This window comes from Myotis daubentonii, chromosome 6 (genome assembly GCF_963259705.1).
Source record: "Myotis daubentonii chromosome 6, mMyoDau2.1, whole genome shotgun sequence".
Lineage (NCBI taxonomy): Eukaryota > Metazoa > Chordata > Mammalia > Chiroptera > Vespertilionidae > Myotis > Myotis daubentonii.
The window spans coordinates 22,002,489-22,290,846 of NC_081845.1; the positions used below are offsets into that span (position 1 = coordinate 22,002,489).

Sequence of the window (288,358 nt, forward strand, 5' to 3'; positions counted from 1 at the left end):
TGAGTGGAGTGGTTTTCTGGGTTCGGAGGAGATTTTGTTTTTATTTATATTCCCCAGCCAGAAACATCTGTTAGTATGATTAGAATAACTGTGAAAGAACTTGTCAGCCACTGGGACAAACCATTGGTAAAGAAAGAGTTAACACTATGGAGAGGTATTCATGGGGACACAGGCTCAGGGAGATTGAGGGTGATGGGATCAGAAATTTTCTCTGACATCTTTTCACCTCTCCTTTTTCTCAGATGCTTCCCACTTCATTCCATTGTCAGAAAACAGAGTAAATGATTGTCAATGGCTCCAAGATTTCAATTACAAAATAAATATGACCACATCAGAAATATGTGCCATTAAAAAGACTTTAGTAAATCAGGTGTGCAATACATTAAAAAAATGTCTCGGCTTGTGAAATTTAAGGTAGGTGGGAAAAAGGTCTTGGCAAAAAGGATATTGGTTTAAGTCCCTGAAATCATGGCTTAGCCCCTGGCATTGTGTGCAACTGAGTCTTTCCTGACATGGCACTTGCATATGGTCAGTTGGGCAGCACCATTCCTAGTGTGGAAAATGCTGATACAACTGTCATGGCCTCCTGAAAGGCACTCCTAAAAGGATAAATTATTTTATTCTCCTCCTTAAATGATTTTTAGCAAATAGAAGTATATGTATTATTTTGATTTCCCAAACAAGCTTATGTCATGAAGCTATAGCTGTTCTGAAATGAATATCCAACTAGCTGAGTAATAAGCAATCAATCACTTATGGAGCACCTCCAGTATCCCAGCCCCTATACTGTGCTGTCACATTTAATCTTCATGCCAACCCTGAGACTGTGGAAACATAGATTGATGCTCAAGGTAAGTAGCAAAGCCAGGAATCAAAGTCAGGCCTAACACTGAATTTCCATCTTTCTGTTCTGCCATTTTATTTCTCCTGTTGTGTAAACTAGACTCACTCTGGTCTATAAATTGTCTCTGGCGAGTTTAGTTAAAATGGCTCATGATTAGCAGAGTATATTAGTACAGAACATGACAATGATGCCTTTTCTTGTCAGCTTTGCAAAAGACAAGAAGCTGTCCATGGGCCTGGAATATTTATTTCGTATTGAACTTGAATCTCTGACCTAGGTACTACATTTACATGGACATAGAGAGGGCAGCATTCTGCAAACTTTTGTAGGATATGAGTTTCTTTCTGGATTCCTTCTTCCTCCTCCCAAGTGCCCTAGAATGGAAAGACCCAGTAAGGAGTAACTTCCCTCTCACTATTCCCCACCATGGAAGGGAGTAGCAGGGATTTGTAATAGTGGATCTCCCACAGTGTGCTACTCAGAGCTTGTCTTGCATCTTAGGAACTCTTGAAGACAGAACCTGAATTTACTGCTCAAGTAAACCAGGTTACTGTCAATAATAATAATAAAGGAGAATAATAAGGAAGAAAAGGAGGTGAAAGAGGAAAGATGGAGGAAAAGAAGGAAGAGGGTCAAACATGAAAGGAAGAGGAGTAAGAGGAGAACAAGGAAGAGAAGAGAGAACAGGGAAGAGGAACAACTTTTAATAAATCTGTAACCAGTCACTGGGCTGAAGGCAATACATAAAATCTCTAGTGTATTCACATAAGGACTCTAAATAACAGATGCTATTTTCATCATTGCTTTACAAAGGAGAAAGCTGAGAATTAGGTGTTAAGTTACTACTGAGGGCCAGCAGTAGAATTTGATTCTAGATTTGTCTGACCCTAGAGTTCCAAGTTTCTAATGACTAAAAAGAATTCTGGTGAAAAAAGTTAAAATGAAGTGTGTTCTTTCTTTATAGCTTATTTCTGCCTTAGACCCTCCAAATAGCTGGGTAGGAAAAAATGAGGTAACTACATTATTGAGAACTTGACTTAATATCTATCTATGAATAGTTGGCCAAGGGAACATTATTCATTACAAGCTAAGCAAATGAGATACATATTAACAGTAATTTAAAAACATTTAAAAATTAGTATTTGTAATTGTCTTAATCACTAAAAATATTATAGTATATTTTATCAATAATCTCCAAAGATAACTTTTATTTATTTATTTTTAAAATATATTTTTATTGATTTCAGAGAGGGAGAGGGAGATAGAAACATCAATGATGAGAGAGAACCATTGATCGGCTGCCTCCTGAACACTCCACACTGGGGATCGAGCCTGCAACCTGAGTGTGTGCCCTGGCTGGGAATCAAACCATGACCTCCTGGTTCATAGGTCAATGCTCAACCACTGAGCCACACCGGCTGGGCTGAAGATAACTTTTATATTCAGTTAAAAATAAATTATATATGTACTTAGGGAAATTTTCAGGCCATCAGATTTTATTTTCTCACTACAATGCTTTTATAATCCATCTCTACAGCTAAAACTGAATACATACAATGACAGGCTTTTCAATTAATTTTCACTCATATTGTGATAGCAAATAAACCCTCAGTTAATTGTCTTTGATGGAGCAATATGAGATTTTGTCATAAAAGGAAAGAAAAAAATGAGCTGGTTCACAATCAATTTCAGTTAAATCAACATTGTAATCTGTAAAAACAGTATCTTGTGATACTCATATTTCCATAACTCAATTCAAAGTTTATCCATTCAACATGTCTACAAAGCACATTACCCAAACATTAACTATTTATCAGGTAATCTACCACCATGCTGACAGGTGGGTCTTACTTGCTTTGGCAGGAGTTCAAAGTTTCTAGGTTTGGTGGTGAAATAGCTATTTACCCTGATAAGAGCTCTTGCTGTATTTCAGTGGCTGGACCACCATATGGAACTGATTTCAAAATAGAAAGATTAAAAGAGCTTACTCTTCTGTTGACACATTTTCATTGATTCATCTAAATTTACCTCCTAAGTCTGAAATTTTCCCATTTTTTATGATGACAGTCTTCTCCCAATGTCTCAAGGGAAACTTTTATTCTCTATGCCACATCAACAGATACAACCAACTAACTTCAATCTTTGTTCCAGAATGATATATATTTTAATATTGATCATTTACTTACACCTTAGCCCTCACCCTGCATTCTATCAAAGACTGTGACTATTAAAGCTACAATCTATTTTAATAAAAGGCCTGTGGTCGTCACGCTGTAATGCCATCACCATCAAATGAGCAATGGCTCTAGCGGTGGGCGGGGCGGGGCGCCAGCTACTAGCAGCAGAGAGCTACTAGTGGTGGAGAGCTACAGAGTGGTGGAGGGAGGGGCAGCAAGCTACAAGTGGCGATGGGCAGGGCAGCCAGCTGAGGCAAGCTGAAGCAAGCTACTCATGCATGATTTCGTGCGCACTGAGCCTCTAGTATTGACTATAAGGAATCTGGCATATTGCTCTTACAAAGGCAAGGATGCAATTAAAATCTGGCTTTAATCATCACTGAGGGACTCAGTTGCTCTGAGCTCCAGCACTGGGGCAGCAGCTTGAAAGGTGCATACAGGGAAGAACTGAACTGTCTGATACCAGGCGGAGAGCTGGGGTGCAACGTTCACCCATAGAGAAGTGCTACCAGAGGCCATTGTTCCTTTTCTGAGCCCTTTCCCCATAGAGCAGGCAGGCGGGTGCCATGTCTGAGTCGTCCCCATCAACCTGGCTATCACTATTTGCCCTGCCCTGGTGATTCCCTGAGACCCTGCCTCTCCCAACTTGCAGGCCCACCCAAGATGCTTCCAGTGGCTTTTCTATATGAGTGGCCTGTCTTGGCTCATGCTTCAGACTTTACTAAAATCTCTCAAACAGCATCTGGCCTCGGCGAGTCCATACCTCTCACTCAGTGACCCCACGCCCGACACAAGCGCCAGCTGGCATTTGTTTGCAGCTTGGCCTCTGCTAGGCACCTGCACTGGTAAGCCCAGCACAAGTACCAGTCATCTGCAGATCACTTTGTAACTCATGCTGGGGAGCCCGAGGCAAGGCACAGATGCTGACCTTGGTCTGCACCTACTAGGAAGCTCCAGATCCAGCTCACCAAGTGGACCATGTTTCAGACCGTGTCAAAGCACCACCCAAACACCTCCACAAGTGACACACTCAAAAGGCAAACTCAGCAGACACCAGAGCCCCACTGAAGTCAGTCCTGCTCCCCGTGGTTGGTCCCTGCACAGCTGGTCCTCCATGGTGGTCTCAGTCAGTTTTTGCAGCTGAGTGGCCTGGGGATAAATCCCTCCCATTAACATGCCAACAGTAATCAAGTCTCAACCACAATAGGAGAGTATACACAGCCCACGCAGGGAGGGGGCACCTGGAGGGCCCAGCTCAGGTGAATAGATGTCTTGGACTCTGACATCTACTACATTCGGCCACTTTACCAAGCTTGGGAGAGGCACCAGGCCTGCATAATACATAAAAACAAACCAGGGAGGCTGCCAAAATGAGGAGAAAGAGAAACATGTCCCAAATGAAAGAACAGAGCAAGAAATTAAAAACCTATTTGAAAAAACAATGACAGAAAACTTTCCTAAACTGGTGAAGAAAATAAACATACAAGCCCAGAAAGTGCAGAGTCCCAAATAAGACAAATTGTTATTAAAATGCAAAAGATTAAAGACAAAGAGAGAATCCTTTTTCATAGTGATGCATTTATTTTATTCAGCAAAACCCAGGGATTATAGGCAAACTATTTTATGTAAATTCATCAACCTAAATAAAATCTAGACAAATTTAAAAATAAAATCTGGAAAGAAGAAAAAAAAATACACACACCTAAGATTACAATATTAGCCCTGACCGGTTTGGTTCAGTGGATAGAGCGTTGGCCTATGGACTGAGGGGTCCCAGGTTCGATTCCAGTCAAGGGCATGTACCTTGGTTGCAGGAGGTGTACAGGAGGCAGCTGATCGATGTTTCTCTCTCATCAATGTTTCTAACTCTCTATCCTTCTTCCTTCCTCTCTGTAAAAAATCAGTAAAATATATTAAAAAATTACAATATTAGGTAAAGAGCCAAGAGATTTGCAGATCTAGTGTTGCTCTATACAATTACTAGTCACCTAGGGGAGGTGGGCGGGCGCCATTTCCCATTCCCACCACTATACACAGTTCTCCACTTGCTGAATGCTCAGTTTTTCATACAGGGTCTCTTCCTTCAGTCTTTTGTATTTTGATTGTTATGTAAAACTTGCTTTTATTTTAATATTGAGATCAGGATTTCAACTGCTGTAAAATTATGAACTTTTATACTTCTATCAGTCCCTGAGGACCTAGTCCCCTTTGCTCACGGGTGCAGGCATGTTTCCCACTGGCAGAGCTACACGTACCCTCCAGCTGGCTGTCTGAAAAAGAAACCAGCCTGTCCCCTTCCCTTACACCTCTGTCCTTCTCTCCGCAGAACCTGGATTGTGTTGCTGTGATCCTCAGATCCAAAGTCAACCAGCCTCTTGTTTCCGCATCACTTCCTTTGTGTTTATATGGCATTTTGTCAGTGTTGCTGTTTAGAATAAATAAACTATTTACATAAAGAAAAAAAAAAGAGCCAAGTGATTGTCTTACTAGAGGCCTGGTGCATGAATTTGTGCACAGGTGGGGTCTGGCCAGACCTCCCTGATCGGGGCCAATCGGGCCGGCCGGGGGGAAGGGCTGTGGGCAGTTGGTTGGCCAGCCCTGTCCCCTGGTCAAACTCCCCACTGAACTCCTTGTAGAGGGGACAATTTGCATATTAGCCTTTTATTACATAAGATTAACAGAGCAAACAAAATCACTGAAAACTTTTAAGCACAACAGAGTTAGAGATATGTGTTGTAATAAACGTGGTAATGAATTCAGACTTATTGTAAGTTACAAGGCTAATAGCAGAATATATAAACATACTCTCGCCATGGAGCCTGGAGGTGGGGATAATTAGGGGTCATCTTGGAAGCTGGTTACCAATGCATATGCCTGTGTGTGTGTGTGTGTGTGTGTGTTACATCATCAAGAAATTGATAACAAAAGTTGTAATCTTTAAAGGTGGAAGTGTCAAAATTGCTCTCTGGATGATTTGATTCATTGAAGTATAAAAAGATTGATTTAACAATTGTATTTGAGCACTGGTCTTTCTTCGAATTGTGTTGTTTGTATCAAATGAGCATCACAAATGATTTAAGCAGAAGAAATTAAAATTACAGTTAAAAAGCACATCAAAATTATGATAAAATACACATATATGCATTAAAAAATCCAGACTGAGAAAGTAATCGAGCTGGGTTTGAGTGTAGTAAGTGCCACTTTTTAAAAAAAAATTTATTGATATGAGAGAGGAAGGGAGAGTGAGAGATAGAAACATCAGTGATGAAAGAGAATCATTAATTGGCTGCTTCCTACTGGGGATCGAGCCTGCAACCCAGGCATGTGCCCTTGACCGGAATGGAACCTGGGACCCTTAAGTCTGCAGGCCGACATTCTATCCACTGAGCCAAACCGACTTTTAATAGTGCCACTTTTAATAGTAAATTCACTGCTGCAATATTTAATAAAATTCATTTGAAGAAGTGAATTTTAAGTAAATTCATTCTAAGGCAAGCTAATAAGTTTGTCACTGAAAAAATATCAGGTAGTATATTCAGATGAGCAGTTCTTAGTTGATCTCTAGGAAAAAATTGAAAATGAAAATAGTATGATTTCTCTCAAGAATTTTAGAACTCACCAAATGCAACAAAAGACTTTATGAGATGACATCATGTAGGAAATAAATACCAATTATGCTTATAAAAATTATGTTCACTTGTTTGGGGTACTAGTTTATTTAGCATATTTGTTCATATGTTGATCAAGGTAATTTTTGTGATGGTAGTTTAATACAAAGCAGATAAAAATAGTTTATTTCTCCTTGTGTGAAAGAACTGTAAGAAAGACACTCAAGGGCAATTTCCCACTGACTTGTATTACAGGTTTTAATACTAAAATCCATTGTTATTTAATGCTTTAGAGCAGGAGGCAGCAAACTTTTTCTGTAAAGAACCAGGCAACAAATATTTTTAGCTTTTCTGGCTCTATGGCCTTTGTCACAACTATTCAATTCCACCATTGTAACATGAAAACAACCATCAACAACACCTAAACAAATGAACGAGACTCTCTATAATAATAAAAGCGTAATATGCTAATTAGACTGGACAGCTGAATGACCTTCCAGACGACCTACAAATTTCGTGTATGGGGCCTCTAGTATTGAATAAAAGTTTAGCTATGGAGAATAAAATTGGAATTTCACATAATTATCATGTGTCACAAAATAGTCTTCTTCTTTTGATTTTCTTTTTCAACCATTTAGAAACATAAAAACCTGTCATAGCTCACAGGCCACACAAAAACAGGTAGCAGGTCAGATTTGGTAAATGTCTGCACTAGCGCCACCCTATTAATATGCTTATGGGCTGACAAGATAAGCAGTAAATAGGCAGTAAATCACCAATGAAAAACAAAAACATGAAGGCCCACTAAATGTAAGCTCAGCTGCCTTCTGGGATGCTTCAGTGCTAGATATCAGGTCAAAGACAATTAGCTGATGTTGAATTCATTAATTTTCTAATTGAAATATGCAGGTTGGCTGAACCATTGAAACAATCTCACCAAAAAAACCTAAAAGGTCGGTATAACTGTTATCTTCATTTTATAGAATTTACCTTTCTAAAATGCTGTCATTATATATATGATCTATATGGTCTGGAATGGATTTGGGGGTGGTATCTAAATATATATATATATTTAGGTATACCAGACCCATCTTTCTTTTCTCATCCATCCATCCATCCATGCATCCATCCATCATTTTTTAAATTATTCAAGATAAAATAAAGAAAATGTAAAAATTCTACCAACTTAGTGAGTATAGGATAGGTGTTATAACTATGAGCATTATTGTTAGTGTGTATGCCATGAAGCCTGAGGAAGCATTGGATGTGTGGTCCTTCTCATACACCCTCCCAAACAGAGTTACTGTCAAGACAGGTCCAGACGGTGGCTTCAGGCTCAGCAAGCGTCCATCACTCAACACCTAATTAAAACACAAAGAAGTTGACTGGGTCTAACTTTAAGTTCTACAACCCACAACACACTTTTAAAATCAATACAACTGGACAAGGGAACAATAAATATAATGGCCAGGTTCTGTTCTATCAGAAATATTTGAAATGATACAGAAGAAAAGTTGGAGCCATGGGAACTGGCACTGATTCATTTATTATTGAAATGCCTGTAATCAATAACTTATCATTTATTTACCTGAGGAGACATCCCATAAGTTAGTAGACATAAAACAGTGGATTTGGGAATATATAAGAGAAATCTAGTCCTCTCAGACAAGATAAAGACTCCGTGAAGGATTAGAAGGGATTGACTGACTGAGGGATTTCAGCTGAATCTCTACCAAGCCTGTCAATCACTCACCACGGCTCCCTAACCTGCCCATTTTCCCCAACTCCCCACAGTAGCTGTTTCTACCAGGAGAAAGGAGTGAGAACAGAACTTGCAGGAAAAGCCAGTAGAAAAAATGGGGCTGGGCAGAGTGCTTGGGCAATATGGATTATTTCTAGCCTCTAAAAACAGGTTAAAAAAAACGACTCTACTTTCTTACCAACATCAACCACTGAAATTCTCTCTCCTTGGCTTTTCATTCTTTCCTTTTCTCCTATGATCACATGGAACCTTCGCCCACATCATGAGAGGGATTCCTTTTAACTACTCTCAGCCATCACTGCTCAGTGATGCCAAGGGGCTTTTTTCTGGTGGGATTAGTCCTGAAACTCTTCAAATCTTCTTTCTACCTTACACAGCCCAGCCTTGTCCCTGCAGTTCCCACAACAGTATGTTTCTTTAATCTTAAGAACACACTAATTATTATATTAAGGCTTTCCAGATAAAAAATGCAGCCTGGCCGTGGTTGGAGGTTTTAAATGACGTGGTTGAAGGGGATTGCATGAATTAATCATGCCAAATGTTGGGATCATCTGACTTTACCACAACCCCACCCCGTGAGGTCATTTCTCCCACTTGACTAAGCACTGGCAGCAAGGCATTTACCCTTCAGGAATACAGGTGCTAGACAGGAGTTCCAGTTAAATTAATTTCAGATAAGTTAAAAATAGTAAAAATAGTTTTTAATATGAGAATGTCCCAAATATCACAAGGGACATACTTACATTTTAAAAAACAGATTCCTAACTGGTTTGGCTCGGTGGATAGAGTGTCGGCCTGTGGACTGAAGAGTCCCAGGCTCGATTCCAGTCAAGGGCACGTACCACTGGGGATGTGCCTGCAGTGGTTGAGCATCGACCTATGAACCAGCAGGTCATGGATTGATTCCCAGTCAGGGCAGCACATGCCCTGGTTGCGGGCTCGATCCCCAGTGTGAGGTGAGCCTATCAATGAATCTCTCTCTCCCTCTCTCTTCCTCTCTGAAATCAATAAAAAAATATATTTTTAAAAACACAGCTTGCTCAGTGTCTTTCCTTAGCCCTAAGGACAATTTTACCCTTTTTAAATAGAGATTTTTATGATTGTAAGCACTTGGATAGGTTTTGTACCCAAAAAGTGCTTCCTCTTACATGAAATGAGTTGTCAATATTAAGCAAAGATTCTCACCTGAAATTCTCCAGGTGCAAGCTGAATTTCACTTAGCAGCACCTCAGGAAAGACATACTGGGTTCCAAATGTGCCACTGAGGGAGAACATTTCAAACCTGGTAGAAGCAGTTTCAACTGCGTGACCACAAGTGTGTAAGCTCGTTGTTTTACACTTCAGCAGAGTGCAAATCTAGAAAGTAAAGGCAAACCATTAATTCCTAGGCAAGCCAATAGAAACATTCTCCTGACCCTGAAAAAAAATGCCAGGGTTCCTTTGTTTGAAAAAATAATATTATTTCCTCAATTGATTAATCCAGTTCATTGCTGAATAGCTAATACAACTAGCAATGGGGGGAAAAAAAAGGATGTCTTCTTTTGAAGTTAAACAGAAAGCATTTAGGGCAGTGTGTTAAGATGGGATAAAATAACTTTCTGATAAAGGTAGAATACATGCTTCTTTTTGTTCCCTTGAAATCCTATTAAAACTAACATTAATGTTTTTAAGATATAAGTCTAGAAGGATAGGGGTCCAGGAGGATAGACCATGGCACAATTTTAGAAGCAGGGATGTTAATGCCAAAGTCGTAACTGAGTTAGCTGATCTAAGAACGCCAAGTCCTAAATTGGTAGTGAGGAAAGCCAAGAATCAACCCTGAATATACTGCAGAATACTCGAGAGATTCCACTCCTGCTGCCTCAGTACCTCAGCAGCTGTTAAAGATGTGGTGGCTAAAGTAAGGAAAATTGGTGGGAAGTCGTTAAAGGTGCCACAGATACTGAGTCCCCATCACGGATGGGCAACTGCCCCTCCCCTATTCCAGTGAAAGACGGGCGTTTATTTTCAGAGGGGGTAACGCAGATGACCTTTAGATGGAGGTTTTAAATGACGTGGTTGAAGGGGATTGCATGAATTAATCATGCCAAATGTTGGGATCATCTGACTTTACCACAACCCCACCCCGTGAGGTCATTCTCCCACTTGACTAAGCACTGCCAGCAAGGCATTTACCCTTCAGGAATACAGGTGCTAGACAGGAGTTCCAGTTAAATTAATTTCAGATAAGTTAAAAATAGTAAAAATAGTTTTTAACATGAGAATGTCCCAAACATCACAAGGGACATACTTACATTTTAAAAAACAGATTCCTAACCGGTTTGGCTTGGTGGATAGAGCGTCTGCCTGCGGACTGAAGAGTCCCAGGCTCGATTCCAGTCAAGGGCATGTACTTTGGTTGCAGGCACATCCCCAGTGGGGAGTGTGCAGGAGGCAGCTGATCAGTGTTTCTCTCTCATCGATGTTTCTAACTCTCTATCTCTCTCCCTTCCTTTCTGTAAAAAATCAATAAAATACATTTTTAAAAAAAAAACAACAACAAGATTCCTTGCTTACCTGAACTTTACATTTACTTGGTCATCCTGTGTTAGAAGGGTTTTAAAGCTTGAAAAACCTGACCAACCCAGCAGGAAGTCTCTACAGCTACTCACCTGAGGGATTCCCCTAACCAAAGGCTGAGTTAAATCACCCTACTGTGCAGCTTGGAAAGGCAAGGATTACCCACGTGCTCAGAGCTCTCAGTCAGTTTTCAGTAATCCTAACGTGTCACCCTATATCTGAAAAAACTACTAAATTGAGAATTTTAAATTCCAAAACCTGTCAGGTACCAGTGGTTTTGTCAAGGGCACACGGCCCAGAAAAATAACAGAGGGCTTTGTTTACTTGACAGTCTTCACACCGAGAAGGGACTTAACCACTTCTCTCTCCAGTGGAGCCAAGACTCTGGGGGAGACAGAAAGGCAGGACAAGATTGAGGGGGGGAAAGGAAGAGAGAGAGAGAGAGAGAGAGAGAGAGAGAGAGAGAGAGAGAGAGAGAGAGAGAGAAAGCCAGTAGATGGCTATCTTGTTTTATAACCAACTTAAAAAATCTATCACAAAAAAGAAAAAATTATATCTCATAAGTTTTGAATTTTAAAAATATGGCAATGTAATATCATATATGTCCCATATACATAGTGCAATTAATGTCAAAATGTCACAGAATATATGGTAATATTTATATGTCAATAAATTTTCTACAAAATAACTTGTTTAATTTTTAATAGTTGGGCATTTTCTCAATACCATTTTCCCTCCTTTCTCCAGTACCTTGGAACACTGATGTCCTACATTTTCAAACTTTTTTGTTGCTCTTTCCTTTAGACCTAATAATAATCAAGGTTCTCTCATCTTATGGAAAAACAAAGACCAAAAACAGCGTTTGCGGCCAGTGTCTGTCTAGTTCTTGTCTCATTTCTCTTCCTCCTGTCTCAGACAAGGGTTTTGAAAAGGGCCCCACCAGCGTGGCTCAGTGGTTGAGCGTCAACCTATGAACCAGGAGGTCATGGCACATGCCTGGATTGCAGGCTTGATCCCCAGTAGGGGGTGTGTAGGAGGGAGCCAATCAATGTTTCTATCTCTCTCTCTTTCTCCCTTCCTCTCTGAAATCAATTAAAATATATGTACTTTAAAAAAGAGTTTTGAAGAGGAAACCAGTCACTCATTCTTGCAAAATTTTTACTTCCCTTCAACTATTCAACCTACTGTAATCTGTCTTTCACTGTGTCATTATAAGCCCAGGAAATTCTACCAAAATTGCACTTATTTATGTCAGTAATGTTAAACATATTGCATTAACACACTTCACAATTTTCTCCTCCCAGGTCTCTACTTCCTTCCTGTCCATGATTATTCGCTTTTTAAGTTTTCCTTTATGTTTAAATCCCATTTGCAGGTCCTAATTCTCTATCCATTTTCTGCTCAAACACTGGAGCTCTGAAGGTTCCACCCCTAGACCACAGTTGTTTACAGTCTATGTAGTCACCTTTTCACACCATTCACCCTTGTGGATTTAACCAAGACCTTTATCCTGCTGATTCTCAAAACAATAGTTCTAAATACAGTGTCTCCCATAAGCATCAGACCCATATATTCAACAACCTCATGGATGGCCCCAGCTGAATGGACCTTAAGTACTCCAAAACCAACAAGGCCCAAGCAAAACTGAGCAGTGCCCACTGCTACCCAATTTGCTCCTCTCCATGCATTCTGTTCTGTCAGAGCATTGCATTCAACCAGCCACTCTTGCCAGAACCTGGCACATTCTAGAGCAGTGGTTCTCAACCTTCCTAATGTTTTCGGATGGTGTTAGATGACCCCTGTGAAAGGGTCATTTGACCCCCAAAGGGGTCGAGACCCACAGGTTGAGAACCACTGCTCTAGGTTCTTCTTCCATCGGTCCTGACTTGTTAGGTTATGCCTTAGTAACACCAAACGGCTTGCTTTTCCTTGCATACCTTGTTCTCTCACAAATTCACACCCTTGACCATGCTCTCCACTCCACCTAGAGTTCCCTCCCACACGTTTTTACCTAGAAATGAATAGGTAACTTCAGTACAGATTGGCATCTGATAGAACAGAGAGTGCACATTTTGCTGTGGAAATACTAACGAGCTGTACTTAGCCTGAATTGGGGATCCAGGAAAGATTCCTCATGAGGAGGGTCTAGCCCAGCGGTTCTCAACCTGTGGGTCACGACCCCTTTGGGTGTCGAACGACCCTTTCACAGGGGCCGCCTAAGACCATCTGAAAACACATATATAATTGCATATTGTTTTTGTGATTAATCACTATGCTTTAATTATGTTCAATTTGTAACAATGAAAATACATCCTGCATATCAGATATTTACACTACGATTCATAACAGTAGCAAAATTACAGTTATGAAGTAGCAATGAAAATAATTTTATGGTTGGGGGTCACCATAACATGAGGGACTGTATTAAAGGGTCACGGCATTAGGGAGGTTGAGAACCACTGGTCTAGACTTATTCATCCTATATAATAAAAGGCTAATATGCAAATTGTCCCCTCGGGAGTTCAACTGCTCACTATAATGTGCGCTGACCACCAAGGGGCATCATGGAATGAAAGAAGGCCCAGGCCAGCAATTGGCCCTGATTGCCAGCCAGGCCTAGGGACCCTACCTGTGCATGAATTTCATGCACCAGGCCTCTAGTTTTCATATAATAAGCACAGAATATATACCTGGTATGTAGTAGGCACTTGATAATTTTTTGTCAAAATGAACAAACATTGTAGAGTGCCTATCACACAGCAAACAAAATGTTACACCATGGGGGAAGTTCCATCACTCAAAAGGCTTTCAGTCTCAGGATATTGCAATAATCTGGGCAAAAAAGGATTGGAGACCAGATCATGAATGATAAGACCAGAATGGGAAGAACAAAAAGTCTGATTATTTTAGGAGTCCCATCACGTAAGACTATTATAGTTCCTGCTTCATAGCTAAATCTTTTCAGCAATAAACTATTTCACTGTACATCTCAGAGATCAACTTCATATGTCTCCAGGACATACTTACTGTTAAGCTGTATTCAACAAAATAGGCATTAGTGAACATATTGGGAAAATGGCTAACTTTGTTCAGGTAAGAAATATCAGACATTACTTACCCATTAAAATTGTCTCTAATGTGACAATTATATCATTTCAAACATTGGTACTGCAAAATAAATGTTCTGCCTTTTTCCAACCAGTTTAATATTAGACTGACATTGGCAATTGCAAGTTGGCAATGCTTAACTAAATTTGAATTTCAGACAAACAACAAAATTTTTAGTACACATATCCCCCAAAGTTGGACACACTTATACCAAAACCAATTCATTGTTTACCTGAAATTCAAATTGAACTGGGTATCTTATATTTTATCTGGTAACTCCACTGCCACCCAAATAAATGTTACCTGTAAATGGTAGTTCCCTTCAACAGTATGTAGTCCATCAAATGCCCCTAGGGCATACACTTCATCTGCTCTCTTCTCAGACATCTTGTAGCTTAGATGACAACAGAGATCTTTCTGACAAACTGTATAATTTCCTGTGACTCCTCTGAGCTCCAAGAAGGTGTATTCATCAAAAAAGACAGTGCCCTTAAACTCCTTGTTTCTCGTTGAGAATGCTTCTATTCCACTAGCATAAGAAGTCCAATTCACCATGACTGGGTGCTTTGGGTGGGAATCTAATCGTGAGAGAAGGAGTTTTCCCTTCTCTGTCTTCATATCATAATGAAATGCTCTTGGAGAATCAGGTGCATAGATGCCACTTCCTGGAAGCGATAAGTTGGAAATCACATTTGAAACAGAAAAGTGAAAATAATAACAGTTGTTACTATTTTAAACTCACATTAACATTTTACTTTCTCTAAGGTATATACTAGTATTTTTACTAACTTCAGTGAAATATGCCAAGGACAACAGATGATAAAAATCCAATAGAGTCTGACACCAAGAAGCCAAGAAGAGTTGTCACATAAGAAGTGGTGAATTTGGGGGGAAAATGAAAAAGGGTGTTATTCAAGTTGAATAAAACTAAATAAATCTGAAAACAATTTATATGAAGATTAATTCTACAGCATGTCACCAGCTAGATACACAAAAATTAGGAGTTGAAAAACACTGTGTTAAGGGGTACATATTAGTTACAAAAGAATTTTTTTTTTTTTTTTTTTTTTGCTTTTTGGATTCCATTAAGTTTGTAAATCTTAACAATTATACATTACCTGTCATTTTCTTTGAGGGGTGATGTATATTTGATGCAAGGAAATTGACCTTCATGCCCATAGCCCAAGCTGAGTGGAATTCAATAGCTGACAGATGTGGCAAAACATTCATCCACGCTGTGGGAAACAGTATGGTGTCCACATGGAAGTCTTTCACCAGGGCCACAGCAGGGTCGTGGAAGAGTATATCGAAGCATGTGAAAATGCCAAACCTTCCAAAGGTGGTGTCGAAAGTCACAACCTCAGGCTCCTTGGGTACATTGAATTGATCTTCACCCAAGAAAAGGTTTTGCTGGAATGAACAGAAGACAAAGACGAGGTAAATCTCTTTTTAGAAGTTGCTTGGATGTCACGGTGTCTGAAAAAGTACAAGTGCACATTGATTCGGCAGTGCTAATTTCATCTATGACCATCGGCTTCATAGGGAAAGAGTGCAGAACTTGAGACTACTACGGCTAATAGGAGCCTTTGGTTCAATCTCCACATTTTTAGATATGTACAAGGAAATCCTTATCTCTTAAGACCTTGAATCTTACAAGAGGTAGGAGTGAAATAGATAACGCATATTTGCCAAGAATGCATCTATTTTCCGAGGATAAAGGACTTTCTTTGCTTCCTTCTTGTTAAAAACAAGTCTATCTGGTAAGTGTTTTTTCATTCTAGCCTTGAGCCATTGCCAAAGCATGTCTTTAAAAGGGGAAAGTCCAAAAGATGACATATATTTCAATGCAGGTAGGTCCTACTGATTCTCACACACTCCCAACAACACACTCCCGTTCCTAAATGCACACACACCTAATCACTACTTTCTCTGCTTTGTCTCTGCTCAGCTTCTAAAGTATGCTTCTTGTCAATAATAAGGATTTCCCCCTATTGTCCACTTTAATTTGTTACGCATTCACTAACTACTTGCATTAAATTCTACCTTATGGTAGCGTGCCACCAGTTTTCCTTCAGAGTCAAACACCACATCAGTGTTGTATTGGTAACGGCCATCAGGGGGACACTGGGGGTCGCTGGCATTGCACGGCTTCTTGTCCCCAATATTTGCCACGACATAGATAGAGTTTTCCTTGGCCAGGCAGCTGAGTCTTTCTTGCACTGGGGTGTGGCCAAATCTGGTATGTGTTATTGGAAGAGGAAAACAAAAATCAAGCTCAGCTTTTAATAAAACTCAGGATGATAGCGGCCTGAACCTACTATGCAATACACACACACACACACACACACACACACACACACACACATTCTAAATGACATAGGTAGAAGGGAAAGATTAAAACAAAAAGAGACTTCAGAGGAAGTACATGCTTGTGGGAATTCATTTGTAGAAAATGATTCTAGAGTAACACTCCAGGCCATGTATTTTTTTCTTCATAGCATTTATCATCATTCATAATCATGTATGCATTCACGTATTAATCATATATTGTATGTTACATCTTATAGCTATTATGGGGCAAATACACACACATCTCCTATTCACTGAACCCATGCCTGACAGAAAACAGGCATTAAAAAAGTATTTTGAATGAAAGAAGGTTAACTTAGAGCGAGGATTCTAGGAAGATGGCAAAGTTGGAAGCAGCAAGAATCTATTCCTCTACTTAGATAACAATTGCAGAATTGGTCTGACATAATACTTGGGAACTCTGCAGTTTATTTGAAGGCTTGAAACTTCCAGGGTAAATTGCAGTTAATTTCAGTCTATTTTAACACTGGTTCAGCAGTGACTACCCATGATCCATCTTTCCCCCAGCCCCCAGGGCAGGCAGCCATGCAGGTGTCCCCGGAGCACCTTGCAGGCAGCTTGTGGGAGCAAGGTGAGCAATAAGGCCCCTTTCCTCCAAATATTGGGAATCTGTGTTCTGAGCATAGATAACTGCTTCTGATCTCAGAGATACAGACTCGGGGGCAGGCAGCCTTTGCTGCACCCCTCATGCATTGTTGCTAGTGACTTCTAGGGAATTTACACAGTCTTTACTTTTTTTCCCCTTTTGGGCGCCAGACATTTAAGGACTAGGACATAAAAAAGCAATCGCATGTATAGGAGAATTTAAAAAGTCACCGTACATGCCCAGGGAAAGGCACAGGCTAACAAAAGACCTCAGAAGACCTTAAGTTACACCTCAAGCTTATGCCCAGAACAGAAACAATCAAAACAAACAAACAAGAGATACAAAACCCCGGGGAAGGAAGAAGTTTTGATTTCCAGTTATCACATTGTAAGATTCAAATGTCCACTTATCAAAAAAAATCATAAGGCATACAAATAACCAGAGGGAAGGCAGGGTGGGTGGGTGGCAAGAGATCAACCAAAGAACTTATATGCATATATGCATAACCCATTGACACAGACAATAGTCTGGTAAAGGCCTGGCATCAGGGGAAGGAGCGGGCTAGAAGGGTGAATGGGGGCAAAAAGGGTACATGTGTATAACTTTCAACAATAAAGATAATTTCTTTTTTTTTTTTTTTTAAACTGTCTGTTTAGATCCTTTGCCTATTTGGAGTCATAAGGGATAGAACTCTGCACAAGAGGCTAAGAAACTTGTTCCAAATTTAATAAACAAGGAGGTACCATTCAATGCTTTGAGGACAAAAGTAACAGGATCTGAATTTTCTTTAATAGGACATCACAGTATAAAATGTACTAGAATGGTTAGAGACTAAGTATAGGGAAACCATTAGGAAGTTATTTCAATGGTTGAGATTAGAGACAACACGAGTTGGGCTAGAATGGTGCCAGCCAGTATGGAAAGATGGGAATACAAGAACATTTGTTAATGCTTAATTTCTTTACTTTTATCATATTACCAGTTGTCCCAGAAAAGGAATTAAAATGCAATTTTGAAAAGTGAGATCTCAGAATATGTAATATCTATCCATATTTATTTTGTATTGGCACCACACAAAAATAGCTTAAAAATGGTTACTACTAGGTTATTGAAGAGTAGCTAAGACTAGGAGAGCTGTTGAATGAATGAAAATGTGGTGCCATCTGCTGGCAATAGTAATGAAAGCTTTCTTTGAGTATCAAATCTAGACCATTAAATTTATAAATTAGTACAAAACCATAGCAATCACCTGAAAATATATCCTTGTAAAAGATCACGGATACAAGAACACATTTAAAAACTTATTTTAATGCATTTATATAAGTGACCATTTGATAGTTTTTCCCATCATTTGCTTCAATTCTATAGGAAATGCACAGAAATAAATATAACACATTGAACCACTTGAAACATATTTATCAAATCTTTCCAGGTCAATATATTTTTAATCTGTTTTGGTCACCCCATTTTTCAGAATAGTACCTCTACATGAAGCATGTCAAACTCAAGAGCTAACATGGGCCAAATAAACAAGGTTGAAGTTTATGTGGGCCGCAAAAAAACAAAAGCTTCAATTTTCATAGGAACATAGCTGTATTTCAATAGAGACATGCTGAAAACAAAGGGCTGAAATAAATGAGTAATTGTTTACATAAAATAGAACATTTTAATAAAAATTATTATTTTTTCTTGAACATTAACTTACCAAACACTGAATAACTGCACAAATTAATAAACATAACGCAAATTAATCTATTTTTCTTGTTCTCCACAAGTGAAATATTTCCTTTTGCGGGCACCAAACAAGTTAGTCCAAGACTAATGACATGGCCATCGGCTGCTGAAATATCCGCTGCTAGTATTAGTGGAGAGAAATGGTGTGCCTGCGCATAAGGCATGTAAGGGAAATGGATGCAACACGATTATAGTAATCAGTCATTAGTGAATGTGTAGTTCATTATTAATAGTTATGTGTAACAGGGTATTGTAAAAATTAAGTTACGAAATCTTTAATAAAACGTTTCTTACATACCGTTATATTGCCTGGGCTACAAAAACATTCACTGTGGGCCGCATGCAGCCCGTGGGCCATGAGTTTGACATGCTTGCTGTAAATAATAGGTTCTCAAAAAATTTGTTCAATAACTGAATGAAGGCAAGGAATGGAGATGTAATTGGTGAAAAATATAAATAGAAAACAAGACTTTTTGAAATGGGGATTTTCTGGAGGCTCTTGGAAATTTGGTTCTAGGGAAGAGCCAATAAAAACCAAGTGAAGCCCTTGCTGGTTTGGCTTAGCCTCGCATCAGCCTGCGGACCGAAGGGTCCCGGGTTCGATTCTGGTCAAGGGCACATATCTCAGTTGCAGGCTCCTCCCCAGCCTGAGTCCTGGTTGGGGCTTGTGCAGAAGACAACAAATCAATATGTTTCTCTCACATCAATGTTTCTGTCTTTCCCTCTCTATTCCACTCTCTCTAAAAATCAATGGAAAAAATATCCTGGGATGAGGATTAAGAAAAAGAACCAAATAAAGTTACTTTATAATGGAAGTGGTAACAGCGGGGCTTTTAGAAACTGAATTTCTAGCATGAGAAATGGAAAAATATGAAATAGTTATGATACAATGAAATGTGAGTAGATAATTATGATAAATAATATTAAACTTGGTCAAAATCAAGGTGGCTCTATAAGCAGTTACAGTAGTTTGTGTAGTTTTGAGAGCAATTCCAAAAGAGAAATTCCTAGAATTTTAGCATTTGGAAATAAGTGAGTTAACTGACATGAATCTCTTAGGTGCATCAGATATTGTTTTGCTTATATTAAAAGTAACAGTGCTACTTTCATCACACTTCATATTTCTTTGGACTAGACTTGACTTAAACCACTTACACAGTTCTGCTACATCACCTACTAGATTGACAATTAGCTTAGGCTTTAAGGATTCTGTATACATTAACCACATCAACAAACTATCTGATGGATGAGAAAGAAAATTTTGAAATTCTCAACTGACACATGACTATTTTGCTATTTATTCACACATTTTTCAAATTATAGACACAACAGGGAAACAATTTTTCTGTTCACTAGTAAGAAGTCAGAAGACTAGAGTTTGGATCTGATTCTCCCACTAACCAGCTGCCTACCGCATGACCAGATCCAGCCCCTCAGTGGATTTGATGGTTTCTATGTTACCTTCCAGCACTGATTTCTCTGATTCTATAATACATAGTTACTTTTCTATTAAATATTTCCAAATGAGATGAAAAATAATAAAGCTGTCTTGAAACTTAGAATTGATAGTGGATCTTATGCAATGATCTTCTGCAAAATTTTCCCAAGTGAAGTAAGCTCATGTTCATGATTGAATTTATTAAGTCTGTCTGTTTACCTGTTGGGATGATTACAAGGGATCCAGTTCACTTGAGGGTCTGGGATATCTTCCAGGTATGGGTAGATAGATTCTCTATTGAAGTTCCAGCCATAAAGACCATCTTCTGGAGTCACAATAATATGTGCACCCTGTTAAACATGCAGCTTAATTAAAATATTTCTCAAATAAGCAAACAACCAAAAAGGGGCCTGCCTGCAAGAGGACCTGAGGAAGTGAGTGGCTGACAAACCACCTTCAGGTGTATGTTTTTCCCTTTCAATCTTATTCCTTTGTTTTCTATACTCTTATAATTTATTTTCTTTGCCCAACTACTTGCATTTTCCAATTCTGACATCATTCTTTATTTATAACTAGAGGCCCAATGCATGAAATTTGTGCAAGAGTAGGCCTTCCTTCCCCCAGCTGCTGGCACCGGCTTTCCTCTGGCACCTGGGCCCTGGGCCTCCCTCACAGCTCCAACTTCTTCTGGAAGGACATCTGGTCTAATTAGCATATTACGCTTTTATTATTATAGATGTTTTCTTTTTTTTTTCTAAGCATGAATAGCTTTCCAGGCTCTTCACAAGTTGACGCCCATAGTTGTTAACTATAAACCTAGCTCTTCTCCAAATCACTCCCTCCCTGAACTTAGACCAACTCTTGTACCTGAGTGTATGGAATTGATTTATAATTCAAATTCTTTTCCTCTGCTCCAGCCTTCCCTGCTGTATACCCTGCAAACATGGTTCCTGCTTCTCAGGAGGGGGCCTAGAGGTACAACCTGGGCACCTTCGGGTGGGAGAGTCATCCTGGAAGCTGATTTTTGTATGTATAAGAATGTGTATTGATAGATATGTTATATGTATATATCCTTGACTTTCATGACATTTCACATATCTGTCTATACCTGAGTTATGAATATCTTATTTAAACCACATACTTAACCTTAAACCTTTCATTTAACTCAAGGACTTACTATGCATTAGCATATACTAGTATACTTTTTACAAATTGGTAGTTACAGAATAGTCTCAAAGATGCAAATTATAGCATAGAGAATATAGTCAACGATATCATAATAACTACGTATGGGAACTTGAAATATTGTGGGGACCACTCTGTAAAGAGCATGATTTCCTAACAACTATGCTGTACACCTGAAACTAATACAGAATAAAAAATAAAATAATAAAACACATATACTTTTATCTAATTAAAATGAAATATGAAGTATATAATAGATAGCTTTATATGGATTGTATACATATGTAAAACATACATTAGCATGTGTTAGTATTATGAAGTATGAAGTATCTTGTAATTAGAATGAAGTTTGAAGTATATAATACATACAGTTAAGTAGTTTGCAACTTAAGCTTGTTTTGGTGTTATAAACTCACCTAAAACCCTGCACACTCTTAAGAGAACAAAGTGCACCAAGGCGGCTAATACTCTAAAAATAGCACGTGACCCCTGACCCATTTATCCTCCACCCTCCACCTGTAGCAGAAAAGAGCAACAAAGTTGTTGAACTTACAGCAAGTTTCTCAAAGGAGTGCTGCCCCTGAATGATAACCAAGCTGTTCTTTTCTTAAGTTTGTCTCACTATTAGGGAACTAATAATGTCCTTTTTCTAATAATTTGAGGAAAACAAAAGTTCTTGGGTACCCTGACATATATGTCTTCACCTACTTTAATGTTAGGGGCAGTACTATTAACCATGCTCTGTTATCTGTGATTGTTCTGTTCGGACAGAGAAAGCACATTCTAACCAGGCTGAGAGTAGTAAACCCTGGGACATGGGAGTTAATTTAGAAATGGAGCCCATTCTCCTTTTACTGAGAACTGCCTATCATCATGGAAAGATTAACAGCCTTATTGCGAAACAATGGGATCCCGGAAGCACCCCATCCCCTAGTCCACATCGCCAGTAATCTGTAATCATTTTACCCATTTTTATTCTATTTGCCTACTTCCCCACGCCTGTAATACCCAATTTTATTCCTTTTGCATACCCATTCTTATTCCTTTTGCCCACTTCCCCATGTAATCTTTGTCCTTCTACCCCATAGAAGCAGCTGGTTTATGGAAGGGTGCAAAGCAGACTTTCGTGAATGATCTGCTGTTCTCCCATACTGCCAGCTTATTGTGGAATAAATGCTCATGTGACTCAACCTGTTAGGGGCAAGAAAGGAATATTGGGGACTGGCTATGGTTGTGGGACATAGTGATCATGCTCTGTTAGCCATGATTGCCTTGTGTTGGTTAAAGAAAGGACATTCTGACCTGGCTGGGAGTTGTAGGCCCTTGGGACCTAGGAGTCAACCTTGGAATGCGGTCCATTCTTCAGGGAAAGATTAACAACCTTGTTACCCAAACAATGGAGTCCTCCCCACCCCCACCCCACAACCCCCCAGCTTCCTACATCCCCATGCCTATAGTCCAATTTCCCTGTGTAATCTTTGTCCTACCCTATATAAGCAGCTGGCCTATGGGGAGCGGCAGAGCAGATTTTGGAGAATGACCGGCTGCTCCCCCATACTGCCCGCAGTATTGGAATAAACAGTCCTTTTCTGAATCTCCGAGTGCCGTATGGTTTGTCGCTTCCCGATCACCTGATTTCTGCCATAACAAAACCTGTGTCTGCTTAATTGGCTCAAGTCGTGACAGGCAGCCCGGACCCATTAGTTGTCCGGTTTCATTAACACATATGCAAATACGTACTCGGACACATATTTAATTGACCCTGGTAATTGACTGTCTCTTGGGACCCCACTCTCTACAAAGAAACCAGCACACTCAAGAGGAGGTACCTGTTTTGCTGCTGATGTGATCGCTCCCTCCAAAAGGTCCAGATTTCTGTTCATTAACCCCAATGCCAATTCACGGGACACTGGTGCGAGGGTGGCATTCGGCAAAATCACTGCATGCTCATAAACAGCTGCAATAAAGGTGTCCAGGGAGCTGGCTTTTAAGGCACAGAAAACTGAAATTGCCACACAAGTCAGCAGCTGAGAAGTAATCATGCTGAAGTGCAAGGACTGTTGAAAAACAGAGCAAGCCCTTGTTTATAGAGAGAAATTACAAGGAAGCACGTGGTTCTCAGAACTTAGTGCTTTAAAGACAAATCACAACATCCAGCTGTTACGGCCAAAGGTGATCCTTGGGCTGCGGGGGGGCGGGGGGGGGCGGGGCGTGAAAGGATTGAGAAAAGACAGACAAGAGAATGAAAGCTGAGTCGCTGTGGAACGCTGCTCCCTGATGAGGAGACAGTGCCAGCGCCCACAAGCCGTGTCTTTATTTTATAGCAGATGCCACGAGGCAAAGTAGGGGCGTGATCAAGTTGTTTACAGCATTCTCGTGAATTTCAACCCTGCTCAACTACATGCACCTGAACTCTATCACAAGGCACATGGGGCCACGTGTTCAGACCACAGGTTCAAGCTTACAGCTATAGCTGTTAGCTATAATTGTGCTGGGAGGACCCTGCCCTCCAGCTGGGACTTGCACGTGGCAATGAGAGGACCCTGTTTTTTCATTAGTCCGAGACTTGAACCTGGCCAAAACACTGTAGCCGTGCCCCATATCTAGCGTTAAAAAAACATGATGGCTTCACATCATAGACATAATGTAAACACACTCTATAAAACACTCCTTATTGCACTCCTGAGGGCTGTGAGGACAAGATTACTTGGGCTTCTCGCTGTGTAAACAGCTGTCTTCTCCCCGTGTGTGTGCACCGGAGTCCAAATTTTCTGTTTGTAAAAACTCTGGTCACCGGATTTAGTGCCCAGCCCACTATAGAATGACTTCATCTTAACTAATTTCATCTAAAACTATCCTATGTCCAAATAAGGTCACATTCTAAAGTACAGGTGGTTAGGACTTCCACATAGGAATTCTTAGAATTCATGTTTTAGAACTTTATAGGTGTAAATAATTGGAAGACTAAATTGCTTTGCAATTTTGACAGCAGTATCACTAGCAGAATATGAATATCTAAATGCTACACTTTGTTCACTTTAGTTTCCTCAAAATGGGGAAGCCAGCACAAAGAGGGAAACAAAAGGGTCATTGCTATATAAAAGTGGCTTTGGACAGCAAACATGTCTGATCTTCTATTTCCTGTGGGTCCAGAATCTGGTAGCTGGGTGCCTCTTTCGCGAGACTGCAGTCAGGCTGGTGGCCTGGGCTGCAGTTATCTCAAAGCTCGACTGGGAAGGATTCACTTCCTAGCTCCAGGCTCATATACGTGGCTGATGGCAAGCCTCAGGTTCCCATTGACTGTTGCCCAGAGATGTGAGTTCCTTGCTTCAGGTCTTGCTCACACTCTTGTTTCTGGCTTCCCTAAGAGCCAGAGAGCAAGAGAACCCTCCCAGGATAGAAGCCGCAGTCTCTTAGTTAATCTAACGCAGAGTGTCACGGCATCACTTCAGTTGTATTCTATTCATTAAAAGCAAGTCAGTAGGTGGTCCAGCCCACACTTGACACAAGGTCATGCATGAATGAGGCAGAGATCATTGGGGACCATCTTAGAGGTGGCTGACCATAGGGTTAATAGGGAAGGAGAAACAATGACAGGGAGAATAAGAGTAAGAACTAAAGAGAGAAATAGAAGTAGTTGGAAGAGAGCATAATAGAAAATGGGGGGGGGGGGCGCTTAAAGATTTTGATATAGAATAAGTAGGCAAATTTTGTTTCAGTGCAAATTAAGTATAATATTTTTATATTTACAGAACTATTTATGCTTACCCATTTTATTTTTATATTTTATTTTGGATGGTGTTATTATAGTTCAATTTGCAAATGTATATGTCTGAGTTTTTTGCTTCAGTGCTATAATAAATTTATTCTGTGGCTACCAAGGTAACCAAGAGGCTGTGACTGCTCCGCCCTCCTCAGTCTATGGCAAACCCTAGCTGAATCTACTTGCTGACCTCCTTTTGGTTTTCCATTCCCAGGTGGTTGGGGATCCACATACTTCACAGTGAGATGGAATGTGTACATAAGAATTTAGAGAAGGAAGTTCTGAAATAAAAGTTAAAACTGCCATGAGCTACCAAAAGGTTTAAAAATTATGTGTTTGATGTTAGTAAGTTAAAAATTATAGTAAGAAGCTCCCATTGGTATCCAGTCTGACATACAAAGAGCTTGAAAGTTGCCTCTCCCATCTTCACAACAAGAAAAAAGCTGAACTGAAAAATGAATCATTTTTCTTAGATCCAGCAGAGAACTGAGGTCACAAGACAAACCACGGCCCCAAAATTAGAGAGACAGGCTTACCTGGAGCAAAAGTCCACTTTTGGAGCCAGTGCTGATGTTGACATAAAAATGTCCAAACCTGTAGGGAATTTTTTCTGCGTTTATTAGAGCCAAAACTGAGGACAACTGCCAGGAAGCAAGATCTCAAATGCTTCGATGAGTGACAGCTTTGTGGTTTTCCTTTCACGCATTTGGAATTAGGAGGAACTAAAAGGAAGATTACATGAAGGCAGGAGAAAGCAAGGCAGGGATTGGATTACAGGATAGTTCATGAGATCATGTGCTCTCTGGAGGGCGGTTTTACTTATGGCCTTCTGGGCATGTACTAGCCGAGTCTGAAAGGAGGCATTTCAAAGGTATGCTAACCTAGATTCACAGAAACAGTGGGCAGGTCTTGCTTAAGGTAGGGCGTGACTACTCACCATGACCTGCCCAGTTAGGAATTTAAGGTCATCCTGGGAGGTTACTTTCCATAGAACCCCTTTTCATCCACAGTGGTATGACCACTTCAACTGTCCTTGATGAATTGCTAGAGGCTCAGTGTGGATAAATTTCAGAATTAAAAAACGAGGGGAATTTAGTGTTAGGAAAAAGCTCGCACTTTTGTGAGTTTTACCTCCAGAACCCCAACAGATCCTCTGGGCAAACAATTGAGGAAAACAAAACAAAACACCTCTGGCCTCATACTTCCTAAAGGAAGAGAAATAAACCCACTTTGAAATAAGACCTTGAGGAGGAAACTGGTCTTTGCAAGGCCTGTCAGGCCATAAAAACTGTGAACAATCACTGCCCTGGGGGGCGGGGGGCGGGGGGGAGGTCATTATCGCTGGCCCCAGGACAGATCATCATGGGGGGGGCCTTCCTGTAAGCCCACGAAAGGGGGAGGAACCATATGAAAGGGGGCGGAGCCATATCTGCAGGACAAAGACCCCAGAAGGTTATAAAAAGTGAAGCCTCTGCTTGTTACTTCACTCTGATTTGGAAATTATTCCCGGAGTCCACTAGTGTTAATAAATGGGGTCCCTCCCTTTCTCTAGGACGCATGCTTGGTATTTCTTTGGTCTTCTGCAACACCCTGAGCATTTGTTCTCCTTATCAAAAGCCTGCCCTCAAGGAAAACTATTTACCGGAGTCTAAGCAATCTGGGGAAAAGAAATAGCTTAAACTTTGAAACCTCCTGGCCTTCCTGTCTCAAGGGGAAAGTAGGACTTGTGAAGGTCATAGCCCAAGGGCACTGGCTCACTACAGAACAGCCTTAACCCTTTGAGTGCCAACCAATATCCTAGGAACTATGCTAAAATTGCTAAAATTGCCAAGGCATTTTTGCTGATTTTACAGCAGTTTAGGAAACAAATTATGAATCACAAATAAATGAAGTTACATTTTCAAAAACTTAAGGAAACCTTTACTGCATTGACATATTTAGCGATATCATCATCACTAATAATCCAGACTTAGAACTGGACGCCATTTTGAAGCTTTGATAGCGCTCCCGGCACTTTTGGTGTTAATCACTGGTCTATGTCCCCCCTCCCCCTTCCCCCCATCAGGAGGGGGATTCTGTGAGAAAATGGCTCTAAGCTGAGATGCTTTGACTCACTGAGTCAGAGAAAGGGGGGCCTTGGGGACAGAATCAGGGAGTTTGCTTGGGATGAAATGCCACTGTTGGTTGCTGCCCTGGTTGCAAGCCTCGTGGGGTCCCTTGGGAGATGCATGAAGGTGAGGGGGAGGGGTAAGATGCAGGTGTACTCATGGGAGGGATAGCAAACGCTGGGACCTTCATTGTGGGGGGGGTTTAAAGGCTGGATGTTTAACCCAGCTGGCCTGGCTGAGTGGTGGAGCGTCGACCTATGAACTGAACCAGGAGGTCACGGTTCAATTCCCAGTCAGGGCACATGGCCCAGCTGCAGGTTCAATCCCCAGTGTGGGGTGTGCAGGAGGCAACCGATCAATGACTTGCTCTCATCATTGACATTTCTATATCTCTTCCTCTCTGAAATCAATAAAAATATATTTTAAAAAATGATAAAAAGGCTAAATGTTTAGGGGAGGATCTCAATAGAATATTCATCAGCTTTGTGCTGATGTACCAAAGTTAGATTTATTCTCTTAACTTCATCTGTCCTTGGGGGTGGTTGGTAAATGGCACTAACTGGATTTCTGCTTTCTCCCTTGAGTAGGGTGATTTAAGTTACTTACCTTCTGGTTGGGAAGTGAGGGGAGTGCAAACCATTTACTCTTCAGTGTCCTTGGTTTAGGGGAGATAGGATTTCCTGGATGGGTGCAAACTGCTTGGCACCTAGATTTTCTACATGGCTGCAAACTGCTGTTTAACTGTCTCAGTTTCCCTATTCCATTTGCCCTGGTTTACTAGCCTATCTCGAAAGCAGCTGCTGCTGGGAGACACGGACTCAGGTAGCAACCCAAATTGCATTCCCCAGGATGTAGGGGAGGACTCCTCTTCTACATTCCAGCCCATGTTGCCAATTACATCTGTTTTATGTAAATGAGATATTCAAATCGTGCAGCTTTTATTGAACAGGGCAGGTCTCAGTCTGTTGATAAAAAGATAAAACCAGGGTTTCCCTGCAGTGGTTGACTCAGACCTGTAAACAGTGGGCATAGTATGGGAAGCTGAGAGTTCAGTCTGAAGTTCTTCTGGGTATACAGAGTATGTGAGATGCTCCTGCCAGCAAATCACTGGCTCTCTCTTTTTTTTAATTAAATCTTTATTGTTGAAAGTATTGCATATGTCCCTCCTCCCACTGACCTCTTCTAGCCCACCCCACCCCAGGTCTTCACCACCTTATTGCCTGTGTCCATAGGTTATCATATATGCATACAAATTCTTTGTTTGATCAGTTTCCACCCACCCTCCCCTGTCTTCCCTCTGGCTCTTACTATTTATAAAATTTGGACCCTCGGCCTGGTCGGTGTTGCTCAGTGATTGAGCTTCGACCAAGGAACCAGGAGGTCATGGCTGGATTCCTTGTCAGGGCACATGCCTGGGTTTCTGGCTCAATTCCTAATAGGGGGCATGCAGGAGGCAGCCAATCAATTATTCTCTCTCATCATTGATGTCTCTTTCTCTCTGTCCCTCTCCCTTCCTCTCTCTCTAAAAATCAATAAAGACATATTTTTTGTAAAAAAATTGGGGCCCTCAGTTGACCAAAGCAAGTCCAATCTCAGCAAATAAATTCCTTTCCAGGGTTCACATCAAATGAATGTTAATTCTCTGGGTCCACAGTGTTAATATTTAATGGCTAGAACAGCATCAATTTTTTATTGACATTCATCTACTTGATAGAGCTGTTTACATTCTAACTGTAGGGGTTCAGAATGAGTCACCCCAAGATGTGTCACTCTGGCACACAGATTATTTCAAGCTGAAAACTATTAGAACTCAGACAGCTCAGGAGAAACTTTTGATCTTCCTGCTGTAGGCAGTTAGACAGATAGGAGCAGAGCAAGGATGCTGGGCCAAGTACAGAAGGTCACGGGGTGGAAAGCACCGTGCGACTAGCAATGGACAATCAATTGTAGGGTGGGACCTTGCCTCCAGGGTGACTTTTCCTCCCCTATCACTGGTCACGTGGTTTGGACCCCCTGACCTTTCCTCCCTATGCCTCTGTATTTCTGCTCCAGGCCAAGATAAGCAACAAAATCAGCCATGGCTGACATTAGGACCAGCTGCATTGAATAATGACCCACTGCCCTGGTGCCGGCCAATCAGTCAGTGTGATAAGCAGAACGGTGAGCCAAGGTGTTTTCCCGGGGTTGTGTCTTGTGACGCTGAAGAATGACCTACAAGGGCTGTGCTGGGCTGCATATCTGGCGCTTTGGCCAGACGGGTCATGCTGTACTCTCTGTCCTAGAACACATAGATAGGAAGGTACTGACATCAGGCCAGGCCTTGAGATATGGTCTCATGGCCCCTTCCCAGCACACAGGCCTTCTTTCTCAGAAGGCCCGGAAGTCTCATTCCAAAGGACTGGAAACAAAGGACTGGGAAAAGTATAAATAAAGAGAGTTTCCTCCATATTGGGGACCCAGAATTTGAAAGACACATTTTTCTCTGGGCCTCCACAGAATTTAATAATAAAATGTAACTCTTGTAGTCTGCGTGGCAGTTCAGCCTCTGCTTCAGCAGGGTGCTGTAACTGTAGTCACTGGCCAGCTCAATAAATCCTCGCTTGCTGTTTAAGACCTAATTGGAGTCAGTGGTCTTATTCTCGCGAATGTTCGTCCACAACAGGACCAGAAGATTTAAGCGTGGAAAACTTATTATAAGCAGATTCAAACTCCCCACAAGGGGAGGGGGACCCAATTATGGCTTCCCATTAAACCCTTGTAGCCCAGGAGTATATATTTGCTACAAGCCTGGTTTTATAGCCATCCGTGTCGTCACCTGATTGATTCCCTCAATTGTTTTTGCCTAGCAATGAAACTGAACTTCCCCTGTTTCTATGTGTTCTTCCTCTGTTCCTATGCTGAACTTTCTCTGTTTCTATGCTTTCATACACCTTGTTGCTGCAGGCCCTTCCTAGTTTCACATGCCTCTCACCTTGAGTCCAGAAACATTTTATTATTTCTGCTTGGTTGGTTCCTGTGGTTAGGCTGGCTCAAACTGCCATGTCTGCCCCTGCTTATGTTCCACCTGCCTTTGTTTTCCACTGGACCCCTGCCCTATCTGCCTGCATTTCAAACTAACTCCTCTCAATTGGAAACCACAATCCTGAAAGGACACACCTGGGAAACTGCTGAATAGTCCATTAGGATCTTTCCCTAGGACCTCCCTAAAAATCTCTGCCTTAAAACCTTACAGTTTGGGCTGGACTTTGAAATCTTCCTTGACAAACCCAAGTACTAAGGTTGCTGAACCCAATTTGATCTGACCCCACTGGTCAGACACTTGGTGCCTTTCCCACTGCCTACAACATTCCCCCTTATTTCCTAAAATAATTTAGACCAAGGACTTGCTCCAGGAAGAGAGCTATCATCACAGATGACTATATCCTATATAATAAAAGCCTAATATGCTAAGTGTCTGGTCATCCAGTAGACAGTTCAACCAATCAAAGTGTAATATGCTAATGATATGCTAAGGCCACTCAACTGCTCCCTATGATGTGCACTGACCACCAGGGGGCAGAAGTTCTGACCAGTAGGTTAGCTTGCTGCTGGGGTCCGGCCGATCGGAACTGAGCAAGATGGGCTGGACATGCCCTAGAGCCATCCCACGGTCCCGCCAACCTCCCACATGCCTCTCTGGCCCGATTGTGCACCGGTGGGGTCCCTCAGCCTGGCCTGTGCCCTCTCGCAATCTGGGACCCCTCACAGGATGTCAGAGAGCCAGTTTTGGCCCAATCCCGCAGGCCAGGCTGAGGGACCCCACTGGTGCACGAATTTGTGCACCAGGCCTCTAGTTTTAATATAAACTAGATGTAATTGACAGGAGGAACCTAGCAAAGTGTCTTCTTTGTGACCCACTGTTTCAAGATGGCTCAATATCATAAACAATAACTCTTTTCATCTCCCCGTGAATTGCCTTACTTCTCCCTCCTTAGCTCTGAGTGGCATATATATCTCATTTTGCTTTATGTCTTTGAAATTTTCATACTTATGTAAATTTCCCATGTGCATTTATTAAAGCTTGATTCTTGCCCAGCCAGCATGGCTCAGTGGTTGAACGATGACCTATGAACCAGGAGGTCACGGTTCAGTTCCTGGTCAGGGCAAATGCCTGGGTTGCAGGCTTGATCCCCAGTGTAGGGCGTGCAGAAGTCAGCTGATCAATGAATTGCTCTCATCATTGATGTTTCTATCTCTCCCTCTCTCTTCCTTTCTAAAGTCAATAAGAATAAATAAATAAATAAATAAATAACTTGATTCTCTCCTGTTAATCTACTGTGTGTCTTAAATTATTTGACCAGTATAAGGGCTCAGAAATTTCATTTCTTTAACATGATCCTTTTTCCTTTCTGTTCACATTCATTCCTTTCTTTAATCATTAAGCCCTTACAGTGGTTCTCAACCTTCTTATTGCCGTGACCCTTTAATACAGTTCCTCATGTGGTGGCCCCCAGTTTCATTGTTACAAATTGAACATAATTAAAGCATAGTGATTAATCACAAAAACAATATGTAATTATATATGTGTTTTCCGATGGTCTTAGGCGACCCCTGTGAAAGGGTCGTTCAACCCCCAAAGGGGTCACGACCCACAGGTTGGCAACCTTTGCCTTAGGACATCAGATTCTGGTCAGCATCAAACTATCTTAGGAACAAATCTGTAGATATGTTGACCACAGAAACAGTGTTGTCACGCTAAAGATAACATCTTAACTTCAACTGTGTTTCAACCACAGGCCTATGAAAGCTAACCAACCCTGCTGATCACATATTCCCAAACCACACAGAACCGTGCCCTGCTTGACATGTACAATGATCAACTACTCCCTACCCTGGCCCCAACCAATCAGTTGAGACTACACTACAACTCCTTTAGTCACCATGATGAATGATTTCCCCCTATATAACCCATCCTCAGGAAGCCATCGGGAAGCCAGGCTTTTGAGCACTATTTTACTTATTAGTTGAGGAAATGGCTTAGTGCCATTTCCTCAACTAATAAGCCCTTACTTTCTTGGCCGCAAACTCCTGTTCCTCTTTGATTGGTCTTTGATGCATGTAGGCAAACAGACTCCTTTGGTCTGGTAACACCAGCCAGAAAAACTAAGAGAGAAAGAGAAAAGTTTCCCCATCCCCAACATAAACAATACATATGTTTGCCATAGGACTCAATACAACTATTTTTATTTTGTTCTTTTGGTTTTTAAAATAAAGCCTCTAATTATTATGATGCAGCCTGAACTGGTTCTCATGAGAAAAAATTTATTTTGCACACCAATAAAATATACTCTATGGCCTCAGAAATACTAGTTGAAGCTATAAAAATGAATGGCTTCACTTTTCAAAGAAAGAGCTTTGTTCACACATCTATTGTTTTTTAAAAATTCCTTTGTTGTTTCAGTAAATTTATGACATCTCATAAACAGACACTAAGGGGTCTCTCTTTTTTTTTTCTTTTCCCTTTCTTTGCCAGGCTAATCCTGAAAGGGAGCGGGTGTTAGGTTAGGTGGCTCAGGAGGCGGCGCAAGAAATAGAGTCCAGTGAATCAGAAAAGAAAGGAAAGGAAAAGGTTTATTCTGCGTCCCCGGGAGACCCAAGTACCCCCAGGACAGGGCACGTGGATTCACGCCAACAGGGAGGGGGGCGCTTTTTTTATACTGCAGTTGGGTGAGGGGCGGGGACATGAGCTGAGGAATTCTCTGCCGCAGGGGATGGGCGGGGGTATTCAGAAGAAGTCCCTATCTGTGTGGGGGTATGTGGATTCAGGGAGAAGAAGCCGGTATCTGTGTCTGGCACGTTGATCTGTGAGAAATCCCAGGGGAAGGCCATTGTCTCATCACATGTCTGCATGTATCTGATCCTGGGCTCTCTCCGACCTAACAGCGGGTAAAAGGAGATCATTGTAATTTCCCTGGTCCCTGCCCTAAGCGTGGAGGGTCCTTCTCGAACACTCTTCCATACAGGGCCATGACTAAGATAGGCAAAGGGGCTCCACTTCTGCTCTGCAGACGTCCATCTCTTGAAACCTGATCAAAGAAAGCAAAGGATTAATCCCCAGGCAGAGCTTGGTTTCCAGCCCACGTGCCTTTCTGACAACACTCTAAAAGCAGCATAAAATAGCAAAGTCATGCAAGATTCGGTGTCAGAAGACACACGTTTCAGATCCAGAGGTCTAATAGCAAAGGAACCTTGGGTGAAAATGTAGCAAATAAATCAATTGTACAGGAGTTAAATAAGATAATGTATAAAAAAGAGTTCTTTTAACTCATGAAACACTATAGAAAGTATTAATTATTACTATCATTATTACAACTTCTCAAAAGAACATGCCCATGAAGTAAGTTGTGAAATTGGAGGCAAAGAAATGTAGACTTGGAGAAGTCTGGAGCTAACTCCCTCCCTGCAGGCTCAATATCAACCATCCCACATAGGAAAAAAAAAAAAAAAAGAAAAAGAAAGAAAGAAATAAAGAAGTTGTGGGCGCCTTATTTAATGGACCTTCAACGCCATGAAAATAAGGAGGACATTAGTTGCCAGCCACCATCCACAATCAATATTTTTATTTCTCCATAACCTTATGGTTGCCTTGGATCTCAAAATCATATTTATGCGGAAAAAAGGAACGCCAAATTCTCCATCATAGCTTACAGACAATCTAGAACCACACTTGTTTTCCATATCATAGCTTCCACATGTTTTTAAAGCATTGCTTGTATAATGGGAACTGCAATATTGCAATACTGACCCATTATTTTAAAGATTTTCATTATGCCAGTCTACCCCATCTGTTTAAAGAAATTTATCATCCTGAAAGCCTCCTACCTCATAATGACTTTCAGGGGCAAGCTGACTCCCACTGAGAATGAGTTGTGGGAAAACATAACTCGTTCCAAATGTGCCACTGAGAGCGAATTCCTCAAACTTGGTAAAAGCTGACCCCACGGGCTCCCCACAAGTTCTCAGGTCAGTGGTTTGACACTTCAGTAACGTGCATATCTATGTAGGCAAAGAACAAAGAAGTGGTTAGAAATCTTGGAGGTATTTTCTCAGCAAAAATTACAATTTCAAGGGATAGAGGAATATATGTTAGGTTTGTCTGCCTCTTATGCAGTTTTTCAAATTATAGGTCATAATCTACTAGTGAATCCCAAAATCAACTTTGTGGGTCAGAATTAGCTCTTTCTTTTTTCTCAGTGAAGCTGAATGGAATAGAATAGAATTTTAAAAATCAGAGTATTTAAAATTGCACATAAGTATAGCTTTTCTAATTTGAATTATTTCATAAATGTTTGTTTCAAATAAATATTTCATATTTAGTAACAATTTCCATGTAGTCACACATCTTGATTGCACTGGGTCAGGATGTGAAATGAACTTCTTACTCTGGGCTCTATTAGAAGACAGTTTTAAAAATACTTCCCTAAAGTAACCTGACCAAAAAAGAGAATGCATGAAATTTGCACTTTTAAAACTTGAACCTGGCCTGCTGAAAACTAATTCCTCTGTTCTTGAATGCAATGATGGCCTAGAAGAAAAATGTATAAAGAAGCCATTCTAACATATTTAAGCATCTCTACCTGTAAGTAATATTGGCCTTCTACTGTGTGCAGTCCATCAAAAGCTCCTAGTGCATACACCTCATCTGTTCGCTTCTCAGACATCTTGTAAGTTAAGTGACAACACAGGTCTTTCTGGCACACTGTGTAACTTCCTGCATTTCTCTTAAGTTCAGTGAAGGTGAACTCATCAAAATAAATCATCCCTGGAAAATCCAACTGCTCAGACAAGAATGGCTGGATGCCTGTGGCATAAGCACTCCAGTCAACAGGTGCAGGGAAGGTGGGTGCACTTCGAGGCCTGGACTTCAATTCTGAGAGCATCAGCTGGCCACTCTCTGTTTCCATGTCATAGTGATACACCTTGACTGCTTCCGGTGCGTAGATTCCACTCCCTATTGGTGACATAAAGAAATACAAATATTGTGTTCAAATTGTGCATTGTGACAAACTAATAGAATCATTCCCATAAGAAATTAAATACAAACGTATGAAAGCAAAGGATTTTCAAGATAGGCAAGGAGATAGCGATTACATTGGCATAATTTGACTCTGTGACGGCTTACACAGAAATTGTCATTTGACTTAGATGGCTTCTTTTTTTCTTTTTTTTCTTTTTTTAACTTAAGCTACTTTTCTTTTTAGCCAATTTAAAAATAAACTAGAAAATCCCCAAACATGAAGAATAAGTTCAGCTTTCCACTGACTTATCTAATTTATTTGTTTGAAATTCTTTAGTTGGATCAATGAGTAACAAACCTACCTTACCTTGAACACAGAACTACAGGGTGGGGCAAAAGTAAGTTTACAATTGTAAGTATGTGAAACAGTTTATTCTTGTACTAGAGACCCGATGCACGAAATTCATGCAAGAGTAGGCCTTCCTTCCCCTGGCTGCCAGCACCGGCTTCCCTCTGGCACCCGGGGCCTGGGTTTCCCTTGCAGCTCCGGCTTCGTCAGAAGGACGCCTGGTCTAATTAGCATATTATGCTTTGATTATTATAGATTATTATTTATTAATTACTAGGGGCTCAGTGCACGAATTCATGCACCTTGAAGGGAACTGTGGGCCACGAGGCTGCAGTGGGCACAGGGGCGGGTCTCAGTGCATCCTCCATGCCCCCACCCAGCCCCAGGTCCCCTGTCTACCGGCAGTCCCGCTCCCGTCGCAGCTGCTCCCACACGCTGATGGCGCCAGCCCTGCTCGCACCCACTGACAGCACAGAGCAATTGGGGCCAGTGCCAGCAGCAGGCGCAAGTGGGGGTTGGCGCCGTCAGTGGGTGCAAGTGGCAGCTGCTGCCCCAATCGCCCCTCAGGAGCAGGGGGAGGTGGAGAAGCCTTCAGGGGTGATGAGGGCTGGCAGCCGCTGCTCGCACCCACTGATGGCTCTGAGAGATTGGGGCCAGCACTGGGCACCGGCAGTGGGCGTGAGCACCCAGCAGGACTGTGGTCTGTGGGAGCAAAGATTTTCAGTAACCACCAGAGGCTCACCTCGATGACAGCAACCAGCACCCCACCTTGTTCTGGCGCCCCTGCTCACCTGCTCCACCATCCTGCCGCGGCCAGTGCCCACCATGGTCTGCGTGCGCCCCTGGTGGTCAGCACACGTCATAGCGACCAGTTGTTCAGTTGGTTCACTGCTCAGTCCATTTGCATATTAGCCTTTTATTATCTAGGTTTGTATTATTTTCCATGGGAGCAACTATAAACCTATTTTGCCCTGCCCTGTATAAAAGATAAACTCTAAAAGCCTGATCAAGTCTACAATGAATTTTTTCACCTGAACAAGATTTATTTCAATATTGCTAATGGATGCTGGCTGCAACGTTCTTTAGATCTGGCTTTGGTTTTTTATGTGACTTGACTTCTCTGTAACTCCACTTTCCCCTCAAGTGAAATTGAGATACAATGTTTGCATCCTTCTTTACTCACAGACATAATTTCCATTTAAGGAATGTTGGTATAGAAAACCTGTGCAATTATTAATTTTGTGACATTAGAGTTAACAAAACAATCATTAAAGAAAAGTGTGTCTTGAAAATTGCCTGAAGCCAATTCCAGACAGCAGGGATGAATCTGGAATGGCTGAAGGGCATTTCCCCAAACCTGAAAAGGATGCAAAAATGATTGCTTGCTGCCAGACAGCTCAGGGCATCTTAATCTACATGTTACTGCCTCCTACTGGCCAAACACCTGAACAGCCGTAGGCACATTTCCCCATTCTGACAATGCTTGTGTATATGGAAACCTTACCCTTTGATGTGTATATCTCTACCTTGCCTTAGGACAAATTGTATCAATAAAAAGCAAGGGGTCCTGAGACGAGGAGATCTTAGTTTCTTTAGCTAGGCTCCTCTGACTCCCTATAATGCCTTTCAAAAATTATGCTTCGTCTCTGGACTCTTTATTAAGTTACACACAGCCCTTCTCCAGATTGCTGAACCCTTCTAGATGCTGGAACAAGAACCCGGGCAAAAATCAATGAAGACCTCCTAAGACTGTCACTGCCACTTGGTGCATGACAGGTGTGAGTTACCTGTCATGTGCATGCTGGTGTTGTGGGTGTTTGCTGAAAGCAGGTTGACTCCCATGGCTCTGGCCCACGCCGAATGGAAGGGAACAGCCGAGAGGAGGGGCAGTGTGTTGTACCACGCCGTGGGGTAGAGGATGCTGTCAACTTGAAACTTATTTACCATCACCACCGCCGGATCATGGGAAAAAATGTCAAAGCAAGTGAAAATGCCAAACTTCCCGAAAGGAGTGTCAAAAGTCACAACTTCGGAATCCTTCGGAAAATCAAATTGAACTTCAGGTGCAAAAAGATTGTACTATTAACGATAAACAAACAAGGAGAAAATTAGTCAGAAAACTGCCAAATAGAGGTGATCAATATTCATAAAATCTTTCTCCCATGTGTGCTGATGTACATATTTAAAACTGTTACACATAAACATGTGTAAATCATACCAAGTATACCATGTCTATGAGTTTTCTCACTGTGACATTAATAAAAAGCCCATTTTCCTGCAACCAACAAGTCAGCCAATGAAAATATAACAATGATATTTAAAAGGTGAATGTTTCTGTCTTAAAATCATAGGCTGAATTTTAAAATCTGACAAATTCCAGACTGTTGCTTTCCACTGTACTCCTTACCTCAATACCAACAGCACTGCCCATGCAAAGTCTGACACATGCCTCCCTATGAAACTGCTAGGTTTATACACATGAAGTAGGTTTAAAATTAATTTAGACAATGTAATGTCTAACCCTCCTTAGTTATTAAGCCATTAATAATTTTTTTTCAGCCTGATTATTGCTCCAAAATGCCACTTCACCTGGGTTCAAGAGTGCAGCACATGTTTTGCTCAGGTTTTGATGTGGCCTGATTGTGCACATGCGTGTTCTCTCGTTGAGGATCCTGTGCTCCCTCCCTGGTGTGGCAGCCCACCCTCCGTCTCGCAGGGATCAGCTCAGGAAGGCATGTGGCCTAATTGGAGCCAAAGGCATGATGGGGTTTTTGCAGGGTTTCTTAGAGAAATACATTCTCCTCTGGATGTTATTGCTATAAGGATGTGAGCCTCACATGGAGCAGCTATGAAGCTTCTAAAAGACTGAAAAAATGAAACTGTAGCCAAGGACCAAGAGTGCTGGAGAGATGGATGACGTCTTTTGTGCCTTTGCAGAACAGTCTACATCTGAAACTAGATCTACCTTTTCTATGACTTCTGTTTTGTCAGGTACATCGCAAGGAAATTCCTTTTTTTTTTTTTTTTGGAGGAATTAAGTCAATTTCAGTGAGGATTTTCTAGTATTACAATTAAAAAAAAAGTTATAATGGAATGAATGACTAAAGCTTAGTACTCAATGTTAACAAATTGGGCCCAAAAGCTAACTCTAGTATTAAATCAGGGATAAAACAGAGCATTTCTCCTTCTTTCCTCCCAGAATATTAAAAACTTTGTGAAGCTAACTTAAACTCCAAACCCATATATAAAACCAAAGTAAATTAAATATTTTTCAACTAAAATCTAATAACTAAGAAATGTTTTCTAGGCAGCTCTCCCACCTACACTGAAAAGACAAGTATACAGACATTCCACAAACAAACAGAAGAAGTCAATCAGGTTTCTCTGAGACACAAATAAACCTCACCTTATGGTAGCGGGCCACCAGTTTTCCTTGAGAGTCAAACACCACATCCGTGTTGTATTGGTATCGACCGTCAGGGGGACACTTAGGGTCACTGGCATTGCACGGCTTCTTGTCCCCAATATTTGCCACGACGTAGATAGAGTTGTCCTTGGCCAGGCAGCTGAGCCTTACTTGCACTGGGGCATAGCCAAACCTAATTCAATAGATATTGCTTTAAACTTTCTATTATTTTAGCGATTTCTGAACTTTCAAAGTGATACTTTATTTGCCTGTTACATATAACACAACAGCTCTAGGTTAAGAATCAACAGAAAAGATTAAGAAACTCACATGCAATATAAATGTCATCTTTATCAAAGCTCACCTATTTCACTGTGCCAAACTCCAGATTGCAGTGAGAGAGGGAAGCACAGAAAAGATGGTGGAGGAAAAAGAGAAGCACACTTTTTCTTATAAAGTACTCTCAGGAAGGCAAACGAAGGGCTTGAGATTTAACAGACTCTTCTAATGGGGAGGACCTTTTCTATCATCTAAGCCATAGTCATACTAGGAGACTGTAAATAGCTGGCCCTATATAAATCATCTTCTACAGAGAACAAATGCAGCATTTAGTACTGAAATATACACTGAGTGGCCAGATTATTATGACCACCCCATCAGTACTTTGTTGGGCCACCTTTTGCCTTCAATACTGTGGCGATTCTTTTTTTTTTTTTTTTTAATGTAAATAGCTCTGGGTTACAAATTCAATTTTTTAAAAGTATTTTATCGATTTTTTTACAGAGAGGAAGGGAGAGGAATAGAGAGTTAGAAACATCGATGAGAGAGAAACATCGATCAGCTGCCTTCTGCACACCCCCTACTGGGGATGTGCCCGAAACCTAGGTACATGCCCTTGACCAGAATCGAACCTGGGACCCTTCAGTCCGCAGGCCGATGCTCTATCCACTGAGCCAAACCGGTTAGGACTACGGCGATTCTTCTTGGCATTGATTCCACGAGATGTTGAAAGGTGATGCGAGGAATCTGGCACCATGCCTGATGAATGGCACTGCCCAGTTCTGTGAGATTTGATGGTTGTGGAACCAGCTGCCTGATGGCTCTTTTAACTTCATCCCACAAATGCTCAATTGGATTGAAATCTGGTGATTGTGGGGACCACCTAAGCAAAGTAAAGCCTCCCTCATGTTCTCGAAAGCACTCCTGCCCAATACGAGCACCGTGGCATGGCGCATTGTCTTGTTGGAAGAAGCCATCTCCATTGGGATACGCCATCAACATGATAGGATGAACTTGATCAGCAACGATACTTAGGTATGTTGTGCTATTCAGATGTTTATAATGATCTGGCCCTCTAGCAACTTCAGCGTGAAATTATAGCTAATTTGCCTACAAACGTCAGGTGGTCATAATAATATGGCCACTATAAATATATATATATATTTAAGAAGTAAGAAAATAAAGGACCAGGAAAAAAACAGCACTTCACTATTCTGACTCAGTTTCTTCAATCTGTCAATGCAACACACACCCTAAGATAAATACAGACTATAAAACTGCTTTTCAAAGTAATGTCAAAGCCATTCACATCGGCATTAAATATCTAGGATATTTATCCTAGAAATGAGAAGGAATTGAGATGATGAAACAGGTGGAGTGACAGCTGGCCTCATGTACTTGGAAGGCTCTAATTTGGAGATGAGTCATAGACATTAACATACTATAGAGGCGATACGAAGACCAAAAAAAGTTGTAGAGAGATTTCAGCAGAAAATAAAATACAAAATATTTAGCAACCAGAACATGCTGTCAAAGAGGTGGATTCACTCGTCACTGGAAATTTCAAATATAATATGGTGCGTTCAGGCCCTCAGAGGACATTCCGTTAGAATGGACAATGGAAATGGCTGCACTGAGTTCCAGCCATGCTAATTACCAGTGGTGAGATTGTAAGCCCCCCTTTACCTCATATTTTAAATGGAAATAGTTATTCCTGCTACATAAATTGAATGAAATAATGTACTGTTCCTGGGACCAATTAGGTGCTCAATAAATGAGTAATGGCCATTACAGATTTTGTAACTACAAGAAGACAGCCCAGGAAACAGACCTGATTCCTCTAGAGGCCATTCAGGCTTTCTCCATGACCTCTCAGCCCTTCTGCAATTAATGTTAAGCTAATCTTTTAATGGAAAGAACAGCTTTATGACTATTGTTTTAGACCACTTATTTTATTTTCAAAAAAATAGGGCATATTGTCAACATTCATATCTATTAAGGCCTTTAATAAAATTATTATATAACTTGTTTAATTTTTATTTTCTTGGCTAAATAATTAGGGTACTTTAATATTTCCTATTAGCTCCTCATGAGAAAAGCCCATGGAAGCAGGAGACATGTCAGTATTCTAATTGATAGTATTTCAACATGGAAAAAACAACCACATGGTCCCTCTATTATATCTTTTAAGGATAAATATTACTAGGGAAGAAACAATAGTTTTTTGTGTCATTTTTTTTTTTTTACCAACATTACCATTATATTAAGTACTAGATTTCTCCTTTTTACAACTCAGAGCTGCAAATTTGTCATATGAATAAGTGTCTGCAAGACCAATAATGTTAAAGCTTCATCAGTCACCTACCTTCTCAACTGAAAAATAATTAGTTGGATATTAACTAGGCTTCCAGACATCTTTCCCCTGGGAAAGTCGTTTAATCAGTTCAGGCAAAAAGGGCGTGTTTTAGTATAAGCCTCTTGAATGACTGCAAATTATGAGTCCTTCCTGCTCTGGGAAAAGCTCCAAAATCAAGTAAACATTGAGTCATGGTTACTGGTTCCTGTAAACACAGACTGTGACATTCAGAGAATATTTTGCCAGAGGTAGAAATCCCAGGGCGAGATTTGGCTCACATGGTAGAGCTCCCACGTTGCGGCATCGGAGAATTCTAATCAATTTCCAATAGTCAAAATTATTTAAGTTCCTCTTTTTGTGCAATAGATATAGTTCTGAACAGATGCATGTAAATTTAAAAATTAGCAAATTAAATAACTTTTTAATACATTGGTTTTGCCATTTAAAGGAATTATATATGAACTATTTTTAAAAATAAGTACACCTAACATGATCTATTTCATACATCTTTCTTATGCTTTATACCGTTTTAAAAAAGATAGTTAAGTCTAAACTACCACTATAAATAATTGCTAGAATTTCTCAAAGGACAAGAAAACAAAGACGTTTAGATTCTGTTCCTTCTGTTGGCAAGAGTAATAGTGATAGCTAAGTGGATTGGGCATGAGAGTGTACAGGTTCCATGTGTATTTATTCACTTGACACTCTTGTCTACTCTGTAAGGGAAGTAGGAGAAGAAATGTTATTATCCCTGTTTTACAGATAAAGAAACAGAGACGTCTAGCACTTAGGTGATATGCCCCACATCACTCAGCTAGAAGGTGGTGGAATGTGGTCTCAGAAAAAGCACTTCCTTTTTCAAGACTGCAGTTTCCACTCACCATACTGATTACATCTCAAATGATAACAATACCAAAGCTCTTTGAGCCCGGCCGGCATGGCTCAGTGACTGAGTGGCAACCTATGAATCAGGAGATTCCTGGTCAGGGCACAGGCTCGGGTTGTGGGCTCAATCCCCAGTGTGGGGTGTGCAGGAGGCAGCTGATCAATGACTCTCTCTCATCATTGATGTTTCTATCTTTTTCTCCCTCTCTCTTCCTCTCTGAAATAAAGAAAAATATATTTTTTAAAAAGCTCTTTGAAAACATAGCCTATTCATCTTTTATACCATTCTTACAAAGGAGGCATGTGTTCATGGGTGAACCTATCTACTTAAATTTGGAACATAAACAAATCCCAGATGTCACAATTTTCCCACTTCGTTGAAACCCAGTTAAGCTCATCTATTATAAAACCATGCATATACATACTATACTACTCACCAAAGAAAACTGCAATAAATAACCAACCAATCATCATCATTTCAAGTCATTTACCAAACAGGAGGCATGTGCCAGAAGGCACACCTTATGAAGCATTAGAGGCATCTAGGTCCGATGTCATAGATGGATTACTTGTCAGCAAGAACACTAGGCGAGCTTACTGAATTTGCTGTTGGTATTTTACAATATCACAATGTTTTGTTCAAAAATCAAAGAGTAATGACATTACCTCTGAGGGTCTGTACATGGAATCCAGTTTACTTCCGGGTGTGGGATATCCTCCAGATAGGGGTAAATGGTCTCCCTTGTGAAGACCCAGCCATAAATTCCATCTTCTGGGGTCACAATGATATGAGCACCCTACCCAAACCAGAGGGAACAAAGAACTTTCTCATCAATTCTGAACACTCACACCTCTTCAAGTTTCAAATTTCCTTTGCAATATCCCAGGCAACATAAAAAGGGCAATACCTGCGTGGCCGCCAGTTTAACTGCTTTCTCAAGAACATCTATATTCTTGCTCATCAGGAGCAAAGCTTCTTCTTCTGAAACAGGTGTTTCTGTTCTGTTTGGTAATATAACTGCATGCTCATACACTGCAGCAATAAACGTGTCCAGCGCACCAACACTCAGGACAAAGAGGGCAAAAGGTGCCACATATTTTGGAAAATAGGATGTAATCATAGCTACAATTTAGTGCTCTTGGATAAACTCAGACTCTTAGATTGTGTATCACTGGAAAAAATGTTATGTTAAAGCCCTGCCTGCTACCAGCTATTTATATTTCTCACGAATGTATTACACAATTGTACAGAACACATTGGACAGCCTTGAGAGAAGCTGTTGCCCAAGAAAACTGATGGCCAGAATTACACAATTGGATTGACTCAAGTGTGCAGCGCTGTTGTTGACAATGTTCAGAGGGCGATTGAACGCCAAAGGAGGAATGAAGGAGCCAATCAGATGAGTCCACCTCAGTCTAAAGCTCTTTTCTTTTAGTTAAATATATTTTCCTGGTAGTTCAGTGTTTCCATTAATAAGGCTAATATTAGGACCATTGTAGTAGGCAAGCATCGTAATAACAATATGTTGAAAACTTATGTTCATAACTGTGACAGACACTGAACAGAGTATAAAGCAAGTCCCAGTTTTAAGAGCTCACAAAATGGCAAAAGGAGGAAGAGTTCTATACGTGCTAATGTCTGGGCTCACTTGTTCTCTTTTTTAAAGATATTTTTACTGATTTTAGAGAGGAAGGGAGAGGGAGAGAGAGAGAGAAACATTGATGAGAGAGAATCATTGATTGGCTGCTTCCTGCAAGCCCCACAATGGGGATTGAGCCACAACCCAGGCATATGTCCTGACTGGGAATTGAACCGTGACCTCCTGGATCATAGGTGGATGCTCAACCACTGAGCCACACCGGCTGGGCTGAGCTCACTTGTTCCTGATCAAAGGTCCTGAGTTTTTGCATCATAAGAGGATATCAGCAGAAACCACAGTTGCCAGTTTCTCTTGAAAAGACTGCCTAATAGTCTAGAATACTGGAATTTTATCTGAACAGTGTAAAATATAGAAAGCCTATCACACGGTCAATGATGGTGATGATCCCTGGGTTGATCTGATAACATAGATGGCTTTTAAGTGACTAGTGGGTGGAGAATGTATACAGCATGGATACGCTGATTAAAGGGAAGATTAATGTCTCCAGGGGGACACAGTGTGACATTTCCTCATGTTAGTCAGGACGGCACATAATTTAAAACTTACGAATTGCTGTCCTGGCCCATGTGGTTCAGATGTTTGGAGCATCGTCCTGTGCACCAAAGGGTCCATTCTTGGTCAGGGCACATACCTAGGTTGTGGATTTGATCCCTGGTCAGGGCTTGTAAGGGAGGCAACTGATTGATGTTTCTCACATCGATGTTTCTATCTCCTTCTCCCTTCCTCTTTCTCTAAAAAGGAAAAAAAAAAAATTTAAACTTATGAGTTGTTTATTTGGGGAGTTTTTCATTTAATCTTTTTGGATTGTAGTTAATTGTGTGCAACTGAAACCCCAGAAAACAAAACTGTGGGTAAGGAGGGACAAGTGTATTCAAAATGCTAATTCTGAGATGTAGTCCATGCTCCATGAGGGGTAAGCAAGTTGACTTTGTAATATACAGATTAATACTTGTTTTTTTAAAATATTTTTATTGATTTCAGAGAGGAAAGGAGAGAGAGAGAGAAACATCCACGATGAGAGAGAAGCATGGATGGGCTGCCTCCTGCATGCCCCTTATTGGGGATTGAGCCCACAACCCAGGCATGTGCCCTGACCCGGAATTGAACCCGGGACCCTTCAGTGTGCAGTCTGACGCTCTATGCACTGAGCCACACCAGCCAGGGCAATACTTGTTATTTTAACAGTTAGAGATTAACACTTACGTTTACTAGGAAATGTATAACTCATCAAATCCAAGTCATTCTTGATTTATTTCCACAACTTGCCTATTGGACATCTTTATTCAGTGATGTTGAATTATTCCCTGACCTCTGAACATTTCATGTACTGCTCTACCTAGAGGATTATATGCTCATTTTTCCCTGTAATGTCCTTTTCTCCATCTGCCTAAGTTCCAGTTCCTTGAAGAGCTTTCTCAAATCTATTCCAATCCTAAGTGAGATTTCTGAACGCTCTTAGCACTTTTTTCTTGTCCTGGTGAATGTCTCTCACTGCTTGCTGTTATCTTGACCCTAAATTTAAATCTTATACTCATATTTAGTTTTGCAGATGCATGTTTTGTCTTCTTAAAGAGATTAAAAGAAATCCGGAACATCCATGTAAAATAATCTTTGAGGAATGACGCATCCCAGGGTGTGGCCCCTGGAGGACAAGGAAGTGTCTTACCTATTTCTAAACCTCATCACCCCAGCACATGTGTGACAGGTTGTGAGCCCAATACATGAATAAATGGTGAATGAAGGATCCAGCTACCTGAAAGTCCTATCTATTCCATGTTCAAATGTTGCAAATTTTCAGAACTTTTTCTCTTGCACTGAGACGCAGTTTATTTTGTCTATCTTCTACAGTGTAAACCGATAGATTCCAACCCTGCTCTCTGCTTCTATTAGATAATTCAAAGAGAGTTCTAAATTCTCTCTTAATTCTTATAAATGTCATCCTTATAAATTCCTTAAATAAAGGCCACATTATGATTCTCTGTTGCTTGTGGAATTTTGTACCATGCTAAGATCTAATGATATCTCAATTATTTGCCCAGTTTTGGAATGAATCCCTTGTTTGAATGTGAGTTCTTTTAAAATGTAAAGCGTTTCTTTCAAGGTTAAATCCCTGATTCTAGAGTCATTATTACTCTCTCTCTTACTGTCTCTGTCTTTCATTCTGTCTCCTTTCTAATCCTCTTCTGATGTAGGGAAACTGGTAAGTTTTGGAGATTTATGTATTTTGTTTGTTTGTCTGGTTTGGTTCAATAATTGAAAACTTTTAGATTCCAATAATCTTTTCCCACTAACTAAATCTTGTGCCTTCTCCCAGGCCTGCCGGTGAGTTTCCATATGTCCTTATATCCTGCAATGATACCCATCAGAGGCAAATTCATTTTAGAAAAATATCTAAGGACATGATGGAAACTGTGTAAAACAGATGGATTGCTTTTAATATTTCAGGTTGAAATTCTCACTCTTGTCTTAATCACCTGCCTTTCTGAATAGAATCAAAAGAAAACATATGGGAATTTCCCCATATTCTCCCTGTCCCCAATACCAGGAAATGTAGCAACTTTTTATTATTTTGAAATCAATAGAAACTTAGATTAACTATTTTATTTCCAGTGTGGTTACTAATGCCTTTGCTTCATATGTGTATCAGGAATGGGGATTGTGCATGTTATGTAAATTAGGTATTTGTACATCACTTGAATGACAGTTTGAAATTATTGTGGGATTAAGAAGTTCAGAATCTAAAGTTTTATATTAAAATAAATACAATTCTACTTTAAAATGTATAAGGCACACATTTTCAAGAGAAGTGTTATAGCAGCAATATTCAGATGGCACTGGAGAACGAACAGTCGAACACTCAGAGGAATCAGAAAAGAAACCTTTTTTTTCAAATTTTATTATTTTTTTATTTTTTTAAATATATTTTTATTGATTTCAGAGAGAAGAAGGGAGATGGAGAGAGAGATTGAAACATCAATGATGGGAATCATTGATTGGCTGCCTCCTGCACACCTCGACTAAGGATGATTGCACGTCATAGCTACTGGGCAATCAGTTGAATGGTTGGATGGTTGCTTAGGCTTTTATATATATACTAGGGGCCCGGTGCACGAAATTCGTGCACTGGGTGTGGGGCGGCGGGGAGTGTCCCTCAGCCCAGCCTGCCCCCTCTCACATACTGGGAGCCCTCAGGCATTGACCACCATCACCCTCCAATCGCAGGATCGGCCCCTTGCCCAGGCCTGACGCCTCTGGCCTAGGCATCCGGCCCGGTCAGCGGGGACCCGCAGTTGCAGCAGCCCCGCGATCGTGGGCTTCGCTTTAGGCCCAGGCAAGGGACCCCTAGCTCCCGGGACTGCCAGCTTCGACCATGCCCAGCTCCCATCGCTGGCTCCACCCCTACTTCCTGCTATCACTGTCCAGGGCGGAAAAGGCACCTGATTCTCTGATCATGGCTGGGGGGCAGGGCAAAGGCGTCCCCAGGGCGGCCTTTGCCCTGCCCCCCAGCTCTTAGCTCCCCCCTGGGTTTCCGATCACTGTCAGTGGCAGGGGGCTTCTTCCTGCTTTCCCTTTCGCTTCCCTGCATTGTGCCTACATATGCAAATTAACCACCATCTTGTTGGCAGTTAACTGCCAATCTTAGTTGGCAGTTAATTGCCAATCTTAGTTGGCAGTTAATTTGCATATAGCCCTGATTAGCCAATGAAAAGGGTAGCTCATATGCCAATTACCATTTTTCTCTTTTATTAGTGTTGATGATAAACTAGGGGCCCAATGCATGGATTTGTGCACCTTGAAAGGAACTGTGGGCCATGAGGCTGTGGTGGGCACAGGGGCGGGTCTCAGTCCATCCTCCATGCCCCCACCTGGCCCCTCCTGCTGTGGCCTCCTGTCCCCTTTCTGCCAGCAGTCCCGCTCCTGCCGCCACTCCCATGCACTGACAGTGCGGAGCTATGGGGGCAGGTGCCAGCAGCAGGTGTGAGCCCCAAGCGCCCCTCAGGAGCAGGGCGAGGTGGAGAAGCCCTCAGAGGCAATCAGGGCTGGCAGCCGCTGCTTGCACCCACTGACAGCACCAAGCGATTGGGACCTGCTGGCAGCGGGTGCGAGTGGGGCTGGTGCCGGTAGCAAGTGTGAGTGCCAGGTGGGACTGTGGCATGCAGGAGCAAAGAATTTTCAGTAACCACCAGAGGCTCACCCTGATGACAGTGACCAGCACCCTGCCTTAGTCTGGCGCCCCCACTCTTCTGCTCCACCATCCCGCCATGGCCAACGCCCGCCATGTTCCGCATGCGCCCCCTGGTGGTCAGTGAACATCATAGCGACTGGTTGTTCGGTTGTTCAGTTGTTCGGTTGTTCAGTTGTTCTGCCATTTGGTCTATTTGCATATTAGCTTTTTATTATATAGGGTATGCTTAATACTGCTCTGATCCTGGAATGATTCCTCAATAACTCCTGCCCCTCCAACTCAAATCCCCCACCTCTCCAATCCTTATTGCTGCTCTCTTCTCTAAGCACTTGTGGTCAGTAGCCACATTGCTGTTCATTGGTTTTTATTCCTTTTCTACTGTCTTGCTTACATAATGGATCCTTTTCTACTTCATACCTTCAACTACCTTCTATGAACTAAAAACTACTGTGTCTCTCTATCTTTAGCTCAAACTTCTCTCTTGAAATCCAAGCCTGTCTATCCAACCAGATGGCTCCCACCAAGCATCAGCCTACCTGCTAGCATCTGTACCTATCAACTCTGCCTCCCCTCCTCTCATTATAATGACTGTACATGACCCTCTAAGTTCATCATCTGTCCTTATACACTGGATTCCCAAAGACATTATTCTAGCAATTCTTCTCTCCTAATCTTTACCATCAATTTATTTTTGTCTGTTAGGTTATTATCATTAGCATACAATTATCTTGTTCTATCTTCTACCTTAAAAAATAAACAACTCTCTTGATCTGGCATCCCCTTCCATTTCCTGTACAATTCCTCTACTCCATTTTATACCAAAACTCCATTACAGGGTTGTGTATACTCTCTGTCTTAATTCCTTTACTCCCATCAGGATTTTGACACCATGATTTCACCGTCCTGTAAAGGTCACCAATGACCTCCAAATTCTATATCCATTATTCAATTTTCAGTCTCATCTTACTTGACATGTTGACAGCATTTACATAGCCACTGCTGTCTCATTCTTGGGGTGCTTCCCTCCTTCACAGTCTCTTAGTATTCATCTTTCCTGCTTTGTTTTAGTGGTTTCTTTTGTGTGTGGGGGGGTTTTAGCCCCTGGTTCCTTCTTATCACCCCTAACCTCTTAACATTGGTATATCCTGGAGCCGGATTCTTTGAAATGTTTTCCTATCTACCTCACTCCCTAGGTGATTTCATCCATTCCATGGCTTTAAATACCACCTACGTATTAATGACTCACAGATTTGTACCTGTAGGTCAGACTCTCCTCCTGAACTCCAGGCTATTTCCAACAACAGTCTGTTCAAAATCTCCACTTGGATAGATAAAGACAGATCAAATCAAAATAAACAAAACTGAACTTTTGACCTTCCCCTCTCAACACTCCCGCAGTTTTTCAGATCTAAGTTAATGACTTATTTACTCTTCCAGCTTTTTATGTGAAAGCCCTTGATATTATCCTTACTTCTATCTTTGCCTTTCACTCTACACACAGTTCACTCAGGTGATCTTTAGCCTGTAAGTCTTTATGGCCTGGATTATTTCAATACCTCCTTGCTTGGTTTTTGAACCACTACTTCTACTTTTGCTCAACACAGTCAGAGTGATCCTATTAAAATGTAAAATTAATTGTGTCACTGCTCAAAACTTTTCAATGGCATCCTACTTCACTTAGAATAAAAAGCCAAGTTCTTGCAATACCTACAAGACTCACTATGATCCAGCCTCCTGTTACTTCTAACATGAACCCTTGAGATCGAGGATATAAGTGGCCACAAAGCCATGTTCTCACAGAGATGCACCCAAAGATCATGATTTTAGCTGCCCTCATGGAGTAAAGAACCTGGCAGGTCAGAGAAAGCCAGACAATGGGACTGCTGCTTTTTTACTGATGACTGGGTGAGAGGTCATGACAACGTGCCTGGGACTGTCACTATACTACCGTTGAACGCTTCCACCTTTTGTTTATTAATTACATCATCAGGTTCACTTAAGATGATTTCAGTGCAGCAGGCTGGGCCATGCTCATCATATTCATCAATAAAAGAAAGGACAGATAAATATTGTTTTATCCATTGTATCAGGCAATGCGCAACCAGAAAAATAGAATCCACACTGGTTATTTTAAGAGAATTTAATACTGGGTTTTGGTTACACAGGTATTTGATGAATGAAAGACAAAAAAAAAAAAAAAAAAAAAAGGAACACTGGGATAACACAGCAACTACAGAAAGCAGCTACCATTTCTGGTATTTGTAAACAAAAGGAAGAGGAGGGTGTTAGAAGGACCCTGGGGAGCTAAGGCTCAGCCCCCTGAGGAGAGGGCCCTCTCCAGCTGGTGCTGATGAACCAAGTCCTCAGAAGAGGACCCATGTAGCTGGGACTCAAATCTCTTGAGGAGGCACGTGCTGGTGCTGGTATGTTTGAAGGAGGACAATGACTTTGGGTGTGAGAGTATGGGAAAAACAGAAAACTAGAACCAAGTGCTACTGGAACAAAATAGGCTATTAGGTACAAAAACTGTTGAGGAGACAACACTGATAGGTGAGCAAACAGAAAGGAGTAAGCCTTTTCTCTCTTCCTCTATTCTTCCATATTCCTCTAACACTCCCCTATTGGAGAACTGACAGGGAGTCATCTGCAAAGAAGTATGTTTGCCTAAACCCAGCCCCAGAATCACAAAGAATATAGAAGGGTGGGTTGGCTTCTTAATAGCTTAATAACTGACACATTCATATAATTGTACATCATATAGCAGTGAAAATGCATGAAATAGAGCAATGCTCATTTACATGGATTAAGTTTGCAATGTTCAATATAAAAATAAGAACTATGCAGAATGTTATGTATAATTTGATACCATATATATACACACAAAAACAAAATAGTAATAAGTAGGGCTATGTACATATGTAATAAACTACCAAGACATCCTGGGAGTGATCTAGAAAAATATTAGGATGTTGATTTCCTCTGGTGGAAGAAAACAGGGAAAGGAGGAGAATGTGATCAGAGGACGATACAAAAGATGCCACTCTATTCATAACCTGTTATTGTACAACTGAGCAGTGGGTACACAGATGACTAATATGCAATCCTTTACACATATCTGTATGTGGGGAACAATTTCATAATAATTTAAAAATAATTTTGAATATGCATTTGTTTTTTTAATAAGTTCTGTTTCATAAGGAAACTCCATAGGGCTTTGCAATTTCTAAGCCCCAGGCAGGCTCTCTCTTTGAGCCCAGCATGGCTTGCCTCCTCTCTTTTTCCTCCACTTGACATTGTCTTCTATGGAGCAACTGCCACCCACTGTTTTTTAGGTTCATTGCCTACTGCATTTTTTAAAAAAATACATTTCTTTATTGATATCAGAGAGGAAAGGAGAAGGAGAGAGAAACAGAAACAGAAATGATGAGAGAGAATCATTGATCGGCTGCCTCCTGCATGCTCCCCACTGGGGATCGAGCCCGCAACCCAGGCATGTGTCCTTGGCTGGAATTGAACGTGGGACCCTTCAGTCCACAGGCTGATGCTCTATCCACTGAGCCAAGCCGGCTAGGGCTGCCTACTGCATTTTAATAGAAGATTCAAGTTTAATCTATAAGGAGTATATATACAATATATAAAAACAAAGCTAAAACGCCTCAATTGTGATATTTTAATGTGCAAGTATTAGGCTTAAAATAATTTTGGAGATATGAAATCTAAAAATTTCTGAAAGTTTATTTCCTTAATTTTAAGAATATTTGCATTAAATGATCTGTAACAAATACACTGTATTTGGAGTAGCAATATATATATATGTGTATATATATATATATATATATATATATATATATATATAATTTTTTAAAGCAGACTACCCAATGCTGAAAACAGTGTTACTATTAACAGTCATGACCTTTTTCTTATGGGATTTGGAGCCTGTTAAATTATACCACAGCTTTCAGGTGAGATAGTTCAAGGCTATGAAAGCCCTGAGTCAGGTCTCCTTTGATATGAACCTGGACTAGCTCTTATTGCTTCTAGAACATCTCAAAACAACTTTCATTGTGAAGATAAACTTCAATATTACCATCTGATTGGGAAGCAAATTTCCCCCTAATCATTAGCACAGAAAAGTAGGTGAATGCAAATTGTCTTTAATGTTAAATGGGATTCAGTCATAAGACTCTCTGTCTTCAAAGGCCAAAACTCTGCTTACAATGACCCTGAAGCTCTCACTCTGCCCCTCATGCACATCAGCACACACAAGGTCACAGCAAATACAGTTAGAGCTAAGATTTGATCCTCCTTTATCTGACCTAAGTACCAGGGGAAAAAATTACCATAATACTTAAAAATAATTCAAGATGAGAAATGTACATATTTGGAAATCATTGGTCTATACCAGTAATGGCAAACCTTTTGAGCTCGGCGTGTCAGCATTTTGAAAAACCCTAACTTAACTCTGGTGCCGTGTCACATATAGAATTTTTTTGATATTTGCAACCATAGTAAAACAAAGATTTATATTTTATACTTATTTTATACATTTAAATGCCATTTAACAAAGAAAAATCAACCAAAAAAATGAGTTCGCGTGTCACCTCTGACACGCGTGTCATAGGTTCACCATCACTGGTCTATACCATTGAGATCGCCCTTCAAAGTTTCTTAGTAAACTTGAAAAGCTGATAAACACATTTAGCAAAATATATGCTGCAAAAATAAATGTGAAAAAGTGATGTCCTATACCATCATAATATTTGCAAAGCTATGATCATTAAAAAAGTGGCTATTAGCAAGTTAGTTGTTTCCAAATTGCTGATCCCTCCTGAGCTGGAATGTGAGTCCTTAGTGTACCATCTCCCAAAGAGTGACATTGTCAGAATAGGTTCAGAGGGTCCATTCTTGTTTACCAAACGCCCATCTTTTAGTACCTAAAGAAACAGTGGAAAAAGGATAGTCAGTTTCATGAAAATATGCATTACAAGCAGAATAATATTTTTTAAATAGTCCTATTTTGATTAAGTAGTTCTAGCTTTTCTACTGGTTTCTTTTTTTTTTTTAAATATATTTTATTGATTTTTTACAGAGAGGAAGAGAGAGAGAGATAGAGAGTTAGAAACATCGATGAAAGAGAAACATCGATCAGCTGCCTCCTGCACATCCCCGACTGGGGAAGTGCCCACAACCCAGGTACATGCCCTTGACCAGAATCGAACCCGGGACCTTTCAGTCCGCAGGCCGACACTCTATCCACTGAGCCAAACTGGTTTCGGCTCTACTGGTTTCTTATGAGACACTAGACACCTGGTGCATAAAATTTGTGCAGTTGGGGGGTTCCCTCAGCCTGGCCTGCACCCTCTCGCAGTCCAGGAGCCCTCAGGGGATGTCTGACTGACAGCTTAGGCCCACTCCCCCACCCCCGCGGGGAGCGGGCCTAAGCTGTCAGTCAGACATCTTTAGTGCTGCTGCAGAGGTGGGAGAGGCTCCTGCCAATGCCACTGTGCTCGCCAGCCATGAGCCTGGCTCAGGACTTCTGGCTGAGTGGCACTCCCCCTGTGGGAGCACACTGGCCACCAGGAGACAGCTCCTGCATTGAGCATCTGCCCCCCTGGTGGTCAGTGCATGTCATAGCAACCAGTCGTTCTGCCATTCAGTCAATTTGCATATAAGCCTTTTATTATATAGGCTTTTTCCTAAAATACACTACACAATTCACTAGCCACTTAAGCACTGTATACTAAATATATTTGATTAGTCCCTTACACTGGTAGTTCTTACCCATCAAAATCACCTGTGGAAATCTGAAAAAGTACAGGTCCCACCTTCACGAGATTCTGATTTACTGGATCTGAAAAGGGTCCTGGTCTCCAGCCCATTGGCACATTGATCTATTCTTCCAATCCTGTGGCCTATTTCTGGCAAGCTTTTCCTCCCAGTGGTTAGTGAACTTGGTTAAGATAAACCTTTAATACTAAGAACTTAAAAATGCATCCTGATATTTGTATAATGCTTCCCTGTTCACTAAATGCTTTCACATGAATTATCACATTTGAACCTCACCAAATCAGTGAGAAAGATATTCTATGCCTTTCATGGATAGGAAATTCAGAGGTTAAATTTAACTGACTTGCATGAAGTTCCCTAAAACATTACAGCAAGATATTTCCTACATTTGTGGTTATGGTCAATGACATTTCACATTTTTAGCATAAAACTAGGGGTGGGGAAAGACACACAGCAAATGTGTTGAAATCCCTGCAGAAGTGATCCTGTAAGATAATGTGTAAATATTTTCTGAGGTGAGTGCATCAGTCAAGGAAATAGTAGTACTCCAGCAGACATGGCTAGCGTGACTCATATAAAAAACCTGTCTTCTGCCTGGCCAGCATGGCTCAGTGGTTGAGCGTCAACCTATGACCTATGATCACAGTTTGATTCTCAGTCAGGGCATATGCCTGGGTTGCGGGCTCAATCCCCAGTGTGGGGTGTGCAGGAGGCAGCTGATCAATGATTCTCTCTCATCATTGATGCTTCTATCTCTCTCTCCCTCTTTCTTCCTCTCTGAAATATATATATATATATATATATATATGCAAACCTATCTTCTGATCACTCTAAAAACAATGTTAACAGAAAGGCCATGACTTGAAAGGTCTCTAGGAAAATAATTTTTTTGAATCAAGATTTGATTTTGGTTTATTTAGCCTTTTTGAAGAAAGTAAGCACCCAGATTCAATGTGGTCTCAGATAACCAGCCCTGCAGAGGAGAAGCACCTTATCTTAGGCTTGCATGGCTTTATGATAATCTGTTCCATGAATACCCAGTCCCTTTTGTTTTAATCCTGTGCTCACAAAACAAACTTCTGATCCATAGCTTCAGTGTTTGAGAGGACTTGCCAATGGATAGCCTTCTTGAAGCAAAAGTTATTTTTCTCCAGGTAAGTGAATCTATTTTTAAAAGTAATGAATTGGTCCTCTCTGTTGTCATCTTGTGAGTTTGGTTAGTGTCTGCTCATTAGAATATGATGAACTTCAGGGTAAGTAATGCCATAGGGAATCTCTACTTGAGAAATGAAGACCAGTACTCTGGCCATGGAGCTCCCTCCAAGCATTGTTACACCAAAACCCTGCCTACCAGCTGGCAAGTGCATCTTTTATATCTTTTTGATGTAAACTATATCTTATTTCTTCTTTCAACAAATAAGCTGGAGAAGATGAGACATGATCCAAATGATAAATGTATCATAAAGTACCCAACTTAAAGGATAGTGCAACTCCTTCCTCCCTCCCTCCCTCCCTCCCTCCCTCCCTCCCTCCCTCCCTCCCTCCCTCCCTCCCTCCCTTCCTTCCTTCCTTCCTTCCTTCCTCCCTCCCTCCTTCCCTCCCTCCCTCCCTCCCTTACCCCTTCCATGAAAGAATGAAGGGCCAGTGCCCAGGCATGGGAGACAGTGTGACAAGTTCTGAGAATTGTTGAGTTGAGACCTACAAATACTATACTGTTAAGCATTTAACTATTTGCTCTCTTGTATCATTCTCTAATTGTTGTTCCCAGCTACCTAAAACCATTTGGGGTCTTTTTTTTTTTTTTTTAAAGTAAGACAAACAAAGTAAATAACTATGACCTAGTTTCTTCATGCTCTCCACCCCCTCATCAACTACCACTATCCAACTTCTCCAAATACCAACATGGTTCAGAGTGAAAGTAAAATGGCATTTCTGGCTCAGGACTTATTTTAAAAATGATTTTTAGAGATAGGGAGGGAGGATAGATATCAATGTGAGAGAGAAACATCGATTGGTTGCCTCCCACATATGCTCTGGCTGGGGATCAAACTCACACCCTGGATACCAAATCCGTCCACCACCTTTTGGTGTACCAGACAATGCTCCAACCAATTGGACCACCAGTCAGGGCTCTGGCTCTGGACTTTTAATCTGGTCTGGAAAACTCCATAAGTTTTTTGTCTTTCTCCGTAAATGCGATGCTTTTGTGACCTAAGTGCTCAGTCTCACTCTAGGGTAATTTCTCAATGAAACAGATACATTTCTATGCATACATGACAAGCGGGGAGGGGGATAATATCAAAGTACTACCCAGAAGACTATAGATTAGATTGTGTGTTCAGTTTACATGGCAGGGATTATGAGAATACAGGGTCCCCATACTACCTGACCCCTGATCTGTATGAACCCTGCTCTCCTTTCTCTCACTTGAAGTGGCCTCACATATTTTCAATTCATCTATACTTATTTGTACCAGCCTGGCCACCTTTGAACTGCTAGATTACAGTTCCAGAGCCCTCACTTCATATCTGATTATAATTTTCTGTACTTGGCATTTAAGCTTTTATTCCAGCTTCATTTGCTCATGACATTCTACCTAACTAGGTTGTAAGGCAACCAAGGATTCCTGTTCCCTGGGTTTCTCAGCTTTAAGAGAAACCATTCTGTTGGTTTCATAGAATTAAATATTTTTATAAATATGATATATCCAAATCTGATAATACAGGCAGGCTTGACCATCAGCAATCTGCATTTTAAAGACTTTCTTGATTAATGCTTTAGGTGAATTAATGTAGATCTTATTTTTCTTATAAAAAATGCAGTGACTGTACCCTCGTTACTGTAATCCTGCCTCTGTTTGCCACAACTCAGAGAAGACATGAAGGTTCAAACTGGTTGAGTGTGTGTGGACTAGCAGATAAAAACCTACCGTCTTAATTCTAATTTGAGACCAGCTTAATTTATAAATTAATTTGGTTATAGCCACTATAATTTGTAAAATAAATATCTGATTTTACATTTGTTTCCACATGCAACAAAAGGACATTGAAAATCTGTAAACAAATATTTTTCAACAAATGGGGCCTTGAGCTCACAGGTTCTAGGTATCTTATCATGTTATTCCAACCAAGTGTCATCACTTTAGAATTACTTGCTGTAAATGTAAAAATGGCCCAGATATTTCCTCCCCCTTTATGCATGCCCTTCTGCAATGTGATTTTACAGCTCTATCCATTGAGAGATCTGTATCATTTATTTCTCTAACCTTTGAAACTACTTTGGGCATGTGACTTGCTTTAGCTAATGAGACATTCACAAACATGGTGTAAGCAGAGACTCGAGAAAAACTTGCCCATTGTGGCTTTCCCTCTTGATGCTCTTGGACTCCTTCAAGTCCAAGCTTGCTGGGAGAGGAGAGAACACAGGGAGAGAGTGGCCCCAATCATTCAGCTGTCAAAGACAAGGCCATCACAAACCAGCCCAATCACCAGCTAGTGGCAGATGCATGAATGAGCCCAGCCAAGACCAGCGAAGCCTGTTCCAAACCAGAACGGCCTAGCCACAGTCAGTTCACAGAGTCAACCACAAAGTACCAGCTAAAAATGGTTATTATCTAAAGCCATTAAGGTCTGAGGAAGTTGGCTACACAGTTAAATTTAAGTGATACAGTTGCCATAACCTACTTTGTTTGGCTTCAGAGAACAGATAAAATAAAAATACTCTTCAAGTCCTCCTACCTCAAATTTTCCAGGTGACAGTTGAACTTTAGTAAGTAGCACTTCAGGAAAAACATACTCTGTTCTGAATGTACCACTTAGGGAGAATATGTCAAACCTTGTCAAAGCTGTTTCTACCGGTTGTCCACAAGTTGCCAGATTAGTCGTTTTGCATTTCAGCATGGTGCATACCTATGTAGAACAGATGTAGATAAAATGCAATGCCTTACATCTTACTTGTACTAGAATGGTTGACTCAGTTTATAACTATAGCAAAGTAACTATTTCCTCATTTGATAAAAGATTTGGATCATGTTTCTTATTATTAACAGCTTTATTGGAAATGCCAATGATTTGAGAACCAAGCCCACCTCCTGGGCAACAAATGGATGGAAAGAAAGAAGTCAGTTTAGAATTAGACCTAAACCATTAGTTTGGCGCATCAGATTATTAGTTGGCCCAAGAGAGTAGAGATCTCTCTGCAACAGTAGTACTAAAGCTAATATTATGTTTAAAATTTTGACCATCCCTTTTCCTCCATATCTTTTGTATAAGAGAGGGCAGTGGGATACAGAGTATAATGAGATACAAATGCATAGGCAACACTATATGAAAGTTTGAATTTTAAATATTTGTCATTGGAAAGAAATAAAATGAAAAAACATCTGATGACAAGAGAGACTAAGGTCAAAGTGATATCCCTACTCAGTGTTGACTTTAAAAGTTAAAACAAAACTTGTTTATATTCAAATACATTGGAAAAACTACATAAGAAAGCTTTATTGAGGTTCACTATAATATGTAAACTAGTTCATTAGTCAAATAGAAAATCATCATGGTCAGGTTAATAAATATTCTCTTAAACTAGAGCAGCCGTGGGCAAACTACGGCCCGGGGGCCGGATTCGGCCCGTTTGAAATGAATAAAACTAAAAAAAAAAAGACCGTACCCTTTTATGTAATGATGTTTACTTTGAATTTATATTAGTTCACACAAACACTCCATCCATGCTTTTGTTCCGGCCCTCCGGTCCAGTTTAAGAACCCATTGTGGCCCTCGAGTCAAAAAGTTTGCCCACCCCTGAACTAGAGGCCCGTTGCAGGAGGATTCCTGCAAGAATAGGGCTTCGCTCCCATCTCTGTGGCTCCTACCCCGCCCGTCTCTGCGGCTCCTACCCCACCCATCTCTGCCGCTTCTCTCCCGCCCGTCTCTGCTACCTCAGCTCCTTTGCTTGGCTTCCTTCTACGGTGTCTTCAGTCTTCGCTCCCAGCCAGTACATGCAAATTAGCCGCCATCTTTGTTGGCGGTTAATTTGCATATCATGCTGATTAGCCAATGGGAGGCGTAGCGCAAGTACGGTCAATTACCGTGTTTGTCTATTATTAGATAGGATGTGCTCTAAGCAAGCAATCCGATTATAGTTAACTTCTATTGCAAATATCATTTTTACTCCTAGCGTGTGTGTGTGTGTGTGTGTGTGTGTGTATGTGTGTGTGTGCATGTGTAATACTGTACTGGCAATGCGTGGAGTCATGCAGAGAAAAAGCACTTGGCTCCCTGGGGCAAACATGGAAGGCGAACCCTATAACTTACTGATACCTAAGCGCTCCCTTTCACCTGAGCTGAGATTACCTGCCAGTACTCTCTTCTCCTTCGGCCGTGAAGTCCTGTGAAAGCTCCTAGAACATACACTTCATTCTCTTCTTTTCTTAACATTCTGTAGCTTAAATGACAGCAGAGATCTTTGTGACAGACTGTAAGATTTCCTGCACTTTCAAAAAGTGCTGTGAAGTTGAATGCATCTCGGGAAATAAACCCACTGAAAGTATTTTTCTGGACTGGGAATGGTTTGATGTTTGTGGCATAGGCACTCCAGTCCACGGCTGTGGGGTAGGCAGGAGAGGTTCGGGGACGCGAATCCACTTCTGAAAGAAGGAGCCTTCCCGAGTCTGTTTCCATATCATAATGGTATGCTCGGGGCGAATGTGGTGCATAAATACCACTGCCTGCGAATGGAAAAAGGGTGTTTTTAATACAAAACCAACACTGCCAGTTTCCCCATCAGAACTGAGCACATGGTCGCATCACCACGTTGGTCCCAACGAGACAGCACACAGGCTTCTAGTTACAGGGAACACCCAAGCGCTTCTCCTGTTCTCTACTGAGGGAGTATAATAGACGTTTGATGTCTGGTGTCAAATAAACTTTGACTGTAACAGGAATGTTTATGAGCATTGTGGAAAATTAAAACCAATATAAAAGTCTTTGTATTTGGGAGTACATGAAAGGTAGGGAACGGTAATACAAAATTCTCTCCTGGTCCCCACTATGCTGGTGTTTCCATATCACTCCCAAATTTTTCAACACTCTTCTCTCCAATGGGTAGGTCTAATTCCTTTCCCTTTGAGTGTAGGCTGGACTTTGCAACTCACTTCTAATGAATGGAACACGGCAGAAGTGACGGTGTGTGATTAATAAAAACAGCAGTGCAGCTCCCACTCTCTCTCACTCACTCTTTATCTATCTATCTATCTATCTATCTATCTATCTATCTATCATCGATCTAAAGAAAGTCAGCTGCCATGTCATGAGGATACATCACAAAGCCTATGGAAAGGCCCAAGTGGCAAGAAATGAAGGTCTCCTGCCCATAGTCCCTGAGGAACTAAGGCAGTGGTTCTCAACCTTCTGGCCCTTTAAATACAGTTCCTCATGTTGTGACCCAACCATAAAATTATTTTCGTTGCTACTTCATAACTGTAATGTTGCTACTGTTATGAATTGTAATGTAAATATCTGATATGCAGGATGGTCTTAGGAGACCCCTGTGAAAGGGTTGCTCGATTGCCAAAGGGGTCGCGACCCACAGGTTGAGAACCGCTGAACTAAGGGATCCTGCCTATACAGCCATGTGAGGCAGACCTCCTGGAAACAGGCCTGCCAGCCCCACTCAAGGCTTCAGATGACCATTAGCCCAGCTAAGGGCTTGATGTAACCCAAGGAGATAGTCTGAGCCAGGATCCCCCAGTTAAGCTAGTCCCAAATAGTGACCGATAGAAAAGGTGAGATAATAAATGTTTGTTGTTTTAAGCTACTTTTTACTGTGAAGGTAAATTGTTCCAAACAACATACCAATTAATACGCTCCTCTGTCCTTTGCCAATGTTTGAGCAAATCATGTTTACTTCCATGCTTTGCCACTCACTAGCTCAGGGGTCCTCAAACTTTTTAAACAGGGGGCCAGTTCACTGTCCCTCAGACCATTGGAGGGCCGGACTATAATTTAAAAAAAAACTATGAACAAATTCCTATGCACACTGCACATATCTTATTTTGAAGTAAAAAAACAAATGTTTTCGGCAGGCCGCATGTGTCTCACGGGCCGTAGTTTGAGGACCCCTGCACTAGCTGGTAGCCTTTGGCAAGTTACTTGCATGCTCTGTGTCTCAGGTTTCTAACCTATAAAAGTGGATGGTAGTACTCATCTCTCAGAGTTGTTGTGAGGATAAAGAAATAATGCACAGAAAGGTCTTAATGTGACCATAGCTGCTCAAATCAGTCACTAGGGCCCTAGCCTGTTTGGCTTAGTGGATAGCATCAGCCTGCGGACTGAAGGGTCCTGGGTTTGATTCTAGTCAAGGGCACATGCCTGGGTTGTAGGCTTGATCTCCAGTTGGGGGTGTTGGGGGTATGCAGAAGGCAGCCAATCGGTGATTCTCTCTCATCATTGATGTTTTTATCTCTCTCTCTCCCTTCCTTTCTGAAATAAATTTAAAAAAAATATTTTTTCTTTATTGATTAAGATATTACATATGTGTCCTTATCCCCCCCATTGCCCCCCCATCCCCCCACTCATGTCTTCACTCCCCTGGTATCTGTGTCCATTGGTTAGGCTTATATGCATGCATACAAGTCCTTTGGTTGATCTCTCCCAAAAATATGTTTTTTAAAAATCAGTCACTAGGCTTTGAGTGTATGTGCGAAAAGTTGAAAAATATAGTGGTTAGTCCCTATAAAGAAGCAAAAAGTTATGACAGCTCACATCTGAGGCATTAGCTTCTCTGCATTTAGAAGTATTATCTGCAAACCTCATCTGGTCATAAATTACCTGTCATATTTTGTTGCACATGGTGTATATTTGCCGCAAGAAGATTAACTCTCATGCCCATAGCCCAAGCTGAGTGGAATTCAATAGCTGTCAATAGGGGCAAAACATTCATCCACGCTGTGGGATACAGTATGGTGTCCACATGGAAGTCTTTCACCAGGGCCACAGCAGGGTCGTGGAAGAGTATATCGAAGCATGTGAAAATGCCAAACCTTCCAAAGGTGGTGTCGAAAGTCACCAGCTCTGGCTTTTCAGGGACATCAAACTGAGGCTCAGAGTAGAGGTGGTACTGTAACAAATGCATAAGACAAAACCAGGAAAAGCTTCTTTACTGAAGAGATGACTTGTTAAAAAAAAAGAAAGAAAGAAAGAAAAAGAAGAAAAAAAAAAAACCCCTCCAATACTAGATTTGGTTATTATGGTCAACAACTGAGACTCTATAGGCAGTGAATGAGACTGGTTATTGGAAGTAAAAGGCCAAGGAAAAGGAATATAATATCTCCTCCCCAACCCCAGCCTGCCCAAATTAGAAGACAGATAACCTTCCATAAATTATAGGTTATGACTTTCTTAAAAGCTGAAGAAGCTTTTTTAATGTTTCTAGGTGTCAGGGATCCAAAGAAGAATGCTATTATTGAAGCCCTGACCCCCAGAAACATAATAGATGCACAATAAGCATCTGTTCAGTGGATGAGGAATGCTACCTCCCTCTTTATAGTGTCCCATCCAAAATAATTTCAGAACTTTCAAAATTGCTGAAATTATAAATGAAAAGAAGTTGTCAAAACCCACAAAATGAAGGAAACTGTAAGGAAATGAAGGAAACTGAAAGTTATGTGATTGTTTTATTTATTTATTTATTTACTTACTTACTTACTTACTTACTTATTTTTGTTTTGTTTTTTTAATCCTCACCCAAGGATATTTTTTCATTGATTTTTAGGGATTATGAAAAAGAATGGGAAAGACAGAGAGAAATATCGATGTGAGAGAAACACATCAATGGGTTGCCTTCTGCAGGAGCCCCCACCACGGCCTGGACCCGGGAGAAGCCTGCAACCGAGGGACATACCCTTCACCAGAATTGAACCTGGGACCCTTCGGTCTGCAGGCCAACGCTCTATCCACTGAGCCAAACCACTAGGACTGTGTTTTATTTAGAAATAGAAAAATAAATAAACAATTTTTTTTCTGTAGCAGTATGTGATCAAAAGCATTGAAAAACAATTGGGTTAATATCACTCCTTACATTTCAACTGGGACTTCCAGCAGATTATTTCTCCACTCAAAAGATTCTGGGTGGAGAAATTGTTAAAAGATACAATTTAAGATGCTTAGAAAAAGTGTGGGTGGGTGTGGAAGAGGATGTGCACACTGACATGCATATCCCATATCCACTTAGAAGGCTGGCTCTCTCCCTGCCAATTTGGTATAAAATTATGGCTAAAGGTTATTTTGCTCTTTTAATTCAGAGTTTAAAGTAAAAATTTTCTGATCTAACCTTAAATTCATAAGAGGGTAATTCAGTTAACTGGTATGAAAAATAAAGGGAAAGATAGTTTTTGTAATTTGATAGAAAACAGGGAAATTAACTTCTGTAAAACTCATTCATGCAATTTGGAAACATCTTTATATCATTTCAGTATTAAAAGGTATCCAGACCGCAGTCACCTTGGTATCCTTTGAATTAATATTAAAATTATGTTTTTATACACAGAATGATTTATCTCAATCATGGACTATTGCAACATCTTTCTAATAGCTCTTTGCCTACATTTTTTCCCAGATTAGTTTTTTCTAAAATGTGACTTTCTTTAGTGTTTGCCTAACAAAAAATCTCTAATAACATCATATATGGGGAATAAAGCTCAAAATACTTAACACAGCATTCATCCCTCTCATAACAGTCATCATTCTACATACCCACTCTCTCTTACCTTGTGGTAACGTGCCACCAACTGTCCCTTTGCATCATACACCACGTTGGTATTGTACTGATAATAGCCATTAGGAGGACATGTGGAGTCCTGAGAATTACATCGCTTTTTGTCCCCAATATTTGCCAAGACATAGATAGAGTTGTTCTTGGCCAGGCAGCTGAGTCTTGTTTGTATGGGTGTGTGACCAAATCTAAATCAAATTTTAATGAAGAGATTTTAATAAGTCAGACAGAGAAAGACAAATACTGTATAATATCACTTATTTGTGGAATCTAAAAAGACTGAATTCACAGAAACAGAGTAGAATAGTGGTTACCAGGGGCCAGAAGATAGGGGAATTGAGAATATGTGGTTTAAGAGTACAAACTTGCAACTAGTAGGTAAATAAGTCTTGAAGGTCTAATGCACAGCATACAGATAATAATATTGTATTATAGACTTTAAAGTTGCTTAGAGACTAGATCTTTTCTTAAAAACTATATATTTTATTGATTTTTTACAGAAAGGAAGGGAGATGGATAGAGAGTTAGAAACATCGATGAGAGAGAAGCATCGATCAGCTGCCTCCTGCACACCCCCTACTGGGGATGTGCCCGCAACCAAGGTACATGCCCTTGACTGGAATCCAACCTGGGACCCTTCAGTCCACAGGCCGACGCTCTATCCACTGAGCCAAACCGGTCAGGGCGAGACTAGATTTTAATTGTCCTCACCACAACAAGAAATGATAGTTATATGACATGCTAGAGGGATTAACTGGACCTATGGTGGTAATCATATTGCAATATATAAACGTATCAATTTAACACATGATACACCTTAAATTTACACAATGTTATATGCCAATTATATCTCAATAAAAAAGGCATTTCAACTTTAAAAAGTATTTAGTTACTTCATATATAAATAATAATAACAATAGGGCAGATAGATGGTCAATAGATATATGAAAAAATGCTCAACATCACTAATCATCAGAGAATTAAAACCACAATGAGATTCACCTCACACCTGCCAGAATGGCTACCATCAATAAGTCAATAAACAACAGCTGCTGGCGAGCATATGGAGAAAGGGGAACCCTTGTACACTGCTGGTGGGAATGCAGACTGGGGTAGCCACTGTGGGCAACAGTATGGAGTTTCCTCAAAAAATTAAAAATAAAACTTCCTTTTGATCCAGTGATCCCACTTCTGGGAATAGATCCTAAGAATCCCAAAACACCAATTCTAAAGAATACATGCACTCCTCTGTTTATAGCAGCATTATTTACAATTGCCAAGATCTGGAAACAGCCCAAGTGCCCGTCAGTGGATGACTGGATAAAAAAGCTAGGGTACATTTATACAATGGAATAGTACATGGCCGTAAAAAGAAGGGAATCTGCCCTAGCTGGTTTGGCTCAGTAAATAGGGTGCAGGCCTGCGGACTCAAAAGGGTCCTAGGTTTGATTCCTGGGTTCAGTTCTGGTCAAGGGCACGTACCCAGGTTGCGGGCTCAATCCCTGGTGGGAGCTGGGCAGGAGGCAGCCAATGATCAATGATTCTCTCTCATCACTGATGTTTCCATCTCTCTCTCCCTCTCCCTTCTTCTCTGAAATCAATAAAAAAATATTTTTTAAAATATATTTTATTGATTTTTTTTACAGAGAGGAAGGGAGAGAGAGAGTCAGAAACATCGATCAGCTGCCTCCTGCACACTCCCTATTGGGGATGTGCCCGCAACCAAGGTACATGCCCTTGACTGAAATCAAACCTGGGGCCCTTCAGTCCGCAGGCCGACGTTCTATCCACTGAGCCAAACTGGTTTCGGCAATAAAAAAAATATTTTTAAAAAATGGTTGAATGAATGAAAAGATTAATTATTTAAATTTGACTATATCTGAGGATAATGCAAGCCAATTTTCTGTCAAAATGTTTTTCGTCTACTGTAGGGCTATGAAAGAGGCACTTACTAACCACATGGAAGAACCTGTCCCCCACATTTACTAGTTCCCATAGTTACTGTGACCTTTGACTCATCCATACATTTGCATCATATGTTGTTTTTAACAGGAAATCCAGAACTCAATCATATCATGAGGTTAAAAATAAATGGGCCATCCCAATTCCCAAAACTTCTATTCAGAAAGACTGTCCAGCTATTGGCCTCTTTTTTACACGAAATAAAATTTCTTACAAACACCATAGAGAAATCAGCTCAGGACAGGAAGGGTGGGAAGAGGAAATTGTCCGAGGTCATGTAACCCAGTATTCTCTCTCTTTTTTTCTTTTCTGTGTGCAGTTCATCTCCCTAGAGCAAAGAAAAGCCCTTTCCTGGTAGTCCTTATATAAATGTCAGAATAACCAGGAGTGCCTAAAGAAGTGTGGTAGCTATAATCCTCCAGCAAAAATATGGCAGAGGAATGTTACATAAACTTCACTTGAGGTAAAAGAATGAGAGAGTATGAGAGGGCAACAGAGTGAGAGGATTTGAGAGATGAGTAAGAATAAGTGGGATAGAGTGAGAGACCTTTCCCTGAAAGGTTTGAAGTATACAATCTGTACCTCAATAACCTCCAAGTCTTATTAGGAAGTAGGATTTGTATATCACACATACATCCATGTCTATTAAATATGTTGTGTTAGATTCCTAGATTACATTCCTAGATTACTTCTTCTCAGGAAAATTACCTTTATGAGCCTAGGAACATGCAAAGTTTCATAGCATAAGTCTTATGATTCACTAGAGCAGTGGTTCTCAACTTTCTGGCCCTTTAAATACAGTGCCTCATGTTGTGACCCAACCATAAAATTATTTTTGTTGCTACTTCATAACTGTAATGTTACTACTGTTATGAATCGTAATGTAAATATCTGATATGCAGGATGGTCTTAGGCGACCCCTGTGAAAGGGCCGTTCGACCGCCAAAGGGGTCGCGACCCACAGGTTGAGAACCGCTGCACTAGAGCGTACACAGTGAGGTCTTTCTGCCTGAGAAGCAGATTCCAATACAATTGCAACATGGTACCTTTAAATAGAGACATGGAAATATTTTCCAAACACAACCCACTGTCCACTTCATAAATTAATTTACAACTTGTATCCATGAGATCCTCTCCCCCTTCATCAGCAGTCCTACTTAGAAATGTCCTAAATTTTCTCTAAATTGAATAAAGATATTAAATGGTATCTAAGCGCAATTTTTTAAATCTAACAAATGCCAAGATAAATATACCAATAACATACCACCAGATACATGATAATTCAGGATTTATCATGTTGCTGTGGTGAACATGCGCATTTTAGAGAATTGCCGCACTTTTGCACAAACAACTAGGATAGAGACAATACCTTTGGGGGTCTCGACATGGAATCCAGTCCACCTGAGGGTCTGGGATATCCTCCAGATAAGGGAAAATGGTTTCCCTGGTAAATTTCCATCCATAAAGTGCATCTTCTGGAGTCACGATAATTTGAGCACCCTATTCAAAACAAGTCCAATCAAAAGTATGTCTCCATGTGTAACACAGACAATGCAACACTGCGACCTTCCACCAGATTTCATGTCCCAGCCATGGGTGAAGATTAGTAGAAATAAAAGAATACCTGCTCAGCTGCCTGCTTGATCGCTTTCTCCAGAATATCTATATTCTTGTTCATAAGGAGCAAGGCATCGTCCCGAGAAACAGGTGTTTCTGTGCCCTTTGGCCTTAGGACAGCATGTTCATACACGGCAGCTATAAATGTATCCCGGGCACTGACATGCAGGGTAACCAGGGCAAAAACTGCCACAGAGGCTTGAAAGGAGGAAGTGATCATGGCCAAGGTCTAGAGATTTCTGAAAGTGCAAGTAAAATTCCTGTAGCATTTAAAAAGGGCGGCGCACGAGTGCTTATTTTATAATCTTATGAATATTATACCCAACCCACTTTTAAGAGGAAAATATTGCCATTGAATGAATACAATAAAAAGACATTACAAAGATTGTACAACATCTACTATTGATAAAATTTGATGTCAAATTTCAATAAAAACAAAATTGAAATGTAGTACAATTACACCCTTTAAGAGAGAGAAAATTAAAGTAACTCTGATGTGAAAAATTATAATACAACATACCTGTGCGCTCTCTTTCCCAAGGTTAGTCTGAGAGTCCAAGATACATGAAGGTTCTCTGTAAGATAAGGATGGGATGACAATTATTAACTCAAACAGTGACAATTTAGTCATGTAATGATCCCGAATGTTTCGTGTGCTTTAGTTGTTAGGCCCACAGAACAATGCTAATTTGAGTAAACAAATCTAGTCTCTTTGGGGTCCTGGGGATGAAATGGGGGCAGAGTACCTGAGATCAACTCCTGGATCTTGCCAAGCAGGACGTGGCAGGTGCCCATCAACCACGAGGTGGAGATACAACAAAAACACCAAGGAACTCAGGATAGTGCGGAGCCGCTTCGAGCCCTGCCTCAGCCTGAAGGACGTCCTCGTCTGGCCTCTCTCCCAGAAATGAAATGACATTAAGTGAGCTGAGAAGTAAAGAGTTGGAAATAGCGTGTACAACACTGATAGCATTTCCTCATGGCAGCAAGGATGACACATCAGAATAAGAAGCACGAAAAACCAGGTTCTTCTTTTCAAACTATTCTCTTGATAATTGTATACAAAAAAAAAGGAAAGAAGAAAAAAGGAAAGAAAGAAAGGGAGAGAGAAAGAAAGAAAGATGATACTATATCTCCAAAAAGGACATAGTGGTAAGAAACAAAGTTTTTGTCCCTGTCCCCTGTGGAGGCTTCCATATGTCTTCAAAAGAGTGTTTGAATCTGCCTTCTTGGAAGGAAATGTCTGCTTGAGCAGAACCAGCCTGAACTTTATTCTTTGGTGTCTGGTCTCATGCAAGTGAGACTTGGATGCGCGTTCAACTGCTCGGACAGGACAGCTAATGCAACTAAAACCAAGAGGAAATCGGAGAGTTATGAAATGTCATGCCCCACTGAATGGAAAGGGTTGTGCCACAGGAAGTTGCCAGTAGCCAACTGTTTTTGACCTACGGCCTCTGTGATTTCACGTGGTTCAAACTACCCTCTGCTTTCAGCTCTCAGAAGTTGAGGAGCTGCAAAAGTCCCTTTGAACTGGTAGCATGCTCCCGATTCTTCAAAGGGAAAACAGTAACCAACTCTCTTGCTGACTTTGCTTGCAAACCATTAACTTTAGTTCCCATTCAACTATGCCCAAAGTTCATTGCATTCACCAAAAGGAACTTTAAAAATTGTTTTGGTCCGTGCTACAGACTGAATGTTTGTGTGCCCCTTCACCCCCCAAACTCATATGTCCAAACCTAATTCTTAGTGTGATGTATTGTGCTAGGGTGAGGGACTGCGGCATGGAAGGGTTACGGAATGTGCTAGGGGGAGGGACTGAGGCATGGAAAGGTTACCAATTGTATTAGGGTCCGGGATCGTGGCAGAAAAAAATTGCTAGATTGTCTTAGAAAAACAATGTATTATGATTCAACCCAGCCAGGTGTGACTCCGTTTACCTCCCCATTCGTACTTGTAAACTTTGTGTGAACTCTGCCAGTGCCAGGAAATGCTTTGTAGTGTTGCAGATAAAAGGCTTTGCTGTACCCTCGGGTCGGCATTACAAGCTTCGAGGCTCCCAGAGCGGGGAGGGATGCGCTGTAGTCAGCTGACTAGCTTAATAAAGGCTCCTAAATTTAAATTCTGAGTTGGTGGTCTATCTCGTTGATTGAACCCATAACAGTATCAGGAAGTGGAGCCTTTGCAAAATGTTTATGTCATGAGGGAGGGGCCCTCAAGAATGGGACTCCTCCATGATTTGACTCATGCACATAAAACCAGTGGGGAATGAAGTATGGTAGCGATCATCTCCAGTAGAAACTATAGTTTAACTTTAACCCTGCTGTTTAGCTTCTGTACTTATTTGCTTTTAAGTTATTTTGATTTTCTGAATTATATAAATCATCCCATTCGATTAAATACCCTATTGATTGTAATGTGAGTATCCCATGGGTTGTGGTCATACTGGTCTTAGAAAGCACATTTTCCTTTACCTGGGAAGGACAGCACACTTATCCCAAGGTCAGAGGGCTCCAGTTAACATGTCCCTGTTGACTCAGTGCTCCGGAGACCCAAAACTGTAATTTAGATAACATGCTTAAGTCTGACCAGGTTCCTCATTTCAGACCCGAGGGCTCTAGATAATGTGTTTCTGTCAATTCAGTGATCCAAGAGACCCAAAACTGTAATTTAGATAACATGCTGCTTCTGTTTCTGTAAACTGCTTTTTGCAAATCAGGTTCCTCATTCCAAACCTTGGGATGTAATCAATACCTTTGTGATTTTTGCCTGTATAAGTCTGGTTTTGCGACCATCTTATTACTATGAGATTTGGGGAATGGCCCCTCATAGTCCCGGATTTGCAATAAATATGACTCCAAAAAAAAAAGAATGGGACTCCTTCCCGGCAGGTGTGGCTCAATGGTTGAGCATTCACCAATGAACCAAGAGGTCACGGTTCAATTCCTGGTCAGGCAGGGCACATGCCTGGGTTGCAGGCTTGATCCCCAGTAGGAGGCATGTAGGAGACAGCCAACCAATGATTCTCTCTCATCATTGATATTTCTATCTCTCTCCCCATCTCCCTTCCTCTCTGAAATCAATACAAAAATATATTTAAAATAAAAAAAGAAAAGAATGGGATTCTGCCCTTATAAAAGAATCTCTATGGAACGCCTTTGCCCCTTCTTCTATGTGAGAACACAGTGTGAAGTAGGAATCAGGTCCTCACCAGATACTAAATCTGAACCTTGATCTTGGATATCCCAGCCTCCAGAACTATGAGAAATAAATTTCCATTGTTTATTAGATGCCCAGTTTGTAGTATTCCATTACAGCAGCCCACCTGGATTAAGACAGCTGCATTCAAAGATTGTGGCAAAATAAGGATGAGCGCCTTATTTTCAGGACAACAGGAATGAATCCAAAGGAGCAGATCAAAGCCACTTGTTCATTTGTGTTGGCAGTTATAGAAACAAGCACTTGAAAGGATAAAACAATAAAGCTGAAATCCCAGGTACTACAGAAGGAGAAAAATGAAGATAGATTAAAAGTATAAAAGTGTCAAGCTGTGGGACATTTATTGCTTTTATCAAACAATATGAGGATGTTCAAACATAAAGAAAAGTTCAAAGAGTTTGAGTCAAAGCTGAGGGCCAGACCTGCAATCAAAAATTTCAAAGGATTGAGAAAATGCTCCAAGGAGTAACAGTTTTGTGGTTTAGTTTATATATTAGTAAAATCAAAAGTCTATATGGAAGGCCCTGACCCGTTTGGCTCAGTGGATAGAGCGTCAGCCTGCGGACTCAAGGGTCCCAAGTTCGATTCCAGTCAAGGGCATGTACCTTGGTTGCGGGCACATCCCCAGTGTGGGGTGTGCAGGAGGCAGCTGATCGATGTTTCTCTCTCATCGATGTTTCTAACTCTCTATCCCTCTCCCTTCCTCCCTATAAAAAAATCAATAAAATATATTTTAAAAAAAAGAAAGATTAAAAAAAAAGGACAAAATTTAAAAAAAAAAAAAAGTCTATATGGAAGGAAGGTTCTGAAATCCATTGGTGGTAGATAAGGAAGTGGGAGACCGCAAAGCAGGAAAATCTTTAGGACTGAATGAAAAATAAAAATGGAGAGATGCATACTTCTTTTACATTGATGGGTGCTGGATAGTTAACACTTAACATACAAGTAACTGTATAGAGGTATGCAGGTAAATGATAACAGCAAGGCATGTTGGGGTGGTCTGGCCCCGGTACCGGGTGTTTATCTCTGGAGGTGTAGAGAAGATTTATTCTGACATTCTAAGCTTTTTATCCTAGAAGCACAAAAACAATGGAAAGGGCTTGGTCAATGTAAAGATTAATCTATCATATAGGCCTTAGGACATGACTTCCCATGATAACCTATGCAGTTAGGAATTTGTATGAACAGAATATCCTGTGTGGTTACTTTCAGCTCTTGAGTGTGTTAGGTCCACCGAGTGGCCCTGTTTTCATTCATCAGAGCATCACAGTAATTCACCGATTATTCACTTTGTTCATGTTCAATGGGCAAGGATGTAGAAAAGCATGTTTAATGCCTACGATAGGTCACTACTTACCGGTCTGTCTAGGTAAGGCCTTACATCCCTGGATCCTATCTGCTGTCCTCTTTCCAAGGCTGGTGGCTCCTCCTATCACCCCTGACTTCCTGTTTTGGTTTAGTTTCTGGGTGGCCAGCAGCTGACTTGAGGGTTCTGCTCCCGTAGGCACCAGGAGAGGGAGGATTTGTTTTATCCTAGCCTGGCAACCCTGATTTCTGGGCTTTTCTTTCAAGCAGTCGTAGGGGCTGGGTAACACAGGCCAGGTGGAATTACATGATTGCTACTGAGCAATGTCCAAATGGCCAGGGGAAGTAACAGAGCCAGAGAAGTCAGCCATTTTCTAGCCCTAAGACCTACATTGACTCTTACATTCACATTATATTCCTTCTTCAGCCCAGTGTTCTTTTATTGTAATGCAAATCCACTCTAGAACTTTCCCCCATGTGGACATAACTAAATTCCTGTATGGCGCAGCATCTAATTACTGATAACTCACATGGCAGGAATTTTTCTCACTTTAGTTATAAGAGTCAGGATGGTATGGAGTGATGGTTAATGGCATGGACCCCGAAGCCAGAATGCCTAGGTTTGAATCACTTCCCAGCTGGCTGACTATGAGTAAGTAATGTGACCTCTCAGTACCACAGTTTCCCTCATCTGCCAAAGGTGGTAATATGTGCTGAATAATTTTTGCTGTTATTATTGCCTCAAGCCCAGAAGACGGTGGTTCTATTGGAGGACAATACCCAGGGCAGCTTTGACCCAGGGCTTTAATTCTCTCTGCCCCTGTGCCCACACGTTCTTGGCTACTAATTTGTTTAAAAAAACTTCAACCAGTCCATTGTCTCTGTTTTCTCATTGTTCTCTCTCTTTCCACAAAGACTTCTGTGTCAATCTGCCCTGACTGGTTTATCCTGAAATTATGAACTGAAAGTCCATTTCTACCAGCTATTTTTGAGTGTTTTCTCTCCAACTGTACCACAGATTTTCTCCCTGATCAATAATTCTAACTCCTTAATTCATTCATCACAGATTTTTTTTTAAACAGATACACACACAACACACACGTGCACACAACTTACCGAGAAACTCGATTACTCATTCATTACTGTTGGGAATGTGGAATGGCACAGCCAGCCACCCTGGAAAACAAGCTACTAATGGCCCCACCCCATCCTGGGTGGAACAGTAAACAGGGAGGTAGGGCAGAATCCCAGTGCCTCCTACATCCTGTTCCCTGTTCTGGAAGAGGACAGGACAGTGTTGGTGGAGAGTTGAGAGGCCCCAAGGCAGGAAGAATTTCTTTTTTAATATATTCTATTGATTTTTTAAAGAGAGGAAGGGAGAGGGATAGAGAGTTAGAAACATCGATGAGAGAGAAACATCGATCAGCTGCCTCCTGCACACTCCCCACTGTGGATGTGCCCGCAACCAAGGTACATGCCCTTGATGAGAATCGAACCTGGGACCCTTCAGTCTGCAGGCTGACGCTCTATCCACTGAGCCAGACCGGTCAGGGCAAGAATTTCTTTATGAGCTGTTACTTCTGATAGGCTGAGCCATTAACCAAAGACAGAGAAGAAAAGCCAACATCTTGCATTTGTCTGCTTTGAACACCCAGAATCAGAGTCACAGGCCATAGCGCTGCTAAGTGGAATTCATTTCTATGGAAGATCAATGATCAATTAATGCACAGTATATACGTGGGAGTGCTCGCTCCTCTAAATCAACTCACCAAGGTCCTGAGAGCTGTGTTAAGACAAATTCCCTGACAACAAAAATGAAAGAAGTCGGAGAAACCAAGATGGCGGCATAGGTTAACGCCGGAGATTGCTGCCCTCGAACAACCACTTCAGAGATATAACTAAAGGACAGAACAGACAGCATCCAGAACCACAGGAAGGCTGGCTGAGTGGAAATTCTACAACTAGGAGGAAAGAGAATATCATACCCAGACTCAGAGGAGGCGCAGTGCTGAAGTGAAATACTCAGGTGCGGAGTGCGCGCGCGGAGCGGGCTGGCAGCGGAGGGCGCGGTTGTTGTTTTCAATCGGGAGGGAGTTTCAGACTCTGAGCTCCAGATCCGGGCGAGTCTCTGGGACCCAGACTCAAACAGGAGAAGCGGGACTGTCTGGCTTCGGTCGGAACTCGAAGGCAGCTTTCTCTCCGAGGTTTGCAGCCATTGCTGGGACTCTGAGAGGCAGAGCCCCTGGGGACAGAACTGAGAGCAGCCATAACTGCTCGCTCTGCCTGCCCTGTAGATCCCCGGGGACCCGCCCTGCCCAAGCCCTGCACAGAACCATTTGCCGGATAGCCTCAGGCAAAGGCTAGATTAGCACCGCCCTAGAGATCCAGCACAGAAGCTCTCCCACTGCAGACACAGCAGACTCTCATAGCCAGTTAGCCTGGAGGTCAAATCACCCCCGGTATTGCCGACATCAATCAAGGCTTAAAGGCAACAAGACTGCGCACAAAGACCACTAGGGGGTGTACCAAGAAAGCATAAAAAATGCGGAGACAAAGAAACAGGACAAAACTGTCAATGGAGGATATTGAGTTCAGAACCACAGTTTTAAGGTCTCTTAAGAACTGTCTAGAAGCTGCCGATAAACTTAGTAAGGCCCTCGAAAAGACTGGTGAGACCGCTGATAAATGTAGTGAGATCCTCAAGAAATCTAATGAGACCCTCGATGTTGTGATAAAGAACCAACTAGGAATTAAGCATACACTGACTGAAATAAAGAATATTATACAGACACCCAACAGCAGACCAGAGGAGCGCAAGAATCAAGTCAAAGATTCAAAACGCGAAGAAGCAAAAAACACCCAACCGGAAAAGCAAAATGAAAAAAGAATCCGAAAATACGAAGATAGTGTAAGGAGCCTCTGGGACAGCTTCAAGCGTACCAACATCAGAATTATAGGGGTGCCAGAAGATGAGAGAGAGCAAGATATTGAAAACCTATTTGAAGAAATAATGACAGAAAACTTCCCCCACCTGGTGAAAGAAATAGACCTACAGGTGCAGGAAGCGCAGAGAACCCCAAACAAAAGGAATCCAAAGAGGACCACACCAAGACACATCATAATTAAAATGCCAAGAGCAAAAGACAAAGAGAGAATCTTAAAAGCAGCAAGAGAAAGAAACCCAGTTACCTACAAGGGAATACCCATACGACTGTCAGCTGATTTCTCAACAGAAACTTTGCAGGCCAGAAGGGAATGGCAAGAAATATTCAAAGTGATGAATACCAAGAACCTACAACCAAGATTACTTTATCCAGCAAAGCTATCATTCAGAACGAAGGTCAGATAAAGAGCTTCACAGATAAGGAAAAGCTAAAGGAGTTCATCACCACCAAACCAGCATTATATGAAATGCTGAAAGGTATCCTTTAAGAAGAGGAAGAAGAAAAAGGTAAAGATAAAAATTATGCACAACAAATATGCATCTATCAACAAGTGAATCTAAGAATCAAGTGAATAAATAATCTGGTGATCATAATAGAATCAGGGACATAGAAAGGGAATGGACTGACTATTCTTGGGGGGGAAAGGGGTGTGGGAGATGCGGGAAGAGACTGGACAAAAACCGTGCACCTATGGATGAGGACAGTGGGTGAGGAGTGAGGGCGGAGGGTGCGGTGGGAGCTGGGAGGAGGGGAGTTATGGGGGGGGGGGGAAAGAGGAACAAATGTAATAATCTGAACAATAAAGATTTAATTTAAAAAAAAAGAAAAAAGAAAAAAAAAATGAAAGAAGTCATGGGCAGGTCTTCCTTCCCTATGCATTTCCCCCCAATATTGCTGCTTTTTCTTAAGATATTTTTTCTTTCAGAAGATGCAAGGGCATGTATATAGTCCAATGCTGCTGCTTTCTTACTATGATTTGATAGTGCCACTTCCTAATGCATAGCCCTGTCCTCCCACTATTCGTGTTCCACATCTAGTGGCTCTTGGGAATGGACTCACCAACAACTGGTGACTGATCTTCATCGGCTAAGTAAATAAGAGGTAAAAGGACCCAGTAATAGTGATAAAACAGAAAACAATACAGAAAATGAATATAGCCCAAATGCTGAAAGTATATGAAGAAAAATTATTAATATTATGTTCAAATATTTATGTACACTGATTTTAATTTTTTAAAGGAAAACAACTCTATCAGAATTCATCCAACAATTGATTTCATGGTGGACATTTTCAAAATCCATATATATAAAAGGCTAATATGCAAAGTGTTCCCTCAGGAGTTCAACCGGGAGACTTGGATCACTTGCTATGATGTGCGCTGACCACCAGGGGGTGTCACGGAACATGGCGGGTGACCAGTGGCAGTGGTGGTGACTGGGCGGTGCTGAGGGAGTGAGGGAAGGATGAGGCAGAGAGGCGGAGAACCTGATCAGCTCTGATCTCCAGCCAGGCTTAGGGACTCTACCTGTGCATGAATTTCTGCACTGAGCCTCTAGTATATAATAATGTGACAACTGATTTGGTATTCAAACTTGTCTGGAATGACAAAAAATTAAAAATGAAATAATAATGTACTACTTTTTGTATTTGTCATGCTTTTTGTCAAGAAGAAACAGACTTTGAATGATTTGTTTTAGTACTGATGACAAAATTGCACTAAACTCAGAAGTTGTGCTGAACCCCAAGCCTTCCTAGATTGTCACCTATAACTCTCAACTACAAACAGGCTGGGAGTAGAACAGGCTGTGGATTTTCTGAGAAAACTAGTGCAACTGTTTAAGATTTGTAAGTTGTTCTTAAAAAAGTCTGAATAAGCAGGCTTTACTTAGTTCCCTTTGTTAATACTGTAGATGTGTTTTTCTTTGTCTGAATATGCTATTTGAGTCTTACACTCCTATGAGTGTTTCATAAATAGAGGACATGTGATATTGATACCAAAGGAAAGATAACTATCATAGGACTAAACTTTGGGTCATTCCTGTTTTATAAGATTGTATATAAACAGAGATATGTGTTTCTTTACTTTCATTTACTAGTAATTGTACTTAGTGAAAATCAGTTAGAAAATTATGTCAGTATTTATTATCCACCTCTTTTACCAGCTAGATTTGAGGAGGTATATTTATCATATTTAAATCCTCACAACTTAATAAATAAGTAAATAGAATATTTCATTAATGTATGATATTTAATATCTATCATCCAAATCAAATTTCCTATGTAAAATACTGGGTTATTTGAGGGGAAAACTAATCATGCAACTACCATACTATCCAACAGCTGTATCATTCCCAGGCAGTTATCCCAAATTATGAAGACATGTTCACACAAAAACCTGAACATTAATGTTCATAATAGTGTTATTTGTAATAAACATAAGCTAGAAATAATCCAGGTGTCCTTCAATGAATGATAAGGCAAGCTGTAGACCACACCATGGAATATTCCTCAGCAATATAAAAAAACGAACGATAGGTCCATGCAACAATGTAGATGAATCTTAAGAGCAATGTGCTGAATGAAAAAAGCCCAATCCCCAAAGTTAGTAACATACTATGTGATTCCACTTATACAACATTCTTGAAATGACAAAACTATAGAAATAGAAAACAGATTAGTGGTTTCCAGAGATTAAGGAAGGTGTGACTGTGAGAGGGAACTGGATGTTCTATAAAGAGGCAACATGAAGAATGAAGAATGTTCTGTATCTTTTAAAATATATATTGATTTTAGAGAGGAAGGGAGAGAGAAAAACATCAGTGATGAGAGAGAATCATCTATCAGCTGCCTCCTGCTCACCCCTTACTAGATATTGAGTCTACAACCCAGGCTGTGCCCTGACCAGGAATTGAACAGAGACCTCCTGGTTCATAGGTTGAGGCTCAACCACTGAGCCACGCCGATTCCATCAATATATCCTGGCTATGATTTTTGTACTATAATGTTGCAAGATGTTTTCATTGGGGAAACTTGGTAAAGAGTATATATAACCTCTTGGTAAAGAGTATATAATTATATATATATTAATAAGAGTATATTAATTCCTTTTTTTTAAAAAATAAATATTTTATTGATTTCTTTTACAGAAAGGAAGGGAGAGGGATAGAGAGTTAGAAACATCGATGAGATAGAAACATCGATCAGCGGCCTCCTGCACACCCCGTACTGGAGATGTGCCCGCAACCAAGGTACATGCCCTTGACCAGAATCGAACCTAGGACCCTTGAGTCCTTAGGCCGATGCTCTACCCACTGAGCCAAACCAGTCAGGGCTATTAATTCCTTTTTAAGAAATATTCAAAGTGATGAACAGCAAGAACTACAATCAAGATTACTTTATCCAGCAAAGCTATCATTCAGAATTGAAGGTCAGATAAAGAGCTTCACAGATAAGAAAAAGCTAAAGGAGTTCATCACCATCAAACCAGCACTGTATGAAATGCTGAAAGGTATTCTTTAAGAAGAGGAAGAAGAAAAAGGTAAAGATAAAAATTATGAACAGCAAATACATATCTATCAACAAGTGAATCTAAAAATCAAGTGAATACAAAATCTGATGAACAGAGTAAACTGGTGAATATAATAGAACCAGGGGCATGGAAAGGGAGTGGACTGACAATTCTTGGGGGGAAAGGGGTGTGGGGGTGCAGGAAGAGACTGGACAAAAATCATACACCTATGGATGAGGACAGGGGGAGGGGTAAGGGCAGAGGGTAGGGTGGGAACTGGGTGGAGGAGAGCTATGGGGGGGGGGGAGAGGAACAACTGTAATAATCTAAATAAAGATTTAATTTAAAAATAAGAAATAAAAAAAAATAAAAATGTTTTGATTGATTTTTGAAGAGGGAGAGGGAGAGGGAGAAAGAGAAACATCCATCGCATGCCCCCTCCTGGCATGTACTTGCATGTGCCCCAACCGAGAATCCAACCTGCCACTTTTTGGTGCATGAGACAACACTCAACCAACTGCTCAGCCAATTAAGCCACACTGGCTAGGGCTTTGTATTAATTCTTACAACTGCATGTGAATAAAAAATGATCCCCAAACTTAAAAAGTTTAATTAAAAATATAATTTGTGATTTATTTGTCCTTTTTCTTTTTCCTTTGATTAATTTATATATCACATATGCATAGGTTGCAACATGGTCTTAACACAAAAGATACATTTTCTTGATTACTATTACATGCTACATTTACCCACATAAAATAGTCTCCTTTTGTTAAAGCATTCTTTTAAGCTAGGCACCTTTGTTACATTTAGAAGAATATAAACATATAAAAAGATAAATGAACACAACGATTTCCTTTGGTAGTTCCACCCTGTTTTTTGGTTTCATTGTTCAAAGTTCCTCTATTTTTTAACGTTTTTTTCTTTTGGGCCATTTATTTTAATATGACTTGCAAAATCATAAAATGAGGAAGCTACAAGGTTAGTTTCATACAAAGTGTCTTTAAATACACTGGTATCCGCGGCAGCATGTGTTGACAACAGCCTGTGGGGAATGGAAACAGAAAGTTCTCTCACCAGAAAGCTTGGAATCTTTGTGTTGACTTTGAACTCTCAACAGTCAAAAGCGCTGGTAACGGTACTAGGCGGTCGGTCCTGGGTCCTGGGGTGCCCGGACGCCCGGTGGTGGAGGTGGGAGCCCAGCCGCCGCCCCGCAGGAAGCTGCCGGCTGCTCGCCGGGTGCAATAGCGGCCCCGCGCGGCAGCGTCGGAAACTGCAGGCGCTCCGCATATTCTAGGCCACTGGGAGGAGGAGGGGCGACCTTGCCCCAGCCTGTGCTCTGCCAAGAAAAGCACTGAAGTGGGACCAGGCGATTTAAGCATTGAAGCTGGGCGAGGGTGACCGAGGCCTGCACCTGCTCTGCACCCCATACAATGCAGCGGGCCGGGGTCACACTCCTTCCGGGGGTCGTTCTGGGAAACGGGGGAATCTGTGACATCCCCCTTCCCCGCCCCCCACCATGTACTTCGAGCACTGGACCACCCTCTGGTGGTCTTAAGGCGAAGGGAATTTGGGGGAGAGGGAGAATGAAGAGTGCATGGAGTTTGTGGATATCCGATTTGGGCAATTAATGTCAAAAAGTATTCCAACACTGTCGTACCTCAAGTTGCTCTCCATCATCCCCAGTCTTGGTTTTGTCATCCTTTACGTTTTGTTTTTTTTTCTTTTCGTCTTGGTGGTGTGAAAGGGCATCACATTATGGTTTAATTTGACCCTTCAGGATCTGTTTTGCTACTATTCTTCCCTCACCCTCCTGCCAAAACCTGGGGGTCATCCTAAATTCCTCTTCCCTTTCCCTCCACATCAGCAGGTGTTGTTGGTTCCACTTCCAAACACGCCCTTTCCTCTCCCTTTCTATCACCACATCCCTGATCCAAATCATTAAAATTTCTCTCAAAGCTTCCGAAGATCTCCCTCCAACTCTGCTAAATCACATCCCGCTCACATCCACATGCCCAGACAATAGCCTTCCTGAAATATGCATCGGATCTAGCTTCCCCACCTAACAGCTGGCCCCTCCACACTTCTCCAACCTCCTCTCTTTACTAGACTGCAGGCGTGCAGGCCACGGTCTTATCTCTGACCACCTCCAGCCCCTTTGCACATGCTGTCGTCTGCTTTCCTCTCATTCTCAGTTCAAAAGCCCCACCCCCACAGAGAAGCCTTGTCTAAATTAGGACCCCACACCCAATCAAACCATCAGTTATTCCCTCACATCACCATGTTTTCCTTCCTAGCCTCTCTGTAAAATAGAGATTCTGGTATTTATCTATTATCTTCCTCTAAAATATAAGTTGGATATGGGCAAAGACTGTGTTTATCTTGATCACGGTGAAATCTCTAGCACATTATCACAGGATCGGTTCAGAAAAGGCATTCAATAAATATGTTTGTACAGCTAAATAGCTAAAGCCATTTCTTCTGTTTAAAACAGGTAAATATGGCTGTTACACCACAGAAATGGATCAGGAGGTTTGATAGTTGCATAATAGAGACTCTCTTTCACTTCAAACAACAGCATGGATTTTACATGAAGTCGGAGGAATCCCTTCACTAAGCATTCCTGTGAAATCGCCTGCTCTAGGAATGGATATATCTACTAGAAATATGTGTTGTTGTTTTTTTAAAGATGGCAGAATTGAAACAGAGCTTATGGGAAATGAATGTTATATCAAGCATTGCTTATAAGTCCAGATGATAATTGAAAATACATAGCACAAATGGAAATCTTAAGTAATGCTATTCTTCTACCTTCCACACATATTTTTTAAAAGAACTGAGGGCCAGGAAATGTTACAGTTTTTGCATAATAGGCAGGAAATTTGCCTTTGAACAAAAACAGAAATCTCAGGACAAAGATCAAGCATATCTTTTTAAAACTGATTTCATAGTAACTGTTCTACAAATATTGAGTCACTTTTATTATCTTTAAGCATATCAATTCTTTCCCTTAAGCCCATAGATAATCCCTTTAACACAATCAAAGTTACTAGTTAATGTCAATTCACATACTTTCTTTCCTTGTTAATATACAAAGGTACATTCACAGAATCAGTGCATTTTGAATAAAAAGTAAACAGAGGAAACAGGAGACCTAGGGTCTCAGATGTAATGCTTTAAATATGGCTGGTTCAGCAGGCCAGCTTTAAAAAAAAAAAAAATACATATATATATATATATATATATATATATATATATATATATATATATATATATCTTTATGGATTTCAGAGAGGGAGAGGGAGATAGAAACATCAATGATAAGAATCACCGATCAGCTGCCTCCTGCAACCCCCCACTGGGGATCGAGCCCACAACCCAGGCATGTGTCCTTGGCCAGACTCAAACCCGAGACCCCTCAGTCTGCACGCCGACACTCCATCCACTGAGCCAAACCGGCCAGGGCTCAGCAGGCCAGCCTTGCAGGACAACAGTATGTGTAGCCAGCCACCACGGATCATCCAAAAATATATGGACACTTCCAGGATGCTGGTGTGGGTTCATGGAGTTCTGTGCGTAAAATTAAGAACACTTTTCAAACTTTCCATCTTTAATATTCAAGGCCAGGAACATCCATCTCCCAACCCTGTGTCTCCCAAGGTTCTCAAGGCTGGTTTTCATCAGGCAAGAGAGCACGTTGTTCCTCCTCTGTACCAAGGATATTGTGAAGTTTTGATCTACATTGAAGGAAAGAAAAGAAGAATCGTAGTATTTCTCATCTTAAAAAAATTCAGTACCTTTTCTCTACCCAACTACCTCCTCAAAGGTATCTGCCAAGTCCTGAGGCTTAGAGCACCTAGCAATCTGCTGACTGTCAGAATGGAGGTAGAATGGTGTTTCTTTTTCATTTCCACAAGCCAACTTTTATTATTTATTATTTTTTTCCTTAATAATCCTTTATTGTTGAAAGCATTACATATGTCCATTTTTTCCCCCATTGACCCCCTCCAGCCTGTCCCCACCCCCCACCCCAGGTCTTTACCGCCTTATTGTCTGTGTCCATGGTTATGCATATATGCATACACAGTCTCCACAAGCCAACTTTTATTATTATTATTATTATTATTGATTTCAGAGAGAAAGGGAGAGGGAGAGAGAGGTAGAAACATCAATGAGGAGAGAGAATCATTGATCAGCTGCCTCCTGCATGCCCCATACTGGGGATCAAGCCCGCAACACGGGCATGTGCCCTTGACGAATTGAACCCAGAACCCTTCGGTCTGTAGGACAATGCTCTATCCACTGAGCCAAACCAGGTTGGGCCACAAGCCAACTTTAAAGGGAGAAAGAAGTTCAAGAGTTGACCATACCTTCTTCTTCTCCTTGAGTACTCCAATAGATAAAACAAGCCCATCGATAGTCCCTTTAACACAATCGAAGTTACTTGTTAATGTCAATTCTCAAAGTCATGTTTCTCCACACAAATAAAATGAAAATAAAAGACTGATTACTCACACTTGTCAGAGCCCACAGACCTTGTACAGCTGCTGCCCATTCAAAACCAATTTTCTCATACAGAAATCCACCCAGTGTTGGTCCCATAAAAGCACTAACAATGAAAAAAAGAAGGGGTATTAAATAAGAGAGAGAGAGAGAGAGAGAGAGAGAGAGAGAGAGAGAGAGAGAGAGAGAGAGAGAGAGAGATGGGGAGGAGGGGGCGAGAGAGATCCTTCCTAAGGTTGCATGCTCCTTCAGTTACAGGTTTTCATTAAATTGGAACTATAAGTTCTAAAGAAAAAAGGTGATTTCTGGACCTAGCATTGGGTATAAGAAAATGGTGCTACCTGAAAAATGATGATGCTTAAATCTTTTAAACAATTGTATAATTATAAGTGCTTTTGAAAAGTTGATGCCTTACACGAAAATAAAATTTAAAAAAGACAGGCATTCAAAATAATTTTTATACTATTCTCTCTACTCAGTGTTTGTATTAAAGATAATTTAATTCAGTACATATTTATGGATGATATCTACATTGCCAGCATACAGTTATCCCTTTGGCATGGTATAGAGTAACAAAATAAATAAGTAAATGAATTTTTAAAATGGAGATATGGTCCTGATAAGTGAACTTAAAAATATCATTTTTATTTGGTTAGGTATATAAAACTGCTGGCATAACCAATGATCTTAGAGTCAGGTAAAACTCTGGTTCTGCCCTAAATAAATTGTGTTCCCTTGGCTAACTCATCTGGTATCTCCATTTGTTCATCTGTAACTGAGGGACAGTATTTTCCATCTGCCAGGGTGACTGGAATTCAGTGGCTACTCACCCCACGGACCACATGGCACTGAAGAGACCTGACACGAGGGCCAGTGTACTTAATCCTTCTTCAAACCCATTCTCACTGCAGAGAGAGACAAGAGTGTGTCAGTGACCGCAAGGGACACTGTGCGATAGACAAGAACTGTGCATAATGGACAAAGCAAGCCAGGAGGAATCTGAACAAAAACAAAATCAATATCTTACTCCATTTCTAAGATAAAAAGCTAATCCAAGTTGAAGGAATTTTCATACTCATGTCTACTTCCTGGTTTTCTAAAAAATAATCTTGTTGCATATATAAGATACAACATTAAGAATCACAACCCATTTGCACTAAATGCTCAGAAAAATATATAATGAAGAAATTCTTAAAATGGGATGAGCATGTAAAGGCAACTTTTAGAAAATGAAGAGAAACTCCTTCTTCCTGTGGGAGATGTGGTTGACACAGCCTAAAGGCCAATATTCTCCCTGAAGGGATAAACTCCCCCAAGTTCACTCTGTGTTCTCCATCATCATGCCTGCTAAATGGGAGACTGCTGACCAAGTGACAAATGCCTGGTGTGATACTGTGATTTATTATAAGAAGTACATGTTTGGTCTTGGTTCATTTCTGGCACACACAGCTCCTAAAATCCTTGAAATGTCCTAACTGATTGAAAGCAATAAAAGTCTTTGTTATATTAATGAGGTGACTTTTGGAAAACACCTACGGATGGTGGCCGGCTGCCAGGAGAGCTGATCCTGTGATTAGAGGGTTGAAACTTGTAGTCCCCCCACCCTCATCCCTCCACACCATTCACCTCTGGGCTGGAGGTTGAATCAATTGCCAGTGATCGACGATTTAATCAACCATGCCGGAGTAATAAAACTCCCATAAGAAAAACAAAAGGACAGGGTTCAGAGAACTTCCTCGTTGGTGAACCGGAACCCTTACACCTGCCAACGTGCAGGGCCCAGACTCCATGAGTATAGGAGCTCCTTTGTTTAGGACCCCGCCATGTGTATCTCTTCATCTGGCTGTTGATTCCTACCCTTTATTATCCTTTGTTAATAAACATAATCTAGGGAGTAAATTGGTTTCTGGAGTTTGGTGAGCTGCTCTAGCAAATGAATCAAATCCAAGGAGGGGGTCATGGGGACATCTGATTGACAGCCAGTCAGTCAGGAGTACAGGTGATACCCTGAGCTTGTGACTGGCATCTGAAGTGGGGACAGTCTTGTGGGACTGAGCCCTAAGCCTGTGAAATCTGATGCTGTCTGTGGGTGGTCAGTGTCAGAACTGAGCTGAATTGTAGGCCACCCAGCTGGTGTGAGAGAATGGCTTGGCAAACCCCTCACGCATTGGACTTGGTACTAGAACCATTTTGCCTGGTCACTCTATGCTCTTGGATGGACCTCCTCCACGAGAGAGGAATAATGCCGAGGCTTTTCCATTTTGCTTTGGTTGTTTAAATGTGTATCTGTACATAAACCAAGCTACGCCTCTATCCACAACCCAGTTTAACTATTACTGTATACATTATCATTTATATTACTGCATTATTGCATATACTGTTTATATCACAATAGTGTGTGACATGATATCATGAAGATATACTATTGTGAAAAAAAAAAAACACTTCCCAAATCTCACAAAATTGAGAAATTCACGAAAGCCTGTTTAAAATACAGCTCTTGCCTGGCCAGCGTGGTTCAGTGGTTGAGCGTCAACCACTAACCAGGATGTCATAGTTCGTGGGCTTGATCCCCAGTGTGGGGTGTGCAGGAGGCAGCCGATCAATGATTCTCTCTCATCATTGATGTTTCTATTTCTCTCTCCCTCTCCCTTCCTCCCTGAAATCAATAAAAATATATTTAAAAAAAATACAGAATGAAAGTTACTTACTGGGCGCAACTGATAATCTCCGGGAAAGTTGGGATTATACTCATTCCAGAGGAAATGCCAATGACGACTAACATCAGCACCAGCAGCCACAGTTGACTGCAAAAGAGTTTCGGAGAAAAACAAAAATTAGCCTTTGAAGAGACACAAAGCTTCATGATAAGGGGGCCCAGAGAGAAGTTCCTTTCACAGATTCCAGGCCTGGTCTTGTCCTCATTCCCATCTGGTCACATTTCATTCAGTGACCGCATCCTTTAGCTCCTTATACTTGAGGGTGGGGGTCAATTCATCCTGATATCTCAATGTCTTTTGTCACATATATCACATGTCTGGAGTCAACTTGCCTTATATCACCTGCACAATCCTTTCAAAATTGGTGAAAGCGCCAATGCTAATGTTTTTCTTTCAATTGCTTGGCTTTGAAATTCATTTGGCTAAAAAATGTCAGAGAAGGGAGGTGGTAAAGTGACAGGAAACTAGTATTTGTACCACGCGGAGCACTACGCCAGTTACTTAGCACCCATTACCGCACTGAATGTTGCAGCATCCCTGTGATATTAGTACTATTTCCAAATGAAGACAATTTAGGTGATAAAAACAGTCTCCTTTCTGAGAACTGCAAAATGGGACAGAAGGCAAGAAGCTTTGATAGGATAAACAATGAAAAAAAAAAAAAAGGAAGAGAAAACTAAAAAGTATCTGATTGGGGCGGCATAGTCAACCCTATCTGGTGTTTGGGGATTGGCTGACTGGCTAGCCTGTATTTCTGGCTCGATCCCCATTAGGGGGCATGCAGGACGCAGCCAATTGATGATTCTTTCTCATCATTGATGTTTGTATCTCTCTCCCTCCCCCTTCTTCTCTGAAATCAATAAAAATGTTAAAAAAACAACAAAAAAACAAGCTTTACTGAGCAGCTACTACATAGTAAGGATGACACAAACAAACAAACAAACAAACACATTTGGTCCCTACCTTCCTTAAAACAAAAAACATTTTAAGTATCAACTAAAGACAAGTGTCAACAAAAAAGTATGATATTGAAACACAAAGGGAGAACAAGCATATTTCTCATTTGATACAGATCTTATGCATTCCTGTTTGCTTGTACCACTGCTAGCTTCTAGTAAGATAAATACTGTCAGTCTAACAAACAATCCAATACTGTCATAAGCCAAGGTAATTATTTCAATAATAAGGCTTGAAATACTAAGAGATACTAATATCACACCAAATTAAAAAAAAAAATTCTTAATGCTATTTGACCAAAATTACAGAGAAGAAAAAATTACCTTTGAATGTGCAAGACTGGGACTGGTCCTAACAGCATGTAGCACCCTGCTGTGATTATGTTTCCAAAAACCAGAAACCATTTCCTTAGATGCTGATAAAGAAAGGGACCAAACAAACTCTTAAAACCTTCCATGATCAAGGAATATTTTAAAAAATCACTGATGAGCATAAGTCACGGTATTAAAAAGTCCAAATAAATTGAAGAAAACAAAATTCTACATTTAAGAGAAAATAGGTAGGCAGTAAACACAAAAGCAAGGACAACATACCCAAACACAGGGAATATGCAAAAACAAGGATTCCTGACAAAGGAAATGGATGGAAGATTTTGTACATGACGAAATAGTTCAAATCTAACAATTTAAAAAGCAGTCACTACAAGGAACAAGCAGGTGAAATATCTGGAAATTTTACATTATTAAAAAAGTACCCACTAAAATTATTCCTTATACACTACTTGAATGCAGGCTACAAATTATAGGGGTAGAATAGCTGCTCAGTTATATGTAAGACTATGTCTTAAAACACTGTTTAAGATACTTGCTTTTCTTAGTAATCTCCATGTAATTTACATCTTGACAAATAAGCACTAATGCAATAGAAGCTTAAAAGTTGGCTAACAGCACTATTTCTTTATATGAGTTATCTGGACTGAATGGTTTAGACCTAGTTAAGGAGAATAGAAGGAACTTTCTGTCAGGGGAATAACTAATGCATACTGATGTGGCCAAGCTCTTCACTGCCACAGGAAAACCAAATTATCTCCTCTCTGTTGGATCAAGACCCAACACCTCTGGAATTCTGGCCTAATTATTAAAGTCAATCCATTTTTTTGTATTAAGGTAGCTTTTAATCTTTACAAAGTCTAATGCAAAGTGAACTTGCTCAGGTTGTAAGTCAGTGGAACCTCACACTGGAACCTCTCCATCAGCTCAAAAAATTGAATATGTTAGAATGTAAATGTTCTCACCTTCCCCAAAAAAGATAAATAGGTGAGGTGATGGATGTGCTAATTAACTAGATGGAGGAACTCCTTACACAATATACTATATATACTTAATAATTCACCACGATGTAAACTTTAAATATATTATCATTTTGTCAATTACACCTTAATGAAGTGGAAATCCTATATAATAAAAAGCTAATATGCAAATTGACCAAATGGCGGAACCACTGGTTGCTATGACGCGCACTGACCACCATGGGGAAGATAGATGCTCAATGCAGGAGCTGCCCCCTGGTGGTCAGTGTGCTCCCACAGGGGAGTGCCATTCAGCCAGAAGCTGGGCTCACGGCTGGCGAGCGCAGTGGTGGTGGCGGGAGGCTCTCCCACCTCTGTAGCAGAGCTAAGGACCTAAGCCGACAGGCGGACATCCCCCCAGGGGTCCTGGGTTGTGAGAGGGTGCAGGCCAGGCTGAGGGACACCCCTCCCCCCCCCCAGTGCACAAATGCCGTGCACAGAGCCTCTAGTTTAAAAATAAAAGAATATATCAATCCTAATCAATGGACCTCTAGAGCTCTAAAGGTACAGTTGGAAAACTACTGGTCTAAACATACAAAAGCAATTCTTAAATATAAATTAAGTGTACATACTGGAATTTTATCGCTTAGTAGACCACAGAGTGGTGAAGAAATGGTGTAGGATAGTGCCAAACCCAGGAATACCAGTCCTACGTGTCCAGCTGGTAAGTTAAACTGTAAAAGAAATCTTGTATTAAAGGTACATGATTAAGTCATTTTTAAAATAAACATCTATTTTACAATTTCTTCAGCTCTTGTTATCTACCATCAGTTTATTAATAACACTCAGTATCCTTCCTAAGTTTTGTCTATTGGTCAATGGATTACTTTTTCTCTATGAGGGGGAAAAAACAAACACCTAACCAGCAGTCAGATGTCCTAGATTTTTGCTTTGTAGCACTTGACAATAAACATATAATTTTGCTTCTATGAATCAGTTTTTACATATAAATGAATACTTTGCAAACTTTAGGTGCATAAAATTTACCTGGAGAATTTATCAAGAGAGGTTCTTAGGCCCTAAGCCTTTTTCAAAAAGTCTGGGAATTTGCATTTCTAACAAGCAATCAGGTGATGTGACTGTCCACAGACTGAGTCACTGATGTAAAAATCATTGATGATACTATCTATTCTACCCATCTCAAAGGGATAGCAATATTTAAATAAATACTTCAATGGTATGACACATTTTAAAAGGCTTTGAAACAGTAAGCTACCATGTAACTCTGATACTGTTATTATTACCAATATGATACAAATGCCTTTTTTTTTTTTTTTTTTTTGGTTATCTGAGTTGTTCTCATTCTCCTCAATTTCCTTAACTAATTTTCTAACTTAGACCCAGGAGATTTAATTATGAGCCAGTTTATATTTTAACAATGTTTATGACAAATATTAACTCATGCTAAGAATTAGTGTTTTAAAAATAAAAGATACAAAAGCAAGATATGTAAAGTCAGATATGCCCTCTTCTGATATTACAAGTGGGCGGAGACAGGGTGGAGCCTTCCTACCCTAAAGGCTGGGAAACCAGGATTGGCAGCAAACCACCTATTCAAACAACTGATAAGAAGTCAGAAGAAAGGTTAAAAAAAAATCATACAAATACATTTCTAAAGATTTCTTATAAGATAGACAATAGAGACTTAGGTTTAACAGAGAATGGTTACAAACTTTTAGACACAACTTCCTGGAACATGAAAAAGACTCTTAAAGAACACATTGTTGATGTGAATGGGATGTGTCACCACAAACATAAAACAGTTTTCTTATGTGTTACTTCCTGGATGCTCCCAGCTTAAGCCTGGTATTCAATTCTCTAAACCTTGGGCCATGCATTATAATTATAGCCCCAGGTTTATCTTTTTGGGTAGTTTACACACCCAAAACTGGCTTTAGTGACTTCACAGGGTGGTGTTTCTGGTAACTGTGCTTTTTTAATTCTAGGGCTTCACATAAAGTTAGTGTTGACATGTTAATTCTCCAGTATTATTAACTACCAGGCTTGGTAATATACTTTATTGCATTATTAATAATCTTTTTCAAAAATATCTAAAAACAAATTTCTATGATATCAAACTTTTAGAATTCAGTATTAATTCCTCAGCACTGAAAAGATGGAGAGGTTCTGGGGTCCTCCCTCCTATCCTACCTATAATATAGCCTATAGACATTCAATTCTATGCGATCGCCTAAAAAGCCAGTGGATTCAGGGAGGACACCTCACATTAAATGAGCCAATGGGTACCCCAAGTTCCCCACTGAAATTCCAACAGACAGAGGAAAGGTGTCCTTATTAAGGAGCCAGGATGATACACAAGCCAGACCTATGATGACTCGAGCTTGGCCTCGGAAAGAAGAAGACAAATGTTTGAGCCACTTAGTGAAAGGCTTCCTTCATTTACACAGAATCAGACCCCTAGTTACAGGGACATCAAAGGTACAGGCTCCCTCAGTGTGCAGTTCTCATTCTACCTAAGTCTTGCTGCAACGCGGAGCTCTTCAGCAATCAGGCTGCTTACCTTCTTCAAAACAAAGAGAGACAGAGTTGGGTCAAGGAAGCCGAAGCAGGCGCTGAGCGAGGTGATGATGAAGGTTAGGAGCGCAACCTTGGGTAAACTGATGAGTTTCCAGAATGAGTGCTGACCTGGATTAGACTCCTCTGAGTAAAATGAAAAGAGAAATTGGAGTAATTAAAATAATTTAACTATCATTTAACCTATTATGAAAAGTAACATTGGTGAGGCCATCATCATCTGGTCATTAAAATAACTGCACCTCTGAGTTTGCCTAAAGTTGCTTATTACCTATGTTTGCAGAAGTTATTCAAACCTAGAGGCCACATAGTTTTCCTAAAAATAATGTCTCAGATTCAAAAGGAATCAGAGTGTGTGAGGAGAAGGGGTTATAGGTTATAACCTAGAGGTAAGTGTGGCCTTTCCCAGGTGGAATAAAGAATCTGTAAGGTTTAACTTTGTTCATGGGAAAATGCAGATCCTTCAAAGAACAATGTGTGTGTGCTGAGGAGGAATTGGAGTTCATCAAAGAACGCAGCACTTTATTTTCTGCTGGCAAAGAAAACACTGGATTGAATGCAGTGCTACTGAATCATGTGTAAAGTACATCTGACTTTCAAGGTCAGTTGACTGCCAACCTTCCTTTTCCCTCCGTTCCCTACACTATTTACCAGTTCCCAGTACCAGGCACAGTTGTTCCTAAGCCTCCATTCATATTCTATGACTCCTTTCTTTTTTCCCTTACTAATTTTTCAAATCTATTCACTTTGCAAGGTCTGGCAATGGCCCTGATTATTCCACAAATTTTACCTTTCTCTAGTTTCCTGCTGCACTTCAAGTCGATGCCATATCTTTTAACACTTAAGCTATAATTCATGTTCATCATTGTTTTGTATTGTGTGATGGCTTTCCTATCTTCCCATTAATTTACTAAAGAAAATCTTTGCTGAGCCAGGTTCCATGCAAAATGCTGGGCAGACAAAGGCAAAGAGGACAAACTCTATCCTGAGAGAAAAGTGAAGAAAGGTAGAATGGAGTTAAGAGGGTATCTATTGGAGCACATATGAGCATTTCCTTAAAACACCCCCCCCCCCCACACACACACACACACACACAGCACCAGGGAACAATATATATATAGAAAAGGATTTCCAAAAGTAATACCTAAGTTGGTGCCTAAAGGATGAGTTTGAGATGATCAAGCAAAGAGGAGGAAAGACTAATCCGGGCATATTAGAGTCAGGGATACCTATGCAATGGAGAGAGATCATACTGCAGAAGAATGTGGAGATAAGATTATGCAGAACTTTGTAAAATATGCTAAGAACCCTAAGAAATCTCTATGGATTTCAAACAAGGATGAGACTCAGATCTGTGTTGGAAAGAGGCCTCTCCATGGCCTCGAGGAGAATGGAGACAGGGGCACCAGTTAGAGCCTTTTTCAGTGATCCGGGCCACACGTGAACCTGGCTGAGGTTGGATGAGCATGGTCTTTGAGAGCCAGGATCAGCACTTGTATATCCTCATTCCTCCAATAGCACCCACCATGGTTCATTACTCAATACATTCTTGTTGAATAATGATCCAGTATAGAGCAAAGTACGAAAAAAGCAGAGAGTGGTTCAGCTATTTTAAGTGCTACATTTAGACTTTGCCAGAATATGAGAGATAAAGTTAAATCGTGGTGTTAGTATCTTATTTATTAGCCAAATATTCACCATAAACCAAATCTGAGCACAGCCCAGGCCACTCAACTAAGGGAGCCTGCAGTCAGTCTAGATTAGAAAGAGGTTGAGCACCACCGTGTGGCTCCGTGTGGTAGTGCCAGCAGGCAGACTACTTGGTGTGGACTTTGAATTGTATATTAAAGGTATTTTGGTCACCTTAAGATATAAATGGTAAAATACCAACTTCAATCGGTTAAATTTATGGTGCATATAAAAGGTATTATGAAGTTATGGTATAAGACAAACTGTTGTGGCATAATTGGTCCCTTCTCTAAATCCAAAGTGTGAAACGGGTTACCAAAATACTAAGAATGTTTGTGAAAACAGACATGTAAAGAATTTAATTAAGCTGTTGAAGAAGCTCAAATAATGAAAACTTCGAGTGGTAACTGCTTCAGAAGGCACATGGCAGAATTATCTGGGGAGCTCCCCAATTCTGATATGTTCTTCTTAAAGGGGTGTGACTCCCTGCTTGGCAACACCTGCCGCAGCAAGCTACCTGTAGAGATAGGGAGGTGGGGTACCCCTCAGGTGTGAGGGAGCAGAAAAAATATTGAGCACTGTGGCAGTACTTACTCAGCATTAATCCAGTAATTGAGAAGGTTCAGAAAAACTTGCCAAAAGAGTTAACAAAATGAGTTTTGAAGGATAAATAAGGGTAAGTAGCATGGGAGGGAGAGATACTCCAGTGCACGTGACTCCCCTGCTGAAATCTAACAACAGCTCTTAATGGCTTTCAGGGTAAAGCTCACATTTTATAGATTTATGAATTTTTAATAGGAAGATTGACATGTCCATGACTGTGTTAGAAATATTTCTTTAGAGCAGTACAGAAGAGGGGACTTGATGAACAGATGTAAAAGATGAGGGAGAGGTTAGGAACCACAGCTGACTCTTAGGTATCCAAAACTAAAGCCACATTGTCCAGGGGTCTAGAAGGAGATAAATGAGTAGAGTAGAACACAAAAGTCTGCCAATGTCAACAAAATAAAAAAAAGAGTTAATTTTCTAGCTTCCATCTTTAAGCTCTCCTAAAGCAATAGTTCTAAAAAGCACTCAATGGCAATACTTACAGCCTTAATGTTACCAGTCTTAGAAATTGTTATATCATTTCCCCCCATTCAATCTAACTAAAAGGTCCTTCCGTAGATAAAGAGAAAGTTTGTCAAGCCAATTTGTTCATAAAAATACAGCTAGCTGGGGCTTTGTAAAGTTCAATGAAGATGCAGGGAAATTTTAATTGAGGAATGACAAAAAATGAGAGAAACAAGTACCAACCAACTAGGCTGGTGGTGTTTAGAGGGGGCTGCAAAGGATACCAAGATTGGGCATGGGGGGAGGAAATGAGGAGAGCAGGCTGGGACTCAAGGAGTAATAGATGTTGGGGCCAGTCCAGCACCTAATCACAGAAGTTCTCAATGCCATGTCCTACCTTTAACTAGTAAGCAAGGTCTTTTTTTTCCTTAGACAGTGTGATAAAGGGTCAATAAAACTCTTTCCCTGCTGCATGAGAATCTGACTTGGTGTCAGTTGCTTAGTTATCAGTTGAGTGTTCATCTGACACCCAAGTGGGAGCACAACTAGACGCTGGTCTATAGATACCACCCTGGCTGCCGTGTTACTGGTGTTAGAAAGAGGACAGACCCCACCGTGGTTTCAGGGTGAATGATGGTGCCTCTCTAGCAATGGTCTCTAGCTCTGTCTCTCCAGCTCCCACGTGAACTCTTGTTCTGTTCCCCTAGTAATCTGACAAGGGTAAAATGACAACTGTGTTACGAGGCAATCTTGCTCACAATACAAATTACCTTGGCCTGGCAAATTTCATTTGAACGGAAGGAATTCTAAACAAACTAATAAGTACCTGGTGAGGTATCTGTGCCTCCCTGAGTGTGATTGTGGAGACCCTGGAGGCGGTACCATGGAGTTACTACAGGATATGCTAACTCCTATGGGCACGAAGCTCTGAAGCCAGGATGACTCCCATTCCTGCCTGCTGTGGCCTGGTGTCCTCGCACCTGGCTGTGCTGCACAGATAGCTGCAAGGACCGCTGGGAAGGAAGGTATGGGCTTGCCCTCCTATCTCTGTGGCCTTCTAAGAAGATGGTGCCATGTGTGGTGCATGTAACGTGTCATTCTGAATCTTTAATTAAGTCCAAGATGACCTTTGGTGGGCATTGCATATGGCTCTGTTCTATGATCAGAAATTAAATATTTGCTAGTTCTAAAGGTCAGAAAAATTGCTGATGTATAGACATTTATATCAACTGATTGCCTACAGGATTTTTCTGAAAAGCAGAATTAGTTACTTCAGGGTACTCTAAAAATCTACCATTGATTACATAAAATAAAAGTGAGTATACATTAAATTGATCTACAAAGGCATGCAAATACTGAAAGATTCTTAAAGTGAGTAACAAATATAGTCTTACCATAACTAGGTAAAATGTACATGGTGAGTGGTACCATCAGCAAAATTATGCATCCAAGCAAAATAAAAGGCACCTCATAGCCAAAGGATTGATACAAGAAGCCACCTAAAGGAGGCCCTAAAACTAGTCCCAGTCCAGAAAAAACCTCAAGACTTCCCTAAAATTGAGGAAAAAAAATAAGTTAATATATTTTGATTGAAAAGTTAACAAATAAAGGTGTAGTGGGCACTCTCTGAAAAAGTTCCATCCACTTCACAATTTACACACACACACACTCACACTCAGGATGGGCCCAAATTTAAATATATGTTTTGAAATCATAAAAGCACTAAAAAATAAAATATGGGAGTTTTTTGTTCTTTAGTCTTTATGGTAGGGAAGGTTTTCTAATTATGGCACAAAAGCTCAGAAAACACAAAAGAAAAGATTAATAAATCTGATTATATGAAAACAGGAAAAACACAACAAAAGACAAAGAATAGAGAAAAAATACTGACAAAGGACTAATTTCCAAAATATATCAAGAGAGTTACTTCAATTCAAAGAGGGAAAAGAAAGAAAAAAACCTAATAGGAAAATGGGAAAAGGCTATAAAGAGACTGTTGACACATAAATGATATGCAAAGCTCTTAGGCATGTAAAAAGAAGCTCACCTTCACTTTTTAAAGACATGAACATTTAAAGATGCCAATGTTTCCCTATCGCCTGTCAAGCTCTCCATACTTCCAAGAATTTGAGGAAAGAGCATCTTTGGACATTGCTGGTGAGTGTACACCGCAGGGCAACTTGGCAAATCAACCAAGACAAATACACGCATTCTCTGACCAAGAATGCCACTTCTGGGAATCAAACTTACAGATATAGCCATAAAGATGTGATATGGTGTATGTGCAAGCTTATATTTGTAGCACTATTTACAATAGCAAAAGATGTAAACAATGAAATTTTCATCAATTTAAATAAACTAGGTTATACATACAGTGAAGTACTATACAGTCATTAAAGAGAAGCAAAGAATGAGGAACTTTTCATATATAGATATAGAAAGATCTACAAGCTAATTTCTATTTTTTTATTTATTGATTTCAGAGAGGAAAGGAGAGGGAGAGAGAGATAGAAACATCAATGATGAGAGAGAATCATTGATCGGCTGCCTTCTGCATACCCCCACACTGGGGATCAAGCCCGCAACCCAGGCTTGTGCCCTGACCAGGAATCGAACCTGTGACCTCCTCGGTGGACGCTCAACCACTGAGCCATGCCAGCCAGGCTCCAAGCTAATTTCAATGTTTGTGTAATAAGTAAGACAGAGTATGTTACCATAGGGAATCATGCTCTCTCAGTGTGTGTGTGTGTGTGTGTGTGTGTGTGTGTGTGTGTGTGTATGAATACATGAAATTGCTTGGGAAGAAACCTGTAGTACCTGTTGCCTTCTGGGGGAGTGATGTTGGGCTGGGTGCCCAGACAACAGGAGTGTCTATGGGAACTGAGCAATAGTAATATATAGAATATATTCACCAAGCTGAAATAAATGACCAAAAAAAGAATATATTCACTATATGCTATATTTCCCTTTGCAACTTTTGAATTTGGTACCATGTAAAATTATTTTGTTTTGTTAAAGTTAAACAAAACAGTGCTATGGGAAAAATTGTTCGCTATCACAGAACTCTTACAGAAATTGCACCATTTTAAATCAATCTAATTTAAGGGCTTTAAACAGAGACCCGTGGCTTGCAACCTAAAATCCTCAGACCTCACAGAAGACTCAAAAGTAGTCCACTAATAACTTTCAACTTCTCATAACAAATACAGAAATCCTACATTTTCTCGCAATAATGTTGTCCAGATCAACTACCATGTTAGGCCATTACCTTTTGGCTGCAATTTTACATAGAAACTTGGCATGCCCTGCTGATCAAAAAATCCAAAGGACTGTGGCATCATAGGAATTTCTTGGGCAACACTTTCCAGAGTGTTCCACAAAGCACCAGTTCTTTAAGAGTCAAAAGTGGTTCCATAGTTAAATCGAGTTGTGGAACATTAAATAAACTATCTCTACTATAGAATTTCTCAGAGTCTTAACACACTAATGTGAACTGGACAGCATATGCACACTCCAAACATGTTTAGCCACAAAACCTTGTTTTGCAGAGCATGTCAACAGACTAGTCTTCTGAATCCCTTTTGAGAAATATATTCCTGGGAGATGTAAACAGTGTACCTGCCATATGGCCAGCACTGTGTGGCAATGACTACAGAATGAGCCTATCCTAAAATAAGCCTATCCAGACATATTATTTTATATGGGTAAATGAAGGAGTCCTTGGTACTAAATTATAGGCTCTGTGGTGACATTTGGTCTCTGTACACACCGGGTCCTTCAGAGATGCATGAGTCCAAGGAGAGACCTATGGGAAAGCCCGTCTGGGGTCAGGGAGGCAGCAGCCAACAGGAATCTGGTGTCACTAATACTAGATGTCCAGGTACCTAGGCAATGTATGAGACATACCTCAATACGATGCTACCAGGGTCTGGGTTATTATGGCAAAATAAGAGGGTACTCTTCAGACAGCACAGAAGCACTTACAAACTTATTGCTAACATCTCTCCCATGAATCTTGGAAAAGTGGAGGAAGGACTCTACAGATTGAGTCTTTTCTAACCCAGAGGAACGCTTCAGGCAGCCAAGCCCCAATCTCAGCTACAGAGAGAGAGCAAAATACTACTAGGAAGGCATTTAAAAAAATAATAATATAAAAGTGGCAAAAAGAATATTTAGCTTGGACCACATTTACCTGTCAAACTGCCCATTCAGAGGATTCTAAGGCCAGGAAGAGACCTAAGTAAGATTAATGATACATTTATTGACAGCCTGCTGCTGGAAGTACAAACTAAGGTAAAAGGTAACACACACAGATTGTAAAAAAAAAAAAAAAAAAAGCATGTCTAGTAGAGTGGACCCCAGCTTTAACTTGGAAGGTGAAACAAATATTTTAGCCTACACTAAAGGTAAAATAGGAAAAAAATATAAAATACATACCAAGACTGTGGCCACATGATTTGGGAAAGCCTTTGCGAGGATAGAAAAAGATGCAGTTATTGCTGCAGCAAAGCTTATGGCATCTGTTATTCTCACTAGAAAACACAGAGCAATAAATACCGGTCCGTTGGGAACTTGGTCCAATAAACTAAAAGAGAATAAAACAAGTCTCAAATGCCAAGCTGGTTTCTTTCTTTTTTAAAAAATATATTTTTATTGATTTCAGAGAGGAAGGGAGAGGGGAGACATAGAAACATCAATGATGTGAAACAATCATTGATCAGCTGCCTCCTGCACACCCCCCTATTGGGGGTCAAGCATGCAACCCGGGAATGTGCCCTTGACTGGAATAGAACCTGGGACGCTTCAGTCTGCAGGCTGATGCTCTATCTACTGAGCCAAGCCAGCCAGGGCCAAGCTGGTTTCTATTCATTTCCTTCTTAACTGTACTCACTGAAAAGAGCAGTAGCTCACCTAGAGTTATTAGAATAAATCTCTTTAGAACATAAACTTTTTAAAAAGTTGCTTTGTTATACTTTGAGTAAAAGAATTACCTTCTTTTGGGGGGTACCAATTGGAAGCACAATGAGAATTTAGTTGCCCTTTTCTGCTGACATAATTGGCTCCCTAAATAATACTAAATAGGCCTTTTAAAATATAAAGCATCACTCTGACAACCAATATAGAAGATTCTTAGTTTCAGGTTTGAGCCATAGTGGGGCTCAAACCTTCAAATACAGTGAATACAGAAAACAGAAGACCACCCCACATAAAAAGAACAATTTAAAAAACACTTAATTTAATATGGTTTTCTTTAGCTTATTTCATTTCAATCTCACCAAACTCTTATCACTCATCTATGTTCCCCAAGAACTTGTTTAAACTCCTCCATATTATTTGCCACTACGGTTGTATAAACTTAAGAACTTTCAAAGTTTTGCTTCTGGATTTATTTTCCCTTTTCTCCAAATAGCAATAGGTGAAACCATTCTGTTCCCATGTTCAGAAGTGAGCACAGGACTAGGCACGGCTAATCAGTGCATTCTCTTCCCTGGCTACAGTGACCTTGATGCAGTGATGGGTCATTAACAAAGATCAGGCCAGTGGAACTCCATTCTGTAACTCTACTAGAAGCTATTAGGAAAGTGGCTGCTGGGGGCCATCTTGCCATCACAAGGGTAGAGTCTATCCAACAACAAAGCACAAGAAGAGGAACACAAAAGCAGGAATTTAAGAAAGATGCTTGATAAAATTATTTTAGCATATGGATTCTGATTTTCTTTAGCTGATTTTCTAGGTAAGAAACTCATTCACTTGCTGGAGCCAAAAATTTTCTGTGACTCAGAAAAGTGAGCTAAGTTTCTGTCACTCACAGTCACAGGAGTCCTAATGAATACATTCAATAGTCAGTTTATGGGCGATCCATCCCCTAGAGCAGTGGTTCTCAACCTTCCTAATGCCGCGACCCTTTAATACAGTTCCTCATGTTGTGGTGACCCCCAATTTCATTGTTACAAATTGAACATAATTAAAGCATAGTGATTAATCACAAAAACAATATGTAATTATATATGTGTTTTCCAATGGTCTTAGGCGACCCCTATCAAAGGGTCGTTTAACCCCCAAAAGGGTAGCGACCGACAGGTTGAGAACTGCTGCCCTAGATGATTCTTTTCTTAAGACCAATGTCACTCATCCTGTTTTCTATATCACCCAACTCCCTTCACCATTAGTCACATGCAGAGCACTCAACAATCAGTAGTACTGACTGATGCAAAGGATCCATTAACATTTTAAACTGAAGATAGATTATGAAACATGTTCAAGCTCCTAAACATATCAAAACATGACTTACCCAAAGAGAATTGTGACTCCTCCTGAGACAAACATTCCTGATACAAACATAAATTTTGCTCCAATCTGTACAAGCTATAATAAATGTCAAAGAAAGTGGTAAATTGATGACTACTACAAGTCTATATTGACATAAACAAATATACTTTATCAGAAAATATACCATTTGGGAAAGATAAAAGCAGTTACTATAATAATTCTTTAATAGAATAAAAACGTACATTTCTTAAAACATGAAAGAAGTTAAAAATCAATCAACTCTAAGAATGGAACTGTCAACAGTGGCACAATTCATAAAGTATAATGGTGGTTATTTCTGCATCAATGGAAATTCTAGACTGATAAATTAGAATAACTCATTGTACAATTTTTAAAATTGAAATGTTCATATGAACTTCAATACTTACATATTTTCCAAAGAACAAAGAGGCCAGCAGTTCAAACAAAGCATAGCATCCAAAGATCATCCCAATAACTGTATTGCTGGCTCCTTTCTTTTCAGCCTTTAAAAAAAATTGAAAAGGAAACAAGTTTGAAAGACAAATTTGCATCAGTGTAAAAAAATGGAGCTATTAGATATGAGCATCATCTTGTAATCTTTTTCTGTACAGCAATTTTAAAAATTATTATTATGAAATAAACAGGATGGAGAAGGGAAACTATACTAAAACCTAGTCTGACATGAAAATAATTCACTCATCATGCTCAAACATTAAAATAGAACTATCATATAATTCAGCAATCTGTCTTCTGAGTTTATAGCAAAAGAATTGAAAGCGGTGTCTGAAAGAGATATTTACAGCATTTTTCACAATAGCTAAGATATAGAAACAACCCAAAAGTCTATCAACAAATGAATGGATAAAAAAATGTGGTATATACATACATTCAGTGGAATATTTATTCAGCCTTAAAAAATAAGAAAATCCTGGCATTTGCAACAACATGGATAAACGTTGAGGAAATTATGCTAAGTGAAAAAAGCCAGACACAGGTGAACAAATACTGCATGATTCCACTTATCTGAGGAATCTAAAATAGTCAGAAGCAGAAAATAAAATGGTTGTCAGGGGCTTCAGGAAGGGGAAAGTGAGAAATTATTATTCATTGGGTATAAAGTTTCTGTTAAGCAAGATAAGCTCATATTGTATTGTTATCACATAAAAAAAACAAGAAAAATAAACATAAAAAATCTCACAAAAGAACACAAGGGAATATTTGTATGTGATAAATATATTTAGTATCTTGATTGTGGTGATGACATCACAGACATATGCATATGTCCAAACTCATCAAGATAGATATATTAAATGTGTGCACTTTTTGTATATTGATTATACCTCAATAATAAAGCCTCTCCCCCCTGAAAAAAGATTTGTTTGCTTTAGCTGACAAAAAAAATCAGAATTAGAGAGGATAAAAAAGTATAAACTAAAACAAAACATCTTGGCTGAGGAAATGTGGGCTCTACTTCATCCATGGAACTGAGTGAATAGCTAATCTTGACATACTTCCTTTATGTTATCTGTGAATGAATATATGTATATATATATATACATTCGCCTTTGCCCCTGTTCCTGGTACAGAACTTCTAAAACCCTTGTAATTTTCCAAGTGATAAAAGCACTAGAAGCATCTTTTGTTCTAATATTTGGTTTTTTTCACCCTGGTCCCTAGTACCTGGTGGCAGGAGAGAGTGAAGAGGTTGAATCTAAAGCAGTGGTTCTCAACCTTCCTAATGCCGCGACCCTTTAATACAGTTCCTCATGTTGTGGTGACCCCCAATTTCATTGTTACAAATTGAACATAATTAAAGCATAGTGATTAATCACAAAAAATATGTAATTATATATGTGTTTTCCGATGGTCTTAGGCGACCCCTGTGAAAGGGTTGTTCGACCCACAGAGGGGTCGCGACCCACAGGTTGAGAACCGCTGATCTAAAGCATCAGAATCAGTCATTCCTCTTCCATTACTAATAACTACATGAGATAATGGTGTGGAGACAAGCGAGATATCATTGTAAAAGATGCCACTGATGACATCCTAGCAAAAGGTTGTGCTCTATGTAGACTGGAACATGAAGTCTACATGTCTACTACACAAACGTCAGGTAGTATATGAGTTGAATTGTGTTCCTCAAACTTCATATATTTTGAAGTCCGAACTCCCAATACCTCAGAAGTGACCTTATTTGGAAATAGAGCCTTTACAGAGGTAATCAAGTTAAAACTAGGTCAGTGGGTTGGCTGTAATACAAAACAACTTGTATCATTATAAAAAGGGGAAATTTGGGCACAGGGACACCCATAGAGGGAAGACTATGTGAAGAGACACAGCCAAGGAGAGAGACCTGGAATAGGCCCTTCCCTCACAGCCATCAGAAGGACCCAACCCTGCCAGCCCCTTGATCCTGGACTCCTAGTCTCTAGAACTGTGAGACAATAAATTCCTGATGTTTAAGTTACCCACTTTGTGGTACTTTATTATGACAACCCTAGTGAACTAAAAAAGCTATCTCATAAGAGCCAAAACCGGTTTGGCTTAGTGGATAGAGCGTCGGCCTGTGGACTGAGAGGTCCCAGGTTCAATGCCGGTCAAGGGCATGTACCTGGGTTGCAGGCACATCCCCAGTAGGAGATGTGCAGGAGGCAGCTGATCGATGTTTCTCTCTCATCGATGTTTCTAACTCTCTATCTCTCTCCCTTCCTCTCTGTAAAAGATCAATAAAATATATATATATATATATTTTAAAAAGCTATCTCATAAGGAAGGTATTACCAAAGGAGTCAATGAAGATGTAGAAAGAACATTCATGGGCCCAGTTACAGTATCATGTTTTTTTGCTTAATAGTTCTAAGTATTTAGTTCTGGAGTCTGGAAGAAAATATGTAATGGTTATGGCAACTAAAATTTATTGGACCCTTACTATGAGCCAGAATCCTATTAAGGGCTGTTTTACATGATATCTAAGAAAAATTAAATAAGGGATGTATTTTTAGCCCCATTTACGAGATGAGGATACAGACTTGCAAAGTTTCCGGTCACTGCAATCATGATAGTTTCCACCGTGTGCATGTTCCCACATTCTCTGTGGAAACAGGACGGTGGTGACAGGATGTCCTAGAACCACCACAGCAGCAGCTGAGTACCACGTTTAGAGCATGGGTCCTGCTTCACATTAGAAAAGCAAGAACAGCTATTCAAAGCAATTTTTGGTTCATATGTAATCCTCAGACAAAGGAGGAGGGTGCCAGAAAAAGGAGTAGAAGCAGGAATCCTGTACCAGAATTTAAGAAGGGCCTGCTTTCCCTTTGCCTAATTAACTCTGGCTAATAGGAGAGATGACAGACCCTACAGGAGGAAGGCTAAGTTTGGGCAGGGTACAAGACTTCAGTATGAAATGAAAAGGAAGAGCTCACTCTTCATATCTACACCTTTTTAAGTTATAATGCTCTCTCTCCTACCTCTGTCTTTGTTTCTTCAGCCTTCCCTTCTGCAAGCAAGAAACTAAATAAAAAATGTCACACACACACACACACACACACACACACACACACACACACACACACAGCTCCTGGTTTTCCTTTGTCTGTATTCCATTAAGAAGATATTAACATTAATTTCACTGAGTTCCACCTGATCCAGGAAATGCCCTTCTAACTTGTTGGTCCACTTACTTCAGTTCTTCTGCATCTTAATTCCACAGGCTCTGGTCAGAGCAGATGGCTCTGGGTTTTTTCCAGAACCCAAATTTGGCCAGGCTACTCTGTGTTGCTCAAATGCCTCTAATGACATCTCACCGACTAAATCTTTGGCATGCATGTGAGAACCCTTGCATTCTACTTCCAACCTGCCTCCTCAGATCTCTGCCTCCAATCAGACCTCGCTCCGCTCCAGGCCCCAGCTACACCAGGTTGTCTGCTGTTCCCCAAGAACAGGCGATTTACTTTGCTAATCCTATGACTCTCTCAAGCTGTTTCCCAGGACACCACGCCTCTGTTTTTCACCTGGGGAACATTTCTCAAGACCCGCCTTAGATTTATCCTGTGAAGTCACTTTCAGTGCCAACCCTTCTTGACCCTCCCTCTCCAGCCCCCACCCTCACCCATGGTAAATTAACCAATTCTTCTTCTAAAGTCTCATAACATTTTGTACACCCTTTTCTTAAAAGATGTCCAAATACCCTGCAACTTTTTAAAAAATACACCCTAACCGGTTTGGCTCAGTGGATAGAGCGTCGGCCTGCAGACAGAAGGGTCCCAGGTTCGATTCTGGTCAAGGGCATGTATCTTGGTTGAGGGCACATCCCCAGTGGGGAGTGTGCAGGAGGCAGCTGATGGATGTTTCTCTCTCATTGACGTTTCTAACTCTCTATCCCTCTCCCTTCCTCTCTGTAAAAAATCAATAAAATATATTTTAAAAAATAAAAAATATGTTTTCACTCCCAATGGACAGAAAAGAGTTTTCCTGATCTTTTTCCTGTCCTCGCATCGAAAGCCTAGCACACTCTAGAGTGGGAAGTCCTGAAGCCTTCCACTCCCATTCAGTGAACAGAAGCAGACTGAGTCAAACGCTTAACTTCTGAGTCTGTTTCTTCATTTACAACATGATGAGATTCTCACTCCTCTGCCCACCTCACGGAGCAGCTGTGGAGAGCAACTGGGCTAAATGTGTGGGACAGTACACTGGAAATGAAACAGCACTGCCTGGGTACAAAGTGTTATTGTTCTTTAGCAGAGAAGCCATTTTTATCCCCTTTTGTGATACACAGAATGAAGTTATCATTCTACATGTTATCAAGGCAGTTGGAGGGCTGAGAGGAGCCAGAGCACTGAGGCTTGGGCAAAGAACACCAAGTCAAACACGTGGACATGTGATCTCCACTCAGCCAAGCCAGGGCCACTCCTGTCACACTCTGTCCAATCAACCTCCAGATTCCAGGTGGATCCTCTAGGGCAGCGGTTCTCAACCTGTGGATCGCGACCCCTTTGGGGGTCAAACGACCCTTTCACAGGGGTCGCCTAAGACCATTGGAAAACACATATATAATTACATATTGTTTTTGTGATTAATCACTATGCTTTAATTATGTTCAATTTGTAACAATGAAATTGGGGGTCACCACAACATGAGGAACTGTATTAAAGGGTTGTGGCAATAGGAAGGTTGAGAACCACTGCTCTAGGGGTTTTTCATTTTGAGTCTGTGCCATTATCTATGCAGCAGTTGCCAACCGGTGGTCCATGAGGTCCGAAAAGTTGGCGACCGCTGATCTATTGACTCTAACACCATGGAACAGGCTATGATTAGAAGGACCTAGTCAAGATTGGATCTTCTTTTTCTGGCATCAAATAGTCTATAAAAAGTCTTCTGTTGGCTAAAGTTCTCTACTTCATCTTTGCTATATGCAAATCTTTACATTTTAGTATTGTAAAAATAAATAATTCAAAAGGCTTTTTAAAATGAAGAATGCATAAGGATATAAAAATGTCTCACCTCCTTAGGGAAAAAGGGTCCAAGGATGGAATAGGACATCATACAGCCGAAGTTCATGGAAGCTGCCGATATCAGGACAAAAAGCTGTTCTCTCGAAAGCCGGCTGGATGTCTCTCTTGCACTTGCTGCAGGGTCATCACCTTAAATGCAAACACACTGCAATTACAGGCATGTACTACTGATTAACGTACACAAATGTCACTTCCGTGCACAGACTATGTACTCTGAAGATAATAGTTACTGAGCTAAGGGCTATTTTCAATATAGCACATGTGACCACATGTAACACAATCCTTGTACATTACTGCAATTTTGAAAACATATCACTTTCATTGACACAGTATTCCCTGTTAGAATTTCAGTATAGAATTTATCAAACCATCTGCTCTGTTTTGCCTTCACCATAAGGCCTATTTCTTTCACCTCAAATAAATTCAAGAAGGATCAGGGAACAAGGTACCCTTCAAAGGGTACTGCTCTCAAGTATAATGTGATTTCTCTAGCTCCTAGCTTTACTTGTTACATGAACTCAATGTTCCAGGCTTGTCAAGTTAGCTGTTTATTAAACATTCATTGTAGGGCAGTACTGACGTTAAGTGAAGAGTAAGGAGAAAACAAATGAAAAAATTCAATTGGCAAATTACAATGGGACATTCCTGGATAAGCCAAATCCCACAGATCTGTAACTCACTACTGCTTTTTCACACCAAGTACTGACCTTTCACAGTGATTAATTTAATACTTACTCCAAGGACTAAATTTTCATTCAACTTAAAGACACCAGGTCAATTACTCAGTTTCAAACACCCACCCAGCAAATCTAGCAGCCATTTTTAAATTAAATGGTTTGGAGGAAAAAAGGAAAAAGAAACTTAGTAAGAAAAACGTGTTTGGTTTGCTCAGTTTTTCAGTGTCTTTGCGGCGCAGGAGGAAAAAATCTGTGCCGCATGAGGAAGTCTTAGGGATCTTTGCAAAATGTTTGTAGTGGCTGAGAAAGGGAACTGAGAGGAAGTTACGAAGTTGGGAACAACAGTGAGTGGGGCCTCCACACGTAATGCTTTCTTAGCGGAACGCACTCGTGAACGCGGCCGGTAAACGCAGAGCTAGAGAAGCAAGCGGAGACCACACCAGCTCCAGTGCCCGAACTGGAACCCCTTCCAAGCGGGCTAAAGTTCGCTGTCCGAACCCTACAGCCAGGTCCCAGCTTTCCCCACTGTCTCGGCAACAAACCCAGCTAATTCAAGCGAAAGACACAAGCCCCAAGCCTCCGAGGCGCGTCCGGGCCGCGCTGCTCTCCGTCACCTGCTGGGGGCGGTGGGCCCTCCGGGTCCCCCGGCGCGTCCATGGGCGGTGCGCGGACTCCGGCGCCGCCGCTCCCCGGTCCCAGCGCTGCGACTCCAGCTCCCGGGAGAGGACCAGCGGACGCCCGGGAGGCGGGCGGAGACTGCTCGGCGGTGCCGGGCATCCCGATCGCCCGCCCGCCCGCAGCCTTGCCCGCAGCTCCTAGCAGCCTCTCCTGGAGGCGGGGCAGGGCCTTTCTTTTTATTTAAAGACACAGGCTATTATCATACTCCACCATCTGGGATATGCTGCACTTTCTCCTTCTGTGTAAGAAAAAAATACAAATAAAAATAAGACAAGGAGGACGAGTCTATAGTCCATATAGCAGAACCCCCTACTTTACAATCAGTAAAATGTATTCCTACTAAAAGTAAGAAAGGACGCTTATGTGGACACAGAAGACGGAGTTCCTCAACTGAAAGACACAGATGTGAATTAGAAAATTGGGCTCATGCGGACTCTTTTTATTTATTTATTATTTTAAAAAATATATTTTTATTGATTTTAGAGAGGAAGGGAGAGAGAGAGAGAAGCATCAATGATGAGAGAGAAGCATTAATCCTCTGCCTCCTGCAGTCCCCCTACTGGGGATCAGAGCCCCCACCCAGGCATGCGCCCTGACCAGGAATCCAATTGTTACCTCCTTCATAGGTGCACGCTCAACCACTGAACCAGGCAGGCCATGCCGGACTCTTTTTAAAAGTGGGTTATTTTACACAATGGGTAAATGGTGTAGTGATATAATCACGGAAGCCAGAGATTAGTAAACTGGAAATGAATGAACTGATGTGAAGTACAAAGAGTGGAAAAAATGTTTGCAAAAGCTGTAATGAATGTCGAGGAATCAGGGTGGAGTGGCTGGGAATAAGAACTTGGGGCCAAATGCCCGTTTCAATCCAGGGCACTTACTAGCTGTTTGTGACTGGGTGGCAAGGTCAGTTTCTCCACCTGTACAGTTGGGATTATAATGCTTATCTTGTAGGGCGGCTGTGAGCACTGGTGATAAGGTGTGGAGTGTTTGCTACATGAATGTGATGGTTGTTACCTTATACTCACCCTCAACTTTCTGGCACAAAAATAGAGGTGTCCAATATTTTCACTTTACCCACTGTTCCAAGATAAAACAAAAGACTATTGAGCTACCACCACTGTGACTTTAAAGATGAATGAGCCCCAACTGGCTTCTGCCCTCAAATAGCATACCTCCTTCTAGGACAGTGGTTCTCAACCTTCTGGCCCTTTAAATACAGTTCCTCATGTTGTGACCCCAACTATAAAATTATTTTCGTTGCTACTTCATAGCTGTAATGTTGCTACTGTTATGAATCGTCATGTAAATATCTGAAATGCAGGATGGTCTTAGGTGACCCCTGTGAAAGGGTCATTCGACTGTCAAAGGGGCCGAGACCCACAGGTTGAGAACCGCGGTTCTAGGAGATAAAACAGACACTAATTAATAATTTATTCTAATGCAATGAGTTCTATGATGTATGTTGGAAGAACTGTTTACTTTGGTTAAATGAGTCCAGGATGGCTTCCTGAAGCTGTGATGATACCTTGGGTCTTGAAGATTATGTAAAAACTAGAGGCCCGGTACACCAAATTGTGCACTGGGGGGAGGGGGGGCCAAGTCCCTCAGCCCGGATTTCGAGAGGGCACAGGCCAGGCCAAGGGACCCCACTGGTGCACGACTGGGGCAGGGAAGGGACATGGGAGGTTGGCCAGCCAGGGAGGGACCGCAGGAGGGCTCCAGAGCGTGTCCAGCCCCTCTCATAACCTACCGGTCAGAGCATCTGCCCCTTGGTGGTCAGTGCACATCATAGCGAGCAGCTGAGCTGCCTTAGCATATCATTAGCATATTACGTTTTGATTGGTTGGATGACCAATGACCGGACACTTAGCATATTAGGCTTTTATTATATAGGACTAGAGGCCCAGTGCACAAAAATTTGTGCACTCGGGAGGGAGGGGGGGTCCCTCAGCCCGGCCTGTGCCCTCTCCCAGTCTGGGACCCCTCGGGAGATAACGACCTGCTGGCTTAGGCCTGCTCCTGGGTGGCAGAGGGCAGGCCCAATCCCTAGGTGCAGCCCCTGGTTGGGCTCAGAGGAGGGCCAATTGGGGAGTTGGGGCGCTGCCCCGTCATGCACAGAGCAGGGAGATTGGGAGGTTGTGATGCCACCCTCAGTCACGATCAGGGTAGGGCCGATTGGGGGGTTGGGGCACCGTCCCCTGTCACACTCAAGGCAGGGTCAATGGGGAGGTTGCGGCGCCACCCCCTGTCACAGAGCAGGGCCAATCAGGGGATTGGGGCACTGCCCCCTGTCACTCACACAGCAGGGCCCATCAGGGTGGTTGGGGCTCTGTACCCTGTCACCCACAGAGCAGAGCCAATCAGGGGGTTAGGGTGCTGCCCCCGTCACACACAGAGCAGGGCCAATCAGGGGGTTGGGGCGCCGCCACTCTCACACTCAGGGCAGGGCCGATGGGGAGGTTATGGCTCTACCCCGTCACACACAGAGCAGGGCCCATGGGGGGGGGGGTTGGGGAGCTCCCCCCTATCAGGCACAGAGCAGGGCTGCTCAGGGGGTTGGGGCGCCTTCCCCTGTCATGAACAGAGCAGGATGGATAGGGAGGTTGTAGCCCCGCCCCCTGTCACACACAGAGCCGCAGGGCGATCAGGGGGTTTGGGCGCTGCCCCCTGTCACGCTGATCCCGGTGCTGGGAGGCATATTACCTTTTTACTATATAGGGTAGAGGCCTGGTGCATGGGTGGGGCCGGCTGGTTTGCCCTGAAGGGTGTCCTGAATCAGGGTGGGGGTCCCCACTGGGGTGCCTGGCCAGCCTGGGTGAGGGGATGATGGCTGTTTGCAGCTGGTCACACACCCTTCAGGGTAGGGGACCCCACTGGGGTGCCTGGCCAGTCTGGGTGAGGGGCTGAGGGCTGTTTTCAGGCTGGGGGTGACTGAAGCTCCCAACCGCTCCTTTTTTCCTTTTTTTTTTTTTTTATTCTGGGCCAGCTTTAGCTTGAGGCTTGGCTCCGGCTCTTAGGCCTCCGCGGCTGAAAGTAGGTTTCTGGCCTTTGCATACAATGTTGCGAATCTGCTGGCTGAAGTCCGGTGGTATTTGTTACAGAGTTTCTTAAACTGCCCGCTCAGAGGCCTGCAGCCGCAGGCGGGGAAGGTTGGTTTCCTCCGTCACTGAGGCAAGCAAGCCTCATGTTAGTTTCAAGCTGCCTGGCTGCCGGCCGCCATCTTGGCTGACAGTTAATTTGCATATCTCGCTGATTAGCCAATGAAAAGGGTAGTGGTCGTACGCCAATTACCGTTTCTCTTTTATTAGTGTAGATTCCTGGGCTGGTCAAAAGAGCCTTTACAGCCATTCTAAACAGAAGGATTAGCTCTAGCAAATGTGACCTTCCAGAATCTTTATCTAAAAAGAAGGATTAGCTCTAGCAAATGTGACCTTCCAGAATCTTTATGTAAAATTCTCCACTTTCATTTTTTCTACCTTCTCTCTCCAATCTAAAATCAAATTGTACAGGAGAATTTCCTTGAATAATTTCTTTGATGTCTAGATTCCCTTTTTTTTCTCTTGTTCTGGACTGTTTCTTATGCAGATGGTGGGTCACTTAGACTGGCCCTCTAATTTGTTACTCTTTTTCTAGTCTACTTTTCATCTCTTTCTCATTTAGCTCTATCTTATAGGAAGTTTCCCCCACTTTATCATCCAAATTTTCAACTGAATTTTTCATTTCCATTGTCATCTCTTCCCCTCTACCTCCATTCCCATCAGCAATCATTCTTGCATGTTTAATACAAATCTTTTCGTTTGTATATATTTTCATAAAATTTACATTCTTGTTTTCTGTCCATTTATTTTTAATTTACATAAAGAATATTGACATATATACATATCCCTATCTTTCTCTCCACTTCTAATCTCTACTTCCGTCCCTCCCTCCAGATGATGAGGGTTATAGTTGAATATATTATTGCATTAGTTTTCTGTGGCTGCTGTAATAATTTACCACAAACTTGGTAGATTAAAATAATACAGAACTGAAGGCTAGAAGTTCAATATTAATTTCACTGAGCCAAAATCCAAAATGAAGTTCTTATCTCAATATCTCTAATTTAATCACATTTGCATGGATCCTTTTTCTAAAAAAGCTAACATTTGCATGTTCCAGAGATTGGGATGTGGACGTATCTTTGGGAGCTATGATCATCCTGACATGATGATCTATTCACATTGTTCTATCATCATCTAGACATATATACACATATGGAACACTTTTCTTTTTCCAAACTAAAATGGAATAATATGGTCTCTGTTTAAATGACACTTCCTCAGAGAAGTTCATTCTTTTCCCTTTATCCAAAATATAGCCTCAGTCACCCTTTGTCCCTTCATCCTTTATTTTTCTTCCTAGTATTTGTATCAGCCTGTTGCTAATAAAATTCCTGTTGCTAATAAAAGAAACAACTTTTGCCAATTTTAAGCAGAAAATAAATTTATCATTGATTAGTTGGTAGCACATAGAATCATCAGGAGGACTATACACACCACAAAGAGGCTACATGCCTAAAATCACACCGCAGAAGTGGTCCAGTACTCATACCTGGGCCCCATCACTGGACGTCCATCTGCAGCCTGTGAGGCCAGTGGAGTTAAGCACAAGACATTGTAGTTAGAACCTTGTTCCCACTTCACTGGAATGCTGCCCCCCTCACCAGAGGGATTTTAATTAGTATCAGCTTCTTCCATTCACTTGCATTCATCACATAAGTCAGGTAGCGAACATTCTCCAACTTTGTTCTTTTTTCAAAAGCAGTCTGAATATTCTGGGTCCTTTGAATTTCTGTAGAAATGCTGGAATCATCTCTCAATTTATCCAAGATACCTGGTGGGATTCTTATTGTGATTTCGTTGACTCTATAGATCAATTGAGGGAGAACTGACATCCAGTCAATATTGAGTTTTTAAATCAATGAACATGATCTATCTCTCCATGTATGTTGATATTCTTTAATTTCTTTCAGAAATGTTTTACAGTTTTCATTGTGGATGTATTACATGCTTCATGTCAAATTTATTCCTAAATATCTTGGTTTTAGAATCCATTAAAATGGAATTTTGACATTTAAATTTTTAAAGCACTTGCTGATCCTATATAATAAAAGCCTAATATGCATATCAACTGAATAGCGGAACGACCGGTCATTATGATGCACACTGACCACCAGGGGGGATATGCTCAATGCAGGAGCTGCCCCCTAGTGGTTAGTGCACTCCCATGGGGGAGCGCCGCTCAGCCAGAAGCCCTGAGCCAGGCTCATGGCTGGCAAGCGCAATGGTGGTGGTGGGAGCCACTCCTGCCTCTGCAGCAGTGCTAAGGATGTCCCGCCCAGGGGGAGTGGGCCTAAGTCAGTGACGGCACACCTTTTGAGCTCGGCGTGTCAGCATTTTGAAAAACCCTAACTTAACTCTGGTGCCGTGTCACACATAGAAATTTTTTGATATTTGCAACCATAGTAAAACAAAGACATATTTTTGATATTTATTTTATATACTTAAATGCCATTTAACAAAGAAAAATCAACCAAAAAAATGAGTTCGCGTGTCACCTCTGACATGTGTGTCATGGGTTCGCCATCACTGGCCTAAGCTGTCAGTCAGACATCCCCTGAGGGCTCCCAGACTGCAAGAGGATGCGGGCCGGGCTGAGGGCTCCCCCAAGTGCACGAATTTCGTGCATCGGACCTCTAGTTGTATATAAAAGTAAACTAATTTTATATTCATCTTGTATCCTCTTTTATAGTTTCTACTTTTCCTATTCATTCACTGAGAATTTTTAAAAATATTCTTGAGTAATCCTGCTGACACCTTAATGATAGGTTTCTTGCCTTCAGAACTGAGAGACAATACATCTCTGTTGTTTAATCCACCCAATTTTTGATCCTTATGGCAAGTCCAGCAAACTAATACAACATGTATACTTAGATGAGAAACCCAAATTTCAACTGTTCCCTCTTTTTCTGCTTAACACTGCAATATTCCCTTTCTCCACCTATGCAACTTTTTTTTAGCACAATAAGGTAGAACCAGATGTACTGACCAACATAAGATGTTGAGTTTTCCTTGAATTCTCAGTGCTCTCTTTCCAACATTTGGAAATATATTATATATATTAATGTAATATATTATATATATAATGTAATATATTATATATAATTATATAGAACATATAATTATATATAATATATAATTATATATATTATATATATTAACTATACTAATATATTAATATATAATATAATATATATATAATATAATATATATATATACACACACACACACACACACACTGAGTGGCCAGATTACTATGACCACCTGATGTTTGTAGGCAAATTAGCTATAATTTCGCACTGAAGTTGCTAGAGGGCCAGATCATTATAAACATCTGAATAGCACAACATACCTAAGTATCGTTGCTGATCAAGTTCATCCTATGATGTTGATGGCGTATCCCAGAGGTCCTCAAACTTTTTAAACCGGGGGCCAGTTCGCTGTCCCTCAGACATTCCACACATGGGCACTGCAGGCCCGGGATGAGTCGGCTGCTAAGCGGGACAGGCAGCAGCGGCAAAAACACCCGGCGGGCCGGATAAATGTTTTCGGCGAGCCGCATGTGGTCCGCGGGCCGTAGTTTGAGGACTCTGGCATATCCCAATGGAATTGGCTTCTTCCAACAACACAATGCGCCATGCCACGGTGCTCGTATTGTGCAGGAGTGCTTTCAAGAACATGAGGGAGACTTTACCTTGCTTAGGTGGCCCCCACAATCACCAGATCTCAATCCAATTGAGCATTTGTGGGACGAAGTTAAAAGAGCCATCAGGCAGCTGGTTCCACAACCATCAGATCTCACAGAACTGGACAGTGCTATTCATCAGGCATGGTGTCAGATTCCTCGCATCACCTTTCAACATCTCGTGGAATCAATGCCAAGAAGAATCGCCGCAGTATTGAAGGCAAAAGGTGGCCCAACGAAGTACTGATGGGGTGGCCATAATAATCTGGCCGGTCATAATGATCTGGCGACTCAGTGTGTGTGCGTGTATGGCTAATATGCAAAGTGTCCCTTGGGAGTTCGACAGGGAGACCAGGAATGTGATTGCTCGCTATAATGTGTGCTGACCACCAGGGGGTGGTGTGGAATGAAGGAAGGCCCCGATTGGCCCTGATCTCCGGCCAGGCCTAGGGACCCTACCCGTGCACGAATTTCTTGCACTGGGCCTCTAGTCCAAATATATGAAGGGTTAGAAGCATGATCTTTGATGGCCACTGGGCTCAAATACCAGCTTCCACATTTACTGGCTATCAGACAGTGGGCAACTCTCCAGGCCTTGGTTTCTTTACTTGTTAAAGGGGACTAATACCAACACTACCACATAAGGTCTCAAAGATGATCAAGGAAGAAAAGCTATGACAATAATTTAGCACATTAACTGGTGCATAGAAAGTGCTAAACAACATTATTTACTATGATTTATTGTTCCTAAAACAAACTTTAGAATTTATTTTTTCGTATGTATTTCAGATGCACATTTGTGCACATTATGTAGGTATTATAATCTGCTGGTATAAGACTGACTCTAGCCATTAGTTTCTATTTAGTAGTGTTCCACCTTTGGCTATATCTAAAATTGAGAAGAGGTAACCTTAAACACGAACTAGGAGAATCTATATTGAAGAAGTCTCAAACCACCAGAGTGCCCTTTAACTTCATTTCTGGGAATAGAACCCATTTTATAACTAGGAAAGGAAGGAAGGAAGGAAGGAAGGAAGGAAGGAAGGAAGGAAGGAAGGAAGGAAGGGAGGGAGGGAGGGAGGGAGGGAGGGAGGGAGGGAGGGAGGGAGGGAGGGAGGGAGGGAGGAAGAAAGGAAGGAAAGTGTAGCTCCAGTTCTAAGAAGGGAGGTTTACAACCGATAGAAAAGATATTTATAAGGTGAAATGTCAAGGCATAGGCCTATGAGAGCTGAGTCTCAGTAGATTACGAGCTGCCAGAAGACAGAACCCAACCACAGAATGAGCTGAAAGGTACTTACTCATTTCCCCCCTATATAAATATGTTCTTTGGCAATGACTGCTTTCCTCCTTTATGTTTCCCGAGTCTTTACCAAATTCCCCGCCTCCTCCATAATATGTTTTAGGGGCAGGGTGGTGATGCGGGGGAGAAGTCTACTAATATGTTTAGCATCTTCACTTGTATGAGCTTTAGGTAATGGAAAACTTGTTGGCATACTACTTACCACATCCACTTTCAAAAACACAAATGTGTTTCGGTAACTTACAAACAGGCCGAGGGGGCCTCAGCGCTTCTGCCCTGTCCCTCCTCCACTTGGAATACCGTCCTTTTCTCTCATCCTCCCGTGGGGATCCTCTCAGGTTTCTGTTTTTTGAGCCTATTTTCAAATGTTGCCGCAAGTCAAAAGTCTTTCTTTCTCTTACCTTTCCCCATCACCCCCTCTCTCCAACCCCCATGCTACTTTGTGCCTCCCCTGTGGCCTTTACATAGACTAATATTTGGCTCAAATCTTAATCCTACCCCAAGCATCACAGTGGCAGAAATCATTTGTATAAACTCTGCAGCTTTACAAAAAAATGAACTATTTTTTTTTAATATATTTTATTGATTTTTTACAGAGAGGAAGGGAGAGAGATAGAGAGTCAGAAACATCGATGAGAGAGGAACATCGATCAGCTGCCTCCTGCACATCTCCTACTGGGGATATGCCCGCAACCCAGGTACATGCCCTTGACCGGAATCGAACCCGGGACCTTTCAGTCCGCAGGCCGACGCTCTATCCACTGAGCCAAACCGGTTTTGGCAAAAATGAACTATTGAACAACGAATTAAGTGGACACCTTTTTAGGATGAGTTATGAATGGGAAGCAGGTGCAATACTTCTTTTGTTGTTGTTAATCCTCACCCCAGAATATTTTTTCCATCGACTTTTTTTTTAGAGAGAATGGAAGGGAGGGAGAGAATCAGACAGAGAGAGAAACATGGATGGGAAAGAGACACATGGACTGGCTGCCTCCAGCATGAGTCCTGGACCCGCCAGGATCAAGGCTGAGCCTGAAACCAAGGTCAGAGCCCTTGACTGGAATCTAACGCCACCCTTCAGCCCGCAGGCAGGGGCTCTAACCACTGAGCCACCGGCCAGAGCAGCTTCAACACCTACAATAGGGAGACACGAGAACCACTGACCGGCTGCCTCCTGCACGCCCCCTACCGGGGACCGAGCCCACAGCCCAGGCCACGCCGGCTGGGCGACACTTTGCAAAATGAACATCTGAGCGCTTTTAAAAAGCTAAAAATGAGTTATAACAACTTATTAAAATGCTCTATTCTGGTTAACTCGACCTGGCACTCTTATCCTGTTACCATTGTTCCTGCCGGGCACTCGGCCGGACGGGAACTGTTCGCTGCTCAGTGTCAGCGGTGCTGGCACCTACCGGTCGCGGAACAGTTGCTGCCTGGCTTGGCGAGGTGTCAGGAGAGGACGTTAAAACAAAAGGGAAACAAAAAAAGACTGTACTGATTAAATTAGCCTGTATTTCAGGTATTTGCATGGAAAATGTGGGTAGGAGAACGGCCTGTCTTTGCAAAATTCCAACTGCTGCCTCCGGGGAAAGTCGGAGTTGAGGGACCTGGGAGTCCCCTCCCGACGGCGCCGGTCCGGCCGGGAAACGGACGCCGGGCTCTCCGGCTGCGCTTTCCGCGCCATCACAGGCCCTGTCCCCGGCTTCCACATTGGAGGTGTTTGCAAGGCACCTACTCAATCCCTGTTTGCGCGGGACAACGGGTTCAGGGGACAATTCCGCGTTAAAAAAGTAAATGAAGAAAAGAACTTCATGGAGGACCAGCTACACTGAGAAACCTTTCCTTTTCTCTCATCCTCCCGTGTAACCTTCCGCCAGAAGCGGCCTCCTGGCGGAAGGTTACACTTCACTAACGATCGCGGGGAGCGTGCAATCTGCCATGTGCTTAGAAGTCGCGAAAACGTGTTGGCTCGTGTCACGCACACGGATGGCGATCGCCCACGGAACGGCACGCTCACGGACGTTCAGAGGGACTGCCGGGCGAACAGAGAGCGTTCCCACTAAGGAAGGCACAGCTGCGCGGGCGGGCAGGAGTCACCATACGACGAGGTAAGGGTTAAAACGGGTGTTCTGAGCGAGCCAGGGAACCGGGGGTCTTGGTCTCACAAGGCCGAGCCCACATGCGCGCTTGGCCCTCCTCGCGCTCCGTAGACCGTGCTCCTGGGCCTCCGCAGGCCCCGCCCCGGCGGGGGAAGATCGATGTGAGGCTGCCCGCGTTGCTGCCTGTCTCGCGTCCCAGTGATGGGCAGAGCAGCAGCGACCTAGTCTCAGATCTCATCAATCCGGAAACAGAAATTCGCAAGGCCCGGCACCACCAGAGTCACCTCTTTCAAAGACCGCAGTGCGCATGCGCACTGGGGTCCTGGGCAGCCCTTAAATACCGCCAAGCGGGCGCACACGGTCTCTTTCCCTGCCGCCGCGGAGTTGCGCGGAGGCGGAGGCTTGGGGTGAGTTGAGCGAGGCGAGGGTGGTGATTATGGTGCACGATTAGGCATCTTTTTTTTTTTTTCTTTTTTGCTGGGTTTGGCGAGAAGTAGCAGGGCCCAAACTTAATCCTTTAGTTAACCGATGTCCTTTTCTTTTTCTGTCTTGTGTTACAGTGCGTTCAAGATTCGGCTCCACCCATAACCCACCGCCATGGCCGAGGAAGGGTGAGCCCGGGCCGGGATGGTGGTGCGGGAAGGCGCAGGGCGCGGGCCCGCGGCGCGGGCTCTGGGTCCGTCCTGGCGCCTTACGCGTGCCTGGCCGGTGACTGCTGAGTCCCAGGCGTTCGGCGGTGTGCGGGGAATTGACTAAGCGTCTTGGTTTGTTGCATTGCAGCATTGCTGCTGGAGGTGTAATGGACGTTAATACTGCTTTGCAAGAGGTGCTGAAGACCGCCCTCATCCACGATGGCCTCGCGCGTGGAATTCGCGAAGCTGCCAAAGCCTTAGACAAGTACGTGTCTCAGTCTCAATACTGTGGGTTGGAACTGGAACAAAACTGCAGCCGAGGGAAGAAAGCGTGGAGTTCACGGTGTTAGCAAAAAAGTTCTGAATGGCATCCGTTCCACGGGAAACCTAGGAAAAGGTACCAAACTCACGTTTACATGGCCCACTTAGTCTGGGTTTCTGTGTGGAGTGGGGATGAACACTTGGTTCGTAAAGTGAAACTACAGTTTTGAATGATGACTTAAATTGTCGGATACCCCTTCACTCCTTTCATGAGTGAAACGTAACAGTCTGACAAACCTGTAGTTGTGGGGCTAATTTCACGTTACAGGACAGATAAACTTTCACTTGGTTTCTTGCAAAGTTAAACCAACCCACCCTAATGAGATGGCAAATTAGTTGCAGAAGCATCTGGACTTGTACATGAATGTAGTAAGTGAAGTAGCTGTTTGAGAAACGTGAATATAGAATTGTTCATATATATTCAGCTTAGTTTCAGGGCTGGTTACACTGGAAAAACTGCATGTGTTAACTATTGGAAAATATAAGGGTCTAAGACAGGTATATTTAAATCTGTCAAATAACAGGTGGAAACACTTCTCTGGTCTTGGTGTGAATCCCTGCACTGCTTGTGTCTTGGCGGAGCTGCAGGATTCTGGGCCAGTAACAGCAGACAGCAGCTCTGATCTAGTAGTTTGTTGCATGTAACAAGTCTTTGTGTATCTGTTGTTTAATTTTATTGAATTTATTGGGGTGACATTGGTTAAAGTCATAGATTTCAGGTGTACAGCACTATACAGCATCTGTGTATTGTATATTGTATGTATTGTGTCCCATTGTTAACCCCCCCCCCCCAAGTCTCCTTCCATCGCCATTTATCCCCCCCTTACCCTTTCCTACCTCCCTTTCCCTCTGGTAATCACCATACTGTTTTCTGGGTTTTTTTGTGTTTGTTTTTGCTTAATCCCTTCATCTTTGCTCCCCCAGCCCCCCTCTCCTGTCAATTTCATGGATCCATGCTGGTTTCTTTGTTAGTTTATTTTTTATTCATTAGATTTCACATATGCATGGCATTTGTCTTTGGCTTACACAGTCTTGATGGGTAAGATTTCCCCTTTATGGCCAAGTAGTGTGTAAATGTATCTCAGCTTTTTTATTCACTCAATCTACTGACAGGCGCCTGGGCTGATTCCAAATCTTGGCTATTGTGAATAACTCCGCAGTGAACATAGGGGTGCATACATTCTTTGGAATGAAGTGTTTTGAATTTTTTCAGATATACCCCCAGAAGTGGAAAACTTGGGTCATAAGGTTCCATTTTTAATTTTTGAGGTACCTCCATACTGTTTTCCACAGTGCCTACACCAATCTGCATTCCCACCGAAAGTGCAGGAGTTCCCATTTCTCCACATCCTCGCCAGCACTTGCTTGTCTGTTTGCTGATAGCCATTCTGACAGGTGTAAGGTGATAACCTCATTGTGGTTTTAATTTGCATCTCTGATGATTACTGACTTTGAGCATCTTTGCATATGTCTGTATGCTTCTGTTTTCACCACAGATTAGTAAACAGTTCCCCTGCATAAATTTGTTCGTTTTCGGGGTTACTGAACACTTGAGGTTTCTGTAGGTGAATTGAATGAATAATGTGTAACCTATAACAGGCTCATCAAACTAAAGCAGTTATCACCAATGCATGTGCTGCTTTTGTTTTGCCATTGTAGCCAGTGCAGACAACTCCCTTATAAAGTGCAATTGTAGTGGATGTAGATCTGAATTTTAGCTTTAATTGTTGCATTTTGCATTTCAGGCGCCAAGCCCACCTTTGTGTACTTGCATCCAACTGTGATGAGCCTATGTACGTCAAGTTGGTGGAGGCTCTTTGTGCTGAACACCAAATCAACCTAATTAAGGTACATTACCTATCTAATTTGATTTACCTCAACTGTTAAGAGATACTTTTGCTCAAAGAAAGTTGGACCAACATGTTAGGAATAATGCTATCTGTAGTGGTTTTTGTCACACCACAGCAAATTTTGTGGTGTCCAGCTTAATGCTTCCTGCAGATATGAAAATCATCCCATACACTTGATGTTGGCTATGTCAAAGGTGGTTATAGAAGCAACTATTATTCCTGCAGTGCTAAATGCTAATTTTGATGTTGGTATGGAACAAAACAATGCCTGTAGTGATCTTGGTGCTGTGCATGATGACAACTGGCTCCCTCTACTGAATTGGTGTGAGGAAACTGCCTGTCACCCTATCTGACTACAGTACCTTTTGGGTTTGATTTATTGTAGGTACAGCAGCATTAATGCCCACTAATATTGTGATATTTAAAATTCCCCCCAAATAGGTTGACGACAACAAGAAACTAGGGGAATGGGTAGGCCTCTGTAAAATCGACAGAGAGGGAAAACCCCGTAAAGTGGTTGGTTGCAGTTGCGTGGTGGTTAAGGTAAGTCTGTATCTATCTGTGGGATGAAGGTTGTGCTGGTTTACGGTATGATTTCTGCCTTTTACAAAAAAAGTAAAAATAGTCCATAATGCAAGCCAGCCAATAAGTCTGCTTACCTGAATGTGTTCTGCAGAAATTTAGAGAAAGCTGGCAATAGTAAAGCCATGTTACGAGCCTTAAAGACATTGAAGTCGTTAAGGTCCCTGAAAATGGCTATAAGAAGTTTTAATAAAAAATTTTCATAAGACACAAGCTAATTTTAAAGCTTTACTGTAACTAGTATTGATGGCTTGCTGGAATTCCTAAGTGTTACTAAAATGAAAATCCCATATGACTTTTTTTTTAGGACTATGGCAAAGAGTCTCAGGCAAAGGATGTCATCGAGGAATACTTCAAATGCAAGAAATGAACAAATAAACTTGGCTTTTGTTTATCATGTCTGGTTTGTGTGTGTGTGTGTGTGTGGAGGGGGGAGGGCAGGCAGTAAAATAGGTCCCTATTAGTGAAGGACAAAAGATAAAGGTAATTGTTGCAAAATAACTGGAAGCTTGCTATTTCCTCGGGTTTCTAAATGAAAGCCTACTTTCCTAACCAGTAAGTAACTTCAAGGTTGGCAGTTGAAGGGAAACAGTCTAAGCAAAGACTGTTGTATTGATGTATTGATTCTCACTAGGATACCTTGGGGTGGAGGTGTCATTTATCATGACTGATTTGGCCAGCCTAGAGCCTGGAGAAATGGTCTGAAGCCAGTCAAATGTGATTGTTAATGAATTAGAGGCTTGCAGCTGGACAGTGCGTGCACTAAGACAAAAGGTGGGCAGGGTTGTATTTGGGCCATGGGACACCAGGAAGTATATTGTGTCCAGAGGTGCTTATGGACATTCCCATGAGGAAAGGTCAGGTTGTCCATTGTTTTCATTGACTTAAATGATAATGCTTCAATGGACTTGAGTCCCCAAGAATCATAAGTGAGGACCCATATATTTCAAAATCGAGTTGGATGGGTTGGTATGAGTAAACTGTTTAACCAAGTAAGGCTAATGGACATCTGGTTAATTGGAATTTCTGATAAGTCACTAGTATCTGTGATTTCCCCTGGTTGGCTAATCCTGCTAGACAGCACATTGTGAAGCTGAACTTGAGCCAGCCTAGGTTTTGAATGCGCATCTTGGGAATTTACAGGTTTAAACCCTTTTCCAAAATCTGACTTTTGAATACACAGTGACCTGTAATACCACTAACAGCTGATTGTCCTCGCGTGATATTCACTGGTGGGGAGGCCTCAGATGTAAGCTCTAGAGTTAATGTTTCTAAAACAAGGATAGGTCCTTTAGGTGGCATAGTTTGGGTTTAGCTGCTACCATTAAATGTTTAAGGAAAATGATAAATGATAGTTTCCTTCAGCATCTGTTCAAACATTTGAGTCTATCTGGGACTGAGATGTTGATTTAGTAACAAAAGAACCTTATACATTTTAAAACAGTTTTTCCCTTTTATAGGACATAATTTAGGCTGGGTAGGGAAAACTATTTTTATTGGTACTTAAAGAGTGTATTTCCATTTTTTTCACTTGCTCCTTTTTGAGATTGGGACAGGCTGAGTAGTAAGTACTCTTCCAAATGATTTTCAGTTAACACATTTTTGGCATGTTGAAGGAATTTTCCACCTTTGACTCCCTGAGTGCTACTTGCTGTGTTTATGCCTCAAAATTAGTCTGCATGAGCCCAGTCAGCTTGGCTCAGTGGTGGAGTGTCTACATAAGAACCAGGAGGTCGGTTTGATTTCTGATGAGGGCACATGCCCGGGTTTGGGGCTCAATTCCCAGTGGGGCATGCAGGAGGCAGCCAATCAACGATTTTCATCATTGATGTTTCTACTACTCTTCCTCTCTGAAGTTGTTAAGTTATATTTAAAAATCAGTCTGCTATATAGTGGTCTCACTTTTAATTTGGCTTTTGTCCTCTGCCAAAATATGGTCACCAAGATCTTCATGGTCAAAATGCAATAGATAGTAAACAGTCTTTTCCATTTGATCTCTTTATCAGCATTTTAAATTTTTTTCTTCACACTGGTCTCTGCTACATCCATCTTCATTCCCCTGTCCTTTTCCATTGTAATAGTTCAGAGTTCAGGCTGTTTTGTTTCTCTACAGCAGTGGTTCTCAACCTGTGGGCTTCGACCCCTTTGGGGGTCAAACAACCCTTTCACAGGGGTCGCCTAAGACCATCCTGCATATCAGATATTTACATTACGATTCATAACAGTAGCAACATTACAGTTATGAAGTAGCAACGAAAATAGTTTTATGGTTGGGTCACAACATGAGGAACTGTATTTAAAGGGCCAGAAGGTTGAGAACCACTGCTGTACAGCCTTCGTGGGACATTGTTCTGTAGCTTCCACTGGAGATGGCTCTGTAAACATCCACTTGCACCTCAAATTTTTTCTGTCTCAAAGGAAAGGTTATCTTCCCCTTAAAAACGTTTTTAGTTCGAGGAAAGAGCTGTTGAACATAGTGTACACATAGTCTGCACCAAGTGCTTACATCCAATATGTGTTACTTACAATTTCCCAAGCCAGAGGCCTTGGCCACCCTCAACTCTTCCTTAATCTTACCTGACATGTTGTAATCCAGGTAACTACAACAGCTTCCCAAGTGATTTTCATGCTGAGTCGCTACTCTATCCACACTTGCATTGTAGTAAATAAAGTCACACCTGTCTCTGACTTAACCTGTTAGCTCCTGCTTCCCCTTAAAGAACCTTTTTTAAAATTACTTATTTATTTTTAAATATATTGTATTGATTTTTTACAGAGAGGAAGGGAGAGGGATAGAAAGTTAGAAACATCGATCAGCTACCTCCTGCACCCCCCACTGGGGCTGTGCCTGCAAGCAAGGTACATGCCCTTGACTGGAATCGAACTTGGGACTTCAGTCTGCAGGCGGACGCTCTATCCACTGAGCCAAACTGGTTAGGGCTAAAGAACCTTTTTATCTGGCAGTCGCCCCATCCTTCAAAGTCCAGCTGAAATATATAGTCAGGATTTCTATAGTTTAGGTAGGGTTCACAAAGAAACCCATCCAAGCTAAAGCACCAGGGCAGAAACAAATGTTTTCATCTTTTATTGGGGAAAACAGTTTTATGAAACCAGTTGCTCTGTGCACTGAGAATCTTGTTGAGGACATCCCCATGTGCCCAAAATTAGATAAAACAGCCAAAAACTTGATAATGCTCTTTTTACTCCCATGGATAAGGAGACTTGTGCTCCAAGCCAAATACTCCATTTTCTATTGGTTAACTTTTTTTTTTTTTGGCCCTGTCGTGAGATTTCTATTATATGTACTACTGATAAACCACTTTATTTTTATTTTTTTAATATATGTTATTGATTTTTTACAGAGAAGAAGGGAGAGGGACAGAGAGTTAGAAACATCGATAAGAGAGAAACATCAATTAGCTGCCTCCTGCACGCCCCCTACTGGGGATGTGCCCGCAACCAAGGTACATGCCCTTGACCAGAATCGAACCTGGGACCCTTGAGTCTGCAGGCTGACGCTCTATCCACTGAGCCAAACCGGTTCGGCTGATAAACCACTTTAATGCTTTAAAATGAGCTAGGGCACCCATAGAAAAATTACAAACCGGCGATTAATAGTGGTGTCTTAAAACAAGAATTGTCTCTCTTCAACTAGATTGTTGAGGCAGCTGAAGCATTAAGTGTTCAGAGGTTATAAACTAAAGTGTAGAAGCATGTATTAGTCTTACTAATCTAACCTTTAAAATGGAGCTTGATTTCTCCCCTTACTCCCTTTTAGATGAATACAAGAGTTGGGCTCAAGGAATATGTTGAGCACTAGCAAGCTTGCGATGCCTCTTGATCCTCAAAAAGGAAGGATATTTAGCCAAAGAGGAGAAATAAGATCACAACTTCGCTTCTGGGCTGAGGATGGGGCAGGCTGATGGCTGAGAGGGGTAGGCATTGTCTTCCCAGCCAAGATCCTCTGCTCAATCACAAGCCAGAAGACCAGAACTTTGCAGTAATAACTTCCTGCAAGAGCAATGGCGGCATCATGGCTGGTCTAAGATACCCAAGAGAAGGGCTGCTAGGCTTTCCCATTCTTCCATGGAGAACCCATTGGGTGAAGTCTGACTTGTTGGTGGCCAAGTGCTGGGGGCAGAAGGGTCATCGAAGTTGAAGTTGAAGATTACAGAGGGTGATCGCTTTATAGGACTTGCACCACATAAGTACAGGCGTATCTCAGACAGCGGTTTGGTTCCAGACAACCGCAGTAAAGCAAATCACATGAATATTTGGTTTCCCAGTGCATATAGTTGTTATGTTTACACAATACTGTGTATTAAGTGTGCAGTAAGTACCATTGTCAAAAATACCCCAAAACACCATTGTACATGCCTTAATTAAAAATAATTTATAGCTTTGGGGGGCTGGGTGAGAAAGGTGAGGGACTAAGTACAAATTGATAGTCACAAAATAGTCATGGAGATGTACAGCATAGGGAACATAGTCAATAATGTAGTAACTATGGTACTAGGTGAGTACTTGAAATATCAGGGTACCACTTTGTAAACTTGAAACTAATACAAAATAATACTGAATGTAAACTGTAATTGAAAAAACTGCTAAAAAATGTCATCTGAGCCTGTTGCAAAAATGGCTCCTTTAGACTTGCCTGTATTGACACATCAGAAGGACCAGGACTTGAGCTCTGTAGGCAAAATTAATCATTAATACTTAATAAAAACATGGGTTACACTTCAAATAGCATAAGCATACCTAAAATGAAACTTCTTTATTACAAGCAAGATAGTTTTCTAAAATGTTTTTATTGATTTTTAGAGAGAGGAAGAAGGGAAAGAGAAACATTGATGACAGAGAAACATTGGTCAGTGCCTCCTGCATGCATATACTGGGGATTGAGCTGGCAACCCAGGCATGTGCCCTGACTCTTGGTGCATGGGCAGACACTCATCCACACCAGCTGTGCACAAGCCAGATGTTTTGATCAGCTTTTTATCTAAACCAGGGGTGGGCAGACTTTTTGAGGGACACAATGGGTTCTTAAACTAGACCGGAGGGCCGGAACAAAAGCATGGATGGAGTGTTTGTGTGAACTAATATAAATTCAAAGTAAACATCATTACATAAAAGGGTATGGTCTTTTTTTTTTTTTTAGTTTTATTCATTTCAAACAGGCCGCATCCAGCCTGCGGGCTGTAGTTTGCCCACGGCTGATCTAAACCCTTAGAGCCTAGTCACAATCTGACTGGTTCAAGTTGCATTACAATTTGGCTTTTGTTTGGAAAGGCTTGGAAACCAGGGAGGAGAGTGACCTTAGGGATTCCTTACCTACACTAAAGGGGCAGTTTTCCAAATTCTGGCCTAGTTAGCATGAAGCATCCTTAAGAGTATTCCTCTACTTTTTTTCCTTTGCTCCACATTTGCTGACCGTCTTCATTACCCCATTTGCACTCCTATTTTGGTTTCTGCAGCAAATTGGCTTTGGAAAGAGAATGTGCCAGAGAAGTGCTTTTATGGGTAGAAACTCAGTCTCTTTCAAGTTTTGTCTTTCTGTATGAACTAAACTGACTTGTGGAACAAAGATGGAAACCCTGGTGATCATTCTGTCCTGCCAACCCAGGAGGTTCTGTTACCTTGCATTTTTTGGTAAAGGAGAGGAAAATTGAAAAGCATCAATTCAGGATGCCTTTACTTAAGAGAACACATTTATTACTAATTACAGGTGAAAGATTGGTTATAGCTGTAAGTGTACTTATCACAGAACTGTTAGTGAAACTTTTGTTTGTTGAAGGAGAATATGTAAATGTGGTACAAGTACATAATGGGATATTATGGCGCCATAAAAATGGACAGTATACAAGGACATTTGTTAATATAAATCTTTTTAAAGCAATATTCATAATATGTACAATAGGACCATGTTTTATTTAAAAAATAAAGGAACATAAAGGTTCATGCTGGCAGAGGAGAATAGGGGAAAGATATGCATCGGGTTTTGTGTTTTTTTTTTAAATATTTTTATTGGTTTTTAGAGGAAGGGAGAGGGAGAGCAACATCGACGTGAGAGCTTACATCAATCGCTGCTTCCTGCCTGCCTCCTACCGGAGATCGAGCTGCAACCCCAGCATGTGCCCTGACTAGGAATCAAACCAGTAACCTTTTGGTGCACAGGACAACACCCAACTAACTGAGCCACACTGGCCAGGGGCACATTAGGTTTTAATGGTTGTTTCTGGAAAGGTGGGTATTTTGGTTTACCTTTTGCTTGTTTTTCTCCTTTAATCAACATGTATAGCTTTTGTCATAAGAAAATATTTTAAATTAAAGAAATGAAATTATGCTACAGGATATCATCGAAGTTCATTTTTAGTACCATTAATATAAAAGTTTTTAAAAATTTTATGTTGTGTGAACAAGTGAATTTACTTGTCTAGTAAAATTAAATTGTAAAAAACAAAACAGCTGAATTCAGACCTAACCAGCAGAGGGCAGTAAGAAGCTGGTCCCTGTGAGGGACTTAATCAGTGGAAAACAAGCTGAGATAAGCAGCAGTGGAGGTAGTAAAAAAATCTCACAGATATACACAATTGTACTGACATTTCTTAGCTCCACTTATGCCCAAAGAACAAAAATAAATGCTTTTAACCTTTAAAAAATATATACTCAGATAACAAAACAGGTTGTACAACATGATTTGATTTTGAAAGAACATGTATAGAATGGTGTACACCAAGGTAATAATGGTATGTATTACTCAGTGACAGTTATATATTTTAATTTTTTCTTTATCAGTATTTTCTAATTTTCCATCTTATGCATGTATTGCTTTGTAATAATGAAACACAATATTCTGAATTCTGCTTCTCTCTCTGTCTCACAGTCTTAGATTTTCTCTCCCTGAAAAATAATTCAGAACACTGTGCTTCTACTCTTTTACTGGATAAAAAGGTGAAAACCCATTCTAGTTCTCCAGCATGTCTTCCAAGCAGAACATTGTTTTTCTTTTTCTTATTTATTTATTTTTAATTTAAATTCTTTATCGTTTAAAGTATTACGGATGTCTCCTTTTTCCCCCATTGACCTCTCCCCAGCCACTCCCCCCTTCCTCACTCCCCCAGCACATGCCCTCACTCCCCATGTTCAATGCTTCTGTAGCTCTGGATCTATTTTTAGAACATTGTTTTTCCATCAAACTATCTCCTGTTTAAAAACTCCCTTATTGCCCTCGCCGGTTTGGCTCAGCGCGTAGAATGTCTGCCTGCGGACCAAGGGTCCCCGGTTTGATTCTAGTCAAGGGAAGGTACCTTGATTGCAGGCTCCTCCCCAGCCCGGTCCCTGGTCAGACTCATGCAGGAGGCAACCAATTGGTGTATTTCTATCACATTGATGTTCCTCTCTGTCTTTTCCTCTCTCTTCCACTCTCCCTAAAAATCAATGAAAAAATGTCCTCGGGTGAGGGTTAACAACAAAAAATAAAATAAATCTGACCATATCAATAATCATAAAAAATAAAAACTCCCTTATTGAGATGTCCTAAGGTCACTGTCCTTGATTGTGACTGTTTCTCATAAAAAAGCAAGATAGGGTCAGCCTGTCCTTAAAAAGAGTTGGAAAAAAGAAGAGGCTGACCCTATCTGCCCTTAGGAAAAGATTCTTCTCCCACTCTTTAAAGAGAGTTGGGCTTTAGTTTACTATTTCAGGTTGCATTTGCTTTATGCCTTGATACTGCAGAATCCACCATCACTCGCGGGTGAGGTCCTTTCATCCTGTGCTTTGGGAGGTTGGCAGCTGAAGTAATGCAGCTACTGTATATACAACTAGGAAACGGAAACTCTGACATATTCCTAGAAGATGAGGTTTTCGTCTGTAACAGCGGATTGTATGTTTTTGTTGGGCCTCTTTCTCTTCCACTGTATTGAAAATTTGTCTGGAGCTACCTGAGGACCAAAAGGTGTCAGAGCAGGCCCATTCTGGAAAAGGGGCATAATTGGGAGAATATCAGGGCAACAGATGTGCTTTGGAGATTATCATGTCCACGGGGTAGCTCCATGATGCCTAGCTTGGTGTGGTAGGCACTCGAATATTTGGTTGGATGAATAAATTTGATCTATCTATCTATCTATCTATCTATCTATCTATCTATCTATATCTATCATCTATCTATCTATCTATCTATCTATCTATCTATCTATCTATCTATCTATCTATCATCTATCTATCTAATCTATCTATCTCTATCTGGTTAATTTTCAGGCTTTCTTCTGGCATATAATCCCCAGCCTCTTTTGACACTTTAATTTCTCATGTTCCTTTTTTTCTGGCAGCAAAAGTGAACTTCTCAAGTTGGGCCTCTTTCAGACTAGAATGGTGCCAAGCTGTCTTAACTTCCCTGCACTCCACCACCACTCTGGGGAGCAGGGCAGAGAAACATATCCTATCACAATATGGGGTACATAGCTCTAAAAGTCTGAAAAAATAACATTAAAAGCCACTTTGAGACCTGGGAATAGTAAAAAGCACGTGAGTTCAGGGAAACTATTTTTACGCTGCAATAATTTCTTTTTGAAGCCTATTTATCGAGACACATGCCAACAGCACAGCATTGTACGAGTGATGTGAATTAAAGCTTACACAAATGTAGTATTTGTCTTTTTATTTTTCCTTCTTTCAACTGCCCTCAACAAAAATTTACAAACGAATATAAAAATCCCGTTTGTACCTGGTTGGCTTGTTAGAGAAAAATACTGAGTAAAAGGCCTGTGATATTTCACAGTGCTGCCACCAGGTTAAAGGGAGCAAAATGCACATAAAAAAATAAATATGAGATCCATCAGGGAAAAATAAAATATTAACATAAAATGCTACAAATTTAAAACCCTGTCTTTTAGATTCAATGCTGGATATACTTGTTGACTTTCAGGGGTCAGCAGATGTTTTGCTAAATGGGTGCATGTTGTGTCTTACTGGGAGATATTTACCCACATGGGATCATAAAGTGATTCAGTTCTGCCATTATTTCAGAACGGAGTACATGTATAATTTTAAAGAAGAAATTAAACACTTTTCTATCTGCACCCATAACCTGGATTTTGAAATAAAATCATCCAGTTCAAAAATTTATGTTCCAAATTTCAGTCACATAAAAAGTCTAGAAATTTTACTGTAAAATAAACGTGAAAATGATAATGATGCTAAAGTTCAGAAGTGGAATTCAGAGCCCTATGTGGAAAGAAAATGATATTAAATCGTGGATTTTTAACTAACCGTGATCAAGGCATGAAAAGCATACTCCTTATTACCTTTATTTTTGCCTAGTGTTGTCACGTGAAGTGAGTCTTATTCAAAGCATTCCGGGTTACATTGCTGCCATCTGGAGTGCTAGGTAATAGAATGCAGGACAGATGTGAGTTTAGCTAACGTTCAGTTACACTTTGAAACTATCCTGTTGGGTGGCAGTAAAAATGAAAAAAGGGAATGAGCTGGTCTTCAAAGAAACTTCTATGCTGCAGTCAGAGCAGTGGCCAACAACAGGACCTTTGATGGAGCAGAAACCTGCCTGGCCAGTGGTCCCAGTGCCCTCTAGCATAATGACAATTTGAAAGTAAGTGTTATTTGTGGCAAATGGAGGTAACATTTTAAAAGCAAGCTGTATTTCTGGGGAGAAGGGAAGAGAGAAGAGAGGGAAAGGAGACAGAAAAAGGGAGAAAGAGGGAGACACAGGGAACAAGAAAGAAGAAGAAAGGGAGAGAAATATGTGTTCCAGTTATTGTAAATGAGCATAAAGGATTTTTTACTTGTTTATTCCATATTGATTATTTTCTTCAGTCAAAACAAAAAGAAAATATCAGCATTCACCTTTAATTTTGGAAGGTCAGCAATCATGTAACATTATAAATCCTTAGTTGAAGATAAGTATAAATAAGCCGAATATTGGCTGACTGGTTCTACTTTTATTGCATTGGGTAGAACTCCAGGAGTTGTTTTCCCAGGTGATCACAGACAGCAGTCTCAACTGAAATAGTATTTATTGAAGTGAAAGTGTTCACAATCATTGCCAGTCCCCATACTTGTACTTATGTGATGAAAAATTTTCTCAGCAGCAAAATAAATTTCAATCTACCTGTACTGTTTAACAGTGTCTTCCTGGTAAGGCACTCAAATTTGGAAATGAACAGCCAGTTTGGATGATAGATGCAAACTCTTATTTAAGAAAAAACAACAACAACATTTAATAATTACACTCATAGTGCTTTATCTAAACTGGAAAACAAACAACCAAGCAAAAATTCTCCAAAATATAGTCACATGTAAGCAAAAACAAATCCCGTAGGTAGAGTTGAGTGGAAAAGCACATGAAATCTTCCTTTTAGCACTGTTCAATTCTATGATTCCTTCATTTCTGCCCTATACCTTGATCATGAGAGTTCAACCATTGTGCAAAGAAATAATAGATGTTTCTTGTATCCTAAATTTTACTATCTTAAGCAATTTCCATATTACTTCATGTTTGATTTTAGTGCTTTCTTTGAAGAAGGTCCACCAAGAAGGGGCTCTCCTGTAAATCTGGGCTCTATTTGTGGCTGACTATTGCCCTGGCCCGTGTGGCTCAGTTGGTTGGGTGTTGTCCTGTGCACCGAAAGGTTGCCAATTCAATTCCTGGTCAGGGCACATGCCTAGGTTGTGGGTATGAGGCAGCTGATTGATGTTTTTTTCTTTCTCCCTTCCTCTGTCTCCAACAATCTTTTTTTTTTTTTTTAAAGAGTATTTAGTATAAAAAAAAGGAGTATCTTTCTATAATAGTTATCACAAGCAACTCCCAAAATTAGCTTATTGCTAAATGATACAAAATTTAGGGAGCTAAAACTATTATAGCATTCTACATAATGACACAGGTTAATACTGTCACCTAAAATAATCATTAATGGCAGTTGTGGTACATTATTTTCAGAGACTCAGTGCCTGACTTCTATTATCATTACTGGTTGTATCATTTTCAAGAAGTAACTATGTGGGCTGGCCAAAATGTGATCTTCCTGCTTTCTTCTTATATTTCTGGATAAGATGCTCTTTTTTTTTAATGTCTAGAAAGAATTTGGCCAGGAGTTTATGCCAAGATTTTCCCATTGCAGACTCTACTTGCAGTTAGAATCTGAATTTTTCAGATGGAAGGATCCGAGAAATTATCTCATTTGATTCCCACATTTTCCAACTGAGAAGACAGAGCCCCAAATCCCAGGACATGCTCAAGAAGCCTTTACACATGTGGGTAAACCGACTGATTATAGGATTCTGATGAGGATTAAAATATTCCATATTTTACATGTAGTGGGAGTATATTTCATAAATTGATGCGGGCATATTGGTGAAGATGCGCTATTAGTGATTAGGACCATATAGAAATTATGAATCTCTAAATACTTCTTTGTGCCTGAAAAACAAGCTAACAATGGCAATTTAGTTGGCTTCCACAAAAGGCATGTACAGATATGGAAGAATGTTTACACAAAATTAAAATTGTACGAGCATAATTTTCCATAGGCCATCCTTTGCAATGCTGTGCACTTTGAGTTTGTGCAATGTTTTCCTCATCTGCACTTATTTCATACTAGAGGCCCGATGCACGAAAATCATGCAAGAGTAGGCCTGCCCCCCCCCCCCCCCCCCCCCCCCCCCCGCTGCCGGCACCAGCTTCCCTCTGGCACCTGGGACCCGGGCTTCCCTTGCTGCCCTGGCTTCGTCGGGAAGGTCATCAGGTCTAATTAGCATATTACGCTTTTATTATATAGGATTATCCAGGCCAAACACAATGATGTAGTGTGATGAATTTGTCAGAACTAGGGACCTATAACAGGTGAACCCTTGTTGGGCCCTCAGTACACAGGTGAACAATCAGGTCTAAGGATGTCTGTCATTAAAGAAAAGGGAAGACAAGGGGAGCTACTAGTCCAGAAAGGAGTCATTTGAAGAAAACCTGTCTCGAAGTATATAATGCAGGTGTATTTTACAAAAGATGCAACTAGCTGCTTTGCCTTGCCATTAAATAAAGTAAATAACCCTAGCTGGATTGGTTCAGTGGATAGAGCATTGGCCTGAGGACTGAAGGGTCTCAGGTTTGATTCTGGTCAAGGTCACATACCTGGGTTGTGGGCTCAATCCCCAGTAGGGGGCGTGCAGGAGGCAGCTAATCTATGATTCTCATCATTGATGTTTCTATCCCTCTCTCCCTCTCTGAAATTAAATTTAAAAAATGGTGCAATAATTCTGCATGGTTTTTTTAAAGTATATAATTCTTTATTGTTGAAAGTATTGCACATGTCCCTTTTTCCCCCCATTGGTCCCCTCCAGCCCTTCCACATTCCCTGCCCCTGGCCTTCAGCACCCTATTGTCTGTGTCAATAAAAATATATTTAAAAAATTAAAAAATAAAGTAAATAAATTAGTTGTAATTTTCAGGAGCAGTTATAAATAACTTTGAGGGAGGAGTGTTGCCATCTATAATTGATTGGTAGGATAATTGGGCTTGTCTTCTTAAAAATAATCCTGGATTAGCTACTCATTCTTCCGGGATACAGTTGACAGAATGTTGCAAATGTTTGCAGAAAAAGCCTGCCTCCTAAAATCTCTTTAAGGCTAATGAGCATAAGTCTTGGATTCTCATCCTAGACTAGAATGCAATTCCTATCCACAAATATCTGAGAGATAATTGCAGTAGCACATCAGTGTTATTGATTTATAGCAATAACAAGAGCAAAGGAAAAGCTAGTTTTTGAAGATACAGAACTTTCTGGGTTTTGATTTTGCAATTTAGAGATAAAAAGGTACTTTAGAAATGTTTCTTATTTCTTTTTTGTATCTGTACTTCGGTAAAATTCCAAAGGAAGACTAATTTCTGTTTTTTGTTAGCTTTTGTTTCTCATGTATGCTCTTCTCTGTGTTTCTAAATTTGGAATTGTTGGAGGGAGATCAATTTCCAGAGAACACTTTAGCTAATATTAAAATTCAATTTTTAAATTTTTGTTATGTTTAATATTTTAAAGTGTTTCATTTATATTTACACTGTACAAAATAGATATTGAGATTTAAGTCATATGAAAACAATCATGCTAAATATCATAACTATCAATCTGATGTTTAGGTAAAGACTCCAAAACTTCCCTAAAATAACTGCTTTCTAAAACACCTCAAATTTAAAACAAAATTATTATGGTATTGCCATTTTGGATAAAATTGGTTTTAATCTACTGGCTAAAACAATTTATAAAAGCCAACAGTCTGTAGTTTGTAGTTTTATATAATTCCACTTCTTTGCATTCCTTCAGAGGGTGATTTCATTACCATCTATGCAGTGGGCAGGAGATGGCAGCATTACTTCAGCTGTTCCAAAGAAGCTCCCACTAATCCCTTCTAAAAAGAGAACATTGGGAGCTGATGGAGAGTAGAGTTATAGCAGCAGGTGCTACAGTGTGTGTCTATCAAGCAGGATACATAGGAAACAAATGTGAAATAAAACTGTTTAATGCCTCTGAATGCTGCAGATTTCTACGCATATTTTCCAGTGCAATAGCCCCTTCCCTTGTAAAAATGAAATGGGTCAGATGCTGAGATTTTTATGGGATTTAGAAAGCTGTACATGCCTAACAAAAAACTTGACTCTACAGCTGTAGGATTTTTAATCCCCCCTCCTCTCTCTCTCTTGATGGAGTAGTGCTTTTATAAGAACACTAGTCACTCATCTTCCTTATTTCTTCTCTAATTTCTTTTAAAAAATATATTTTTATTGATTTCAGAGAGGAAGGGAGAGGGAGAGAGAGATAGAAACACTAATGATGAGAATCATTTATCGGCTGCCTCCTACAACCCCCCCCCCCCCTACTGGGGAACAAGCCCGCAACCCAGGCATATGCCCTTTACCGGAATTGAACCCAGGACCCTTCAGTCTGCAGGCCGAAGCTCTATCCACTGAGCCAAACCAGCTAGGACTCTTCTCTAAGTTCTAAGCAGATTTTAATAATGATGAATAATAAAGCTGGATCTCAGGTCAATAAAAAAAATATAATATGCACCTGAACTACTACTATTTGTCTTGATACAATGTTAGTGCAGAAGAGAAAAGGTTAGATTGGTAAACACCTGGGCCTCGAGGTTTCAAGGACTCCGCTTCTTTTTAGTATCCAATTTGGCACCTCTCCTTGAGGAGGCACCTCCAAAAAAATACCAACCGTTCATAATGCACAACCTGGATATATCTTGCTGAAATGCCTTAAAAATACATGTCTGCAAATAAATTTATATATGTTATTTGTGTAAAGAACTTATTCTTTCTTAGCTTTCTTTAGGAAATTTAACCAGCTATTGGAAGAGTACCTGGAGAATCAAAATGTATTGGTTTAAGAAAAAAGAGGAGAAAATGAAGGCCTACCTAGAAAGTTTTCTTGTTACCTATGTTTAGTTCTTTACCCTAACTAAGAAAGAAAAATTCAAAGGTTTATTTTGAGTTGGAAAGTTGTATTTCAGCCTTTCCCTTCATTTTAAGATTCTGTATTCTTAGAAGTATTGTTTAGGAGATATTTCCCCAAATCCTACCTTTACAGTATGAATTTCTGTTGTTCATTTTTAATAAACTTTGAGCTTTAATTTCTTTTTAAAAAAATATATTTTTATTGATTTCAAAGAGGAAGGGAGAGGGAGAAAGGGATAGAAACAATGATGAGAGAAAATCATTGATAGGCTGCCTCCTGCACTCCCCACACTGGGGATTGAACTCACAACCTGGGCATGTGCCCTGACTAGGAACCAAACTATGGCCTCCTGGTTCATAGGTCAACACTCAACCACTGAATCACACTGGCCAGGCATGCTTTAATTTCTTTATGTCTGCATATAATCTGCTTTGGACAATGTTTGCTTTTTTCTCTCCCTTTTCTCCTATTTTGAGAAAACAATCTTCCATAATGAAATAAATTTGACAGAACATTTTATAAATATTCAAACTCTTTTTTTTCTCATTAAAATCCTGGGTTAACAAATAACGTAAATATAGCTTTTAAGGGTTCACCAGACACCCAAAGGTGAACCTGAAATTTAGTCTACCAGTTGGCAGCTTATATCACTGGCAGGGTTACTATATCAGAAGTAATGACTTGAGTGTGAGTTTGAATAAATGAAAATCATAGTCGTGTAATCATAATGCAGTCAAAGGCTTATCCTGGCCTCCATAAACAGTAGAAAGGGAATATCTGATCTTAAAACCCATTTCACCTTTTGTTTTTAATATGCTGGGTCTTCTCATTAATAATTGTGAATGCAGACACCGGAACTAATTTTCATCCTTTTTGACATACTAAGGACTTTGTAATGGTATGTGAGAGAGATCTTTGGTATGTTTGTAGGACCAAACACTGGGTATCAGATTGGTTAATAGAGGTTGTTATAATATTCATACTAATAAATATGTATGTATATGTGTATGTGCAATGACTTAAATATATATGTATATGTGTTTGTGTTTGTGTGTGTGTGTGTGTGTGTGTGTGTGTGAGAGAGAGAGAGAGAGAGAGAGAGAGAGATAGAGAGAGAGAGAGAGATTGTTCAATCCACATAGGTTTTATTGTCAGAGGGACTTGGCATGAATCCTGGCTTTGCCAGTTATAGTTAGTGATGCTGAGATGCTAGAGAAGTAATTTAGCTTATATAAACCCCAATTTGTTTTCTGCAAAATAAGAATACTAATACTGTCTTATAGTCTTTTTGTGAAGAATATCTGATATAGTATGTGTAAAGTGCTTAGCCCAGTGTTCAGAACATAAATGGTGGTGGTTATTATTATGACAACACAGAATTATCACAGCAGAATTTTATATATATACTAGAGGCCCGATGCACGAAATTTGTGCAAGGGGCTTGGCCCTCGCAGCCCCGGCTTTGTCCAGAAAGTCGTCTGGAAGGTCGTTTGGCTGTCTGGTCTAATTAGCGTATTATGCTATATATATATAGTCATATTTGCAAGGCCCTAACCTACATAAAGATAGTTTTAAAATCTGTAAAAAAAAAAACAAAAAAAAACAAAAAAAAAAACCCTAGGATATCCTCTAAGGAATAGGTTATAACTTTTAGTTACATTGTGCTTAAGACAATATATTTATGTAACCTTTTCAGAAAAGTTTTATAAATAGCTTTCACAGCCATGAACTTGATTAGTGTCTCAGTCCTAAGGGTTTCATAGAAGCTGGTCTAAAGATTATTTAGAAAGATTATAGAAAACTCTTCTGCCCAATGGGAGTATATGTCTGTCGAGACTCCTGCTCTTGGCTTCAGCTCTCAGCTGTGGCTTTGTGCCTCCATAGGTAGTTGCCTATTATGAGCATTGGTTGTGGCCATTTAGAGCTGTTTCTCTGAACATTTCCAAATGGGACATTCATTTTTGCTTACTACTTACATACTAGATGTTTAACACACATTTTACTATTTATTTCGGTGGAAGAGTTTTTGTTACCTAAGAAACAAAATATTTTCAAAATCTAGGCCTTTTGCCTTGAAAGCTCTTTGATATTGGGTCCTTTGGTGTTTTCTTTCAATTACAATTTAGGTCTTTGAGCAATGAGGTCAGAAAATTTTGTCCCTTATTCTGTGTTCTCCTCCCCCTGCTCTCTCTTTTTCTTCTCCTTTTTTCCATCACCATTTATTCCCCTATACTCTCTTCCACCCCCCACCCTCCCACCCCCTGCAATCACACACTGTTGTCAGTTCACTGTCCTTTCTTACCTTCTTATATGCTTTCCACAGTGTTTGATATGTTTTGTTCAAACAATGCTTAAAAATTAATGACATTAATGTGATCTACAGTCACATGTTGTATATTGGGGAGACAAGCACTGCCAAATATGATGAAGCTGAAAAAGAGGCTTTTTATTCTGGAAAAAATGACAATTGAAATTTATGACAGGAATCATATATGCTACAGATTGAACAAATGCAGTATTTTCCCCCATTATAATTTAGGCTATACTATGAAAAATTAAACAAAGTTATTTTACTTATTGAGTAGATAGCATGTTACTCCAATAGGCTGAAAAGAGCAAGTTTGGATTCATGTAGAGAAAAAAATGTATAATGAATGAATAGTTAGGGAAGCTGCAGTATATCTCTGAACCTTAGAACTAGTATGAGTTGCCACCATCTTGGAATCTTTGCCAAAACTGAGCCATTCTGTTGGACTGCCAGGACCCAGGCTTTGACAATAGGGCAGTTCCTGTGCTGTCAGGAGTCAGAAAGAATGGAATGTGTCACAGTTTAATTTTATATATTTTTTGTCTTTATTCTCAGAATCTTTTATCATTCTCACCTAGCAAACTCCCAACCCTAGTTAATATAATATTTCCCCTGGCCCATTCCTGCACCCATACAGCCAAAAACCATTGCAGAAAAGCCCATAACTAAACCATCTATTTCATGTTAATATACAAGGGGGAAGATATGAGGTTAGAAGTCTTGGTGGCAACTTGGAGATGCTCTTTTCTGATTGTCTCTATTTTCTTTCAGTGCAATAAGAAAGCAAGGTCACCAGCCAGAATCAGGATGAGGGAGGTGATAATGTTGAAATCTGAGGATCGAGGAGGCATCCAGGGGAGTAATAGAGTGAATGGGTAAAGCATGTGATCCCACATCCCCTTTAGCTACTGTCCTCATTTCTCAATTTCTATTTATAGCAAAACTCCCCCAAAGACTTCTTTATACCCCCCATCTTAAATTCTGCTTTCAGTTCATCTCAAAACCACTCCAGCCAGGTGTTCACACACAAAATTCCTCTGAAAAGTCTTTTGTCAAGGTTACTGGTGAATTACATGTTGTTAACTATAATGGCCCGTTCTCAATCCTTAACATTAGTGACTGCTCAGTAGCATTTGACAATTGATCACTCCCCCATCTGCGAAATACTTTCTTCACTGTCTTCTAGCACACTCTACCCTTCTGTTGTTTGGCTGCTTCATTGGCTCCTCCGTCTTGGTATACATTACTAATTCTTCAGCCTGTCTCTCAATTAAATATTGGAGAACTCAGGTTTTATTGCTGGATCTCTTCTCCATTCCTACTTTCTTGGAGGTCTCATCCATATGTACTAGTATGTGGAGGGGTTCCAAATTTATCTCTCTATTACAGACCTTTCCCCTAAAATCCAAGTGCATATACCCAACTGCTCACTTGACATCTCTATTTGTACGTCTAACAGGCTTTTCTTACCAAATTTCTGATCTTTCCTCAAAAAACTTACTCCAGTCCTGATTCCTCCTGGTTGTAGTAAGTGACAACTCTATCCTCTTAATAGTTTAGGTCAAAAACTTGGGAGACCTTGCATCCTGTCTTTTTCTTAATAAACTCACATTCAACTCTGTCAGCAGATGCTTGTATTTCTACCTTCACAAGGAAATAGTCACCTTGTGGTGATTTCTCTCCACCTCCATTCTGGTTTAAGTCACTCTGACCTCCCATTTAGATAACTGCCGTTGCTTTCTAACCAGTGTCCTTATTGTCACCATTGATTCTCATTAGTCTTTATCCCAAACAGCAGCCACGGTGACCCTTCAAAACTTAAATTAGTTCATTTTACTACTCTGCTCAAATTCCCTAATGGATTTCCATCTCACTCAGAGTAAAAGCCATTCTTCCAATCACATACAGGCCCTACCTGATCTGATTCTGCTGCCTCTTCAGATGGAGAATCACTACCATCATCTTTATGAATTTGCTTATTAAAGAGTTCTGTTTTAAGTTGAATTACTAGAATTTTATCAATTTGCGATAGTTGTTTCACAAGCTTATTTTGCCATCTGTGGTTATTACGTAACAAGAAAATGAGAAAATGTTTTTCATATGTTACAGTCATATGTAAATTTTAGGTGCAGCTTTAGGCCTGAGATGAAACACTGGGCTCCTATAGAATTTTTTAAACACTGTATAATAAAAGTCTGCAATCTGATATGTCACACATCTCCATTAACCTCTGACATTGAATTTGTTCTACTCTGATTGTTTTTTCATTGATACAAGTGTTTGGTGAAGAATTAAGGGGCTTTCCTTCACAAATATTTTGTTTGATTTACAGCATCTTGGGCTGTGATATTCCTGGTTAGAATATTTTACTGTTGAAATATTTAAAAAAAACATTCATTGAATTCCCGGAGGATAATGTGCATCAGTTCTATGTTAAGCTCTTTGTTCATACTTATTATTTCAGCCTCCAAAATGTGTTTTTGCTAACATAATAGTGTGATAAATGCAAAAAGTGTGTGCACAGCTTTAAGACATTTGGAAATGCTTCTACAAGTTGCCTTTATACTGGTCGGCTTACTTTTTCTATAATGGTATTTATATTCCATACTCTGTGGTCCCACAGGCCTCTGAAAGGTAAGCACGACCCATGTGGGCATTCTAGTTGTGAACTTAAAAACTGCATTGCATGGCAGATTGTCTAATTGAGTTTCTAAACTTCTCCCTTCTTGTGTATGTGGACATCCATTTCAATTGTTCTTCTTTGAATATTTATGTGCATTTCCTTACCTTACGAACATAAATTTTCCAGTCAGCCAAGAGTTAAGAAGAATAAGTTAATGAATAAGGATATTTGCATAATGTTATAGGAACCTTTTTATCTAATTCAGCTGAGCCTAGAAATCTCATTTACTTTTTTAAAAAAGAACTTTTACATTAATTTTTAAAGAACAGTTTTAGGTTCACAGCAAAATTGAGAGGAAGGAACAGAGATTTCTCACATACCTTCTGCCCAGGAAATGCATAGCCTCCCCCAACCAGGTTGGCACATTTGTTATAATAGCTGAACCTACACTGACACAGCATCATCACCCAAAGTCCATAGTTTATTTTAGGGTTCACTCTAGTTTTTGTAGTGTTTATTTTTTTAAAAACACCATTTGGATCCAGCTGGTGTGGCTCAGTGATTGAACATCCATTTATGAGCCAGGAGGTCATGGTTTGATTCCCAGTCTGGGCACATACCCAGGTTGTGGGCTCGATCCCCAGTGTGGGACTTGCAGGAGGCAGCTGATCAATGATTCTCTCTCATCATTGATGTTTCTATCTCTCTCTCCTTCTCCCTTCCTCTCAGAAATAAATAAATAAAATATAAAATAAACACCATTTGGGAGAGCATGATATATTTATATATCAAACATTTTATTTTAAGTTAAAAAATATGTACAGGCATTCCATTATCAATCTTGTAAAAAATATATTTTTATTGATTTCAGAGAGGAAGGGAGAGGGAGAGAGAGATAGAAACATCGATGATGAGAAAGAGTCATTGCTTGGCTGCCTCCTGCAGGTCTCCTACCGAGGATGGAGCCTGCAACCCGGGCATGTGCCCTGACCTGGAATCAAACCGTGACCTCCTGGTTCATAGTTTGACATTCATCCACTGAGCCATGCCAGCCGGGCCATTATCAATCTTTTGATGTAGGGCTAAAGTGTCCTCAAGTCATACTGGTCTGCTGATTAGAGCTCTCTAGTGCCTTTCTTCCATAAGAAACATCCAAAACACCTTTACAATTTCCACTTCCATTTCTTTAAAATGCAGAAAAATCTTAAATATACTTATACATGCATACTTCTGTAGTTTTTCACTTAATTTGGCAGAAATCATTTTTCTACTTATCTTTCCAAAGCATTTAACTTAATTTCCACAAAGATAGCAACTTTTTGTTTTTGCTCTTATGTGTCATAAGTTTACATAATATTTATTATATTACAAAATTCCAATAACAATTACAACAATCAGGTTTGGAAATAAACTTATTTGACTTTTGTCAAGCATAAAACTCAAACGTCAGGAGCAGTATTGTCCAGGCCTTCTCAGACGTAGTCTGCTGTTGAGAGCATTTAGTATGTCGTGGGCTTCAGTTTCTATGCTTAACAGAAGGAATGGAGGGCATGGTGAATTAATCTGGCAAATCAGTTAATCGAAGGTCATTAAGAGAGGCTCCATTATAAAAAATAATATAATAGCAATAGTAACTGATATTTAACACTATGTGCCAGACCTAGACACATATATATAATAGCTCACACTTGGCTCACAAACAGCCTTTGAGGCACGATGTATAATTAGCTTCATTTTACGCATGTAGAAGTCAAGGCTTCCAGAGGTTAAGTCACTTAAGGTCATACAACTTCAAGTTTGCAGGTAGAATTCAAACTCAGGTCAGTCTGAGCCCAGAATCTGGGACCAACTTTTAGCTTCAGAAGCCTAACCCCGACGAGGGGGTTCATGCTGTCCCATGTTGGAGACCTCACTTGGTCTGACATTGATCTATGGGACTGGGTCAAGGGCAGAGACTCTGCAAAGCAAGCCATCACCATAACAAATAACTTTCATGTGTGTCCTAGATCAGAGAACAACTCTATAAACCTTTTTAGAATATGATGAAGCATCGTGTCATTAATATATCTAAGTCTTAAACCAATGAACAGATTGGGTGTTTTGAAGCTAACTTTGCTGAGAATATTAGTTGAGCTAGAGCCCAGGCTTCAAGGAGATAAATAAATTCTTATCGTCATTTCTGGACACTCTATCCTGGGATCCTGAAACCAGGTATTTATCATGCTGTCTCCTTTGTGGTACTTTTCCTTGGTGTGATGAATGTGGCTTCCTGGAAAGGCTGCTTTCCGCCAGCCTTGAGGCAGTCCTTTTAGCTCAAAGAAAAATAAATTGGCTTCAGAAAAAATAAAAAATCACTGTCAAACTTTTAATCCTTTCTTTTCCATCTTCTTTTTTCCTGACTATGGTGCCATGCATATTTCAGTCTTCAGGGATCCATCATTCATTTCTAGAAGAGCACCAGGTGACTCAGATGTGCACTTTTGAGTGTATTTATATGCTTTGTCACAGCCATATTTGTATGTGATAATGAATCACCTTTGGATCAATCACCTAAACTACTGCCCCAGGCTACCTCTGCCCCCACTAACATTTTTCCCCCACATAGGAAACCTGGGTGGATCCCTTTGCCAAAGTGTCATTTGGTAATAAAATATTTTACCAAGAAGTTTTTTTTTGTTTGTTTTTTTGTGAGCTATGAAGCCCTTATAGAGATTTACACCTATTTTTTTGTCTTTGCAAATGAATAATGGCATTTAATTTCTTAAAGTATAATTATACCCAAGGAAGTCATTCTATGCATTTGTTGAGAGTTTACTTTTGAAACTGCCACATGAAAAAAGTTTTCTTTTTTCCACTAATGATATTTTGGTCTGAATCTTTAGTTTCTTTTTTGAACTGGTAAATGCAATCAAAATTATCTTGTGAAGTTTTCAGTTCATAAAAACTTGCCGCCAGGGAAGTGAGCAACTTTGTTAGAGCCTTAAACTTGGTTGGCTGTGTTGTGTCATTGGAAATTAAAGAGCTCTGGCTGCCAGGAAATAAGCAGCCGCCACAAGTAGGTCCACAGGGAACAGGAATGCTGAAGTTTCTCTTCTGTCAGGCCTGTGTCTGGGTGTCTGGGAGACAATATTAAACAGGAGTTTTATTTCATTTCAACAGTTAGCTTCATGGTGAGAAGAGATTCTATCATTTGCATTTCCAGATTGGAAATAAATTTGAATATCGAGTAGATTGGACATGGAAAGGTTGGACATGTCTTAAAAGATGGACAAACTCAAATAATTTACAGAGGCCAATGGAATTTGGATAACGGCTCACATGTGTCTTGTAAGAGAAATATTGCTGATGATGTAGTAGATTGGTGGTTCTCAAACTGGTCCCCAGACCAGCAACATCAGTGTCACTTTCATCTTAGAAAGGCAAATTCTCAAGCACCATCCATGTCTTGTGAAATCAAAAACTCTGGGGGGTGGGGGGGAGTCCAGTGCTCTGAGCTTAACGCCTCCATGAGAGTCTGAATACTAATGTTTGGGGATCACCACCATACACAATTATTTTAGTTGGCAGGAAATTTAGGCACCATTATCTTCAAATTCATCCTTTAATTTGTGAAGATTTGAGGCTTAGAGAAGTCGTATGGTTGATCTAAGGTGTTGTTTCAAGTTGCAAGGATCAAAGTCAAACAATGACCATTTAGTTAATGGAAATTTATTGTAGGAATTTGTATGGTATCACTGATACCAAGTCTTAAGATTATCATTCTGTGGACTCCAGCATCCCTCTTTCACTTCTGTTATTTCTAATACCTCTAGTGACCTTTTTCTCACTCCTTGTACCTCATGGCTTCTTCTTACATCTTTTGTTGCTTCATTGCTTTAGCTTAATGCTTTTTCTCTCAATTGGTATATATATATATATATATATATATATATATATATATATATATATATATATATATATATGTATATTTTGTTCTTATTTTTCAGTTTCTGCATTACTCCATAGCCTGTATCCCACTCTTTCTATTACTTAAGTCCCTAGGGGAGAGGTTCTGGTATACTAGTAAATTATGATAGAGATCTAGTGCCAGACAACCTCTTCCTTCCTTCCTTCCTTCCTTCCTTCCTTCCTTCCTTCCTTCCTTCCTTCCTTCCTTCCTTCCTTCTTTTTTTCTTCCTACTATTTATACTATTTATTCAGATTCTGTGTCTTTCATTACTTTAGATTTTTGAGACAGTGAAAAACTAAACAAAATATTCAGGTCTCCACAGCTCTTAAATCCTAGTTAAGAGGATGAACATAAAATAGACAAAGAGTAAATATTTACAGGTCCATGATCTTTTATCTGCAATTCTGAAATCCAAAAAGCTCTTCAAGCTGAAAGGTATTTCCTAACTGAGTTGGCAGCAAAACCTGACCTGACTTGAACTTCTCTGGCAGCAGAACATGACCTGGAGAAAGGTGAAGCTATTTGTAGTCTTTGTTTATCACTCTCCTTATGAATCTTCATGTACTGCATTGAAGAAACACTAATGTTTGAGTACAGGGAGCTGTCACAGACCTTGATGGAAATACGCCATAAAGCCTACATAAAAATTATTTTAAAAAATTGGATTCTGAAACACAACTGGCTCCAAGGGTTTTGGGCTAAGGGTTGCAGACTTGTAATATGGGTTGCTAAGTCCTATGAAGAAAAATTAAATCAGATAAGAAAATAGATAAGGGAAATGCTATATGTTATATATATATATATATATATAACATAATATTATATATCCTAAACATTAATGACTGTTATGGTTCTCAGCAAGTCTTCAACTCTAGGAGCAGTCACTAATGTGATGAGGAAATGTAATTACTGGTAGAAGATAAAGGGGCTCTTGCAAACAAATCATTAAAAAAGAACTTAATTTTAAAACTTCTAATTAATTCCCACCAACTAATTCATTAAACACAATGGAAAATATTATTAAAATTATGGGCTGATGTAGTAGGACATTAATGCTCCTGATGCATGTAAAGTTCAAGGTAATGGATTTAAATTATATCATACAATAAGGACACAAAGAAATGTTTAGATAAATGATGGCTAAGTGGATTAGTTAGTGACATGGAATAGAGAGTATGAGGAGCAAAGGAATATGAATTATCCCTCTATGTGTAGGGTCCAACCTAAGCAAATTTGTAGTCTTCTTTTTACACGAAAAAATGGTATATGGAAATCTTCTATGCAATGTTAGTTGAGATATCAGTTTTGCCAACTTTAAATTTTGTGGTACTATTTATATGTAAGACTTTTCTCACGTTATACTGCATTCAATATAGTTCTCACCTGCTAGGAAATATTATTACTAAACTGTTAGCAGGCTATTTAAAAATATAAGTGGCTTCTGAATCCATTGACTTTCCTTATTATTTTAATTATATAATTTGTAACACCATTTAATGTATGTTGAATTGTGTCATAAGCCCAGGGTAAATGTAGTGAATATCAAAGGATGAATATTTATCTTGTCATATGTTGGACTTCAGCTTTTTAGTGATTTCTGGCTTTTTTTATCTTTACAATTTTTAAATGAAAATTATATCTGGCAAAGGATCATGCATGGAGATCTGATAATGTTGAGTGAAAATCTTCATCCTCCCTTTTGGCATATGATCACACAATCTCTGCTTGGATGTCTGAAGTAACACTCAACCACCTCTAGTTCTTTTTATCACTCTATTTTTGCTTCACATAGAGTAAAATATTATATGAGCAAAACTGCCTGGTTGTGTTTTTGAAGCTTCAGAGATTTGTCTATTCTTCCAGTCTTTGATTTATACTATTGTATGCCACTCTCATCTTTTCTTTTCCAAGTTGTCACAAAAGTTAGTTTTTGCAATTTTTCTTCCCAGTTCAGGGTTTCTAAACCAATTGATCTTCCGTATATATTCTTATTTTGTGAATTTGTTTGGAGGCTCTAGGAGGGGAGTGCAGCTACTTGTATATCTTTGACCGAAGACTGGTCCTCTCCTCTTGGGGAAGGTCCTCTTTGAGCCAGAGTGCTACTTCGCAGCTTTGGGAAGGACACATGTGGATCCGTGAGGGAGGAGGGGGACACCTGCCTAGCCAGACAGATCAGTCGAATAAAATCAACCCTGGCCATCAATGGGGTGACAGATATCGCAGCCAGATCACCCTCACATCAGACACTCTTATTTTGTATTGTCCATTTAAAAATGTGACACCCAGATACAGTCACAATAACTAGCAGCGTTTTTATCAATCTAGAATGTAATGACACTAAAAGTTTCCTAAATTCAGGATGATACAGTTATTGTGCAACCTTTCATTTATTTCCTTATTTATTTATTATTTATTTTTACTCAGTGCTGCTGTCTTTGTCACTTTTCTGGCACCCCACGTTAGCTATTCTGAATCTTAAATTTTTTCGTGCTGTCCTACAGATTCATGTTTGGTTCTATGAGTGCTATGCAGAAATCATATTATTATTTACTAGTAAGATGGTAGGTTGATGAGAAGGCTACATACAGAAATAGTTCAAGATAATTGGAAAAACTCTGATTACAATAATTGGAATTTTAAAAGCAGAATTCTCATTCTGTTTTAAATTTTGAGGTGGTAACCCAATTGTTAACCCTACTGGTAACAAGAATCTCATTACTTTGTGCCCTACATTAATTGATTTTAGAAAATGTCAGTCAGGATTCCTGTTTAAGATACTGAGCCCTGAATGAACAAATAATAATTTCAAGTAGTGTTGATGTATATAAACTTTTCTGAGAAAAAAATACAATGTCTTGGTAATTGTTTTCTAGAATTGACCATAAGGATGTTAGAGATTCTTTAAAAAAGCAAGAACTGTGGTTAGAAGAGTGAGTTACAGTATTTATTACAAATCTTCAATGCAGACCTTCAGCTTATGAGGTTAGGAGAGTGATTTATAATGTTGACTATAGGTCAGATTGTCTTTGAGAAAGCTGTGCTTTCAACACCACAGGATTAAAAGGAAAAACTGAAAGAAAAAACACTATATTATTAAAAACAAGCCCTCCTCCCAGCTCCTATTCTCAACCCCCACTCTCCCCAATATCCTGCTTTATAAACCTGGGCAAAATTGATGCTGGTGACGGATCGTCTTTGCCTTCCTGTGTCGACTTCCTTCCCTACTGTTTTGCTTTTCCCCAGCCTCTCTGTCTATGCTCATTACATTTACTCACTCTGGTTCTATATAATTATTAAACTGGTTGGTTCTTGTTTTGTTGTGTCCTCGGAAGGAAATTCCTGGCTACAGCTAAAGACAATGGAGGGAATTTCACTTTCCTGGTTTTAACACCATATTGCTAAGGGAGTTATTACACTGTCATGAAAAAATTGGTTGGTTATCAGATTTCTAAAACTGCACCCATGGATATAACCATTATGAAATATCAATAAAGGCAAGAATCCAAGAAACTTCCCAGAGGGAATTATGTTTTCAAGATAGTAAACTTCTAAATGTATTATGTATGACCCTTTAAAATGTTGTTACTTATTTCCTGATTATAGAGAGCAAAGTGGCCAAAAACACAAGTAAAAAATATAGGAAATAATAGTTTTGAAAACCTGCCATATCAGTATGCACACTAGATGTGGCAATATGTATACTGCATATTTGTCATAAATTAATTTGACATTTATTTTAGATTTAAGTGGTCTTACTTTTTATTCCATCTTCTCTCTAGAGTTTTCAAATTGGCAAAAACTTTCTTAATTGCACCTCTAACATAAATAACATAGAACATAGAAATTCTAATTCATCTGATATCTTAATAGAACCAAATTACCAACATAAATGTGTGATATTATTTTCCGTAAAGATTACTCTCTTGAGAAAAACTTACTGACAATGATAAACTGCCTTGATTTTACTTTTATAGTGGGAAATATAACCAGAAAGACCGTGGAGTCAAGTACTTAATAAATGTAAAATATTTCTTTGGAGGAATCTAATTATTGACAAATTACAAGAGTCTTCAAGTATGCCCCAGTGCACATACAGACTGTAGTTCAGTGAACATGCCTAATGACTTTGTAAACTAAAAGAGCAAAAGGTGAGTGGTTTATCATTGTCAACAACTCTAGCTGAATGAACTTTGAGTCACCTTGAATGTATATATGTTTTTCATTATAATAATTTGCTTTTTAGAAAGCATATCTATGTACATGTGAAATAGACTGTCTTTTACAGAGAGATAACAAAATATTTAAGTGTAGGCTGGTGCAAAATTGAAGTGTGGACTCTGGATGGTAGAGGGCATTATAGGAAAGGCCAGTTACCAGAGAGCTGAAGTAGCATTTGGAATTATTGTTGAATGTCCCTCTAACAAGTTTTATAGTTTCTGTGGTTTCCCTGGGTAATAGACTAAAAGTTTTAAATTTAGACCAGGGACAGAAAATCTGTGGCAATTCAAACGTGGGCTAAATTTCACTTAATCTTTGCTTTACCTATGAGAAATTAACTCATTAAAAACACCGACTAGGATTAGAATGGAAATGTGTATTTTCCAATCAGACTAAAAAGGGTATAGCAAAGTGAATCTTTCCAGTTAGTCACTATAAGTCTTCCCCAGTCTTTTAATCTAAAATTATTCACTTGGAACGCTACATAGTCTCTCGTCCTAGTTCTAAAAACATCACACCTCTTTCTCAAAAGCAAAAACAAGCCTTGCTGGTGTGGCTCAGTGTTTGAGTGTCTACCCATGAATCAGGAAGTCATGGTTGGATTCCCGGTTAGGGCACATGCCTGGGTTGGGGGTTCCATCCCTGGTAGGGGGCATGCAGGAGGCAGCTGATCAATGTTTCTTTCTCATTGTTGTTTCTATCTCTCAATCCTCTCCCTTCTCTGAAATCAATAAAAATACATTTTCTAAAAAAGCAACACACATTTACATGGACAGTATGGGAAGATTAAGAAGTAGGATCACTGGATCCTAACCCTATGGAGAAATGATCACTTAAAAAAAAGAAAGCAAACAAAAACAAATCTTCTATAATTTTGATATTTGCTTATGCCAGTTTATTGTACTGATTTCAGTTATTCCTAACAAATTCTCTATTTAAATTGGCTATGCTCCTTTCCATCGCGGACTTAGATCTCAGTTTGGGTGGCATGGCATTAAAGCTTGGTAAGAGCAAGTGGTGGGAATTTGGGGTGGGCACTGGTGGTGGGAGAGGGAGGCTCAGATGTGGGTTAGCCAGAAATTAATATGGTCAAAGTAAATGCTTTAATGTTTATTTCCTAAACCTCCCCTCTTCCTAGTTGTTTCCCCACCCTGGGAAAGGGTTAGTTGTGAGACCAAGTTCAAACAAGGACAAGACAATATAGTCCTGAAGTGGAAAACAATGGAGGAGCTCACAGGACTAGTGTGGGAGCTGTCCAGGGTTATGGCAAAGAGCAGAATCAGCCTGTCAGAGACAGAGCTGGATCCTTCAAACATTTCTTTAGGAAACAGGGTTAAAAGAGGACAGGCCTAATCCCAATAATTTTCAGCTTGGATAATGAAGTGGGAACCATGGAGTGTTTGGACTGAAAGGAAAGGAATGTGGCTTCCCTTGGAGTTGGAAGAATGTACAATAACTTCAAACATTAGAAAGACTTTCAATGCTGGTCTACGGTTAGTACTTCTTGCACGTCTCACTGCAACTCGGAAGTCTACCAGAGAATTATTATGGGTGCTGAATTCTGAAATTCTTCCTTGAGATAAAAGCCAAGATGCCGATTTTTATTAAAAGGGTTATAGTAGATAAATATTGTGAGATTTTTCCTCCAAATATCTGAATACTTCTTAAGGTAGCAAGAGACCACTAAGAGAATGGTTTTAAACTCATTACAAGTTAAATTACACCCACCAAGTGTTATGTCCCTGAGCAACGCTGGGCTGAGTGCTGTGGGCTGTGTGTGGGTGGTTCAATTGCAAATCCATGCAGAATACAATCAATGTCAAAATGGGCTTGATTCAAAAGATGAGTGCTATGGAAGTTCAGAAAAGAGAAAGAACTAGATGGACTTGAGTAATCAAGGGGTCTGCATGTTAGAAGTGTCACTAGGGTATCACTAGGCATTATTAGAGCATTCAGAGAGAAAGACAGGGATGTTTTTATGTTCCTGATGGCAAGGAAGTTATGTTAAGGGAGGTGGTAAAGAACTTTGGCTAAAACAGGGATAGAAATTATATAGGAGTTTGAAAGTCAGTCTGAGGAGTATACATTTTATGCTGAGGGTGATGGTAAACTGCTGATTTAAGGACTGATGTTTATAGTATTGTATCTTGTTGAGGGTTTAAGGGAGATTATTTGTCCAGCACAAATACAGTTTGGTTTGGAGATGAGCAAAACTGGAGTTAGGGAAGACATTGAGGAGAAATGCAGGTGGCTGACCAAGGCCTAGGGAAGGTAAGAAGGGTGAGAGGAGGAGTGAGGTGGCGCTCTCTCCTGCTGCAGCAGGTAAGAAAAGTGAAGACGGGCCCACAGTTAAGAACTATCATGGCTGTGGGAAATGACAATCACAGTGCTCCAACCCGAGGCAAGAAACCAACTTTATGCCTTTTGGAGAAAGAGATTGAGTGGATCTATATGACACGACTAGTTTCAATACCATGGCTATGGGTGCTAAGTGGCTGCACTAATACGCATTCTGGAAAGGTTTTTCTAAGAAATTAACTCCATGGAATACTGAGGCCTGTGGCCTCTCTGTTAGTTCTAATCTATCTGACATAGTTTTACTTGCTGAAATGAGGCATGTCAGTGTGGTATTCATCACTTTGGATGAAAGCACTTGAAGCAGGAAGCCAACTCTATGGCCAGTGCTTCCTGGGTACATGGATCTCAGGGGCCTCAGATGGTTGCTACACCTTAATTCCTGCAAACTCTCAGCTCCTTGAAGTTCTTCAAAAGGAAATCTCAAAACCCTAGGAGATAGTTCAAGCAATTGCTCAGCCTACTGGTCCACTCCTCTTGAGCCTAAACTGAATTACCATGTTATTATTTATCTTCCAAATGTTTATTAACAGGCTATTTTGTATCAGGTTTGCCTGATATAATGAGGAAGCCAAATAACCAGACAGGCAATTGAATAAAGCTTCAAACATACCCTGATAGGTACATTATAATTTAGAGCTCTGTAGTCAGACTATTTTTGACCTCTAGCTCTGCTTTCTTAATGGCCATGTGACACTGGGCAAGTGACTTAACATCTCTGTGTCTCAGTTCTGCCATCTGTAAATAAAAATAATAAAAGCACCTAATTTATAGCAGTATCTTGAAAGTTAATTGAGGTGATATAAGAAAGCTATTTAGAACAATACCTGGTACAAAAGAAATGCTCAATAAATATCAGCCAGTATATTTCAGCCTTGAGGAAGGGTGGGTTGCAATGAAACAGGCTAGGGTCAGCTGATTGTAGTTAGTACATATGAGAGATTGATAGCCAGAGTCCACTTCGATGGGTCATAATCTGTCCTGATTGGGCACTATGTCCATCTTGATTGATTGGTTACTGTACTCTATGGGTTGTTTATTATTTTTATATTATCTCAGAATCTAAGTCATTGGTCCTGAAAGATTATTTACATTAGAATAAGTGGAATTCTTACTAAAAATGCAGTTTCTTGGGCCCTGGCCCAGAGAATTTGATTCCGTTAATATGAAGTGAACCCAGAAATATTTTTACAAGCCCTGCAGGTCTGCCCTCTCAGACACTCTGGAGCAGTGGTTCTCAATCTTCCTAATGCCATGACCCTTTAATACAGTTCCTCATGTTGTGGTGACCCCCAACCATAAAATTATTTTCATTGCTACTTCATAACTGTAATTTTGCTACTGTTATGAATCGTAATGTAAATGTCTGATATGCAGGACGTATTTTCATTGTTCGCGACCCACAGGTTGAGAACTGCTGCTCAGGAAGATCACCAGGAGGAAGTAACATTGGAACCAAGACCTAAAACTCTAGCCCAGCGGTTCCCAACCTGTGGGTTGTGACCCCTTTGGCGGTCGAACGACCCTTTCACAGGGGTCACCTAAGACCATCCTGCATATCAGATATTTACATTACGATTCATAACAGTAGCAGCATTACAGTTATGAAGTAGCAACGAAAATAATTTTATGGTTGGGTCACAACATGAGAAACTGTATTTAAAGGGCCAGAAGGTTGAGAACCACTGCCTCCAGCCATGGGCAAACTATGGCCTGCGGGCCGGATCCGGCCCGTTTGAAATGAATAAAACTATTGAAAAAAAAGACCGTACCCTTTTATGTAATGATGTTTACTTTGAATTTATATTAGTTCACACAGACACTCCATCCATGCTTTTGTTCCGGCCCTCCGGTCCAGTTTAAGAACCCACTGTGGCCCTCAAGTCAAAAAGTTTGCCCACCCCTGGTAGCCCCTTGAAGTGGGAAGGTGGGAGAGCAGGGTAAATAAGGAGATCATTCTTCTCAGAAGGAGCAGTGTGGGCAAGCACAGAAGTTAAGGGAGGGAGGTTCAGAATGGAGTATTGAGGTCAAGGATGGAAGGCAGTGAGCGCTGGCAAAGGCTCAGATCATAATGGTGTTGTAAGCCATGTTTTTTAAATTTTATCTTCAACACAATGCGTGGGAAATCATTCAGAATATTCTAAGGATGGGTGACAGGATCAGATGCACGCACTAGAAGAGCTCTGGGTTTACATAAAGGGAAGAAGGACAGGCAAGTCAGAGGCAGGAGGCCAGCCAGTGGGTTCTGTGGTGAGAACTGCTTGCTTGGTGGCCTGTTAGCTGTCCTCACTCTTGCACTTGGCACTCTTCCTGGCTCCTTCCCTCACTACTTAACATCTGGAACTCTCTTGGCTCAGTCACTCAGGCCTATTGTCTTTCTTCACCTCAGGTTTGGTCTCCCCGGCTCCAGTTTCTGGGAAGACAAGAATAGCAACCATGCTCAGGCCTCAGCTCTTGACCACACGGGACCTGAGAAAGAGGAGGACATGGTGGAGGTGACTGGAATGTAAGACTCTAACTGCCTTGTCTATCTCTCTGTGGCTTCAAAAGTGGCAGCAAAGATAGCAACAGTGTCTGAGGGAGCAGTATACAGTAACTGCTCGGTAAACATTTGCCAAAAGAGTGAGAATTCTGTCTATAAATACCAGACGGTAATTCTAACTTCTACGGATACTATGGAATGAGCTTTGATGACCCACCTTGTCACTGTTGATTGGGAGTCATCTTAATTCATCCTTTTGATCATACTTTCTTTTCTTTTCCCGCCTAATTCTTTGCATCCTTTCTAGCAGGAAAGGGGGATATCATCTTTTTATTAGTTAGTCCACCTCAAAATATTGCATTTTAGGTGTACAAACTGTCCTGTTGTTGCTTCTTTGGCTTATTAGGAATTACTTTGCCAAAGCAGAGAAAGTACAAATCCTAGAAACCTGTTACTCAGTGAACTCACTCCGTAAACCCATCCAGAGTCATTTTCCACAATGGGATTGAAAGAGGAAGAACAGGCAGGAATAAACTGTAGCACTTATCAGCTTACCCTTCACATCTCCCTCTTCTGACAGCACTGTGGTGCAGGATCCCAGGAGGGCAAGAAGTGGAGAAAGGAGGTTAAATAAACATCTAAAACTCTTAAAATTTTCCATCTTTGAAAATCCTGAAATTAGGCCCCAGAAAACCATTTATTCAATTACTAAAACAGAGTTATAGATAATGCTCTTTCCTCCACTAGCTGACTGGATGTTTGTTAAAACTGAGTTGTACCCATTGATAATAAGGATTAGCAAGGGTTTTCTATTAAGTGCCAACTGTGTTTTTAATTGTTTAAATGCAAGAAAAATAGAACTTACTGATAAACTGCACAGAATTTGAAACAAAGTGCCCCTTTTACTTCTGTAGGAATGTGGATGCTAACCAAATGTGTCCGCATGGTTTCAATTAAGCAGAGGAATGTTAAATGTAAAGCTAAATTGATGAAAATAACTTTCTGACAAACCAATAAATTGGAGCCTAGAACTCACTGCCCATACTGTATGGCAGCCAGAGAAACATTGCTAGATCATCAATTTTTACTTCATTTTTTGAGTTAGTTTATACTTGAAGAGAAAAAAAGGAATGCTAGGAAAGTAATTTAAATTCTTCCGAGATATAAACAGAGAATATGCACATTGGATGTGGACCTTATTCTTCACTGTATGCAATTCAACTGATTGTTTATTCTTTTAGCAATTTCCTCGGTGAAATTTTTGGAAACTTAAGACAATTTTCAGGGAACTCTCATGTCAACATTTTGGCAAATGATCTGGCAAAATGCTAGTCATTGGACTATTTTTCTAAGCTCCTCAGTCTACTCCATGGCAATCCTTATTCTTTAAAAATGATGTTTTAATTTCCTTTCCCTCAATTTTTTCAGTCTTCAAGTTGCTGTCATATTGATATGACAATGTACTAGAAAAATTATGAGTTTGGGGAAAATTCTAAAATTTCTTGCTGAAAACAGAGGATAAAATTACATAGTCAGAAATCTAACTCTGCACATTTCTGCTTATGTCAGATATTTCCATTTCTAATAGAAATGTACTTCTGAGTAGGTTTTATTTTTTATTTTGGGGGAAATGGCTGGAAATAAACCTTTTTATAAAAAAAATATATTCTATTGATTTTTTACAGAGAGAAAGAGGGAGGAATAGAGAGTTAGAAACATCGATGGGAGAGAAACATCAATCAGGTGCCTCCTGCACACCTCCTACTGGGGATGTGCCCGCAACCAAGGTACCTGCCCTTGATTGGAATCGAACCTTGGACCCTTTAGTCCGCAGGCCGACGCTCTATCCACTGAGCCAAACCAGTTAGGGCTGGAAATAAACCTTTAAACAAGCAAATAAAAAAATGGAAGCTGAGGACCTACTCTTTACCTGTGTTCTACATGTGACACAAAATGGGCATCCCTTGATGAAACATTGCCCAGGAACCTGGCCCCCCACATCTTGGTCCCCACTGTCCTAGAGGTTCAGATGTCTCATGTGATTCTCTTGCTCAGAAAGAGAGGCTGCCCTACATTTGGAACTGGTGCCAAATGTAGGGTGGCCTCTCCTGGTTTTCATGGCCCTGTCCCAAACTCAGAGTCCCAGGTGGACCCTCTGTTCTAATTTGATGCATTTCCAGCTAATGACCATGCAAAACCTATTTAGGCTGTAATTTTAACATTGGTGAAGAATCTATTTTATTTGAACTAGATGGTCACTCAACGTATTTTGGTTGGTGACCATTCAACAAATGTTCTTATTTTGTAAAAATTATTTTTAGGGGAAATAATATAAAACTTACTTTTGTGTCTTTAGATAAAGTCTTTAAACCTTTTAAAATGTTTTTCAAGTTAACATAAAATTTAAAACAAGACATAATTAAATATAGTACAAATTTAATGTGACACTATTTCAAAATTTTATTACATATTTAGATCGCATCCCAAGGGGAGGATAATCTTGTTTGAGAGCAGGCAACACAGTTTTTTCTAAATTTGTCCTTATTTGTTTCTAATGGTTCTGACTTCATACAATTGATCCATTAATATTGCTATTATAGTTCCCATTAGCTGCTGTATTGAAAATGTGTGGTGGTGCTCCATTGATCAATCAAGAGCTAATAGCATTTATATGTAAGAATAACTTTCCCTTCAAGCCTTGTGTCATCCACACATTTGATTGGCTTAAACTTGTAAAGTATTCATTCAAATTATGATAAAATTGTTAAACACTTGAGTTATGTGATAAGCCACTGGACATCTCCTTCCTAGTTCAATTGATCTGAACATATTCATGGTGTATCCTTTGCTCAGCCTTGGGATGCAAAAATAAAGGATATCACATGGTCTCTGCCCTCAGGTAGTCACAGGAGAGATAACAGTAATGCTTCGATTGATCAATGTATTTCAGTCAGCTCCAGCTATGAATCCATTTAATGTGGTCTTCCTTAAGTTTCTCATTCTTTCAATTTATTAAATGCCACCTGTATGCCAGACAGTATGAAAGGTCTTAGAAATAGATAAAACATGGTCTCAGACCTTTATTTCTTCTACAAATTTATGCTGAAAGACTTTATCAAGTGTTTTGCTGCAATCCTGATCCACTATACCAGCTGACAGGATAGTTTCATCTATGTGATTTTAAAAAATTCTGACAGGCATAGCTTGTAGAGAACAAGCTTCACTATCAAGTTCAGGGTGGTATTTGAAGCTTTCTGATGCACTGGCTTCTTAGTCAGATACTCATCTGACTTTACCATTCTTTTTTGGGTTTGATTATATTTTTCTATTTTTTTAAAGAAAAATCCATTGTGTGCTTGTGTTTCTCATCCATCCTTTTTTATCTAGTCATTCAAAACTCCCTACTCTCCAGTTCTATTCAGCACTGCTCAATTTTCACACATGTGTTCAGCTTTTAGTCAGTTTACTGCCCATTCCAACGTTAGGACTTTCAAAAGATATGTAAAGATATCTAATATGTGTGTTGGGAATGATATTGATCAATAATTATACATGATCACCCCCTTTACATACATTTGCATTAAATATACCAGAGATAACTTATTTCTAGCCAAAAGAAATTAAATCATGTATAATATGGGGTAAAAACCATTATTCTTTACACCTCAAACTCAAGGCCTGATAAATGCAAGGTTATTATGAGGATAGTGGGGTAGTGTATTTTAAAATGGGGTTTTCAAGAAAGTCTTTATTCACCATTTTGCATGGAATACCATTAGACCAGTGGTTCTCAACCTTCCTAATGCCACGACCCTTTAATATAGTTCCTCATGTTGTGGTGACCTCCAACCATAAAATTATTTTTGTTGTTACTTCATAACTGTAATTTTGCTACTGTTATGAATCGTAATGTAAATATCTGATATGCAGGATGTATTTTCATTGTTACAAATTGAACATAATTAAAGCATAGTGATTAATCACAAAAGCAATATGTAATTATATATGTGTTTTCCAATGGTCTTAAGCGACCCCTGTGAAAGGGTCATTCGACCCCCGAAGGGGCCGCGACCCCCAGGTTGAGAACCGCTGCATTAGACCCACTTTGTCTGACCTAGGGTACTTATGAACTCAACAGAGAAATATATGCAGTTTAGAAGTTTTTCCACTTGGTCCGATGGTTGACTATTTTATAATACTTTAATTACAATTGTATGTTGTCATTTTGGTAATGAAATGTTAATATTCAGATTCAACAGTCATTTATTGGTAAGGGCCTATTGTATATACTAAGGCACTCTGATAGTAACTTGCACAATAAATTGTTATTCTTATTTTTTTATTGCTTAAAGTATTACAAAGGGTATTACATATGTGTCCTTCCCCCCCCCCCCGCCCTTGACAGTCCCCTAGCCTCCCCTATCCCCCAGTGTCTTATGTCCATTGGTTATGCTTATATGCATGCATACAAGTCCTTAGGTTAATCTAAATTGTTATTCTTAATTTCAAAAGTATATATCTTTTTTAAAATATGTTTTTATTGATTTTTTAGATAAAGAGGAAGGGAGAGGGAAAGAGAAAGAGAAACATTGATGAGAGAGAAGCATTGACCAGCTGTCTCCTGTATGCCCCACACTGGGGATTGAGCCCTCAACCCAGGCATGTACTCTGATCAGGATATCAAACTGTGACCTGCTGGTTCATAGGTCAACGCTCAACCACAGAGTCATGCTGCCTGGGCATAAATCTACCATGCTCTTAATGCATATTTTATTGAGCCTCCTTAGATTTTTTTTCTCACCATTTGGTATTTGTCTTACATAAATATTATAGTGATAATAGGTATATCTATAAACCCAAAGATAGTTCTGATCACCAATGTTTGAAAGGTTTTGTGTAAACATTTGTGTATATTTCTCTTTCTATCTCCATCTCTATATCTCTATCTCTATATATCTCCATACAAATGCTTACCTAAATAGTATGTAAAGTCTGATGTAATATATAAAGACCAGAGGCCGGTGCACGGATTCGTGCACTGGTGGGTCCCTCAGCCCGGCATGTGGAGATGGGGCCAAAACCAGCTCTCTGACATCCCCCGAGGGGTCCCAGATTGCAAGAGGGCGGTTCTCGGGTGATGCACCCTGGAATCAGGCTCCCTCCTCTCTGGTTCTGGGTGCATCAGCTGAGAACTGCAGTTGTCAAGTCACAGCAGCTCAGAGGCTCCTGCGTTGAGCGTCTGCCCCCTGGTGATCAGTGCGTGTCATAGCTACTGGTCGGAGCTTCTGCCCCCTGGTGGTCATTGTGCATCATAGCTACTGGTTGGACGATCGGACGGTAGCTTGGGCATATATATATGTGTGTGTGTATATGTATATATATATATATATATATATATATATATATATATATACATACAAACACATATATACATATATATACACATATATACATACACACACACACACACATAATAAAGAAATGCTAAATCTGAATTTGAAACTTAAGGTAATTTTGTTCAGTTAGTAGCACCAGAGAAACATTTGAAAATATTATAACAGGTTAAAAAATGGGAGAGGGATTACAATGGAATGGCAGTTCCAGAGACTAGTGAGAAGTCAATAGGGTCTTTGGGACAGTCTTTAGCAAATGCTTTTGCATATAATGACTTCTTTTTTCCTTGGGGCTATAACAGGGGCATTTTGTTAATAGAGCAATTTATGCTAAATCCTGTATTGAGTCCAAGAAAACTGGCCTTTTGCTTTCATGTTATATTTCTCTCATCCTTCGGAGGCCAAGGTTTGAAAAATCTCTAAAAGCAGGATTCAATAAATACACAAGCTTGCTAGGAATATTTAGCCACTTGGTCTTGTGACTGTGGCAAATCACTCACTTGAGCAGAACCCTAGAGGGCTTTTATTTCCCGTTATGGGAAATACAATCTGGGTGAGATGAAGAATGTTCTTTAAAGGGAACTGTTTGTGGGTCACTTCAAAGTTACCCATGCTTACCTAGGGCTCTCTCCTTGAGGAAACCTTGTTAGCATCAGCATCCATGTTTCTGTTTTTAGTTTAGAATGTGCATTTTTCCTTCCCCTTTCCCCCTCCCTTCCTGTTTTTCTGGTAGCTTTGCAGACTCAAAGGGCCTCTCTCAGGACTCAGTGTAGAGGCCTGGGATGCGATGCCAAACAACCAGCTGTGATTTAGAACAACCGAGCCCCCTTAGATGTACTTTTCTGCTTCACCAGCAGTTTGATAACCAAGGACCATAAAGTTTGAATGTTGATTCCAATTCCCTGTAGACTATCTGGTTCACAACTTACTTTTTACAGGATTTTATAGAGAACAACACTGGCTCCTGCCTTTTAAAAGAGTAATTTCTGTTTTTTTGGAAATATTGAATCATGTTATTTTCAAAATGTTGAGAAACTTTGATGGAGGAAAATATGAAATTGATAGTATTCTTATGTATAAATTCCTTTTTAGAATGGCCTTTCTTTACTTATTGCTTACAGTAACAAATAATCAACCCAAATAAGTTATTTGGATGTACGTATCCATTACACAAAACCTGTTTAAGGACTCTGCGTTCTTGTGATGTAGAGTGAGAATATCTTTCCTCATGCAAAAAATGGGTTTCATTTTTATTTTAAAAAATGTAACAAATAGCCCCTGGGAATTGGCTACATGTCTTGTACTGTGCGTATGTTCTGGCCTAAAAGGCCCAAGTCCAGGTCTCCAACAGCATCCTACAGGCCGAACAGTCCTTTAAAGGGAAGCTGCCTGACTCCCCCTGGGTAGAAGTCCTGTCTTCTTGGCTCCAAGTTATTCAACACACCCTACTATTCCTCAACGAGACCCACACCCTGCCCAATGTCTCCCACTGCTTTCTATGCGCCTCTCTCCGAAGGTCTTTGCTGGCTGCCGTCCCACTCACGACTTCTCCAAGAACCCAAGGGAAAGGCTGGCATTTCCCTTTGGGAACCTGAAACTCCAGAGCCCACCCTGCCCCCACGGATATGCTACCAGACCAATAATCCGGTAACCTAACCGGAGGGCGAGTCACGTGGAACTGCACCCAGAACTACACTGCATCCAGCCTCACCAAGGCCAGCCCGGGTACCTTCTTTTGGTGCAATGGCACCTTAAGTAACTGCATGAACTTCTCTGACCCGGGGCCTTGCTTCGTGGTCACAGTAGTTCCCCAATTAACCTTGTATGGAGAGTCGGAGCTCGCCTGGTTGCTCGCTCCATCCCACCCCCGGACCCGCCAGGCCGCCTTCCTCCCTGTCATATTAGGGGTGAGTATCGCTGCCTCGGTAGGCCTCACTGGGGGGCCCTCGGGAACAGTCTGGTCACTGCTCAGTACTTTAGTGACAAGCTCCAGTTAGCCCTGGAGTCTTCTACCGCCTCTTTTAGCCTCCCTACAGCGGCAAGTGGCATCAGTAGCCCAAGTAGCCCTACAGAACCAGCTCGCCTCATAAGTTCTGACCACAAAAAAAGGAGGAACTGGCATATTCCTTCAGGAAGAATGCTGCTACTACATCAACGAGTCCCGAGTAGCGGAGCAAAATGTACAGACCCTGACTAAGCTGAGTGAAGAACTACATGCAGGACACTTCCAGGACAGCTCTCTTTCCGGCGGGTTCCAAAGCCCCTTAGCTACCTCGGTCCTACCCATGGTAGGGCCCCTGATTCTCATCTGTGTCTTCTTTCTCCTAGCCCCCTGCCTCCTCAAGTTCATCTGCTCCCGGGTCGCGGAGATGTCACAGGTGACTGTGGATCAGCTCCTGCTCCATCCCTATGTTCGGCTGCCCTCCGATCTGCCTCTGCCTAACCCTGGCCTTTAAATGCCCCCCTCGTCGCCCTTAGCCAGCTGGAAGCAGTCAGAACGAGTCGCCGTCCCTTATCTCCAAAAGGCCGGGCTGTTAGGTCAGAGAGAGCCCAGGATCGGATACATGCAGACATGTGAGGAGATAATGGACTCTACCTGGCATTTCTAACAGATCAGCGTGCCAGACACAGATGCAGGCTTCTCCCTGAATCCACAACGACTCCCACACAGATACTGACTCATTCCTGAATACCTGGCTGACTCCTGCAGCTGAAACTTCCTCAACTGAATACCTCAGCTCATGTCCCCGCCCCTCACCCAACCACAGTATAAAAAAAGCGCCCCCCTCCCTGTTGGCGTGAATCCACGTGCCCTGTCCCTGGGGATACGTGGGTCTCCCGGGGACGCAGAATAAACTTTCCTTCCTTCCTTTCTTTTCTGATTCACTCGACTCTTTATTTCTTATACCACCTCCTGAGCCACCTAACCTAACAGCTACATGTCTTGTACTGTGCGAAATGCCGGAGGGGAGAGAACACAGCTCCTGTTGTCACAAAGCCCCTGGTCTAGAATAGCTCTCTCCACGGAAAGGCACGGAACTACGGTTTACTGTGCTTATTGGGATTGTATCAAATATGTAACAAAAAAGACAGTAATTTTCAAAGTATGTTTTTAGTGCAATTATTGCTCAAACTGCAGACCATTACTAAGGCAATACTGCAAGAAATGTTTTGCAAGTCAACTAGGTTTGGAAAATACATGATCAGGCAAAGTCCTCTAGGAGGAGGGATGGTGTGCAGCCCTCAAACTTACTTGGGATTAGGACTCATTTCCTTCATCACCTCCAGGGGAAGGGTCCTGTGCAACACAATTTAAAATATATATATATATTTTTATTGATTTCAAAGAGGGAGGAAGAGGGAGAGAGAGAGAAACATCAATGATGAGAGAGAATCATCTGCCTCCTGCATGCACCACACTGGGGATGGAGCCCACAACTCTGGCATGTGCCCTGACTGGTAATCGAACCGTGACCTCCTGGTTCATAGGTCGATGCTCAACCACTGAGCCACGCCGGTTGGGCTTGCAACACAATTTTAAACAAGTACTATATTAACTTTTAATAATTTTAAACTTTATTTGGAGAAAGCTTGCTGGGCTACAAAGTTCCAAGGTGACGGTTCTCACGGGACTGAAAGATCCCATGTGACAGTTTGCCTTCCCTCTTGGGGAGCCCCTGGAGCCTGTAAACACTGTACCTGCCATGCTAGGGCTCGGAAAATCCCAGCTCCTGTCCTGCCTTCTTTCCTCAGCCTTCCCACAGTCCTCTGCTGAGGAGAGAGAATTGTGGAGGGAGTAGTGAGGGAGTGGAGGAGGAGTAGCACCTGTGCTGACCCTATGGCAAATCTCTTGGCTTGATTTGAAGAGCAGCTGGCATCCCCACCACGAATCTTCTGGGAGATAACTCAGCTTCATGGCACTTTCATAAACCTGAGCATTTGTTTTACCAAATGAAACGTTTCCTTGAGGCTTTGTGGGTACACGGGGATGGCTGAGGTAACTGTGAGGGAAGTGGCCAAGACATTCCAGGCACCAGCCCAGGCCTCTTGGACGTCCCCTGGACACAGGTGCCGGAAGCCGGTCCATCCTTGCTGCTAGACACAGTCGCTGCAGGATAGAAACATCTGCACAGCATATGTTTCAAGGGACCTGGCGTATATAGCATACTGTTCTTAATATGTTTGCTCCCCTTAGCGCTGTGTGTTTTAACCAAGGTCACCTCTCTGAGAAAGGTTGTTTCCCCAGGTAGGGATTTTTCCCTGAAGTTAGGGAGGGGATGAAACTCCTTAACTAAGTGCCAGGTGGGTATTTAATCACTTTAACTACAAACAATCATGCTTAAGCTACATAATCTTTACTCCCTGGAATGGAGATAAGAAACGCCCTAACCTTTGTAATAGAAATTGACAGGATTAAAATCAACTGGTATAAATACGGATATAACAAGACAATAAACAGCAGAACCTCTCTGGAGATCCAGACCAGGACTTGGCTGGAGATCCTGGCTGGAGATCCTGGCTAGGCTGCTGATCAACTGAACACTGTCTCCATGTCCTTCCTTCTTCGCTGACTCCATCTACGCCTTTGGGAACCCCTGGACCTGCTGGGGCAGGACCCCAACACACAGGTACCCATTTTAGGGGAGATTTCTAATAGTGCTTTTTAGGTCTCAAAGTGCTTTCACATAGCTCATTGCATTTGATCCTTCTATCAATCCCCTGAATTAGTATGGCACGGATCCTCCCCACTTCAGAGATGAGCAATTTAGGTGTAAAATTAAAGGATTTGTCTAGAGTTGCATGCTAAGGAAGTAACCAAATCAGCATCAGGACACAGAGCTTCTTGGAATCACCTGGGGATTCTGATTTAGTTAGGTCCATGGTGTGGCCAGATAGATACTCTGTAGTCTTAACAAACTTCCAGGTGATTCTTATATATTGCTGGTTTCTGCCAGACCAGTGGTTCTCAACCTCAACTGCACATTAGAATCACCTGGAAATCTTTTTTAAAATCCTGATTTCTGGGCTTCATCCTCCGGAAATTCTGTTTCTTTGTTATGGGGTGGGGCCACAACATTAGTAACAAAGAAACAGAATTTCCGGAGGATGAGGTCCAGAAATCAGGATTTTAAAAAGATTCCCAGGTGATTCTAATGTGCAGCCAAGGTTGCGAACCACTGTGCTAGACCATACATTGAGTAGCAAGGTTATAGACTGAATTGCCTTACATAAATAAAACTTAATTAAAAATGTATGGGCAATTTATTTCTCAAAAACCATCTTACAAAGGTGTTACTTAAGTAACTGTAAGACACATGATGGCATTAGATGTGCCTCTATGGTTATGAAGCTATGCTGCTCAGACTCTTTCAGCCAAATCTGCCATTTCTTTGACCAAGGAAACTCCAGTCCTATGCCCTTCATCAAGTCCTCTCTTTTCCATTTCACATTTTTATTCACATCTATCCATCTATCCCCCATGTTTCAATAGCTCATCCTGCCCCTTCTGCTTATTTGGATCCATCTAATTCTTCAAAATTCAAAATATATTTTACCAAGAATTTCCCTCAGTTGCCTCAAACCATCTCTATCCATATCTCAGGGCCTCAGTTAATGAACATATGAAAATACTATATCTATTAACTTTTTTGTAGTCTATAATATATTCTGCATAACCACACATTTATATAGAGTAACATTTACTAAAAGGAAAGAATAGATTTAAACTGTAGTACTCTTGTGGATAAAGTTTGCCAGGTAGAGAAGTACAGTGGGGCCTTGACTTACGAGTGTCCCAACTAACGAGTTTTTTGAGATACCAGCTGTCTCTTGGCGGATTTTTTGCATTGAGGTTACAGAGTAATTTGAGTTAACGAGCTCCTTAATGAGCTCCTTAACAAGCTCGGTCTTGGAACGAATTAAACTCGTAAGTCAAGGCCCCACTGTATGTCAAACTTATATCTTGATTTGGTAGAATGAGTGAGGAATACTATGTTACAGATAACAATGTGAGGTAATGGTTTTCAGCTGGCTTCTGGAATCACACAGACTTGAGTTGACTCCCAGAAATTCTATCTATGTGATCCTGGCAATTAAACCTCTTCTATATAATGGGAATAAATGTTAGTAATTATCTTTTAAGAATGTATGTTTGATAAACGTTACAGCAGTATTTTCTGTTTTTATATAGAATAATTGATGTATGCCTGCTATTGTCAAAATATAGCATGGTGAATCTCACTTTAGCATCAATTTCATGAAAGTGCACATAAGGATAGGTGCTGAGTGAATAGATTAATGATTAATTGACAAATGTATACACTTGAAGGCTACAATATATGATCCTGAAGTATTGGCTTTCTAAAGCTACAAGATTTGTTTTCTAATTTAAAAAGTTAAGATTATTATGTACTAATGGCCCGGTGCATGAAATTTGTGCATGGGGGGTGGGTGGGTTCCCTCAGCCCAGCCTGTACCCTCTCCAATTGGGAACATCCCTCTTGCAATCTGGGACTGCTGGCTCCTAACCGCTCACCTGCCTGCCTGCCTGATCACCCCTAACTGCCTCTGCCTGCCTGCCTGATCACCCCTAACTGCTCCCCTGCCAGCCTGATCTCGCCCCCAACTGCCTTCCTCTGCTGGCCTGATTGCCCCTAAATGCCTCTGCCTCAGCCCCCACCACCATGGCTTTGTCTGGAAGGAAGTTGGATGTCTGGAAGATGGCCGGTTGACCCGGTATAATTAGCATATTACCCTTTTGTTAGTATAGATATTTACAAAGCCTCAAATAGAATCCTTGTGCTTTAATAGATATACATATGTATATGTATATGTATATGTATATGTATATGTATATCTATATATATACACACATATATGTTTGAACCTTCCACTGGAAGGTTCTGGTTAAAAACATTCAAAACAAAAATAATCTGTGACCTTTGTAATTATCAAGTGTTTGTTTTAAGTAATGTGTGAAATAGAAAACTTAGTAAGTTAGGGATATTAAACTTGATGTGTCCTTTGCTTGGATCTTCATGTGGCTCACTCCCTCAATTCCTTTAGGAATCTGTTCAGATGTTAGCTTTTCAATGGGGTCTTCCTTAATTTATTAACTTAAAATTATAAGTCCTAACTCTTTACAACCTCAGCCTTCTTTCCTGCTTTATTTTTCTTCATTGCACTTGCTATGTGAATACCATAAGAGTAAGGGATTTTTTCATTAATATATTCCAGTACCTAGAACTAGTCTGGCACATAATAGGCACTGAATATATATATGAAAATATGAAATTAAAAACAAAATCAGCCTAATTTGATATAATAAAATTACTTGCATTCATCTTATATTGAACATTTAGGAAATGGTTTATATTGTTCATAGAATATTTTATATTCCAATCCAGTGATAATCCAATGATAAATTTCAAAGGTTGTTTAAGTATTTTAGAAAATATTGGTTTCAAAGTTTATTTTATAGAAAGTAAACTTGTAGTAAATACATCAAGGAACTAATATATGTGAGAAGGTCTTGACATGGATTATCAGCTTCTCAACAGTGTTCTCCTGGCTATAAATATGTCTCAGTTTCCACAAATGCAAAAAGCCTGAGATTTTAAGAAGTCTAGGCTACTCCTCATCAGGTGTGTGGCCTTGGGTAAATTATTTAACTTCTCTTCTGCATTTTTCTCTTTAAAAAATGGTAATAACAGTGAGTTCATTAAGATTATTAAATAAAACCTAAGAAATTCTTTGAGAACAGGGACTTTGTTTTGTTCATTACTATATTCTCAGTGAGTATCATATAGTACACTCAATAAAATAAATATTTGTGGAAAGAATGAATGAAGTATGCAAAGCATCTTGACTAGTGCCTGGCACAATGTAGGCACTCAACGATAATAGCTATTATAATAGTTACTAGTAAGTTAGCTGTATTTCTTTATTTATACAAAAACACTTAGGTTTAAGCACATGTAGTAGGTTGTAGCTGACTTCAACTTTGTTCCTTATTGAATAGAATTGAAGATACTTGATAGGACTTACAGAATATTCTTAGCACTAGAATTAGTGTTTTCTTCGGCTTCTCTCTCTCTTTTTTAAATTGAAATTCTTTATTGTTTAAAGTATTACATTAGTCTCCTGCTCCCCCTCCCCCCCCCACCCATTGACCTATATCTGGCTGCCCCCACCCTTTGGCTTTTCTCTTGATGAAAAGAAGCATTTCAACAGTGAAACTATATCTGTAGTGAAAATAGAAGCTACGATAAATTTTGGTTAACAGCTAAAGCAAAACACAATTTCCTTGGGTTTTTTTTTAATAAATTTGATGGTACAGTAGAACTGCAAGTAAGTGATATTGATGCTTCAACTCAACTGTTTGCCCATGGCCTCCTCCCATGGTGCTACCATGGCAGAACCCAGATGTGACAATCATCCAGCTACACCACCTTGTACACAGACCTCTGCTGATGTGTTCTATGGCTACTAAGACAGCACTGTTAGAAGAGTTAACAGCAGAGGAACTAGAATCAGAATATACAAATTCTAGTCACAGGGCTTTAGCGACTGGTCATGTCATGCTAAATTATTTGACTCAGTTCTTGATGTAGTAAAGGTGGATAAAAAATACATGCCTTATCCATTCTTCAATGTAATTTATAAAGGAAAAGTACTTATTTTACCCAGGAGCGCTTTGGTTGCAAGCAGCAACATGTTAAAGCTTGTTTAAACAAAGGGAGAGTTTTAATAAGATATCAGGTATATCTTATGAAACAAAAAAATAGGATGTATCGCTGGCTAGGCTTGAGAGAGGTGCTGGAACAGAGATCTAGAAAACCTCAGAAAGCATGACTCCTTAATCAATTACTTTTTCTATGCACCATGCATTTATTTATGTTGCTTTGTGTTTCTACTTCATTTTCTTGGTTTTCCCCATGGACTGGTTCTATTGGTCGGCTCATTAATACACAAAGTCTTCAGTTGGGAGTCTCAACCACTAATCTAGTAAATTGGCAAATAGAGTATCCTCAGAAAACAAAGTCAACCTCCCCGTTTTAAATGTAAATTCCCAGAAAGGAGAATCTTAGAGCCCTCACTTGGGTTAGGTGTCCTTCTGGTCCAATCATGTATGGACTGGATTTTTGGTCATGTGTCTTGCTGCCCATTCAGTAGGTCCTGTGGGAACATTCACTTTGAAACTGGGTAGAGTCAGATTCTTTAAAAGAGTGTTAAGAAACCTTAGGACATAATTTGCAAGGAAAGTAATTGGCTTTTTCAGTTCAAACTTATTTGGAGATTAAAAATAAATCTATAAAATTTTAAGCAAATCATTTCTGTTTTTCCCAGTATATTGTTTTTTTTTGATGTAAAACAATTATATTTTAAAGTGATTGACTTGATTATGATTTACAAAATTTAATTTAGCTCAAAGATTACAAGTATGGAGTTATGCAGTAGAGAAGTAGGTGTTCAGAGCACTTTATTTGAAGTAATAATACCACACATCCTGATCCCCACACCTCAGCAACATTCACTCACTTAACTATCAACTTCTTTTATCTGAAATTAAAAAAAAAAAATTAATCAGCCCTGGCTGGTTTGGCTCAATGGATAGAGCATCAGCTTGTGAACTGAAGGGTCCCGGGTTTGATTCTGGTCAAGGACACATACTGGGGTTGCGGGCTCGATGCCCAGTAGGGGGCAGGCAGGAGGCAGCCAATCAATGATTCTCTCTCATCATTGATGTTTCTATCTCTCTCTCCCTTTCCCTTCCTCTCTGAAATCAATAAAAATATACTTAAAAAAAGAAATTAATCAGAACAAACAAACAGACAAAAAAACTCCAGGAAATATTTAAACCCTTATAAAAACATAGAAAAAGAGAACTCGCTTGGAAATTTTTCAGGAAGTTATGCTTGTCCCTGGGGGGTATATATATATATATATATACATATATATATATATATATACATATACTTCATCCCAAATGGTTTGTGTTTAGTTATTTTAATGTAAATATATTCATATTACCAAATTAGTCTTGAATGGACTACAGTGTTTTATCATTATTGTTATTACCTGAGTACTCTGGAGAGACTCCTCTTTCTCCTTTTTCATGTCTTCTCAAGCATCTCTGAGTGAGCCTTATTTGTATTGCACTAGCAGCATATACGGCCCACTGAGAAAAGTTTGGGGACTATCGAATAGTATAAAAAAATAGAAAAAAGGCCACAAATCTTCACATTACCTACAGGCACCAATTGTTCATATTTTGTCATATTCCATTGTGTTTTTTTCTGTACTTTTTAATCAGTTATTTTCTTACTGTGTATGTGGCTTAGTACCCTATGTTTCCCACTTAATATTTTATTATATGAAGTTTCATGTGTCATTAAACTCTTCATAAACATCTTTAATAGTGTCATAATGTTCTCCTAAATTGATGTGCTATATAGTAAAAAGTTTTGTTTACCTTTACCCTAAGAGTGGACATTGAGGTTGTTTTTTATTTTACTTTATTATAACTGTAAATTCTTTTCATGTTCTTGAAACCATTTTCAACTTTCTATCCAAAGTACCTGTACTGCTTTATAAGTCCTACAATGAAAAGATCTCTCTATTTGCACCCTTGTGGTATTAATTATGATCATTAAAAAGAAAATAAATAAACAAAAAACCCTCTATTACTTTTATAGAGGAAGATAGTATGTTATTTTCTTTGATAACTAGTGAGAGCTGATTTTTTTTTCCTCATATATTTTTAGTCATTTGGATTTCTTCTGAGGATCATCTATTTTCATCTTTTGTTCATTTTTCCTTTGGGGGGTTGGCATGTTTTTCTTAAGAGCCTTTATGAACCTTTTATTTAAGTGTATAACCACTTGCCATATATTTTACATATAGATGCTTCACATTTTTACCTCATTAATTGATTGCTGACTAGAAATGTTCCCTTTCAACTTTTTATTTTAAAATTTCAAACTTATAGAAAAAGATGAAAGAATAATCCAATGAGTCCTGTGTACTCTTCACTTATATTGACCAGCTAATAATATTTTGTTACATTTTCTGGTTACATTGTGTGTGTGTGTGTGTGCATGAGAGAGATATTTATTTATTATGGTTGAACTCTTTGAAAATAAGCTTCAAATACTTGACTGCTAAACTCTTCATTGTGTATGTCTTAAGAATAAAGATACTCTCTTACATAACTACAATACTTTTAATATGTTTAAGACAATTAACAACAAATCCATAACATTTATATCTAGTTCATAACTGCATCTCCCCAAATAAAGATCTTTTATTTCCTTTGGTTTGTTTTTTAAATCCAAAATCCAAGTAAATCTCATATGCTGAATCTATTTTATGTCTCTTTAGTATATTATATACTAAATTATGACAATTATATATATTACTAGAGGCCCAGTGCATGAATTCGTGCATGGGTGTGGTCCCTTGGCCTGGCTGGCAATCAGGGCCGATTGGGCCCTCTAACCGATTGGGGCTGGCCGGCCAGGGGGGAAAGGACTCCTGCATTGAACATCTGCCCCCTGGTGGTCAGTGCATGTTACAGTGACCAGTTAACTGGTTATAACGGTCACTTAGGCTTTTATATATATATAGATATGTAAATATATAATTGCCTAAGAAAATCTTTTCCTAAGAAGAGATTAAATAGGTTTCAACTATATTTTCTATGAGCTTTTTACTTTTGTTTTAACAAAAATTTTTTATGTCCAGTTGGAATTTATTTGGGTTATGGTGACTGCTGAATATCACAGATTATTTTTCTTTCTACATAGTTTATTTTCTTCTAGCAAATTTATAAATATTTTTTCAATTTCTTACTTATTTCTATTTCTAAAGTCTTATTTCTATGACCTTTTTCAGCATTTGTTAAATTTTTATACAAAACTAGGGGCCCGGTGCATGAAATTCGTGCACTGGGTGTGGGGCGGGGGGGAGTGTCCCTCAGCCCAGCCTGCCCCCTCTCACATACTGGGAGCCCTCAGGCGTTGACCCCCATCACCCTCCAATCGCAGGATCGGCCCCTTGCCCAGGCCTGACGCCTCTGGCTGAGGCGTCCGGCCCGGGCAGCGGGGACCCGCAGCTGCAGCGGCCCCGCGATCGTGGGCTCCACTTTAGGCCCAGGCAAGGGACCCCTAGCTCCCGGGACTGCCAGCTTTGACCGTGCCCAGCTCCCATCGCTGGCTCCACCCCTACTTCCTGCTATCACTGGCCAGGGCGGCAAAGGCGCCTGATTCTCTGATCATGGCTGGGGGGCAGGGCAAAGGCGGCCCTGGGGCCGCCTTTGCCCTGCCCCCCAGCTCTTAGCTCCCCCCTGGGTTTCCGATCACTGTCAGTGGCAGGGGGCTTCTTCCTGCTTTCCCTTTCGCCTCCCTGCATTGTGCCTACATATGCAAATTAACTGCCAATCTTAGTTGGCAGTTAACTGCCAATCTTAGTTGGCAGTTAATTTGCATATAGCCCTGATTAGCCAATGAAAAGGGTATCGTCGTACGCCAATTACTATTTTTCTCTTTTATTAGTGTAGATAACTAGTATCTGTTTCAGGACTATTTCTTTGTTCCATTGATCTTTTGCCAGTTTTATATAAATGTAATGGTTGCGGACTTGTAATGGATTTTAATGTATGGTAAGTCTATATTATCCTCATTTTCCATTGTCCATGTTTTGAATTGTTACACAAGTTTTGTTTGTTAAACCTTTGGATATATTTTGTATTTATCCCTCTATTATATAAAAATATCACATTGATATTTTCATTGAAAGCCTAGTAATCCTCTAGAATTATCTTTTATTAAAGTTATATATTTATCTTGCTTGATAACTTTTGGCATTTGATAGGAATTTTAATCTATATATTAACATAATGCAATAGTTTTTGAAAGGTAGGTGAATATGTATGAAATATTGCTTGAAATAGGTGTTAACTACTCAGTCATAGGTATTCTAAATTTTATCCCAAGGTTAATCTACAGAGAGCCACAGTTCTGCAAGATATTTATTACCACCTCTCTCTTCTGCCCTAAGCCATTCCTATTGCTTTTATGAAATTGTACTGGGGTGTAAGGCCATCAGCTTTATTAAAAAGTTGCCTTTTTAAATTTGTTGCTATATCAACATTAAGGATGCTGTTTGTTACATTATATACGGTCTTGCTTGTGAGAGCCTATGGGAAACTTTTCTCTCCCAGGGGTGGGCAAACTTTTTGACTCGAGGGCCACAATGGGTTCTTAAACTGGAACAGAGGGCCGGAACAAAAGCATGGATGGAGTGTTTGTGTGAACTAATATAAATTCAAAGTAAACATCATTACATAAAAGGGTACGGTCTTTTTTTTTTTTAGTTTTATTCATTTCAAACGGGCCGGATCCGGCCCGCGGGCCGTAGTTTGCCCACGGCTGCCTCACTCTAAAGAGTGCTTTTTTTCAAATAGCTGTTATGTTTTAAAATTATGGATACTGAATCCTGTAATTTGCTATGTTGAATTTATACTTTTAAATCAGAGCTAAATGTGTGAACCTTATTAATTCGTTTATTTATGCCTTCAGGTCTCCAACCGATTAATGATTTTTAAAAATGCTCAGTTTCTCTACTTTTCTTCTATGAGTAAGTACATACTTGCATCCAAATGGTGTTTGTGCGACCTGTTTAAATTGCTGCTTTAATTGGTCTATTTCTGACTTTTTCCTTTCTTTTTAAAATATTGCAAACTTACCTATAAACTGAAGGAACGGATTCAGGGAGCAGTAAAAGAATGGAGAGAATGCCCACTGTGGTAATAACGAGCTTGAGTCTCATATTTTAAAGAGACTGTAAGGTTAGCTTTGCTCTGTCACTGAAACAGAAGTGCTGTAAACACTTGAAAATCACTGCATCCAGGCTTAGGCTCCCTTTGCTCCATCTCGTTCTGTAAATCTTCACTCACGGCCTTCAAAATACGAGAGAATTGACCTCATTACTCTTTATAGAGATTTTACTGACACAAGAGCTCAAGGCTCTTCAGAGGCTCTTAATAGTGCAGCACCCATTGAAATGATTTAAATCAGCGCATTGTTATACATTCCAAGCTATTCTTGTAAAGAAGGGGTGCACCGCATTCCCCTTTTCCCAATTCAAGGTCAAGAAAGAGTTTTGATTCCTTACTTAACTGCATGAAAGGAAAGGATATTTTAATCACATTGGGCTAAATCTCCTGACACGTCTCAGGCCGTTTCGCCTTCAGACAACACAGGTGATGACAGACTATTTACACACATATACCAGGTGATAGGGCTGTATACTCTTTCTCTCCTCCTTCAACTTTCTCTTTTGATGAATAGTTTTCTTTAAAAGCTAATACTATCATTGTAATATAGGCCTTAAATATATGCATGTCCTTTTTCTTGGTATTCTATAACAGGGCAAAAGTCATATTTACTGTGACATCTCTTTATGGAGAATAAAGAATGTAGAAAATGTTTCCATTGACAAGTATTATCGCTAGAGGAAATAAAAGAGATGAGTTTTTCACAAGCTCAAGTAACAGCCTGAAAATTCCAGGATCAGAGGTCATGGAGACAAACATTCGGTCTTATTTCTAAAAGGGCAGAATAAGCTTATCAAACCTCATACCATCACATAAAAGGGTAAGCCAATTCCTGTGAAGAACTGGAAGATATTTTTCTTTTACACCTGGGTTAGGCCTCCATTTGGAGTTTTTGTTCTTTGCGTGCTTTAGATTTTGTGCATAGGCAGCCAAGCTTTGAAGAAGTTCATTCTAAGTCATTACATCTGTGAAATTATATAGAGGGTTTTGATGAAGGTCATAATTCTTCAGTTGCTTAGCCTTTCTTATGATAACAATGTTAACAATCAAACTGACAGGACTCAAGAATTTCTGAAGAGCACTTGGCTGAACTAGATACTATCTGCATTTTATTATCGCACAACATTTAATTAAGAAAATTACTTATGGAAACACAAGAAGAAATGCCTTTTTAGCAGACCAACTTTACACAGAGATAGTATTTTACTGTTTTGCTATAAACTTTGGGTCCCATGCTAGGTTCTTGCTTTATTCTGAACCTGGTGTATGAGATTCGTGCATGGTGGTGGGGAGAGGGAGGATCCCTCAGCCCTGCCTGTGCAGTCTCACAGTCCGGGACCCCTCGGGGGATGTCCGCCTGCTGGCTTAGGCCTGATCCCCGAGTAGTCAGACATCCATCTCACAGTCCGGGGCTCTTGCAGTCTGGGACCCCTCGCTCCTTACAACTCACCTGCAGTGGAGGTGGGAGAGGCTCCTGCCACCGTTGCTGTGCTTGCCAATCGTGAGCCCGGCTTCTGGCTAAGTGGAGCTCCCCCTGGGAGAGTGCACTGACCACCAGGGGGCAGCTCCTGTGTTGAGCATCAGCCCCCTGGTGGGCAGTGTGTGTCATAGCGACCAGTTGTTCCACTGTTCGGTCGATTTGCATAGTATGCTTTTATTATATAGGATAGGAATCTATATTTACTATTTTAAAGTGATCCTGTGTAATAATTCGGGATTTATTCTCTTGAAGAAACACCAAAGGTGAAGGGGTCAGGGCAGAATTCTCATTATACTTTATTATTAAAAAGCTACATTTTATATTATTTAATAAAATTAAATTTCAACTTCATCATGAATTTTTCACACTAACAGCAAGTGTTGTTGTTTCAGTGATCTTTATAATGCCCCTTTCCACCTTGTGATTGTTACCATTGTTTGTGGGAATTCTCCTGTAGCCACGGGCTGGGGGTTGGGAGAGGGAGCGGGTATAGCATGTTGGAAGACAATGCCATATCCGGAAGTGCCTCCTGGACTTTTGAAGAGAAATTGTGATGTGTATTTTATATTTACTGCTGTTATTGCAGCCCATCTTTTTAAAAAAAACATATTTTATTGATTTTTTACAGAGAGGAAGGGAGAGGGATAGAGAGTTAGAAACATCGATGAGAGAGAAACATCGATCAGCTGCCTCCTGCACACCCTCTACTGGGGATGTGCCCACAACCCAGGTACATGCCTTTGACCGGAATCGAACCTGGGACCTTTCAGTCCGCAGGCCGATGCTGTATCCACTGAGCCAAACCACTTAGGGCGCAGCCCATCTTTTTGCAAATTGGTAATCTAAAATAGTGTATGAATCACAGATAGCTCAATGTTTGGTACCTTAATGTTTGATTATCATATATACATTTCCAAAATCTTCTGAGTAGGTGTTTGCTGTAATATTTTTCTAGTGATTTCTACATCTTTCAGTCTTGCAAAAGCAAAAAGAAGGACCAGTGGCCGTGCTAGATATTTCTGAGTCAGTGTCTGACCTGCTTACTTTTCTTCAAGGAACAGTATATCAATCAGGCCTTGATCCTAAGAAATGCTTTGTTATGTTTGAAGCATAATTGTTCATCACTTTTAACAGCAAAACACAGAAGCTGAAAAGAAGTTTTTAAAATAGAGCCAGCCCATGTAATTTCTAAGCATAATCTTTTCAAAAAATTTTACAAAACTCCTTCCAACCTTTGCATTCCGATTGAGCCTGATTGCTTTGTTGGTTTTGGTGATCTAGCAGGTACTAAGAACTATACGTTAAATGCAGTGTTGACAAAGGAAATTCACTAGCAAGGGTTTCATTAACTGGGGATTAAGTTAAAACCCTTTCCCAGAATTGCCAATAAATGAGACTCTAATCTAAAATTTCACATTAAGTTTAGTACAACTAAAATGTGTGTGTTCACACACGTGTGTGTGTTTGCTGAATGAATGTGTATGTGAGTGAGGGCAAATCCTAAAATTATTTTAAAAAAATTTAGTTGGCTGGGAAAGTACAGATTTTCCTGGTTATTTTGTAAGTATAGTGTACTAAGTAGGAGAAAATCCTACAACTTAAAGCACACTCTATAGTTCTGTCCTACCAGATGCAGAAATAGGTAACTGGAAGATTTTAAAGGTAAACTCTACTACATTCTATGGGTGAGTTTAGGCCTAACTTGAGAGACTATCTTTCATATTTATTTTACAGGCTGGAGATTCTTAAAAAGCTTCTTGTAAAGTTGATCCTGAAAATGCCACTCTAAAAGAATACTTTGCAATTTTTTAAAAAATTCTATTATAGATAGATTTCATTATGATTATAGTACCCTAAGATTAAACGAAGATTCCTCAGATCTTGTTAAATTTTTTTTAATTTCTGATTTAAATGTATATTTTAAAGCAAAAATAGTTGTAATTGAACACATGAACAGGAACATAATTTATGAGTAAATTACAATAGTTTGCTATTTATTTACTATATTTTTTAGTAAAGGGTATTAGCTTTACCAATATCTATTGTTTGAATAATTTGAAATGATTCTTAAATTTAGTGGAGAAGACTTATTAAACTCAATTTGTGCTGTTATGATCTAATTTTCTTCATGATGGTTGTGATAAGCATAGGTATATTTATAAAATAATAATCCTGGGGGGGGGGGAATGAACACATATGTAATACCCTTTGTAATACTTTAAGCAATAAATAAAAAAAAAAAGAACGAAAAAAAAATAATAATCCTGAGAGCTTTAAATGAACTCCATGAAAAAGTTGGTCTCTGCCCTAGCCGACTTGGCTCAGTGGATAGAGCGTCAGCCTGCGGACTGGGGGGTCCTGGGTTCAATTCCGGCCAAGGGCACATGCCTGGGTTGCGGGCTTGGTCCCCAGTAGGGGGCGTGCAGGAGGCAGCCGATCGGTGATTCTCTCTCATCATTGATGTTTCCATCTCTCCTTCTCCCTTCCTCTCTGAAATCAATAAAGAAATATATATATATATATATATATATATATATATATATATATATATATATATATATAAAAGTTGGTCTCGTTTCTACTCTGAGGCTGATAAATTATACCCCACTTTTGCAAATGAGTCAATCAAAGCTTTGAGAAGTTAAGTGACCTGCTGTAGTCCCTGCATCTTGTTTATATGGTGTAAATGGGGGAGTAAAATGCAGGTAGCTTTCCCATCCTCTTGTCAGTTTCCCCCATTAATGAACAGTAGTTATGAATCACATTGTATTTTAATTAATTAATGAATTTTAATGGAATTTATAAATTCCAAATATATCTGAAGTTACAGAATAGTATAGAAGCCTTGTATACTAGCTCCTAAATTGATAATATGCAATAACTTGGACTATAGCTGATTAAAATTTTGAAAGACATTATTAATCAGATGAAAGGAGGCAAAATATACTTGAACACATTACATGATAAACACTTAAGTAGTGCTTTTGTATAAAACTTTCAGAAATAAAATGACATTTTAATTAAAAGTAGGGAAATTTTCAAAATGCTTGAGTAGCAGATTCAGTCATAAAATTTGAAAATTTTCACCACAAACTTTATTCCTTTATTATTTCTTTCCAGTTATCAGTTCACATTTTTTTCTTCACTGCTTGGAATGAGAACTAAAGTATGTCGGATTTTACTCAACTTTCCTTTTCAGTATAGTCAGTGGAATCAGAACTCCTTGGGATCAAAAACGTATAAAGCAAGAATACATGAATGTATATTAAAATACACTAAAGTCTATTAAAATCATATCCACTGCTCTTATTTGTTTCAAACAGAAAAATGAGATGGCTTAAAAAATAATAAACATTTTTTCCCCCTCAACATAAAGCTCCTCAGGTAGGGGTGGTCTCAAGTCTTCAACAAATGATCTGACAGAGTAAATCTGAAACAAATTGCAGTCACGATAATCCCTCTTTGGTATGACATGCTGACCAGGAAAGAAATCACAAATGTTTCAGAAATTAGTTGACTTAGTTGGTGAACAATACATTCATTATCATCTAATGAGATTAATGTAATCTCATTTATCTTTCACATTAAAAGAAAGTATTTTAAAAAGCACAGGTATATTTATCTGGATAAAATGAATGATCATCTAATTATTTTTAATAATTTTGAACCCAATATGAATAATTTAAAATGAATAAATTTAATTTTATTTACATAAATTGCTTATGATCTGTGTATGAAATGGCATTAAATAGAATAGTAGAACCATGTAAAACTCAAATAACATCGAATTAATGCACAAGCTTGCTAAACAAGCATTATTGTTCAAATGTTTCTTGGGATGAAAATAGAAGAGCAATGAATTCCTTCTTTCTTTTTATTTATTTATTTATTTGTTTGTTTTTGAAAAGCAATGAATTCTTAATGTCCAAGTTTGGTTTACATCCCAGATTTTGTATCTAAGTGATCATCCTCCCTGCCCTCTAGATTCATATTTTATATACATTTTAAGGCTCCCATAATAATACCATAATTATTGGCTAAACCACAGGTCTTATCATTACATCACAGGTCAAAAATCTTGATCTGGAGAATAGAAGTAAAGGCCTTTTGTTTCATCAGGTTGGTTCATTAAAAAAAGAAAGTCTTTTAGTTGCTTGGAAATACTTATTGAAATAAGTATACTTGGAAATAAGTATTTGGAAATACTTATTTTTATTTAGTATATATTTAATTTTGGTTGTCTCAATTTCACACCTTTGACCAGTTCAAGAAGTTATTCCAAATAGAGTTACAGAAGGATAGTTTCAGGTGGATTAAAATATGATACTTGCAATATATTTGAAAAAGCTTATGAAGAGCCCTAGCTGGTTTGGCTCAGTGGATAGAGCATAGGCCTGAGGACTATAGGGGCCCGGTTCAATTCGCTCAAGGGCATATGCTGGAGTTGCAGGCTTGATCCCCAGCAGGGTCTGTGCAGGAGACAGCCAATCAATGATTCTCTCTTATCATTGATGTTTCTATCTCTCCCTCTCCCTTCCTCTCTGAAAGCAATAAAATATGTTTTAAAAAAAGCTTATGAAGAAATAGCATTTGATACCATAAACAACTTTAAAAAATATATATAAGAAATGATTTAAATATGGATTAAATTTGAAAAGGTATTATATGTAAGCCTCAGAAACTTGTTTCTCTTTATTCTAGGATTTAAAAAAAAAACACCAAAAAAACAAAACCTCTATAATAGTAAGCAATTAGAAAATATCAAATTTTCTGAGCAATTGATATAGGTAAAAATTCAAGCATACCAAAAAATGGTACTTAAATTTCCTTGAAGGCCAACTCATGTTAAGTTTCAAATCTAGCAAGGAAGATCCAAGCGTTTTTATTTTTCATTTTTTTTAATTAAATAGTCAGCTAGTTCCTGAAGTTTCATCCATCATGCTACCAATTTCTCCATACATTATATTCTCTTGTTATGTCTCAAAGATAAGAAGTACATTAGAGAAATTTTTCCAGTGACAGATGGATAATTGAGAGAGTGAAAGTCTCAGACAGCACAATGCTTGCTAGCAGGTGATCAGAAGGAAGGACAAACGGATTTCCAATGCATTTTACTACCGTACGAACCAGGCCCAGTTGACTCTTAAATGGTGAAATTTGTGAACTTCCTTTTGCATTTTTCCTGGTTCCATGGATTCACACCTCAAACACCAATTGGCCGTGGAAATAGTCCCAGAAATCACCATACATTTAGGGAGCAAAAACAAGTCTTTATGGAGTGCATGTATGTAACACAATTTCTTATAGAAATTATAGGATGAAGCAAATTTCATAAGAGAGATTATTGGTCTCATATTTTTGTTAGATTGGAACTTTTTGGGTGCTCTTAAACAATGAGGAAGTATTTGAAAATTAAATATCAGACAAGTGAGGTGAATGGCTGCTGACGGAATTATTACTCATTCTTATTTCAGTTGTACCAGGCCATTCAACCAGACATGTTCAAGAAAACTCACGTTTCCCACTGGTGGTGGCCTTGCTCTGGATGTCTCATGATGTGAAGCAGAAAGCTTTGACCTTTGTATTTTAGGACTGCTCTTCTCTGCCATTTTGACTCAGGGAAAAAGGAGTCTCGGGAGTAACTCACAAAAAATAAAATGGATGAATGTCTAATCTACACACAATTCTTTTTCTAACCCAAACTTAGATATGCAAAATGGGGTCAAAGATACATTGTTCTTGGACAAATAACAGCCACAGGCACACAATCATAAAACAAAAACCCACAATGGCTTAGGTAAAAATTGATTTGGCTAAAAATCCCTTGTCATTCCTTAGTCAGTTACTTGCTCTATTGGTTATGCGTTGTGTGCCAAACCACCCCCAAACAATAATCATTTATTTTGTTCCTAAATCTGCAATTTGGGTGAGGCAGAAGCTCACCTGGGGTCTGAAGGTTTGCTTTCAAGATGACTCACTCATATTGGTAGTGTTAAAGAAAAAAAAAATTTTTTTAAATCTTTTTTTATTTTAAAATTTTTATTCTATCTTTACAAGCCCTTGTGTCGAGGGCTGACTTTCAATACATCGCAGCGAGGGCGCTGCTCTGCTACCTACGAAACCCCGACCCAGAAGCAGGTCGCTTACGAATGGTTTAGCGCCAGGTTCCCCACAAACGAACCTGCGTTGCATGAAGGGCGTGGGGGTGGCCCCCTTTCCGCCCCGCACTCCGTTTCCCAGGACTAAGGGCTCTCCGCACCTGACCGGTTGGACGCACGGCGGGGGAAGAAAAATATTTTTTAATGACACTTTTAAAGATGGTAAGGGAGGCTTTATTCAGGACTATAGTGATAAGTATAGGAATCACTGCAACAGGATTTTATAATTGAGGAGAGAGACTGAGATAAACTCTGAATACAACATGGACAAGTGAGAATTTATAGCCAAGGAACAGGGTGGGTGGCAGGGTGGGAAATTGCTAAGGGCAAACATCAGAGTCAAGGAGGGTTCTGGATAAATCGACCTAACAGGATTTCTTGCTGAATATAGGCCAGAGTGATCAGACATGACCTGGAAGATGATGGGTGATGAAGAATCCAATCAGATATCAAACATGATCAGATATTAAAGGTGGGGAGGGATGGGTTTCTGATTAAACTGACTTAGCACTGAGTTCTTGCTAAAATTGATTTTACAGGAAGCATGAGGTTGGCCTAGGAGAAGGTTCAGGAGTTTGACGAAAGTTCATTCAACCAAAGAATCTTGGTTAGCTGGCAACTTGGTGTTGGCTGTCAGCTTGCTAACTGGTTAGGTTTCCTAGGGACATGACCCGTAGCCTAGATTCAAAAGGAGGAACAAAGACTCCATTTCTCAATAGAACGATGTAAAGAATTTAGAGGTCAAATTTTAAAAACTGACCTACTAACCTCCTTTGCGGTCACTCACAGAGTCTTCAGACAGATGTCAAGCTATAGAACTATTTTATGAAAAAAACAAAACAAAACTAGAATATATGTTATTGCTATTTGGACCTTTAGATAGAATCAGCTCTCTTTAGAACAGCAGTTCTCAATCTGTGGGTCGCGACCCCTTTGGGGGTCCAACGACCCTTTCACAGGGGTGGCCTAAGACCATTGGAAAACACATATATAATTACATATTGTTTTTGTGATTAATCACTATGCTTTAATTATGTTCAATTTGTAACAATGAAAATACATCCTGCATATCAGATATTTACATTACGATTCTTAACAGTAGCAAAATTACACTTATGAAGGAGCAACGAAAATAATTTTATGGTTGGGGGTCACCACAACATGAGGAACTGTATTAAAGGGTCGCGGCATTAGGAAGGTTGAGAACCACTGCTTTAGCTAGAAGCAGCTCTCTTAGGTCCAGCGTATGACCTACCTTCATAATAGAGACAATGCTGGGGCAGGCTGAGGTAAGAAAGGGTGAAGCAAATCACTGGGATTGATTGACCAGAGAGGTGAAGTGTGGTAGCAGGGAAAGTAAACCATTACCAAAGCCCAGAATGTATCTGCCCCCCAATATCCCTGCTGGGCCATGGAAGTGTGGAAAAGCCAAGTAGTCACTGCCACCCAATATTTCCCATGAATGTGGTGGACACAGGTGATTCAGAAGCACAGTGAATAGTATGGAGAGCTAGACAATGAACACATTTTGTAGACAAGCTGGAGGGCTAAATGAGTGATTGGGGATAGGAGTAGTTGGTATACTGCTTGGCTTATCCCAGACAATGAAAAACGTAGATTTCCCTCCACAAGTCTGAATATACTTATTCAGCTGACATATTCTCAAGGTTAGAACCACAAGTAAATAATGATTTGGCATAAAAATGATTTTTCTTCTGAGACTTTTCCAGCTCATTTTTTAACTTTTTTTTTCTTTTCTTTCTTTTTTTTTTTTTTCTTTTTCTTTTTTTTTTTTTTTACCAACCATATCCTCTGGGAATCCTTTTCTGCTTAGCTGATTTCCATCCATCTTTAAGGAATTACTTTAATTGATACATTTGTCTTGTTACCTGCTTCTGATGGAACTGTCATTTCAGACACCTCTAGATTCAGTTGTTCAACAGTTTATTAAGTACCTTCTATGAATTGTGCTTGGCCCTGGAGATCCTGGCCATGGATATTTTAAATGAAAAATATACTTCATGAAAGAAGTACACAAGTGCTGCTGGGAACGCAGTGGAGAGGAAACTTTGCCTTGGAAAGGTGGGGAAAGATGCATAGAGCAGGTGATATTTGAGCTGAATCTTGATGAATAGGTGGGAACCTGCTAATTGGAGAGAGAGGAACAAACATGTTCAAATGTCCATAGTTGTGAAAAATCCATGGTTTGTTGTATGATAAAGTTTAATGAACTGACCCAATGGGGAGCAATATGATTGGTGAGGCACTCTTTCTGTTGTCACTGTTTTTTTTCCTTACTGACCTGGACCCAGAAAACTAAAGCACTCTACATTTCAGACTAACATAACAAAACACTGGTCCCATAAGTGTGTGCCATGCCCATCTGGGGCACTGTAAAGAACCAAGGAGTTTGAACTTCCACTAGTAGGCAAAGGAAAGTCAATGGAAGACTTGAAGCAGGTGAATGACATGATTTAATGAAAGTCAAAGAGTACTTCCTATAAAATCTTACCATCAGGTGTCAAAAATATGCAAAAAACACTGATGAACTGTCCACCCATGCTTGGTCTCTGAGATCTAATGTTAGTTTTTTCTGAAAGTATATAAGGAAACTACTGTTCTGGATTACCCTGAGGATTTAATTCGATGGGTAGTCTATTAACTGGTCCTGCTGATTATAACATGTTACTATGTCCACTGAGACCTTGTCAGTTTTATGAAGATTGCACTTTTTGTCAGGAGGCCCTGACCTCTCTTTTAAGCAGTACCATTTTTTCCTTAAATTTTCAGAGTGGTCAATATCAGTATACATGAAGATGTGTTTCCTGGGCATCTCAGCAGGACTGTTGGCTAGTTATTCTACATGAAGAGCAGCAGTGAGACATCCTATTGGATGAAATATAGTCCCTGATGAATATTTCATATTCTATCACTGTGTGGTCAAATGAAATTTCTGTATAAAAATTTGAAATTATCAAATTCTCTGGGTTTTGGAGAGCCATGTTAACTCATAACCATGACTTAATTTTTTTTTTCAATGTGTCTATTGTATTTTGCTATGTAAGAAAAATCTTTGCTTTTTAAAAAAATTGTTGACAGTATTTCCACCCCCATCTCCCCACTCTGCCCCTCTCCACCCAGTCCCCACCCCAACCCAACCCAGGACTATACCACACTATTGTTTGTATTCATGGGATATGCATATATGCATATAAGTTCTTTGGTTAATCTCTTCCCATCCCTCTCCTCCCCTAAGATCTGTCAGTCTGTTCCATGTATCCATACCTCTGAACCTATTTTGTTCATCAGTTTATTTTGCTCATTAGATTCCACATATAAGTGAGATCATATAATATTTGTCTTTCTCTGACTGTCTTATTTTACTTAGTAAAATAATCTCCAGGTCCATCCATGCTGTGGCAAATGGTAAGAGAACATTCTTTTTTTATAGCTGCATAATATTTCATTGCGTGAATGTACCATACCTTTTTTATCCACACATTTACTGATGGGCACTTGGACTGTTTTCAGATCTTAGCTATTGTAAATAGCACTACTGTGAACATAGGGGTGCATATATTCTTTGTGATTGATGTTTCAGGATTCTTTATTATTATTATTTATTTTATTTATTTACTTATTTATCCCCCCACCCCTTGACATTCCCCTGGCCTCCCCTACCCCCCAGTGTCTTATGTCCATTGGTTATGCTTATATGCATGCATACAAGTCCTTTGGTTAATCTCTTACCCCCCCGGTCCTGCCCCGCAACCCTCCCCAGCCTTCCCGCTATAGTTTGACAGTCTGTTCGATGCTGCTCTGCCTCTGTATCTATTTTTGTTCATCAGTTTATAATGGTCTTTATTATCCATAAATAAGTGAGATCATGTCGTATTTTTCTTTCATTGACCGGCTTATTTCACTTAGCATAATGCTCTCCAGTTCCATCTATGCTGTTGCAAATGGTAAGAATTCCTTCTTTTTTACAGCAGCATAGTATTCCATTGTGTAGATGAACCACAGTTTTCTAATCCATTCATCTACTGATGGGCACTTAGGCTGTTTCCAGATCTTCGCTATGGTAAATTGTGCTGCTATGAACATAGGGATGCATATATCCTTTCTGATTGGTGTTTCTGGTTTCTTGGGATATATTCCTAGAAGTGGGATCACAGGGTCAAATGGGAGTTCCATTTTTAACTTTTTGAGGAAACTCCATATTGTCTTCCATAGTGGCTGCACCAGTCTGCATTCCCATCAGCAGTGAATGAGTGTTCCCTTTTCTCTGCATCCTCTCCAGCACTTGTCGTTTGTTGATTTGTTAATGATAGCCATTCTGACAGGTGTGAGATGATACCTCATTGTTGTTTTGATTTGCATCTCTCAGATGATTAGTGACTTGGAGCATGTTTTCATATGTCTCTTGGCTTTCTGAATGTCCTCTTTTGAAAGGTGTCTATTTAGATCCTTTGCCCATTTTTTGATTGGATTGTTTATCTTCCTTTGTTAAGTTGTATGAGTTCCCTATAAATGTTGGAGATTAAACCCTTATCGGTGATAACATTGGCAAATATGTTCTCCCATGCAGTGGGCTTTCTTGTTGTTTTGTTGATGGTTTCTTTTGCTGTGCAGAAGCCTTTTATTTTGATGTAGTCCCATTTGTTTATTTTCTCTTTAGTTTCCATGTTTCAGGATTCTTATGACATATTTCTGGAAGTGGTATTATCTCTGGGTCAAGTGACAGTTCCATTTTTTAATTTTTTGAGTAAGCAACACAGTTTTCCACAGTGGCTGCACCAGCCTGTATTTCCAGCAATGTACTAGAGTTTCCTTTTCTCCACATGCTCGCCAGTACTTGTCGTTTGTTGATTTATTGATAGTAGCCATTCTGGCAGGTGTGAGGTGATACCTTATTGTGGTTTTAATTTTCATCTCTCTGATAATTAGTGGCATTGAACATTTTTTCAAATGTCTATTGGCTATCTGTATGTCCTCTTTGGAGAAGTGTTTATTCAGGCCTTTTGCCCATTTTTAATTGGATTGTTTGCCTTCCTTTTGTTGAGTTGTATGAGTTCTTTATATATTTTGGAAATTAACACCTTATCAGATGTATCATTGGCGAATATGTTCACCTCTTGATTTTGTTGATTTCTTTTGCTGTGCAGAAGTTTTTTAGTTTGATGTAGTCCCATTTGTTCATTTTTTCCTTGTTTCTCTTGCCCTAGGATAGTGGTCGGCAAACTGAGGCTCGCGAGCCACATGTGGCTCTTTGGCCCCTTGAGTGTGGCTCTTCTACAAAATACCACGTGCGGGTGCGCATGTACAATGCGATTGAAACTTCGTGGCCCATGAGCAGAAGTCGGTTTTCGGCCTGGGCGAGTCTATTTTGAAGAAATGGCGTTAGAAGAAGTGGGAGTACGTTCGCTGAGGTCGACCCCTCAGATTGAGGACGTTTTTAGCAAAGGCCAGCTTAGGAGTACCCTAATTAAGTTAATAATAGTGTACCTACCTATGTAGTTTAAGTTTAAAACATTTGACTCTCAAAAGAAATTTCAATCGTTGTACTGTTGATATTTGGCTCTGTTGACTAATGAGTTTGCTGACCACTGCACTAGGAGATGTATCAGCAAGATTTCTGCTACGTGAGATGTCTGAGATTTTACTGTCTATGTTTTCTTCTCGGATTTTTATGGCTTACATTTTGAGTTTATTCTTGTGTATTGTGTAAGTTGGTGGTCTAGTTTCATTTTTTTGCAGGTACTTGCCCAATTTTCCCAACATCATTTATTGAGGAGACTGTCTTTACTCCATTGTATGCTCTTGCCTCCTTTGTCAAATATCAATTGACCATAATGGAGGGCTTTTTCAGTCATTTAAAAAATATTTATACAGGGGAAAAAAACTTACTGTAGCAATTATACTTGACCAATTTCAGTTACCTATTATGTTTAATTTCTGACAGAAATTCTATCAAGAAGAGTGTTACAATTTTATATATTCTGTGTACTTATGACAGTGAGGGTTGAAGTGTGAATCATCAGTAAAGATTTATTTTCTGATTCTATTATCTGCTTTGAAAGAAAAAATCATGGTCTACTTTCTTATTATGGGAAGTAAGACCATCTAAGATAGTTTTTTCTTAATATTGTTATTCTCTAAAGTATATCAACAGCTCCATTAAATCGTATTTTCCATAAAAAACTTGTCAAGGGTCCTTTTTCAATTTTGGTCAAAGCACTCTTTACTTGATTACTTTGTCAAATTCACATTGAGTTTCTGAAGGGGGCTCCACACAGTCTCCATACCTGAGAGAACACCAGACTTCCTGTTTCCTCATTTACATGACTTCCCAGAGTCAGCATTTTGATAATGACATAATGAAAACGATCCTTTAAAAAGAAATGGCTTGCCATTGCTATAGGCAGGAGGCATTTGGGGTGACCGAGCAGCTTAAGTCATCTCTTTATTTGAGGATAAATGACGAAGGGGAATTTGAATGGGTTACCAAGTTATAAATTAATGTTGAGGTACTCAAATGATTGTAAACCACCCGAGCTTTCCTCTCAGCTTTTAAATCATATGATATCAATCTTTGCTCACTTTCCTCTGGGTAATTTGTTATTATGCTTATGGTAACCAACTCCACGAGACATTAACCGGCAATCCACATTACCAGCGAGTATACATTACAGCACTAAAATAAAAATAAACTCATTGAAGAAATGGCTGGAGACCTCGGCCATGCTTTTCTGCCTGCAAAATGGCATGACAGTTTGAGGATTTGTAACTGAAAATAAATCTAATTATGGCACTACCTTGTTGCTGCTAATTAGTGCCTGAGATGGGTATCAGGAGGCCAGCATAATGCAGATTGGGAAGAGGCTTCGCTACTAAGGCAGGATGAAGAAAGGCACAGCCTCTCTCACGCTTACTATGTAAAGTGGCATTTAAATCAGGTCCTGGAAATTACCTTTTCTGTTTAGGTTAGCAAGGTATTTCCTCTTTTGCCTTCGTTGAATAGGGAAGCAGCTTTATAACATTTTGCATCGCCTGCATGAAGTGTTTTGCATACCTGTAACCTTTCAATTAATGTTATTTATGTTTCAATAAACCACCATGCTACTTTTCCAGATGTTCTAATCCTTCATGTAAATGAATTTATTAGATCCAGCCACCAGACTCAATGAAATCTGCCAAATTTACTGTCTGGGCCACATACCATGGCGTTTAAGCTGTATTTGCATAAGCTTGTTCTGTAAGTGTAATCTTATGTATCATCTGCAGAGTTAAAGTTTCACTAATGTAAATCCCTGACAAATCAAATACAGATGTAGCTTTTTGCCCTCGGGGTTGAGCCTGTCAATTCTCTGCTCTCATATCTACCGCCTCCTCTTGGCTCGAGGCCCCCCATCCTCAACTTTTTTTCAATACAGCTAATCTTTTCAAAATTGTTTATGTAAATACATTGCAGATACTAACCATGGCAGCAAACAATGGTCGCTCCAGTATTCTTTCGATCATTCTGCCAGACTAAAAGAAGGCTAGCAAGTCATTTGAGGGAAGCTCGTTGTCCCACCTGGAAAAATTTGCCCTGCCAATCAGTGGTCGGTAGACAGCTTGTTTCAGTTTGTCTAGAGATGTTTTAGATAAGGAGGAGTCAAGCTCAATACATGGGTTAATGTCAGCCGGCAAATTCCATAACGTGGCCAAGGTAAATTCAATCACAGGCCAATAGAGGAAGCGAAGGGGGCTGGAGGTGAGGTGGGGGTGGGGGAAGGGTTTATCTGTCCATGCCCACTCTTTATGGTTATTGTCGCAGCCTCAGTAAAAGACAGAATTCTTCTTCAGTTTCAGTGATGAGCTTCAAAACCTCTTGACAGGTTTAAGCCATGTACAAAAAGAGGGAAGTCTGACTGCTGAATGTGGAGGGCGGTGGTGTTCTTTGGGTTTGTTTTTGATTATTTCAAAGTCTAAATATGTTTCTTCTGCTGCTGCCCAGTTGCTATTTATTTGGCTTTAGCCTTTGATCCCCCTGATGCTGGCACATCATAAAAAACATATTCCTGCTCAAGTCTTATATTATGTAGTTTGTTTCTGCTCAGGGTGTTCAGCAGGCAGGGCTGTACCCACTGAAAAAGCCTCTCTTTGTTTTTGATAGACTCCAGGTGTTTATCGCTGTAAGTTAGTAATGGAGTTAACCACAAGGAGCTCACTGGAAAAAGAAGGAATTGAAGAAAATTCTGAGTTTGATAACTTAGGAGTCTGTCTTATGGCAAAACTCCCAAGGGAATAAATACTCGAAGAAAAAGAGGCCTTGCTTCTGCTTTCTAATCTAGTCACATGAAATTGGGATTTTAGTATGCAGAGATGCTCATTCATTTTATTTCTTCTATGAGGGTGTTTTTTGTTTTGTTTTTTCTTCAAAGTGGCTGAAAAGACTCCTCCACCCCCTTGCATTTTCATCATGGTACTGAAATGAATAATGATGGCTATTCCAGAAGAGATTACTGATGGGCATATTCTTGATCTGAGCTAGAAGGATTAATGCCAGCAGCAATTTTCCACCTGTGGTAACTTTTTCTTACCCCTGTTGAGGGGGGAGAGCAGGGGAACAGCAATAATACTGGGATGAATGTCTAACAACCAGGCAGTGAAAGTAATAAATAGAGCCCTTGTCTTTTCCTTTCAGTTTTCATTTGGGGTTCATCTTATTTTTGCATTTCTTTTCTGCTTAACCAGATGGGGTCATGGGGGATTAGAGGCCAATTTAAGGATGTTTTGTAATTGTGAACACAATTATTGAAAGGCTTGTCCATTTGTATACCTTCTCTGTTTATACAAATGTATATGGCTTCTTCTTTGTTAAGAATGAAAGCTTTATTTTGGGCACATTTGGGGACCAAGAACAAAGGTCAAGTCCGCTGGGGAATGCAGATTTGCTGCCATTAGACTAAGACGTGTTTTTTTGATAAATACCTTTTCATCTGATTTAAGTATTATAGTTTAGTAAACTTTGTGGCTAAAATAAGAAGATAGTGGGGTTAAAATATTCATTGGAAGTATTTAGTACAAACAAATGCTGTGTCTAAGTAATATGCATTTCATATAGCACTTCTTTGTGAAATAAAAGACTACTACTTTAAAAAACTCTTGAGCATGTGGTAGGCATTGTTTTAATATCCTTCCATGAGTTAACACATTTAATTCTTTCACTGACTCCTCTATGAGGTAGTCACTATTAAAATCTTTATTTATTGAGGCCCAAAGAATTTTGTTTGTTTGCCCCAGCAGCAAAAGAATGGCACAGCCAGGAATAAATCATAGGCAGTTTAACCCTAAAGCTTGTGTTTTGTACCAGGTTTGTGTAAATTGCAAATAAGAATGGGGTAAGTTTCCTAATTCTACTAACACAGAATTTCTAGTTAACAAGATTTTATTTGAAATGTTTAAGAGAAATGCGCTCCAAAAAGTGGAACAATACGAAATGTTCTATTACTTTGCTTGACATTTTTACCACACAATATGTAGCTAGACTGACATGATAAGTTAAATCAGAAGTTAACGTTTGTTTGACTTTCTCTGAATGAAATTTTTTAATGTTTAAAAACTCATTTTGGTGTCCATTTTTCATAACTAAATAGGTGTGTGCAATAAACGCGCATATTTCATTTCAAATGAAAATGGTACTCAGAACTATGATTTTAAAAGACAAAAATCTAGTCTTTTACTTTGGTCTTTCCAAAGCAGTAGGTTGTTTCTTCTTTATTATTATTTTTTTCCTGGCCTACAGTAATCATCCAACCAAAAACTATCAAACTCAAGTTAGATTCTCATATTGCCCAAATAAACGATTAAGGAATTTCTATTTCTTTATTATCTTGGAAAGAAAGGGTAGCTATTGAGAAAGTAGAAATTGATAAAAGAGTTGAATCCTAAAGAGCCTCTCTAGTTAGCTTTCCCAAAGAAAAATAAATATTTAAGACATTAGCAACCAGTTTGGGCATTTGAGTCCTTTGTTTATGTGTCTATAAAGGTTGGCATTCTTTTTATTTTATTTTTTAAATTTCAGAAAGGAAAGGAGAGGGAGAGGGAGAAAGAGGTAGAAACTTCAATGATGAGTGAGAATCATGGATCCGCCAGATCCTGTGTGCCCCCCACTGGGGACTGGGGCCTCCTGGTTCATAGGTCGATCTTCAACCATCGAGTCACACCGCTGGGCTAGGTTGGCATTCCTGATAACTGCAGGATCCTATTTACTGACAGCTCCATTTCCCTGTTTGGGGGCTTGTGGTTGAGAGGGAGGGAGGAAGAGGGTGGCAAAAAGGTCATTCCATTTTGAGGGAATGCCACTTGGTAGCGTCTTGTTCTTGGACCCTCTTTACTGATATTTCTGGATCTATTTATATTTGATTTACAAAGACACATAGTCCTTCTTGGACATTCTTCCAACTCTCCACAACATACACAGCATTTAAGTTTTTTTAAATGTATGTGAACAGTGGTGGAGTATAACATTTCCTTCTTTCCTCTTTATGTTCCTCAGAAAACATGATCATATTCAAAAAATGTGTGTGGAGCAGGTCTTCAGGACCCTCTGTAAAGGTTAATGCAAAGGATTTGGAAGTGTTCTGGACAGTCATCGCAAGATGCCTTTGCAGTTAATGCAGTTTACACAGCAAAAACACTTCCTGAGGAGCAGGACGTGGGTTTAGCATAAAGTCAACAGAAAATCGGCCATTTAATCAGCCAAAATACCACCAAGCTGGCTGAAAAGTTAACAGTTCTCCAGGGGAGAATGGACACAGCTGGTGCCAAAAGACCTGCAAACAAGGCCAGGGTTCCCTGCACGTTTGCAAAATGATGACAAGTTGAGGAAGAAATCAGTTCTTTTCTCACTCCAAGCTGCCACCCACCGCAACACCTACAGTGACAAGGCAAGCGACACCCACAACCAGCAGCACCAGCGGGAAGGCCACCATACACTCTCGCTCTATATTTATCACGGCCTATCCTCTTCCTTTTCAGCTCTCCAACCCTCCTCATAAGTTATTGTCTCAAGAAATAATATTTGGAGAGCAAAGGATATGCCCAAAGGATATGCATTCCATCCATTTCTCCAATTTTTCTAATATTTGCCAGTCCACCAAGCATGTGCATACTTTGACCAAATTGCTTTGGCCCCTTGTGGAATTGCTTTTACTGAACTGCTTTTGGCACCGCGCCCACAGTAAGCATTGAGGCAGGCGAGGAGAAGCAGTCATAAGAAATGATTGTAGTTTTTATTGAAATGATGTTCTTAAGTATGTTGTTTATCAGTGTCTTCTTTATGAGTCCCCAAAGAGATGTTTCTATTTAGCTGAGGCCAGGGAAAGCTGTTCTGAGCAACTGGTATGTTTTTAACTCACAGACACCCGGCATCTTGTGACTGCTAGCTCAGCAAATATTCAAGTAAATAAAATCTTCTTAAGAACATAGCCAGAACACACAATTTTCATGTTACTGCCAGTTATTTCATCAAACAAATGGGCTGCAACTAATTTGGAATAATAGAATTGTTCTATCACTGATCATAAAACCTGCCAGTCTTTAAAAGCTGTGCAGAAAATTGGTTTGAAACATTTGCATTCACAAGAGACAAGTGTGCTTGCAAGTAGGTGAGGATGGGGATGCAAATGATTTGTTTTTAGGAGTTGTTTTTTTTCTCTTTTAACCTACTTATATGATTTCAAGAATTTTTGTCTTTTTGTTTAATTCATAAGAAATTGAAGATGATGAGGACCTAAATAATAATTTGGAAATTTTCATTATGGTAAGGCAGAGAAATTTAACAGGTAAAGAAAAGAAATACATCTCAGGAACTACAAAGCTCCCAAGATTTTACTGTAAATACTGAAATGTTAATTGGTTGGTTTCCTTGAAATTAATTTCATTGGAATAAAAAAATATATGCTTCAAGTTGGGAAAGACTCCTTGCTACTTGCAAAGTAAGGGACAAAAATTAGCCTCAGTGCCCACAGGGAAGTGGTCAGATGATGGTGGTTCTGACAGTAGCTACACTATCGTCTGTGGACTTATAAGAAATGCAAGTTCTTGGGCCCCTCTACTGGAACAGAAACTCTGGGAGTGGGGCCAGCAGTCTGTGTTTTAACAAGCCCTGAGGTGATTCTGACACACACTAAGCAAAGTTGGAGAACCACCACAGAACAAACCTCAAATGACTCTATGGAGATGGTACCAGTCAGACCTTTTCTCACCTAGGCTGACTATCACAGGGCCAGTCTCTCAGAAGGATTGCCCCAGGCTATTGTACAAAAAAATCACCTGATGAAGAATGTATCACGGATCAATTTTATATCCCCCCTGCCCTGCATTACAAGATATTGATTCAAAGAAATAATCAGAAGTGATTCAAATTTTATGAGTTATCAATACATTTATCTTCATATGGTACTTTTCTTTGAAGAGTTAAGTTTGCTATGATCTGGTAAGCTTCTCAGTGCAGAGTTGTAGTGACTGAATTGGCTGAACTGTCAATTCCAGAGGTCTCCACAGAGCCAGATCTGACCCTGTGATTAAGAACTACAGAGTAACACATCTAGAAACATGGGATATTCATAAAAACCAAGTGACTCACACAATACCTAGTAATCCTATCTTTTTATTTATAAGTTTTTGAAATTATAAAAATAATAATGCTCCTTATATCAAAATAAAAACAAACATTACAATATCTTTTCAAAGGAAAGTTCAAGTATCTTATAACCCCCACCACTTCTCTCAATTTTGCAAAAGCCCTGCTTGCTTATTTGCTCTTCAGTGTGAACAGTTTGGGTGCATTTCTTTAGAATTTTCCCAGCCTACAGAGACATGTAAAAACATATCATATTTAAAAACACATATTAAATTATATTCTACATACTATTCTGCTACTTGTTTTTTGTTTTTTTCAACTAAAGTATATTGTGGGACAAATTTCTGTAGTTAGGATTTATAGAAGATACAATTGTGAAGGGTCAATCAATGCATAAGTTTTGGTAGTTCACGTTGCTATGTTTTGAGAGAACCAAAGTGTTTGCTCTTAGTAGGTCCACAGTGTAGTTGGGAAAAGGACACTAATACTAGTGAATTAAGAGCTGAATTGCCAGGGGTGACTTCATGTGTTATTTTGTAATGAAGATGTGAAAGATATCAGTAAGGTTCAATTGCCAAAAAGTTGTTTATGATAGAGGAGTTAAAAAGGATCAGAACAAGGAAAAAGAATGAGTGGGGGTAATACTGAACTTTTCAGCTTTTCTAATATGCAAATCGACAAACCGGTGTAATGACCCGTAGCTATGATGTGCGCTGACCACCAGGGGGCAGATGCTCAATGCAGGAGCTGCTCTCAGCCTGCAGGCCCTAGGCCAGCCAAGGTGGGTGCCAGTAGGGGGCCCCCGATCACCCTGCCGGTCACCCCACAGATTGGCCCTGATCGCCGGCCAGGCCTAGGGACCCTACCCATGCAAGAATTTTATGCACCAGGCCTCTAGTAGCAGTAGTAGTAGTAGTAGTAATAATAATAATAATAATAATAATAATAATAGAATTGAGCATGGCATCTGGAAAGATAAATTGAAAGACTGGTCTGGAGTGAAGGGAAATGTTTGGGATTTGTGGGAAATCCATTGGATTAGTGCGGGAGTGGGAGTACATTTGACACAAAGACAGAGAAATTTAGGTATGATACTGCAAAATACAAGGTAAAAATACAATGAAGACGTTATATGATAAGGCCAAAAAGGAGCATCTTTCCTTGTTTACATTTATTTATCTAATAGATACCTCATCTTTTTGAAAATCAAACACATACACACAGTTTTTTAAATAGAATACTTTTAAAATAGTGCCTAGTTTTGTAGGATGGATGTTTCAATAATATCTAAATTTGAACTTGCCTGATTTATTATGCATGATCTGTAAACTAAAGTATTGACTTGCATAACAGTTAAACCCAGAGGCGTGCGGCTTTGAAAACTATATTGGTTAAATATTGAAGAATAATATATATATACTAGTAGTCTGGTGCATGAAATTCATGCACTGGGATGGGGGGGAAAAGGGGCCCCTCAGTCTGGCCTTCACCCTCTCCAATCTGAGACCCCTCAGGGAATGTCCAACTACCTGTTTGTGCCCACACTTTTAACAGATAACAGCTCCATTATTTCTTTCTTATGCTTAAAACCATTGGAATTCGTAGGTATTCAAAGTGTATACATTTTGGGGGGACACCCTGTATATCTCTAGTCAGCGGTGAAAGAAACCAACAGCAGATCTGGAACCCCCAGACAGGGAACCTTGCTCACTCCCCACATGTCTCCCCACTTCACTTTCCACCTTCGTGGGCAGCAGGAGAATCAATGTTTTCTCTCATTAATTCGGAAAAGCACGTCCTGTCACCCTCTGCCTGGCAGGAGTGTGCTAGGCCCCAAGCAGGCGAGGCTCAGTCAGGGCAGCCTTCGCTCATGGGTGCTGGCACCCAAAATGCACATTCCTCCTCTACAGTTGCCCTGACTATCCCACTGTTTTACTGAGAGGACAGAATTCCTCTCAGCCTCTGAGTTCTTGATCTTGAACGCTGACCAAAGGTACCTCAGCGAGGGCCGCCCGTGCCCACCAGGTGTATCTATCTGCACCTGCCCCTGCCTCAGCACCTGCATTAACCCCCCAGAGGTCATCCCGTAGCTGCACTGGCCTCCGTGGGAACAGGGTATCACCACTCTGCCCTCTCACTGTCATCTCACAGGTGCCCACCCTAAGCACCCAGAACACCCAGACACTCTCCAAAGGACATGAGTGCATCAGAGGGGATGTGTGCACATCCTGTGGGGTGTTAGGCATGCTGGGTTGATGGAAGTGTGGTGGAGAGGCGGGGGGAACTTGTGCACGCCTTGGTTTGCAACTGTTGCAGGTGTGGGAGGGTGACAGTGTGCTGGGAGATATTCGCACGCCAGGGGGGGATGTGCACACTGTGCCGGGAGCCGGTCCATCCTTGCTGTTTCAAGGGACCTGGCATATATGGCATACGGTTCTTAATATGTTTGCTCACCTTCTTGGCGCTGTGTTTTAACCAAGGTCACCTCTCCGAGAAAGGTTGAATCCCCAGGTAGGGATTTTCCCCTGAAGTTAGGGAGGGAATAAAACCTCTTAACTAAGTGCCAGGCGGGTAATTAATCATTTTAACTACGAACAATCATGCTTAAGCTACATAATCTTTACTCCCTGGAATGGAGATAAGAAACGCCCTAACCTTTGGAATAGAGATTGATAGGATTGGAATCAACTGGTATAAATACAGATGCAACAAGACAACAACAGACAGAACTTAGGACACAGAACTTAGAAGTCAGGACTTAGAAGACAGAACCTACACATAACTTAGAAGACAGAACCAAGAGAGACAGAACCTAGTCACAGAACCTACACAGAACGTTCTCTAGAGACAGAAGAACTTCGCTGGAGAGAACATGGCAAAAGATCCTGGACAGAAACTGGCCTCGGAACCTAGAGACAGAACCTAGCAAGAGAACATGGCAAAAGATCCTGGACTGAACCTGACTACAGAAATTGGCAAGAGAACCTGACTAGAACCTGGTGACTGAACCTGGCTGTCTCCGTGTCAGGAGACATTATATATATCCTATATAATAAAAGAGAAACATGTAAATTGACCAGCCCTTCGCTATGCTCACCAGCCAATCAGGGTGAATATGCAAATTAACCCAACAAAGATGGTGGGTTAATTTGCATACACAGCTGCCGGGCGGAGAGCAGAAGCGGGAGAGCCGGCAGCTTGCGGGGACGTGGCTCCCTCGGTCGCTCCCTTGGGGGGACGTGGCTCCCTCTGTTGCCGGGCGGAGAGCAGAGCAGGAGAGCCAGAGGCTTGCGGGCCGTGGCTCCCTCGGTCACTCCCAGCGCGGGGAGCACCAGGAATTCTGGGAATAGTAGTTCTGATGGCAGCCTCAGGATGGAAGCGGAAGCCCAGAGCACGGGGAGCACCAGGAATGCTGGGAATCATAGTTCTGGTGGCAGTCGGATCTCCTAGACACTAAAGCAAAGTGAGCCTGGAGCAAGTTACTATTGCAGTGGGGGATGGAGGGAAAGCAAAGATGAAAGACATAAGTAAAATCAGAGTGTCTAGGAAAAATTAAAGGGAAGATATCCTAAAACTTCCAGGAAATCTCCACCAATGAAGCAAAGAAAAAGAAAAAGCCTCTATTATTCTATGAGCAACAAACCAAACTGGGTTGGGGGTCTCAGACAATTTGTTCATATGATTGCAAAGACAGATAGAAACTCCCGGATTGGAGATGGCGCTCCTGAGCGCTCCCAGATTGGAGAGGGTGCAGGTTGGGCTGAGGGACGCCCCCCACCCCCCAGCCCCGTGCACTGGGAGCCTAGTATATATTTATCTATCTAATAAGAGGGTTCATTCTGAACCACATTCAACTCATTACTCATCACCCATAACAAACACTGTTCATAGTAATAGTTTTATTTTAAAAATACATAAATGGCATAGGCATATGTCTGGTACTTTGTAAAGGGAAACTTTCTCTGACAAAATGTGTATAATTCTCTCTGTGCTATTATCAGATGTAATCATTGTTGCCTGAGAGTCCAGCACTGGATAAGCAGAGTGTTGGTTTCGAAACAGGCTGAACACTTAGCAAGATTTGTTTACTTCTTCTCCTTAGACTAAGATCAAATGAACAAATTCCAAGTGAATGTTGTAATAGAAGGAGACAAGGGAAAATGAACAACAATATTCCATTGCTGCCCTTTGCCCCTGTACTGATGTGACGTCCCAGATTTCACAGTTTCTCCCATGGTCCTGACTCAGGCATACGGTAAGTAGGATTTTCCCCAAGGAAAACATCAGAATGTCATGGTTTTACAAATGTGTGTTTTTATGACGTTAAGGCTTTTATAAAGTGGTTATCCTCATAAGAGAAGACAACTCTAAAGCAGCTCTTTAGGCTTTATATTAAAATAAAAGGTGATAGGCATGTTTTATTTATTCCCTTTCTAAGTACTATGCAAATTTAAAGACACAGTTTGCTTTAAAAAGTTTTGAAAGGATGAATTAAATTGTTTCCAATGGATGGAAACACATTAAAGCCAGAAATTTGGAAAAAGCCAAAGAATGCCTTAATCTATGCAATTTTCCCAATCTATCTTCCGGTTGTTTTTCAAAATCTAGTTTGTATTTTATGTATTTTTTAAAATTTTACATAAAACTTTCCTCTCTCCCTCTTTCCTATGTTTCTTTTTTAAAAACGCTTTACACTGGTGAGAATTTGGTCTACAAATCTGGGGCAGTTTTGGGCACCAGTTATTTTGGTCTACTAATCTTTCCCAGGCTTCCCTATTTTCAAAACACATTCTAATTTGGGGTCACATGGATCATTTATAAGGAAATGCCTTTTTGTAATCCACTTGCCCCTACATATATTTTTATTTGTAATATTTACACAGCTAATTTGACTGGAGGAGAAATTGCTTTTGGAACATGAGTGATTTCTACACAAAGAACAAATTTAGTTCCAATCAAGATCTGCATGATTAGGAACGGGTGTTCAGGGTAATTTGGAATTCGGGGCAGCTACCAATGTAGCACACACTTAGATTTTTAGATGTGGTAGTGAACTGTTGAAAAGAAACTGGCTGAGATTTGAGCATCATTTGAAGTGGAAAAAGAAAAATAGCTTGTCTTTGGGCTTCATGCCATTTTCTTCTTTTGGTATCTGAAGAAGATTTTTTTTTTCTTCTGGTTTGGGGGAAAAGTGAGGCTCCAAGGACTCTAATGCTAACCAAAAATGTTTCCTCTATATGCAAGGGATATCTGCCCAATACATCTCAGAAAACCAGATCTAGGAAATTATAGACAAACTCTTATTACTGGGATTAAAAGAAGAGGAATAGAAGATTATAGCATGCTCTATTCCAACGTGTTTGATATTGGGTTGTTTAGAATAATTTTAGCTGCAAGCAATAAAAACCTGACATAAACTGGTGTAACCTAAAGGAAAATAGTTATATTATATCCTAGAAATTCCAGAAGTAAGTCAGGCTTCAGGTGTGGTTAATTTAGTAACTTGGGAATAGCCTCAAGGGCCCGAGTTCTCTGTTTCTCTCACACTCGGCCTGGGACCATCCAGCGTGTTTCCTCTCCTGGGTGTGTGGGAACAGCCAAGGGTGATCAGGACTCTCCCTTCCTGAGTCACCTCCAGCGGGTGGGAGAGAAGATTCCTTCAAACAAGGTAAGGGATTTTTCTCTTCAATCTGATACACTTTTGACTCCAAAAGAGTGGTCAGGAGAAGGCCATATGCTGAGTAATCAGGGTTCATCCTGCGAGCTGGGCCGACTCAGCTCCTGTTTTATTCATGGAGGTATTGAAATACTATTTGCTTGATGCCAATTGTGGAAAACATTTTTATGTGCTACAATTCAAATTTCATTCTTACTGGTGAGAATGAAGTTAGTACCCAGAAGTTAGTGCCTTTGCAAGATCAGATTGGGAACGGAGAACAAAGAAGGAATGCAATAGAACTATGTGTTATATAGGATCATTTGTGGGATCATCTGGGAACATAACCTCCTTTAAAAGCACTGCTTCTATGGAAAAAATACATTCTAAATTAAAAAATTAACTTTAAGTTAAGGAGGCTATGTTTATTGCCAACATTTAGCAGAGTTTGACATGGAATAGGTGATCAATAAATATATGTTGAAAACGTGTGACTTTGGAAATACAACCCATTTGTAAATTGAGAGTGACTGTCTGCAACTCAACCCCACTTTTGAGGAACTTTCAGTGGGAGATATGACATAAGATAAGAAAGCATTAGTGATTAGTACAAGAAAGTATGTAATAAAACACTAAATCAAATATCACCAGGAACTCCAAATATAAAGTGTAACCATTAAGATCTAAGGGCAACCAGGGGAAAAAAACATAGCAATTATTGCCCGAGCACGTATGTGCTCAAATATTTTTTCAGCCATACAGTTGCAACATGTGTTAGATTTTCATCTGCTGTAATTTAAAAAAAAATATTTTTCAGTTTGAAGAACTCACATGGTCAAGGACAGTGTCCTAGATGTAGCTTTATTTCTTTAGAGCCAAGCAGGACCTGGTCATGTTGAAGAGGCCCATTGCATTTGGTAATGAATTGAGAAACGTAGGAAGCTTCCCTTGCCTCAAAATATCTTTCCTATTCTACTGTCTCCCTGGTGAACTCTCACCACCAGATATTCATTCCTTTGAGTCAGCATATGTCATCTCTTGACCTTCTAGTCATTCACCTCTTAATATACTTGATAAAAGAAGGTGACAAGATTAGCCAAAAATATATAGGGTGTCCCCTCCCAAATGTATACACACTTAACAGCTGATAGCTCAATTTATGTTTCTTTCTTTTCAGATCTAACCCATTAGAATGAATAATTATTCAAAGTGTATATACCTTTTTTGGGACATCCTATATATGCATAACCCATGAACACAGGTAACAGTGTAGTGATGGCAAGAAGGGGGGTGGAGGTGGGCAAAGGGGGGTGGGAAATACGAACTTTGTAACAGTGTCAACAATAAAAATAAAGTTAAAAAGTTCTCATTTATTCTTCCTTTTCTAAAATTAAACCTGGTCACTGAGATAATTTATTAACACATAATCACTTCTTGACACCTGCCATGAACTGGATATTATATGAATGTCTGGGTTACAAATATTCATTATAAGCAGTCTCTTTTTTAGAAGTTCACAATGTAGTTGGAAGACAAGCTTAAACTCTGGGTTGCTATGGTAAGTGTTACAGGGATAGCTACCCTGATTCACATGTTAGGTGGGGAGGAGTGAATATTTTGTGAGAATATGGAACTCCAGCACAAGTCAGACAGCAAAAAGAGGGCTCCAAGTTTTGGTGGGATGAAATTTTTCAGATAGGAATAGGAATAGGGAAAGATATGGCAAAATGAAGTAAAGATAGCACAGGTCATATTTTAATTATTTAAAATAATTTTTATAAATGGAACGTTTTATAAAATAATATCTTAAATTGAGACATTCATCTAATATTTGCTCTAAATTTAGAATCAGGATTGTAGTCAATTAATAACCCTTGACAACAGAATGTGTAAGACAAATGTTACAAGATACTTTGAAAATTGTGGTGATGTCACTCTTGTTCTTCTTCATCTCCCAAATACATAACAGACGAAGGTAAAGTGACAGACACGTACACAAATGATGGTAAAAATTGTAGGATTTGAAATTACTCATGACTGACAAAATGTCAACATTCCTCGCTTATTTCTAAATACTCCTCCTTATGTCAGCAGCAATTTCCTGTGCAAAATACCAGACCAATTTCTTTCAAGACTCAGTCTCACAGTCATCATCCAGACATTATTTCTAAATTATTTTAAATATTAACTTTGGCCATAAGTCCTGATGGATTCATGAATGTATAATTTGATTGATCAATAAACCCAGTTCACAGCACCAACTTCAATCTTAGATGACATGTATGTGCCATAAGAACCACTCTTCATATCTGAAGCCTGAGCTGTAGGACATTGGTGTCAAAGCATTCGGAAGGTTTCCACTCCACATTTTAAGTATGAATTATACTATCATGGGACCACATGGTTTCTCAATCTTGGTTCTTATTAATGTTTTGAGCTACTTTTTTGTTTGGAGGGAGAGCTTCTATCAGCAATAGAATGATCTAGACCTACTAGATGCCAAAAACATCACCCCACCCCCAATTTGTGACAATCAAAATTATCTCCAGACATTGCCAAATAGCATCTGGGTGTCAGAATTCTCCTCAGATGAGAACCTAATTGTTTCATGACAGTATCATGTCATCTGCAAATAATGACAGTTTTACTTCTTCCTTTCCAATTTGAATGCTTTTTATTTCTTCTTCTTGTCTGATTGCTATGGCTATGACTTTCAGCACTATGTTGAATAAGAGTGATGAAAGTAGATATCACTGTCTCCTTCCTGATCACAAGAGAAGTGCTTTTTGTTTTCCCCCATTGAGTATGATGCTAGCTGTGGGTTTGTCATATGGCCTTTATCATGTTGAGATATGTTCCCTCTATTCCCTCTTTGCTTTCAACCTTTGCCATTTTAATTATGATGTGTCTTAGTGTGGCCTCTTTGACTTCATCTTGTTTGGGACTCTCTGTGCTTCCTGAACTTATGTTTCCTTTTTCTTCACCAAGTTAGGGAAATTTCTTGTCATTATTTTGTTAACCAGGTTTTCAATCCCTTGCTCTCTCCTTTTGATACCCCTATGATGTGGATGTTGTTATGCTTCATATTGTCCCAAAGATCCGTAAAAATATCCTTATTTTTTAAAATGCTTTTTTTCCTGCTCTGATTGGATGTTTTCTGCTACTTTGTCTTCCAAATCACTGATTCAGTCCTCTATTTCATCTAACGTACTATTTATTCCTTCTATTGTATTCTTCATTTCAGAAACTGTCTTCTTCCTTTCTGACTAGATCTCTTTTATGGTTTCTATGTCCTTTTTTATACTTGCTATCTGTTTGTTGAAGTTCTCACTAAGTTCTTTGAGCATCCTTATAACTATTGTTTTGAACTCTGTCTCTGGTAGCTTGCTTCCCTCTATTTCATTTAGTTTTATTTTTTTATGGGGATTTTTCCTGTTTTTTTCATTTGTGACATGTTCCTTCATTTCCCCATTTTTGCTGCTTCATTGTATTTGTTTCTGTGTATTAGGTAGATCTGCTATGTCTGTACTTGTTTCTGTGTATTAGGAAGATCTACTCTGTCTCTCCATTTTTGTAGGGTGGCCTATGTTGTTGGTATCCTGTGGGACTCAGTGGCCCAGTCTACTTGATCATCTTAGTTGGGTGTTCCAGAAATGACTTTTGTTTGGGTTATGTGAGCCCTCCTATTGTAGTTGAGGCTTGATTGCTGTTGGCCCCTTCATGTATAGGATTGATTTTCAGGCTAGATGACTATGAGGACTGACTTCTACCACAGTGTATGAAACTGCTGCACAGGTGCACTGACCACATGAATGGAATTTGCCTCATCAGTGTTTGGTACCTGCTGAGATCTCCCTTTGAATGTGCCACTTATAGAGCTAATTGGATATTGTTCTGATGTTGTTTGCAGCTTGCCTCTGGATGTGCTGGTTCTGGAGCCTCTTGAGAAGGACTTGGTGTGGGTCAATGTCAGATGCTGCTTGTGACTGGCCCTGGGTAACCTGCTTGGAGCTACAAAATGATTTGCAGTTTGTGGCCGCCTCTGCTGCACCTGGGTGTGCATGGAAGAGGCCAAGGTAGGCACCAAGGTTGGATTTCACCAGCACTGAGTCCAGAGGAAGGTCAGCAAAAAGCTCAAGGCACCCTGAGATATGCCCCCTCTTCTGTCCATCTGCCTATGCCTGCCAGCTACCTGTTAGGCTCAGTCACTTAAAGAGTTTCTGGTAATATTCAAGTTGCATGAGGTAGGTTTCAGTGAGTCCAGGTAAGAGCAAGTGGTGTTCACCAGATGGCTGCAGATTCAAACTTGGTGACTGGGTCTGAGGCCACTCAGTAAAAGTGCCAGGGTACACCCAGGCTAGCTGCCACCAGCCAGGTGAAACCTTTGTGGTGGGGTGAGGTCTAAGGGAGCCATCAGGGTTAGGCCAGCAGAGTTTGTCCCAAACAGGCAGCTGACTCCTTCACAGGTTGTAAGTTCCTCGGGATGGGGTGACAGGCAGTCTTGGGGGCTATTGAATTCCCCAAGGCTGATGCCTTATGGAGGATAGTGCTTGACCCAAGATATATAGTGTCTGCATTGTGTGAGAGGGACTCAGCACAGGGACCTTGGAGTCTGTCTCTTCATCTCTCTCCCCTCTGAGTCACACAACCAGTCTCTCCTCATAGGACTCTATTCCACTCTGAGCCACCCTCTCTCTGCTAGAGCCCAAAGTGAGTGGCTACAAGTGATATGTTATGCCTTGTCCCTTGAAGAGAGCACCTGGGTTTCTAGCAGACCCTGGTGTCTCCCTGGGGGACCCAATCCCTGCTGGTTTTCACAGCCAGATGTTATGTGGGCTCCTCTTCTTGGCTGTGGTGCTCTGGGCTGGGGAGTTTGCAAAGGGTTAAGACCCCACACTCCTCAGGAAGGACCTTTACAGCTGAGAAATCCTTCTGGATTCTCAGCTATCACACATGGGAGCAGGGCCAGCCCTTTTTGCATCTCTGCCCTTCCTACCAATTTTGATGTGGCTTCTTCTGTAAATTCTTGGTTATAAGATTTCTGCTCAGCTAGCCTACAGTTAATTATTCAGGTTGATTATTCTATATTTTAGTAACAATTTCAGTTTGGTCTTGGGAGGAGGTTTGTGTAACTTCCACCTACTCTGCTGACATCTTGATCTTCTACTTTACTTTCAAATAACATTCTTATACAGAAATCTTTGTGTAGACCTTTGATTATTTTCTTAGGATAAATCAAGGGAGGAAAATTGCTGGTTAAAGAAGATAAACATCTGTAAGGATTTTAGTAGGGATGGCAAAGTTGCTCACCATAATTATCACACTCATAGACTCTCTCCAGGGTGGATCAATTTGTTATTTCTTCACATCCTCATGAATATTGGAGATTGACATCAGGCATTAAAAAAAAAAAATGGAGGCATTAGGTGTAAAAAAAGAATTGGAAAAATGTCATGGAGCAAAATACTATCTTTTCAGTTTCTTTTCCTGATTTGCTAGTAAAATTATTGTTTTGCATGCTAGTTTATGTTCTCTGTCCCCCTTTTTTCAAAGTCAATAGTAAATTGGTTTATGAAACCTGATTTTCCTATTTAAGTTGAATGTGTAACATAGGTAGAACCAAAGATCTAAATCAATAATCCAAGAATGAGCCCTAAGTGATTTGGAATAATAAAATAAAGTAGAAACATTATGGCAAAATGTATGTAAAGATGATTTCAAGTAAATTTTGAAAGGAATAAAAAGGTAGGGAAGCAATACTATATGCCACTCATTTATCTATTAATTCATTCAAAAAATAAGTGGCTAGCAGGTGTTGAAGATATTGTGTTTCATAAGGTAGAAACTCTCCCTGCCTGCACAGAGCTTGCGGCCTAATGACCAAAGACAAACAAGTACACCAGCCACAGCCATTTAATTTGATGGTGCCATGTAAGGATGAAGTCACAGCCAGGTGACTGCATGGCAGGAGTTCCAAACAACATCAGACACCCTGTTCAAACATGAGGGAACATGTCATTGCCCAAGTGGCAATTTTAAGATATGAACTATGTTTCCTTGATGCTCCAAGTTTATGCTTAAAGATTTATATAGTATAATATAAGAGGACAGTATATAAGAAATGCCAAAAGAGAGAACATATCAACAAAACAATATCACCTTCCATTTCAGGTCCGTATATGTGTCTCTAGTCCAGAAAGAAGTAGAATGTGTCTTAGCTCTTAGCTCATACTACTTTGTTAACATTTCTCTGTGATGGTCTAGCATTATTATTACTTCTTCTGACAATTTCCCACATACTACTTTGAAAAGTTGAGTTCTTTGGCAAAAATGATAATTACCATATATTTATGTGCACAAATATATTTATTTTGTCTTTATGATTAAATGTTAGTTATTGAAACAGAAATGGGTTTTTAGAAGCTGGATGGTTGTTTGGGTTTGTAAAACAAGTTAAACTTGACAATGAAGCATGTGCTTTAAATTTCCTTGGTTTGTGGCACTGTTTACTCTGGCGGCAATGCTGTGCTTAAGTCAAGTTTTCTTGCTCACCCCCATAAACTGTTACATGGTAGACTGATGCTGGCCAAGCCTGAAGGAAATAGTTGAAAACAGCACATTTATTTTCAATGTAATATTGATCAGTCATGCCTCCAAGCTCCTCATTAGAATGTGTGAAAAGGCTTTCAAAGTCCGGGAGAACATTATAACAAAAGTCACCAAATTTACATATTTTATATAAAGAGACTGTCAGTTTAACTGAGACGTTGCAAAGTAAGCTATTGTTTATCTAGCTCAAGGTCTCAACATCTTCATGAACTTATTTTAATTGTATCCTAAAGCAATGGTTTACTGGATGATAAAAAATATTTTTTCCTGAGCTTGTCACATCTTACATTTTAGTTGATGGTGTTGCTTTATCTTGCTTGATGTTTTGAGTTTTAGCTAGGCAGAAAAGGCATGTCTTATATGTGCACTAGAGGCCCGATGCACGAAATTCGTGCAAGAATAGGCCTTCCTTCTCCTGGATGCCGGCACTGGCTTCCCTCTGACACCTTGGACTGGGGCTTCCCTTACAGCCCTGGTTTTGTCTGCTCTAATTAGCATATTATGCTTTTATTATTATAGATATTTGTTATTGTTATTTGCTGGGTGGCTGTATGATTTAGCTCCTCTGTTAAATAGGAACTTAGACAAAAAGGGTCCTTTGAAAGTTCAGATAATTTCTTGAACAAAATGAAGGTTAAATAGTTATTTGAACTGTTAGATAAATTTTTTTTGGGGGGGGAGTGGTTCTGCATGTTATTATAGGAGGAATGTTTTTTCTGCTTATACTTTCTAGACACTGCTCTGTTCTTTAGCACCACTCTAGTTGGGTGCTTGTGCTCCTTTCCAGCCAGAGGCTTTGACAGACCAAGCATTGTCATTAATATATTTGTTCATCCATTTACTGTTTGTCCAATAAATGGCTGTGTACAAGTTACTATGTTCTGGTTCCTTGTGTTGTGCTAGGGCTAGATAATAACTACAAAAATCCATGACTTTGAGTCACAGCCTAGAAAAATCATAATACTTAGATGTGTGTGATGCATTGTGACTTATAGAAATATTCATTTGCATTGTCATTTGCTTTACAAAAACCCTGTGAGGTTGAAAAGATAGCCATTGTTTGTATTTTATAAATTAGATAGCTGATTGTCACATTTTTGAGCAGCATCTTGTTTGTCTACTGAATATTAATCTAGCATCATGAGTTGAAACTTTATCTCTATGGTACCTGTAAATGTTGACCTAGACAAATAGCAGTGGCAGTGGAGTGGTAGGGAGGGAAGGATGATTGGTTGAGAAGACAGGGAGGTGAGGAAGTGGAGACAATCACTACTTAGAGACGAGACTTCTTTTGAGGAGGGGTGGGAATAGGATAACAACTGAAGGAGGACATGAGGTCCAGGGAGGTTTTTCTTCATTTATTTGAACTAAGTTCCCCTGCTGATTAGAATTAGCCAGTAACAAGGAGAGTATTGATGATGCAGGATAGAGAGAGGGTTAAGAAAAGAAGTCTCTGAAGAAGCTGGATAAGGATGAGATCTAGGGTAAAAAATCATCTGAGAAGAAAGGAGAAAGAGTTCATTCAGATTAACAGGAAGGACGACAAAGAGTATGGACATGGGTAGACAGGTTGGCAGATTTGGTGGTGGAAAATGAGATGATTTTCTTCTAATTGATTCTATTTTCTCAGTGAAATAAGAGAATATTTAACTAGGAGGGAGGAACAGGCAAATAGTGTTTGAATCAAAAGGGAAAAAAGGTATAAGACAGTTGTTATCTATTTGATTTTATATTTTTAATGTAATAGTTTTTTCTTCAATTTCATGTATGAAGGTAAAAAGCACTTAATCTCTCCAATTTACATAATTTTAAAAGTCTTCACTCTTGTTATTATTAATGAACTTAATATCTGTCCTTAAGAATTCTTATAACTTAATGTAAGATCATACAGACTACCTTGAACATGCTGTCTTATGGAACAAATTTACATTGTGCCACAGGCAAAAACAATACTTAATAAGTCAAATTTCATTGATGATAATGATTATTTGCTAATTTTGAGGGTCAAAATATTTGCTAAATTAATGGTGGTTATGTTTGTTGCTAAACTCTGCAATAATGTTTTATGAAGTTGAATGATACTTGTAAACTTTCAACAAAATTTTAACATTTCTAAAACCTTTACCAAGGGATGTATATTATTTGGGCCAATTCTCTATGGCGTTTCTACAGGTCTTTTGACAGCTTTTGTTCCCCACTATCTTTCCAAGGCTGTTTTCTGTGCATGTGTCTTGGTACTTGATAGATGGAGATCTTCTGGAATAGAGGACAGATTTGCTTTTAGACTAGGATAATAAAGAAGCTCTCTCTGGGGAAGGCTGGGCTGATATGCCAGCATCTTTTTTATAAGACTGGGGTTTTCCTGAGCTTGGAATTCCTCAGCTGTGATACAGACCCATTATATACGCAGCCTAGACCCACTTACATCATTCCCATGGGACTTGAGGTGCAAAGGAAACTAATGCAAATATGAAACTCATGCTCTCTGCTGTGCTGTAATAAAGTCTTTTGTCTTTGTCCCAAGAATCGTCTGTCTTCAGAGTGGATTTATAAAACCACGGTAGGCTCAGTTGTTAATTTAAAAGTAAACGGCTCAGACATTTCATTGATCCTGACTTTTCAAAAGGCTACCTCAGCACAGTCATTTAAAAATGCAAAGCACTCTTCATTTATTCTTTGGCATTCTACTTTTGCTGCTAATCTTTTCCTTTCAATTCTTTTATTATTTTTAATTTGCAGGATTGATTTAATATACCTACTTTCCTCATTCAGCATTAGGGACACATAATGTGTTTTAAAGTCTTTCAGTATTAATATTTAAATGGTTGACTTTAAAAAATGTCAACTTTTCCTAAATTTTTTTAAGGATTATTTATTTCAGTAGAGTTTTCCTCTGGGTGGGAATAGTAATTGCTTCTGAGTCACAGCAAGCAATGGATTGAATTTTAAACCTTGAAAGTTGCATTCCAGCCAAACTATTTCCCAAGAAACAAAAGCTTAAATACCTTCCTAAATATTAAGCAAATGACAGCAATAATTACTAGGGGGCTGCTGTGAACTGACGATGGAGGGCAGTCCACTGTGGTTTACCAAATTTAGATTGGTAAAATGAAACCTAGTAGGTACAGGCAGAGTAGACACCAGGGTCAGTCACCAGGGCAGGCCGGGGAAGGCCCAGCTGGCTTGTTTCAAAGAATACAACCAAAGAGAGGGTCTGAGAAGTCATCAAAGCATAAGAGACACAAGCAGCATGAAATGCTCTGGAGATGGCAGGGGAAAATTACATCCTGTGCTTTTAGGACGGCAGGATGTGGGTTGACAGAATCAAGAATGGAACGTTCCTACTCAAAATGAGTCTGGGGACAAGACTGATGATCAAAGGCATGAGGTAAATAAAGACCCCAAATGCAGCTCAGACCCATGTTGCATACTGCACAGCGAAACCCAATTGAATTGTTTCCCAACTTGTAAAGAAAAGTCATAAAACAGATTATAGCATGTTTAATTCTGGGAAACCTGAATTGTCCTGACTACAACTTTACTAAATCTAATTAACTATTTAAATATGCAAATTTCTATTTTAATGAATTTAAGGTAAATTTAAGAGCTTAAAATTATAAACCATTAAAACACTGTGAAGTGTACTAATTCAGTAATCATTTTATTGTATTTTTTTCCTAAATGCATTAAAGTAAAAATTGTAAAAATGATAAACTTTCATAAGTATTATTTTTTTTTAGGAGAGATAAAATGTTGTCAAATAAAGTTATCCTATTGTGCTATTTTTACCTGTGTATAAGAGCACTTTATCTTTGAAATCTATTTTGGATAATGCTAGGTACTTAGATTCTTTTCTTAAGAAGTCATTGGTGTTTAGGTGACTTTCCTTAATGGCAATTGAAATGAGTCACCAAGCCCTCACCTGTGTGGTTCAGTTGGTTGGAGCATCGTCCATCATACCAAGAGGTGGTGGGTTTGATTTCCAGTCAGGGCACATACCCAGATTGTAGGTTCAATCCCTGGTAAGGAAGCATGCAGGAGGCAGCCAATTGATGTCTGTCTCTCTAAAAAAAATTTTTCAATAAAAAATAAAATGAAAGAGAAATAGTCACCAAGAGAATCTTGATTAAAATTTTAATCTACATGTTTATAGGATGTTGGCTACCCCACCAAAATAGGTTCCCACCCTACCCCTCAAAGAAAGGGCAAGCAAATAATGGGTGAGCCTGAAGGTGAGAAGTTGTATGAAGTTTGCGCCATATGCCATTAATCTAATGACTGTTTAATGCAAGACAGGTGCTTATCTATCTGTCCTTATGGAGCTTACATTCTGGCTGGGGGTGGGGGTGGGGGGACTGACAACCAACAAATCAAATAATATGTCAAGTGGTGATAAGTGTCATGGAGGAAAATAGAGCAGGAGAGGAATAAGGGATGTAGGGAGTGGGATGGGGATGTTGTCAGTCAGATTTTTTGGAACACACATGTGATGTTGATGTCTACTTCTTCAAACCCTTTAAAGCCAACTCATTACCTTCAGCACCAAGGTCAGACTTCCCACCTGACCTACTCTGCAGGGTTTGACCCTTGACACACAGTCCATTCCTAGCTCCTCCAATGCCTCCAGACACACTCTTCATTTGGCCATATTTAGTTACACAAATTCCCAGTTAGGCCATGCTATCTTTTGCTTCCAAGTGTTTACTTGTTTATGCACCTGGAAATACCTATACCTTGCTTTCTAATTCTAGCAAGCTGATTCTTATCCTTTAAGACTCAGACCTAGCATCATATCTTCTTGGACCTGCTTTTCCGATCCATTTTGTCTGCCAACACAGGTCAGTTTCAAGCCCCGCTTCCTTTCAGGGCCCTGTAAATGGCTCCCCCCATTTATGGAAACTGCTCACAATCCCACAACACTGTGCTTCTCTCTGATCTAGTACCTTTCATATTGTGTTTTATACAGAAGGTTGGAACTAGGTGGGCATAAATAAGTACTATCTTTACTCATTTCTAATCAGTTCTTCTTGCTGCAGTGTGAATTACTTGAGGACAGGGTTTTCATGTTTGCATTTATACAATCTGTGATCATTATGATCACAGTGCCTGGCACATGGTATGCATCTCGCAAGTGTTTAATAAATGGATTTTATATGGTATCATTCTAATCAAGCTTTAGATCTTAATTGATTTAGTGACAAAGGTCCATTATACTGTTTTTGTACACACTAGTATTAAGATACAGCAATATAAATATATCCACCCACTTTTTAAAAAATTTTTCTCTTTGCTCTTGTAGATTCCATGTCATATTCTGAGGCCATCTAACATTCATTGCCAAGCATTGTTCTAAGTATTTTACATGTAACAAGTTATTTATTCCTCATGAAAACCCTAGAGATGGGTATTGTAAATTTCCCCATCTTCCATGGACACAAACTACTTAAATAATTTGTCCAAGGTCACTGATATAACTAGGTTTCAAATCCAGTTATCCAAACTCTAATTCTTGTGTTTTTAACAATAACACTATATTATCTAATTTTTATTAAGCTTCAGAACATAAAATACTCATTCCTTAAGAGAGGGTGAAAGAAGCAGCTGAGAAGTATTGGCAGAGAATTGAACTACTGAAATTTTTAAGGGTTGTTTGGTATGGTGTGGAGGGTGCAAAGTATCTTAGGAATCATGCCAAAGCTTTGAACTTAAGCCTCTAGGTACAGTAAATTAGACACATGATATTCTTGTCATCTGCTGTCTTCAATAATAATTCATTTAATCCAGTGAAGGATGGTAAACGTTTTGGAATACATACAAGAAGCTGTGGTTTCCATGGGGAGAGGTAAAAAGATATAAAACAAATAACCAACTCTTTGTAGCCTGCAAATAGTTTTTCCACTACAAACTACAAGTCTTGTTGGTATAATAACAACAAATATTTGAAGAGCATGCTCACAGGCTCTCTTTTATTTGATTCCTTCCACAGCTCTGGAAGGTAAGCAGTGCATATATGATCCACATTTCACAAATGTAGACTCAAAATATAAAAAGCTTGACCAAGGCATGTGAATTACATCATTTACTTTTTTTCTCTTCTCCTCATCTTGCTTTTTATAATTATACTAGAGGCCCGATGCACGAAATTAGAGCAAGGGGCTTGGTCCTCATAGCCCCGGGTTCATCCAGAAGGTCATCTGGAAGGATGTCCAGAAGGTCGTTCGGCTGTCTGGTCTAATTAGCATATTATGCTTTTATTATTATAGATCGGACAAGAGAGTGTAACTACAATTGATGCTATCCTATCTAATAATAGACAAACATGGTAATTGACCATACCTCCACTATGCTTCCCATTGGCTAATCAGCAGGATATGCAAATTAACTTCCAACAAAGATGGCAGCCGGCAGCCACGCAGCTGAAGCAAACATGAGGCTTGCTTGCTCCAGTGATGGAGGAAGCCAAGGTTCCCCGCCTGCCTCGGCCCAGCTCTGAGCTCCGGAAGCAACAATGTTTCAATTATAGAAGCTAAACAAACCCAGATACCTGCTTTCAGCCAGCCACGGCCTCAGAGCTGGAGCCGGGCCTCAGAGCTGAAGCCGGCTCTCAGCTCCAGTGACAGCTATAGAAGGTAAATAAACCCCAGAAAAAAAAAAAGAAAAAAAAAGAGGTTGGGAGCTTCAGTCACCCACCAGCCTGAAAATAGCCCTCAGTCCCTCACCCAGACTGGCCAGGCACCCCAGTGGGGACCCCCACCCTGAGGGGGTGTGAACAGCTGCAAACAGCCATCAGCCCATCATTCAGGCTGGCCAGGCACCCAAGCAGGACCCCCACCCTGATCTGGATCACCCTTCAGGGCAAACCAGCCGCCCCCCACCTGTGCACCAGGCCTCTATCCTATATAGTAAAAGGGTAATATGCAAACTGACCCTAACAGCAGAAAGACTGGGAATGACTGGTCACTATGACACACACTGACCACCAGGGGGCAGACGCTCAATGCAGGAGCTGCCCCCTGGTGGTCAGTGCGCTCTCACAGGGGAGTGCTCTGCTCAGCCACAAGTCAGGCTGATGGCTGCCAGTACAGCAGTGGTGGTGGGAGCCTCTCCTGCCTCCTCAGCAGCGCTAAGGATGTCTGACTGCAGCTTAGGTCTGCTCCCCGCTGGACATCCCCTGAGGGCTCCCGGGCTGCCAGAGGGATGTCTGATTGCCATCTTAGGCCCAATCCCCTGGGGAGCAGGCCTAAACCAGCAGGTGGTCACCCCCGAGGGGTCCCAGACTGCGAGAGGGCACAGGCCGGGCTGAGGGACCCCCTACCTCCGAGTGCACAAATTTTTGAGCACCGGGCCTCTAGTTTAATATAAAATGATATGAAAATTAGTATAGTTTTTCATTAATGCTAAGAAAATGTTTTGTTGAGAAACCATCCTTGTAGTAATAATAATTGATACACATCTCTACATGGATTCTCTGGAAACTTTTTTGGAACTTTTAATTGTTGATCATATCCACCAATGTTTTAGCTCTTCTATGTTCATCTATGGAGGCTTCCACCTTCTACATTTCTATCTGGGAAGAGCCTGGAAAAATCAAGAATGGTGGTTCCCAGCTCGGCTGGTGTGGCCCAGTGGTTGAGCGTCAACCTATGAACCAGGAGTTCACAGTTTGATTCCTGGTCAGGGCACATGCCCAGGTTGCGAGCTTGATCCTCAGTGTGGGGCGTGCAGGAGGCAGTCGGTCAATGATTCTCTCTCTCTCCCTCTCCTTTCCTCTCTGAAATCAATAAAAAAATATTTTTTTAACAAAAGAATGGTGGTTCCCAGACATTTATATAAAGTGTTTAATGATATTTTAGTGCTGGTGACCCATGATTCTCTAGAGAAAGCAAAAGATTTTATATATTTTACCACATTGAATCATTACCACAAGCCTCTGAAGTATGTGTGGTAGACAATAATGTTCCAGGTTTATAGATGAAGAATTGGCACATGAGTGACTCTATGTTTCAGAGGTTTCTCATTGGCGTCCCTGTATGTCTTCTGTGAAGCATGAGGAAGGTTTCTCTTGGCAAACCTCCTCCTCCTTACTTTTTCCATCTAAGTAAACAGCACCGTCATCTGCCAGGTGATTAATACGCTTGAGAGGTTTCCTGATTTCTCTTTTTCTTCTCCTTACATCAAATCCATTGGCAAGTCCTGAGACTTTATTTTTAAATCATAACCAGAATCTGTCAAATTTTTTGCAGTGCAGATACTTTTGTCTATTTAACTTAGGACTAATATTCCCAGGACTTAGAACAGTATGTATATGATATGTCATAGGTGCTTGTTAAGTATTTGTAAAATGACTATTTCCATCCCTACACATGCAATGATATCAAATATTTAAAAATATGTATGGCAGGAGCTTAGACCACCCATGGGAATACTGGTATTCTGTAAGTTCCCAGCTATGCCAGGTCTTTTTTTTTTTTTTTTAAATCGATTTCAGAGAGGAAAGGAGAGGGAGAGAGAGAGAAACTCAGTGACGAAAGAGAATCATTGATGAGCTGCCTCCTACATGCCCCACAATGGAGATCGAACCCACAACCCAGGCATGTGCCCTCCTGGTTCATAGGTTGATGCTCAACCACTGAGCCACACTGGCCAGGCTGCCAGGTTTTAACCTTTCCATTACTGCATTGTGAGGCAGGTTGGTGGCCCTTCGGGAAGGATAGGATGGCTGGGTCAGGGAGGTGTATGGTGGTTCAGTATTTAAACAACTGAATATTATATGATGATATTATCTGTGTATAACAGCCAAAGACCAGCTATCACTTATCTAAGTTACCATTGTTGCTCTCAGGGTTTCTTTGTTTCCACTATCCACCTAATTTCTGGAGTGATGGTTTTAATACAATAACCAAATCATGTTTTTCTCATGTTTGGAATCTTCTCATTACCGTTACAATAGAACCCAAACATTTTCAGCCTGACAGTTCTTTTTTGGATTCCTTGACTTAAGATGGATCTTTGAACTGACTATTTCTCCCTGAGTCCTCAATGGCTGACTTCTTCCTATCATGGGGGAGAATTGAGCTGTCATCACACTCCTTCAGAGGGCACTTTTCTGACAAAAAATATTTTTATTTGAGAGAGAAAGGGAGAGGGAGAGAGAGATAGAAACATCAATGATGAGAGAGAACCATTGATCGGCTGCCTCCTGCACAACCCACACTCGGTCCCCAGCCCACAACCAGGGCATATGGCCTGACCTGGTATTGAACCATGACCTCCTGGTTCATAAGTTGATGCTCAGTCACTGAGCCCTGCCGGCTAGCCCCTATTTTAATTCTTTGCATGGAACTCCTTGCTAAATATGGTGTTTGTATTTTTATTTTCAGTCTCACTCTCCCCACTTAACGAGAGCACTGGAACTGTACCTCTCTTGTTCATTACATTATTTCTAACATCACCTAGAACAGTACTGAGCACATAGTAGGCTCTTAATAAATATTTCTCTCTTGATTGAATGAAAGAACCAAATATGTATCATGGGCCAGAATGTTCATAATTCCTCACCTTGTTATTCACTATTTCTCAAGTGTTAGGAGATATTTAATTTCTATCAATGTAGTTATGAACTGAATGTCACAATAGAAGAAGAAATGTTGAAGATGATCTCATCAATAATTCACTAAAATTGGAGGGTTTAAAAAACTATGAATATATTAGAGAGGAAGTATCATATTTCACTTATTGTAGAGGTATTTTTTTTTTTTTTTACCTGAACCACATACTTTGAGGAATGCTTCTGAAAATGTATCCTTACTCTGAAAAGAAGTAAGTTGAGTACTCAACTCATTTTATAGAAAAAACTCGGCAAGTGATATAATCACCTGGCAGCAATAATAAATAAATGTATTCACCTAAATATTAACCAATTATCCTGAATATCCCTAGATGACAAAAAAGATATTGAGGCACAAAAATTAGGACTATAAAGTGCTTCATTAAAATAAAGCAGGAAAGAAGAAATCTGATAATTTTCAATTCTATTTTAATTTTTTGTTCCTTAAGTTCTAAGTGGTGTGAGACAAGAGTGCATCATTGCTTCAAAATCCAGCAGCCCCATGATTTGCAGATTTTTTACTTACTGCATCAAAGATACGGGGGACGAGCAGAAAACCCTGTGAATCCTGGATTCTCATGTGAATATGGAGGTATTCCTGCTGCTAGACTTGACTTGTCCTCGATTCCTCAGGAATGACCAGTTGGAGAAGGCCCAGGGAGAGCCTTCCTGGTTGCGGGTTTTCTTTGTTTCCGTAAGCGGTATCAGATAGGACTTAGGTTAGAAGTGAAACATGACATTCTGACAGTGAACCCAGCAGACAGATTCTTGGCAGCATTCTCAGCTACACTTGAACTTCTGCTAAGCATGTGATGAAAGAGTGTTTTCAACTGCACCAGCTGTGGAGCAGTTAATAAAACAAAAGAAGAGAAACAAAAGTGCTCACGGCAGAAAGCTTCTGGCTTTGCTGATTTTCCTGGTTACCAACAATATGTCAGAGAGCTGTAGCTGCTGTATTGTTTTGCCATTAAGATCATTTTAAACAAATTGAGCTCCTGAATTAAACGTTTCAGGATAGTACATAAATTGCACATCAAATGCAAAATTGACATATACTGGTCTAGGAAAAGGAAAGTTCTTAGTTTGCTGGAGACAACCTGAAATTAGGCAAATTATATTTATTTTATTGGCAACCTTGACAGTTCCTCTTGTACATAGAAAAACTGCACAGGCTTTCTGACTCTCTCCAGGTGGCCTGGCCTTAGTGGCCTGGGAGTAGCAATTTGGGTTTTCTGTCCCTCTTGCTGTGTCCCCCTGCTCCAGGGGAGGACCGAGGCGTGGGGAGCCTTGCCCAGCCTGCTGCTCCTGAGGTGATTTCTCAATCCTGTCTTATGCAGAGAAGGTCAGTTGCTGACCCTTGAACTAGAAGCACTTAAATTGAAAGGAAGAATTAAGCAATAACCTCGGAGACTGGCTGCATAGGGCTCTCCCTAAAAGTCAGGCAGCATACAGGGTGCAGGAGAGGAGGGCCCGCTCACCAAGGTGCAGTTTACTCCCCAGCCCTCTACTTCCCCACATCTAAGGTCCCACACTCACCATACGAGAGTCATCGGGGCTATGTCATTACTTTTCCAGAAGCTGAAGGAGGATAAAATAAGGAGTACCATTGCTTCACCCTGGCTTCCATCAGGAGGAGAGATATAAAACCAACTTGTAGTCAACTTTACTATTGGCTATTAAATTGGACACCTGTTACATAAGTGTTTAGGGTTTAATGCATATCATTTGCATATTTCATCTGATGAAATGAGTCGGCAAACTCATTAGTCAACAGAGCCAAATATCAACAGTGCTTCTTCAAAATAGACTCGCCCAGGCGGAAAACTGACTTCTGCGCATGGGCCACGAAGTTTCAATCACACTGTACGTGAACCCGCACGTGGTATTTTGTGGAAGAGCCACACTCAAGGGGCCAAAAAGCCGCATGTGGCTCGCGAGCCGCAGTTTGCCGACCATGGAATGGGACAGAAACAAATTATGGACATCTAACATTTGCAATGAGAGAAACTTTCGAAAGGATTTCTCACCATGATTTATCTAATATCTATCTTCATCATTTCATTCATCAGTGATTAAGGAAACTCAGAGATTCAGAAATTTCTGTCGAGATAAAATTGACTGTGTTGGAGACCGCATGTGAGGAGTTGCAGGACTCCCTACGAGTCCTAACTCTGGACTCCTCCCCTTTTCCTCCTGACCTCAGGACTCCAGCGCTCAAGCTCCTCGATTCTCTCTTCCCCGGGTTCTCCCCAGCAGCTGTGCAGTGCTTAGGGAGTCTTCTCCGTGGCCTCTGGTTTATTCTCTCGAGCACTGGATCACCATGGCCACAAACACAGGAAGCAAGCAAACCCCTGCTCTGCACCAGAGACAATCAGCTGTACCGACATCTGGGTTTATTAGGAATGATTAATCACGGCAGGGAGAAAGCCACCCTTTTCACTGTACTTGCCCCAGGAGAACGAATGCCATTTGGTTTGCACAAATGTGACCTGCAGAGAGGTCTGTCTGTTCGGGAGCACTCACTGAGGTAGATCTCAGCTGCAGCATTAGAAGAGGTAAAGAGAGCAGCTGGGCAAAGGTGGGAAGGGGTTGAGTTGCTTGGAACAGCTTGTGAGAAGCTAAATTTCCTCCCAATTCTGTACAATGTGAGAAGCTAAGTTTCCTCCCAATTCTGTACAATGTGAGAAGCTAAGTTTCCTCCCATTTCTATACAATGTAACCATAACGTTGTCAAATCCTGATCTGCATATCAAGATAATGGTAAATTTCACTTCTCATTTTCCTCTGCAGCTAGTTTATGCAGAAGAAAGCAACACATAGTATTTTTCCACCCCCCTACCCACTACCTTTCCCTTGAGAAGTCCATAATCTGAACAACACAACCTTTACCTGTGTGTCACTTATGAGAGGTCACTGGAAATTGAAGAAAAGAAAAGAACAAGTTTTAGGGTGAAACATCTTCAAAGATCACATTTAAAGCATTATTCTTAGCATCAAAGCAAAGCTGTGCTTTTATTGTGAGTAACCTTTTCCTGGACCTCAGTTTTTTAATCTCTGAAATAAGACTAAAAATGCCCGGCTAAATGTAAAGAGGAGAACTGAATACATGTGTAAAATCAGGATACCCGGCAGAAAATGTGCAGATAAATATAAGGTTCTGCATTCTTCCATATAAGAAATAGAATAACACTTCCTCAATTTGTTCACGGAGGTAAACATAAATTAATTCCCATAATATAGTCTTTAAAAACACATATATAATAAACTGGTAAAATTAGTTTTGAGGAGAAATTTGCCTTCTAATTCAGAGAATACTTTATCTTTGCGTTTTCTTCAGAATTTTTGGAACGTGTGAATATGTTCAGTGGGCAACAAGCAAACAGAAATCTCAAATCTTCGTCTTGGTTTGGAAGAAGTAGAAATAACAGAAGTATTGGCCACTGAGACTCTGTGGCTTTCCCAAGAGACAAGATGTGCTGGGCGTGGAGCCTTAGATTGTGGAGGAGCAAGATTACAGGGCTTGGAACAAAATATTATTCTACATGGCCCGACAAGGCATGTTATCAGATACTTAGTACTGGCTGCCTACCTGGGCAGCGCACCAAAAAGGACAATAGTGTGGGATAGAGGAAACAATTATTTGGAGGCTGTTATTCAACACTTAAGAGCCATGTGAGGGAGCTATGGTACAAAGTCTTATTTTATTTATTTATTTTTACTGCAGTCTGTACTAAAATGTCCACTTCTGCTTTTAGGAATAGGTTACTTGACTTGAATCATTATTTTAAAAGTTTAAAATAAAAAAAACAATGGAGATAATAGGAATACGCAGAAATGATTGTCTACTATTCTTAGTGTCAGTCACTGGGAGAGCTCCGAGCTGAATTGGTGAGGGGCACAAGAGGGACTCCACCTACCAGCCACAGCTCTCTTTTCAGAGGGCCCTTCCCCCTTGGAAATCGGAAGCGTTGAACACTTAGGAGGTGATTAGATGCTGGCAGGTCCCCTCTGGCTTGGAGCTAAACAAAATAAACAGCACTAGGGACTCACTGCAACATCTGAGAGCTTTGCTTTGATAACCAAAAACCTGAAAAGGCTTTGCCACATAGGTTCACCAGTTTGCTCTTCCACAAAGCCTGGCTATCCCGTTTGCCTTCATCTGATTTTTGTTTATCCTATGGACTTTAAGTATAAACCTTTCTGTGTACGGATCATAACACATTGAGTAGATGTGTGTCTTTCCTGACTAGGGGTCAGGAAAGATGCTCCCCGAAGCATCTGCTGTTGAAAGTCACAAAACAAATACAACATTTTAGAAGGTAACATTACAAATAACTTTCTAGAAACTGCATTGGAAAGTATGTTTCTTTATTCTGGACTGTCTGCTTCATTCTCATGTACAGATAACAACTTCTAATGGTGAGTTTTTAAAAGAGATGTTTATGCTTTCTTAATCAGATACAGCAAAACCAAAGACTTTGGCAAAACCAATTTTAAGATATAAAAATTATTCTGTGAAGTTCTATAAAACTGCTTTTAAAAATTATTTATGACATCAAGGCCAAATATAAGTATTTATAGACTTGTCAGATTAGTTTCTTCTAAGAAGACTTAAAAGAAGTTTTGGTTTTCTTTTAAAAAGTAAAGTGTGTGTGTGTGTGTGTGTGTGTGTGTGTGTGTGTTTCCTGGACAATTTATTTATTGAATCACAAAGCTAATTTCTGAATTGTTACCCTTTAATATTTTCAGAAAGTTATTTTGTGTCAGTTATCTGCTTTTAAGAGTTACCCCAAAGCTTGGTTTTCTCCTCCTCCTTCTTTATTTTTTTTTATTTATTTATTTTTTATATATTTTATTGATATTTTACAGAGAGGAAGGGAGAGAGATAGAGAGTTAGAAACATCGATGAGAGAGAAACATTGATCAGCTGCCTCCTGCACAACCAGGTACATGCCCTTAACCGGAATCGAACCTGGGACCTTTCAGTCCACAAGCCGATGCTCTATCCACTGAGCCAAACCGGTTTCGGCTCCTCCTCCTTCTTTAATCACTGAGAGACCTTGGCAACATCATCATCACCATTGTCATCACCATCAAATCACTCACTGGGAACCCATTAGGTGCCAGACGCTTATTTACATTATTGTAACTGTCATTACAAACCTGAAGTATTTACAGGTGAGGCTCAGAAAGTTAAATAAAGCTCCAAGGGCCCAACGCTAGTATGTGATGGCTCTAGAATTTGAACTCAAGTTAGTCTCCTTCAAAATTTCTCACTGTCCCTGATTCTAAGATATGTAAAATTATCAAAATCTAAAATATTGGCTGAGTATGGTAGTAGTAGACTTATAAGCATTAATATATTTAGTGGAGCAAATCCTTAAAGTGCCCCATGTTTGTGTCAGAATCTGTGCGGGTCGGGGGCTCCACCGCACCATAAACTCTTGGTTTTTGTTCTCTTGTCAAAGCACTTAATTCCCTGCCAGAGAACAGTTCAAACATGTTGGAAGAATCAAGCTTCCTGAATTGAGCAATGCATACTTAGGTTTAAAACTGATATAACAATCGGAAATTCTACTTATCCTGTGAATCATGTTGATTATACACCAGAGTCTTGTTCTTTAACCACACTCATCTCTCTCTCTCTCTCTCTCTCTCTCTCTCTCTCTCTCTCTCTCTCTCTCTCTCTCTCATCTACAGTATTCTCATAGCCTACAAAGCAAATTTCTAAACAGATAATCAAAGGGATGATAGGACTTAGGTAACTTGATAAAAATTATAAAGTGAAAATTGATTTCAAAGACAACTCTAAGTCTGTAATATATAAGTAGTATCCAAGTTCTTGATAATGAAGTCTTGGTATTTTATATTTTCAGACAATAGAAGTGAAAACTCAGAATATAGATAAAAACTTTCAGAATATAAATAGAGATAAAACCTAAAAATCAAAAGCAACTATGGAGATAAAGTGAAAGACAAACAGGAATGTTTAAAAAATCAGATAACAGTGATCCAAAAGAGACAACCCTCAGGACAGAGGAACTTACAAAGATAAATACTGATGTAAAATAATCAGGGCACAAGGTTACAATTCAAAGTACATTTTCCAAATTGCACATCCTGTTTGAAATGTGTGTTTTGGAGTTTTACAGGAGCCTGCTGCAGTGGGAAAGTACGCTGGGGTTGGAATCAGAGGTCCTGGTTTGGGATCTGGCTCAGCCATTTGTTATTTATGTTTCCTTGGACAAGTTACTTAGGGCTCTGTTCTCTGACGTGTAGATTAAAGAGATGCTATTCAATGCCTTCCAGTGCTAAGAACTCAATCTAGCAAGAGGAACAATTTAGAATGACACCTTATTAGATGGCAAGATGACATTTTCTTACCGTTTACTGATACTGTGCTGATGATAAGCTGCACAGGACCCAATAGCATTCAGAGAACGTATTCTTTTAAATAGTAGCTTTACCCTGTCACTGTAATAACCATATTTTGCTAACATTCTGCCAACATCTATCTCCATAGATGTTATTGCATACAGGGCATATTTGATCTTTCTTACTGATTGGAAACTGACTATGCAAATAAAAGGTTGACATTTTAAGGCCTATTGTTGTTCTTGAGGTCTAGATGAAATCAGTGCACAGCTGATCACTACTGTAATTTGGGTCCTCTGTAGAATATACTTTAGCTTTTTGCTTAAATTCTCCCTATAATTGCCAAAGCCGTAAACCCTTTAATTTCAAATGCACAATAATGCATAAAAGTATAGTGTGGTAGTTAGGATAAATTTTAAGATGGTTTAATGGAATGTATGTTAGAAAAAAGTAAAGGTGCTTTTGACATTGTAATGTTTATATAGGTTTTAAGGTAACATTGCTTTTTTCTTCTTCTAACAACGAAGAAAAGATTTTTCCACCTGTTTTTGTGCTTTTTTAAAAATACGTTTTTGTTGATTTTAGAGAGAGAGGAAGGCAGAGGGATAGAGAGATAGAAACATCAATAAGAGAGAAACATCAATTGGCTGCTTCCTGCATGGCCCCCACTGGGGATGGAACCCACAACCCCGGACATGCTCCCACCTCAGAATCAAACTCAGGGACCTCTTGGTTCATGGGTTGATCCTCAACCACTGAGCAACATCAGCCAGGCTCTTTCTGTGCTTTTAAAGATGCAAATAGTCATCTCTGCCAATTACCTTGAGTAATATGAAAACAAGTCCTCTTTCTCCCTTTCCCCTCCTCCTCCTCCTCCTCCTCCTCCTCCTCCTCCTCCTCCTCCTCCTCCTCCTCCTCCTCCTCCTCCTCCTCCTCCTCCTCCTCCTCCTCTTCCTTTTCCTTCTCCTCCTCCTTCTCTCTCTCTCTCTCTCTCTCTCTCTCTCACACACACACACACACAGCACACACACCTGAGCATATTAGTGGATGGCACAGGTATTTCTCATGTAGAGGATGATTGCTGGAGGCACCAGGAAGGAGTCTGAGAAGCTGGTTTGAGGAAAGGAAGCACAGATGGGAATCAGTATTACTTTGAGCAGAACTGTCCTCTCCTGCTTGCGCCATAACTTTTAGCTATGAGATCTTGGGAAAGTTATTTAAACCCTCTAAAATGCTGTCACCTATTCGGTAATGTTAATATAAAAATAGTATTCATGTTATAGAATTATTGTCAATAAAAAATGAGAGGATTCAGTTTTGTGCTCTATAAGCTCTCAAAAAAGTAACCTTGTTTGTTCTATTTTTCAGAGGTGCATGGGTGGATTTTTTTTAATCAAGTTAAAATAAGGAACTATTCAAATGAATAAAAGGAAAAAATGATAAATGTGAAACATTTATAAAGATTATGAAAGAGATTTTGAATTCTGGAATAACATGTTTAGAATACAGGAATTAGTGAAAATCAGATCATGAACAAACCAGATCTTTTTATCTTCATAAAGAAAATGTAACTGATTAATCCTTTAGAAAATGTTTTTAGATACATAGAAGTATTTACATGAGTGTCAGAAAAATTAACTTATCAAGGAGGCTGAGGCAGATTTACAGCAGAAGTGAAGCTAACAGAGGGTGTTTTACAAAATCAGATGGTCGCACAGTGCCATGATATCCACTTAAAACTTTTTTTTTTTTGGTCATGTGTCTTAAGTTGGAAGGATTTTTTATTGGAATGTAACTGATTAATCCTTAAGAAAATGTTTTTAGATACATAGAAGTATTTACATGAGAGTCAGAAAAATTAACTTATCAAGGAGGCTGAGGCAGATTTACAGCAGAAGTGAAGCTAACAGAGGGTGCTTTACAAAATCAGAATGGTCGCACAGTGCCATGATATCCACTTAAAACTTTTTTTTTTTTTTTGGTCATGTGTCTTAAGTTGGAAGAATTTTTTATTGGTTTTCTAAGCCATCATGATGTGGGTAGATATTAAAAGCATTAGGTGTCAGCTAATATTAAAAGAATCAATAACAAGAGTCATAAAAAACCTTAGTGAGTGAGGGTAGAGCCAGTGCAATAAAGGGACCCATGTGTTTTATCTCCAAGGAGGCCCAGAAGGTGGTGGTCATGGAGGGGAAGGACCTGGGTCAACAAAGACTCCTGTTCTGCATTCACTCCCCTTTACAGGACGTCTTAGTAACTGCACGACTCCAGGTGGAGGAATGAGGCAATAGTTCAGGATTAATGAGTTTCTGGTCCCAGTGGGCAGCCTGGTCAGACTGGGCCTATAGAGGTGCACAGAGAACAGGTACATGGCTTACTTAAGGTGGTTTGAAAAGCAGGAGATTCCACCATGACACAGAGGATATGGGGTCCTGATACGATAAAGAGCCCTTTCTACCCTATCTCTCAGCTTTGAGGCTCTTAAAAATATTATAATATTATGATCCTGTCTTTTTACTAATCTTTAACATTATTCTATCATACCTAAGAATGTGCATGCATGTCTGTTTATGTTTCTCATAAGCTGACTAAGAAGTCACTTTGATGAGTTCAAATGTTGCATAGTTAGAACTTTTTAAAAAAATATATTTTATTGATTTTTTACAGAGAGGAAGGGAGAGGGATAGAGAGTTAGAAACATCGAGAGAGAAACATCAATGAGCTGCCTCCTACACACCCCCTACTGGGGATGTGCTTGCAACCAAGGTACATGCCCTTGACCGGAATTGAACCTGAGACCCTGCAGTCCGCAGGCCGACGCTCTATCCACTGAGCCAAACCGGGTAGGGCTAGAACTTTATTTTTTTCATATAAAAATGATTTTTCATATGGAAAATATTGATATATTCAAAAATGATACATTCTATTAGAAAACAGGTTTTTGAGTACTTTCATACAGTAGAAAAATATGAGAAGTTGGTAGAAATGTAAAATTTATTTCTATTTTTAGATATATAAATATCATCTACTTTCTCAATTTGCTTCTAGGGTTCTTATTAAATTAATTTTGCAATATAATTAGACTTTTTAAAAAAGTTTATAAATATAAAATCTGTATTCTTCTTTATTACAAATTCTATTTTCCAGAAAATTAACGTTATCTTTGCCTTTATCCATGATACATATAGGGAACTAGGGAACATAGATAAGAAGAGATAGTACATGACTTTCTAAAACCCTCATTTATTTGGACTTATTTAATACATATCAGAAGCATACATTATAAAGACAAATTATATACTTTGTATACAAATATAAAATAAAAGCAGGTATATTGAAGGAACAAATAATAAAAACAGTTAAAGCAGTCACCAGATTTCAGAACTTTTTTTTCCAGTTGTTTTGATCATATTTTTTACTATTTTCAAAATGTATAGTTCTAAACTTTTGATATTGCACTGAAGAGAATTTGCTTCAAATAAGTGCTTAAGATACAAATGCGTAAGAGGCATTAACATCCCGTAGTTTGTTATCATGCCACAATAAAAATTCTCAGTTATTTACCTGAAGTATAAGTGAACAATTCTTGTTAACACACATTTGGGGTTTCCATTTTACCGGTACAGATACAATAGAACATTGTTTATTAAAATAAAATGCAAAAGCTTTGGACTTACATTCTAAATTCTTTACTACTTCTTGCTTTTATTTATTAAAATAGCAGCGATGGAAATACCAGGAGCAAATGGGAGCACTGCGCAGAGGGAGCTCTGAGGACAGGAAGTGGCCCAGACTCCTCTCTGCCACCCAGCAACCAGGCCCCGAGAATAGCAGTGTGGTTTTCTTAAGGGTAAATGAGTTGGGTGCATTTTATTTTCATGTTCTGGTTGCTCTCTTTTCTTTATAAAATTTCTTTTTTTCTGTGTCCTGTTTTTTTTAATTTTTATTTTATTTTTTAAAAAATATATTTTATTGATTTTTTACAGAGAGGAAGGGAGAGAGACAGAGAGTCAGAAACATCGATGAGAGAGAAACATCGATCAGCTGCCTCCTGCACATCTCCCACTGGGGATGTGCCCACAACCCAGGCACATGCCCTTGACCGGAATCGAACCTGGGACCCTTCAGTCCACAAGCCGACACTCTATCCACTGAGCCAAACTGGCTTCGGCTTATTTTTATTTTTTAACAAGTCTTTTTAAGTTATGATCAAGAGAGAGGAAGGATAACAATGGCTAACATCTTTTGAATGCTGGGTGTCAGGTACTTCATTGGATTCTTTATCTGTAAAAGCACTTGTTCTTTTCTCTCTGTTTATTGCCTTAGACAGAAAACAAAGGTTTCCAAAAATTACAAATGACACAAAATTAGGAGGATTTAGGCAATGCATTGGAAAATAAAAAGAATTAGCTAAAAGTATTTTATAAGCTAGAAAGATTTGTTGGAACAAAGAAGTTGAAATTCAACAGGATAAATGAAAAAAATCTTACATTTAGATTCAAATAGTCAATTTCTTGTGTGGAGAATGATGAAAAACTGACCTGGTAATAAATGTAAAAAATACCTGAGGTTTCATTGTAAGTTCATGCCACCCAAGAGCATGGATCTGCTACTGAACCCCTAACTCAGCTGTATACTCTATGACTTGTAATATAGCGTCCAATCAGGGGAATTAATAATGTAACCTCACTGGCGGCAGGTCAAGCAGGAAGTGCACTGTTGAGTCCTAGGCACCACTTTTTAGGAGAGAAGTTGACAGCCAACTGGAACATGTTCAAAAGAGAGGATGGTGGAGGGTCTGGAAACCACATCATATGAGGAATAACAAGGAATGTGTTCATTTAACCTGAAAAAATGACAAGTTGTATTAAAAGTTTTGAAGGCTGTTCTACAGAGAAGGAGGTAGATTTTTCTGCCTAGACACAGAACTAAAAACGAATGGAGGTAGTCGCAGGATGGTAAATTCGGGTTCACAGGAGGAGAGAGTTTTCTAAAGATTAAAATGATCATGAACAGGCTGACTTAACAATGGTGAGTTGCTGGCCACTGGGTGCTGGGCAGGGTCTGTGTGTCCACCTGTCAGAGTTAGGAAAAGAGGGTGAAAGCTGCGAAGTCCTTGTGAGTTTGAGGTAGAATCTATGACAATACTTTTGTTTACTTCCTACAAAATGCATGGTCTGGGCTTCAGGCAAACTTTTCTCCTTTCATAATGAAGGCCCAGCTTCATTTCCATAATAACCCCTGCAGGGTATTTTTATGCCTTCAGTCTCTAAAGCTGAGGCTTCCCCCAACACACACACACACACACACACACACACACACACACTGCCACTTTCCACATATTTTACATCTTTTCTCCTTTGGCCACCTCCTACGTTTTTAAAAAGGGACCAAGGTCAGTAGATGAGTAACAGTGGAATACATTTAAGTCAAAGTCACAGTCAGCAACTGTTGCAGAAATGTTTTCCCCAAGTTTATTTCTGACTCTAACTGTAACAGTTCATGACCCAGCTTGGCACACACCAGCCAGGCTGCTGCCTTGTACCATGTGTGGGAAAAGGTATACCAGAGACAGAGTAAGAAGAAAACACGAATGTTTGCTTCAGAACAAAAAATCACGAAAGTGTTGCATTCAACTACTAAAAATGAAGTTGCAGATGTGTGTGCATTTTCTTGGGGATTATAAAGTAGAAACATAGTCGGAAAAGAACAGACTAAAATGTACTATTGTCAACATTCTTCTGTATACAGCTTTTTAAAACTTTTTGTGCACGTGTATTAGTGACTATTGTATTCTTCAGTGTGCTCCCTTCATTCAGAATGAATGGGAGGACCTCATCACAGATTTATAAATTGATAAATGAACCCTGTGGAGATGAGTCTTTCTCCTCTTTGATTCTTCCCTCTCTCCTTTCCTCCTCCTCCTCCTCTTCTTCCCCTCCCTTCTTCTCTTTGTCTTCTAACAAAGGGGCACTATTATTCTTATAGCCCTCCCACCCCAACCCCCAGCCATCAGTCTAGAGATTACGAATGTATTTTTAGTTTAGGTCTGGCATTTTAACTTTTTTCCTGGGTATTGCTGTTTGCTGACTTCACAACTTTGCAATATCTCTTTTTTTCTTTATGTAAAGCAAGCAGGACAGCATAAGCTCCGGAGAACAGATTAGTAAAATTTCAAAAAGTCAACTCCGCATGTCTCGAATTATGAATGCAGAAAGTCTTCCCTGTGTTGCGTGGTTCCGGCCCGGCTGCCCTGGCCGGTGGCTCAGCCCGGCGTGGCCTGGGTGGCTTGGGGCCTTTCACTCAGGGGCAGGTCATTCACTGGCGGGTGAAGCAGCGGCGCATTGTTCTGCTGTTTTCAAGCCACAACAGCCTCTGTGGAGTCCAAGGGCCATAAAGACAGAGCTCTGATGCTGGCTGCCAGCGGCATAATTCATGAGCTCCACAATTTAAAGGGATTTCACTGCAATTGTAAAACTAATAAAAAGTGAGTTGCTTTGAGGGAAACATTGGTACCTTTTTTAATCAATTGAGTCTACCAATTTAAAAATACCACCAGCCTGGTAGCTCTGTGTGTGTGTGTGTGTGTGAAGATCAGTAAGCTTCAGTCTGATGCCAGCACTTTCAAGTAAACTCATAACATTGCTGTTGGACCCAGGAGAAGAAAAAGAAAAAAGAAAATTCCAGAACAATTTGTGGCCTATGGCCAGTAACAAAGTGTTTCTCCCTGTACTTTTTTATCATCCCCCGCCCCCCTCCCCAAATGTTGATTATGCCCAAGTTAAAAAAAAAAGTTTTGGTAACTTTCTAGAAGGTTTAGATTTCAGTCTGGATTAAAAAAAAAAAAAGCCTCCAATGAAAGGCTCTCTTTAATCAGATAATTGACCAGTCAGTAATTTTAGCCCGTCTGTGACACACCAGTTGGCAGGTACAGGGGTCCACAGCCCTGAGCCTTCTCCTCCGTCCCCCTCCCCTGCCCCCTGGGACTGTCACTGAGCTTCCCTGCCTTACTGATGGTCCCCAGAGAACGTCCCCAAAACATTTTGGAGATCAGAAAAGGAGAGTCAGCTGTCAGAGGGGACCATGCAGATGACTGTATCCCTCCATCACCTGGGGGGAAACGTCGGGCCCCATCGAACAGCTGTCTTACATCCAGAGCACCCACGTTTCAAACGGACCCCCGGGTTCCTGAAATCCTGGCTCTCCAGTTGTTTGGGAGGCTTTGCTGGGGCTTTAAATACAAGTACATTAACTCCTCTATGTTAACTCCCTCGACATGAGTAATGGCTGTTCAGAAATGCCCTCTATAATGTCACGTCACAAAAGACTCAGAAAATTATCCCTTCCCTCCATTGTCTGCCTGTTTTCTTTTATTCCTCCTCTACTCCTCACGTTCCCTGGCAGCCATGAATGAAATGTAACATGCTAAATGACTGACATCCATTAAAGCTCCTCGACAAACCTTGGCCTGCGTTTTGAAAGGCCCTTGGAAGAAAAAGGATTGTGTGCTCTTTGAATCCTGGTCTGCTGAACGGCTGCCAAGTGAGGGCTGCTCCATTCAAAGGGCTGAGTGAATAAATGAGAATAACATCCTTGGGGACCCGCAGGATCAGTTTACTCTGAAAATGCTCAGCTCCACAAAGGGTCAGAGTCACAAGGTAAATGAAAATGGCTAGGAGGGGACTTTGATGGCCGAAACACGGTAACCGTAGAGGACTTGAAAGAAAACTTTATTTAAAAAAAATAATAAAGGGGAGAAAAAAGAAGCGGGGGTGGAGGGACCTCAGAACTGCCAAGGCAATTGGTAAGAATAAAACGTTTCGACAGTGACACCCTTGAATATTTGTAAATGATGCACAGGCAGTACATAAATCTATGCGCTAATGAAAATGAATAAGCTCTTTCTCCATCCACATCTGTAAACATCATGAATTAACTTTATTTTACACATGAATAAAAACTGGGTCAAGCCTGTTAGCTCATTTTCTTGGTGGGTTATAACCTAAGTACTCAAATTTTCAACTTAGTTGCAAGCGATAAAATCTAGTGAGCCATCAAACATGCCATCTTTTGGGGACCATTCCTTGTTTCCCCCCCACATGCTATTTCTCAATTAGAATGATTTCTAATTGACCACGTGAATGGAGGTGCATTAGAAGCAGTTTCTAGGCAAGGAAACCATAAAAAACCGCAGGCATTCTTGACACATATCTACAGAGACACGGTATGGTCCCCATCACAGGATTACTTCCCAGAAGACCCTCTTGCTCCTCCTCACTTTTTCAGATCACCTTTAGATGTGTAAAGTTTGGTAGTTTAAAGAAATCCTACAGAGTTAGTCCATCAGAGTATTTACAGTGAAGATGGAAACGGAGATCTGGCCCCTCCTTTTATTCAGCAAATGATAATCTCGACAGGGGCAGTAGCTGAAGTGGGTGAAGACTTGTGGCAAGTGGCTGTCTTGCCTCTATACTATCATTTTCACAGGGATGATATATTATCGCACAAATTCAAGCTTGGAGGGATGTCATGGGTTGAACAATGTCCCCCGCGCGCCCCCCCCCCCCCGCCCCACTTCCCCAGAAAGATAATGGCCACCCCACCCAGAATCTGTGAATGTGAACTAATTTGGAAAAAGGATCCTTGCAGATGCAATTATGTTAAGGAATTTGACATGAGGTCATCACGGATTAGGGTGTGCCCTGAATCCAATAATGAGTATCCTTAGAAGAGAGGAGAAGGGAATGTGAAGACAGAGGCAGAGGTTGGCCAATTTAATGTAGATTTAGGATCGTTGAGTGGTTCCAAGTTCTGGTAGATTATTCTTCCATTTTCATGTATGGTACTGGCTAAAAGAGACTTTTGAATAAAGGTAACTAATTTAAAAGAAACTGTTTTTAGGACATAAAATATTAAGAGAACACATTTACTAAGCTTGAGCTTTTGGGAATCAGGTTGGTAGCAGAAAATGCTTTGTATTTAATTATTATAAAAATTTAAGGAATACAATATTTGAGAAGAGTTTCAAGTATGTCTAATTATCAACAAAATGTTTTTAGGTGTTGGTGGCCTAAAAAAGTTAGTGTGTTTTCCTGCTACAATAATTCCCAAGGACAATATATTGGAAAAGTGGCGGAAAGTGTAAATTTATGAAGCAGGAGTCATAACCAAAAGTTCATATGTAGATATCCATTTTATGTTTTAAACATATATGTGGAAGAAATTCTAGTTAAACACACACACACACACACACACACACACACACACACCTATGACTAGTGTGGCTCAGTTGGTTGAAACATGGTCCTGTACACCAAACTGTGGCAGGTTGATTCCTGGTCAGGGCACATAATTACTAGGTTGTGGGCTTGATCCCACAATCTATGTTTCTCTCTCACATCAGTGCTTCTCTCTCTCTCTCCCTCTCTCTTCTTCTCTCTCTAGAATCAATAAGAAAATCATAGATTATTTAGTGTGAATTTAACATAATTATTTGTTCTAAAAAATCTTACCTTTTTATTAAAAAAATGCCAAATAAGACTGACACATGGAGTTCATTACAATCTAGCTAATGGTTTCAATCACATTCAGAACAGAGCTGAACAGGCAGAAAACATTTCAGGACCCGTGTCTCCAAGCACAGAGTACGCAGAGACATGAGCTTCACACACAGAGGAAATCAGTGCCCAGATGACTGACGGCTAATGCTTCTGTCACCCACACTTTTTACTCACGGATAAAGGTTTTCTTGTTTAGTTTCTCAATTTAGGCTCTCTGAAAGGCCCAAACAAAGTGTTGGTAAGATAAATTTTATTGATTTTTTTATGCTTAGTACTATGAGAAATTTATTGTAGAGTTTGCATGTAATGCAACGGGAACACTATATTTCTTTTTGGTGGCATGATACATTTTCAAAATTTACTCATTTGCACGTGGAGAAAATAAGAAAATGATTTATTGACACTGGCAGTACACATTTGTGCTTGCTCTTTCTTTTTTTTTCTTGCATTTAAATATGATTTAAAGTTGACATTTATCCAAATGGTCTTTAAATTCTAATTTTTATTTTTAGTATTTTGTTAGTTCTTCATATACTACTTAATTTTGTTAACATGAACAAATAAGCGATCCTTTTTGTTTCCTTTGGGGTGTGGGAGTTGGTGAAAAGGAGAACTTCGTTTATTAATTTCTTTTCACAAGGACGTTCTGAAAAGAATCAGAGTTTTTAAGCTTATTTGAAGCTATGAGCTCTGTTGAAGTGCAATGGGGGGAATTCGTTGTCTGTGTGTGCAGTTCTGGCCTTCAGGGGGCAGCCAAGTGCAGCGAAGCTACTAGTAAATGAGTTGGCAGGCATTGCCCAGTTTTCTTGCTACCTGAGTAACCCTAGTTCAGAAAAATGCAACAAATGCCAAAGTAAGCACTTCTTTCCTATCTGTCACTGCGTGGAAGAGAGCTGAGGCAGCCATATTTAATCAACACTGAAGTTTCCCCCTGGGTGATGTTCGTGCCCTTCTGTAATATTTTATTCTAAGCCATTTCCCAGACAGCATTATTGATTCGTGTCATTATTCTCCCCCAAGCTCCAGGAGCTCCTGCAATGTGATACCAACTGCAGTTCTCCTCGTGAACATAACCTCAGAACCGAAGAGTAAGGTGACTGCCTGCAACTCTCAGACGCACCCAGATAGCATGTTTTGTATGCAGTGCAGTGTAGGCATTTAAACTCTCACAATTAGACATCAATTTGTTGTAATGCATTTGCACAAATAGCAAATTACCTAAAAAAGGGAAAGAAAAGGAAAAAAAGGAGTTTGGCATTTGTTTCTTACTTCTGCTTTTTTACTCAACTGGCAGACTTATGCTCATGGTGAGCAGATATTGTACTTAGATATTTTGTATGGGTGGCTTAGATGAGAACCTCCCCTCCCCTGGAAGTCTCATTAGCAACAATAATACATTTATTTTTATCTTGAATAGGGTTTTTGAAATTCTTTCTTTTATCTTCTCTCAGAGGTAAAGAAGAACAGTAAATGTTTTCTTTTTTCTTAATGACAGATCCTGAGTTGTAAGAGTCCTGGTTGTTGGATAGATAAGTGAGGCAATGAAGGAAGGATTGACAGAAGGAAGGAAAAACGAAGGAAGGAAGGAAAAAAGGAAAATCCTGTACTTTTCATTATTCATCAGAGTTCTTCTTACTTTCAGTTTCTCAAAGCCACTTCAAATTTGAATCCATTAGCATCCTTAAAAGTGTGTATACTCTTACTCACCTTTTTGATATAGTATCATAAATAGTAACAAATGCTCTCCATGTCATTCCTCATCTATATATACCCTTACACACATATCCTTGGGTAAAGGTCTACAAAATAGAACCTAGATATTTGGAATTTTAGTACCAAGTTTTTGTTTTGTCTTGGGCCCAGTAATGGAAGTTGAGGTGCTTTCCTCCAGTGTTTTTCTAATTATTGCATAACAGGCAGCTCCTGTAGTACTTACTAAAATCTACATTGGCAGTTGTATGCACTTTAGAAATCTTTTTTGTCTAGTTCAGTTTAAGTTTACAATTGGAATTTATCATTGTACAATAATCATTATCAATCCAGAATGCTGCTTGCCACCTTTTAAAAGGTAAAGTTATTATGTTAATAATTTGCCTAAATACCATGATAGAGAATAAATCAAGATAAGAATAATCACAATACTACCAATTATTGAACATCTATACTGCAGGCATCATATCAGGCAATTTTCGTCAACATCCAATTTTTCACAAAACTGTAGGAAGTAGGGATTATACTTAAGTTAAAGATCAGAGAGATTAATTATTATTGTTTTAATTATACCACTTAAATTACTTCAAGGAAAGTAACTGTTTTCTAAAGAATAATCTATAATAATAAAAGCATAATATGCTAATTAGACTGGATGTCCTCCTGGACAACCTTCGGGATGAAGTCAGGGCTGTGAGGGAAGCCCGGTCCTGGGTGCTGGAGGGAAGCTGGTGCCGGCAGCTGGGGGAAGGAAGGCCTACTCTTGCACGAATTTCATGCATCGGGCCCGTAGTTATATAATAAAGCCAGGATAATTCTAAGAAAAAACATTAATGTAAGATACTTGCCTTACTACATATGAAACTATATCATAAAGACATCATCATTAAAAGTAAATTATTGGCACAGTAATGAGCAGATTGATAGGACTGAAAAGAAAATTCAGTACAGCTCGGAACTAATTTCACTGAATTCTCCATAAATGACAAACGCCTGGCTAAGTGTTCTATATAGTTTTTTATCTCTTAATACTCACATGGTCCTAGGAGGCATTATTATCTCTACATTTTTAGAAAAAGAAACTGAGCTTAGACAGATAGATTTAGTAACTTGTCCAGAGTTACACAGTTAATCACTGTGAACATGTCTTCCTAATTCTAGCATCAAACTGCTTTACCATTAAGTCAAGTTTCTCCCATATATCATGGAATTTAGTACATGATAAAAGTAGCATTTTAAATCAGCCAGTGGAAAAACAATATGTTACTTAAAAGCGGTGCTGGGATAACTCAATAAGTTAAGGAAAACATTAAATTGAATATAAATTCCAGATAGATCAAATAAATAAACAGTAAATTCATAAACATCTTAAAAGGAAATTAGGATGAATACTTTTATATTCTTGGGAAGGCCATTTTAAAGTATAACAGGAAAACCAGGAATCATAAATTAAAAGTTAATAATGTTGGTAAATGTTTTAAACTTTTACTACAAAATATATATTAAACAATTTAAAAGGCAAACAACATACTAGGAAAATATTCACAACATATATGTCAGACAAAGTACTAAAAATCTTAATATATAAAGAACTCTTTAAATCAATAAGAAAGTCATAATTGGTACTTTAATTGCAAAGTGGGCAACGTTTATGAATAAGTAGTTCAGAAGAGGAGAAATAAAAATGGTTAAAAAATATATCAGAAATAATAAAAGAAAAGCAAATTAAAACATGAATGAGACAGCATTTTTGCCCATACATGATTAGAAAAGATCAATGTTTTGTGTTAACAAATAGTTTGGTGAAAAAAGGTGTCGTATATATATATATCCCATCTAATAAAAGGGTAATATGCAAATTAACCATCACTCTGTCACAAATATGGCAGTGAGCAGCCTGGTGGAATGCTTGCTTCGTCGCTGTGGCAAGCATTGCACCATGGCCGTCAAGGGCCTCTGAGCAGTGGGCATGAAGCGGCGGGGCAGGGGTGGGGGTGGGGAACGCTTGCGTTCGTTGTTGCTCCAGCGATAAGGCAAGCGTTCTGTGCCCAGCTGTGGATGGGCCTCTGGCCAGGCCAGGGCACAGATGGGCCTCTGGGCCACAGAGAGCCTCTGGGCAGCAGGCACAGAGCAGCCAGGCCCTGCAGAGAGCTACTGGCACATGGATTTGTGCGCAGGGCTACTAGTATATATACACACACACACACACACACACACACACACCCTATCTAATAAAAGACAAAAAGGGTAATTAACCGTACCTCCGCTATGCCTCCCATTAGCTAATCAGGGCAATATGCAAATTAACTGCCAACAAAGATGGCGGCCAGCAGCCACTCAGCTGAAGCAAACATGAGGCTTGCTTGCTCCAGTGGTGGAGGAAGCCAAGGTTCCCGGCCAGCCGCGGCCTGGCTCTGAGCCTGAAAGCAACAATGTTTCAATTATAGAAGCTAAACAAACCCCAGATACCTGCTTTCAGCCGGCTGCGCCCTTAGAGCTGGGAGCGCCAGTGATGACAACAATGTTTCAATTATAGAAGGTAAATAAATCCCAGAATAAAAAAAAGAAATAAAGGAGAGGCTGGGAGCTTCAGTTGCTGACCAGCCTGAAAACGGCCCTCAGCCCCTCACCCAGACTGGCCAGGCACCCCAGTGGGGAACCCCACCCTGAAGGGGGTGTGACCAGCTGCAAACAGCCATCATCCCCTCACCCAGGCTGGCCAGGCACCCCAGCAGGACCCCAACCCTGATCAGGGACACCCTTTAGGGCAAACCAGCTGGCCTTCACCAGTGCACCAGGCCTCTATCCTATATAGTAAAAGGGTAATATGCAAACTCACCCTAACAGCAGAAAGACTGGGAATGACTGGTCACTATGATACACACTGACCACCAGGGGGCAGACACTCAATGCAGGAGCTGCCCTCTGGCGGTCAGTGCGCTCCCACATGGGGGAGCTCTGCTCAGCCACAAGCCAGGCTGATGGCTGCCAGTACAGCGGTGGTGGTGGGAGCCTCTCCTGCCTCCTCAGCAGCGCTAAGGATGTCCGACTGCAGCTTAGGCCTGCTCCCCGCTGGACATCCCCTGAGGGCTCCCGGGCTGCCAGAGGGATGTCTGATTGCCATCTTAGGCCCAATCCCCTGGGGAGCAGGCCTAAACCAGCAGGTGGTCACCCCCGAGGGGTCCCAGACTGCGAGAGGGCACAGGCCGGGCTGAGGGACCCCCCACCCCCGAGTGCACAAATTTTTGCGCACCAGGCCTCTAGTATATATATATTATTTAATGAAAAATAAAAACATTACTATTTGTCCTATGAATTCAAAAAATCTTAAGTTAAAAAAATAGACAATTAAAATATATTACAAGATATTTAGAATGTCCAAATAGATTTATTGCTGCATTACTTAAATATCTATCATGAAAGTATTTCTGTTAGACTTAATAGTATATGTATACAATAGGATATTATGAACCATAAAAGTGATGCTATAAAGCTATATTTATGAGCATGAAAATGTGTTCATGATATTTAAGTTAAAAATGCAAGCAATAAAGCAGCCATGAAAAATCATATGTGAATACTAATATATGTCTAAAGAGAAGTCTAAAGGATGGTCAAAACATTATTAGTATTACAGTGGTTTTTTTAAACAAGTCTTTATTGTATGTAAATATTATGATGTTCTATGTTTACTACCAGGAAAGCAGCAAAGCTCCTTTCCTTCTGGGATATAGTTGGGAGGATATACATGCTCTGGTTTGGCAGCTACCCTCTTCTCTTTTTTAATTAATGCAAATATGTTCTACTCTGCCATTACTTTGGTTTGTACATGGCTCTGGCTAGTCATGACCCATGCTGTCGTGTTGCCATTTCTGCATATATCTAACTGGCTTTACTGCTTTCTGAGTATTTCTTACTTAAAACCACAGAGAAAGGATTCTGATTGACACAAGCTATCTTCTTCTCTTCAATCTAGACCATGTCAAATGTCACTGGTAGGCTTGTGGCTTGGCTATCCTTGGGTCAGATGCTCACTCAATATAGTCATTGGGTCTGATTAGGGTATTTCATGACACCCAGGCCACCCAGGCCAGTCCCTCAAGTAACAGTTCTGAGCAAGGCCATTCCTTTTACAAGGGCATTCCAGTGGTCAGGCAAGGATTATCCACTTGGCAAAGAAAACTATCATGTAGTGACTATCCTATTTACTTCCTATGACTATTTGTTTAACAATTTAAAGAGCCAGTGGGGACAAACATACCAGGATTTCTTCTGTGTAACCTGGGAAATTCAGAGGCAACAAAACCATATCCAGAAGGGAAACTGATTTTTTTCCCCTCAGTCTAGAAAAAGTTTGACATAGAAATAATGAGATGTCATTACCAAATTTGATCTTCAGGTGCAAAATATTCAGACCATTGAGCACCCTAGTGTACATTTTTAAGAGCCATCCAGAAATACTTCTCAGCATGTGTAATATGGTAATATTTCACTTCAAGAAATGTAATATGTGAATTTTACAAAATTAACAATCAAAGAAGATAGAAAAATAGCATTTACAATGACAGTTTAAATAGTTCAATGTAAATTTCTTTAATAAAATTTTATAGCAATATTAATTTGTCCATGTTGTATCAATTTAAAATTTGAATTTCTTATAAATCTAATATGGCAATGATTTACACTGATCAATTCCTATGATTTACTATCTCTAAATATCTTATTACAAGTCACAGCTTACTGATTCATAAACTGAGATAAGAAATTTTGGTAATGACCCTGTCCAAATTTATATATTTAATTATTTGCTTGAACAAAGCAAAATCAAATCTTGTATAATTATGCAGGGGGTTAATTTTCATGGCCAATGTCAATAATACTGTGAAACTTCCCTAAGTAAATAGAAGAAATGTTTCTATTACCTGTTTAGGCCAGTGTTTTAGCCCAAATCTGAGGATTCAATTCCATGATATCACTCCTTTCCAATTATATTTATGAAAGGTTTTAATGCAAGTAAACATAATACTCTAATTTTGTCATTCCATTATTTCAAAACCATGATTAAAATTCCCAGTGTGTCTTGGAGAATGCTAGCACTAGGGAGAAAGATTAAAAGATACAACCCCCTAATTTGATGGAATTTGAAGTTAAGCAGAGGAGACAGATAAGTAAATAGATGACAGCATGCACTTTTCTATGAAAAGTATTCAGGATGTTATGGGAGGCCTGGACATTATTCCCTTTTTCATTGGGAGTCATCTATCTACTAATATTCTCATGAACATTCAAGTGTTTCAATATCCTGGTTTTGAGTGTCTTCTCAGGGTAGAACTGTAACACGTTTCTGGAGTTAATCCCTAGTCTACACATATACACACAAGCCCTTAGGCATTATTACTACAGATATGAAACATGACTTTAAATTCTTGCCAAACAATACTTCTGTAGTGTTTCTTGTTCAATGAGAACTGTTGTATTGAGTTCTGACAGCAATAAAGGTGTTTCATCAATCCATCTCATGAAGTAGTGGGAGCCATCTAATGCAACCAACGAAACACTATTTTATAAAGTTTAATATTCTCATTTTGTTTCCAAACACTCACTAAATACATGAAATATATTTTTTAACACACATATTGTTGACTTTCTGTAGGGTAAAAAGAATGTGCCTTATTTAAGTAATTGGTATCCAATCTCCCACACTCTTCTTACTTAAAATCCCTTCTTTTTTGCCTACTTTTTAATATCAACTTATAAGTCATTTTGCAGTTTCCTGGGTGTCATTTTTGTGGATAAAAATCAAGTAATACAAAAAGTAAAAAAAAAAAAAAAAAGGGAAAAGTGAATTGATATGTGAACTAAACATTTCCTTGATGGACAATGAAAAAGACCTAAGGCATTCTTGATGATCCGTTTCATTTCCTAGTTATAGGACTTCGTAAAAGATAACCTTCCACAGAATCCATTGAGGAAGTGCTCTTCTAACCTAATTGTGGGATTTCAATTTCAATTAAAATAGGACTTTTCTCCACACGGTCTGAAATTGAGAGTAAGGCTGAAATCGTTCTCAGCAAAGGCTGTGCGCCAGCAGACTCACCCTGAAGGACAGAAAAAAAATGGGTAGAATAAAAACCCCGATCTTCAGAAAATGTGTTACTTTAAGACAAATATCAGGAGAAAGACCCAAGCACTGCGATGTCTTTTGGATATACAAAACACAAATTATAGCTACCTGCTTTAGTCCAGCTAATAAAAATACAGTTAGACTACAGAAAATAAATGTTTCTTTCTGAGAACAGAATGGTAAGATATGCGAGTTATTAGATAGTTAAAGGCTAAGTAATTAATTGCACAGTAGTAGAAAACATAGAAACCTGCCAAGTAAAAATGCCAAATGTGTAGATAATAGAATAAAAATATGTTCTTAGGAGAACATAATATAATGTAGAAATCAAATGCAAGATAAAAAAAGTAGAATACTAAACAGAACAAAGGGTAAACATTTAAGAAAGATAATAAGCGAGCATTTACCTAAGTTAAAAGACAAAGGAATAATACATTGCATGTTGCTTAAGGTTTACATGACTTATCTTGAATAAAATATTATGAACTTCTCCAGAAAAGGACTAATGTTATGTTTTGATTCCTTGCATGACATCTGGAGGGGGGGGAAGGCTAAATGGTGATTATTAATATCTATGTTTTGAATTGTGTAGTAGTTAACATGCTCCTGATTTGACTGCAATCTTTTTTCTTGTCTTCCCTTTTCCTTTTTTTCTCTCTATCTGATTTCTTCTCATTTTAATGAGAGGATGGGAGAATGGATGTGCATGTTTCCAGTTGTGCCCCATGTCTGCCTCTGTTTCATTTTTCAGCCTGGGACAATACCCATCAGGAGGTTGGTGTCTGAACTAAAATTGTTTTATTGTAGATGTTTCCTTTTAAAAAGTTAAAGTAGTCCCTATGTATGCTGAATGACATCCTACTAAGGTAGAATAAAGAAATCTTTGACCTACATCTTCTTCTGGAACATTTTCAATTAAATTGAGAGAAAATGCAGCAATGAATGAAATTGGTGAACAAGTTTTCTTAAAAGGAATTTAAAAAGGTTTACTAAAGCCCCTGAGAGAAACTCTGGTCTGTTTTTATGAGACCCATGGCTGCCTCTGAAGTGCTCTGTTCCCAATCTTGATATCTGCAGGCTACATTTCCCGGGCTCTGGTGTCCTCCAGCTTCTGGCTGTTCTTGACTGAATGGATGGCTCTGGTGATTTGTGGGTGGGAGAAGAGAGAAGCCAGGGTGTTCCTTAGCCCATCTCTCTGCCTCTGGTGGCATCTTTAGCAATGATTGCGTCTCCTCCATGGCTCCAGTCCCACCTGACTTGCTTACCATTGTTTAAGCTTCTTCTGAGTAAACTTGAATCCTGGCTGATACAAGAGAATCTTCTTGAACCCTCATTCACGGTTGGTGGAAATGAAGATTGGTGCAGCCACTCTAGAAAACAGTAGTGAGGTTCTTCAAAAAATAAAACTGGAACTGTTGTATGACTCAGAGATTTCACTTCTGGTTATATATTCGAAGAAACCCAAAACACTAATTGGAAAGGATATATGCACCCTTATGTTCATTGTAGTGTTATTTATAGTAGCCAAAATATGAAAACCACCTTAAGTGTCCATCAGTAGATGAGTGGTACATGGAATATTACTCAGCCATAAAAAATAATGAAATCTTATCATTTGCAACAGTATGAGTAGACCTAGAGGGTATTATGCTAAGTGAAATAAGTCAGTCAGAGAAAGACAAATACCATGTGATTTCACTTATATGTAGAATCTAAATAATAAAATAACTGAACAAAATAAAAACAGGCTCATAGATACAGAGAACAGACAGATGGTAGCCAGATGGGAGAGGGAGGGGGTTGGGTGGAAAAGGTGAAGGAATGAAGTTAGTAATTGGTAATTGGTAGTTACAAAGTAGCCAAGGGGTTGTAAAGTACTGCATAGGGAATATAGTCAATAATACTGCAACCACTATGTATGGTGGCGGGCGGGTACTGGGAATATTGAGGGAACACTTTGTAAAGTATGATCATCTAATCACTGTGCTCTACACCTGAAATAATACAAAATCATGTTGAATGTAAACTATCATTAAAAAAATTAAATAATACCTTTTTCTAACCACCCCACCTGTGACAATAATTTCCTTTGTGTTGCTAATTTCTGGGTTTTCTCACTATCACCAGTTTGGTTTCTCAGGTTCTTTATCTCTTGTGGTGTAACAAATTCCTTGCATTAAACTCACTTGAAGTAATTTCTTTCTTCCTGGTTAGAAATCTAGATCTAACTTAGTTTTGAAAGACATTGTTGTTGAATGAACTTTCGAAGGATTGCATATTTCAGGGGGTGAGACAGGCTATGTCAACATTATTGGCTGAATATTGTAAAAATTAAAAAAAAATAAATCAATGGTTATTTTATTCTACATGATACCAAATAGCCAGTTTAAGGGATTTATTTATTTTTCATATTGAGTAATGTTTTCTGGATTGTGTTTGTGCAATTTTACCTCCTCGTTGTTGTCTCCCCTATGATTACCTAGAGGAAATCTACTCAAATTACAGAATTTGAATTGAATGCTCAGTTGGCTGTCAACAGCTTCCTATGGACATTTTGACCTCAGTCATATTGCATCAAAAATGGGTCATGTTGGCTGTCTGAAAAAACTTAAAAAAAATTATATATATATATATATATATTGATTTCAGAGAGGAAGGGAGAGGGAGAGAGAGAGAAACATCAATGATGAGAGAGAATCATTGATTGGCTGCCTCCTGCATGCCCCACCCTGGGGATGGAGCCCGCAGCCTGGGCATGTGCCGTGACCGGTAATCAAACTGTGACTTCCTGGCTTATAGGTCGATGCTCATCCATGGAGCCACGCTGGCCGGGCGGCTGTCTGAAAAAATTGAAATGGTCAAATTTACTGTAGTTAAGAAAAGGAAGTAGAGAAAATGAGAGGAGGAGAAAGGAAAAGAAAAAAGTAACACCTTGAAACACCTGGGTGTTATAAAGGGTGCCCCTGTCACAAATGGATACTTTGGGCAAGTCATTTAACTACTTGGAGCCTCAATTTAACCTTAAGGGATGTGCATGAGTTCAGATGCAGTCTGTGAATAATAGAACAGTGAACTCATCTAGTTTTTGCTATCACAAATGTTAAAGGTCCTTCAGTGGAGCTGCTCCAAGTTGTCCAGGTTTGGTAATGCAGGAGTCTGTGGCATCCCTAAGGTCAGGTTTATTTTATTGTTTTCTTTGCTATCTGCAATGCCACTGAGGTCACAAAGTTCAAGGCAGCTGCTAATGCAGATGCTGACTCAGGAGGTGTGAGGTACAGGCTAACAAGTTCCCACCTGCTGGACTGAGGACCATAGTCTGAGTGGAAAGTATTTAATGACTGTTACATGGTGGTGGTGGTGGTGGTGGTGGTGGACTCGCAATGTGCTGGAGCTAGCCAGCTTCTACTGGCTGGGGAGAGCCAATGGTCAAATTTTCAGGGACACTGGGAACTGGTTGTTCAGTACAGTCATTATTAACAATTGAATGATGTAAACACAGTCAAAGGCAATAAATAGTTATAACTCAGGCCACTCATTATTTTACCACTTTTCTCAATTACTGATGTTCTTGACTTTTTTCATGTCTATTGTGGAAATACTCTATAATGGGGTGCTTCTACTCATCTCTTCCTGTCTCTGCATTCAGTGATGTCATGTTGAAAGCTTGAAATTGATCATGGTGGGAATATTTACACCATAGAAACTGGAAAAAAATTTCAAATCAGGATTTTCCCCCTAGAGAGATTGTTGTTAAAACATTTACTAACATACCACTCTGGTTAACCAAGGTTTCATTTACACTTTACATTTTAGATTGAAAAAAAAATCTGGTTGTTATTCCAAACATAAAACCAGTAGTTCTAAGTGTACATATCTGTGTTCTTATTTGGAGCTTGGTGTCACTCTGTATGTGCTAGTTATTCATAAGAAAGAGGAGAGTATAAAAAGAGTGATGCTAGACGTGTCCAGTCTATGCTCATATGTAAGTGGCTACATGTATGAAATGTCAGCTTGCTCTCTTGTTTGGTCTCGAGCATCTCCTCACAACAGTCATTTGTTCTGCATGGTCTGGACACAGTTTCATATTTTGACTTTGGCAGCTGAGAGCTATTATTGGACCCCACAACATCTGTTTCAACAACAGTGGGTCCCTGGTCAGAAAAAGTAATTACAAAAGAAGTAAAAAACAAAATGTCATAACTTATGTTGTACATATACAGTAAACATGGTTACCGGCAAAAGAAAGAAAACCCTTTCATATGGTTGGAGTTATTTACAAAACGATGACAAGTGATGAAAGGCCTGAGCCGTATTTTGAGTTTGAGGCTACATAGAAGAGAGGATGCTAACTAGCCAACTTTCCTGATGTGGGATGCTTTGCAAAGGTTGTGCTAATTGGCAAGATCATTCCCCAGCGTGATCAACTGTATGAATAACAAAATGTAATGGGTCCCAAAACATTCGCTCAGTCCTGCTGGTTCCTTTTTCCATCAAATTTTCACTCATCAAGATAGAAGTACAAAGTGCTGGTGATTTCCTGGAAGGCTGAATAGTTTTTCCTAACCTGGCAGCAGCAAGAGCAGTGATGTTTACATTGGGTTGATGAAATGCAAGTAATAGACAAAACATAGAGAGTTGTGGGACCAGGAACCTGTGAAAATTCCATCTTTTTTTTTTTTTTTTTTTTTTTAGTTTGCTGCATAAGTAAGAGATGATGGAAACTCAAAATCTCTTTTTCTTTCCCTACAGGACCATGCTTCTACGTTTTTTTTTCTTGAAAATGCTGTGTGTGTGTGTGTGTGTGTGTTTCTGCTTTTGAGCAACACAACTCTCTTCCTCCTAAGATTTTTGAGCATTTAGAAGCAAAACAATGACTAATGCTAAATCTACAGTTTTTAAAAACCAATCAATAAATGTCCTCTCCATGAATATATTCTTTCCTCCAGGACTGAGGCAGAGTTGGGTCATGAAGACAATTGTGTTCAGTTTTGTTTTTAAGCCTCTGGGCCCCACAGAACAGCTGCATGTCTGCTGGGACCCAGGGGAATACGACAGGCCTGGTCCGTGCTTTTCCTCCCACCCAGATGAAATTTTTAGTTTTTTTTTTTTTTTTCCCTAAAAAGGCAACTACCCATTTCCATGGTTGATTGCCTCTATCCCAGATAGTTTTGAAACTGGTTATGCCTTAACTTAGAGGTTGCTTCTCACACTCATTTTGTGTTTAATGGTGTGAATCAGCATGACTCCAAAGCAGTGGTGCATGAAAGTTAAGGATGCAGACTAGACCTCAACTCCATAGGTTGGAATCCTGGTTCTGCCACTTACTATTATGACTTTGGCTAAAACACTGATTTGTTTGTTTGTTTTCTAAACAACATTTATATGGAACTTGCTGTATGCCAGACAATATTTAAGAACTTTACAGATGTGAACTCATTTAATTTCACCACCTGAGAATGCTTTCATTATTCTCCTTTTTTCAGATGGGGATACTGAGGTACAAAAAGCTAGTAGCATACACTGATGCAGAGTGTAAACTGTGGAGCGGAACTGCCTGAGTCTGGATTCCAGATTTGCTATTTTCTGGCTGTGTGACCTGAGGTAACCAAATAACAACACATCTGGCCCATCCTGTCACCATCATTCTTGGATAGAGAGATATTTGGGGAAAAAAGCCAATGGAATAGGAATGACATGTCAGAATAAATAACTGACTCTTCAGTGGAATAGATTTTATTCTTTAAGCAAACCATTATATTCTCCTTTCTTTTCTTATTTTGTAATATACTTGAAAAAATTCAGCATGGTCTTGCACTGGTCTAGACTGGTATCTGGGAACCAGCATTTCACTAATCTATCTTTGTAGTATCATTGTTATTATAATAATACTATAGTAGGTAAAGAGGTATTCATTGCATTTTTATGATTTTTGCCTCATTCTGCTAAGAAAGGAAAAAAGGAAAGGCATTATCTTTCAGACAAAGAAACTTAAAAACCCACATACTCTTATTTGGAGAGGAGTAATACATATTACATTACTTCCATAATACATATTACATTACTTCCAATATATAATATATATATTATAAACTTAGTCATTCCAGAAAGCACATGTTCATAGCATAAATTTTACTTTCCTTAATTTCTGGATACCGCAGAGCATGTCTGTGAGCAAACAGAATATCTGGGATTCGAGGTAGTTCTGCTCTGTAGGTGTATGCTGCTCTGTAATGAACCATGGCTACATACATTGCACTGTACTATACCCCCACTGGCAGCCAACCAGAAAGCCTCAGAGACTTCTGGACATAGAAAACACTGCCATGAGACACTGCCTGGCTGTTTTCCTCTCTTCCTGGAAAATAAGGCCATTTATGGCTGTCCTATCCCACAGTAGCAGAAATGTGGTAATCTGTTCTTTTTCAAATAGACTTTTCATAATGTTTCCCACCAAGAATTGCTAAACACTCTTGAAATTCATCAAACAGTTGTAAGGCAACCCTCTTTTCCCTCAGCTATCTTTCACAGTTAGAAAACATGTCAAGGTAAGATAGAGATTGGAAAGCTCTTGCTTTGCTGGTAGGAATTGACTAGGGTGCCCTGGGCGAACACTTTTAACACTGGGACAGATTGGCTAGATGTTTGCATGTTCAGTAAGTGGCATTTTTGTTGTCTCATTTAGAAGTTTTGAAAAACAGCAGATTCTTAGTTGTTTTTATGTTTTTATTCAGTTCTTTTTAAATTCATCCTTTTGGAATTTCTTGGGTTATGCATTTATTCAGAGTCGTTTTAGCATGTACATTGAAAAGGAAATGTGTGGGTTGCTCTTAAGTTCCCACTGTGGACATTTGATTGACATTTAAAAAAATTCCATTCATGTTTTGAGATTAATGGAAAAATCAGTGCTTTAAAAAACTATTTTATTTCCAAGATGTTTACCTAAGAAGACTGAAGACTATTTAGTGTAGATAACTCAAAGTTATGTGTAGAGGGACTAGGGGTAACTGGTTTATCAGACTCACACTTTTGTAGTTTTGTATGTGGTTAGTAACCTTGCTGTGCTTCTCCAATGGAGTGGTATCAGGAATAATCCAGTTTCAGGTTTCATATTGAGGGAAGATAATTTGAGTTAAAAGAGCATAACCATTCTTTTTAGACTACAGTTGACTTCGAACAACATGGGTTTGAACTTCATGGGTCCACGGATATGTTTTTTTCAATAATGTAAATGTATTCTTTCTTCCATATGATTTTCTTAATAATATTTTATTTTTTTTGACTGTTTATTGGTAAGGCTTCCTGTCAACAGTAGGCTTTTAGTAGTTAAGTTTTTTGGGAGACAAAAGTTATACTAGATTTTTGACTGAGGGAAGGGTTGGTGCCTCCCACCTTGTTCAAGAGTCAACTGTAGTTTTTCACATTTCCCACTTTTCAGTAACACTTTTGTTTTTATTTATATTAACAATGAAATGAAACAGAAGGAAGAAAAAGACACAAACTTTCTAGTATCCATTTTTTCAGTTAGCTTTTCAGTGATATCATTCTCCAGCATCTTTTTTTTTTGTCGTGTCAGGCCGTCAACCATCCAGGCGCCCACGGCCAGGACGCTGGGCGTAGGTGAGCCTCTCTCCTCTCTGCCACCTAATGACACAGGCTGGACACGGCAGCCACACCTGCAACGCCTCTAGGGACAGTCCAGCGTCTTTCTTAACTCTTTGCTCAAAGCATGACTTATTCTTACTTTGAGGCTCCTTTCCACTCCGCAGTGACTTGGTCCCTTGCAGCTCTTAGATAGAAGTGGCGATAGCCTGGATCTGGTCCTTGGAGAACTTACCAAAATCTATCTCCTTGAAGCTTTGACCTTTGGATCCCACAGAGTAAGTGTAATCCCTTTCTCATGTGACAAAACTTATTTGAAAGCAGTGATCACATTCTACTAAAGTCCACTCTTAAGGTTCAAAATCTCCAAAATTCTTTTACATTTCTTCAGAAAGTATAATTTTGAGCACTATCTAAATTCCTAATTTCAGTCCTTTGTCTTCTGAATTTAGTCTTTCTTACAGCCTGGCTTCCAGAAGTGAGTACAATGCTCAGGAATGTCTGGTCAGGGTAGAGCACTGATGTGTTTCTCTCATTGAGGAACTCAAATTTTGTGAACGGGGCATGAACTTACCGGCCACCTAAGCCATTTTGGGGAGTGTGGAACTTACTGGCCACCTAAGCCAATCAAACCATTTAGATATTTCTATGTTTTGCTGTAAGCCATATACATGTGTATACACACACACACACACATACACACACACATATATATTCTTTTTTCCAAGAATATTTTATTTTCTATCTCTTGACTTGCTTTGTAGCAGATGAAAATTTGCTGCCTTCATTCCTTTAATCTCCAATAAAAATGTGGAAAATGACAGAACTGAGAACAGAGCCCTGTAAATGCCCCTGGACCTCCCTCCATGGTGTTATTGATTAGCATTGCTTTTTCATCTGATTAATAATCCACTTAATTGTAATGCCCACAGACCAATCCACCAATTTTGTCCACAACATCATTTCTCTTGTCCATGGGTTACTTCCTAAGTGAAAAATAAATCTAACAGGCATGACTCCTCCTCTCCCCCCATAAACACATCTGTTTTCTAGCCATTACTCTTGCCTGGTACTTAAATGCTCATCACTTCTCAGCTATTCTCATTAGCTGGGCAGCAGAATCTCTTGCTTGTCCTCCTATCACATGTCACCAGGGTCTTGAACTCATTTGGAGACTAGATGGTGTTTCTGTCATGTTTGACCACTTCTTTTTCAGCTACTTTCATTCTCTCTTTTAGCTCCAAGATCACTCTTGTTTTCAGCCTTTCATCTTTTTAGCATTATCTCCAGCAAATAAGTGAATTTCTTTTATAATGTGTTTTTTTTCCAGCAATCACTAAAATTCTTCCGTAAACAAAGAGATTTTTAATATTATTCTTTGCAAGCTTTCAAATCAAAGCTTTGCAAGTTTATTACTTGTCCCTGCTAAAGTCTTTCTTCCATCTTTTATGTTTTCTTTGTTAAAGCTGACTTCGACTAGATTCTTCTTAGGTATATGTTCTGATTTTAGCTTCTAAAGGCGCATGCTGGGATAATGACAGTCGTATCTCTGAAATGCTTGACATCTATTTTTATAAATTCCTTCTAGGCCCAGCTACTCTAGGCTCTCCCGGGGTCTAAGGTCATGGATGAGGCCCCTTTCTTTTTGGTGAGTGCTCCTGCAAAAATGTAAATAGTAAAGCTATCTTAGCATTTCCTTTGCTTCTTAGTCTTTAGACTCCACTTTTTATATTTCGACCTTGTTCTTTGAATGGTATAATTGAGGGAGGAAAAAAAATAAACCATGAAACACTATACAAGCAGCCAAGCGACTATATTCTAGACATAGCTGAGCCATGAACCCAATGTGTGGCATAGGACAAATACTTGGCTTCACTGGGCCTCAGTTTTTTCCACATAAACTGAGGCACTTGGGCAAGACTATTCCACCTCATTAATCCTACAAACTTTAACGATGAAGCCTGAAGAGGACCTCTTGGCTCTGGACCTTCATTTCGGATCCTGGGTTACCCTAGTTCCTGAACTTTAGGTTTCTAAAATTCTGTGCATTTCTGTTATTCTTAGTAGGGAAAGGAGAAAATTGAAAAAAGAGAGAGAATTTTTATGACATAATTTGAATGAAACACAAGGTAGTAAATTAATGCAAGTTAATATTCCCTTCTCAGGAATTTTTGGCACCAGAAATGTTTTAAATTTAGAATTATATGATGTCTTGGGAGAGCTTTGAAACCAAACATTTCTGTAACAGAACAAACATTTATAGGAAGTGAGATAATAATGACTAATTAATAAGATTGATATTTCTGCAGCAAAACATGAATATGCACATAAAGTAGGATAGGATTATAGCATTTTATTTAAAAAATGTTTTTTTCTTGATTTTTTTAAAGAGAGAGCACAAGGGGAGAGAGAGAGAGAGAGAGGAGAGAGATATTACCTCATGTACACATTTATACACTGGTGACCCTTTGGTACATGGGAGGATGTTCAACCAACTAAGCCACACTGGCCAGGGCAAGATTATAACATTTTAGTTAAGATCAGGTTTGCTACCCATACTTATAAAAAACTTTCTCCTTTCAAATTTTTTTTTATTTAGAAATTTTAGATAAGAGATTATGAGCTTATATATTAGGAAAATATTGGGTCATAGATAGTGGAGATCAAAACCAGACTTATTTATTCATTTTTATTTTTACCAGAACAGAAGATGGGAAATTGGGTCTGATATGTATTCACTTGATTTTTTTATGTTTTCACTTGATTTGATTAAATTCACCCATGAGCCTTCAAGTGAATTAAATATAGGTGGCATCCACTGAGTGCCTCTCCATGTAGAATTGACTGGTGTCTCATTTGTATTCCCATTATATCCTAAACATTTTTTTTAATTCATAGGTGTTTATTGAACTTGCACTGAAATAGGTAAATGGGAATATAAGAATGAATATGTCACTTGCTTATCACTGACCTTACTGAACTCACCAGTAAAGAAAAGAGATGAGACATTATGCCAATGTTTTCCAATTACCAGGGAGACATAATCTAGTCTTGTAGTTCAAGGAAGAACTTTTTGAGAACATGCATTTAGACCAAAACCTGAAGGATAGCATGCTGTCAGCCAAATAAGGAGGGTAGGAAAGATGTGTGTTCCAGGAAATGCATATACGTGATGGGACCTGTGGATGAAAGAAATCTATTCAGTGAGTCCAAATAATTTAATAAGGTTGGAGTAGAGAGAATGAGAGAGAGAGAGAGAGAGAGAGAGAGAGAGAGAGAGAGAGAGAGTAGCTGTAGAGGTGGGTTAGAAGTCAGATAGTAGGAGACCATGTAAACCATTTTAGAGTTTGGACCTCTTGGTTACCATGTCAGTCTTCTCTACTGATGAGTTGTTCTACTAGTCATGGACCACATTCTATTCTTTGTATTCTAGAGCTCATCTCAATTGCTAGCATGTAGTAAATAAATATTTACTGAAAAAAAGGAAGAAACAAAGGAAGGAAGGAAGTAAGGAAGGAAGGAAGGAAAGAAGGAAGAATAATATAAAAGGAAAGAAAGGAGGAAGGGACAATAACAAATTTAAGACTGGCCGAATAAATGAAAACATGAAGAGAACTTAAGTATGATACATAATGTTAACCATTTTATATATATATAGGATGTGTGACTTTATTTTATTTTTTTATTGTCTAAAGTTTTGCATATGTCTCCTTTTTCCCCTTTTGACACCACCCCCCACAGCCATTCCCACCCCTGGCAAGCCCCCATAGCAATGCTAACTGTTTTTTAAGAGCAGGGAGATGATTTCACAGCTAAGCATCCAGAATCTGAGTTTTAAAATAAAGCTTTCACATGCTCTATAACTTCAGGCAAGTAGCTTTGTTCTCAAGACCTGTTTCCTCTTCTGCAAAATGAGGTAGTTAGCTGTCATCTCTAGCTCTGAAATTCAATAATTCTATAAAAAGAGCATTCAAATGAGTATGGGGCAGATTTCTATCATTCTGAACACAATTGGTTGTAAATTGTAGTGTGATTCTTGTGGATGCCACATCATGAGGAAAGGATCCTGGGAAGAGTCTGTTTTCAGGAAGGTATATGCCCACACACATAATCTAAACTTTTTGATTCATCTTTGATTGAATATTCATCCTACTTCTAACAATATAGTTTGAAGGAGCTATTTTTCTTCAAATTTATATTCAGGAACACCCTCAACATTTCTCAAATTACTAGTGTCTGTTAAGACAAGAACAAAACAAGAATGTTAAAAATACATGGTGTTTCTATGCCATTGCCACAAAAATTGGACAGCCAACTTGCCAGGGAAGGCTTTCTTTCCAAGGAAGATAATTTGCATGTGAGGCTCCATTCAAGTACTTTGAAAATGTGTCCAAGGAAACATACCAGTTGAAATCATTATCAAAAACTGGTTGTGTTTCATTCAAAATCATGCTTATTTCCAAGACACTTGGTAAGCTAGAGGAGAATCAGGAGAGGGTATTGAATCTCACTTTTAATTCTCAAACATGTAGGACACTTTGATTATTCTCTAGTAATCTACAGCTACTTGATCTGTTCCCTGTTTATCCCTCTAATGTTTGCAGGTGAAATATATTATTAGGCTTAGAATGTTGAAGACCCTTTGTGGGTGTATGAGTAAGACAATTTTAGTTATTAGTAGACATTGTAGTTGGCAGTTTAGAGAACAGGCTTAGGAGTCTTGAAAGTGGGCTTGATTATCCTTTTTTAAAATTAAGCTTTCTACAAGGGAGATGCAAGAGAAGAAATTTAAAGAGGGGAAGACAAATTTCAATATCTTAGCATTTATGATACATTTGAAATAGTGAGCTAATGAGGCAAGAGAGGAGAGGTTGAAGTCCGATGTCACCTGTAAGGTCTTACTCACACTGCATGACCTTGGGGAGTTCACCTGATATCTCTGGGCCTTGTCTCTTCTGTGATGAATGAGTCAGGCCTCAGGGATCCTCAGTTTGAAAATCCTAAACTCTTGTTTTCTACAAACTCAGGAAGACAAGTTGCTTTACATACAAAAATTTTACAATTGTATATTTTGCTTTTGAGCAAGAGTTTTTAAAAATGTTCTGTTTGTTTTATTTGTGTTAAGGAACTGAAGATCTTTGACGTTGGATTATTACCGTAGGGAATTTCTATATACTGACAAAATTTGCTTCATTGTCAGATAGGGAAGTTCAGTGGAATTGCTAGGGGATGTGAGAGTCTCTGGCTTGGAGGCTGCTGAGCCTGACGAGTAGTGACTATCAGCAGTTACCATCTGACAGTTATTCTGTGGCTTAAGGAAAATGGCTTGTGGTCACAGTCCAATCTCTGCTGGACAGGTATCCACATCATGAGAAACCACCACTAAATTTGGCACCGAGACAAACTATTATTGGCAGCAAAGAGAGAAGACCTGAATCAGCATTTAATCTTGAGAGCCCTGACCATCTAACCTGGTCATGCCAGGTCAGGGCTGAGAGAAGCATGTTTGCAGGGTAAAATGGGAACAAGGAAGAGGTCATTGCCTGAGACCACTGGACAGTCTTATAGATAAAATGATCATTTTGATTTCTAGGCTTTCCAACTTGGCATATTTTTATCTACTTAATTTCATAAAGAAAAGCAACTCTCCCCTTATATTGAATATGATCTTTTACCAGATAATTACGAGATATAAGAAGATACTATAGACACTAGTTATTCTATAACATTGTGTTGAATCACTCAAGATTGCATTAAGCACAGTCCTTGTGCTGAGAGAGCTCACATTTTTTTTACAGGATGGTAAAATGATGATGAGGAAAAGCAAAGAAATCCATGCCACAAGGTCATTCAACAGTGAAAGCATGCCTTTCAGAGAGCTGGCGGGTTCATGGGCAGTTTACTGCTGACCACCTCAAGGGCAACAGAGGCCCTATGGTGGTTCTTATTGAGAGTGTGGCATTCTTAAGGCCTTATTTTCCTTAAACTTGATGTCCCAAAAGGCTCTGGCATCTACTGCAGAGAAGTATAAATGGCTTATTCTTCCAGTAGGAGTTCACCTTGTTTCCTTCACTTCTCCATATCTGGTTATTTTTATTCAGCACACAGTAAAATACATCTCTGAATGGAGAGGGCATACTAATGGATCAAAGGTGTTCCAAGGGCATTGCCACCAATATGTCAACAGTGGAATTTACCTGGCCCACGGGGCCCAACAGTCATTAAACAGGGTAGCAGTCTGGGGCGCCAATGAGCTCTACAGTATTATAGTTAACCTTGACCCTGGTAGGTGGGTGCACCTCCTGCTGGTCAATAAATGAGGTAAATTTAATGGCAGCCTTTGAGGTGAACCAATGTTTTATTCCTTGGCCAGGGCTGAAAATTTGGCTGGCCATTAGGAGCAGAGGGTGATATTTAGGAGTGTGGAGAGGCAGGCAAAATGCTCATAAAGAGCTTGGAAACTGCTTATAAACGTGGTTGAAAAGAGACAAGGCATTGGAAACAAAAGCAGATTTTCCAAACCAAATCTCTGAGATGCAATTATGTGTATTTTTTTCTGGAGACAAGCTCTGGTTGAACTATGTGGTACAACTGCTAACAGCCTTTGCCAGAAGGAGTCAAGTAAACATGGCAGAGAAATGTTTTGTCCTTTAGGGAATATTGACTTTTCTTTTTCTTGTGACTGGTGTTTTTTTTTTTTTTGTTTTGTTTTTTTATTTAACCCTACCTGGAAGCAGTTTTTTTTATTATTATTATTATCATTATTTTTTAATTAAATCTTTATTGTTCAGATTATTACATTTGTTCCTTTCCCCCCCCCCCCCATAACTCCCCTCCTCCCAGTTCCCGCCCCACCCTCCGCCCTCACTCCCCACCCACTGTCCTCATCCATAGGTGCACGATTTTTGTCCAGTCTCTTCCCGCATCTCCCACACCCCTTTCCCCCCCAAGAATAGTCAGTCCATTCCCTTTCTATGTCCCTGATTCTATTATAATCAACAGTTCATTCTGTTCATCAGATTATTTATTCACTTGATTCTTAGATTCACTTGTTGATAGATGCATATTTGTTGTTCATAATTTGTATCTTTACCTTTTTCTTCCTCTTCCTCTTCTTAAAGGATACCTTTCAGCATTTCATATAATCCTGGTTTGGTGGTGATGAACTCCTTTAGCTTTTCCTTATCTGTGAAGCTCTTTATCTGCCCTTCAATTCTGAATGATAGCTTTGCTGGATAAAGTAATCTTGGTTGTAGGTTCTTGGTATTCATCACTTTGAATATTTCTTGCCACTCCCTTCTGGCCTGCAAAGTTTCTGTTGAGAAATCAGCTGACAGTCGTATGGGTATTCCCTTGTAGGTAACTGAGTTTCTTTCTCTTGCTGTTTTTAAGATTCTCTCTTTATCTTTTGCTCTTGGCATTTTAATTATGATGTGTCTTGGTGTGATCCTCTTTGGATTCCTTTTGTTTGGGGTTCTCCGTGCTTCTTGGACCTGTAAGTCCATTTCTTTCACCAGGTGGGGGAAGTTTTCTGTCATTATTTCTTCAAATAGGTTTTCAATATCTTGCTCTCTCTCATCTTCTGGCACCCCTATAATTCTGATGTTGGTACGCTTGAAGCTGTCCCAGAGGCTCCTTACACTATCCTCGCATTTTTGGATTCTTTTTTCATTTTGCTTTTCCGGTTGGATGTTTTTTGCTTCCTCGCATTTCAAATCATTGACTTGATTCTTGCGCTCCTCTGGTCTGCTGTCGGGCGTCTGTATAATATTCGTTATTTCAGTCTGTGTGTGCTTAATTTCTAGTTGGTTCCCCAATATAAGATCGAGGGTCTTATTAGTTTTCGTGTAGATCTCATTAAGTTTATCGGCAGCTTCTAAACAGTTCTTGAGAGACCTTAAAAGTGTGGTTCTGAACTCTATTTCTTCCATTGACAATTTTGTCCTGTTTCTTTGTCTCCGCATTTTGTTATGCTTCCTTGGTGCACCCCCTAGTGGTCTTTGTTCGCAGTCTTATAGATAAATCTTGATTGTTGTAGCTAATTCCAGGGAGGGTTTGACCTCCGGGCCAACTGGCTATGAGAATCAGCTGTGTCAGCAGTGAGAGAACTTCTGTCCTCTAGGGAGGTGCTAATCTAGCCTTTGCCTGAGGCTATCCGGCAAATGGTTCTGCGCTGGGCTTGGGCGGGGCGGGTCGCACAGGATCAACAGGGTGGGCCAGAGAGAGCAGTTATGGCGGCTCTCAGTCCTGTCCCAAGGGGCTCTGCCTCTCTGAGTCCCAGCACCCGCTGCAAAGCTCGGAGAGAAAGCTGCACTCGCTCTGACCGAAGCCAGACAGTCCCGCTTCTCCCGTTTGAGTCTGGGTCCCTAAAGACTCGCCCGGATCTGTTGCTCAGAGTCTGCGACTCCCTCCCGATTGAAAACAACAACCGCGCCCTCCGCCGCCAGCCCGCTCCGAGCACTCTGCACCTCAGAATTTGACTTCAGCACTGCGCCTCCTCTGAGTGTCCGTATGCGTTTCTCTTTCCTCCTAGTTGTAGGACTTCCACTCAGCCAGCGTTCCTGTGGTTCTGGGTGATGTCCCTTCGGTTTTTTGGTTTCACTTTTGAAGTAGTTGTTCAAAGCAGCAAACTCCGGCGTTATCCTATGCCGCCATCTTGGTTCTCCCCGAGATTATTCTGGAAGCAGTTATAGTTGTTACAATCATATCAAACTAAATGCAGGGAAATGAATTAGCCTCGAATGTACTCAGCATTAGCACTTGGTATTGTTAATGTATGTAGTCAATATAACTCAGGAAAATTAAAGTATTGTGAGGTTTTCCCTGTTATATATTTATTTTTTAAAATATATTTTATTGATTTTTTTACAGAGAGGAAGGGAGAAGGATAGAGAGTTAGAAACATCGATGAGAGAGAAACATCGATCAGCTGCCTCCTGCACAACCCCCACTGGGGATGTGCCCGCAACCAAGGTACATGCCCTTGACTGGTATCAAACCTGGGCCCTTTCAGTCCGCTGGCCAGTGCTCTATTTGCTGAGCCAAACCAGTCAGGGCTATATTTATTTTTTAAATCTTTATTGTTGAAAGTATTACATATGTCCTCTCCCCCCCCCCTTGACCCTTTCTAGCCCCTTCCACCCAAGATTTTTCCTTTTAATTGACATGTATTTGCTTAATTTCTTTGGATAGTACCAAATTTTGGCATTTGAATTTAAAATGTTGTATCTGCTTTTTATACCAAATCAAAGACAATTTTTTACTAAGTTTCCATACCATTGCAAAGTGAAAGGAACAGAGTATAATTGTAAACAAAAGGAGTAGGATTGATCTGATTAGGGGAAATATAATTTAATTGCTACCTTAAATGTAAATGATCATGATTGAAGTAGTAGAATTTAATTTCTAATGACTCATAGTACTTAAACTATATCTACCTGTTGTGTTATTCCATAACAAAATAATCATTTTATTAATTCTTTTCATCTTAACTGACTAATATTTTTACTTTCAGAGTTTTCTCTGTAAATGGTTTTAAACTAACGGAAGGATTTGGGGAAGGCTCAGTAAACTTTTAGTGTTTTTTCATCATCTCAATACATATTTAGGAAACTTAAGGGCATAATTATGTAATTTAAATTAGCCATGTGCAAAAGAAACATGTGGCTTCTACTAAATACCCAAATGCTTCCCATTTTATCAATCTACTTGCTCACAAATGAAAGTAGAACTCCTTGACATTTTGCAAAGCCTTCCAGCTTGAAGCAGGCTAGGAGTTTATAGTGTTTATGCCAATAAAGCATCTGATTAATGTCGCTTCTCTTAAAAATCAGCATGCTCATATAAGCCTCAAAAAGGCAGTGTGTTAAAAGCTATAATGGAGCAACAATGTGCGTTTGGTTGATTTTCCACCTCCTGGTTAACAGCCTGTGGGCTCTACCTCACAGGTTTCACAGCATTCTTACCTTCAAGGGCCACGTGGTAACAGCTGTAGACACCACCAGGGGGTGCCAAAGGACAGCACCTGTTTGCATAATAGGCTAAAGGACGCTACAAAAGGAGTCAAAGAGAATGACCCAAAGCAAGAAAATGAGTACTTGGATCCACCGTGGGCCATGGTGGAGTATCTTCTTATGTTATTGGATTGTGCAAAGAGACTTCAATTAGTAGAGAAAGCCAGGATGGTTGCATTCATTTGGCAAACCTCCTTATTTTATACACAAGTCTTCTGAGATCTAGGGAAATTAAAGGATTTATCAAAAGCCCCCACTGGTGGATTGTAGCAGAACTGGGACCAGTACTGGCCCCAGAACTGAGGTCTCCAGGTTTGTCTTTCAGAGCTTCCTCCGCTCCACCATGTTGTCTCCTCACAGGGCCTGTGCTGTAAGTTCCCACACTGCGTTTGACCTGCCCCACGGTCCTTTTAAACACTTTGGTGGTTGGAAAACCATCTCCTTCCTTGAACCTCCAGGTTTTAATGACAAAATGCTGATACTTTTCTCTTCTTTCTCCTTCCTCAGAGATTCTTAGGGAAGAGCACAGCATTTGCTTCGAGGACTATGTGTTCTATTTATGGAAACCACACACTCCTTTTGGGGTGTATTCTAATTCTTTCCTCACTCTTTATCTCTACTTTTCCAGGCAAACCAGCTGCAGGATCTTTCTGAGTTCTATAGTCAGGACCCTGTTGGCCTCTTTTCAAAACTAACAAAATCCCTCATGCCAAAAACTACATTAGGAACTAATATTTTAAAATATATTAAAACGTCTGTGTTGTAATGCATGCGAAAAACCCATTTTCAACTGATACAGATCCAAAGTCTTCAGGTAAAACCCATGTTCCGGCTTTGTGATAGCGCCTCAGCTTTCTCCATAAACAGCCAGCGTCAGGTTCATATTATTGCATCTGGGTGAAAAGCCCACTGCACAACATTAATTAGAATTAGAATCCTAACTGAAACCTTTTAGTGGGCCTATTGATTTTAACATGCTTGGTCCACAGAGGCGGCCTCAGTGTGTCCACTTCCTGCTAACTTGACAGCTGCTTTGTTGTGGCCAGTGCTTGGACTAACGAGGTTACAGCTGTCAGGGTTGATCAACTGATCCAAATATGACCAAGGAATTGGGTAGCTGGTTTCAGTAAATTTGTGCAAATGTACAGATTGGGTGGGCAATATTTACACGGGTGATTCAAAACAAACTTTCAGGAATTGAGCCAAGTCTGATCTCACTAGTTCTCTGCTTGACCTTGGGGAGATAAGACACAAATTACCGAAACAGGAGATGAAATACAAAAGCATTCAGAACTCTGAACGACCCATGAAAAGCCCATTTATCTCCAGCATGTTTTTCTCTTAAGCAAGTATCTAATTTAATTTCTAATGCTTGAGTCTGGTCATTCCACAGAAAAGTTCTCAAACTATCCTGATGATTCAGCTTAGGATTTGTGCGTCTTTCACCCTTGCCATGGGACTTTATGTAAGAGCTCCCCTTCCCCCAATCTGGGCACCGATGAGAGCATCCAAAGTCAGTGCCACGATGGCTGCACATCCATTTTGTTATGAAAACATCATTCTATTAATATAAATACAGGCTGCATTTGCCAGGGCTAACTAGAACAGGTGCAAAGTCTTTAGATGCTTGCTTGCACTGAGAAATGAAAAGAGTGGACAAACAGTTTTCTGTGGTGGCGCTGCTGGTGTCAATGTAACATTCATCTCTGTTGCATTCCTTGATGGGCATGGAAGGGAGCCCGGGAAACTCAATATGACTAGCTTGTAGGGTCGAGAGGGAGGAAGGAGGAAGAGAAAGATAGTGATGACATGGTCTCTAGGCTTCTGTTTATGCAAATACTCTCCTCTTGATCTGGGGCTCACATGGGGCATGTATGGAGTGCACTCTGTCAGATCTCCTGCTGCGTGTTAGGGTATGCTGCCAACATCAATATTCTGCTGATTCTGAATTTAGAAAACAGTTTAAAGGTTCCTGATGTTTCTGCTCTTCCTTTTTTAAAAAAATACATCTTATCCATGTGACTGCCATTGTGTTGCTGGTGGTTTCAAATTTACTTTATAGTTTTCCAGGCAAGAGAAAGTCATCACTGACAGGCATATTTGGGTTTCTGTATCTCTCAGCAGAGTTGTTGCAAGATTTCACTGTCTCATGGAGTGAAAGTATTAAACCAGTGTGCTCTTTGTGCAATAGTCTTAATCAATAAACAATAAATACGCTATGTGGTAGTTGTGGATCTTAATTCTTTGAGTGAGCCGATCCTCAGAAGTGGGTTCCTCAGGGCATGAGTGTGTCACACACACAAACACATAGATGTATGCACATACATACACAGATACACACACTCATATACCAGAATAGTAGTTTGAGATTGATTGTTGCTGGTTTCATTGTGGTGGTCTTTCCCGCTGTGGTAGGCAGAATTCTAAGATGGCTCCCAGAATTCCTGTCCCTTGTGGTTCATATCCTGTTCAATCTTCCCTCTTTGAGTCTGGGTAAGGCCTGTGAATGTAATGGGATATTATTCCTGAGATTGCCTGCTGTTATATGGCAGAGGTGAAGGCATTTTGAGATGTCATCAAGGTCCCTAATCAGTTGCCTTTGAGTTAATTAAAAGGGAGATTATTCTGAGATTAGGTCTGACCTAATTAACTGAGTCCTTTAAAAGAGGGACTGGGGCCCTTCTTAGGTCAGAGATATTCTCCTGCTGGCTTTGAAGAAGTCAGCTGCCATGTTATGAGAGGGCCAATGAGAGGGCTGCATAACAAGAACTACAGGGACCCCTAGGTATTAAGACAGGCCTGAGCTGACATTCATAAAAAAAAAAAAAAAAAAAAAAAATTAAGGACCTTAGTCCTATGGCAGCAAGGAACTGAATTCAGTCACAACCATGTGAGCTTAGAAGTCAGGACCCTGAACCTTAGATGGGATCACAGCCCTGGTTGAAACCTTGATTTTTGTCTGATTGAGACCTTGAGCAGAGAACCTGGTTAAGCTGTGAGATGATAAATGGGTATCACTTAAGCTGCTAAATTTGTGGTAATTTGTTACACAGCAATAGAAAACTAATATACCATATTCAGTACAAATTATATGTAGGCTTTGAACATCAGCAGGACTGGCATTCTCAAGAAAGGGAAAAGTGTACGCACATTGTGCATCCCACAAATTACCTGTTACAAAGAACATCCAATTATAAATGGTGGCAGTGGTTGTTACTGTCTTCTTGTCAAACATCTCATTTTCGTCTCTGCCTTAGGGTTAGTAGTTCCTCTTTCATCTCTCAAGAGGGATAGTAGTTTGTTTGAATTCTGATTTAAGGCTTCAAAACACAACATCATAATCCAGATGCATTGTATTTTTGTTATGGGATTAAATAATTATTCATGAAGTTTCCCAGCTTTTTCTCTGTGCTGCCTTCTAAAGAGAAGTCTGGCTTGTCACCAGGCTAATCTTTGGGCTTTATGATGAAGAACCAAAAAGAAAGGAGACAGAAAGGATGACAGAATGCACAAATGCCAGGGCTGGGTATTTTGTTTGAAGGAATTTGTTGTGGCAGGGACCTTCCTGCCCATGAGAGCAGAGATCCCATATCCCTGATGCTAAGAGCATTGTCTGGCATGTAGTTAGTATTAATACATATTTTAAAAATAATTATATTTAAAAAATACAGAGATGGCAGGCAAAAGTGGGATATTGAAGAGGCATTCTCTACTCTACAAATTCCCTGCTTGGTATTAAAAATTGAAATAAATGACGGAGGTTCTTTTGAGATGACTTTTGTGAACTGGACTCTGTTCTTTCAACTGTGATGCGCTCAAAATCTAAGCCTTAGGGGCCAGAGATTTGTAAACACACATCGGTCACAAATCTTGAGTGCTTATGACAATTCCTGCCACTTATGGCCAATCTGATGTATGAGAGGGAGGTCCTGCCTTGGTGTTTCTGATATCGTAGGATGTCTTACCAGGAGATCCGTCCTCAGCCTTGATTTTTTATCTCATAATCTACAAATCCAATTTAATTACTACTATTCTTATCACATACAGAAATTTAATTCTTTAAGGAAAAAAGATCAGGCATGGTTTATATATGAAGTGATTTTTAAAAAATAAAGCACCAACATATATCACTAACAGCCACAACGTTGTTAGTGATATATGAAAAGGGAAAGCTGTTTGTTCTTTCTAGAGTAAGTGTTAGCAAGCTACAACCTGCAGGCCAAACCAAGCCATTCCTGTTTTTGTAAATACAGCTTCATTGAAACATAGCCACACACATTAGGTAATTAATGTAGTACTTATGGCTGTCATCATGCTACAATGGCAGAGGGGAGTAGTAGCAACAGATTTCTATCTGTTCCTTTGTAGAAAAAATCTGCTAACCTTTATTTTGGAAAGACTTCCCTTATTTATTGTTATCATGGAAAAAATCTCTATGGCAGGACACTTTGGTCATTTAGGAAGATTTAGGAAAAGAAATGTATATACAAATCAATTTGGAAAATGTCTAGCTCTGAAAACAGTAATTAATAGTAATTGTGCTTTTATTATCAAGCTAAGAATGTGTAATTATTATTCAATCCCATAATAACTCTATCAGGTCCTATTATTCCCATTTTACAGATGGAAAAACTGAAGCCAAGTTGGGATAAGGAACTGGCAAAAGACTGTCCCCTGTTGCATCTGGTATTCAAACCCATGAATTCATGTTTGTCTGGATCCAGAGACTGGATTTAAATATCACACTACAATAATGTATTAAGACGATACATATTGGTATCTCCTACATAAGGCAATGAAAAGAAAATCATTCTATTTTTGGGTCAAATGCATATTTTGGGGTTAAAAATATATACAAAATGGTGTGGAATAAAAAAAATGGATTTATTTTACTCAAAAAACATAAAGAATACAACAATTTTTTCAGCATGGTTTACCTGAAGCGTCTTATTTTGATGTCTTGTGTTTGAGGAGCAAGAGCTATCCATCAATGCAACAAATGTTTACCGAGTACTTACTCTGGCTAGGAACCCACGGCCACAGGTCCCTTTCCTCCAGTTTTCTTTTCACTGTTAGAACAACGGGAAGATGACATTTGCCAAACTGACTCCTATCTTAGGCAAGAACTTATGGTTATAAAGGCAGGGACCTTTCTGAGATGACTTTAGTAAGATGCACTTGTCAAGGAGCCTCTAGCTTAACCAAAGATATCAATTAGAAGCCCTCAGTAAATGCTAGGAGTATAGGATCGATTTGCCTTTGAATAAAAACCAGCTATCATTTACTAAGGTTTGGAAAAAGTCTCTGAAAACCATGAAAATTGGGGATTAGGGAATATCAATTTTAGTTCTCAACCAGGGAATGATTTTGCCTCCCCCAGAATACTTGAGAATGTCTGTAGACATTGTCACAACCCCAGGGGAACGTGCTGCTGGCACTGGTGAGCGGAGGCAGGAGATACCGTAACATCCTGCAATGCACAGGACAGCTCACAGCCAAGACTTGTCAAATCTAAAATGTTAATAGTGCAAAGGTGAAGAAATTCTGGCTTAGGTGTTTGATTAGCTCTTCAGGGCAACAGAGCACTGATCCAGTTTAGGTAGGCACATCAGCAGAAGGAGAGAACAAGTTTTTGCTCAAGAACAAGCTTGGAGGCACCTGGAGAGTATTATGCTGAGGGAAAGAAGCCAGTCAGAGAAAGACAAGTATCACATGATCTAACTCATATGTGGAATCTAGTGAACAAAATTAAACCATTGAACAAAATAGATCCAGAGTCAGAGAAGCATGGGACAGACTGTCAAAACTCAGAGGGAAGGCTGGGGGTGGGGTGGTGGAGAGGCGAAGAGTTCAACCGAAGAACTTGCCTGTGTATATGCATAACCCATGGACACAGACAATACGGTGGTGAAGGCCTGGTGTGGAGGGCGGGGCCAGGCTAGAAGGGGTCAATGCGGAAAAAGGGGGGACATATGTAATATTTTCAGCAATAAAGATTTTAAACAGAAAAAGAACAAGCTTATGAAACAGATAAATCTAGCCCATATGTTTGTAACTACCACTATTTGTGAACATATAATGAATTTTTAGGTCCACCTATTTTTTAATAGCCTGGAAATGACCATTAGCATTTATGCTAGTTTGCTAGGGCTGCCATAACGAAGCACTGCAAACTGGGTGGCTTAAACCACAGAAATTTATTGTCTCACTGTTCTGGAGGCTAACAGCCCAAGGTCATGGCATCCGTGGGGTTGGTTCTTTCTAAGGGTCGTGAGGGAGAATCTGTTGCATGTCTCTCTCCCAGCTTCTGGTGGTGTGCTGGCAATCCTTGGCTTCTGCAGCATCATCCTGATCTCTGTTTTCATCTTCACACGGCGTTCCTGTGTCTCTGTGCCCAGCTCCCTTTTATATAAGACCACCAGTCATGTTGGATTATAGCTCACCCCAATGACCTCCTTTTAACTTGATTGCCTCCCGATTAGACTCTAACTCCAAATAAGGTCACATTCTGAGGCACTGGGTGTTAGGACTTCAACATATTTTGGTGGGGGGAGGCGGGGAGGAAGGAGACCCAATCCAATTTGTACAGCACCATAGGACAGTACTATTTTAGAAATGGCCAGTTCAGTGGTTACACAGTTCCACACTTTACTGAGCGTCCATTTTTTCTTTTAAGAATCTAGAAAGGTAGACATTTCGAAGAGACTCAGTGGGAAAAGATTCAAATGAACTTTCACTGTAAAGTGATAAAATTGATACAAGAAGGATTTAGCTTTCAGTTCATTCATGGCCCTGTTCTCTGCCACGGTAAGTGATCTTTAAACTCCCTGTAAGCATTCAGCAATGTCTAGTACCTAAGCAATAAAGAAGATAAATTTGCTTGCAGAAATGCCGCATTTGTCCTGAAACTGAATATGAGCAACTTAATTTGTGCTTCAAGGGAGACCGAGTTGGGTAGACCTGCTTCCATTATTGCCTGTTCATGTTTCTAAATGGCCTCCCTGCAGCCTGTGGCCACCTCTGGTGGTCAGTGGGGTGCTTAAACAAAAGAGCCCAATGTGCCGGCTGCAATTCTGCCACCCTAAAGTGACCAGCCAAAATTACCTGTGACCTTTCCCAGGAGTGTGAGCAGAAAATCCTTTTCAAAAGAGGGAGCGATAAAGAAATTTGGACTTCACTCTTTCATGGGTTTGCTCATAGGAATGTTTATTGGCGAGACAGTAAGAATAAACCCAGTTATTGGAGAGGGAGCTGGGAAGTTGACAAGCATGGCTAAACCCAGCAGAGAAATTTGATGAGGAAATTAGATGCTGTGTAGATGGTGTGTAGTGATTAGTCTTCTGAAAGCCAGGATTATTATATAAGTAAGTGGGGGAAGGGCAGCTCATTGTGTCCGGCAGCCTCTATTTATGCAGGGATTCTTCCAGCTGATTCGAACCATAATGCTGCATTTGTTTATACATTTTTAACAAACCCTTTTCTCTTAATGAGATGAAACATTAAAGCGGCAGTATTTTTTCTTTAAAACCAGATCTCAGCAAAAGGAATTAGGATTAATAAAAATGTGGGGCTAAAACGTCTTCCCTAGATTTCTTTTAATTAAGGTAATGCACTTTAAACTTTATATATTTATGAACATTTGGGTGTAAGCACACCTATAGCAATAAAGAATCCTGGCCCTACAATCACATAACATAGGAAAAGAGAAGCATCAAAATCCCTCCCAAAAGAGCATTTTAAAGTATGATTCAGTGGCTTCTAGCCCCGTCGGCCCAAACAGCTTTCTTTGCAACCTCCAATCTCACATAACTGTTCATTCTGAAAGGCTTTTCTAATTTTGCTTTTACTCAATTAATCAAATAAGATAATATTTAATGGGCTTACCTAGCACAGTACCTGGCCATAATAAGTGCTCAATAAAGTGGATTATCCTCTCCTCATTTTAATTCTGGTCTTCACCCTGGATACCATTTCCACAGTCATACGCTGAAAGCAAAGATGCTGTGTGTTGGCAGGAAAGGGTGTAAAAACACGAACCTCGGCTGTCCACATGGTGTGACGGCCGGTGCTGTGCTCAGCGCCCTCCGTGTAGTCACATGCAGCCGGGCCAGCTGCAGATTAAATGGCTTGTGTAAACTGCGGTAAACAAATTTTATATGTGGATTTCTTTGACAGCCGTTATGACCCTTTTGTGGGAAAAACTCAACCTTAGCAAGCTAGAAATTCAAGTGATTTCAAATGTGGTCCATGCTTCAGCGTGCACAGACCAATATTTCTGTCTGAAGTTGCAAGATGCAGGGAGAACCCATTTTTCTGCCTCATCTGAAGCATGAAACTAACAAAACTACACTTGGGATGCCTCCCAAAGCTTAAAACCAGGTCATCCTTGAATTTTAAAAATCATGATTTCATCTGGACTATAGTCATTGTTTTAAATGAACTATGTGCAGGTTGTTGTTTGTGTAAATATTGTCTCCACTAGGTCACTCAAAAGAGAAGGAATGTAGATTAGTAATGAATTAATTTTCTGGGGCTTAATTAACTAATAGAACAATCACTTCTTGTCATAAATAAGACATGCAACAGAGACTTCTCCAAGTCTTACTGTATTGAAATGGAATAGTATTAACTTAGAGACCTTCAGAGGGTGGAAGATTTCATCAAATTCATAGATTTTCTTCCTCTTTCCTAAATACAACCTAATATTTTGTATATACAGTGAGAAAGAAGGCACAACCCTCCCCCCCAAAAAAACAAACAGACCCAAAGAATTATTTAGTAACTAGTGCCCCAGTGCACGGATTTGTGCACATTGAAAGGAAATTAATTAAAAGGTGGCCGGTGGGGTGGGACTGGGCCAGACAGGCTGGACATGCCCTGGAGCCAACCTTCCATGGTCCCTCCCCAGCCAGTAGCACCTGGGGCAGCGCTGCGGCTCAAAGTGTGAGCAGGGTCTGTGGAGTGAGCGGGGTCCCTCCAGCAGGTGGGGTCCCTTGGCCTGGCCTGCAGGAATCAGGCCAAAGCTGGCTCTCCAACATCCCCTGAGGGGTCCCTGATTGCGAGAGGGCTGGTCTCGGGTGACACACCCCGGAATTGGGCTCCCTCCTCTTTGGTTCCGGGGTGCATCACCCGAGAACCGCCTCTGCCAAGTCACTGCAGTTTGGCAGCTCCTGCGTGGAGTGTCTTTCCCTGGTGGTCAGTGTGCATCATAGCTACCGGTTGGACGGTTGGATGGTTGCACAGTCACTTAGCCCAGCGATCACCAACTTTTTGGACCTCACGGACCACCGGTTGGCAACTGCTGGCTTAGCCTTTTACATATATAGATGTTGATGTTATATAAATTAAGTTAATGTGCTTAATGTAAAATATATTTGATGTATGCTCTATATAGTTTATGAATACATGCTGCTTGCAATGAAGTAGCACTCAAATTGAACATATTGCAAAGAATTGCTAAGTTCTTGACATATCTTTACTCACTTATTCCTTGCAACAATCTAAGGGGCAAGAAATATTTTTAATTCCATTTTACAAATTAGGAAAATGAGGCCCAAAGGGCATAAGTAATTTTTTCAAGATCACACAGCTAGAAAGTGGAGAGCTCAGATACCCAGGCAGTTTGACTTCAGTTCTCATGCTCTTAAACACCATACTACTTCTTAATGGAAAGAGACCGAGAAAGAGAGAGAGAGAGAGAGAGAGAGAGAGAGAGAGAGAGAGAGAGAGAGAGAAAGAGAGAGAGCCCACTATGATGGATAAAACTTCTCAGAACAATCTCAAATCAATGATCTAAGCTTGTACTTTAAGAAACTAGAAATACAGGAGTAAATATATCCAAGAAGAAGAAAATAATTAAAAGTAAATATCAGAAATAAATGAAATTGGAAACAAAAACAACAGAGAAAATCAACAGATCAGCTTTGACATGAAAGTAGACAAAATAGAATTAGGGCCTATTCGTGCATTGTACTCAAATAATTGATTTTATTTTTTGATTCATAAATTGCAAAATCCATTTATAAGGTATCAATGTAGTATTAGCCCTTTACTAAACCATAAATCATATCTAGTCACTGTATAAACTATGTAGAAGTTTATATTATAAGCTTGAGATTGTTCCTTGTGTAGCCCAACAGTTTTATATTTAAAGAAAAATCATGTGTTTTGAAATGTATAAACATTTCATGCACTCCCATTCTTTATTTCATAGTGGTTTCACATATTGCCAAATTAATTGTTTTAGGCATAAAAATTATCAGGGTTTTCTGAAGTGAACATCCTGCTTCACAAAAGATGCAGAAGAATTGCAGTGCCATTGACTCAGTCACGAATGCTTGCTTTGTTTTTCTTGCAAACGCTGCCAAACCAAAAGTGTTTCAGGGGTTTATTTTACCTTTAAATGGAAGGACCAATTCCTTGGAGGGAAATGATATTTTGCACATTACAGTTTAGAATTATGTTTACTTTATTTTATTTTTGTTGCAGAGGTATTGTGATCAAACAATTTCTCTTTACAGTCACTATTTGCCAAGAGAGCCTTGAAAATATTGCTCATTTTTCTTTCTGAAGACTCTGTTATTTCAAGTATGTTTTCTCTCTTCATTTTCTGCCAGCCGTGCAAATTTTTATAAAACAATATGAATCTTTTATGACTGTTCTTCAGTCATCTGAGTTATACCAAGTACGAAAGGCATAAGAGATATCCACTTTGGATACTGGCTCAGAGAGGGAGCAGCATGCAAGCCACACAAAAGAAACCCGATCCCCTAACAGCTAATTAAAAAAGCATTACTTTCCACCAGGGCTGACCTCCAGCCATAGAAAGGATAAAGATGGCTGTCTGTCAATCATGTTTACCTAACAAATTCTGGCACGGGATCATGATGAATGGACAGATCTAAAAAGGGACGATATTGCTCAGAACTCCTTGGTACTCTTAATACCACCTTTAAAGAGGCAGAAGACCTCATCAGTAATTTGAAACCCCTGCCTCAGTGCTAGGGATACACCAGGGCTAAATTTGCCCAGGACGGCAGATACTACGTACAAGAAGGCAAGAGAGACATATTTTCACATCCGCAAGGATTTTGATGTAAGCTTACTTAAGAGATCAGAATGAGTTCATGTACTCTAATGCTTTTATTCAGACATTTTAAAATCTATTTCATAACTGGAGGGTAAACCAAAGACATAACAGTAGTTTGTTTTTGTTCTTCCCTGGAGTTATCCCAAAATCAACTGGCAGAAAGAAATCCTTGAAGTCATTTAGTTCATCCCTCTGTTTCCAGGCAGGCCAGCACTATCCTTCTCTCCTTCAGTCATAAAAATATTAGGAGAAGGTGAGTCCATAATTTACTATCATGACTACAAGTTTTCATAGCCAGGAAGTCCTGAGTTTAAATTAAATGCTGCCATTTTTAAAGCAGCACTGTATTTCATGCTGCTCTTCATTAAAAAAAAATAAAGGTAAAGCAAGTTTTTACTACCATCTATAAAATACCGCCTTACAACTTTCCACAGTGGGGACTGCCTGGTAAAGGTGTGGTTATCTCCGAAGGCTCTCTGACTTGTGTTTTTCAATACAATTCTATTCCCTATGGCCTCTTCTTGTCATTCTTGCAGAGTTTACTTTATCTGCTTTAATACTTATTTTGGACTACAAAAATGAAAAATTTGATTTTGTCATTCTATATAATAAAAGTGTAATATGCTAAGTGTCCGACTGATCAGTGGACTGTTTGGTCAACTGCTCGAGCAGTTGCTATGACACACACTGACCACCAGGGGGCAGATGCTCCAACCAGTAGGTTAGCTTGCTGCTGGGGTCCGGCTGATCGGGACTGAGTGAGAGGGCCAGACATGCCCTGGAGCCCTCCCACTGTCCCTCCCCAGCCAGCTGGCCCCCATTGGCCTTCATCAGGACTGGGCAAGATGGCCCCGATCAGCCCCGATCACTGGCCAGGCTGAGGGACCACACCCATGCACGAATTCATGCACTGGGCCTCTAGCTAATTAATAATAATATTGAAAATAACAATAATGCTACTAATAAAGAACAGTGCATAGAAATATAAATTGACTGGCTATTTGGATAGTTTTTACCTGTATTTTTTGAGCTTTAGATGCTGCATCCTGAGATGGCATGATGGCAAAGAATCATCTGACCAAGTGTGTTGTTGGGACATCCTCATGGTTCTTACTTCTTTGGGTCCTATTATGACTTTTGGGTTTATTCTAAGTATTTTGTTAACTTAGGCTGAGACTGTGATTTATCATATATTTTTTTCTGTATCATCTTTGTGCTGATTATGTTTTCTGTATTTATCTTTTTATATTTTACTAGAGGCCCGGTGCCATGGGGAGTGGGCCTAAGCTGGCGGGTGGACATCCCCCAGGGGTCCTTATTGCTGCTGCAGAGGCGGAAGAGGCTCCTGCCACCGCTGCTGCACTCGCCAGCTGTGAGCTGGTTTCTTGCTGAGTGGTGCTCCCTCTGTTGGAGAGCACTGACCACCAGGGGGCAGCTCCTGCATTGAGCTTCTGCTCCCTGGTGGTCAGTGCGCATCAGAGACTGGTCATTCTGCCGTTCGCTCAATTTGCATATTAGCCTTTTATTATATAGGATACATATATTTGATATATTTTATATGATGGTAGTCATACTGCATATGTAATTTCTCACTTTTTTCCCCTTTTTACTGAATTTATTGGGGTGACACTGGTTAACAGAATTAGACAGGTTTCAAGTACACAGTTCTACAACACATCACCTGTACACTGTACTGTGTGTTTACCCTAAGTCAAGTCTCTGTCCATCACCATTTATGCTCCCTACTCCGTCTTCCACCTAATTTTTTAAAAAAAATCAGTTGGCAGATGTTGTAGTTTCTTATTTTGGATTTATTCCAATTAAATATTATTTATTATATTAAAATAAAAGTTTAATTCTTTGGTCATGCTTCTTCTGTAATACATGCATATTTGTCCTTCACATTTTCTTGGTATGCACATATACCTTTTGTAATAGACTTATAATTATTTTCTAATTTTTAAATTTAAGTTAGTTTTGTCTTTTCAAAGGCAAGAGTTAGTAGAGTGGGGCTCTGGTTCAACAATTCATTGGGGAATTGCCTCAGTGTATTACAAGTAAAACCAGACATTATAAAAGTACTTTCTCATAGGATTGTTATGAAGATTACAAGGATTGATGGTTGGAACAATTTCTAATACATCATAAGCACAGTAAATATAGTTATTATCAAGAGCTAACCATCCATTTAATGTTGTAACAATATCATTAAAAAGTCCAAGCAATCAATAAAAATACAGAATTTTTTGAAGATAATTTCTGTGTTTTTGCTCAGCTGCATTTGTCATATATGCTTCTCTTTTTCTCCCCTTCTGGCTGACATTTAACATAAGCAATTTTTTAAAAAGTCAGGCCTGATTTTAGGTATATGTTCTTCATCATTTGCAAAACTATTGTCTCAATTATTTCAATGCATTTATAGTATATACTTAGGTACTTGCTCTGCAGAGTCAACTTATACTTATTTCTTTCGTCTGATTTGTTAGATTTGCAGTTCTATGAAAAACATGATCAGCTTAATTTGGTTTATTGGTCTCACTCATCACATTAAAATTTTACTTAATTGAATGATTTTGATCCTCATAAATAGATTGTGGGTGGCAAGTTTTAATATATTTCCAACCCTTTAGCTATAATTTTAACAGTCATGATCTGTTCCATGTCAGTGCTCCTTAAACTGGAGATGTATCTGTGCCAAACTTTGGCCTTTTTTTCAATTGTTACTAAGAGATTAAGTTGCAATCATCTAATTATTCTAGTTGATGAGATTATAACATTTTAAGTTTTGCATGTCCACAACCCATTATTTTAGTGTGCAAGGAAATGAAATGAGGAAATGGGGGACTTCTACTTCGTGATATAAATTCAGTGTTATCTTGGGACTGTGTGTATGTTTGAGATTGCCTTGCCATTCTAAGAAGGGAAAGAGATTTTAGATAATTTATGACATATTAATGATGCCTAGTTGAAATACATCTGTAACTTGTAATGTTTAATAGTGGTGAGAAACTTTAATTTGCCCTCTCTTTTACCCATGTTATAAAAAAAGGGGAGGGACTATTTGAGTTTAGAGAGAGTGGAACACTAAGCAGGGAATAATATGTGGCTCCTTTTTTTTATTTGCTTTCCAGGAGCTTTACCCTAAAATTCCTCTAAATGTCTGTCTTCATAATGGCTTTTGGCATTGTTATTTTTGGGTGACCTAATAAAGAATGCAACACAAGAAATAAGTGTAAAAGTTTTGGGCCCTGTGGACAAATATCTGCAATCAATCATAAAATTTACAACAGATACTAAAAGGAGAAGTGATTTTACAGCAAAAGATTCTAGAATGGCATAATGTAATCATAGGAAAAGACTCTAACTAACATTTAATTCCAGTGTACTCCAGAGATGCAATGGATGTTTCATAAATCATCTACATTAAAATATCATGTTAAAGGGTTATAAAAATCGAGGCATCAATGCATGTAATTTAAAGTGCTTGGCTTCAAAATGAAGTCACTCTCTTGAGACTGATAAGAAACATAGTGGTCTCCTACACAAAATGTCATGATAAAACTTGTTTAATATGAGAATTGCCATAGTAAAAGATATATTGAAGTGTTCTATTAGTAACTTGTACACTTAAAAATCCAATGAGTTGCTTCCCATACCATGCCACTCTTACACAATATGACCATCCAACAGCATTCTGAAGAGATTGGGGCAAGAGCAAACAAATTGTCCAGGTTGAACTTTCAAGTAGGGGAAATACAGTATGGTAGAAAGTGAGCTGCAAATCAGACAACACACAAATTGACCATATTGACATCTGCAATGCTTTATATAAAAATGTTAAAGGAATATTTCAGTTGAGCTATCAGGGCAATCAATGTCACAATTCAAAAACCATGAAGCAGCATTTTCCTTTTTAGTTTTATGGAAAACTATAAACATTTACAGAAGTAGATGGAATTGTAATGAATCCTTAGTATTGAGCATTTGGCTTCAACACATGGCCAGTCTTGTCGCATCTCTGTCCTCACTTCCTCTATTAATGCATTACTTTAAAATGAATTCCTGACATCATATCACTTATTCTGTAAATACCTTAGTATAGATCACTAACACATAAGGATTCTGTTATGCTTAACATAGACACAATACTACTGCCCACCTGAAAAATTTAACTATCTCTCTATATAAAAGTCTAAGCAACTGAATGACTGAACAACCGAATGACCAGTTGCTATGATGCGCACTGACCACCAGGGGGAAGACACTCAATGCAGGAACTGCTCCCTGGTGGCGTGTGTGCTCCCACAGCAGAAGCGCCACTCAGCTGACCAACAGGCACCAGGTGTAGGGGTCACAGCTGGCCACCACAGCCCGGAAACCACAGCGGAGTGCCAACAAGCCTACCGAGCAGTGGCAGGCACAGTGGGGCTAGAATGAGCAGGAGCGGCAAGCAGGAACAGTAGGCGCATTGGACTGCCCGTTTCAGCCCAATCCCTGAAGGCTACGCTGAGGGACCCCACCGGTATCCGTGCATCAGGCCTCTAGTCTTTTCTTTTCTTTTTTTTTTTTTTTTGTATATTTTATTGATTTTTTACAGAGAGGAAGGGAGAGGGATAGAGAGTTAGAAACATCGATGAGAGAGAAACATCGACCAGCTGCCTCCTGCACACTCCCCACTGGGGATGTGCCCGCAACCCAGGTACATGCCCTTGACCGGAATCGAACCTGGGACCTTTCAGTCCGCAGGCCGACGCTCTATCCACTGAGCCAAACCGGTTTCGGCTAGTCTTTTCTTAATATCATAAAAATATCCAGCCAGTGTTTACATTTTCCTGATTGCCTTGTAACTTTTTATTGATAACATGTTTGAATTAAGAGCAAAACAAGGTCTATGAATCATATTTGGTTGATGTGTCTCTTTAGTCTTTTTTAATCTATAGGTTTTTCCTTGTCCTTATTTTCCCCCATTGTAATTATTTGTTGAAAAAAACTGGGATATTTGTTTTATAGTTTCCCACATTCTGGATTTTCTTCATTGCATCCCTGTTTAATAAATTCCTCTATCCTCTTCATGAACTGATGGTAAGTTTTTTTTTTTTAAATGCTTGAATAACACCACATTGAAAAAGAAGATGGCCCCAAACTTATCCTCTTAACCCTTCACTCGCAAAGAATGTAGAAAGAATAAGGTTTAGAAATGGGAGCAGATGTTTGAAGAGAGGAGGTGGTATGCTATGAGTCCTTTCTCACCTCAAATCAAGAGGAAAGGGCTTTAATGAGACCACTCTGAGAGCTTAATATAAGACCTCTGCGTTTAATTTGTACGTTGCCTGAAAATCTAAAAGGTCTGTAAAGAAGGCCAGCTTCTTTGATGGAGAGCCAAGGAGAGCGGGCTCTGTTGAGATCTACGCTCCTGAAGTTTCTCAGACGGAGGATGGGTGAGTCGGCCTTGCAGATCATAAGGGTGAAAGCGTGGCATGAGATTAGTCTAGATTCTAACCAGAAGGCTGGCAGAGAGAAGGCAGTGGGTACAGATAGAAAGAAGCAGGAGCACGGAGATTGGCCAAAATACCAGTACAGCTAGGTTTTCCTTTAATAACAGAACTTGAAGGAAAGACCTGAAGCCACTAATGTGCTATGGTTTTTTAAGGATAGTTCTCCCAAGGACTGGTGAAAACCAGCAGTGAGCGTCAGATCCTGCTTTCTGTCTATTTCGCTGTTGAGTTAGAAGGAGCAGCTTGATTGGAGAGGTATAGTTGATGCTTTGTGATTGAAGCACATGGGAAGAAAGAAAAAAGTTACAAGAAATGGACTCAATCATTGCTTAAATGTTTTCAATATGATCCAAAATCATGAAGAAACCTGAACTTAATGGTTTACCTTACTCCAATTCTAGAATATAAGCTTCATTAGGGATAAGATCTCTTGCCTATATCAACAGCAGCTATTATAAGAGTGGCTGGCATGAAATATTGGTTAATTAATTTATTACTACTTTAGTCTATCTTTATGTTTTATTTAAATCTCCAGTCACTTGTGGAGAGGTTAATTTTACTTAAACCAAAGTTTTGAAACACAAAAAGTGCTGTCATTTTACTTGGAAAAACATATGTGCTTTGCTCATCCTCAGCATAATAGATTTGTATACTCTAGCAGGATTGCAAATAATTTTAAAAATATTTTACTGACAGTTCACATGTTAGATATATAAACTTTTATCTTCCTTGTATATTGAATGAATAAATGCATAGAGAAATAGAGCTAAGGGCTGGGAACATTTCTATACATTTGAGTACAGGTGTTTGTTGTAAAAAAAAACCACACCACAATTATCAGATTCAAAGAGTTATTTATATTTCTGGTAACATGCTTGGATTTATAATAATTGTGATTTGAATATCTGCATCAATGTAGGTTTGTCATGTATTTTTAAAAAATGACAAAGTTGTCCAGTTTAAATACAATTTTAAGAGATGTATGAAGTAAGTTTTATTTGTTTGCATTTTCCTTGAATGGGACCTTGTCAAGCACTTGGTTGGGTTCAGCATTGCTGAAAGTTTGCCCTTCATTGTGACTGCCCTCGACAAGTGTAGGAGAGCAGCCAGTCTCAATACATGATCTTGGGGCTCATTTGGGGTTTTGATGACAGTGTGCAAAAATATAGATATTCATTGTTGTTGGTTGAACATCTTAACGGACATTTTCCTAGATGCTTTCTGACTATATGAATTATATCTGGATATTAAATCATTGGTACAAACATTTTCTATTTTGAAGAAACTAATTAGGTCAAAATGACTAATTCCCAGTTGCAGAGTCATGAACACAAATTATGATTCATGGGAGTAGGCATGACTTCATATCCAGGACATGGTAACGCTTTATTTGTGTGCATTTAAGGAAGACAGGGGCAGAAGTTCATTTGCTGCACCTGTTACAAAAAGTTGTGAAGGCAAGTAATAGTCTGGAACGGTCCGCATATCATGCCCAGTGGCACTTCAAGAATGATTGCATATGCCAGGCACACGCTGGCAACCCCGCTTCTCAGTCTTCCCATGACTCACCGAAGTTAGTACAGAGCAGGAAGAAAAGAAGGGGAGGGACTCAAACCACCACTGGAATCAGACTTACAAAAGGAAGCTGTGGAGGTGGGGTTAAAGAATATATATTTTTCTTAGTTTTATAATACTTTAAATGGTAGGTTTACATTTGCTGATTTTAGAATATTTATAAAGTGTATACATTATTGTCATTAATTATGCTTCTAAATTTGAATCACAGGTTATCTGCATGCCACACATATATACTTTTTAAAGCATTGGCATTTTCTGAGAAGTTCAATGCCTATAGTTTTAAACAAATATTTGGTTCCTAGTGTTTTCTAACTTCCATCTGCTCTTCCCAATAAAAACCAAAATGTAGGGAGGCAAGCATTGCTCAGTGAGATCCACCTGCTTAGTGCACACGTATGGACGTGTAGAGGTTACAGGTTATATGCGATTCCCAGGACGCAAGCTGCAGTGGACATTGGTTTTGCAATGTAACTCAAACCTATGCACTTCTTTGATTTGGTTTTTAAAGAAACCATATAAGGATCTTTTCTTGCAGAACGTGTTTTCTTGCAGAATGTGAAGTTTACACAAAACTTCAGTAGTCTCATTCTATTCAGTTTAGATAAGCAGCCAAAAAATTCAGAAGCCCAATCCAAAATTATTCTTGGTTTTACTTGCCAAAACATCAGATTAAATATCACATAAGAATAGGCTTTCTTGAAAAATTTCTGGGTCAGGACTTCTTGACTTTGACATGAAACAAGGACACCACAATACTACAAGTAGCTGACTCGGATTGGAGGATGAGTGGTACCTAGAAGTCTAAACAAAAAATTCAATTTGCATCTTCTATCTGAATAACCCATAAGGATTTATTTTTGTCTATCCACATAGCAGCATCAGATTTAAATAGCATTTTCTCCTTAATGATTTTATCTTAATAAAATATCTTATCTTAACAAATATCTAATGGCTTATATATAACTTTACTCAAAGTTTGTTGAAATGCCATTTTTAAATAAACAATTCTTTGCCCTTAAGTAGAATACATACCCTTTAACCGCTTGATCATTACATTTCCTTTTCATGCTTCTGTGTGGTATAATTTTTGCACTTTAAATAGTACCCTATTAAGACATGTGGAGGATATTTTTGACTATATCATACCTATGGGTATTTGGTTTTTAAACATATTATGGTTTCTTAAAAGGTCTGGTATTGCAAAAATAAATTTAGAATGAAATTACTCTCTTAACTATATCCCTGAAATAGTTTGATTTCTAGCTGTGGATAAATCTTAGTTCCTTTAGAGGTTACCTCTCCCCCTTAGACCAGCCATCCCCAGTAATTAGACTGCCAGTGTACTCGTGCTGACAGTTCCTGCATTGATTTACGAGGCTTGGAATTAAGGATTTTCTCATGAAGGATTATTGCTGAGTGGTTTCTAAGGCCTCCAAGTGCTGTGAAGATTATGCAATTAAAATTTGGTGTTTATCAATGTTAAGCCCTATCAGATGTTTATATTCTTTCCCCCTATACTTTAAATCAATTCTATTTTAATTAGTTGCTTTAAGTTTTTCTTTTAACTGAAATAAGCCAGCCTGAAAAGGATATATATAGCATGATTTCAATTACATGACATTCTGAAAAAGGGAAATCTTTAGAGACAGTAAAATTGATCAGTGGTTGACAGGAGCTCAGGGGGAAGGGGAAAGGATAAGTAGGTGATGTAAAGGAAATTTTTAAGGCAGTAAAACTATTGTGTATGATACTGTAATGTTACATACATGAAATTATGCATTTGACAAAACCCATAACACTTTCCAGCACAAAGCATGAATCTTAATGTTTGTAAATTTAAAAAAATTCTAGAAGGTTGAGGGATCTCAGAATGGAATGCAGACTGTAACAAGAGAATATATCTGTATTACAAATGTATGAAACAAACTCACAGAAGAGCATGGGGGTAAAACATGCTGACCCAAATAACTTTGGAAATGAGTCCACAGGACTAAAGATAAAAGGAACTGTACATAAGTACTATACTCTAGTCAATAAATTTGCTTCTCATGGGGGTACAGGTAAACAATTCTGATATCTATCTATCTATCTATCTATCTATCTATCTATCTATCTATCTATCTATTGGAATTAAAAAACTAAGTAATTGGATGGCAGATGGTGGGAGTTGAATTTCTCCCTGTTTAGAATGGACTCTACAGATAAACCAGGGAAGAGGCTGGAGTGATCCATGAGGTAATGGCTTAGAATTGGAGACAATCAGTATGCATTCATATTTAGCTTTATATAGGTACAAATTGTAACATATAGAAATATTTATAGATATGTGTATTTTACAGGGATTAGTATATACACACACATATTTCTTAGCTTTGTTAGCTAAGAGGGCCTAGAAACAATATCCCAGTTTCATACATAGTGCTCCGATCTTGGTTTCTAACATCATTCTCCAAATGAAAGGAACCAAGGCTCCTTTGAAAAATGACTGTAGGGTTGGGGAAGGAAATACACAAGGTAAGCCTGGAGTATCTTGTAGGGCCAAGAAGTAAGAAACAACCCCAAAACAAAACAAAACAAAACAGACTGTTTAATCTCAGAGGGAAGGTGGGGTGAGTGGGTGAGAAGAGATCAACCAAAGAGCTTGTATGCATATATACATAACCCATGGACACAGACAATAGGGTGGTAGAGGCTGGGGGTGGGGGACATGGGCAGGCTATAAGGGGTCAATAGGAGAAAAAAGGGGACATATGTAATACTTTCAACAAAAAAGATTTAAAAACAAAACGAACAAAGAACACTGATGGAACACCTTTAGTCTTATAGACTCATTTCCAAAGAGCTTCCAATGGCCAAAGTGGAACAATTTGAGGAATAAAACATAATAAGTTGTATTGGTTATATTCCAAAGTATACAGTAGATATCCATGAGTCTATATTTATATAAATAAATAATTGGATAAATTAGTAAATGTGGGAGATGAAAAAATATCTCACGTGTGGAAAAATTTGAATTAATTAACCTAGCTACTTTGCTTTCAAGAAGGGGAAGCCTAACTCCCCACATTTCAAGTGTGGACTGTGCACAGCAACTGCCTTTAGAGCACAGTGTGAAAAGAAGGATGGACAGGGAGAGTGACTTTACAGCAGAGAAACCTAACAAATGCTACTTAGCTACCTGATGAAAAGTCAATATTGACAATCGTAACTCCGTTTGATAGTACTTACTTTTGACATGATGAGATGATCTTCCTTTGTGATCTTCTTCTCCCAAATCCAAAACCCCAGTTTTGTCTTGAGAAAATATCAAACAAATTCCAGTAGAAGGGAAGCCTGCACGTACCTGGCCAGTACTCCTCAAAACTGTCAAGGTCATCAAAAACAAAGTCAGTTTGAGAAACTGTCACAGCTACGGAGACAAAGCAATGAAATGTAATGTGGCATTCTGGATGGGACCTTGAAACTGGACAAGGACATTAAGTAAAACTAAAGGAACCAGAATAAACCACATGCTTTATCTAAAGTAATATATCCATATTAGTTTATTAATTGTAGCACACATGCCATCCTAGTGAATGTAAGGAGTAGCTGGCTGTGTAGTCATGGGAACTCTGTGCTATCTTACAATTTCTATGTAAATCTAAGACAATTCTAAGAAAAATAAAAATAAAGTGTATTGAAAGGAAATTATATAAATATACATGATTGTATTAAAAAGCACACAAAAGCAATAGAGAATTATGAAAAATACAAAATGAAAATTCCTCAGCCTCTATTCCATTTTAATCCCTAGAGATAAGAAAATTAACATTTCGATTAATATGTTATCTACTTTTCTAAATTTTTTTCTGGGCATATATAAATGTGTGTGTGTGTGTGTGTGTGTGCATGTGTGTTACATTAGTGTTCTTTTCTTAGCATGTGGGAACATATACCAAGACTAGTGGTTAAGGGCAGGGAGGTAATATATAAGCAAGATTTACTGTTGTCAGGCACTGCTCTGTTAAAGGTAGTCAAACGGAGTCAGACGTGGAAGGACTGATACCCAGAAACAAAACTGCTGTGGGAATTGTTCAGGTGGTGAAGAGACAGATTTGATCCTATATTCTGTGAAGCTGTCCAGTCCAGCAGAGTGAAGACAGTAGCAGCTCTGACATCAACCGATCCAGACAAGTCATCGTCCAGGTGCCTGACCTGGAAGGTGAGTCAGAGGCAGGCAGCCTCAGGATTAATGTCAGCAGTTATGGGACCTTCGCTATGAAAAGGGGCTCAGGTCAGAATTCTTTTCCATAGGATGGACGCTGGCCAGAGCTGGGCAGATTATCAAGCCAGAGACTTAGGCATAAGAAACAGCTAACACTCAGAACCAGGATAAAACACTGGACCTCTGTAGTGACATGACGTTGAGCCTTTAAAAGTGGCTTCTTTCTGATATTCAGGGCAGACTGACCTTAGAAATCTGATGTGGTCTATGCATGGAAGATGGAGATTCAGCTGAGGGAAGGAGAGGAATAGTCAGGTCTAGGCAGGGCAAAGTCAACTGAAGGTCCTTTGTTTTACACATCAATATGCAGTGGGTGGTGAATGCCATTTAGAAAAGTGTAATTCAATTTTAATTTATTAGAATGTATTTTATCAGGTTTGGCAATAAATTTATGCTGGATTTTGTAAAATGAATTGGAGAGATTTCTATCCTTTTCTGTGGTCTGGGATAGTTGAGCAATGTTGGGATAATTTTAAAACTTAGCCTTATTATTTTAGTGGCAGATTACCTTTAAAAACTTTTGTGTTTATTGCATTTATTTCTCATTTTTTAAAATAAATTTGAGGTACTTTACAGAACCGAGTTTCCTACAAAGGAAACAGAGATTGGAAGACTGGGAATTGGGAAAACAAATGTTGAAGATTCAAGAGAAAAGAGTGATGGAGTCAAGGCCAGAATAGCTTCTTGAGGGCTGTTCTATAAATACTTTTGGAATTTTCAAAGAGACAATCCTTAAAGGGAAATATTTCTGTCTTTTATTTAGACTTTGACCTAAGCTCTCTTTATCTAAATTACATGATAAATATAATTTATTTACATTTATGTAAATAATATGATATTTTTGGAGTAAGTAAATATTTCAACCCTAGAAAAGCAAGGCTTCGGTAACCACAGTGACCTTGGCAATAAGTGCAGTTTAGAGTCTCTAAAAGAAGGTGCGAGGTTCTGAGTTTTTAAACGATTTGTGAGTCATGTCTTTTTCTTATAATGGGATGACTTTGGCCATTTATATACATATAAAAGCAAGGAACTGAAAATAAGCTGCTTTTACTGAAGTTCTAACAATGGTTTCTTTCTGTTTCTTACACACACACACATACACACACAGAATATTCTGATGTGCAGAATCTAAGATAAATATATATATATATTTATTAACAACATTACATTTATTTTTTAATACAGCAATTTAATACAAGAAAATTTCTTAAATGCTTATTGTGTATTATACTTATTATTGCTCCTTTAAAAGACGCCTCTTATATAGGCTCCTAGATTGAGCATGAAAAATATAGTTAGTGTTTACTCAGGTTCAATTTAGGTAGGAAACTCTAACCCTAAAATTATTTAAAGAGAGAGTCTAGATTTATCATAACAGACTGCATTAAATTTGATGTTTAATTTTTATTGATAAAAATTTAAAGCATGCTTTAATTAAAACATGAAAATATTCTAAATATAAATGTGTTGATGTAGAAAATAAAGATGCTTTAACATTTCTTCTGTATTTCTAACTTGTGTGTTACCCATAATATGAGATTTCCTATGTGGGAGAAGGCATAAAACTATGGCCTTTGGGGCATGGGCTCAAGCCAGATCTGCACAGCCAACTTTGGCACACAATGAAACATATTAGATGTTTTCTGTGCTGTAAGGCAATATCAATTTAGAAAGGAGTTGTATATATTGCTTACTTTGTCTTTATATTACTCATATTGCCAAATTTGGGTTATGATTTCCTTGCGGAAGTCAGAAAAATGAAATACAGAATTTAATTGAATTTTCTAAACAAGATATGTAAACAGATTTTTGTACATTATATGCATTCTTTACATGAGAACCAAAGGCTTAACAATATAGCTATGTCTATTTCAATTCTTTGACAAAAATTCCACAATTTAGTAATTGCACACATATTTCTAAGCATAGGTAGTTTATTAATAATACTCCCAAATAAACTATATTTAACTAGTCAGAAAACACTTTTAAATGGGCATACTTATTTTGGATTTGAACAATGTTTAGCATGTGGACATGACTGAATGTGTTATTGAGATTAACATAAACTATGTGCTAAAATGTGATTTATATTTAGAAGCTAGGCTCAATCTCAGTTTGAATTCCACTAAATATCTGTACAACATAAAGGTATGTTCTTCATATATATATTTTGTATATAACAGTTGAAAAACAATTAAAAACATAATTGAAAGACAATTATGCTATTCTTCAGCAGAACAAAAATTGATGGTGATTTTCTCCACATCTATTGTCCCATTTCTTCTTTCTAAGAATGCCCTGATTTTCATTTATATATTTACCTCTCTTCTGGGAAGCCCAAAAGCTTAAAAGAAAGCTCACGTCTGGTTTAAGGCAATCCCATCATTCTTCCTACAGGAACACGTTTAGAAACCCAGGGTTAAACCAATGAGGCCACAGCAATTATTTTGCATATGACATGTGACCCAATTTGGGCCCATGAGACATAAGGAAAGATTGCTGAGGTGTCCTAAGAGATAAGTCTTTTCTCTTTGAAATATTTTGTGGTGTACAAACGTGAGACCTAAAACTGCTATATAGCCATTTAGTCACCAATTTGTGGATGTAACCACATACTGGGCACAGTTAAAGGCATAGCAGGGAAATGGAAATAGTTGCTGGATTAAGCCAATTCTAACACTTGCTCTCCCTCTGTAAGTCATTATGGAAATTTTTGCATGGTTCAAGTCAGTTTGCGTTTTCTCATCAAAAACATACTAAATTGAGCCCTGACCTGTGTGGCTCAGTTGGTTGGAACATCGTCCCATACACTGAAAGGTCATGGGTTTGATTCCCGGACATTGATGTTTTGAATTACTCATAGTTGCCCAGGATATGCCACGTGCTCTCTCTTCTCCTTCTCCCTAAAATTAATGGAAACATATCCTTGGGTGAGAATTCAAAACAGCAACAACATCCTTAATTGATACATTTACAAATGCTGAAATTAGAGATTTTGGATTTTCAGCATAGTTCTAGTCCCAAGAAATTTAATTATTTTGGAAGAAGGCAATTCATTAAGTATTAAAATAAATAAAATTTATTTTTAAATATGTTAAGTGTTAATAGACTTACAAATCATAAGAATAATTTGTGAGACCATCTATGCTGATTTGGGGTTTGAAAAGTATGGCCTCCAATTTTGGAGCTAATTTTATCAGTATGAAATTCTCAAATTTTGGAAAGACACTAGAAGCTCATCATCAGAAAGTTATTAAAACATTTTCCATCTGTTAATGGTTATGGTATTCTTGCTTTAGTCCATCATGAAACAATTATTAATATATCTTGTTCTCTCACTATTCTTTTATTCAGTTTCATAACAGTAGCTACAATTTAATAGTGAACAATAGTACAGCTTTTTGTAAGCCACATTTAGCTATAAACCTTCACATTCATTTAACATTCAATTATTATTATTTTTTAGTAGAGTATCCAGTTTGTGCTAACAGGGTGCTAGCCGTCGGTATCAACCATGTTGCAGTTATAAACCCTGACCTCTAAGAGCTTATTGACTTGCAGCTTAAACAGAGATAGAAGTGAGCAATTAATTCAAAGTGATAAGAATGCTATGGGGCTAAGTAGAGTCTTATGAAAACACCTGATTGGTGGCATGTAATCCAGACTTGGGTAGTTAGAGGAGACTCAGGAAAAGTGATGTGTAAGCTGACATTAAAAGGCCAAGAAGAAAATAGTCCTCTTAACCATGTGACGTTCTCAGAGGAGGAAAGTGTAGAAGTGAGGTTCTGGGTGGAGCAACACGGGCACGGAGAGAGGAGAGCACATGGCTCATCCTGGGCAGCTATGAGCTGTTCACAATGCTGGGGCACAGAGCATCTTCACATCACAAGATGTCAGATTATGAAGGATCTTGGGAGCCTGCTTGTGAATTTGAACTTAATATCGAAAACAATGGGAAACTTTGGGAAGAAGAAACTTTTAAAAATAGGACTCATTTAGCACAATCACTCAAAAGGGATGTAGATCAGGGCAGGGAGACCAATAAGAAAACATTTGCAGTAATTTGAACAAGAAATAATGGTGGCCTGAGTTCTTTCAAGAAGAAAAAGGAACAGGATTTAGTGATCAATTGGGTATTGTGAAAGGTTGAGGTGTTAATTTAATACATTACTTAATGCATTAAATAATTGGCAAAAGGCTTCTACAGAGTTTCTTTAGACTTGAACAGAAGGTTTATTCATAAAGTTATCAAGACGTCTATATTCTGGGAAAGGGAGCATATGTAGAACTGCAACCCCAATATAATAAGCTCACTCCGTCTTCAGAGTCGCTGAAAAAATAGCTTTGTGTTTGAGCACAATGGACTGGGCAGAAGACGTGCATGAAAGTGTAGGATTCTCCTCCCCAAGGCTTTCTAATGATCAGAATCTCATCAGTGCTTTTGAGCTCCGAGGACAGGAGTGACACCTGGCACAAATCCACAATGGATTAGTAGCTATGCATGTGGCTTTGAACTTCAGAGTAGCAACGAGGTCATCATTGTTGGAAAATTTTAAAGTAGTAGAAAATGGGAAAACATGCATTTCAACTTATAATTAGAGGCATTTGAATTAAGATTGTTTGGGGTTACTTGTAACTTGAGGAAACTGTTAAGAGAAAAGGGGAAACTAAAGACAGAGGTATAAACTCAAAAGCAGTTTGCTTGAATGAACTAAGAAACAACAAAGGAAAAGAGAGAGGTCAATACATCCTTATACTGTATTTCAGTTGCTTTTGTATAGCAATGTATCTTTTGCAGTAGGTTTTTTTTTTCCAGTTTTTCTCTATAGTACGTATTCTATAATAATAAAAAGAAAAGGAAGAGAAAAACTATAGCCTCCATCACAAAAACTTTTCTGATCACAGCATGTTGTTAATCTCTTAATGATCCGCTAAAAACAAAAACAAGTATGTGAACTTCTGCTATGTCCACAATGTATAAAACCCTTTTCTTTTCAAGATCAAATATTCTACACTTTATATATTATTCCCTACTATTTAGAGTCTAAAAAGAAAAAAAAGGTGATCTCTATAAAAATTTGTCTCAAGTTAAAATTTTCTTGTTTATTTTTTATTTTTGTGACTATAAACACACATGCAGAAAGGAAACATATTAAGTTCAATTATTTATTACTTAGTGAGCATCTTGTAATCATGATCTAAGAGGAAATAGAAAACTGCCAGGACTCAGGAGCACTGCTTGTGCACCCATCGCTATCCCTTCTTCTACAAATTTCCATTACTATAATTTTTATGGTAATTCTATTCATGCATAATTTTATAGTTATACCAAAAACATATGCATCCTTTAACACTATAGTTTAGTGCTAGTATACATTATTTTAGTCTGGAGTTTTTTATTCCACACTGTTTGCAAGATTCATCCATGGTATTGTTTGTACTTAAATATTCATACAATTCATAGGAATTGAATGGTTATGCCAAAATATACTTACCTATTCTAATTTTATGAGATTTTGGCTTTAAAAAAATGCTGTTCTAACACTCTTGAGCATTCTCTATGTGCATATACACTCATTTCCATTGGATATATGCATAGAAGTGGAATTGATGAATCATGAGATAATGTGTAAGTTCAACTTTAGTAATTAATGCCAAACAGTTTTCCAAGGGGTTATATCAATTTATACTTTAAACATAGGTCATGGGAGTTTTATTTGTCCCAACTCTGTCAATTCTTGTGACTGCCAGTTTTCTTTTTCTTTCTTTTTTCTCTCTTTCATTTTCTTAAACTGTTCTTGTGGGAATGTAGTGGTTACTCATTATGGTTTTATTTGCATTTTCCTGATTACTAATGCAATTGAGCCCTTTTTCATTTTTATTAAGTACTTTGAATTTTTTCTTCTTTGAAGTGCCTATTCAAATCTTTTGCCCATTCTTCTATTGGAGTGTGTTTTTTTTTATTGATCTGTAGATGTCTTGTAGATTCAATATGTAAGCCCTTTGTCAAGTGCATGTATTACATATATAATCTCCCAGTGTGTATGGATTGCCTCTTTTTTTTATCTTCATAGTGTCTTTTGATAAAGAGAGGTTGTTGGTTTTAATGTATTCTATTTAGTTAATCTTTTTCTTTATGTGTGGTTAATGCATTTTCTTCCTCTTGAAACGTTGTTTCTTACTCTAAGGTCAAAAATGTTATCTTAAAGTATATTATAGAATGTTTGTTAGTATTTTCTTTTCACCTTTAGGTCTAAAATCTACCAGAAACTTATTTTTTTGTGTATGTACAAGAATAACTTCTCTTTTTTTAAAAAAATTGATATCCAGTTGTCCCAGCAAAATTCACTCCCCACTGCTTTACAGTACTAACTTTTTCATATGTCAGCAGTCTATATATGCATACATCTGTTTGTGTGATTCCCATTCTAATTAATTGCTCTAATATGTTCATTCACCAATAACTCACTATTTTTTTTAATCCGCACCTGAAGATATGTTTAATGATTTCAGAGAGAGTGAGAGGAAGAGAGAGAGAGAGAGAGAGAGAGAGAGAGAGAGAGAGAGAGAGATAAAAACATTGATGTGAGAGAAAAACCTTGATTGGTTGGCTCCCTCAATGCACCTCAACCAGGGATTGAACACACAACCCAGGCATGTGCCCTGACTGGGAATCAAACCCACAATCTTTTTGGTATACAGGATGATGCTCCAACCAACTGAGCCACCCATCTGGGACAATGACTCACTCTTTTAAATATACATTATTATTGTTGTTCTATACAGTTAGTATTCATTTAGATTTACCCACTAATATGCCCTTTATATTGCTCTTCATTCTTCTATCTAAAATAATTTTCTTCCGCCTGTAACCCAAACTTCCATCTGAACTTATTTTTTAAATAGTCATAAAAGATGACTATCTTTTAGTACAAGTCTTCAGGAGAAAAATTCTCTCAATTTCTGTTTGTCTGAAAAAATATTTACTTCTTTATTCTTGAAGTATATTTTTACTGGGTATAAAATTCTAGGTTAGTGGAATAATATATTTATTCATCCCCATAAATATATTATTCCACTCTCTTGTTTTTATTTTTTTCTATTAAGAAGATGGCTCTCTATCCAAGCATTGCTCTTTTTGAAAGAGAGTCTGCCGGGAGCCGGTCCATCCTTGCTGTTTCAAGGGACCTGGCATATATAGCATACGGTTCTTAATATGTTTGCTCACCTTCTTGGCGCTGTGTTTTAACCAAGGTCACCTCTCCGAGAAAGGTTGAATCCCCAGGTAGGGATTTTCCCCTGAAGTTAGGGAGGGGATGAAACTCCTTAACTAAGTGCCAGGCGGGTAGTTAATCAATTTAACTACAAACAATCATGCTTAAGCTACATAATCTTTACTCCCTGGAATGGAGATAAGAAACGCCCTAACCTTTGTAATAGAAATTGATAGGATTGAATCAACTGGTATAAATACAGTTGTTACAAGACAGAAACACTCAGAACTCAGAACACAGAACTAAGGACACAGGGCTTGGAAGACAGGACCAAGAGAGACAGAGCCTAGGCACAGAACCTACACAGAACGTTCTCTTGAGACAGAAGAACTTCGCTGGCGAGAGCATGCCGGAGGATCCTGGACAGGGACTGGCCTCGGAGCCTGGAGGTGGAGCCTGGCGAGAGAGCATGGCAGGGATCCTGGACTGAACCTGACTGCGGAGATTGGCAGGAGAGCCTGACTAGAACCTGGTGACTGAACCTGGCTGGAGATCTGAAGCAGAACCTCTCTGGAGATCCAGACCAGAACTTGGCTGGAGATCCTGGCTAGAGATCCTGGCTAGGCTGCTGATCAACTGAACACTGTCTCCGTGTCCTTCCTTCTTCGCCGACTCCGTCCACACCTTTGGGGACCCCTGGACCTGCTGGGGTTGGACCCCGGCATCTGGCGCCCGATCTCCAGCGAAGTTCTGGTTAGGATCTCCAGCCAGGTTCTGTCCAGGTTCTCCAGCCAGGTTCGCTCACCAGGTTCTAGTCAGGTTCTCTTGCCATATTTCTGTAGTCAGGTTCAGTCCAGGATCTTTTGCCATGTTCTCTCGCTAGGCTCCATCTCCAGGCTCTGAGGCCAGCCTCTGTCCAGGATCCCCTGCCATGCTCTCTCCAGCGAAGCTCCTCCGTCTCCAGAGAGCGCTCCCGTAGGTTCCGTGCCTAGGCTCTGTCTCTCTTGATTCTGTCTTCTAAGCTCTGTGTTCTAAGTTCTGAGTGTTTCTGTCTTGTAACAACTGTATTTATACCAGTTGATTCAATCCTATCAATTTCTATTACAAAGGTTAGGGCGTTTCTTATCTCCATTCCAGGGAGTAAAGATTATGTAGCTTAAGCATGATTGTTTGTAGTTAAATTGATTAACTACCCACCTGGCACTTAGTTAAGGAGTTTCATCCCCTCCCTAACTTCAGGGGAAAATCCCTACCTGGGGATTCAACCTTTCTCGGAGAGGTGACCTTGGTTAAAACACAGCGCCAAGAAGGTGAGCAAACATATTAAGAACCGTATGCCATATATGCCAGGTCCCTTGAAACAGCAAGGATGGACCGGCTCCCGTCAAGAGTCTGTCTTATTTCTCTTGCCTTCTTCTTTTTTAGGTGGTGGGTGGGTGGGTTCAATGGGTTTGCTATGACACATCTAGGTATAGATTTATTTTATCCTGCTTATGATCTGTAGGAATTCTTAAATCTGTCATTTAATATTTTTCATCAATTTTGTAAAGTTCTCAACAATTATCTCTACAAATATTTCTTTTGCTCACATTTTCTCTATGTTAATATTTCAAATATTTATATATTATAATTTTCACCTCCTCCTCTAATTCTTGTATCCACTATTCTGTATTTTCACTCTTTTTCCCTTTTGTTTCAACTATAAATGATAACTTTTAAAGATTATATTTTATAATTTTACTTTCTAGATAATAATAATGCACTTCTCTTTGTATATTGAAATTATATCTAGCCACCTTGCTACATACAGTAACTTAACTTTTCTAAGATTTTGTCTATACATTGTTTTCTAGGTAAACAATTATGTCATATGCAAAAACCTTTTTTTTCCCCTTTGAGATATTTAGGACATTGAGCTTGGCCACATGACTTGTTTTAGCCATTGGGATATTATTAACATGATGAACGTGGAGGCTTAACATACGGGTGTACAGTTAGACTGGTCTTTGAACTCCTATCTTTAGCCTTGAGAAGACCATGCTTTAGATAATCATTGGTCTAAAGAAGATGAAAACACAAGTTGAGATCTGGATTCAATCCATAGCTTAAAGCAAGCCCAACTAGTCTTAGACTATATAAAAAAGTGAGAAATTAATGTTTATTATGGAATACTACTGAGATTATGTGGATGTTTGGCAACAGCATACTGATATAACACTGAATTCTTAGTCATGGGATAGTGCTACAATTTTAATATTTCTAACCAATCTTACATCTACTCCTCGTTATATTTTATCCCTTATTATCATTTACCTGTAAAAACAACTCTCACCCATACTCACCTGGTTCCTTCCTGCCTTTATATTTTTTGCCAGGTTTAGTAATTTTATTTTGGTATGTACGCTGTTTTCTCTCAAAGTGGGTGTTTTAATAAAAAAATACCACCATTAAGCTGGCTAGGTTAACAGAGCCAGAAATTATGAAAGCTATAACACAGGTAGACAGCAATAGTCATTCACATGGTAAGAAAAAAATTGAGATGAACAACTATTAATTTCCAGACACTATTCTAGAAGCTTTTACATGCATTTTCTTATTTAATATTGCCAATATTTTATTGTTATAGGCATTTTTTGGAGCTAGTAAGTGAGAGAGTCATGATTTGGGTCATGATTCAGCTCTGACTTCAATGCCTATATTCTCCCCACTAGACCCATATTAATCAAAGTGTAGTCCATGGACCATGCGCCATCAGCACCATCTGACAGACCTTCTAAATCAGAATCTGCATTTTAGCAAGTTCTCTAGGTGAGTCCCATGCACATTAAAGTTTGAGAAGCAGTGCCTCAATGCATATGATCTTTGCAGCACATGTGTACTGGGGGGACTTAGAAACAGTTAACAGTTCTGATCCTCAGAAAATTGGTCTTAAAAGAAGCTTGATAAATAGCAAGAGCCTAAATCTCTCAGTGGCCTTAAAAACAAGATTTAAATGGGGCTTCGATTTATGGGTTTTCTGGTTAATTTTGTGACTATCTCTTTCCCTCATCCATATTAGGAAACCTCAAGTTAATTGAATAAGTTGTAGTGGAGGATTTTTATTAAGGAGTCCCTAAGGCTAAACATAGTTCTAGGCAATAATAAATAATAAGACATGTTTAATATCCTTAAGGAGCTTTTAATATAGATGGGAAAAAACACACAGATGACACCAAAAGAAAAGAACATGGGAAAAATAAGGAAAGAACACATAAACAATGATCTAGACTAGAAGTAGGCATATTACAGAGCTATGTGTTTTATGGGAATTGCTGATGGTGTCAGTGACCAGAGCTACATGAGTTTAGAGCGTAAGGCTTCCTGCAAAGGTGATTCTAATCAGCGTTTTAAGGGAAGAACTGTGGTTCATAAGGCAGTAAGTACTGAGACATTTCATTAAGTAAAAATGACAAAAGTATTTATATAGAGATTGGGTCAAGAAAATATCATGATCTATACATAGAAGTGAAGATATTTGTCTAGAGACAAATAATGAGTTGAGGTCAGGCTAGTTAAGAGTTCATGCTAAAT

The 288,358-nt window shown here is 39.7% G+C and overlaps 5 protein-coding genes, 4 non-coding genes and 1 pseudogene across 18 annotated transcripts; 5 read left to right on the top strand and 5 right to left on the bottom strand.

Annotated features, from left to right (window-relative positions):
- Nucleotides 1-7,735: 7,735 nt before the first annotated feature.
- Nucleotides 7,736-25,908, bottom strand: LOC132236896 (pantetheinase-like). 2 transcript variants are annotated; one of them, XM_059700363.1, is made up of 9 exons: nt 25,671-25,908; nt 25,140-25,415; nt 23,201-23,428; nt 20,406-20,536; nt 16,102-16,294; nt 15,177-15,468; nt 14,362-14,723; nt 9,577-9,747; nt 7,736-7,990 (listed from the first exon to the last, which is right to left on the bottom strand). In XM_059700363.1, exons 3-9 carry the CDS (start codon nt 23,411-23,413, stop codon nt 7,808-7,810), a joined length of 1,545 nt encoding a protein of 514 aa, XP_059556346.1. In that variant the 5' UTR covers nt 23,414-23,428; nt 25,140-25,415; nt 25,671-25,908; the 3' UTR covers nt 7,736-7,807. The 2 variants fall into 2 exon arrangements, with proteins under 2 accessions (XP_059556346.1, XP_059556347.1); XM_059700364.1 differs by lacking the exon at nt 25,140-25,415.
- Nucleotides 25,909-32,448: 6,540 nt separating this feature from the next.
- On the bottom strand, nt 32,449-43,713 carry LOC132236897 (vascular non-inflammatory molecule 3-like). 2 transcript variants are annotated; one of them, XM_059700365.1, is made up of 8 exons: nt 43,422-43,712; nt 43,180-43,310; nt 38,994-39,186; nt 37,375-37,666; nt 34,859-35,232; nt 34,104-34,277; nt 33,175-33,307; nt 32,449-32,782 (listed from the first exon to the last, which is right to left on the bottom strand). In XM_059700365.1, exons 1-7 carry the CDS (start codon nt 43,632-43,634, stop codon nt 33,179-33,181), a joined length of 1,506 nt encoding a protein of 501 aa, XP_059556348.1. In that variant the 5' UTR covers nt 43,635-43,712; the 3' UTR covers nt 32,449-32,782; nt 33,175-33,178. The 2 variants fall into 2 exon arrangements, with proteins under 2 accessions (XP_059556348.1, XP_059556349.1); XM_059700366.1 differs by lacking the exon at nt 34,104-34,277 and having other exon boundaries at nt 43,422-43,713.
- Nucleotides 33,593-33,712, top strand: LOC132237817 (small nucleolar RNA SNORA38; annotated as a pseudogene).
- A 6,772-nt stretch (nt 43,714-50,485) lies between the features above and the next one.
- Nucleotides 50,486-81,621, bottom strand: LOC132236895 (pantetheine hydrolase VNN2-like). 2 transcript variants are annotated; one of them, XM_059700360.1, is made up of 10 exons: nt 79,543-81,621; nt 68,238-68,387; nt 68,012-68,066; nt 67,499-67,730; nt 67,244-67,374; nt 63,908-64,100; nt 61,971-62,259; nt 59,496-59,869; nt 57,885-58,055; nt 50,486-53,294 (listed from the first exon to the last, which is right to left on the bottom strand). In XM_059700360.1, the coding sequence occupies exons 4-10, from the start codon at nt 67,709-67,711 to the stop codon at nt 53,112-53,114; spliced, it is 1,554 nt and encodes a 517-aa protein (XP_059556343.1). In that variant the 5' UTR covers nt 67,712-67,730; nt 68,012-68,066; nt 68,238-68,387; nt 79,543-81,621; the 3' UTR covers nt 50,486-53,111. The 2 variants fall into 2 exon arrangements, with proteins under 2 accessions (XP_059556343.1, XP_059556344.1); XM_059700361.1 differs by lacking the exon at nt 68,238-68,387.
- Nucleotides 81,622-82,057: 436 nt separating this feature from the next.
- SLC18B1 (solute carrier family 18 member B1) lies at nt 82,058-114,777 on the bottom strand. Of its 7 annotated transcripts, none has more exons than XM_059700370.1 (14): nt 114,760-114,777; nt 106,363-106,664; nt 105,061-105,200; nt 99,969-100,064; nt 99,563-99,636; nt 97,708-97,802; nt 90,515-90,654; nt 88,566-88,667; nt 86,969-87,060; nt 85,680-85,775; nt 83,799-83,873; nt 82,981-83,074; nt 82,836-82,888; nt 82,058-82,202 (listed from the first exon to the last, which is right to left on the bottom strand). In XM_059700370.1, the coding sequence occupies exons 2-14, from the start codon at nt 106,523-106,525 to the stop codon at nt 82,130-82,132; spliced, it is 1,293 nt and encodes a 430-aa protein (XP_059556353.1). In that variant the 5' UTR covers nt 106,526-106,664; nt 114,760-114,777; the 3' UTR covers nt 82,058-82,129. The 7 variants fall into 7 exon arrangements, 6 of the variants coding, with proteins under 6 accessions (XP_059556353.1, XP_059556350.1, XP_059556351.1 ...); XM_059700367.1 differs by lacking the exon at nt 114,760-114,777 and adding an exon at nt 94,665-94,821 and having other exon boundaries at nt 97,708-97,855; XM_059700368.1 differs by lacking the exons at nt 82,836-82,888; nt 114,760-114,777 and adding an exon at nt 94,665-94,821 and having other exon boundaries at nt 97,708-97,855.
- A 2,151-nt stretch (nt 114,778-116,928) lies between these two features.
- On the top strand, nt 116,929-120,398 carry RPS12 (ribosomal protein S12). The gene is made up of 6 exons (XM_059700377.1): nt 116,929-117,021; nt 117,175-117,225; nt 117,395-117,511; nt 119,313-119,415; nt 119,859-119,960; nt 120,307-120,398. Exons 2-6 carry the CDS (start codon nt 117,212-117,214, stop codon nt 120,367-120,369), a joined length of 399 nt encoding a protein of 132 aa, XP_059556360.1. The 5' UTR covers nt 116,929-117,021; nt 117,175-117,211; the 3' UTR covers nt 120,370-120,398.
- Nucleotides 117,731-117,804, top strand: LOC132237787 (small nucleolar RNA SNORD101). The gene has a single exon (XR_009453619.1). It is a non-coding gene; the product is annotated as a small nucleolar RNA SNORD101 (small nucleolar RNA).
- LOC132237841 (small nucleolar RNA SNORD100) lies at nt 119,702-119,777 on the top strand. The gene has a single exon (XR_009453659.1). It is a non-coding gene; the product is annotated as a small nucleolar RNA SNORD100 (small nucleolar RNA).
- LOC132237822 (small nucleolar RNA SNORA33) lies at nt 120,053-120,181 on the top strand. The gene has a single exon (XR_009453648.1). It is a non-coding gene; the product is annotated as a small nucleolar RNA SNORA33 (small nucleolar RNA).
- Nucleotides 120,399-245,101: 124,703 nt separating the features above from the next.
- Nucleotides 245,102-245,231, bottom strand: LOC132237835 (small nucleolar RNA SNORA17). Its single transcript, XR_009453655.1, has one exon. It is a non-coding gene; the product is annotated as a small nucleolar RNA SNORA17 (small nucleolar RNA).
- Between the last annotated feature and the right edge of the window lie 43,127 nt (nt 245,232-288,358).

Excerpts from the sequence above, each read along its gene's own strand:
- LOC132236896 (XM_059700364.1), bottom strand. The coding sequence starts at position 23,413 with ATGATTACTTCTCAGCTGCTGACTTGTGTGGCAATTTCAGTTTTCTGT. Across the intron at positions 16,295-20,405 it reads CCTTGTAATCATCCCAACAG|ATTTGGCCACACCCCAGTGC; the intron begins GTAAACAGACAG and ends AACACATACCAG. Across the intron at positions 15,469-16,101 it reads TGGTGGCACGCTACCATAAG|CAAAACCTTTTCTTGGGTGA; the intron begins GTAGAATTTAAT and ends TGTTCATTCCAG.
- LOC132236897 (XM_059700365.1), bottom strand. The coding sequence starts at position 43,634 with ATGATTACATCCTATTTTCCAAAATATGTGGCACCTTTTGCCCTCTTT. Across the intron at positions 39,187-43,179 it reads CCATGTACAGACCCTCAGAG|GTTTGGCTATGCCCCAGTGC; the intron begins GTAATGTCATTA and ends CTATTGAATTAG. Across the intron at positions 35,233-37,374 it reads CACCAGCATGCACATGACAG|GGAGTGGAATCTACGCACCG; the intron begins GTAACTCACACC and ends TGTCACCAATAG.
- LOC132236895 (XM_059700361.1), bottom strand. The coding sequence starts at position 67,711 with ATGATCACTTCCTCCTTTCAAGCCTCTGTGGCAGTTTTTGCCCTGGTT. Across the intron at positions 62,260-63,907 it reads TGGTGGCACGTTACCACAAG|TACCACCTCTACTCTGAGCC; the intron begins GTAAGAGAGAGT and ends CATTTGTTACAG. Across the intron at positions 53,295-57,884 it reads TGTCACCTGGAAAATTTGAG|GTACTAAAAGATGGGCGTTT; the intron begins GTAGGAGGACTT and ends CTGTTTCTTTAG.
- SLC18B1 (XM_059700367.1), bottom strand. The coding sequence starts at position 106,525 with ATGCCCGGCACCGCCGAGCAGTCTCCGCCCGCCTCCCGGGCGTCCGCT. Across the intron at positions 100,065-105,060 it reads GACCCTTTTTCCCTAAGGAG|GCTGAAAAGAAAGGAGCCAG; the intron begins GTGAGACATTTT and ends TTTTTTTTAAAG. Across the intron at positions 97,856-99,562 it reads GGAGTCACAATTCTCTTTGG|TTTATTGGACCAAGTTCCCA; the intron begins GTAAGTCATGTT and ends ATTCTCTTTTAG.
- RPS12 (XM_059700377.1), top strand. Across the intron at positions 117,512-119,312 it reads GCTGCCAAAGCCTTAGACAA|GCGCCAAGCCCACCTTTGTG; the intron begins GTACGTGTCTCA and ends TTTGCATTTCAG. Across the intron at positions 119,416-119,858 it reads ACCAAATCAACCTAATTAAG|GTTGACGACAACAAGAAACT; the intron begins GTACATTACCTA and ends CCCCCCAAATAG.